The following is a 288358-nucleotide window of genomic DNA, read 5'->3' as shown; positions in this document are numbered from 1 at the left end:
GATAGTGGGGCACACCACTAAATCATATACAAATAGTCGTGAGAATGCAGAAATCCTTATCCCCTTAGGAAATCCCCATGTTTCTGGGAAATATGCCTCTTTCTCCTCTAGGAATATTGTGAAATAATTTGGGATGTGTCAAAGGAGCACACTGTATATTACAGGATGTGGTAGACACAATGAGTATAGAGATGGAGGACACCTGCCTGGGTCATGGAAGTCTTCATGGACTTTGACTTGAGCTCTGGTGAGTCCTCCTCTGGACGGTATTGGGACTAGTCCTTACTGATTATCAAAGTTAGTTTTAATTTGAAGTTGTTTCTTACTTTATCTTCTCCCATGTGGATTTTGGTTCAGTGATGACAACAGGGCCAATAAGTATATGCTTTGTCTGCTCTTTTACGGTGATCATACAATCTAGGAAATCTATGATAAAAGAAAATGGGAGTTTACTTTGACTGACCTGTTCTTAGAAAGCATATGTCAGTCCCCATTAATTACCATCTTCTATTCCAAGTGTTCATCAACCATCTATCTAATAAAAGATTCCAGATTTCTCAAATCTATTTTTTAAATATTTGCACGTTGCCTGGCTTCTTTCACTTTTCTAATTCCCCAATATCTCTGACAACACATCCAGAAAACCTTTACACTCTGAGAGGTAATTTATCTAATACTGGAGGCTTGACCACATTTGAGATCTCTTGAGGCTCTCTTACTCTCTCTTCCCAAATCCCAGGCTTGGTGATAGAGTGGAAAGAGATCAACTTTGGATTCAAAAAGCCATATATTAAGATCCTGGCTCTGCCACTTATTAACTGTGTGACTTTGGGAAAATTACCAACCCTCACAAGCCTCATTAAGTTTCTCTATAAATTGGGGATACCTCTTAATTCAGAGGGTTACTTTAAGAATTGACTAAAAATATGCAGGCAAACCAAATAAATAACAAAATATTAGCAATAAAATCCAGCAATATATGAAAAGAATTATACAATATGATTAAGTGGGGTTTATCCTGGAAATGCAAATCTGGATTAATCAATGCAACTCATCATACTGAGAGCCTACACAAGAAAAACCACATGATTATATCAACTGATGCAGAAAGCCATTTGACAAAATTCAACATTCATTCCTGACTCAAAAAAAAAGGAAAAAACTTCTCTGCAAACTAGAATGGAAGCAAACTTCCTAAACCTGATAAAGAGCATCTGCAAAAAAACCTTCAGATAACATCATACTTAATGGTAAAAGACTGAGTGCTTTCTTCTTAAGATAAGGAATAAGCCAAGGATATCCACTCTCATCACTCCTATTCAATAACATACTAGAAGTCCTAGCCAGTACAATAAGGCAAAAAGCATAAAAGGCATAAAGATTATAAACAAATAAATAAAACTGTCCCTATTTGCAGATGATATAATTGTCTACATAGAATGTCCCAAGGTTTCTATAAAAAAAAAAAAACTCCTACTAATAAGTAGGTTTATCATGGTCATGTGATACAAGGTCACCCACATCAAAATCAATTGTATTTCTATCTGTTAGCAATAAACAATCGAAAACCAAAATTAAAATCACAATACCATTGACAGTAACTCCAAAAGTATAAAACACTTAAGTATAAATCCAAGGAAACATATACAGGATCTGCATGCTGAAAACTACAAAACACTGATGAAAGTAACCTAAATAAATGGAACAATATACTATGTTCATGGACCAGAAGACAACACTGTAAAGGTATAAATTCTCCCTAATTTATCAATACATCCAAGGAAATCTCAATCAAAATTTCAGCAAGATTTTTGTAAATATATACAAACTGACTTTAAAATTTACATGGGATCACAAATGAACGAGAATAGCCAAAAGAACTTTGAAAAAGAATAAGTTTGGAAGAATCACACTACTTTATTCCAGGATTTACTAAAAAGTTACAGTAATTAAGACAATGTGGGACCAGTGAGAGTTTAGATGCGTTAAAGGGTGGAATTGAATACAGGGTCCAAAATTAGCCCCACGCAAAAATGGCCAATTAGTTTTGACAAAGTTCTAAAGGCAATTCAGTGTGGAAAGGTAGTCTTTTCCCAAGAAATGATATTGAAATAATTAGATGTTCATATGCAAAAGGTAAACCTCAACTTAAATCTCACACCTTACACAAAAATCAACTCCAAATGGATCATAGATCTAAATGTAAAACATAGGTTATAAAACTTTGAGATGAAGACATAGGAGAAAATCGAGGTTAGGCAAAGCGGTCTTGGGCATCAAAAGCACAGCCCATAAAAGAAAAAATGACAAATTGGACTTCATCAAAATTAAAAACTTTTACTCTGTGAAAGATACTGTTAAAAGAATGAAAAGACAAGCTGTTGACTGGGAGAAAAATACTTGAGAAATGATATATTTGACAATGCACTTGTATCCAGAAAGTATGAAGATCTCCCAAAATTCAACAGTAGAAAATCAAACAATTCAATTTAAAAACAATTCAATTTAAAAATTTAAAAGACTTAGACCCTTCATCAAAGAGGATAGAGGATGTCAAGTAAACACACTAAAAAATGTTCAAAATTACTTGCAGTTAGAGAAATGCAAATTAAAACCAGGATGACACAGTATTGCACAACTATTAGAATGGCTAAAATAAAAAACACTGACAATACCAAGTGCCAACTAGGATGCAAAGCAACTGGAACTTTCATATACTGCTGGTGGGAATGCAAAAATAGTACAGACACATTGGAAAACAATTTGACAGTTTCTTATAAGGTTAAACATAGAGTGACCATATGACCCAGCAATCCCATTCCTAGGTATTTACCCCAGAGAAACGAAAATTTATGTTCACAGAAAAACTTTTACATGAATGTTTATAGCTGCTGTATTCATACTTACCCAAAACTGGAAAGAACCCAATGTTCCTCAATGGGCGAAAGAAAGTGTGGTTCATTCATAAAAAGAAATACTATTTAGCAATAAAAAGGAACAAACTATTGATTCACACAACACTTTGGATGAATCTCAAAGGCAGTATACTGGGTGACAGAAGCCAGTCTGAAAAAGTTAGATACTGTAAGATTCCTTTTATCAAAAAGATAAAACTATAGGCAGATGTAGTGCTTAATGTTTGCGCACTCTGCTTTGGCGGTGGCCTGGGGTTCACATGCTCAGATCCCAGGCATGGACCTATGCACTGCTTATCAAGCCATGCTGTGGTAGGTGTCCCACATATAAAACAGAGGAAGATGGGCACAGATGTTAGCTCAGGGCCAATCTTCCTCAGCAAAAAGAGGAGGATTGGTGGCAGATGTTAGCTCAGAGCTAATCTTCCTCACCAAAAGAAAAAAAAAAGATAAAACTATAATCACAGAGAATAGATCAGTGGTTGCCAGAGATTAGCTGTAGGGGAAGGATATTATTACCAAGGCATAGCACTAAGAAAGGGGGGAGTGGAAGTAAGAAAACTATTCTGTATCCTTATTGTGGTAGGGGCTACATGAATCTATCTGTGTGTTACAACTCAGAGAACTGTACACCAAAAGATAAAAGTCAATTTTACCATATGTTAATTTAAAATTTTACTGTAGTTAAAGTAAAAAAAGACTTACAAAAGGACACCTCATTTTTGTCTCATCTATAAAACAGGAGTTTTAAGCTTACTTTATAGGATACAGTTAAGTAAGAGGCAAAACTGTTTATCAATGTGATTTTTGCATTGAGTAGTCAAGCTTCCTCAGGCATGAAGGATGGAACAGAGGTCAGTGCATGTATTTTAATTTTACAAGTTTAATTAAAGGTGCAGCCCCCCACGAGAACTGGCTTTAATTGAGTATCATTGTTTAAAAGAAGTTGCTTTCCTGGACTGACTACCAGAACCTGTTGGGTCAACCCCCAGTGATTTTCTTCTGTTTTTTCTTTGAGTTCTACATTACCCATTGGTTCAGTTCAAGATCCCATGCTAACTGGTCAACCATGCACTGATTTACAAATTTTACAGATTTTCAAGTCTCTATTTGAAAATAGCCCAAAGTTCAGTTCTTAAAGTAGAGTATATAACATCATCTGTCTAAAGCTCCAGCAAGTGCCTGAACCAATGCTTGAACTTTAGAAATTCCAACTGGCCTCTAATGAAGGCCATGAAAATTGACTTCTCTCCCTTCCCCACTGCCTCTGGCAATACGGTCTTGGAGACATTCTAAGTCTTTCTGATGTTTGGAGAGAAGAGAATAACTTCTGAACTGGAAACTATCTCAAAAATCTTCCTCCAGAGCTAACACAAGTATTACTTCAGAAAAAGAAATTGCTGTTTAGGCTGGAGGAATAAAGCTGCCTTGTAGTACTTTTTACCTAATATCTAACACAAAATGTTAACTATTTTTAAAACTGCAAAAGAAAAAGTTTCACAGCAGATTCCAAATAAAGTAAGGGATATAGCTAAGTGTCATTCATTTTAATAAATAAAAGTAAAAGAGGCAGGAGATTGTGTACCACAGCGGAAGAGCGTGGTACCACTCCTAATCTCACTCCTGTCCTCTAAGAAGACACAATGGTCTGTAAGCAAAATCCTGAGAATTCTCTTTTACATACCCTCACACACACATCTGAAAAGACGTAAATATAATATATTTTCTTATCTTCTCCCTCCTCTGACAGGGAAGGATGAAAACTAGACACTAAAGAAAGGCAGGAGATTTGAACAATATGACTTATTCTCTGTGAAGGAAATGAAGTCCCTGAGGTGCTTGTGAATTGAGAACAGTGTGAATCCAAGATCTAGGCATGGAATGTATCCCAACCAGGTCAAGAGAATCCAGGTGCCTGCCATGAAAGAGAGTCTCAAAAGTGAAAGCAGAGACCAGCCACACACACACACACACACACATATACACACATACCACACGCTCAGGATACAGGATAGTGAACAAAACGCAAATCTCTGTTGTAGCAGTGACGGGTGATGCAGCAAACTGAAGCTAGGCTAGACACAAAGTCTGGTCCAGATTTGAGTACTGGTGAGAATATTCAGACTCTGCTTAGATTACTTTCACTTGTTTCACTATCGAATCACCAAATAGTGCAAAAGTCCAAAGTTTCAAGTAGGCGGGAATAGATCCCAAAGGCTCCCTTTGCTCCTCAGAGTCACCGAAAGTCCAATGAATCTCAAAGAGAGCAAAGAATCTGCTGGCTAGAAGGGTAAAGAACCACAGCCAACAATAAGAGCGAATGAGATTTCAAAAAATAATAAATGGCACGACAACAGTGAAAAGAAACTGTAGACAAATAGGAGAAGAAGAAAGAACATGTAATATGTAAGTAGTAAAGACCCTAACCTAGAAAAAACAAAGCAAACAAGGAACAGAAGGAAAATTTTCAGAAGAGCTTTGAGTAATAGAGTAAGTTAACAACAACCACTTGAATTTGACAGAATAAGAGCACAAAGATTAGAATACAAAGAACATTATAACATGAAAAGAGAAAATACTATTCTCAGAAAATAAAATGGAGACCAAACAAGGTCATTAAAAATAAGCAAGTGGGGGGCCGGCCCCATGGCCGAGTGATTAAGTTTGTACACTCCACTGCAGCGGCCCAGGGTTTCACTGGTTTGGATCCTGGGCACAGACATGGCACCATTCATCAGGCCACGCTGAGGCAGCATCCCACATGCCACAATTAGAAGGACCCACAACTAAAAATACACAACTATGTACTGGAGGGCTTTGGGGAGAAAAAGGAAAAATAAAATCTTAAAAAAAAAATAAAATAGGCAAGTTAAGAACAACATGAAACTAATAAATAAGACTGAAAAAGCAAGAAACATATTCAACTGACTGACATTTAGAAAAAGATTATGACCCTCACAGTAATGCAAAGGAACATGGGTGCTTAAAGAATCATAGAGAAACTACTAATATAGAGGACCAAAACTGGCCCCCAATAAATGTATAATTGGTGTCCTAGATGAAACGTAACAGTGGAACAAGAAAAGTATTACAAACATATATTACCAGACAATATCCCTGAAATGAAGAACTGAATCTGCACAGTGAATGAACAGGAAAATTAGGTATAGAATTCTGTACAATGATATATATCCCTCTTACATTAACAAATTTCAAGAATGAAGAAATACTTATTCAGGCATCAGGAAAAGCTATCACCTCCAAAGGGAAAAGAAATCAGACAGCCCCCAGACTTCTGCATAGCAACATTTCATGCTCAACTATAAATGAGAATTGCCTGCAGTGGGCTGTGCCATATGATAGCCACTAGCTACTTATGGCCTTTGAGCACCTAACGTGGCTAGTTCAAAGGGAGATGTGCTCTAAGTGTACAATATATGCTGGATTTTGAAGACTTAGTATGAAAAAAAGAAATTAAAAACCTCATTAATAATATTTTATGTTGACTACATGTTAAAATGATATTTCAACATACTATGTTAAATAAAATATATTATTAAAATTAATTTTGCTTATTCCTATACATTATTTTTAAAGTGGCTACTGGAGAATTTAATGTTACATATGTGTTTACATTATATTTCTATCAGACAACATTGATCTACGTAGTTTTTTAGAATATAATAGCCACCCAAGATGTTCTAAAGTAATTTGTAACCGGCATACATTTTTGAATATAATAAAAAGGAAATTCAGGGCCTGCCCTGTGGCCGAGAGGTTAAGTTCACACACTGCTTTGGCAGCCCAGGGTTTCGCTGGTTCGAATCCTGGGCATGGACCTGGCACCGTTCATCAAGCCATGCTGAGGCGGCCTCCCACATAGTAGAACCGGAAGGACTGCAACTAGAATACACAGCTATATACTGGGGGGGCTTTAGGGAGAAGAAGGGGGAAAAAAAGAAGATTGGAAACAGATGTTAGCTCAGGTGCCAATCTTTAAAAAAAAATCAATCAATCAATCAAAGAAAATTCAGATCTTACAAACCTTTATTGAAGAAACTACTTGATGAAATCCAGAAAAGAATCAAAATGAAGGACTCAAAATTGGAGAGGTCATGGTAAGGAGGGCTAGTGGTGAGCATGCTATCCGTTTAAATATAATGATACCAAAAAATGTGGAAGTTATGGTTACAAAGCAGATAATAAGTATTATAAATCTTGATAATATAAAAAGTAACAATACAACAGGGGTAAGCAAACTTTTCCTGAAAAGGGCCAAATAGTGAATATTTTAGGGCTTTGTGAGCCATATGGTCTCTGTCAAGACTACTTAATTTCACTGCTGTGGCTCAGAAGCAGGAATACACCAAACATAAACAAAAGGGTGTGGCTGTGTTAATCTAAAACTTTATTTATAAAAACAGGACCGTATCGTCCCCTCAAGACGACTCAGTTTCACTGCTGTAGCTTGAAAGCAAGAATAAACAATACATAAACTAATAAGCATGGGCAATTGGACAAGTTACAATAAAACTTTATTGACAAAAACAGGCAGCAGGCCAGATTGAGTTGTACTTTTCTAACTGTATAACAGAGGGGAGGGGAAAGAAATGCGATGTGATAAAATTCCCATCTTCATAGTGGGTGTTCAAAAACGACTATCTAAAATTGAAATGTATTGCTTAAAACCGCATAAAGTCTATCTTAAAATTTGTTTAATATATTTTCCTTCAAAGAGAACTTTTACAGAAAGTGATCTTTTTGAGGATTAAGAAATCTTAGTCTAAAATTCAGTTATTTCCATAGTCTTACCTAAATTTTTTTTTCTCTTTCGGTTAGATTCAAGTAACATTGAAAAAACTTTTTACTTTAAAAAATTACTTATGGGGCAGCAAGTGGCATAGCAGTTAAGTTCGTATGCTCTGCTCTGGCAGCCCGGGGTTCACCAGTTCAGATCCTGGGTGTGGACGCATGCACCACTTATCAGGCCATGCTGTGGCGGCATCCCCCATATAAAATAGAGGAAGATAGGCACAGATGTTAGCTCAGGACTAATCTTCCACAAAAAAAAAAAAAAAATTACAGATTATTTTTTATGCTACAGGATTAATGTATCCCTTTGCTCTTGCTCTTTAACCCTTTTATAGTCATACACCAAAAAAGGCGTATGATTGCATTTCCTTAAAATGGTCGTTGAAAAATGTTTCACTTGGAATTTAAAAACTTCAGAGTACAAGATAAGCAGTTGTGTTACAATTATGATTTGCCACGTAAGGCTCAATATTCTCCAGATCTGATATCAACAACTCAGGGATCTTTTACAAGGTAGATTAATTTCTACAGCGATAAATCTTTTGCCTGATACTTGTTCAAGCATGAACTCCAACCACCTGAACCTTTTATTAGATACTGTCTTTCAGTATGGTTTCTTCCTTAATACTTGAAAAATCTTACTACAATTCTCTGCATGACTAGAACACCTTAAGGGGGGTTCCCATTAGAACCCTCTTTGTTTTTTCTCTGAGTTCCCCACTATTTTTCTGGATAGTGCTAGCTACACTTTAAAGTAAGCCACTGTGTTTGTTTTTTTTTTTTATTTCCAGCTTAGCCTCTTTGGTCAACTCAGGTCAACTATCCTGATAATGTGTGCTCCCCTCTCATATCATCTGACCCTGAAAATATATCCCTCCAAAGTCAAAGGATGTGTTTTTCTTTCCGAGACATTTTAACAGGTATACGATTCCTAAACTAAAGAATTATAACTAATGGAATTTCAGGCATGGTGGGCGCTGGGGTGAGAAAATTCTTTTGTCAAGGCCACTGTGTTCAGTCACCATTTCTGCTCCAGTTTTTGTCTGTTAGTTAGAAAAGAGATCGTCTGGTCTCTGTAGGTGGCATGCTGTCCACAGAACACTACGAAAACCAAAAGGGACTTCCCAGTTCTCTGAGAAAAGCAACAACTGGAGCTTCATAATAAAGTGCCAGTAACTCATAAACAACTCAGATATCTTTTACAAGGGAGATTAATTTCTGCAACGATAAATCTTTTGCCTGATACTTGTTCAAACTTGAACTCCAACCGCCTGAACCTTTTATTAGATACTGTCTTTCAGTATGATTTCTTCCTTAACACTTGAAAAATCTGACTACAATTCTCTGCATGGCTAGAATACCATAAGCGAGGTTGCCAATCATTAATTAAATACCAACCATTTCAATTTTTAATGCTTTTAAGAACTTCTACCACGTATTTGAACATTAATCTAAATATAATAGCTCAGGCCTAAAAAGAAGAAATTAGAAACTTTTTCACCTGAATAATGTACATTTTTTTTTATAAAGATTGGCACCTGGGCTAACAACTGTTGCCAATCTTTTTTTTTTTTCTGCTTTATTTCCCAACCCCCACCCCACCCCCCTCCTCAGTACATAGTTGTATATCTTAGTTGCAGGTCCTTCTAGTTGTGGGATGTGAGACGCCACCTCAACGTGGCCTGACGAGCGGTGCCATGTCGGCACCCAGGATCCGAACCCTGGGCCACCGCATTGGAGCGTGCAAACTTAACCACTTGGCCACAGAGCTGGCCCCCTCTACATTCTTTTTCACCTGAATAATCTACATTCCCCTCATAAATAATCTCACCTCAATAACTATCCATTTTCTGAAAATCACTATCACTGTAATGGAGCCAGTTTCTTGCAGAAGAAGAAAAATGAAGTTCCTTGTACTGTATAGATTATATCTGTTTTCCTCTGATGTCATCACAGCTCTTAGGCTGTGTCATCTTGGTGGCAATGTAAATTGTTAGATAACTTTTATGATAGACATATTTTACTCAAGCGCCATTCAAATATTTAAAAATAATTTTCTCTTGAAGAGAAAAATCTATTCTGAACTTGAGATAGGATAATTCTCCTTCACTCCTTAAATAGTAGGGTGCGTCATCAATCACAAAGCACCAAATACTCAGGGTCCCTACAGAAATAGTCATTTTGTTTGTTCAGCTGCGAATCACCCCACATATCTCAGCCCCATGCGTGCTTGATATATTTAGTAACTGCTCAAGTTGCTTATCTTTCTTTAGCGTAGCCTTTAATAATCCTAAGTAAGAAACTTCTGCCTCTCTAAAAATTTATCGTCATTTTGCTTATAGTCAGTGAGTCTTGTGGTTTGAGATTCCTTTGATTCAGAGGTTATCACTTCTCCACCAGTTCCATCAAAGGAGTTTAGATAAGAGATGAGATCATATTAGTAATGCAGGAATCACGGGTGTCTATATCAGCAAGGGTGAGCATCGTGGTAACCGCCCAAAGCAATATGAGAGTCAGAATGGCTGAGCCGATGGGGTTTGCTACCCTGCTGCAGTGTATCTTGATTCTCACATCTTGGTCAGGGAGAAGGAGAAAAGTGAGTGAAGGCCGTGGTGAATTTGTGTCAGTATATCCAAAATATTGGTAGGTGCTTTCTGGATTCCCAAGAAAAAGGATGTACTACTAAATAATTTATGATCCAGCCTCAACTTTCGTTCCAGGAAGACAAGGAGAAGGTTGCTGTATTTGTTCCTTATTGGGTTTTTTTCCTCAATTGTGAATAAGGAAGGAAAACAAAAAGAAAGGCAGATGTTTAAACAGCACATCCGAGATCTAGATTCCATTCTGGAAGGATTTCTAGACTGATCAGTTAAATATGGGGATGATTTTCTGGGTGATGTTCTAAACTTCTCACATAGCAGGGTTTTAAGAAGATCTCGAGCAGTCTTAAGAAAGCAACTATTTACTATGGACTCACAGATAATGTGCTTTTTTAAAACAAACAAACATGGATCCAAAAACTTCAGTATGTCTCCTTCATTGGTATTGACGGGCTGTCTAATATTATGGTTACAAGTGTGGCCTCTGGAGCCTGACTCTGTGAACTCAAATCCTAGGTCTACCATATATGAGCTTTGTCTACTTAACCTTTCAATGATTCAGTTTCCTTGTCTGTAAAAGTATCTACATCAAAAGATTGTTGTAAATATTAAATGTGTTAATTTAACGTGCCTGGCACGTGGTGAGGACTCCCTGTGTTTGCTACTATTATTTTCATTGTGCATCTCACATTTCATTTCTTATCAGGATAAAATACTGTATTTAAATTTGATTTTCTTAATGTCTTTATAGATGTAGCCTATTACAGAAACCTGGCATAAAGGCAAAGACAGATGAACTGTTAAATTCTACTATTCTTTATTTATTCACTCACTTTATATGGCCATTCATTTATTCATTCATTCATCCATTCATGTGGCATGTATTGAAAACCTATTATGGACCTCATATAGTGCAGGACCCTAAGGACACAAAGATAAATAAAATATAATCATCATGAAAGAAGAGAGAGTCACATATGTTACTAAGCACATCAATGTCACAGGTCGTATGGTAGAAGAGCGAACAGTGTACAGTGGAGGTTATGAATGAGGGAAAGAGGAATTCTACCCTGGAGTAGGGTTAGGAAAGGCTCTGCTGAGAAAGGGATGCTTGAGCTGAGTGCTGAAAGATGAGCAAGGTTCCCCTGGGGTCTGAATTGGTTTGAGGACAGTGCACGATATGTAAAGAAGGACACAAAGACAACCTCAGCGGATGAAGCAGAGGTCCTCCAGCAACCTAGTGGACAAGACTGACACAGAGCTTCCCCATGCTAGATAAAACAGCATAAGAAAAAATAGCCATCCTTGAGAGAAGGCAAAGGAAAGAAACCCATAGGTTCAAGAAATGATGAGAGAAATCAAATGAGTAGTAAATCGAGCTGATGCAGCAGCCTCTCAAGGGCTTGTCAGGCACCTTAGGACTGGAGGCTGAGTTTTAATGTCCAGGCAGGAAAAGGAAAAGGACATAGCCCATGTGAGGTGGAGAGCTGGAACTGAGACTCCTGCACTTAGCCAGGCCATCTATGAAAAGGGAACTAGAAATGTCCCACCCACCAACCCAGAGAAGTAGCAAGGATATTTGCCATATGCCTGAAGTGTGGGGTTGGGAAAAAATGGAAAATCCAAAACCTAAGGCACAGGTTCACGGGAGGGCACAATTTATATTTTCCCATGGTATCAAAATCCTGGGATAAGACATAACATAAAGCTGGTCTAGGACCCGTGAGACCACTAGGAAACTGGCGAAACTGGTTCTTCCACTATCTAAGGCACTACTTCTTATGGAAAAAATGGGGAAAAATCAACCCCCGCTGAAGATTATCTCACAGTAAAATAAATAATTAAAAATCACACACACACACACAGACACTAGGAAACAACTCACCATCACGGGAGAGAATCAGTAAATGTAACCCACGGAAAATCCACATCACAAAAACTAGATATAATAGATCTGAGTAAGACTATAAAATAAGTATGGTTTAACTAACCAAAGAGATAAAAGAAGAAAGAAACAAAGAGAAAACAGGAAGATGATGAAAAAAGACAAAGAAGTTAATGCTGTATGGTCCATTTAGATAAATACTTGGAACTCAGCATCTCTAAAGTGGATAGGTGGGGTGGGGAGTGGAGAGGTGTGGGTGTGGTCATGTGTACTGGTGGGGGTGTAGGGATGGTTGTGTGTATTGATGAGGAGGTAGAGGTGCTCATGTGTATTGATGGCAGTATAGGGGTGGTTGTGTGTACTGATGTGGGGGGGGTAGAGGTGGTTGTGTATGTAAGTAGGGGTGTAGGGGTGGTCATGTGTATTGGTGAGGGAGTAGAGGTGGTTGTATGTATTGGAGAGTGGGTAGAGGTGGTTGTGTGTATGGGGGGGGTGGGTAGAGGTAGTCCTGTGTATTGGTGGGGGTATAGGTAGGGGTGGTTGTGTGCTATTAGTGTGGGGGTAGGGGTGGTTGTGTGTATTGGTGGGTGTATAGGAGTGGCTGTATGTGTTGGTTGGGGGTTAGGGGGAAGAATGGAAAAGATGCATCAAGAGATAGGTTCTGAAAGGTAGACAGGATCAAGTTATGTAGGATCTTGGATGCCTCCTAAAAAGTTTAACTTTATCTCTTAGCAAAGGGAAGACTTTGAAGAGTTTTAAACAAGAAAGTAATGAATAGATGTGTTTTAGAATATTCTCTTTGGCAGTAATTGGAGAATGATTGAAAGGAAACAAGAATGGAGATATGGAGATCATTCAGATTTTTTTTTACAGTAGACCAGATGTCTTTAGTTCCAAGATGCATTTACAGGCCCAAGGAACGTTCCTATACACTTACCAGAGTGCCAAACTTTGTCCTGCAAACACCAGGAGAGCCCCAAAAGCTGCACGACTACTCCCAGTTTTAACACACATGGAGCATTTATGCTGTCTGATGTCGGGGTTACAGAGATGAATAAACATGGGCTCTGTGTTTCTCTTCTCCTCCAAGTGCTCACAAACTAGCAAGAGAATCAGACGTGTAAATAAATAATCATTACACGATGTGATGTATGTAAGAGAGGCACAAAGAGAACACTGGGGAGCCGGAGCAGAGGGCTGTTGACAAAGGCGTTACAGAGAAGGAGACATTTGAGTTGAATCTCAAGGGAAGAATAAGAACTTTCTTATGCAGGAGGAATTTTGTAACTGCAAAGACTCATAAATGTGACATCTATGTGATATAATTTCAGGGAAGACTTCCCATAAACTTCATATCTTGATGATATTCTGTCCTATGAGTCATCATGTAGTATAAGTAAAGTATAAAACTTGATCCTCAGGGAGCTTTTAATGCAAGAATGATTCCTTATTCTGGTATATCTTAATAATTTTACAAGCATTACACATGTTCTTTTATTTTACCCCCCACAATAACTCTGTGAAGTTGGTCTTGTTCTACCCATTTTGAGATGAAGAAATTTATTAGTAGAATAGTAATTAAAAACAAGACTAATTGACAAGAAATAACGAATGTTAGAAGCCAAGCAGTATGTGTAATGGTGGTGATAGGTCCACAGTTGTTCCATCTCACAGGGAAATTCACAACTGTTCTGATCCATCTGGACCAGGACACACTGTTTTTCTTTCACTCTTCCTGCCCTAACAAGGTGCCTGTAGGATGGCAGAATATGGCACCACAAAATATGCTACTTTGGCATAAGGATTATTTTGAGCTGAGGACAATTGAGAAGAAGCAGATATAACAAGTGTTCTGTGTCCTACTCCTATTTGCCTAAAAGCTGGACAGAAATTTACAAAGGTGTCCAGCCCTTCTCTCTCTAGCAGGAAGGACAAAAGTTAATCACCAGAGACAACTTCAGGCCATTATCAGCCTGAAGAAGGCGCCAGGGTAATCGACGTAAACTTTACTAACCAGGCTTTATTTACTGTTAGTTTCCCATATATTTGCCTTCCCACAGTTTGCTGCCCCAGAAGGTCAGTCCTTTTCCTTTGTCTCATCACTTTTCTAAAAATTTGCTATTCCTTTGCTAAGATGCTATATAAGCCCAAGTTCTATCCCCCACTTTGAGTTACTTGTCTCTGAATGCTCCTATGTGTAAGTCTGATGAACATGCTGATAAACTTCTGTTTGTGTTTCTCTTGTTCATCTGTCTTTTATCTGTCAATTTATAGGGCTCCAGCCAGAAAAGTGCTATGAAAAATTTTCCCTTTTCCTGCAGGTACCCCACCTCTATTCAGGGGACAAATAAAGGCTCAGTACTTTTAGATGATGGGCTGTGCATGGACAATAGGTTACTGAGGGCAAGTTGATCTCAAGCAGAGTATGACATTGACTCCCTCCACATCCTGGTCCTTCCTCCTGCTCCCTGACTCCACTCTGATGACTCTCTTGCTTCCACACCATCCTCTTGTATCCCAGTCACCCTTCTGCCATCTTCTCCTCGTGGTCTCAGCCCCAGACTTACGTAGTATTTACAAGAAAGCATCTTAAAATGCTTAAGTAGGTGTTTTATTAGAGTCTGGGGGTACCCCTGGGTTCAGGTGAAGATACGACACAGGAGGAAAGGGAAATACACAGATAGCAGATGAATATTCAAGATAACCCTGCCATGTGTGCTATAGCCTAAAGAGGCAATTGGAGTTCAGAGAAGAAACAGCTAATTTAAACTTAGGAAATGTGCCAAGGCCAGAGCTAGGCTGGGATGGAAAGGCATTTGGAGAGGAGAGAGAAGCTTATACATTTGAGGACTGAAAGGGATCTTAGAGATCGTGGAGTCTGTCCTCCTGCCACCCCGGCATCTTAGTCCCAGTCAGAAGGGCCATAATAAGCAAAGATACAGCTTAGACCACATGGAGCCCTGTGAGGAGTCAGGCCTAACAAAGGACATCATTGACATCAAGAAACGGTGAGAGAACAGAAGGATTTGGAAAAATAAAAATCTGTGAAAAATGTGCACTTCCTTTGACAAGCAAAGCCAGTGTTACAATTTTATTAAGTTCCTAATTTTTGTCCACTGAAGAGTCCATTCTCTTGATGACCCAGGAGACCCCAGAGGAACAGATTGTTCTTAAGAATGTACTATTTTCTTGAATAGTTGATATTAATTGTATCTTCCCGCTCATAAGTACATTAGAGTTAGTGTACTAAATTGCTTTCTCTTATTGAGGAAGCTACCTCTTGGTTGTAAATTATGTGTCTTTGATTGAACAGGAAATCCTAAGGCCACTAGCAAACTATTATTGAGAAGATTACTATTCCACCATAATATCCTATCATTTAAGTATGTAAAACTACTTCAAGTTCTGGGGAAGATCAGCCTTATACAAATAAACTCTATGTGTAGAATTAAGTCAAGTCAGTAAACCACTCTGTTTCATGCAGGACCTGGCAAACTTGATCCCAAGCGCCAAATCGATGTGCCACCTGTTTTTGTAAATAAAGTCATATTGGCGCACAGCCTCTCCCAATCATTTATGTGCTGTCTGTAACCACTTCCCTGCTACAACAGCAGAGCTGAGTTGTGAAAGAGACTGGATGGCCTGCATGGCATAAAATATTTATGATCTGGCCTTTTCCCAAAATAGTTTGCCAGCTCATGGTTAGTCTTAGTTTTCTTGCCTGAAAAATGTGATTAGGAATACATCCTGATCCTCCCTATTTCCCTCTATCCAATAAAGAGTTATGGAGCACCTGCTATGTGGTAGTCACTGAAGTAGGCACCGTAGGAGAGGGGTACAAAGATGGATAAGACAAGGCTCCCACCTGGAATGTTCTAAGGGCTGAAAAGGAGGCAGCGTGGGTAATTTGGAGGTGTGTTGAAGACAGATAAAAGTATGCTCTGACACTAGGAAGACATAATAGGAGTAGAACTTACTGGAAACTGGACACAGCATTCTAGAGACATCAGACCGCAGCCAAGTGACAAACGATGAGTAGACGTTAGCCAATGAAAGGGCTGGAAGGAAAGTGGGAGGATTCAAGAGCCTATGTTGGCAGTCAAAAGCCAAAGTTTGGCTCTTTCTCTTTGCATTTCTACTGTGACAATCTCTACTGAGATAATGGAAGACGAGGGGTGTCTTGTACCTTACATAGTTTGCAAAGTTGACTTCATAATGACTTGCTACTTAAAGATTTATGGTGAGGAAGGAAAGAATGAAAAGCTTTATGTTAAACTTGTTTAAAATGAAGGTTTTATCTCCATGAAACTCTAGTCATATTTTTAAAAGTCACGTAGAACTTACTGATAAATAATTCGACTTGCAAAAAATATAAACATTCTATTTTTTTAATGTGTAAAAATCTGGACAATATCCACCCTGTAACAGGGTATGAAATAAAACTTTTTCTGTCTCATTTTCGACTGAGCCCCCAAAACCAATTCAATAGATGACAAGTAACCCCCCAGAACAAATTCTTGGTAAACTTGTCTACGTGGTATGAATGGAAGAGAACAAACAAGGTCCTAAGCTCCAGGAGTATCTCTTCCACCAACCAACGTGGTGCCTTAAATTCCAGTCGTTAGAGGCACTCCTGTGGGTTAGCACAGTAAATTTCCAAAGGCCATTTATCTTTCAGCTGTGTGTATTTGGTACCTGAGAAGTATAACACATTGTCTTTCCTTTCACTGAATGCACAAGGAGGAAATATTTTTTCTGACTAGTAAGCGAAAAGTAAAATCTTAACGGCCTAGGACAAAAGACCACAAATCCTGTCAGGGTTTAGGAGGCAGGAAAGATCCAGAACATGAGACACTGCACTGGAATATTTAAATGGATTATACATTATAGAAACAGGTCGAGAGAACAAATAGGAAGCATAAAGACCGAGGGCTTATTTTTCCTTGTGCAAGGTCTGTGAATGTGTGTGTCTGTGTGTTTGTGCATTTGTGTCTCTGTGTTTGGCAGGGCCAGGAGTTGCAGAGGGAACAAAGGCCGAATAGTACCAAAAGGAGGAAAGGATGGGTGGGCAGAGTTTATCAGAGAGAAAGTTTCCTGCATTCCAATTTCTGCTTAGCTATTTTTTAAAACACAGCCATGCATCACTTAAAGACAGGGATACGTTCTGAGAAGTGGGTCATTAGGCAATTTCATTGTTGTGCGAACATCACAGAGTGTATTTACACAAACCTAGATGGTATAGCCTACTACACACCTAGGCTATATGGTATAGCCTATTGCTCATAGGCTGCAAACCTGTACAACATGTTACTGTACCGCATACTGTAGGCAAGCGTAACACAATGGTATTTGTGTATCTAAACATATCTCAACATAGAAAAGGTACAGTAAAAATACAGTATCAAAGATAAAAAATGGTACACCTGTGTAGGGCACTTACCATGAAGAGCTTGCAGGATTGGAAGTTGCTCTGGGTGAGTCAGTGAGTGAGTGAGTGGTGAGTGAATGTGAAAGCCTCGGACATTACCATCCACTACTGTAGACTTTGTAAACATGGTACACTTAGGATACACTAAATTTATAGAAAAATATTTTTTTCCTTCAATAATAAATTAACCTTAGCTTATTATAACTTTTTACTTTATAAGCGTTTTAATTTTTTCAACTTTTGACTCTTTTGTAATGACACAGCTTAAAACACATATTGTACAGCTGTACAAAAATATTTTCTTCCTTTATATCCTTATTCGATAAACATTTTTCTATTTTTAAATGTTTTTATTTTATTTTTTTTACTTTTGAAACTGTTTTGTTAGAAACGAAGACACAAACACCCACATTAGCCTAGGCCTACACAGGGCCAGGATCATCAGTGTCACTGTCTTCACCTCCGCATCTTGACCCACTGGAAGGTCCTCAGGGGCAATACACACATGGAGCTGTCACCTCCTGTGATAACAGTGCCTTCTTCTGGAACACCTCCTGAAGGACCTGCCTGAGGCTCTTCTTGAGGAGGTGCCACTCTTTTCAGAAATAGTCTATGGTGGTTTGCTTGGTTTGTTTCCTTGTTCATCATAGATTTGCTTGCAAGCGGATAACATACCATGAACATTCCTCTCTATTAATGAAAACTTTTTGGTGTTAGGGTCTAGGTTTTCAAACTTTTTAAGGAGCTTGTTGAGGTCTGCAAAAGCTTCTGCTAAACCCTTCACTGAGAATTTTCTTGGGGGTTCTTCCTCTTTTCCTTCTCCTGCAGTTTCCTTTTCTCTTGCCTCTTCTTCAGCTATGCGTTCCTGTTCTAGTTCCAACAACCCCTCAGTAGTCAATTCCTCAGGAACCACCTCTAGAAGCTCCTCAATGTCATCTGCATCCACACCCAGGTTAAAGTCGTTTGCCATCTCAACACAGCCTTGTTGATTTCTGCAACCTCCTCATCCCTGGCAAACCTTTCGAAGTCATGGACAAACCTCTTCAGTGTCTTCTTCCAGATTCCATTCACACACTCCTTGGTGACATCACTTCAAGCCCAAGCAAGGTTCTTGATGCAGTCACAGATGTTGTAATCCTTCCAGGATTGCATCAGTGTCTTCTACATTTGCAGCAATAGCCTGGGCAAAGTTCCTCCTCAGGTAGTAGGCCTTGAAAGCTGCTATAACTCCTTGATCCATTAGTTGGATCAAAGAGGTGATGGGGGGGGTTGTGTTTTTTTTCTTTTTTTTGAGGAAGATTAGCCCTGAGCTAACATCTGCCACCAATCCTGCTCCTTTTTTGCTGAGGAAGACTGGCCCTGAGCTAACATCTGTACCCATCTGCCTCTACTTTATCTATGGGATGCCTATCACAGCATGGCTTGATGAGTGGTGCTAGGTCTGCACCCGGGATCCAAACTGGTGAACTCTGGGCTGCCAAAGCAGAGCATGTGAACTTAACCATTACGCCACTGGGCCAGCCCCAAAGAGGTGGCATTTTGAGGGAGAAACACTGCTTTGATGTTGGGATAAAGATCACCAATAAAAGGAGGATGTCTAGGATCATTATCAACAATAAGCAAAATCTTGAAAGATATGTTATTCTCCAAACAGTACTTCTCCATTTCACTGGGATAGCAATTCAGGAAGGCATGTTGGAAGAGGAGCTGAGTCATCCATGACTTCTTATTGCTCCTGTAGTAGTACGCTGGCAGTGTGTGCTTACGGATATGCTTGAAGACCCTGGATTTTCACGGTGCCAGATCATAAAGGGTTTCAATTTGTAGCCAGCAACATTGCCCCCAAGCAAGACTGTTATCTTGCCCTTAAAAGCCTTGAAACTGGGCCAGCCCCATGGCCAAACAGTTAAGTTCATGCGCTCCACTTCAGCGGCCCAGGGTTTCACAGGTTCAGATCCTGGGTGCGGACCTAGCATTATCCATCAGGCCACGCTGAGGTGGCATCCCACATAGCACAACCAGAAGGACCTGCAACTAGAATATACAACTATGTACTGGGGGGCTTTGGGGAGAAAAAGAAGTAGAAAACAAGATTAGCAACAGATGTTAGCTCAGGTGCCAATTTAAAAAAAAAAAAGCCTTGAAACCTGGCATTGACTTGCCCCCTTATGGATGAAAGTCCTTTCAGGCCTCTGTTTCCAGAATAGGGAGTTCTCACCCATTTTGAATATTTGCTCTGGCAAGTAATTTTCATCCACAGTCAGCTCATCTAGAGTTTCCAAAAATTCTTCAGTTGCCTTCACATCAGCACTCGCAGACTCACCGCTCACTTTCACATTATGTAATGAATAATGATTCTTGAATCATTTAAATCACCCACACCCAGCAGTAAATTCAGCATCGTAGTCAGGTTCAGCCTTTTCTTTCAACATCGCAAACAAACTTTTTGCTTTGGCCATGATTGTCAGGGCTCTGAGAAGGATATGCTTCTGTGTCTTCGATCCAGGTCATCAGAAGTTTCCCCATGTCTGATATAGGCCCTTGTCAAATTTTTGTCTCTCATTGCCTTCAATGAAGCAGATCCTTTACCAGCTCCCATTACTTTGTTCTTGTTCTTCAAGATCGTAGCTATGGTGGAATGGGACATGCCTGACTGACAGGCAATAACCATCACTGATTTTCCACCATCATAGTCCTTACTCACTTTTAATTCATTTCCAGATCAATCATTTGATATGGCCCCTTATTGGCAACATTAGCAGTGGATTTTGTACACTTAGGGGCCATGATGATGAAAACAACACAAGATTAAATCAAGCACAAGAGAAAATGATGCAATCAAGAGACTTGATAAACATGAGATGTCTGAGGCTGCTGCCGGTCCAACACAGCATGCTGTTTTAGAGTAAACTTTTCTTTTTATAAGTAGAAAGAGTATACTCTAAAATAACAATAAAAAATATAGTAGACTAAATATACAAACTGGTAACATTGTAGTTTATTATCATTACCAAGTATTACATACTGTATATAATTTTATGTGCTATACTTTTATATGACTAGTAGCCCAGTGGGTTTGTTTACACCAGCATCACCACAAACATGTGTAATGTGTTGCACTACAACATCATGAGGGCTACAACGTCATTAGGTGATAGGAATTTTTCAGCTCTGTTATAATCTTACGGGACCACCATTGTATATGCAATCTATTGTTGACTGGAACATCATTATACAGCACATAACTGTAACCTTAAGTCTGTAGTTAAAAGGTAAATATATCCTGAGGCTAGTTAGAGGAGCAAGGAGAAAAGAAGTACTAAGCTGTGTAAGGAATAAGACAACCATCCCTACACATTCCCGGGAGACAGCTGCTCATTATTCCCCAACATACAGGTTCTTCCAAAAACTGAGGCTTCCAAGGAGAAAAGCAAAGCTTGAGGGTGAAAGGCAATAAAAAGCTCTGAACAGGTTCTCGTCAAGATGGCGCTGTGAGCAGACGTTGAACTCACCTCCTCCCACAAACACAACCAGGTTACAACAATTTTAGGAAGAATCACCCTGGATTGAAAACTGAAAACTGGATAAAAAGAACCCCCACAACAAGGGACAGTCCTGACGAAAGCAGCAGAGGCAGTAACTCCAGCCAGAGAGGAAAAAAGCCACCTTTGGGAGCAGCAGAGCTTCTCAGCTGGCCAGGCGGGAGCCAACCTAAGGTACGCAGCCCTCCCTGGAGGAGTGAGGGCAATACTGCTATAACCATCCTTTGGACTCAGCCCAACTGAGATGGGGGTCTTACTCTCTGGCTTTGCTGGCTATTAACTGCAGTGAGGACACCCCAGAAAAGCTATCAGCCGAAAGCCAAAAAGATCCGGGTCTTAAAGGGCCCACGCACAAACTCACTCATTGCAGCAACTTAAAATCACCAGAGAGAAGGCTGACTGTCCTTTGGTGAAACAGGACTCACCTGGTGGGCTCTGGGGGCATCTTGGTGAGAGGAGGGTCCTCTCTGGAGACTGAGACATTGGTGGGGGCCGTTGTTCTGAGCTGGTCCAGGCGTGCTGATAGGGACACAGGTGGGGGCCACTGAGGTGCGTCCCTTGGGCTGTTAGCCCAGGGGTCTGCCACACCCACTAGAGCACAGATTTAATCCAGTTCAGCCAGGGCAAGCAACCCGCCCTAGGGACTGGCCCCACCTAACAGCAAGCCCTCAGGCTACTTTTCAGCCTGCATTGACTGAGTGCCTTGATCCTCTACAGGCAGGCAAAGGTGTCTGCCTCTGTGGGGCAGGGCTTGTGTGAGGAACTGGTGAACTGTGGGGGACATTGGGGCAGAGGTGGGGACCTCTGCAGTGTGGCGGTGGGGTACGCTCCAGAGGGTCTCCGGCACACGGGTTGGTGTAGGGGGTGCCCGGACTTCCCGTAGACATGCTTGGGGACATGGTTGGAGCTCGAGCACCCTGCTCTGTGGCCCAGGGGGAGGCTCAGGGGTCCCGCACCTCCCTGGCAGGGAAAGCCCCTGCTCGCCATTAGCAGGGAGGCCATGCCCAGAATCCAGGACAAAGGGAAGCCCCCGGCGGGCAGATTCCCTGGCACTGCACCAGACCGCCAGCTGCTGCTGGGCACACGGTCTCTGGTGCATGGGTCGGTGCAGAGGGTGCCTGGACTTCCCGTGGACATGCTTGGGGACTGGGTGGAGCTCCAACACTCGGCTCTGCAGCCGGGGCCGATGCTCCAGGTTCCCGCACCCCCCCAGCAGGGAGGGCCTCTGCTCGCCATTGGCAAGGAGGCCCCGCCCAGCATTCAGAACACGAGGAAACTCCCTAGAGCAGAATTCCCCACAAGGCAGCAGCTTACAAGCCACTGCCAGGCCCACGGGCTCTGGCCATGTCCAAGACGAGGCAAGGGGCTCCCAGAGATCCCATGACAGTGGAGTGGGCAGAGTGGAGCTCCGATGAAATGGCTACATAGCCCAGGGCTATACTCCAGGTTCCTACAGCAGCCTGGGTGAAAGCCTCTGCACAGCACTAGTGGAGAGGTCCCAACTGGCAATCATAAGGCAGGAAGGCCCTGGGGCAAAAGTAGCACAGCTAGGTGAGCTAACAACAGACTGCAGAAGATACCCATAGCTCTGCTGGGACCTATAGTGGACAAGTGTGATCTTGTGGGCTCTGTTAGGGACAAAGTGGCTATTATAGGTGATCCTGCTCCTGGCTGCTGGGAAAGCCCACAAAACCGCTGCAGACCACAAGGAGGGAATGCGTCTAAGTGTGCTGCAACAGTAGGCATCAGCAGCCTGAGGCCCCCTTGCGATTGCCCCCACAACCAACGAGGGACCCCACAGGACCACTGTGACTATGAGGAGGGGTCCAGGTCCAGTCAGTAACAGCTGACAGGGTTCCTGGTTGGTGCAGTCTAAACAGCTGCCCCCCCCGCCACACACACACACACACACACCAGTCGCAACAAGTGGAAGCAGTGACTAAACTCTATCTCTATGTGGAGGCACAAATCCACGCCATCAAGCAGTATGAAAAAATATATTAAATCTCCAGAACAGAAGGAAAATGATAAGCACCCAGAAAACAATCCCAAAGACAATGAAATCTATAACCTAAATGATGATGATTTCAAAACTGCCATTATTAAAAAACTCAGCGACCTAAAAGAGAATTCAGATAGACAACTCAATGAGTTCAGGAGCTATGTCACAAAAGAGCTTGACACTATAAAGAAGAACCAATTAGAAATACTGGAGCTGAAGAACACAATGGAGGAGATTAAGAAAAATCTGGACTCTCTGAACAGTAGGGTCGATAATATGGAGGACAGAATTAGCAATTTGGAGGATAGGAATATAGAAATGCTGCAGACAGAGGAGGAGAGAGAATTAAGACTAGAAAGAAATGAAGAAACTCTCCAAGAATTATCCAACTCAATTAGGAGATGCAACATAAGGATTATAGGTATACCAGAGGGAGAAGAGAAGGAGAAGTTGGCAGAAGGCCTGTTCAAAGAAATAATAGCTGAGAACTTTCCAAACTTGGGAAGAGAGATGGAACTGCATGTGACAGAAGCCAATAGATCTCCAAACTTTATTAACGCAAGAAGACCAACCCCAAGGCATATAGTAGTGAAACTAGCAAAAGTCAACAACAAAGAGAAAATACTAAGGGCAGCCAGGCAGAAGAAAATAAATTACAAAGGAAACTCCATAAGGCTATCAGCAGATTTCTCAGGAGAGACTTACAGGCTAGAGGAGATTAGAATGAAATATTCAAAACTCTGAAGGACAAAAACCTGCAGCCAAGAATACTCTACCCAGTGAAAATATCCTTCAAATATGATGGAGAAATAAAAACTTTCCCAGATAAACACAAGTTAAGGGAGTTCATCACCACAAAACCTCCTCTTCAAGAATTGCTCAGGAAGAACCTCACTCCTGAAAAATCAAAAAAAGGAAAGGGGTTACAAAATCCAGAACAAAGGAGATAAGCAGAAGAACAATAACACAAAGTAACAGCTCTCCATCAGGACAAAATGCAAAAGAACCGCAAAACAAGTGATAAAATGGCAAGAGTAGGCCCCCACGTTTCAATAATCACTCTAAACGTGAATGGATTGAACTCTCCAATCAAAAGGCACAGAGTGGCAGGATGGATCAAAGAAGAAGATCCAACAATACGCTGCCTCCAGCAAACACACCTCAGCCCCAAAGACAAACACAGACTCAAAGTGAAGGGATGGAAGACAATACTTCAAGCCAATAATGAACAAAAGAAAGCAGGTGTTGCCATACTCATATCAGACAAAGTAGACTTCAAAGCAAAACAGATAAAGAAAGACAAAGAGGGGCAGTATATAATGATAAAAGATGACATAACACTTATAAATATACACGCACCTAACACAGGAGCACCAAAATTCGTAAAGAAACTATTAACAAAGCTAAAAGGAGACATCAACAGAAATATAATAATAGTAGGGGACCTCAACACCCCATTAACACCAATGGACAGATCATCCAGACAGAAAAGCAACAAGGAAATCATAGAATTAAATGAAAAATTAGATCAGATGGACCTAATAGATGTATATAGGACACTTCATCCATAAACAGCAGGTTACACATTCTTCTCAAGCGCGCATGGAACATTCTCAAGGATAGACCATATCTTGGGAAACAAAGCAAGCATCAATAAGTTCAAGAGGGTTGAAATAATATCAAGCATCTTTTCTGATCATAATGCTATGAAACTAGAAATCAACTACAAGAATAAAGCTGGGAAAGGGCCAAAAATGTGGAGACTAAACAACATGCTACTGAACAAACAATGGATTATTGAAGAAATTAAAGAAGAAATCAAACATTATCTGGAGAAAAATGAAAATGAAAACACACCGTACCAAATTATTTGGGATGCAGCAAAGGCAGTCCTAAGAGGGAAATTCATTGCAATACAGGCTCACCTCAATAAGCAAGAAAAATCTTACATAAACAACCTCAAACGACACCTAACGGAATTAGAAAAAGAAGAACAAACAAAGCCCAGAGTCAGTAGAAGGAGAGAAATAATAAAAATTAGAGCAGAAATAAATGATATTGAATCAAAAAAGACAGTAGAAAGGATCAATGAAACAAAGAGTTGGTTCTTCGAAAAAATTAACAAAATCGACAAACCCTTAGCCAGACTCACTAAAAAAAAAGAGAGAAGTCTCAAATAAATAAAATTAGAAATGAGAGAGGAGAAATCACAACAGATACCGAAGAAATACAAAGGAACATGAGAGACTACGATGAAAAACTATATGCCAACAAATTGAACAACCTAGAAGAAATGGATAAATTCCCAGACTCATAGAACCTCCCCAAACTGAATCAGGAAGAAATAGAGAATCTGAATAGACCAATCACAAGTAAAGAAATAGAAACAGTAATCAAAAACCTCCCCAAAAATAAGAGTCCAGGACCAGATGGCTTCTCTGGAGAATTCTACCAAACATTCAAAGAAGATTTAATACCTATCCTTCTCAAACTATTCCAGAAAATAGAGGAAGATGGAGCACTCCCTAATACATTCTGTGAAGCCAACATCACCCTGATCCCCAAACCTGACAAGGACAACACAAAGAAGGAAAACTACAGGCCAATATCACTGATGAACATAGATGCAAAAATCCTCAACAAAATTTTGGCAAACCGAATACAGAAATATATCAAAAAGATTATACACCATGATCAAGTGGGATTTATACCAGGGACACAGGGATGGTTCAACATCCACAAGTCAATCAACGTGATTCACTACATTAACAATATGAGAAACCAAAACCACATGATCATCTCAATAGATGCAGAGAAAGCATTCGACAAGATCCAACATCCATTTATGATAAAAACCCTCAATAAAATAGGTATAGAAGGAAAGTACCTCAACATAATAAAGGCCATATATGACAAACCCACAGCCAACAACATACTCAACGGACAAAAACTGAAACCCATCCCTCTCAGAACAGGAACAAGACAAGGGTGCCCACTTTCACCACTTTTATTCATCATAGTACTGGGGTGTTGGCCAGAGCTATTTGGCAGGAAAAAGAAATAAAAGGAATCCAAACAGGCAACGAAGAAGTAAAACTCTCGCTGTTTGCAGATGACATGATCTTACATATAGAAAACCCCAAAGAATCCATAGAAAAACTCTTAGAAACAATCTACAACTACAGCAAAGTTGCAGGGTATAAAATCAACATACATAAATCAGTAGCATTTCTATATGCTAACAATGAACTAACAGAAAAAGATCTCAAGAACTCAATCCCATTCACGATCGCAACAAAAAGAATAAAATACCTTGGGATAAATTTAACCAAGGAAGTGAAAGATCTATACAATGAAAACTACACGACCTTCTTGAAAGAAATTGACGATGACATAAAGAGATGGAAAGACATTCCATGCACATGGTTTGGAAGAACAAACATAGTTAAAATGTCCATACTACCTAAAGCAATCTACAGATTCAGCGCTATCCCAATCAGGATTCCAATGTCATTCTTTAGAGAAATTGAACAAAGAATCCAAAAATTCATATGGGGCAACAAAAGACCCCGAATTGCTAAAGCAATCCTGAGAAAGAAGAACAAAGCTGGAGGCATCACAATCCCTGACTTCAAAACATACTACAAAGCCACAGTAATCAAAACAGCATGGTATGGTACAAAAACAGATGCACAGATCAATGGAACAGAATTGAAAGCGCAGAAATAAAACCACACATCTATGGACAGCTAATCTTTGACAAAGGAGCTGAGGGCCTACAATGGAGGAAAGAAAGTCTCTTCAACAAATGGTGCTGGGAAAACTGGATAGCCACATGTAAAAAAATGAAAATCAACCATTCTTTTTCACCATTTACTAAAATAAACTCAAAATGGATCAAAGACCTAAAGATTAGGCCTGAAACAATAAGTCTTCTAGAAGAGACTATCAGCAGTACGCTCTTTGACATAAGCTTCAAAAGAATCTTTTCAGACACCATAACCCCTCACATGAGGGAAACAATAGAAAGAATAAACAAATGGGACTTCATCAGACTAAAGAGCTTCTTCAAGTCAGGGGAAAACAGGATTGAAACAAAAAAATGGCCCACTAATTGGGAAAAAATATTCACAAGTTATATATCCGACAAGAGTTTAATCTCCATAATATACAAAGAACTCACACAACTCAACAATAAAAAATCAAACAACCCAACTACAAAATGGGCAGGGGACATGAACAGACATTTCTCCAAAGAAGATATATGGATGGCCAATAGACACATGAAAAGATGCTCATCATCACTAATCATCAGGGAAATGCAAATCAAAACTACACTAAGATATCACCTTACACCTGTTAGAATGGCAAAAATATCCAAAACCAAGAGTGACAAATGTTGGAGAGGCTGTGAAGAAAAGGGAACCCTCATACACTGTTGGTGGGAATGCAAACTGGTGCAGCCACTATGGAAAACAGTATGGAGATTCCTCAAAAAATTAAGAATAGAAATACCTTATGACCCAGCCATCCCACTACTGGATATCTATCCTAAGAACCTGAAATCAGCAATCCCAAAAGTTCCACGCACCCCTATGTTCATCGCAGCATTATTCACAATAGCCAAGTCATGGAACCAACCTAAGTGCCCAGCAACTGATGATTGGATAAAGAAGATGTGGTATATATATACAATGGAATACTACTCAGCCATAAAAAAGGACAAAGTCATCCCATTCACAACAACATGGATAGACCTTGAAGGTATTATGTTGAGTGAAATAAGCCAGACAGAGAAAGACGAACTCTGTATGACTCCACTCATAGGTGGTAGTTAACATATGGACAAAGAGAACTGATCGGTGGTAGCCAGGGGAAAGGAGGGTCGGGGGAGGGCACTAGGGGTGAAGTGGTGTACCTACAACATGGCTAATAATGATGTACAACTATAATTTCACAAGGATGTTAACTTTCATAACCTTAATAAAAAAAATTTTAATTTAAAAAAAAAAAAAGGTAAATATATCCTAAGCCTGGCAAAGTTATTTCTACATGTTAGTATACAATGTGCACTATTTGGAGGTGATTTGTGGTCAAAAAGAGGTGAATACTGGTATTTTTTTTATTTTGAGCATCATCCCCTGAAGGTTAGGAAAAGTATTTTTTAATGTACTTATATTCCTTGTTCTTTATAAGCCTTGTACCTCATAATTTTGAAATTGCTTCCACCAGATGCCAATTACTTCTCTCAGTTCGGTGAAGGTTATCACAGGGCACTGTATCGCCAGTCCTAAAGAGAGGTGTTGGGACAGAGACTATCCAGAGGCAGGAAAGGAGGTCGACAGAGGGTCTGGAAGAAGAATTGTTTTCTACTTTGCCTCCTGATAGGTCCAGCCCGTTCAAAGACTGGTTTTATATCCAAAACACAATTATCAAGTGAGGAAACTAGTTTCCTTATGTGACGTATAATCCAATCCTGAAGGAAAGACCCAACTAAAGAGATGATATTTTAAAAACACCATTAGTGTTACATTTAAAATAAGGAAAGAGCTCAGAGGGGCCTTCTTTGGAGGCCAAAACTTGTACTGGTTCATTATTTGAAGTCTTCGCTGGTGGGATGGTGGCAGGTGGGCAATGTACACATCTAAAAACTGAGTCTTTTATTAGTCTAGTCTCAAATTTTAAATGTCTGTCAGGAAAGGATAAAATAAATCAAAGGGCTTGGTCAAGTCATTCAAAAGTAATATAAATAGAAACAGAATATGGCAGACCTGTGAAACCAGCAGAGATTTTTCTTCACTGTGCTCACGTGTACATCACTATGCTCAAGTTGTCCTCTCTCCTTTTTCTGTGTACCAGTCAAGCCTTCCCCATAGACGACAGGTATCAGGGTATCTTCAACTTTATGTCAAGCATTTCTGTCTCTTTTATAACATTGTCTAATGGACCACTTGTCATTATTTTTAAGAAACTCTCTCTAAGCAATGGCACTGCAAATATTATAAAATGTGTTCTCATGGGTGAGGTACCAAAGGGTTTTTTTTTCTATATCCATAAACTAGAAAATAATATTAAGAAAGAAAAATATTGCTCTAAATTTTAAGTTAACAATAGAAAGAAAACATTCCTAGGACTGCATGGTCTAACATGGTTCCACAGGCAACATGTAACTGTTTAGATTTAAATTAATTAAAGTCAAGAAATTAAATATTCAGTTTCTCACTCACGTTCGCCATGTTTCAAGTGTTCACAAGCCACATGTGGCTACCATATTTGACTGTGTAGATATGAAACACTTTCATCATTACGGAAAGTTATTTCAGACAATGCCAATTTAGAGTTTCAGAGCCAATCATTTTTGACCCTGGGAAAATGACTCCTGTTTTCTCTGCGTGACTAGATTCTTAATATTTTAATCCTTAGTAAAGTTGAGCTTTTGTGAAGTATGAAGGTATGTGATATCAGAGGCTTATAAGAACAGAATATTATTCCTCATTTTAGAGTCAGGCCAAATTCCCTTGATAATTTTATTTTTAAACAGCCATTTTATGGTCAAAAGACAGGCAGAAATCCAGAATTGCAAAACTTTTTCCTAGAAGCCTGAATGCCTTTCAGATTGCTTGCAAACCGTAAAAATTCAGCACTGGGGGATTTAGAATGTTGAGTTAGTGACCTTATGAATTTAGCTTTTTCTCAGAAGTTTTTATGGCTTTTCCACTAAACACGCAACACACTTCTTTGTATCACATTCTTTTCCCATATTTGTGATTTTCACTTCCTTTTTACATAAAATTTATTTTAATATATTAAGGCTATATTATTTATTGACATGATAGATATTAGTGCAAGTATTGAAGAGGAGAGAACTTTCAGGAAAATTTTTGGAATTCTGTCATCTTAGAGGCTAATAAACCTAGAGACTTGTTATTTGCTTGGAACAAGAAAAATTATGAGTTTTGAATATTTTAGATTTCACTATACAGCTCTTCTTCTCCATCAAAGAGAAAGCTGAATAAATCTTTGTCAGAATTTAAATTTTCTCTAACTGCTTCTTCCGGAAAACTACATTCATTGTCTAGTGAAGACACGGTCACATCTCAGAAATTTTATCTAATGTATAGCCAGAATACATTATTTAATCAGCCTAGGGTGGAAAATTTTATATTTAACCTATAGAGTCTCATTATTATTTTTTTTAAAACTTTCAGCGGATTATAGGGAGACAGAAAAGACAGTCCCTTTACCAGCTACATGACCACCAACACAGAGCAACACCTTGACCTCATCTTGGAGCCCTGAAGCCCATAGGGAAGCTACCTTGCTAGAAAATTCTATATATGTGCTTGTATGATGTTTATCATGGCTACCATTACATGATTCTGACAGGCAGACTTCTCAAAATAAATTACTATGATAAATAATGTTATTTTTCATGTATGCAGAATTTATACTTTTAACCCTTAGGAACCTTTTTTAAATAGAAAGGGATCATTAATACACTCTCCACCCTTTCATACAATTAAAGAAAGACTTTTAGAGAGACTGACTTTGGAAAACTAATTAATAGTGTTCAACAATTTAGGGAATCTTCTTAATTTTCTAAAGTTTACTCAGGTCCTCTTAGAATTTTCCCCAGCCCAACCATAATATTGGAATAAAATAAACCACATAGGATAGCAGAATTCAGAGAAGGGAAAGAGGAATGAAGGTTTGGATTGAAATGAATGGCAATGATTTTGAGTTTCCAGGAAGGGAAGCATTGTGAGGAATTCCAGATGGAGCAGGCAGTGAGAGAAGGAGGTGACGGGACTGGGCCTGAGTCAGGAAGAGTACGAATGCCAAATGCTGTAATCAGGGCTTTTCAGACTTTGGCTTAGGAAGCACATATTGCCAAAATGCAGCTTTTGATAAAATAAATCTAGATTAGGGCCTGAGATTCTGCGTTTCTGACAGGCTCCCAGGTAACGTGTGTGATGCTGGGCCTCCACAGACCACATTCTGAGTAACAAAGCTGTGGTAGACCCAATTACCATAATCAGGAAATAACTCAAATCTATATTGATGCTTTGTTATCTGAGACTGGCCCTCACATATTTACTTAATTTGATCCTAAAGGGACAAAACAGGATTCTGTGAAACATCTGGTCTTATACATCATCTCAGATCTTCTAAACTTGTCTTTCCCAAGCAGGATATGATTAGATATGCCAACAATAAAAACGTTCCATGCTCAAAGAGGTTTAGAAAATGAGTTAAACATAGATAAGTTACTTTACTACAAGATTCTCAGAGCCTTGAACATAAATGCATATTATGAATCTTCAAGAGAGAGAATTGACCACACATAATGCTTTCTTCCCAGTAAACCTGTAGAAACTTCCCTACACTGTGAATAAGGAGGTTTTGAATACAAGTTCTGAAGTCTCATTGGTTCTTAAGTTCATAGACACTACCTTGGTCAGTGTAATTGGTGACCTACACTTAAATGTAAGTCACTGATAAGAGAGTTTTCAAGGAGGGTCAAAGCATCAGTTTAGAAATAATGATCGTTTTAGCACCAGTCAGACGGGGTTGAGCAGAGAACAGCTGCTGTAGAAAACACGGGAAAATCATCATGTTAAGAATGTACAGAAGACATGTTACAGAATTGGGATGTTGAAAACCACCATTTCACTTGGTACAGCATAGCTGTAACCTGTAAGGAAATCATAGTGGCAACCAGGACAGACCAGTCTTCTGTGTACCAAACAGAAACAGAATCGCTCATCACAAGTAAGAGAAGTGCCCTACCCAGGGACACGGTTAAAATAAGTTTTACAGCCATGCCACAGTGTCTTGTGATCATTGTCTTTGCAAGTCGAGAGCAAGAGAAAATGTTTTCTATCACCAAGATTTGGGAAGTTTGATCTCAACTCTGTCCACTGTGATGATTGGGAGAGAAGCTTCTAACTATATAAAGTATATGAAGCCCAAAGCTTTAGGAAACACTTCTCTGACTTTTCTCCGGACTGGTTATGTTGAAATAAATAGTAATTGCGGTTTTGCCTAAAGTAAATGGACACAGGGTGTTGATCGGCACTTCCTAAAGTGAACTCTGAGTAAGCAGATAATGAACTTCTTCCTTTTGATATAAAGAAAACTAAAAGAGCTTCAACCAAACTGACTTTTTCTTTTACACGTATGTGGGATTTCACGCTTTCAAACTTCAGGAGGAAGGAGCGAATATACTCTCGTGGTAGCTGAGGCTCCCTCATCTCAAAGTCCCATCTCGCGAGAACCTGGAGTGTGATGTTCTCAATATTTAACTGCATCAGAATCACCTGGAGAGCTTGTTAAAACACAGATTATGGGAACTACTCTGGAATTTCTGATTTAGTCGGAGTGGGATGGGGCCTGAGGATTTGCATTTCTGACAAGTTTTCAGGTGATGCTGCCAAAGTGGGTCCAAGGCCCACACTTTGAAGAACACTACTTGGAATGGGAAGAGCCTTAGTGATCACCCGGGCCATCCCTTTACCTTACAGATGAAGAGTCTGAGGCACATAGAGGAACTTATCACCCAAGGTGCAGCCAGAAACGGTCCCCTTGACCACAGTCCTGTGTGTCATCCCTGCACTCTCTCAGTTGTCCATTGTGTTTCAATCACATGGCCCATCTCTCAGAATGTAGCCCCCCACACACGCTCCACTCTACGCCTGTGTAAGGAAAAACCATGAAAGACTTTGATGTGGGCAGAAAAGATTACTGGGAGTCCTGTCTACCCTTCTAATGTGTCCCTGCCTTTCACTGTCTTTCAGCTGTTTACAACTCTGAAAGTTGTAGAAAACTGATAATAATGCAAATGATTTTTTTCTGAAGAAATGCAAGTGAACTGGGCTCTGTGAAATTCAATTGGTTATTGTATTTACCAATTGGTAACCAGTATGCACCTGTCTATAAACCTATTTCGGTCTTCCCAATTGCCTCTGTGTGTGCACATGTTCCTTCAATTCTCTCTGGAATTTATAACATCTTACTGGGCCCCACATTTAGTAATGAGTTACGTAAAATCCTTGGCGTGTGTTCATTTAGTATTTGTATACTTTGTGTCATGATTTTACCTTTTTTAAAATTCATCTTTTAACATCCTGAAAAAGGAGAGTACTTCTTGAATGGCAGAATAAGGACCTCCAAAAATTTGCTCCTCCATAAAAGCAACAAAAGCAGTGGCAAAAATTGTCAAAATCAACTTTTTCCAAATTCTGGAAATAAACTAAAGGATTGCAAAATTCCAAGAACTGTCTATCAAGAAAAATGGCTGAATCTTAGTAAGAATGGCTAGCTGCATTGTGGCATTTTAACTTGACCTAATCCTGGCTCCCTCTTGCCAGCTCCACAGTGGCCTTGAAAACCAAAACCCTCACAACTATGGTAGCTGTGCAGATCAGCAGTCTAGCATCCAATGGAGAGGGTAGAATGAGTTTGGAACTTCCCAAAAGCCCCATAATTGCTAAGATTTGACCAGTGTGGCAGCTCATTGAAAATCTCCATTCTTGGGGATTAGCTAATTTATTTCAACTAACTCAGAACATGCTTTGTGCCAACAGCCCCATCTCTAGGGAATTTGCTGGAAAAAAAAAAATCAGTGGCAATTGTTTAACATTGCAGCTGCCTGAGATGATGTTACTAAGTGGGGCTAATGAAACCACTTAAAAAGAACAATTGGGGAAAGAACAACTTTGAAAAGCTCACATATATTCTTGGGTATCTGGAAGACCATGTGCGGGGCTGTGTGCCTACATAGGAAAGACTCAAAGAGGTCCTAATCTCTCCTTTCTTTGAGGCTCTGCCCAAGCAAAAAGTAAAGGCTTAAGGCAGAATTGTAAACTGCCTGCAGGATCATTGAAGATGTACCCCAACACATACATATAGCCAATCAGCAAAGGCTGGGAGACTTATTGGTTCAAAGCATTTATGTAAATCTCTGTCTAATCATTAGCTGCCCACTAGGCTAACCAGTCAGAGACTTCAATGGCCACACATGACAAAGAATACAGACTTTATAGAAATAGTGCAGGAAAGTCACTAAACAAATAAATAAATGCAATAAAAACAAAAAACAGCAACGACAAGAAACTCTGGGGAGAGGAGAGCATCTGATTTCCAGAGTTGCCACAAAATATTATTTAAAATGTCCAGTTTTCAACCAAAAAAAATGAGACACACAAAGAAACAAGAATGGATGGCCCATACAAAAGAAAACAACCACTCAATTCTCCCTGACAAAGTCTAGAATTTGAACTTATTAAATAAAGACTTTAATCATGTAATGAGCTGAAAGAAACCATGTCTAAAGTATGTAAGGAAATTATGAAAATAATCCAAAAATGCAATCGAGCAAATAATTCCATTTACAAGAGCAAAACAAAGTTTATAAATTTTTTTAAGTATAAGACTCATACGCTGATAATCTACAAAATGTCATTGAAAGAAATTAAAGAATATCTAAATAAATGGAAAGACATCCCATATTCATGGATCAGAGGACACTATTATTAAGATGGTACTATTCCACAAATTGATCTATAAATTCAACTCCGTCTCCACCAAAGTCCTAGCTGCTTTTTTTCCCCACAAATTGACAAGCTGATCCTAAAATTTATACAGAAATTCATGGAAACCAGAATATTCAAAGCAATCTTTCAAAAGATGAAGGAAGTTATAGGATTTAGACTTCCCAGTTTCAAAACTAATTACAAAGCTGTTGTAATTAAGCCAATGTTGTATGGGCATAAGAATAGACATATATGTCGATGGAACAGAGCTGAGTTCAGAAATAAACCCTTACATTTACGGTCAATTGATTTTCAGCAAAGATGACAAGACAATTCAATGGATAAACAATAGTCTTTTCAACAAATGGTGTTGGAACAACCAGATGCAAGAGAATAAAATTGAACCCATACCTTGCACCATACATAAAAATTAACTCAAACTGACCACAGACCTAAATGTAGGAGGTGAAACTATAAAACTCTTAGGAGAACATAAGAGTAAGTCTTCATGACGTTGGTTTAGGCAATGTGTTTTTAGATATCTCACCAAAAGCACAAACAATAATAGAAAAAATAGATTAATTTCAATTTCATAAAAATTTAAAACTTTTGTGGTTCAAAAAAATAAAGAAAGTGAAAAGACAACCCACAAAATGGGAGAAAATATTTTCAAATCATATATCTGATAAGGGACTTGTATCTAGAATATGTAAAGAACTCATACAACTCAACAATAAAAAGAATCCTTTAAGAAAGGAAGAAGAATTTCCATCTTGAAAAAGATACTCATCATTAATCATTAGGGAAATACAAATCAAAATCACAATATGATATGACTTCATACCTACTAAATAGTCATAATCAAAAAGGCCAATAAAAAATGTTGAGAAGGATGTGGGAAAGTTGGGACGCTCAGACATTGCTGGTGGGAATTTAAAATGATGCAGCCATATTGGAAAGCAGTTTGGTAGTTCCTCAAAAAGTTAAACATAAAATTACCAGATGACCCAGCAATTCTTAGGTCTATACCAATTCGTACTCCTATCCAAGAGAACTGAAAACATAATCCACATTAAAAACTTATAGATGAATATCCATAACAGCATTTTTCATAATAGCTAAAACATAGAAATAGCAAAAATGTCCATCAACTGTCAAACAGATAAACAAATGTCTTATATCCATATAATGGAATATTACTCACTCATAAAAAGGAATGAAGTGCTGATACATGCCACAACATAGATAAAACTTAAAAATATTTTTCTAAGCAAAAGTAACCAGATCCAAAACGCCACATATGATTCCATTTATATGAAATGTCCAGGACTCACAAATTCAAAGAAACAGAGAATAGATTAGTGATTTCCAGGGACTAGGGAAAAGGGAAGATGGAGAGTGACTGATAACGAGTAAGAGGTTTCTTTTTGGGGTAATGAAAACATTCTGAAATTGAATTGTGGTGATAGTTGCACAGCTCTGTGAATATATTGAAAATCACTGAATTGTACACTTTCTTGAGATATAATTGACATATAGCATTGTTTAAATTTAAGGTGTACAATGTGATGATTTGGTACACTTATATATTGCAAAATGGTTACAAGAGTAGGATTAGTGAACACTTCCATCACCTCACGTAATTACCATTTCTTTTTGTGTTGAGGACATTTAAGATGTACTGTCAGCAACTTTCAAGTATACAATACGGATGTTGTTAACCATAGTCACCATGCTGTACATTAGGTCTCCAGAACTTATTCATCTTATAACTGGACGTTTGTACCCTTTGACCAACATATTCCCATTTTCCTCACCTCCCACCCCTGGCAACCACCATTCTACTCTCTGTTTCTATGAGTTTGGATTTTTTTCTGTAGGTTCCACATATAAGTGAAATCATACTGTATCTCAAGGTCCAGCCATGTTGTCACAAATGGCAAGATTTCCTTCCTTCTCATGGCTGAATAATATGCCATATCTTCTTTATCCATTCATCCATACACAAACACTTCAGTTGTTTCTATATCTTGGTTATTGTGAATAATGCTGCAGTGAAAATGGGAGTTCATATATCTCTTTGAGATCCTGATTTCATTTCCTTTGAATATATACCCAGAAGTGGGATGGCTGGATCATATGATAGTTCTATTTTTAATTAAGGTATAATTGATATATAACGTTATATTAGTTTCGTGTTCATTAGACATAATGATTCAATATTTGCGTGCACTGTGAAATGCTCACCACAGTGTCTATTACTGTCCATCACCATACATAGTTACAAAAATTTTTTTCTTGTGTTGAAAAGTTTTAAGATTTACTCTCTTAGCAACTTTCAAATATGCAATACAGTGTTATCAACTATAGTCACCCTGCTTTCATTATATCCCCATGACTTATTTATTTTATAACTGGAAGTTTGTACCTTTTGACTCCTTCACCCATGTCACCTACCCTACAATATTTTTGACAGTTGAGGAACCTCCATGCTGTTTCCCATAGCAGCTGCACTAATTTACATTCCACCAACAGTGCACAGGTGTTCTCTTTTCTCCACATCCTCACCAACACTTGGTATCTCTTACCTTTTCATAATAGACACTGTACCATGCGGGAGATGATAGCTCATTGTGATTTTGATTTGCATTTCCCTCATCGCTAGCAATGTTGAACATCTTTTCATGTACCTGTTGGTCATTTGTATGTCTTCTTTGGAAAAATGTCTATTCAGTTCTTGTGCCCATTTTTCAAGCAGATTGTTTGGTTTTCTTGCTATTGAGTTATATGAGTTTCTTATATCTTTTGGATATTAACCCTGTATCAGATGTTTGGTTGCAAATATTTTCTCCCACTCTGTAGGTTGCCTTTTCATTTCATTGAACATGTCGCTGATAACCAAATGGAAAAGCTGAATGTATCTTCCCCACAGAAACAATAGTCACGTACTTCAGTCACTGGGGTAGGATAAGCTTGGCTGGGGTAATCTAGGACACATCCTACCAATCTGAGAGGTTTCACTTCCAAACAACCAGCTCATGAACAAATTTAGATCAGACGCATTCTTCTGTTCTTCAAAGACTTTTTGTGTCTGTCCTTATTTCTATTGTTGTCTTTAATCAAATTGATGGTGCATTCCTACAGAAAACTCCTGAATATGTGTTCTGAAAACTTACCTCCTGTGACTCGGGACCTTGGGTAGAGAGAGCACAAGAGGAAGACGGAGCAGGGGTTTTCCTGGGGGGGGTGTGGCAATAGTCATGACTCATGCTACTTCCTTATTCTGACTGTTTCCATCAGTGGGGTGAGGGAAGCACACAGTCAGATCTGGGGGAAGCCATCTTTATTTAGAGGGTGCCTTTGGTATAGTGATTGCTTTTTGTTTTCCTTTTGCCACATCCAAGGCAGGGAAATAAAAGTGCAGAGCAAGACAGAGTTTAGAACTGTAACTATAGGACAATGAGTCATCTGTAAAATAATGCAACATATATTAAAAGTTGTTCTCCAGTTTTTGCAAAAAAGAAAGTCAAACTCAGCGTATTTCCTTTTTGTCTGTGGTCAAGTACTAAATGACTATTTAATCATGCAAAGCCAATAAAAAGAACAGAGACAAGAAGAAAAAAGGAGTGCAAAGAAGAGGATAGTGCGAACATATTAGTTTTCCAATGTGGGTAGTTCCAGATAGCAACTCAATTCCCCAAACGATGTTTGTTTTGTAATTTCATTGCTTTGCTCTTTAGATGCTTTCTCTCCCAGTGGGTAGAAGTCAACAGTTCCAGACTCTAAATCTGTCTGACAAGCGAAGTACTCAAGTCCTTCCCAAGTCTTTCCATTCATAAAAAGAGGAATAATTGAGGTTTTTACACCTTGAGAGATTTCTCAAAGCATTGCACAGAGATGAAACATAAGCAATTCTATAACACTATATGGAACTTAAAAGCGAGGGGAGAGAAGCCAAGTTGTTGAGAAAACCAGAGCCGCGAAAGGATTGCCATTTAGTTCGCTGAACCATGCTGCTGTTCAAATATTATAATTCAGACCATTCAATGAAACTTGTTTATTAAAATTTCTTCTTGTTTATTAAAAAGAGGGACTTATGTGGGGCTGGCCTGGTGGTGCAGCGGTTAAGTTCGCACGTTCCACTTCAGCGGCCCCTGGTTCAGCAGTTCGGATCCCAGGTGCAGACCTATGTACCACTTGGCAAGCCATGCTGCGGTAGGCATCCCACATATAAAGTAGAGGAAGATGGGCACAGATGTTAGCTCAGGGCCAGTCTTCCTCAGCAAAAAGAGGAGGATTGGCTGCAGATGTTAGCTCAGGGCTCATTTTCCTCAAAAGAAAAAAAAAAAGAGGGACTTAGGGCCAGCCAGTCGCATAGTGGTTAAATTTGTATGCTCCACTCCAGTGGCCCACGGTTTGGATCCTGGGCACAGACCTAGCACTGCTCATCAAGCCACACTGTGGCAGCATCCCACATAAAATAGAGGAAGACTGGCACAGATATTAGCTCAGTGACAATCTTCCTCAAGCAAAAAGAGGAAGATTGGCAACAGATGTTAGCTCAGGGCCAATCTTCCTCACACACACAAAAAAAGAGGGACTTAGAATAAGGAAGGCATGAATTGCTATTCCATAAAATAGGCATAACCCATTGTATATGGTGTTATGAAAATTAAATTTTAAAATTATAGATAAAACACCTAACAGAGTGTCTGGCATGTGTTTAAGGGATTGGTAAGATTTAGCTGTCATAGTTTTATATTATTACGGATGTTATCATTGTTATTATTGTAGAGGTGGATCTGTGAGTGAAAGGGAGATTGCTGGCAGTTGGATAACTGACCCAAATCATTAGAATGTTTATATTGTATTTCATGGACATGTACAGAAAATGGAATGATATTTTGGTCTTTGTGTCAAAGTGTAATTAGTTAATGCTAAACTTTCAAAAGAATCCTTAATTTTTATGTTATTATCCAAAATGAATTTAGTGCCAAATTCCTGTATGTGAATCTTTGATCCCAATAACTAATTTTATTCACTAGCCAATTTCTGAATCTTGAGTTATTTATCATTACAAACCTGTCAGATGCACCAAAAGCACCCTTTAAAGAAAGAATACAGGAGAAAAAATGGGAGAGACTTTGAAATTTACTGTGTTCTCTCCAGCTCATCCATCTGGGTTATCTATGCCTTTGTTTACCTCTGACTAGGCCACTTCACAACCTTTTAGATATAGAAGTTGACTTGGAGAAAATTGATTACAATGCAAATAATTCCTGTCCATAAAACTCCAAATTTCATTCCTGTGGATATTGACCAATTTTACCAATTTTGCATCTATTTATGTTTGTTTCGCATTCTTTGTCTGACTATAAATGTGTAGTTCTCTTTTGAACTGGCTGCAACATCTGTTGGTCCCTCCTTAATTCCTGAGTTAAATAAAATCTTTGATACATCTTCATTTGATAGTGTATGAAAGTCATAATTATATCCTCATTTAAAATTTATTCTTTAATCAGTATAAGCGTCAAATTTATATAACTCCTTGGGGAACACATCTGAAATTCAAACACATTACCTTCCTTGCAAATGTTCTAGTCAAGGCCAGAATTACACCCTTCTTCTTGCGGCTTCTGGACAGTCGTTGTCAGAAAAGCAGTCAGTTAAAGATGGCTGCCTGGGGCCAGACCCATGGCCAAGTGGTTAAGTTTGCACGCTCCGCTTCAGTGGCCAGGGTTTCATGGGTTCGGATCCTGGGCGGGGACATGGCACCGCTTGTCAGGCCATATTGAGGCAGCGTCCCACATGCCACAACTAGAAGGATCCACAACTGAAAAATATATATACAACTATATACTCGGGGGATTTCTGGAGAAAAAGCAGGGAGCCAAAAAAAAAGAAGATTGGCAACAGTTGTTAGCTCAGGTGCCAATCTTTAAAAAAAAAAAAAAAAAAATATGGCTGCCTAAGCTTACTGAGTATAGAGGATTTCCTGGAGAGAGGATCTGGACGCCAGATTTGAGTTAAAAGAGGACAACAATATGAGTTCATCTCACAAGAGTGTGTTCAAGACTAACACTCTTTGATGTTTTAAATTAAAATTTGGCTAATCTCTTTTGAGAAAGCAAAACATTGAAAAACGTTTTGTTTTCATATTTTATCATTATAGCTGTATTTTTAAAAATATAGGAATAGAACTATTCAGCTTTTCTCTAGGGAAAATATCACTAAAATGTCAAGCTTTTCTTTTTACTTCCTTTAATCCTCCATAATTACAGAATTGAATATTTTACAACCATAATACCATTCTAGTTATATAAGTAACATTTTATATAATTGAAATAATTATGTGGGAGGAATTTAGTCCACCCAACTATACAACCATTCATGTAGGTTACAGAATTGTAAAGACGTTTAAAACATATTTTTATGTGAATGTGTCGTGTTTCTAACAAAGCGGTACCAAACTATAATCATATAGATAGCAGCTGAAGATTATAAATAATAACCCTTTAATGAATATGATTAATGATATTAGTGGGTGTTTAATAGAAAAAGGGAGGAAAAGTACGAGAGCTTAAGTGTGTGTCATCAATGTGGAACATTTAATAAGAGATTACAGAAAACTAACGAGAGCTTTTTAGAATGAAATACAATGTCTGTTTTTAAAACTTTTAATACTTCTTTTACTTGTGACTATTCTTCCTACATTACCTTTCTTAATCTGATTAGAAGGTGAGATAATTTTGCCAATCGCTACTCAAGCATCAGCTCCCCTGCAAAGCCATCCTTGATGTCCATATCACAGACGGAGATGTTCTCTCCTTTCTGCTCCCAGAGTGTAAATGCCGTAAGTGCTCAATACTTGTTATTTATCTGAGGGTCTCTATGTATAGGTGTGATATAATGAAAACAACGTAGATGTTGGAGTCAAACCAAATTTGACTTCCAAAATGACTAATTGCTGGTTGAGTGATCGTAGATGAGCAAATAAACATTATGAACGTCAGCAAGATGCACGTAACAATTGCGATGGTATTATTGTCTACACTTATATACACAATCGTGCTGTTTTATTGTTGTATAAACTTATACAGTCATGAGTCACTTAATGACAGGGATACATTCGGAGAAATGCAATGTTCGTCATTGTGCGAACATCATAGAGTATACTTCCCCAAACCTAGATGGAATAGCCCACTACACACCTAGGATATGTGGTACAAATCTCATGGGATCACCATCGTACATGCAGTCTGTTGTTGACCAAAACATCTTTATGTGGTGCATAACTGTATATACAATAGTATTATAGTATTGTTGAAAAGATTAAGGGAAGTTACATACATTGCCACCTGGAGCACAGAGGGTACTCAACAAAAGTTAAACAAGCATTTCCACCTCTTACTTAGATCATAAATAAGCTATTTCTATCTGTTTCATTACATATTCATTACATAATGCTAAACAGATGTCGTAGTAGAAAACTGGAGGGGCCGGCCCCATGGCCAAGTGGTTAAGTTCGCACACTCCACTTTGGCAGTCCAGGGTTTCACTGGTTCAGATCCTGGGCGCTGACATGGCACCGCTTGTCAGGCCATGTTGAGGTGGTATCCCACATGCCACAACTAGAAGGACCCACAACTAAAATATACAGCTATGTACTGGGGGGATTTGGGGAGAAAAAGCAGAAAGGGGAAAAAAAAGAAGATTGGCAACAGTTGTTAGCCTGGGTGTCAATGTTTAAAAAGTAAATAAATAAAACTGGAAAAGACTAAAATTATAAATGCCTTAGAAGGTGTTAGTATTTGCCACACCACCCCGTCTTGTTTTGATTACTCATCATTAGTATTCACTTTTTCCTCAACTTGGCTAAAGATGCTGCTTTGACACCAGTGTTTGAAAAAAGGCAAACGATTGAGCAATTTAGGACTCTTGCAAAATGTCCCTGGTGTTTTTTCTTCATTATTTACAGAGACTAATGTCCAACGCTACTCAACTGGGTAAAGATGAAACATTTGCCCAGGCAGAAAGATCTAGTCCTGCCTGTTCACAAAGTTTGGCCAAGGCGGGGGGGGGGGGGGAGGGGGGCGTTGCTCAGGGTATTGAGAATTTGACACCTGGAGTGACCAACCCTGCCCAACCATCTAGCTGGGTTTGTCACCACCCCAGTGCACACCTTCTCACACTGGCCTAACCAGATTGGAGCCAGTCTCTGAACCTGCTCTGCCTTTTCCCCTGGGATGTTTCTACCTGAACTGCACTTCCTCACATTTTGGCTTCCATCTTTTGCAACTCAACTCAGTTCACATATTTTCTAGAAAATCTTTCCCAAATCATGTATCTTTCTCTAATATCCTCATGTTATTAGTGCTGTCGAATTGATCTGACTCCTAGTGACCCTGTGTCCAGCAGAGCGGAACCCTGTCCAGTTGTTTTGTGCCATCCTCTCACCTTCTGGTGTTGTATCAGACAATGCTGTGCTGCTATTTGTAGGGTTTTCATGGCCAATTTTTCAGAAGTGGGTGGCCAGGTCCTTTTTCCTAGTCTGTTTAGTCGGGAAGCTCCGCTGAAACCTGTCCACCATGGGTGACCCTGCTGGGACTTGAAATACCAGTGACATAGCTTTCAGCATCACAGCAACACTCAGCCACCACAGTACGACAACCAACAGACGGGTAGTGTGGTCCTCTGACTGGAAAATGAACCAGGCTGTGGCAGTGGGAGCGCCAAATTTTAATCACTAGACCACCAAGGCTGGCCCATATCCCCATCGCACCCCCTAAAAAGGAGAAATAATCTCTTATGGGCCGTGTTCCTCTCTTTTAAGGTTGATAAAATACAGGAGGCCCAGGCAAATCTTTATTTTAATAAAAAATGAATAACTTTTAGTATTAGTATAGCCTAAATATTCCATGAGACAATATGTACTATTCGCTGCTTATCTGAAATTCACATTTAACTGGGCACCCTGTATTTTTATTTACTAAATCTGGTACCCCGACTCTCCCATCTTGTGCTATAGGACTGTACTGTGTCACCTGCCTTGTATTACACCACAAGTCACAGATGTTATCAGGTTCTCTGAGGCCAGGAATAGTGTCCAGCTCCTTTGGCTTACCCCCACATCTACCTCTTCCTTCCTGATGCCCCGCCACCAAACACCCAGCCCATTTGACAGAGCAAGAGTAGGGGCCTCATTCGTCCTTTCATCCCTTCTTTCGGCTAGCAAACATCTCTTAAACTCCTACCACATGCCAGGCACCAAGTTATATTCTGAAGAAACAACTCTAAACGAGACACAACCATTGTCATCAAGGAGCTCCCAGCTCATTCACGAAGACAGGCATGTCAGAAAGCAATGTCAATCAATACAGTAAGTTCTAAAATAGGATGAGATAAGACCACCAGGGAAGGCACCAGACCCAGTCTCCAGAGGTCAAAGGAGTCTTCTGGGAGGAAGCAGCAGTGAGGCAGAGACGTAATAATTGATAGGAGTTAACCAGGTGAAGGCGGAGAGAGAAGGCATTCCAGGCGGAGAGAACAGCATGAATGAAAGCTCAGTGTAAGAAAGAGCGTGGCATTAATGTTTAATTAATTAAGCAAATCCTCCTTTTAGTTGAAGCTCATTCTGACCCATGGATGCCTCTGGCTTTTGAGGTCTCAAGCCTCTTCTTAACAGATTTTTCTCAAGGAATTCAGTGACGACAGCTCTTTTTCTCTCTTACCACTTCGGCCTTCTCTGAGCTCTAGGCCAGTTTCTTTTCTTCTTGGTTATCTAAGAATCTTCTTCAAGAACGTAGAGCTGAAAGTGACCAGCTGTCTCCGCTCCCCTCATCTTTCTCCCATTCAGCCTCAGTCTCTCTGCTCCATCCAAAGTTCTTTCTTCGAATGATTCCAGTCAACCCTCGTTCTGTGTTTTGTACATTAACTCAACTATAGTCCATAGAGCAGTGATGATGACATTGAAGGCTTGACTAGAACAAAAAGGCAAACCCTCCCCCAAGTAAGAGAGAATTCTTCCTGCCCTGAAAGCCATCGAATTGGGGCATCAGCTCCTCCTGGGTCTCAAACCTGCCAGCCTTCAGACAGAAACTACACCGCTGGCCTTCCTGGGTCTTAGGCCTTCACACTCAGACTGGAAATGCACTGTCGGCTCTCCTGAGTCTCCAGCGTACCGACTCAGCCTGCACATCTCAGATCTTGCCTGCCTTCACAATTGCATGAGCCAATTCCTTATTTTATATATATATGTAAATATAATATATATATAAGTTATATATATACCCATACCTCCTATTGGTTCTGTTTCTCCAGAGAAGGCTGATTAACACAGTATCACAGGAAATAAGGCAATCAGAAGCTACTTTGATTAGAATACCTGCCTTTAATTTGCCTTATAAATCTTTCATGATCCAGGTACAACCCATCTCCCGGGGTGATTAGTTCATTCTTCACTACATGTGGATGATTTGATTTTTATAGGTCACTTTTCCATACTAAATGTCAGGGGCCTTTGAAGAATATCTCTAGTTTATTTGGTAGGCATCAGTCTCCTACAAACAGCCCCATGAACATTGGCCACATGTTTGTACATTGCGATGAAGCTTCCTAAGATACTCATTCTATCGGGGATAGTCAGAAGACAGGGAAATTTCTGTGAACTCTGATATTCAGGAATACAAAGGAAAAAAAAATTGGGGTTAAAGCCAATTAATGTTTTTTCATCAGACCCTCTCATGTCCCACAGTGGTACACAAAAGTAAAGATTTGGGAAGAAAAAGGAGATTCAAGGACATGGGCAGAGGGGATGAGGTAAGAGGGTAGAGGGACGGCAAGGCCATTAAAGTGCTCAACGCACAGTGCTAAGCAGGGCCAGCTTCATAGATGTGCCACCTGTGCAGTTGATCAGCATCCACACTCAGAAGGGCCCTGCACTGGCTTTAATGCTCTCCTGTCACCATCTTGAGACTCTTAATAATCTTGGAAACAAGGGGTCCCAAATTTTTATTTTGCACTTGGCCCTGCAAATTATGCGATTGGTCCTGATGCTAAGTAAAGCCTTCTTTAGGTTTGGTAACCAATTATAAACTAAAAGATGTTTATTCAACTTTCCACCTATTGATTATTCTGATGGCCTTATGCTAGGACCCAAGAACAATAGCAAACCAAACCGAGATCCCGTACTCTCACGCTCTTCCCATGGATGGAAAATACAGGAGGCAAGAAATGCCTCGGAGCAGCACCCATCAGGAGCTCTGTACAGCTGGTCCTTGCGAAGAGCTGGAGAAGCGACTCAAGTTCCTATCAGCAGCTCTTACAAGAGCTTGGATCACTGCTTCTAAAATCAAGGAGTAGACCTCTAATAATGGGGTGACATCTGCCCCTAGTCAGTGGAATGGCTTCAAAATCGCCATTTTAGGAACTGAATAAAGTAATTTGGCATCATTGTCAAACCTTCCTCTGTCATCCTTCACCTTTGGTGTAAGCAAAAGAAAATGGCAACAATCCAGGAGTGTATTACCTGCTCTACAAAAGTAATCAGCCTCGCTTCCATTGCAGGCATGAAGACAGACCAAATACCCTATTTCCATGTTTATGCACGCACATTCCTAGAAACACAAATGTGCATCACTGCATGAAGTGACAGGGCTTTCTGTTTTTAGAGATAATTGTATGTAACAAACACTGGATAGATATTTAAAAAAGAAGGAATTTGGATATGGTTAATATCTTTCAAGAACTTTCATCTGGTAGGACAGAGGAAGGCACTGCTACCCAATTTGATAAATGGAGAGCCTGACCTGCTGACATGGCAGTACTCTTGATCAGCTCCCAAAAGAAAAGCCTGCACCAGCATCAGTGCTGAATCCCAGCTGCCCTGGAGGCTTTGCGTTTCTCTCCTGTGGCAGTATCTCCTGCTTGCACCTCCACACATTTCACCCCCAAACTTGCTCTCTGTCTTCCGTATCAAGTTCCAGGCAATAGGATTGTATGAGTCAGAGTCCTCCAGGGAAACAGAACCAATAGGATATATAAATACAGAGAGATTTATTATGAGGAATTGGCTCATGTGATTATGGAGGCTGATAAGTCCCAAGATCTGTCATGTGCAAGCTGGAGGCCCAGGAAGGCCAATAGTATAGTTCCCATCTGAAGGCTGGCGAGCTTGAGACCCAGAAAGAGCCAATGTTTCTGTTCTAGTCTAAAGGCAGGAAAGAACTGATGTCCCAGCTCAACATAGGCAGGCAGGAATTGTTCCCTCTCACTCATGGGAGACTCAATCTTTCTGTTATTCCGGCCTTCAACTGATCAGATGTGGCCCACTCACATCAGGGAGGGAAATCTGCTTTACTCAGTCTACCAATTTAAATATAAATCTCATGCCAAAACATCCTCATAGAAACGTCCAAAACAATGTTAGACCAAATATCTGGGCACCCCATGGCCCAGTCAAGTTGACACATAAAATTAACCATCTCAGGGATACAACTGGAAGCATCTTGTAGCAGCTTCCAGGATAGCCAGCCCACTCCCTTGGCCCCTCCTCTTCTTTATCCTTTCCTTCTCCAGCTGCCACCATCTTGGACCACAACAATGAGCTGGTGCCATCTTGCACCATGACAATGAGCTGGCACTATCTTCAACCGCGACATTGAAGGACATACCTCAGTAATGGCAGAGAAATCTGAGGCCCTGAAGATTGTCTGGAGCAGAACCTCTGTATAAGCCCAGGGCTCTACATCCCCAGTCTTTCACATCAGAGAAGAAGGAAACGCCACCCTGTTTAAGCCACTCTTATTTGGTGGTGGTGGTTTGGGGAAGCGGGGGGAGGGTCTGCCCAGCTGATTCTGATCATAAGTGATGTATCTCCCTTTGTCTCCGATTTCACAGTACAGGATCGAATTATGGATTAGACAACAAATTAGCTAAAATACCTGAGGGCCGGCCCCATGGCAGAGTGGTTGGGGTCACAGGCTCTGCTTCGGTGGCCCAGGGTTTCGCCAGTTCGAGTCCTGGGCACGGACATGGCACTGCTCATCAGGCCATGCTGAGGCGGCATCCCACATGCCACAACTAGAAGGACCCACAACTGAAAAATGCACAGCTATGTGCCAGGGGGCTTTGGGAGAGAAAGGAAAAACAAAATCTTTAAAAAAATATATTAAAATACCTATGACTAGAAAGAGAGAAAACTGTAAGTCCTGTGCAGCCCGCCAACTCTATAGTGAGAAGAATAATAACACTTTGTACAGCACGGTAAGGTTTTGTGCAGCTTTTCACAACATTACTTCATTTCTTTCCAGAAATAACCTCGTGAGGCAGAGAAGGCAGATGCTTTTATCCTCATTTTCCTCTCTGAAAAATCTAGGATAGTAGCTGCTTGGATGATAATTTGGTTTTAATTGATTCTTCATATTAAGCTAAGCAAAACTCGGCAATATCAAGTGGACAATCTAATATTTCATTAAATAGAATGCTATCACTTTGCAAACATTCTGGGGGAGATTTAAAACCTCTTTATAAGTGGAAATTAAGCCTTAAAGCAAGATTATGAGATAACAATAAAATTCTCTTTTAATGTGATGGATACCAAAATGACTTTGCTAAATTTAAAATGCATATCATGAAAGCCTATGGTCTCTGTGGAACAAAGGGCCTGTTATTTGTTGTGATCGTTTTTAAATAACCCAAAGAAACACTCTAATTGGTGTCACAATGCAGGTTAGCAAGAAATTCTAGGAGAAATCCTAAGCTGCAAGAAACTTTAGCTTTTTTAGACAGTGTTTCTCAAACTTATTTGACTATGAAACAGTTTTCTTTCTTTCTGTTTTTTCAGGAATACTTAACATTTCAAACACCGGTGTTGCCAGGTCATGGTTTCAGGAATGCTATACCATATTCTACTCCTAGGACACTTGCTTCTCGCTAAACGAACTGTGGCAAAGGATGGATTGGGAGGGGCAGGGTTACACAGCTACACTTGCAGAGCCGTCTCCACACCACCTCCCTAATTGGGATTGCCAGATTTCTCCAACAAACATACAGGATTCCCAGTTAAAAAATGAACTTCAGATAAATAGCAAAATTTTTTTAGTGTAAGTATGTCCCATGCAATGTTTGGGACGTACTGAAACAAAAAAGTTTTTCTTAGTTTATCCGAATTCTGAAATTCAGTTTTAACTGGGCATCTTGTATTTTATCTGGCAACTTTACCCCTGATCGATCCCCAGGGAGGAGGAACTGCTGGTCCTCCTGGTTCACATTTCCAGATTTTCAAGGGGGCTTTCCATCTAGGAAGGCACACAGTATTCAAATCACAAGCCTGGCCCTCCTGCTTTCTTTATTAGCTTCGGAGGCATGTCCATCTCTTCGGCTTGTGGGTGGTCCATGCTGAGACTCTCCAGGTGCCCCTGCAGATCCGCTCTCTCCCTTTCCCACCCTGCTCTGTGCCCTGAGAGACTGGCTACATGGACCTTAGCAAGTAGGCTCCCTTGTCCTCTGGCTTATGGTTGGGTTTGGCCAGTGGGAGCCACCAGCAGAAGATGGAAGGACAGGAGGAGAGAAAAACTGAGGTATTTATCCTCCTGGCTTCTCCCTGCCATGCCCTGGGTAAGCTGTGGCCTCACTAGCCAACCAAGGGACAAGTTCTTGGGGAGTTTAGGGGGGGAAAGCCTCTCCCACAGACGCAGTTCCATTCAGGTCCTGGATCTGCTTCCTCCCACCTTTGCCCTCGAAGGTCTAGGAGAGACTGTCCTGAGGCTGCCAGTCCCAAGGGCTTCACCAGCCCTCCCCATTTCCCTTAACTCTGCCCCCAGCTTTGTAAATAGTCTCTTCATGAAGTTCTCTTTTCTTGGCCTCTTATGAGTGTGCTCCTGTTCCCCGCCAGGCCCCTGATTAATACAGGGTCAGACTGAGATGTAGGGCAAATGGAGATTCCCTGCATGCACCTTAATCCTAAATCTCAAACTCCAGCCTAGGTTTGCAGAAAGTCTTGCTTTGGAGGTTTTAGCACCAACAATAAAGAGGTTCCTGGTTTCCCATCTCTGGATCAGCTAGCCAAAGATCAGTGATGCCATTCAGTAGGCTTAATAGAAGCTATGGCTACTCCCGCCACTGTTACTATTATTAGCACCCTAAATATCTACAATATTGCAGTGGTCATATAAGAGTTTGAGAGTGGAGGTCAGTGAATTCAAATGCCATCGACACTCATCTCTCTCTACTTTATAAAAAAGGAGGATGTACAACCAAATCAAGATTTGCATGCAGACCACAGTGACGCTGTGGTAAGTCTTGAGTCCTGTTTCTTGCCTGGGATCTGAGATCTGACCTCTGTGTTTACCGTGTTAGTTCCCAGAAATCATAAAACTCTGAAATTTGGTTGGCAGACCAGATGTTCTCAGAATGCTTACGGCTACACACAATAACACATTAAATGAAAAACAAAAATGAAAACAAATTTTTTTTTAAAGAAAAGGAAAGAAACCACCCCAACTTACCCATGACCAATTTCTTGCTTTTTTCCAGCTATTTTTAAATAATCAAATCACCGTAGTATCTATGGCATTCTGGAGATTGCAGGGTTTGTGAGTCATATCCTTATTTACAGGAATGGTGGGGAAAGTCAGCATGTTCAGCATTTATTCCATTTTTGAGAAGTGAGCAGGCAATGAAGAAGCTGGGGAAAAAAGCTGTTTCACACATAATTTTACCTTGTCCTACCACCTCTTTGTCTTTCCCTCTTCAAGACTCAGACCTGAGAGGACAGCCACTGCCCAGACACGTTCAGTGACAGATAAAATGGGTTGCGTGTAGCAGATTGCAAATGCAAATTCTTTCTAGTTTGGCTATGGAAAAACTTGGTTCCTCTTTAGTCACACTGGCTCGGTTGTTCTGCTCAGAATTCTTGTCCTAAACTCCTTAGTCCAAAAGCAGCCAATACAAAGTTTTTAAAAGATGAGCTCCTTAGAGAAAAACTTTGTTTTCCGGCTTTCCTGGCTTAGGCAATAACCTCGTGGTCATTATCATTACCTCGATAAGCTACATTCATAAAACCTCCCCTTTCATCTACCTGCCCCAGAGCTGCTAAGCGTGTGCACGCATGATGACTGAACAGAGACGATTTCAGAGAACAAAATGAAATAGATATGATTTTAACACTACAACTTAAAACTCTGTCGAGTATAACACGTCTTTCCTTCAGGAAGCATTTGTTCATAACCAAGAGAACTAATATATTCCAGTTAATTAAAAAAACATAGGGAAAAAAAAAACAAAAAACATAGGGACCCGTCCCAGGGCCGGTGGTTAAGTTCGTATGCTCCGCTTCTGTGGCCTGGAGTTTCACTGGTTCAGATCCTGGGCTCGGACATAGCACCACTGGTCAGGCGACGCTGAGCTGGTGTCCCACACAGCACAACCAGAACGACCTACAACTACAATATACAACTATGTACTGGGGGGCTTCGGGGAGAGGAAGAAGAAGAGAAAAAAAACATTGGCAACAGTTGTTAGATCAGGTGCCAATCTTTAAAAATAAATAAATAAATAAAATTTTTTTAATTAAAAAAAGTTAAAAAAACATAGAATGTTAGAACTGGAAAGATATTCAAAAAATCTGAAGGTTAATGCCATCAGCTTCATGGGCTATTTATTTATTTTTTTTTTTGAGGAAGATTGGCCCTGAGCTAACTACTGCCAGTCCTCCTCTTTTTGCTGAGGAAGCCTGGTCCTGAGCTAACATCCGTGCCCATCTTCCTCTGCCTTATATGTGGGACGCCTACCACAGCATGGCGTGCCAAGCAGTGCCATGTCTGCACCCAGGATCCAAACCAGCGAACCCTGGGCCGCCGAGAAGCTGAACGTACGAACTTAACCGCTGCGCCACCGGGCCAGCCCTTCATAGGCTATTTAATCTCTGCCTGTGTACATTTCGCTTTCTATGTTCATGTGCGACGTGATTTGCACTCTAATCTCTGATTATTATCATTCTTTAAAAATAAAAAAGACAGGTGAAAAATATTGTCTTAAAAGTTCTAATTTCTTTAGGATATTCTCTTACCAGCTCTGGGTTTGGCTTTGAAACTTTGAAACATGAGAGAAATATTAAAAAACAGGTGGGGGCCGGCCCCATGGCCAGATGGTTAAGTTTGCACACTTCCCTTTGGCCACCCAGAGTTTCGCTGGTTGGGATCCTGGGCAACAACATGGCACCAGTTCGAGTCCTGGGCATGGACATGGCACTGCTCATCAAACCATGCTGAGGCAACATCCCACATAGCAGAGCCAGAGACACTCACAACTAGAATATATACAACTATGTACTAGGGGACTGTGGGGAGAAGAAGAAGAAAGAAAGAAGATTAGCAACAGATGTTAGCTCAGGAGCCAATCTTTAAAAAAAAAACAGAATATTTAAAAAAAGAACAGGTGGATCATAGGAATCTTCATAGAAAAGCAGGATTATTAATGTCACCCAATTAGATATGTTACTGGTGACAGTGGAAGGAGACTTAGTCTGTCTTTTCTTCTTCCAGCCACATGATAAGGGTTTACTTATTCACTAAAGAGAATAATATTCATTAAAATGACTTCTCAAGTAAAATGTGTACAATACCCCTATATAAGTAAGCTAGCTAGCTATCTAAATATGTATAGTATAAATAACCCTATATAGCACTCTAAGCAACTTAAAATGCAGTAACTTAAAAAAGAAAACTCTCCAAGCAAGTTACCCTAGAAGATAATGTGTTAACATTTTACCCTGTGCTTAAAATTCTTCAATGGCTTACCATTGCTTTTAGGATTAAGGCCAGAATTCTTCAGGTGATCTTCAAGCTCCTGCCTTATTCTACAACCTCATCTTATACCATACTCTCCCAAACTCTTTATGCTCAGCCATACTGGCCTTCCTTCAAGTCTTTGAACATGCTCCAGGGCCTTTGCACATGTGTTCATTCTATCTGGATGCCTTCCTCCACCCGCCTTCTTTGCCTCCTTAGCTGTTATTCATCAGACCTTAGTTTGGTAGTCACTCCCTTAAGGAAACCATCCCAGACTCCTCATTTCAGTTAGATCCTCTTTCTTATGTGCATTCATAAACTATGTTTTTTTTTTCTGTTTGGCACTTACCTCATTTATTTGGCATATTTTTTTATCTATTGCTGCATAACAAAGCACACCAAACTTTAGTGGCTTAAAACGGCAAAACATTTATCGTCTCAAAGCTCCTGCAAATCAGGAACCAGTAGCAGCTTGGTTGGGTGATTCTGGCTCAGAGTCTCTCACGAGGTTGCACTCAAGACTGTCAGCCAGGCTGCAGCCACGTAAAGTCTTGCCTTGGGGCTGGAGGATCTGCTCCCAAGTTCACCTGTAGGGCCTCAGTTCCTCACTACATCACCTCTCCCTAGGCCTGCTTGAGTCTCTTCAGAACATGGCAGCCGCCTCACCACAGAGCAAGTGATCCGAGGGAGCAGATGAGAGGGAGCTCCTGCGTCTCTTAGGACCTTGTCTTAGAGGTCACATACTGCCACTTCTGCTTTATTCCGTTTGTTAGAAACGAGGCTTTAAGTCCAAACCACACTAAAGGGGAGGGGAACTGGGCTCCACCTTTTGAGGGGATTTTTGGATATAGCATTTTAAGACTCCCCCGGTGGGTGTTTGGGTAAATGACTGCCTCCCTTACTAGTCTAAGGGTTCCTTGAGAACAGGACCCACATTCCCATTATTCATTGCTTTGTCTCTGGCACCTTCCGGAATGCCTGGTTAAGGTACAAGCATTCAATAAAAAAAAGAAAAAGAGGGAAAGAGAAAGAAAGAGAGAGAGAGGGAGAAAGAATGCAGGAAGGAAAGAGAAAGAAAGAAGGAAAGAAGGAAGGAAGGAAGGAAGAAAAGAAGGAAAGAGAAAGAAAGAAGGAAGGAAGGAGAGAGAAAGAAAGAGAGAGAGGGAAGGATGGAGGGAGGAAGGAAGAAAAAAAAGAAACTTTGTATTTGAATTCCAGCTATTGAGAACTTTGTACTAATTATGTAACCTTAGTTTCTGGTTTGGAGAAAGCGATAATTATAACTACCTCTCAGATTGTACACCTAAAACTAAGACAATGTTATGTGTCAATTAAATCTCATTTAAAAATTAATTTTTTAAAAAAGAATTAAATAATACAGCCTCTATAACGCACCTAGCATCATCTGGCACAGAAGGGGCTCTATAAATGTTACTTCTCCTCATCTTCCTTGCTTCAGTGACCCGTGCAATCCATCCCAAGCCCTGTGCATTCCGCTTCTCAGTCTGTCCTCCCATCCCTGCGGGTCTGTTACTGCTTTTCAGTCGCTACCACTCTCTCTTCCTGCACGCTCCTTTCTATTGGCCTCCTAACAATTTCTCACGCTTCTGGTCTCTATCTAATATGATCCATCCCATGCTCTGCAACCATATTATCTTCAAGTCCAGTCCTGATTGTTCACTCCCCTTTGAAAATATTTATCTTGTCCAAGCTCCCCACAAAGCCAGGGCCTGGTGGAACTTCCCAACTTAATTTCTTGCTCTCCCTACACATACTCTACAGGAAGACCCTTTAGTGCCTCCAAGTGTGTGGCCGTCACTCTGTGCTTCCCAACCACGGTGTCTCTGCTCATGCCAGTCTTTCCTTCTTTGAACCCCTATTATAAAATTTATCTTACTGCACTTACGTTATTCTTGTCTCCCAGGAACTAGAAGGTGTGTGCTATTTCTGCTACTAAATTGGAGGCATATTGAAGACTGGGATTGTGTCATTCCTTTTTGCATCCTTTATTGTTGTTGCTCTGCCCTGCACTTGGTAAGTGTATAATAAACTTTTCTTTTAAGAATTTTTATTTATTTATTTGTTATTTATTTTTGTGGTGTGGAAGATTGGCCCTGAGCTAACATCTGTTGCCACTCTTCCTCTTTTTTGTTTTTTTCCTCCCCAAAGCCCCGGTACATAGTTGTACATCCTACTTGTACATCCTTTTAGTTCTTCTATGTGGGATACCACCTCAGCATGGCTTGACGAGCAGTGTGTAGGTCTGTGCCTAGGATCCAAACCCAGGAACCCTGGACCACGGAAGCAGAGCATGTAAACTTAACCACTACGCCACTGGGCCAGCCCCAATAAACTTTAGTTAAATGAAATTTGAATTCCATATTCCTTTTAGTGCCTTAGTTGTGTTGTCTTAATGATATATCCAAGCCCAGGTGCCAGCATGATAGAGAAACGTGCTCTGCCAATACCAGTGATTAGAGATTTGACTGCTAGCCATGTGTAACCACATTCTTTTCATGTCTGCATAAACTAAATGGCTCACAATAGCAAATTCTTTAGTAGAGCAACTGCAAAATATAATGTGGGTTACATTTTCCTTTAATTCTCTAAGGCAAGCACCCTTGCCTTAATAATATTAGGACCTCTGTGCTCTTTTTAATCCTCTATAACATTTTCATTATTGCTAATAGGAAGAATATTGTAAATATATTTGAAGACAGAAAATTCTTAAATGATTCTGTGTTATACAGATAATATGCAGTGGTAAATAAGACTGGGGGAAACATCAAATGAATGAAAAGATGAGTCCAATAATATAAGAAATTTTGCCTTTAGATTTCTCTGATAATGCTACAAAAGTAGATGATGTTTTCATATTTTTAATGAATAAAAGTCTGCTTAGAATGCATACACCTAGGGAAACGCTTGCTTTTGGGTCATGAATAGATATCTTTTGGAAACACAGCAAAATTTCAGGCTGAGACTAGCACAGATATGAGAACTATTTACTCTGTGTCTCCTTAATGTAATGCCAGTGGTGTGCAAACATTTTAACCCTGTTAAATTATTTTCATTCTGGTAAGCAGAGAGACATTGGAACTATATTTCCCTGCCCCTTATTTTCTATAAGGGGCATGACTGCTTGAATTCTGTAAATATATGTAACCCTCTCCAGATGGGCAGTGAGCAAAAAATAATCCATGTATTTAAAGGTTGGTAACTTACCCTTCTTCCTCCCATTCCATTAACCCTGGATTTATATAAATTTAGTGAACAACCCTCCTTTACATTAGTATTTATAAGTCTTGAGGTTGCTAAAAACAAATGTTCTTCCAGGATAATAGAGACTTTCTCTTTGGTCAAATGTTAAAACAGCTTAAGCGAGAATGGGCTCATATAACATTAAAACTCTGAGATCTATTGAAAAGCTTCATTTTACAAAAAAGGAAACTGAGGGTCAGGAAGCTTAAGGACCTCATGGACTCTGCACCACATGGCAAGAAACCCGTGGTCTTGCAGCGTGCTTCCCCTTGGCATTGCCCAGTGGTTAGCCTAGCCCAGAGGGTATCAACCTGGCATCATTGGCATGCTGGGCCAGACATGCCAATGTTCTTTGTTGTTGGGATGCTGTCCTGTGCATTGCAGGATGTTTAGCAGCATCCCTGGCCTCTATCCTCTAGATGCTAGTAGCAACCCTCATCCTAGTCCTGACAACAACAAAAGAAGTCTCTAGACGTTTCCAAATGTCCCCTGGGAATAAAATCACCTACTCCCACCCCCCGATTGATAACAACTGGTCTATCCCAGGCCATCTTATTGTTTTAATCAGCTATTTATTCTCTTTTATGTTTCCTGGGCAAATACCTTAAGACTCTAATGCATCGTGTTCAGTATTAGAGCTCTGAGTGGTTTATATGAGAAACCACAGTCTTTCCAAGAAAAAGGACTTGGCTGCTTTTTTTTTGGCACATACAAATACAGCTAAGACAAAACTCTGGCTGGGGTTAGTCAACCCCAACTTTCAGCATCAGGGAGATTAAGACAGGGACAAACCACAGGCTGACCGTTTTGATCCATGTTTAATGAAAAAGAAGTTACCCGAATAGAAATTGATATAAAACAAAGAAATCAATTTGGGAAAATACGGTGGTAAATAGAAGTAGGGGAAAATCATTTCAATCTTGAATTTACTCATATATTCCTACTAGTTATTACTGACCACAACATCTCCTTAAATCCAAACCAAAGTAATAGTTATAATTATACTGATGTTTTCAGGGGAACTCACCAAAGTACTATCCAAATAATACTTTTCCATTTCTCCCATGTCCCAGAACACACACAAGCAAAGGCAGAGATGTTTACTGGGAGGTAACGTGCCATAAAGAAAATGCAGCCTTATCAGCTTTTTATTACACCAGCAAGTTAGCACTGGCAAATGTGCTATCGGCACCAACATCCTCTCTGTTAATATTTTCATGAGCAAGCTTTTGTGATATGCAACCATTTATTCTTAGTACAATCAATCATTGAGGAATTAAACCAACTCTGGTGAATGTAAATACATGCGGGGAGGTTTCTGACGGTTCAGATTTGAGCATGGTTGAAGTATCAAAGATGTGAAATTTAAAAATACAAGAGCTGGCACTGCAATGAGCATCTTTCTGCTTTATCTCACAGCTTCATTCCGTTCAGCTCCTGCTGCTTAATGGAGTCAGTCAATATTCTATTTTTATCATTTTCTACCCAGATGTACAACAGCATCATAGCTTCCTAAATAAGAAAAAAAATATCTTTGGAAAAGAATTATGATCTCTGAAAACATATACTGGTGATAAGTTCGCTTTAATTCTCTTATTTAAAATAAAATATCCCTTCTCTCAAACTAGATCTGGCCAGCATTAAACTCATTATAGACCTTTGCCATGCAGGTAATAAGAGAAGAAATAGATTTTATTCACCATCTCTTTAAAATAAAAATCTTTTGGCCAGTGCATGGCGGTCACCAACCTCTTAGGCTTACATTGAATAATTTAAAGTTAGGAGGAGCCCTGTCTCTTCTGATACTGTATTCTCAGTTTTTCCAGTTGCTCTACACATTGTGACTGGGCCAACTTCAACGTCCGGTTCTCCTCCGTCAGCGCCTCGAATTCCCGAGCCAGCTGAGCAGCATCCAGCTTCTCCTTTTCCGCCTGATCCAGCTTGGCAAGCAGCTCCTTTCTGAAGATTCAAGGGGGCAGATAAGGAAGAAGCACAAAACTGAATGCAAACAAATTCAAATATGCAGTAATAGCAGAATGGAAGCAAAATGTTTCATTCTGCTCTTCTAAATTTTACCCATCTCTACTTGCCTCCAACTACTTTCTTTTATTTTTCCAGTTTCACAGGTTTTAGATCCCTTTATTTTACTCTAGCACCTTGACTAGGCACATCCAAAATACTAAACATACACAAACAAAAAGCTCAAGAAGTCCTTCCACAGTCAAAACGGAGGATCCTTTTAGAAGCACAACAAATTGTAAAAATTACATATACACATATATATGCATATACAGATACGTAGATAAGTATGCCATCTCTCTGAGAGAGAGAACCTCAATAGTGTGTAGTGTTGGGGAAGGGAGAATAAAGCACACTGAGGAATGTTTTTAATAATTAGTGATATATGGGAGTTCTTTATACTATTTTTGCAACTTTTCTGTAAGTTTAAAACTATCAAAATAAAAAGTTACCCTGGGAAAAGGACAAAAAGCAAATCAGAATAGAAGTTCTAGTATTTTCTTCCTGCACCAATGGACTGCCTTTAGTGACATCTAATTTGGTGACCACTGAGCAAAATCAGACATTGGAAAGGAAATACCCATCAGGGACAAAGGGAAGATAATCTGGAAAGTTGATATGCATATACTCAAAGTTCCTTCGGGCTCTTACTGATCTTTGAATCTTGCATGGTGTTTAGAATATAAAGGCTCCCAATAAATATTTGCTGAACGAATAATTGAAGAGTAAGTTATGTCAGAGACAAATAAGGTGTATTTTAAAGATGAGGAAATAGAAACTCAAAGTGCTTAATTTAACTGAAGTTATACAGCTAATAAGAAAGAGCCAGCATTCAAACCTATCCTTCTGATGAAATGTTTAGGGCTTTTTGTCTCTAAGCATATTTTAAGGAATAAATGTCAACAATTAAATATTAGTAAATTTCCTATGTAACTATCTTAAAGAAATAGATGAATAAACTTATACAAATAAAAGAGACTTGCCTCTAAATCCTCCCCCCATCATATCATCTATTCCTGTTCTTTTTTTTCCTTTCAAATTAACTGTGTCACACAAATAATTCATGTGGAAATAGATTTCTGCTTTCACATCATGGAACAGAAGTTGGCAGTATTGGGTATAACAATGACTATTGTCCTTGTTCCATATCTGAGTTCATTTAAAACTCCTGAGGACATCTGATATTAGTTTTGACTGCTAGGGAAAATAAATCACAAAACCAAGATTTTTCAACTAAAAGGAATGGTCAAGATTGTCTAGTCCAATCTTCTTGCATCAGAGAAAGTCAATAATAATTTCTTCCTTACTGGAATCAAGAAAACTCAACTGATAGGTTTCTAAATTAGTTTCATGTATTTGATAAGCAATTATACATGTATTCAATGACTACTCAAGACATCTGTTGTCTCCAGTCTAGCACCTATTTATATAGACATATTTATGTTCCTCCATTAGCAATTCGTAATTAAACCCTGGCACATCAAGCTGCAGAGACAATCTTATAAATAGATGATCTGAAGAATAAATCAATGTCTATAATTGGCTAGAATGTGGTCTTGTCTTTGATTTCTCGTTTATCATGTCTCTCATTCCCTTCAACGTAATGTAATATGGGGGTAGAAGACCACAGTTACAAGAATCTCATTCCTGAAGTCAAGAACCTGTAACATAGATTTCCACATGATGCACCTCAACAGTGAAAAGGCCATAACCTTGGGTCCACTGTACATCATCTCCCGTGCCCATCCTAAGCCACATGCCTGGAAAAGTTTTTATTTGCAAAGACAAATCGAGGAAGGGAAAGTCCAAGTGGGTTGCTAAAGAGAACTTTGAAACTTTCTGGAAACTAATTCCAAAATTAAGGAGATTCTTTATGTTGCAGAAGGTTGGGACATGGATTCATCATTAGAACAAATATTTCTTTGTTTCTGGAAAAACCACTACCATGGTTCTTGGGACTTTCAAAGTTGACTAAAGACTTTTATTTGGAAAAGACAAAATCCTAGGTTTCAATGAGCTAAAGAGTTTCGGGTAATAATGTAATAAAATAGTATCTTCATCATAGGGAAAATTTTATTTTAAATAATGAGATAGACTGCACTGTGGGCGGTTCTTGAGAGATGTGTATTCTCGTACTAGCATTTATACACAGGAGAGAAGGAGTAGATGCCTCATGAGGACAAAAAGGAAGTGAAAGCCCACCTTCATTTTATACAGGTGGAGGAACAATAAAGGTCTCGAAATGAAATTTCCGGAGCACAGTCTAGACTGTGGTGTTGGAGCCCTAAAAAGAATAACGCATGAAGAACAAATGTATTTCATCTTTTGGGAACCAAAAGGCAACACTATATCCTTGCAGGAAGAAGTGACATTTGCTCTAAAGTAGAGTTTCTCGCCTTGACACAATTGACCTTTTGGCCCAGACGTCTCTTTGTTGGTTGTGGCTGTCCTACACATTGGCAATATAGAAGGTTTAGCCTTCTTAGCCTCTACTTACTAGATGACAGTAGCACCTCCCCCAAGCACACCTCCCACCCCTTGCATTCATTATAACCAAAAATGTCTCTAGACATTGCCCTTGTCCTTTGGCTGGAGGTTGGCAGGGGGAGGATTCAGCTTGGTTAAGAGCCACAACTCTAAAAGGAAGTGGAGTTTCCCACTATCCATAGCCTAAAAAGAGTTAACTCAGAGACAGGAATAAGGTGAAAGGCAAAATGTTTCCTCGGTCTGCTCCACCAGAGATTGGAGCCTCTTTCCTTAGCAAAGGAGACCTACTTAAAGGCATTCTCATTGAGTAGAGGTAAAGATTCTGTCTGTTTTAATATGGTTCTTCAGACAGAGGGTTAGGTGGAGAGACACCTGGGAATGAGATTCCAGTTAAAAGACTGGACTGCATGTAGTCAGGTGGCATAAAAGGCCCAAATCATTATGATCGGGCATGAATGGAAAGTATGATCTCACAGCCTGATGACATTTGGGATATTGGGATTTCACATAAAACTCAATCCTAAAATGAAAGAATCCCTTTGGCTATGCCTCTGCCTCCTTAAGCAAAGAGAAGAACCGAGACAGTTCTTTGGTCCTTCCATTCATTCTCTCCACAACTATTTACTGAAATCCTATTGCAAACAAGGCACTGTCCTCAATTCTTGTTAGCCAAGGTAGTCTCGGGAAGCCTATCTCCACAGTTGAAAGATGAACTCAAATCCTACACCTTACCCATATCTTAGGAAAGAGGATGGAAAATTTCCCCCACGTTACTACAACCCTGCAAACACTTGTGGAGAAATATCTCCATTTACTTTTTTTTTTTTTTATGACAGTGGAAACCTAATTTCTGAGGACTGAGTAAATCCTTAAGAAAAATATGCTTGGAATAGAAAAGTGAGGTTTCTTTTTCAATGTTTTCTAGATGTGGGATCCTTTTTCAAAGAAAAGCATACCCTGAAGTGAAGTAAATAAAACAGATAAAGTTGGCCCTTCTCTGGTTGGTCCCTGTACACTGATACCTCTGATCCCAATCTTTGAGATGTTTCCCAGAACACAGTTTAAAACCTCTGCCTTCAGGAATGTCCTAATGAAATAAACGTTTCTGACTAAACATAAAAAGCTCTTGTTATTGGAAATTTCAGGATAAATTAAATACCATGACTAAAAACAAATCAAAACAGGGCTATTTTTAGACTATGCTTTTACAAATCACATATGCTCCCTTTTTCCCCATCCTGATATGTTCCCCTCAATGAGATGTTGCTCCATCAATCATATTTTATATATTTTTGAAAGACATGAAGATATAGGTCTAACGTTGATTGTGGCATTCCCATAGGAAAACCCTTTCCAATGTTTTTCCTGAACCCACTAAAATTATATAAGGTTTTTTCAACTCAATAATAAATAGACAAATAACCCAATTAAAAATGAGCAAAAGATATAAATGGACATTTCTCCAAGAATACATAGAAATGTAAAAAAGCACATGAAAAGCTGCTCAACATTTTTAGCTATCAGGGAAGCATAAATCAAAACCACAATGAGACATTATTTTATACCCACTAGGATGGCTATAACCAAAAAGATATAATAAGCGTGGGTGAAGACGTGGAGAAATCGGAACCCTCATATATTTCTGGTGGGAATATAAAATTGTGCAGCCACTTCAGAAACTGTCTGGAGTTCCTCAAAGGTTCACACATTGAGTTATCACATGACCCAGCAATACTACTCCAAGATACACACCGAAGTGAATTAAAAACAGGCATCTACACAAAAACCTGTACATGAATGTTGCCAGCAGCATATTCATCACAGCCAAAAATGCAAACAACCCAAATGCCCATCAACTGGTAAAGAGATAAATAAAATGTGCTCTATCCCTACAATGGAATATTATTTGGCAACAAAAAGGAACGAAGTCCTGATGCATGAGACCACGTGGAGGAACCTTGAAAACATCATGTTAAGTAAAAGAAGCCAGTCACAAAAGACCACATATTGTATGATTCTATTTATAAGAAATGTCCAGAATAGGCAAATCCATAGAAAGTAGATTAGGGGGTGACAGTGCCTGGGTGGGGGGAGGGAGGAATGGGCAGTGACTGCTCAAGGGTACAAGGTTTCTCTCCAGGATGATGAAAATGCTCTAGATTTGTGATAATGGTTACACAACTCTGTGAATGTCCTGAAAACCATTTAATTCTTTTTTAATTATGTAACATTTTTCAACTTGACTTTTCTGAGTTTACCTCTTTGCCTGATATTCTAAGTCAATCTTCTAACCACCACAGCACCTAGCACAACGTTTCATACATAGAGCAGACAAGTGGTTTTTCCTTTGGACAAGATCACTCTATCTGGAGCAAAGCAACCTTCACAGCTGATCTATTTGTAGTTTAATCATATACTTTAAAAACTTTCTGCCAAACAATTTGGCGATAAATTTCAAAAGTCATAAAATCACTATATTCCATTTCTATAAGTTTCTATTACATACACAAAAAACTGCAGGTGTTGCATAAAAATGCTTATGTTATAATATTTATTGAAAAACAGCCTGTACATGTTTCATGTTACTATATATGCAATTCTATAAAAATATCTATTCACATGTAAAAGGTCCAGAAAGAAATAGGCAAAAATGATAACAGGAGTTCTGTAAAGATGTCGGAATTCTTGGTAATTTTTTAAAGGTTTCAATAAAATTATCATTTTTTTTCAAGTGAAAAGAAAAAAAAATTTTCAATAAAAGCAGGAACAAGCTTTTCTTACATCATTGGTCAATAAGCCAGAAGTGATTCTTTAGACTAAATTCACCCCATGCTGAGTTTATAATCCTAGAAAATGTTTGACTGTATCCATCCAATAGAAATGATTTAGAATAATAGTTCTATCAACTCTTTTCCTCCTCGCTCCTCTGCGGCCTCCCAAACTTGATCCAGGGAGACCCCCTCTGGAGATGAGAGAGAAGTTCAGCTTAACCTACGTCTGCGTGACTCCAATAAAGAGAAACTCTTTAAAATACCTGAGTTAATGTCTAACTTACACTGGCCAATCACCAGAGGCAATGTGATCAGTCACACTCTATGAAATGATGGGGAAGAAATTCTCATCCAAATCACCAAAAAACAGAGGGCGAATTACTTGGGTCAAATCCATTTGGCCCAGTTTCTCTTGCTTAAAAACAAAGACTGTTCAGGAAAATATCTGTTGCAAAATGAATTTCCACTTCAGTAAAGTGTTAATGAAAACAGTGCTTATTGATAACCTTTGGAGGACCAACCTCATGCATTTCTAGATGTAAGATAGAATCACACTTCCTATTTTAACAATTTATCTCAGCAATCCTTTATTGCCGATATTGACTCTGTGTTTTAAATATAGACCACAGAAATTACAAATAAAACATGCGTGCACAGAGGATATTACTATGTCTATAATCAGCCACTCTAAGTCACCTTCACTGGTATTTGACCCTGTGCACAGCTACCTGCTTGGTGACTGGGTACAAAGAGATGTTTAAGGGTGTCTGTGTCTGTGGGGAACTGTACACAGTCAGAAAGGCACGACAGAAACTTAAATGGATAACTCTTGATAGTACTAGCTTACAATAACTGCCAAAAGGATCATTCCAGTGAATTTTCCTTCACTCAGGAGAAGAGCTGACCACTGCAGGACGGTTGAGGCAAGGATATGGGTTAAGGCTTCCCAAGGAAGGGTAGCATTTGCGCAGACAAAGAGGCAGGAAGGAGCGCTCTAGACTTCGAGCTTGGTCTGAGCAAGGGCACAGAGGCAGGAGGGTGGGCTCCTGCCCTGAGAAAAGTGAATAGGCCAGTGTAGCTGAAGATGAGGGAGGAGCTGGAACATTCCACAGAGGTACTAAGGCCATACTGAGGTATGTCTTGAAATCCAGGCCAAGAACTGGGTGTCTTTTTCAAGCAATGTGAAACTGAAGGCAGGGAAACCAGTTACAACATTACGTTGACCGAGATTTACAGCACTAAGTCCCGATCCCAAAGGCTAGAAGCAGGAATGGAGAAAAAGAAACTTGGCTTTATGAAAAAGAAAGGAAAAAAATAGTAAAAGGATTTGGCCTTTGCCTCACATCTAGCTGATTATTTAAGAAGAGAAAGAAAAAAAGACAATATTACAATTTCAAGAAGAGTCCAAAGTTCAAATAGGTTTGAGGAGGAAAAAAGATTAGATTTATAGAAACAGCAGGGATATGTTTCAATGAAAGACCAGACAAGTCACTCTCATAACATTACCCTATCATATTTTTTTAAATGCAACATACAAAAATATAAACTTACAGAACACATAATTTAGTGGATGAGTCTTGCATTGCCAAAAAAAAGAAGAAAAAGCCACACACAGGTTAGTTTAAATAGCAAAGTTCTCCAGTAACTGTGATCTGAAGAGCTTACAAATAAATATGTAATTACTTGCCTTTTTTCTGTCACGAAATCGCAGTTCATACACACACACACACACACAACGCTGGAACATACATTTATGGGCTACTGATTATTCAGTCTTCTTTAACTTCATCACTGGTCACATTATAAATAAGCTTCTTCAGTTCCTTTATGAAACTTTTTTAGGACTCAGATTGTGTGCAATCTGAACATTCTAATCAATTTACGAAAACTCTTAGACTCATCTTCCCCTCATAAGTCTGAGACGTAGAGCCCTAAAACCCATACCACCCCACCATGTTATATTGTCCAACTGTCATTCTTGGGAGGTCTCCAAAGAGTCCCAAGAATTTCATAAATTTTTCAAAACAAAATATATTTCACTTGATTTGATTTAAAAATTAAGTCATGAATATATATCATGTGTCACTCCAGTAAGAGGAAGGGGAGAGCTAGAACGTTAAAGATAATATGTTTGGATTATGTGTCACTTGTTCCACAAAAATTTCTTGGGCATCTTTATGCCATGGACTGTGTGTGGCTTCAGGAACACGATGGCGAGCAACACTTGACTCTCCCTGCTCTTATGGCACTTACCACTTAGTAAGAAATGCAAATATTAATCAAAAGATCTCCCTAATAAATAGGCAAGTGCAAGCTGATCATTGCTGTGACAGAAAGGTGTCTGATGCTTTGAAAGAATGAAAGAATGGGACAACTGGGGTGAACATCGGCAGATTAAAATTCAATTAAAAAGGAGAATTCTGAAACAAAAACTTATGCGTGAGTAAAATTAGCATGCTTTAATTAACAGAACTGTGTTATTCCCTACAGCAGAACTGTAACGTTAATAGAAGCTATCAAGATAAAACCTTTGACTATTGGACTATAAAATACAGTTAGTCAACAAATATATTTACATTATTCCAAGAGCTAGCCCAGCGGGAACTCCACCATGTAAGCATTAATTAAAATTCACCCCAGGCCAAAGTGCTCTGGGACCTCTGGGCAACATTCACAAGGAACATCTTACGGCTCTGGGTGGTATTTTGACATTTTTAATTTCCTGAACTAAAAATGCTTATTAAAAAATTAAGTTTTGGATAGGAAGTTCTCCTGCGGTCCCTCTCACTACTCTGTAAAGTATTTAATCTACAGTAGTTCCACTGGGATCATTTCTATAATCAAACATGACATACATGCTAGTTTCCTAGTAACCTCTCAACTCTGGAATGTCATTCCTCCTCCCTTCCTCCCTCCCCCTCACTCTCATGCTCACACTATCCCCTCCCACCTGTCCCCACTCCATGACCAGTAGACCATGCTCAGAGGCGAGGGCACTACTCACTTCCTTTCCTCAAGCAGAGCGATTTCCTTTTTGACCTCATGGTATTCTTCCGCTATTTGGCAGTGCTGTTTGAACACCTCCATGGATTCCAGCGAGTCATGACAAGGCGGCAGAGGCTTCACAAACAAGAAGAAGAAATCAGTACATTTTCTTGCATCAGAATAAATTATCAACCATTTTGCTCTGCTGAGGTTCTTTAAAGGGAAATTTTTTGCGCGAGAATAGCATCATCAGTCAACATTGGACAGAATTCGGCTGATTCCACTTGACTAAAAATAGAGAGGCGGACTGATGTTCCCCACATTCATCTTCCAGTGTCATTCACGGGCATTCCCAGGCCGGAGCCAGAGCTGCGAGACCCATTATGTGTCAGTACCTGCCAAGCGTTGGAGTAAAAATAAGTCTCCTAATAATTCCACGCTTCTCCCTAGAAATCTTAAACTCTGCTTTAGAGAATGGTAGTGATGGGGAAATATTCAGTTGTCTGTTTCAATTACCCCTTGCTTTCTGTTCCTGTAGCCCAGAGGCATAAACTCATTTTATGTAGGGGAGTTGCTCTATGAGAGAGGCTCTCTTCTGAGAAATGCATCCAAACTAAAGAAATGATGCTGGGCAGGAAATAACACTTTCAAGGATTAACAAACCAGACAAAGACCAAATCCCAAGTAAAAAGATGTTTATAATATGTGAGGTCAAAGAACATGAATTTGTAGCTTTGCTTTTCTCCTATCTATGAAGAAAACAAAGGCCAGCATGGCAAGCCTTGCTAACCACAACACATTGAAAATCCTACTTCTGGAAATTAAAGAACTAGCTACCCCTGAGTTTACAATTCTAATTTCTAGTTAGCAATGCCACTAGAAGCATTATTTTTAGGAACACTGGTTAATAGTCTTTTAAAGAGTTTTTTAATCACTTTTTTCAATTATTTATGGAAAAAAGTGTTATATAATTTCGGAGAAATAGAATTTCATTGTTAAAAGGGCTCTCCAGTCTAATCCTTTCTTCACAATAGTCTATACATGTAAGCTTTGTGTCTAACTCATATTCTCACTAATTTTATAGTAAATTGAGAACTAACGAATTTTTTAGTACTTGCTCCTTTCATTATATTCTTCAAGGACACAGATTTCTTTGGGTGTCATATTTAGCGACCCCACCAAAGATGCAATAGAAATCTATAAAGTGTATTGTCTGATTGATAGATGACCCTTCCTATTTATCATGAGGCTCTGAATAGAGATCTAAGGAAATAAAATGGTAAATAGATTCAGATGAAATTTACCTTCATGTGGAATATCCATTGTGTCCTAATTCCTGGAAAATCTAACAATAACTGTATTATGTAGCATCCTTCCCTACAGCCCCATGAACACGTTCACAGCATAAACTCAGCCTGGTGGTGTCATTATCCGTTTCGATAAAGAAATAAATGGAAAAGTACTGCCCAGGAGCATTACAGTATAACTCATCCCATGAGATAACGCTGTTGCCAAAGGAATTCAGAACTGCTGGCTCCTCCGAGTCTATGTCCTAGAAATCACTACCCCCTCATCAATTTTCACCTGTTACACTGGCAAATGACCAGGTATAACAGTAAGGGGAATGCAAGCAATTTACTCTGGGCACCCTAGCCAAGCCACTATTAAATCATCTGTGCCCTGTTAAAGGATTTGCATCCTGGAAGGCCCTAAGACTTTACGCATCCTATTTCCTGTCCTCATGAACACTCATAAACTACACTCAGTGCAGGCCATAACTTGCCGCATGGAGGTATCTAAACCATGGATTCAGCACAGTTACCTATGTGACGGTAAAAAGCTTCTAGGACTCTGTGTAAAGGATTTGCATGCATGAAGGATATAGAGGAGAGCTGCCATATAAAGGGATAAGTGTCCTTTGCTGCTATAATTAAAAAGGAAAACTAAAAATTACATATATAATTTTCCTAAGAAGAGAGAAGTCTCTTTTGCCCTTTAGGTTGCAACCTAATGCTTTTTATTAAGCGTAAAGTTTCTTCATTTGTTCTTTTTTTATTGGCACTGATAATTGTGGGAAATTTGAAGATATTACATATAGGTTGCGTGATCATGCTGCTAAGGGTACACAAGGATCAGGAGTATTTTAGCATATATTCAGTGTCCTCATATGCTTTAGGAGGATGATCGTACTACTTATACATAATATTTTCAAGATTTCTCATAATTAAGAAGTAGTGTCAATTAAAAAAGAACAAGCTAAAAAGGCTGAGTGTTCGGTGTTTCAGGGAATAAAAGGATTCTGGTTGTCACTTCAGCTTTCAGCTCCTGCAAGCACTGTGTTCACCCCAACCTGACATATAACCCAGCACCACTTCAAGTTCTCCCAATTTGGGTGAACACATTAAAGAGCAATATAGATCTTTTTTTTAAGCAGGGAGGGAAGTTATGTCACATAATCCAACACAACATTGTAAAATGATCTCATTAGTTGCCAGGGGCTGGGGGGAGGGGGAAATGGGGAGTTATTGTTGAATGGGCAGAGTTTCAGTTTTGTAAGATGAAAAAGTTCTGGGGATTGGTCACACAACAATGTAAATATACTTAACACTACTGAGCTGTACACTTTAAAATGATTAAGATGGTAAAATTTATGTTATGTGTTTTTGCAATAAAAAAAAGTTAATGCAAAAAAATTTATAATTAAATCTTTCTCTTGCTGCTAGCCCATCTTCTAATCATTGCTACCAGGATTCCTTATCTGAGGCTCACTGCATTCACACCCAGCCGTTCTCCGCAGGAAACTTAAAATTTCTCATCCCTTTATAATCAGGAACCATTCACCACTAATCCCAAATGTTGCTGGACAAATCACAGCACCCTCTGATCAGCAGGACCCCGTGTCCTTAGAAGGCATTTGACATCATTGGATGTTTACACTAGCCCAGAAAACTCATCAAATAAACACATATGGTTCTCATCTCAACAGGAATTCTGGTGATTAAGAGTATTAAGAGATTTGGGTTTTAGAGCCAGCCCTGATGGCCTAGTGATTCAAGTTCAGTGCGCTCTGCTTGGGTGGCCTGGGTTCAGTTCCTGGGCACAGAACCACACCACTCATCAGTCAGCAGCCATGCTGTGGCGGCAGCTCACATAGTGGAACTAGAAGCACATACCACTAGAATACCCAACTATGTGCTAGGGCTTTGGGGAGGAAAACAAAAAGAGGAAGATTGGCAACAGATGTTAGCTCAGGACGAATCTTTCCCAGAAAAACAAAGAAGATATTTAGGTTTTAGACCTAATATAAAAAGCAGAACTATAGAGTAATGAGATGTGTTGCTCTGTATGACATTGAACACTCTCATTGCTTTATGATATAAGGTGTGTTTGTGTATTCACATGTATGCGTGTAGGGTCTTCCGCACCAGGGGTGACTCTCTCTTACCTTCTCATAGCTCCTCAAAATAAGAGACAATATATGACCAAGAGTATTCATTGAATAAATGTTTTTGCCTGAGGAAATAGAGTCCCAAAATTCAAGTGCAGGAATCAGGTGTCCAAATTAAAAACGGAGCTGCCAGTAGGCTTATGTCATGTGATACTTAAAACACTGGCGCTCATGAATTAATTGGCCATACATGGTTTAAGATACTGTTTAGCAGATAGTTACATTAAAAACTAAGAAATAACTCAAAAGATGCCTGTGGTAACCAGATGAAAAACATCTATTAACTTCTTGGAATAAAAATTAACACATTTATTTTTATTTCAATTCTCATTGCTTAATTTTGACTACTCTCGTCCAAGAAATCTTCATGGTTATAATCTCATGCTGGGAATGGATAAGCAATAAATAAACTCTTAGTGTTTATAGTAAATTTATTTTCTCATCAGGAGGAGAAGATTCCTTGTTATCTTCCCCACAATTACGCCACATCTTCCCACACTTTGGATACATCGATTCCACACTCTTGCTTAAAGAGTGAAATATTGCATTCCAAAGGTATTTGATTTGACAATGAAAAAGTAAAAGTATCCTCCATGCACTAAAACATCAATTCTGTAAGGTCACAGAAACAACTTTTCAGAATCACTCGACGCCATGGTATCTGGTCAACTCACAACACAGGCAGTTCTAAGAAAGTTAAATTAAGACATTCTCCTAACAGCATCGCAAGCCAACTTGGAAACACATTTTTCCAAGACACAGATTGGGGTTTGGATGAGGTCAGAGCCCAGGAGGGGGCACTTCCTCCTCACCCCCTTTCCTCCATCTCCTCCTCCTCTTGCTGCTGCCTGTGGACGGAGCTTGCAAGGGCTTTAAATTACATGGCAGTGCGAGTGAGTCGCTACTATCTCTGGTATCCACCCCAATCATCAGGACCAATTTAACAAGATGAAGTAACAGAGAAACCACAGGCTTCTGTTCCAAGAATGCCAGCTTGAGCCACACCATCCCATCTCCGCTCTTTGCCCAGGACCATCAGTTTATAGCAAGCTCCTCCTGAAATGGACTCCGTCCTCTGGAAAGGGCCCCGTGGGAGAGGACCCAGCCAAGCATCTCTCTCCAAGGGACAAAGCCAGCTTGAGCGTTTCCGTTTTCTACTTGGCTTCTTCAAATACTACTGGCCCCATCCACTTGAAAAATGTAAGAATTTAATTTTCCTATCCTGGCTTCCCACACACAAGATATATTTAGGAAGCTAAATATTCAACAGTTGCTGAGCTCACTTGTATTTGTTCCTTGATTCTCACTCAGTGTTATCTTTATTTTGGGGGGAGGGGGGATGAGAGTGTCTGGTTTAAATTTATGCTACCTTTTAATGTCCCCAAATTAATAAGCATAATTGGTTGAAATCAAGTGAAGAAAACATAGTCCAGACTAATTCCAATATTTGAAAACTCTGTTATCTTAGAATTTTAAATATTTTAGAAATATTTTAAGAACTGACATTTCTATAGTATCTATGTTAGAATCAAAGTCAGCACCAGTAATTATAATACATGTCTTTCTTTACACTATATAACAATGGAATGAAGTATATTTAAGTCATTTCTATGGAGATAAACAATATAAAAGGGAGTGAGAACTCAAGAGTGTCTCAAACTTTTTCAACATGGCATATCTTAATGACCACTGGGCTTCTCAGAAAAAATAGAAATATAAAAAGGTAGCATTGTAAAGTTCCAAGGTATCTATATATATTTTCTGTGTGGTCATAACAGCCAAGGGACAACTGTAAGATACTTTTCAACGTGTGTGAGAGAGAGAATTACAGACACTTGCTGTGCTTTCTGTGGAACTATTTCCTAAATGCATTTCCGGATGTTGTTCAAGACCAGTGTAGTGGAATCCTGGAAGGCTAAGACTTCATTTTCTACCACCTTCATTTCCCAGATATCAAGCGATATGTTGATGCAAGACCTAAAAGAAGTTTCTGGAGTGACTGCTCGGATAACAAGATATTATGGTACACAACTGAAGCTACGAAATTGTTTATTTGTGGAGGTGACATCAGTTTCTGGACTTATCAGAGTCTGTCTGAGAAAAGGCAAGTTCAGTGTGTACCACAGACACCTGTCACTGTCTTCTCAGATTAGATGGGAGGACGTTAGGAAGGATTGAAGCTATTGCTCAATTTGGTTTAAAAAAAAAAAAAAAAGTCATATTGTTTTCCAAGTGCTTTAGCTTAATGAAAAGAAATGGGCAACAGAACCTCTATCCCTAACCCCAAAATCCGAAGAGATGCTTCTTTTATTTCAGTTTATACATATAAAGATAAATTACTTGTTCTCAAATATTTTGTTCAATAAATGATTTCACTAGGGAAGGAAATTAACATTAATTGAGCAATTATCTTTGCCAAGCACTGTGCTAGATCACATTTAATTCCCACAACAACAACGCGAGACAGACATTGTTACCTCCACGTTCTCCAGGTGAGGTTTAGAGAGAGTAAACAACACGCCCCAAATCATAAACTAGTAGGTATGAAGCTGAGATCAAATGCACCCAATCTAATGCCAATGCCCGTGCTCCAGTCATTGAAATTCCCATTGGGGAGTTTATCACAATCTACTCGTTAGCATGTCCTCTACCAGATTATAAAAACGTATTCCTCATTCCACTGCGATTAAGACTACATTATAGGGTAGCTTTGGATCATCCATAGATCAAACCACAGTCCCAAAAACATAGCAACGTGGTTAAATTTTAAGACAAACTTGGTCCTGATCCAAACGCTGGGACTATTAAAGGATTGGACCCTCCCTCAGAATAGAGAGAAAGGTCAGTCATTACCTCTTTTCCAAATAGAAAGAAACTGAGGCCTAAAGAAAAGTAACGATTTTTCATTCATTCTTAGAAGTGGACATAGAATTGGGCCTCCCTTCTTTTGACTCTATGGTTGAAACCAGCTCTGGCCAAATACTGCATCTAAAAGGCATGGAGAATTTAGAAACCAAGTTCCAGGATAGGAATCTGCACAAAATAGAATCAACCTAACACCTGCCCCTGGGCTGAGGCCAAAGGCCCACAAATGAACATTATAATGAGATGTTCATTTTAACACCTACCTGACCCCAAAGTGTCTTGCTCAACATTCTGCATTAATAGAGACATCAAGAGAAATGTTTGTCGCTGCTATTCTTGCACAAGGCTTTTTATGGCTTCTGTGAAAATAGAAGCACGGCGAATTACATGCTCAAACATGTCCACATTCTTGGCAAAGCAACAGAAAAATCTTGGGGGTCAAATTGGTGATGGAGTATCTACCAAACAGATACTTTATAGCCGCATTTTATAAACTATGAAAGAATGCGTAATGGATATCAGAAAGTCGGAACAGATTTTAGAAGGTTCTTCTATAACTACATTATGGCAACGTTGTAAACCAGAAACAAAAAAATCTCCACCTCTCAAAGTAATTGAAGCAGTCCAGAAGTTCTACAAGAGGTGTAAGAGAAAGAAAGCGACCTAGATTCAGAACCAGAGAGCTGGTCTGAATTAGAAAATTTATTTAGACCAAACTTAGGCCTCCTGTTTCTCATCTCTAAAGTGGAGCCATAAGAGTTAGCTTACACAATGGTTGCAAGGATCAAACGAGATCATTTGCAGAGAAACACCCCTCACCTAGTCGAGACTCAATGCGCATGGGTGGGATTTAAATCTGAGGGTGTGCAGAGAGGAAGCCTGGAAAGAATCACCTGGCATCATTTATTTTTCACTAGGCAAGTTTTTAAGGTTCCAGTAGAGATCATCAAGAGTCGGTTCATCCTTAAGCAAAGAGTGACAACCAGAAGACACTTCATATGCCTTTGTAACCTAACTTTTATTCTTCCGTAGAGGATTCTGATGGTTGGTAAAATTCCAAGAGCCGTTACTTGGAGATGAAAGCACATGAGAATGACTGTAAAGACGGCCTGCTCCATGGAATGGATTGCTCCTCTCGTCCATAAAGCATTTTCATTGCTTTCAATACAGACACTTCCTGCTGCAGAATGGCTTAAATTTATATGTTTATCCCAAGCATGGAAACAAGAATCTGCATTTCCATGTACTTTTCTGGGTTAGCTTTCTCCTCTGGAACTTTGTCAGCTTTTTTGTAAACACTCATGCCTGGGTGCATAGAATAAAGGTAACAGGCCACAGTCTCAGACACAGGCAACTCTGACTAAGTGACTTGTCAACTGGCAAATGTTTGTAACAAATTCAATCATACCCTTCACCTAACAAACAAGCACTTAGTTAAATGCTTTTAGATGTAATGCTAGGAATGTTCTCTCGTTCATGAAGAGGTCAAGCAACATCATATTTTAAGGGGGAGAGGACCAAAGCTCATGAGTCAGAAACCAGCCCCTCAACTGGCTAAGTCATTAAAGATCAATGAAGACGAAATCGTCTCGTTGGATTAAAATAAACAGACAATTTCTAATATATGTCAAATGGAATAAAAGCAATAAAAGTCAACCATTTGATGCTTTAATAGAAAAACTATCTGGATAATTGCCAGGAGTGCTATGAATTTTGTGAAGAATGATCCATGAGCCAGGGAACACTGTCAACCTTCCCAGAGGAAAAAAATTGTGCTGTCAATACAAAAAAGTATACTTAATGATCCATTATTTGATGGAGGAACAAGAACCGGAATATGTTTCTAATGTTTTGTTTTCAAAACATGTTTACTCCTTCTTTTCATCTAACTTCCATGATAATAAAATAGCTTTGAGGTGACTGTTAAAATAAAGGCAAAAAAGAGGCCGGCCCTGTGGCCGGGTGGTTAAGTTCGTGCACTCCACTTTGATGCCCCAGGGTTTTGCCGGTTCAGATCCTGGGTGTGGACATGGCACCACCGCTCATCAAGCCATGCTGAGGCGGGTTCCCACATAGCACAACCAGAGGGACCTGCAACTAGAATATACAACTATGTACTGGAGGGCCTTGGGGAGAAGAAAAAGAAAAAAGAAGAAGATTGGCAACAGATGTTAGCTCAGGTGCCGATCCTAAAAATAAATAAAAAATAAAGGAGAAAGAAACTGTGACTGGGGAAAGAATAGAGTTATTATTTTACAATCCCAATACATCACCAGCAGCACATACTCAGCCCTGCTGTGAGGATAGAGCCTAAGAAGGAAGGTTGTATGTCATGTGAGCATGCCAGGCGGAAAAGCAGGGGGACAGGTGAATTGTTCTCCACGATGAAAGGAAGTGATTTTGGGGATATGGTTAGACATTGGGAACCAGGACAGCTATTTGAAGACCCAGCATGGGGGACAGGAGAAGACGGAGATAAGATGGCTAATAGCTGCAGAGGAAATTTTAGAGGAGAACAAAGCTGTCTTTTAACAACACATGTGGTGATCAGTCCACCTTGTGGACAATCCTCAGTAATGTCTACACAACTGATATTGCTCTGTTGAGCAGGCTCTCTGTTGGAGGCCTGTGACAATGCCCAGGACTACAGCCGAGGTGAGAATGAGGGCTCCTGCAACGAGCCCAATCACACCTGTTGTGCTCGGTTGATCCTTAGAGGCCACCCCGGCAGTGGAGCACCAGCTCTTCCAACCTCACCTAGTTGCTGCCAGGTTTTTAACTCAGTGCACTGGGTGCTGAGATAAGAACTGGAGCCAACACGAAGTGACCCCATCTTGGGCTGCATGACAGCTCATTCTGGCTTCTTCCCACCTCTGTCCAGGGCTGTTCAGGACCAGGGGTCCCAAACTCAAGTGACTTCAGGATACCAGGAACACCTATAAATGGGAAAAACTACTGGGTGTAAGATGAAAGGGAACATCAGGGCCTGTTGGAGACTGGAGGCTGCAGACCCCTCCTAAAGTCTTTCAAAATCAATATTTAGGGGAAAAAGTGGTGACCAAGCAAACGTCTGTGCACAGGATTCAAAACTCCTGTTAGACTTGTCCAAATGTGCCTGCAAAGTGAAGTACTCAAGTGAACGTCTGCCCCAAGGCCAATTTCCAGGTATTTTAAGCAGAACCTCTTCCTAAAGCCATCTTTGCCTGGAATCACCATATGCCATCTAAAAAAGATTTAAATGTCATAAATTGGTACCTTTCAAATAATGCTAATGCATTAAAATGGGATATCTTGGATAGGTCATCCATAGACTACGCATATGAAATATTTTTCTCATGGGTCAAACCAGACAGTTTTCAGAAGGTTTAACTTAAAATAATTATATTCTGTGAAAAGTTGTTAGAGAACTGGGGAGGGGGTGGGGGGCTGGAGTAGAGAAAGGAAGATTCTTCTGAAATCTTGCCACACAAGACAAATCTCCTTTGCACAGTTGATTATTTAATCTCTACCCCCAAACAGGTCAAACCTGCAATGCTTAGAGACATGCACAGCAAAGAAGGGCAGGGACCAGCCCTGTTCCCAGGCTTCAGAACTCCTTAGAAGTGGGAGCTAGTTTATACTATAAATTTGTGGTATTCTGGTGCTGTAGTTGGATAACCTGGCAGGGACTTTGCATGAGGGCTTCAGCCTGACTTTGGAGCTCTAGAAACGCAAACCTCGATGACTTGAAGGCTCCCCTCTCTATCTCCAAGTCAGTCTTCCCTAGTTGGGCCGCTCCCCAGCTTACTATATTTTGTGAAACTGAGGAGGAAAGAAGAGAGGCTCTAGAAAAATCCTTACCTGTAGATGCTGTTCTAATTCTGGAAAGACCAGAGGAATGGCGTCTTCAGGAGGTGCATCATCTAAAACATGAAAATAAAAGGATTCTTCACTATAGGGTCCTTTCTCTCACAAGAGTTGTCCTGCTGTTAAACCATCTTTAGACTTCGTCGTTAAACCCTCAGTATATACCGCTTCAGTTATTTCCATCACTTCAGTCGGGGACAGATAGAATGCAGAAGACAATTTTGCTCATTGTCACTACAAACAGAAGCACAGACAGCTTAGCTGGCTTCACCAAAATTTTGCAAACAAATATCAGCATCCTCCAATGTTCCGTCTGGGAGCTCTCCAGTTAACAAGTGCTGCTTGTCTTTCAATACTCCTACGTGAGCCAAAACCAAAAAATATGATCTGCAGGAAAGCACTTTAACAAGGTGCTAATGAGGTGACCAGCGCAGTCTCAATGGGACAAGAATGTGTCAGTGAAAATAGAAGCGTTCGTTCTGCTCTGAGTGACTCCAACGGTGGCAAGTTTTGACGGTTTTGCCCACTGCTCTTACCACAAACCACCACTAACAGGCAGCTAACCAGAGCCTTGTTCTGGGTTACTGTGGGTAACAAGCAGCACTCCCAACCTGGGGCTCAGTCCACTGCCTTGCTGTGGGAGAGCCTGAGCTCAGAGAGCGGGCAATTCTGTCTTCAACTCACTGACTCGCAATAGGCAGGTGTTGCTGGACGAAAAGATGCAGTTCTCAGAAACCTCAGAGGAAACCTGACAGAAGTTTGGCCTCAAATATCCAAGTCACCCACAAATCTCTTCATGAAAATCCTACTGACCGAGCCCTGGCTCTAGGGGACAGCCCCCTTGTCAGCAGAACCTCTGTATCTCCAGGCAGACCATTGGCCATTCCTCTCCAATCCCCTCCTTGTTGACAACACCAACCCCAGGACCTAGGACGGTGAGAATAAGACAAAATACAGGCTACAGGAATAAATAAAGACCAAAGCTATTTTAAATTACAATAAAGAAAGGAAAGATAATAGGTTTTGTGCTCTCACTACCATAATCAAATTTATTTCTAAAAACTGTTGATGTTCTCTTTGAACTAGAGGAAGTGATACGGGCCATACACAGTGCAGGAGCAAGTATCCTCTCCCTACTCACGGAGAACACATTCCAGAATAAAATGCAGCACACAAGGAGCTCCTGGCTTCTAAGGGATTACATTTCTTTGAAGGCGCTGAAAATAATCACCAGAAAGATAATTCAAACAAGGACAGTATTAACCTCTGCCAAACACCTCAAGGGTCACGTCACTTCATAGCCTCTGGTATATTTTAGTCAATAGTACAATAACACTCCCATTTAAAAGTGGCTTAAGATAATGACAATGTCTCATGCAATGTAAATCCATTTGTCACTGTACCTGTGCCAGACAATGGATGCCCACAGGTTCACTGACACCGTTTAGCTTCATGAGCAAGTAGAAATGGGGCAATCTTCCCAAGACCCTTGCTGCAGGCTGGAGGACTGTCTTAGAGGCAACAAGGAGATCCAATCTCCAGGCCCTTTGAATGTTCTCTTCCTACTCAGAGTAGACGTGACAACTTCTGCCAATGGCTTTTTAAATTCATCTTGTTATTTGCAGAGAATTGGACAAAAGAGAAATATTCACTTGTTGCCACTGACCCTTTAGAGGTGGGCTTCATTATAAAACCTATAGTTTGTAAAACTGATTTTGGTCTGAGGTGCATTTAAATTTACTTCAATAAAGTATCAACAGCCCAGACATCATGATTGTTTTAGCTCATTGAGTTAAGGCCAGGACAATTTGGCATGGGTAAATGTGAACATATTATACTTTGGCATCTCAACCCTAATAATCACAGATGAGCAGGCACCCCTTAGGAGAGACCAGTTCTGTAAAGTACCAGAGCAGACAGTGCATTCTAGAATTCCAAGACAGCCAGGAATGCAACTCAAAGCTTCCTGGACTTAATCCACCTTGCTCCCTGTGAAGTCACACTCCTTCCACCTTAATTATAAAAAAGAAAGAAAAAAGTTACTTGTTTGCTTTACTATAGTAAAGTAAATAGCAAATACCTGGCCTACCCAGAATTAATAAAGCTCACTATAGAAATCTGTGTCATTATTTATAGTCATACCATGTAGCATCACATATATGTGACCTTGCTGATAATTTTGCAAATAAGTAAAGGCTTAAGACTGTATTCCTTGAGTTGAAAAAAAAAGTTTAGGGGCTGGCCCGGTGGCACAGTGGTTAAGTTTACATGTTCTGCTTCTCAGGGGCCCAGGGCTCGCCAGTTGGGATCCCAGGTGCGGACATGGCATCTCTTGGCAAAAGCCATGCTGTGGTAGGCGTCCCACGTATAAAGTAGAGGAAGATGGGCATGGATGTTAGCTCAGGGCCAGTCTTCCTCAGCAAAAAGAGAAGGATTGGCAGTAGTTAGCTCAGGGCTAATCTTCCTAAAAAAAAAAAAAGTCTAAATGATTGACATAGAAACAAACATATAATGGAATGTTTTAGAGAGACAAGCAAGATAAAAGTAAGGTTTTTGTGAAGGAAGGGATCAAGCTGGATTAATCCAAGTAGGAAATGGCAGTGGGAACAAGAAAACCAAAGACAGATGTAAGGAAACTACTCAGTCTGAAAGCCAGTCCCGCATGTCACTGCTCGATGCCATCTGCTTCAGCTGGCATCCCTGCCAGCCAGAAATTTCAGAGCTTGCGAAGCTGCTTACAGAGCTGCCCCAAGTTGATGTGTGGTGTGTTTACTTTTAAACAGTGGCTGCCTTCTTTGACTGGTTTTAAAAATAGGCAAATATTCTAAAAGCAGAATGATGAATCACAGGATTGGGCCAAAACGAAAGAAGGAAAGTGACTCAGGCAGACTAGTAGCACAGCTGTTCCACAAACATTTGGCCAAATCGTTGTAAAACATTTTGACAGTGATATTGGATCAGAGTTCCTGGGAGCAGTTAAGTTTGTTTTGACAATTCAGAAGCACAAAGTAGAGTGTAAAGAGCTATACACAGCAAATTTGGCTTTTTTTTTAAAAAAAAAAAAAAGGAGAGCAGTTGCTAGATAAGTTTATAATGTGCCAGAATTAGAATACAAGTACATTTCTATTAAAATTTATTTATTTACCAAATATTTATTGAATGCCTATTATTCATAAGGCTGGGACTGAAGCTCTATGCTAACTCGGCAAATCATTTTATTATATTTTTTAAAAACTTCAGGAAATAATTCATAGGCTTCCTTTTAAAATGGCTTGATGGACTAAGCAAAACATATCCTAAGGAATTTTTAAAGGATGAAATCTAAAGGAAAGAATTAAAGAGGAATTTTTTTTTAATAAGCAGATGTTCACTGCCTGTTTGGCAAACATGATATAACTAAGTCAATGGTACTTAAGATAGAACTTTCTTCCTGGTATCCCAACCATTATGACATGCCATAGTACATTTTATGATGGGCTCATCTCTGCATCTATTGAGCAGCTGTTGGGTTGTTTCTGTGGTTATTCTGTTTCAGATTTCCTTACATTGTTTCTCCATGAATCGGATAAGTGGGATCCGTTGGGTCTGTAATCCAAATGCACACGGTGATTGAGCAATGAGAGCTATGTGGGCAGAGTTCTCAGAGAATGCTGAGCTGGAAGGGGCTACGCACTCGTCTGGTCCAGAACTTTCCATGTAGAGTGAAAGACAAGGGCCCCCAAGAAGGGAAGCGAGTCTCGTAAGACTAAGGGGGCTCCCAGCCCAGGGCTCTTCACTATACCACGCTGCTCTCCCTCACCTTCTGATCCAAGAGCTCCTACACTTTTATATTTCATGAGCCCGTGAAATTTTCCCCAAATCATTGGAAATCATGCAGTAGAGTATTCAACTTTTTATTCAGCTAGTGGAGGTGATTCAGAAACAACTACCATGTATCACTAGTATCTCTTTTTGAGAGCAAGAACATTTTAACACCAAAAAAATCGTTAGGCAAACATGATCTTAGAAAAGAATATCCATTATATGGGATAAATTTAGCTTTATAGACAAAAACACACAAAAATACCTCACTGCCACGTCCTTATTTCTTTTGTTTTACATCACAGAGGCAAAAACTTCATCAAAGCCAGAATAGGTCTGTGAACCAGCATTTGAGAACCAGTGTTCTGGGCAAAATCTTGACTCGACTTTGGAGTCAATTTTCTCCCCCTTCCACTGTGCTCTCCATCCTAGACATAATTGGGGTCTAAGCTGGGAAACTCTAAGTCCACACAGAGAAGACTTCAAGAGAGGGAGAAGTGACATCACAGGACATTCCCAAGCCCCACCCGACTCCCCAACCAGGAACTCCAAAGGTAGTCCTGCCTAGAATCCATTCAATCTGTCTACACGTCCTGCAGTCCGAACCGGCCTCATGGGCATGCACCTGCGCAGACACACAGAGCCCTTCGCTCACACAGGCCACACTTGATTTAATGCTCTGCCTATACTGCCTTGAAATTCTTAATAATTTTTTAACAAGGAACCCCACACTTTTTGCACTATGCCTCCACAAATTGTGTAGTTGGTCCTGCCTGCAGGATGACCTCTGAGTGCTGGTGTCCTGGAGACCATCCTTCAGGACACCCAGAGAAAAACTGATACTTAAGGGGCAAGTGAGTTTGGGCAGTGGCCACAGTGCCAAGGCTCATGCAGAAAACTTTCCTGGGAACTGTTTGCCTGTGAAGGCTCCTAACCACTAAAGACACAGTGGGTCAGTGCCACGTTCAGTGGGACAGACCTGCATTTAAATCTCAGATTGGCCTCTTTTTAATTGGTGAATGTGGACAGTCAGTGTAATCTCTTTGAGACTCAGTTTTCCCCTCTGCAAAATGGGCATGATATTCCTTGCCTCAGAAACTTGTTATTAGTAAAGGAATGTGTATGCCAATCATTTAGCCTAAAGCCTGGCACCAAGGAAATAAGCAGGGATAATAATGAATGCTTGATATAACTGAGTTTACTTTCTGTTCCTTTTCACCGTAAACCCAACCAATGGGGTAATAGGCAGACAAGACACCTGTGTGTGCGTATGTGAGTATGTGTGTATTGGAGAGGTTGAGGGTATTATTCTTCATCATCTGAATAATACAAAGAGAACAGGCAGGGTGAAAATCGCTGACTCTCATTACTTAATTCTCCCCATGCCAGTTAAGGGAGATTTCCCTGGTGCGGCCATAACCTCCAGTCCTGTGGGTTTACTCTCTTCATTTAAATCTAGATTTAAGAAGCATTTCTTTTTTACTCCCCTATCAAAGCAACCACTTTCCATATGAAATATTGTCCAAAAAAATTTAACTTACGCATGAAAGGTCTTTGAGTACTTTCATTTTAAATCTAAATTGAGATTAATACTAATTTATCAAAAAACTTTTAAAAACTTCCCAGATACCTAGGTTCTTGTTAGAGCATCAGTTTGTTTTGAAACACATCAAAGGCTTTTTTAAACTTTGCTTCCTGCTTATTAAGCATTAGCGTGTGAATTCTTTAACACACATTGGATTTTTCAGGGCACATAAATTTAAAAGTATAGACACAGATTTGGATATGGATATAAATACAAATATGGATACTGGTAGAGATTTGATATGATACTTAGCAGATTTTCAGTTCTTTATAATCAATAATAATCACCATGTTACCTCAACCAGTACCTAAAATTATCAGGCAAACAAGATCATACATCAAATAGACTGAATGATACTTCTCTGTATGGAGCTCTGATTCTGTTTAGAGACAGGTTTTATGTTTGTTAGAAACATTCATCTAGTCACTATTTTTGTAGCTATCATTTTGTGAATCTTATCGCTTCATCCTTTTGTAAGAATATTTTTACTTATTTTGCTTATAACATACTTGCCCAGAAACGTCTGCTTCAGAAAGAGCCTGTTAGAAGTTTATTCTTCAACACACCACCAAATAAAATTTACCTCTCCTTTTCTTCTTCCCTACTCTTCAAAAATATATCAGAACTAACCTTCTTCCATCATTTCACATGACCAATGGGGAAGCTCTTTGCTGTCAGGAACATTCATGCTTCTCTCTTATTACATGGACCCTACCTCCAAATAGGTAAGAAAGTAAAAACAGTCCCAAGGGCTCAGCTTTGAATCTTTTCTGACTATTTATTAACTGCTTGATTGGAGGTAAGCTACTTAACCTCCCTTAGTCAATGGTCCACATCTGTAAAATGGGTATAATAGCATCTTCCTGCAGAGTTGTTGCCAGGGCAAATTAATGAGATGATACAAGGAACAGCACCCAGGTGCTCAATAAGCATTCACTTCCTTTCTGGCCTTTCTTTACCATCTTAAGCAACAGATTTCAACCAATAAATCCAGTTGTACCTCAAAGAATCTTCACTGATATCAGAATAAAGAATTCAAAATGGTTATACATATTGTATTATTGATTTCATAGCATTTGATAATTAAGTTTCTACCACAGTTTTCAACTCTGTGTTACTCTGTGCTCTGTAAAAGATGTGAACATAGGAGACCGCCCCACTCCTACCCAACCCGTGAGGGTTTTTTGACTGACTGTTGCCACTGCATACGGAGGCAGCTTTAAAGGCAGGGTCAGAACTGGGACAGAATGAGACTTGAGAGAGTTCCAAAAGGCTCACCCAGGCCATTTTGCCAAATGCCGTCCTTACCAAGGTCATTCGTAAAATTCCAGTGGGAACTTTATCCCTTGATTGCCTACTGATTCCCTGGGGATAGGAAAAAAAACACCCCAAGAGAGATAAAAAGGGAAACCTCAATATTCATTTACTGCTTAGTGTGAATGAGCTTTTCCCAGTCTTTCCAGAAAACACAGATAAACACAGATTGAGAGCATGGAGAGAAGAGCGTACTGGAAATTTTGGACCCTGAGGAGGGAGACGGAAATGCTACCAAGCGTAGAAAAAGTTGAAGGAAGAGGACAACATCAAGAGACACTTCACCTGCATCACAGTTTTGCTGAAAGGCAGTTTTGTATGTGTGCACAAGACATTCACACAATACCCGGTTTAATTAGATTTTAAGGTAGCTATTTCAGCTACCACACCTAATTCCCACCACCACACGAAACACCCAGATATGTAAGGAGAAAATGGTATGACTTAAAAGAGACACCAACAGAATGGGTCTTGGATTTTTTTTAACTAAATGTCATATAATTAATTCATGCCTAGATATGAAAAATCCTAATAGCTTGGAAGAATTTTTTAAAAACAAAATGTTGAAAGCTATCAGCTTGAGTTGATACCAGTATCCTTGACTCTTTCTAAATAAAAACTGAAAACTTAAAAAAAAAAGAAGAAGAACCCCAAAGCCAAGGTCTAAATTTACATGAGAGCTGTGCCAGATTTTAGCTCTGTTGAAGATAAAGAAAACTCTCAAGTAATTAACATGAAATCCTCACGTCAGTCCAAATTAAATTCTCTCTAATTGGAGAAGGGCCAGTGATTTTCTGTCCCAAGAGGTGGGATTCTCTTTTCTCTTCTGTATGTTTTCTATTGGGAAAACTAACTCCATGAAGGTCTCAATTTAGAAAGTTAACTCTTTGGAATTCCCAGTTTGGATGTAACGCCAATCATACCATTAGTTTATTCAAGACAGGCATTGCTGCCTCTGGGAACTGCAGTTAGCTAAGTGTTACTTAATGAAGGGTTCTGATAATAGGCAGAAATGGTGACTGTATTTTAAAGGGTTTTTCCCCCTAAAAACCTGCTTCCTTTATTTAAGCCCTTGGAGGTCCACGGTCTATTTGGAGTCTTGCCACTCATTCTGCTATCAATGAACAATGATCAACTCCCCATCTACCAGGGCCAGTCTGTCACCAAGTCCTTTCAACCCTTCCTCCAAAATGTACTTGAATTCAATCATCCCACTCCATTCTTTAATCCAGGCTCTCATCACCTCTTTTCTATATCAATATAAAAAGCCTCTCCCATTCTCTCATCTCTCCACATTCCGGACTATTCCACCAATTGAATATTTACCGTTTTCATCATATTACTCCCTTGCTCAAGAACTTTTGACACTCTATTGGTTCTGATCAAATCCAGACTCTTTTGTTGAACTTTCAAGATTGGCTTGGGAACGCTAGTCTACTGCTGTCTAAACAGATAGTCTGCATAGGTGCCAGCACAATGCCTAGCTCAAAGCAGGGCTCAATAAACAGCATGTTACTCTTCCACAGTTCAGACCTTGGCTCCAATTGACAAGAGTTTTAGTATTTCCTGAATATATCATGTTCTTCCTGACTCTTGGGTTTTGTTCATGCTTTCTGTTTGGAGGGAAAAGGAAGAATTGTTAGAAGATGTGTAGCTCCCTTTTTTGTACCTGGTACCCAGAAATGGCATCTCTCCTATACTGCCTTTCAATGCCCTACCCACCTTCAAGCCCAGGTTGACTCTCATATCTTCCAAAAAGCTATTCCTATCTGCTCTGGTGACATAGAATTTTTCCCAAATCCCTTTGCCCTATAAAACCCGTAGTAGGAATCATGCACATCCCACTCACCTTTGGCAGAGTGTGGGAGGCACAGAAACTAAGTAAAGTTCAGCTAATTGATAAGAGGTGAAGCAGAGATAACCATAATCCACCAACTGGATAATTAGTCCCTAAATAATTGCAAGTTAGTTATACAATAAACTCCACCTTGACATCAAGTAGAAGTGTGAGACGTAGGTGGGATGCAAAACTGCTTAGTAGTTTATATTTTACTTAATATTCCAGAATTAATTATCCTAAATATAGGGACCAGTAGAGTACTTAATTTGTGTCAAGCACTTTGCCAAATGCTTTACCTATATAGTGTTATTTAATTCTTACAACAACTTTGTGAACTATTACTATACACATCTTACGGGAAACTGAAGTTCAGCAAAGTTAAGTGACTTACCCAAGATCATACAAATAGTGATGGAGATGGGTCTAGAAACTACGCCTTGCTGACTCCAAAGCTATACGTTCTTAACCTCTACACCAAATCATCTCAGAAAAATATGCAAAAAAAGTCCTAACATAACTGGAGGAATGAGCACTGGATTAGGCTCATAAGAAATGAATAAGTCAACATTCAAAGGCAAAGAGGACTCGCTTCTCGTGGACTCTGCTTACTCCTCAACAATAAATCCACGAATATGGAATTACTCCCCAAAAGTTCATCTTAGTTTCCCCATTTACTATGGAAGTCTGGGGTGTTTCCCCCCTAAATGTGTGGTCTGGAATGCACTGGAATTCGAAAGGTATGCACAGTGTGTGTGATGGCAAGTGTTGCTCAGTGTGACGTTCCACATGCTCCTTACTCAAGAATTCAGAGGGAGTGGCCCCAAATATTTGCAAAGCATCTTTCTGTGCACTCACACTGCATGTGCAGGCAAAAATACAGATCACTGGGCCTCGATCTGGGCCTACCTCATCAGAATATACAGGAGGAGGGCCTTAGAACATATGTTTTTGAGGCGTGCTCTCAGGTGATTATTTTAAGAAAGGTTGATAAACGCAGAACCCCAGCTCCTGTCTTCACTCTCTAGTTAAGTGCCCTTTCTAGAGATAGGGGGACACTTTGATCATAAGAAAAACTTTTTCAATTTTCGCAGATTCTTCATAAGGCTTCCTGAGCATGGTTTTGTAGAACTAGAGGGTAGGAATTACTTGAAATAAATGACAACCCTTTTTTGAAGCTATTATATCAAAAAACATGAATTTCACAAGTGGGCATTCTTGGGACATTTGAAAGAGACTAGAACAAATCAATCTAAATTGATTAGTGAATAACATGCAGGAGCTCCCAGTCAGGGGCCAAGAGAGTTCAAAGGAGGATGGCAAATTAATACAAGTTATACATCTTATACTTCAAGGAAGAGTCTATTCAGGCAGGCTAAAGATAAAGATTCACCTCGCCAAGGCTCTTTTCTGTACATAAATTCTTTTAAAATAAAGACGAAGGAACAGTACCTTTATTTGTCCCATCCAAAATTATGATATAATAATATTGTTTGAAATAAACAAGCTTCATAGACTGAAATTTTCTTTGAAAAGCCGTTGATTGTAACAGGACTTGTTCTGCCCATGTGGGACATGAACACAAGCAAGAAAATTATATATCTTCTCTCTCCCAGGATTTTGGGTTTACATGTGTCTGTCTTGAGAACTAGTCACTCAAGCACTATTCCTCAAAATCTTGCATTTATGAAATACATAAAAACAGGAGGTGTTTTTCTTTTCCTTCTTGGAGAAACAGTATGGGATAATGGAGAGAGTTTGGATTGCCAAGTCTAGAGACCTACATTTAAATCATAACTTTGTTACTTACGAGCAGTCTCTGGACCTCAATCTCTGTCTCTGTAAACTGGGAATACTAATGCCCACATTGCATGGTTAATTTAAAGATCAGAAATAATGTACGTGGATGCCTAATACAAAAGAGAAATGCAATTAATGTTAGTTGTCATTTCTATGTTGGGATGGACTGGCTTGCCCATTGGGAGATTTCCCTTTACCACTATCTTTCAAGGCAACCTCTGAGCGGGAACATAAGACAACAGAAGGCCACGGGAACAGTGTTAGAAGAACAGATGATGAAGAGCCAAGGCTTCACTTCTTCCTACTCTAGAATAAATCCTCCAATGGGGGTGTACCATCCAGGAAACCAGGGGATAGATGTGTCACCACCATAATCACTTGGTATAGTAAAGCCTGAATTGGCTGTGTAATATCAAACTTCACAGAGTCCAGATCCTTACTTTGCATTATTTTGGGGATGAACCTGTCTCTTTTCACTTATTACTTTTCAAAGCATTACCACTACACGGGCATTGTAGGAAGAAAAATAGCTAGATAGCTAGATAGTTGGATGGATGGATGGATGGATGGATAGATAAAGAGATAGACAGATAGGCAGATAGATAAATAGATAGATAGATAGAATTTGTCCTCAAAAGACCCAAGGTTTAAATGGTAATGCTTTTGAGCATGTATTATATGATTTTAACAGACGACACTAGACTGAGAGCAAAGGCTGGCACCAATGGCAGAGATCCAAGCCTCCATTCCTCACCACTGTGACCTCACATCACCTGAGGCCCCCTGTCAAAGGTGGTGCAACTCAACATATATGTTAAGAGGTCATTGAGGGGAGCCATGACGAGGAGCTCTACGTATGGCAGCCTCACCTCAGACCTTACTATTTTGAGAGGGTCCGCCTCACCTGTCCCATTCATTACGCTGGCTGAAGTCTGTTTGTTATCACCGGAAGTGTGGGAGCACCAGTGAGAAACCAGCTTTTGGAACTCAGGCTTCAGGAAATGCTGCTGGAACTGGGACAGTGATATTTTTATATTATCTAACCAACTGCCAACTCTTAATAAATGTTTCCTCGTGCAGTTTTAACAATGACATACTTTGCTATCATTAGAAATTGTCATACCTCCATGAATTTTATAACAAAAAAAGCTAAAATGGGGACAGTAAAAAAGAAGAAGAAATGTGCTAAAACAACCAAAGGACTGAGAAGCCACACTTGAACAATGCATGATGAAAGATCACATTCCCCATAGGTCGTGCCAGACATGCATTTTTAAATGCCCTTTGTGAAACTAGAAAAGATGATGGTAAAAAAGGCGGCAGGCATGGAGGTGGCCCTTTCCCTTGGAGCAGAGCATACCTGAGGCATTATCAAGGCTGAAGGCGATGCGTACTGGCTTATCCGCAGGTACCCTGGCTGTGCTGATCATGTGGGCACCTGCGCCTTGGCCTTCCCCTGGGTCTTCCAGCTGTAGGGACAAGAGAGAGAGCTGTTGTCATTTTACCCAAGGTCATTCCTTGAACACTCAGAGGCCCTTGGAAATTAGAGAAGAAAGTAAGTAAGCATTGATTTCTTATGTTAAAGATACTTCTAGTTCCTAGCTTTCTTTCCCTACATTGAAAGTATTTGCCTACCCCATTTAAAATTATTTTTCTGGCTTATAAAAAATTGCTTTAGAAATATACATCTAGAATGAAATATACAAGATGGAACAAAATCTCCACCCCCTCTCACTTTTTTAGTATCCCTTCACAATGACTAGTCCAACTTTGGCCCTTCAAGGTCTTATATAGTGTTTTATTTTTAATTGAGGGGGATAGAGAAGTCTTAATGGGCGATCAGATGGCTCCAGGTTAGACTAGCTTTTCACACTCATAAACCTAGATTGGATCTGAGATATTGATCTGGGAGTGGTAAAGAATGAGTATCATGGAATCATTTCAAGAATACCAAAGATTATTTAAAAATATCCCACAGTTATATTATGAATATTATGTGCTTTAAATATGTGATCAACTACCTGTAAATCTAGCAAACATTTCCAAGTTTGTACATCTTAACAACATATAATACAAGAAAAGACAAAACTTAAAAACATCCTATTGATGTTCTACCTCACCCATTAAATTATCATTTAATTAACAAACTAAGATAAAATGAATGGAAAAACATCCTACAGATAAGATGGATTGGGATGGGCAAAAATACATAAATATATCTTTGTTATAATAAGAGAATTTAGCCCAAATACATTTTAACTAAGATATTTGATATTTTTGTCCAATGGGACTAGAAAAAGATATTGTTATAAATACATGACATCTTTATTATTTAAATACATATATTTAACTTTTCTATTTTTAGTGCTGTTCCCCTAAACCCTCTACTTTCCTTCTCATGGAATCAGTAAATCAAAAACTCTGAATGATATTTTAAGGAAAACATCTCTAAAAATGGCAAAATATAAATCATCTCTTTAGCCATCCTTAGCAGGATTCTGGGAACTGCTTTCACGGGAGATTTTCTCATCGCAAGGTTTCAGGCTTTTTCCCATAACTTTTCTCTATCTAAAAATAGTGTCTAGAACACTGAATTTTGTTTTTACAATTATTAATAGAGCCAAAGCAAATGCACATATATATATATACACACACATATATACACACATATATTTAGACACACATACATATGGAATCATCTTACCCAGTATATGAAAAGAGAACAAGTTTATATTAAACATCTAATATAGTTTTGGGGAAAAACCAGCAACTGTTTATTACCCAGTTAGAATTGTATTTGGCCCATTCATTTAACACTACAAATAGAATGAACCATAAAGCACTCCAAGTCATGCCATTCTAAGTTAGAAAAAAGTAGTAACGTGAAACGTTCAATGTAAGAAAACGGTAACATAAGATCGCTGTTACTAGACTGAGGATTTGTTTTATCTTAGCTCTGACATACATTTCTGTGTGGTCTCGTCTGCTTAGAATCAACCTTCTTGTTAGCCACCTGTTCCTAGGGAATAGAACAGACTGTCTCAAATTTAACAAAACAAACAATAAAAATCCCCTCAGAGTTGTAGCTAAAAGAAAAATTCTTATTGTTACGCACTGTACCATCATCAAACCCTTTTATGATAACATCTAAGGATGAAAAGCTGGGCTCCTCTTTTGGCTACATCTCCCAACGCTTTCCTGCACCAAGAAAGCAAGCACAAGAGGTGGAAATTTGCCTCCAGGATTTTGTACAGAGATCTCTGGTATCGTTTCCAGCAACAGGAAATGGAATTGATAAACACAGCTAATTACAGCCCCTCCCCTCCACACCACCAAGAACATCTGTCTGCCTCCAAAAGGATGGCGGCGAAGAAGAGGGGTGGGTTTTGAGTCCCACACGGTGTGGACCATAAGAGCCCCTCAACCAACTTGCCTTTTCATCACACCGCCTGGGGAAATGGACCACTGGTTCCTCCTCTCGGCTGTAACAGAGCTTTGGTTAAGTTGCTGGTGCTCCGAGCGTTTAGTTCGGTTTTCACACCTGTTGCCTTACCTCACTTGGTTGAGTGTCTGCACTTGTGTAATCCAGGGCCAGCCACTGCCTTGGCCAGTCGTTGCCTTTGTGGAGTAAAGACTTAGCAAGAGAGCAGGCTGCACCTGCTACATAGCAGCCACTGACAATCTGAGGAGCAATGACAGCTGTCAGGGCAGCTCGCTGCTACCTGCTCTCCCCCAGACCCCAGCGTCCCACGGGGCCTCCCTGTTCTGCTTCCCTCCACAACCCCTCTCTCCTTTCCTTGCCTCTCCAATAGCCAGGATGTTGTCATGCTTCTAGAAAAAGCAAGAGCAAAAGAAAACCCTCCTCCTGTCAGAGGCATTGATAAACAGCAAGTTGTGGAGAGTCCAAATGTTTTAATTCATTAGTCCTGGCAAACTTAAAATACAAACAGACTTGCTTCACAAGACAGGAATGTCTTCAGCATGACCCAATCGGTGCCTGTGTCTATTCCAGCAAACTGGCAAAGACAGCATGACTCCAGTCAGCAAAAATGTCGGCAGCTCCAGTCAACTCAGCAAGACCCAGCCAACTTGGACGGGCCACAGGCTGACTCTCAGATGGTAGCAGCGATGATCCCAGTTAAGAACGTGAGGTTTGAGGTTGAGCTGCTGATGGGCTCAGTGACTTGATCCCAGCTACAAATGCAACTGACCGCAAAATAGGTCAATGGTCAATAGCAATGGACCAGTAGGGTTTTCAACCCTGATAAAACAGCAGTTAACCTGAATATTAATAGTACTTTAAGATAGTTGGACAGTGAAGTTGAGGTTAAATAATTAAAGACAAAAAAGTCTTAAGAGAATGCAAAGACAAGCCTCAGACTGGGAGAAAATCTGTGCAAAATATATACCAGAAAAAGGACTGGTATCCAAAATATAAAAAGAACTCTTAAAACTCAACAATAGGAAAACGAACAACTCAATTTGAAAAGTGGGCAAAAGATCTGAACAGACACCTCACAAAAGAAGATTTACAGATGGAAAATAAGCATATGAAAAGATGCTGGACACCACATGTCATTAGGAAATTGCAAATTAAAACAACCATGAGACACCACTACACACTTACTAGAGTGGTCAAAACCCAAAACACTGACAACACCAAACACTGGTGAGGATGCAAAATGGTACAACCACTTTGGAAGAGTTTGTCAGTTTCTTACAAAACTAAATATACTCTTACTATGTGATCCAGCCATCACTCTTCTTAGTATTTACCCAAAGGAGCTGAAGACTCACGGCCACACAAAAACCTGCACACAGATGTTTATAGCAGCTTTATTCATAATTTCCAAAACTTGGAGGCAAAAAAGATGTCCTTCAGAAGGTGAACGGATAAACTATGGTATATACAGACAATGGAATATTGTTCAGTGATAACAAGAAATGAGCTATCAAGCCATGAAAACACATGGAGGAGCCTTAAGTGTATATTACTGAGGGAAAGAAGCCAATATGAAAAGGCTACATACCGTACGATTCCAACTATATGACATGCTGGAAAAGAAAAACTATGGAGACAGCAAAAAAGCAGTGGCTGCCAGGGGTTAGAGGGGAGGGAGGGAGGGATGAAAAGGCAGAGCACAGAGGATTTTTAGGGCAGCGAAACTGTCCTGAATGATACTATAATGGTGAATACATGTCATTATACATTTATCAAAACCCATAGAATGTACAACACCAAGAGTGAACTCTAATGCAAACTATGGATTTTAGTTAAATAATGTATCTATATTGCCTCATCGATTGAAATAGATGTACCACACTAATGCAAGATGTTAATAATATGGGGGAGAAATGTGGTTAGGAGGGGATATATGGAGATATATGACATAGATAAGAACTCTGTGATTTTCACTCATGTTTTTTCTGTAAACCTAAAACTGATCAAAAAATGTTAAATTAATAAGTAAAAGGACTTGGAAGGTTTGCTTAATCTAATGAATAAAAGGCTGATTTGTTATGGTATACACAGCAATAAGCTGCATAGATTCAGATGATTAGAGCACTTACATATAAACCTACTTGCATTTCTAACTGCAAATCTTTCCAGGAGTTATTATTACTGTTTTCGTGTTATTTTGTAGTTAATAAGGTCATCTTACATAATGCATTATAATTTTTCAAAAGAGGCTCATCTGCGGGGCTGGCCCCGTGGCCGAGCGGTTAAGTTCGCGCGCTCCGCTGCAGGCGGCCCAGTGTTTCGTTGGTTCGAATCCTGGGCGCGGACATGGCACTGCTCATCAAACCACGCTGAGGCAGCGTCCCACATGCCACAACTAGAAGAACCCACAACGAAGAATACACAACTATGTACCGGGGGGCTTTGGGGAGAAAAAGGAAAAAAAATAAAATCTTAAAAAAAAAAAAAAAAAGAGGCTCATCTGCTACCTCATCTTCATCTTCTGAATAATCCTGTAAAGTAGTCATGGCCGATATTGTCACCCCTATTTGACAGATGAGCAAACTGAGACTCAGACAATTTAAGTAACAGGCTCAAGGATAAATGCTCATTATGGAATAAAGGACCCAGATAGAATCCAGGTTTTCTAATTTTCAGTTCACGCTATTTCCACTACACCAGGATGTACTCTGTATGAAAGACCCAATTGAATTGTTTCATTAACAATGTCTGACTCTCAGCTTTTGGCTTGGAGGAAACAAAGGTATAACATTCTTCAAAGGTCTAGCATCCAGGTTCATCTGACACTAACCATCTTTATCATGACACTTAAGTTCAACCCCAAGAAAATCAAAGTTGTGCATCTTATGTGTGCTAATGGGGAAGTGGATACCACATCCGCACTGGCTCCCAAATCAGCCCCTGGGTCTGCCTTCAGAAAATCTGGTGGTGACAGCAACATTGCCAAGGGAATCAGTGACTGGAAGCATCTGGATTCCAGTGAGACTGATCCATCAGAATGGAAAGACCCAGAATGAGGTAGCACCTTCCTCCTCTTCCCCCATCATCAAAGCCCTTGGGGAGTCACTCAGAGATAGAAAAGAGCCGTTACACATAAAACACAATGGAAATATTGCCTTTTATGATATTGTCAAGAGCACCTGACAGATGAAGCGTAGATCTTTATCCAGAGAATTCTCCAGCATCATTAAGCAATCCTGGGGACTGCCCAGTGTGTGGGCTGCAATGCCAACGGCTGCATCCTCATGACATCCAAGATGACATCAACAGTGATGTGGCAGATACCCAAGTGATACAGAGCTACAAAGGAAAAGATTTTGTGAAAGGATAATTTGACAACAGTGAGAAAGGAACAAAAAGAACACATCTTAATAGTCTAAATGTGCTCTGTCCAAGTCTAATCATATAAACTCAAGGTTTTAAATAATAATACTATTCACCATTTTTGTTCTCATAGGAGCAACAATGTATTTTTTGGCCGTTTATCTAAACACCTCCAAGAGAGTTACAAATCTGAAACCCAAGTGAAATCCCTTCCAGCTGTAACCCAAAATAATTACATGGTATTTTAAGAATTCAATAGAATTATACTAATTCAGTCCAGAAAGGATTATGTGTGTACATCAAAATATTAACAGATTAACAATATGTCTCTGGGTAGCAGCAATAGATACAATTTTTATTTTCTTCTTTTCAGCAATAAATGTGTTTTACTGTTATATGGAAAGTTGTTGTTGTCATTGTTGTTGTTTGGTGAGGAGAATTGGCCCTGAGCTAACATCTGTGCCAATCTTCCTCTATTTTGTATGTGGGTCACCGCCACAGCATGGCTTGCTGAGCAGTGTGTAGATCCACACCCAAGATCTGAACCTATGAACCCTGGGCCACTAAAGTGGAGCACACAAACTTAATCGCTATGCCACCAGGCCAGACCTGGAGAGTTATTTTTAATAGTATTTAAGGAGCTTTATAGATAATGAACTCTAGACTTGCTTCTGAATTATGGTCTGTAATACACACAGCATCTCATGGTATAGACTGTTATCACAATTAATGTGATCTCAACTTCTTGATATAATTCAGTAAGCATTTTGGGAAGAATTGGTATGTTCCAGGCTGGTGTTTCCCAAATTTGCCTCATTACTGGGTCTGTGCATTTTAAAAATACCCATTCCCAGGCTCTGCCATGGCAGTGACTCAGTGTGGCTGGGGTGGGCCCAGGGTTTTGTAAATTTAAACAAGAAATACTAATGTTTATACACAGCATTTAGAGAATGGTTTAAAAGACATTTTCACCAACACTAAAGCTGGCCCTCTACTGCTCTGTACCACGTGCAGCCCATAGTCTCCAAAAAAGAATATATCATGATACTGAAATAACCAGTCTTCCTTATAACCATTGTCAGCAATTTTTTTCTGTAAAGGGCCAGATGATAAATGTCTTACACTAAATGGGCTATTACCGTCTCTGTCGGAACTACTCATCTCTGCCATTGTAGCACAAAAGCAGCCACAGATGATGTATTTGAATGGATGGGCTCCAACTTTATTTGCAAAAACAGGAAACAAGTGGACATGTCTGAATTCCAATAAAACTTTATTTACAAAAACAGACAGCAGCCTGGATTCAGCCCACAAGCTGTAGCTGACCAACTCCTGCCTCTCCTTATCCCAAACTGAACGACCAGTGGACATGCTCAGCACAGCTTCACGTACAGTGCCATGTGGCACAGGACGAGTCTCTTTTTTTGCCACTCTCAGTTCCCTCTCTTCCATTTACTTCTCCCAACTCCACCCCCACCAAAATTTTAATGTCTGACTTTCTTCAGTCAGTGAAGCGAATGCCCCTAAGTGATTTATTAACCTGACTATTTCATAAAGCACTGACACATCTGTTTGAAACAAACACAAGTGAATAAATATTTAACTAACTAAGTAATTAAAAGCACTTAGCAGGTTTCCTTAGTCTAGTGAATGGAAGGCTAATTTGTGATGATACACAGCACAATAAAGCTGTAGAGATTCAGATGATTAGATTCTTCTAACTGGTTCCAGGGACTGCACATGCAGGCATGGGGGGAAAGCAACACAGGGACCTGTTGCATAACATGATCTCCAGCCATTGTTCTTTTGAGTGGCCTCTTCCTCTGCTCCCCACCCCAGTCAAGCCTCAGGTGAGATTTCCCATGCTCCCAAAGAAGTCTCTTTGTGGTGCCTACTTGCAGCAATGTTGTCATTCCTTTGTAAATCTCTTCTCAGGGTGATACAGTGAAAGATCACAAAGCAAGGATAGAAGCTGTAAACCAAAATCAAGACCATTCCTCCCCAAGAACTTCTGATCATACATTGTTGAAGCCAGGTACCTGAGGGTTACTGTAGATATTCAATAAGAATATGGTTGCCTTTTGACCTTGTTCCCAACACGGACATAGAGGAAACTTGTCAATTTGCTGTTTTCTTATTTAACTTGAGGGGTGACTCAGGGGATGTATGAGTTTGTTTTGCGGAAGAAAGAGAATGCCTTTGGGAAGGGTGTGTTCACCAAATGGCCGGCCCCCAGCAGCAGTTGCAGATTGCCAAGGGGCTTATCAGGGGTGACCTCTTTGTTTTTCCAAAGCTCCTCCTGCCAAGCCCCTTAACTCAGTAAAACCCCCTCTTTTTGCTCCAGTTAATGCAGATTTGAATGAATCCATGCTCCCACCTTCTTGTCTTGACCAACTCAAGTAAACCTTTCTCCATCTCCAAGCACCAATGTCTCAGTGTTTAGCTTACTGTGCACTAGGCACACAAACTTGAGATTAAGAGGTTCAGTATCATTGTCAGAGCCTTTCATTTTAAAGGTGGCAGGGAGACATTTTCCTAATCCAAGTTTACTTCAGGCTTCAGATAGCAGAACAATCAGCTTCATATCATTTTTGACCTAAAGTTCAAGAGAGAAGTGAGTAGGATTAGAACCATTAAACTACTCAATGGGTTCTCTTTCCTGGGCCTTGTCGTTCACTCAATGAGACAGAACAATGTACAGTGTTTAAGAGTCTGGCTGCCTGGGTCCCCAACCTAGCTCTGTCTCTTGCTGGTGTGGGACTTTGGTAAAGACACTTAAATAACCTGTGCCTCAATTTCCCCAAGTATGGGGGATAATTATAGTATCTATGTTATCTGCTGTTTCAATGATTAAAAGACAATATAAGTAAAGGACTTACAACAATTCCAGGAAGACAATAAGTACTATATAAATAGAAATTATTGTTTCAAGGGGGAAAACTATAGAGAAACACACCCCGCAAAGCGCACCTAGAGTTAGAAGACGTAGGTTTGAATTGTGATTCTGCCTTCAAAGGCTGTGTGAGTTTAGACGAGACACTTCACACCCCCAGGCCTCAGTTTTCTCATCCAGAGCAGGGGTCAGCAAATTGTTTCTGTAAAGCACCAGAGGGTAAGTATTTTAGGCTTTGCAGGCCATACAGCCTCTGTCACAATTACTCATCTCTGTTGTTTCTATTATCAAAAGCAGCAATAGACAGTATATAAATTGATGGATAGACTCTAATAAAACTTTATTTACAAAAACAATAAATAAATGCATACAGCTATATTCCAATAGAACTGTATTTATGGACACTGAAATTAGAATTTCATACAATTTCCAAATGTCACCAAATATTATTCTCCTTTTGATATTTTTAAGCTTTTTTGAGATATAATTGACATATATTATATTAGTCTCAGATGTACAACACAATGATTTGATAATTGTACACATTGCAAAGTGATCATTGCAGTGAATCTAGTTAACATCCATCACCACACCTAGTTACAGATTTTTTTCTTGTGATGAGAACTTTTAAGATCTACTCTCTTAGCAACTTTCAAGCATATGATACAGTATAGTTAATCATAGTCACCATGCTGTACATTATATCTCCATGACTTACTTATTTTATAACTGGAAGTTTGTCCCTTTTTGATATTTGTCAACTATTTTAAAATATAAAAGCCATTCTTAGCTCATGGGCCACACCAAAACAGGCCCTGGGCCAGATCTGACCTGAGGTCTACAGTTTTCAGACCCTTAATTTATAGAATCAGCCATGGGAAAACTCAGGGCTTCCCAAACTAGAATAATATAATGTGTGTCTGTGTGTGTGTGTGTGTGTGTGTGTGTGTGTGTATGTGTGGTCATTGTTTTGCCTTTTTAATTTGATTTATATGGAATTTAAGTGGTTTTATATTATATGTTTATCATTTATAGTTGACTAGATTTGACATATGTATTCCTATTTCTATAATATGTGTTCCTATTTCTAGAATAACTTAGACATCAGGCTCTTGGAGAGAGAATGACATTTTCTTTAATATTCTTGACCATGGTAAAATTATATTTATCTTATATTTCAACATTTGTATCTTTCCTGAGAATATAAACTAGAAGGACTAATAAAACCAAGTCTTAAAACTTGCTACAACAGTAAAGATATATTTATTTGATCATTTTAATATTATCCTAAGGAAAACAGGAATTCTTTATCATCTATAAATATCCCAGGTATACCCCAAAGGGCAAGAACACTCCATTCCTGCACACAATCAAACAGAACTATCATATCAAAAAACAACCCACAAGGTTCCCCAACATCATCAAACATCCAGACAGTATTGAAACCTCCAGTTTTCTCACAAATATCTTAAATTAATTTTTCAGTTTGTTTTTCATTTTTAATCAAGACCCAAACAAGGTCTAAATATATGATTGGTTGTTATTTTTTTTTAAATCTACAGGTACAGTCTCCAACTCATTTTTTTTTTTTTGCAATTTATTTGTTAAAAAAAAACAGGGACCAGCTTGATGATGCAGCAGTTAAGTTTGCACATTCCACTTCGGCAGCCCGGGGTTCACCAGCTTGGATCCCAGGTGCGGACATGGCACCACGTGCCATGCCATGTTGTGGTAGGCATCCCACATATAAAGCAGTGGAGGATGGCCACAGATGTTAGCTCAAGGCCAGTCTTCCTCAGCAAAAAGAGAGGAAGATTGGCAGCAGATGTTAGCTCAGGGCTAATCTTACTCAAAAAAAATAAATAAAATGAAGTAAAACAAAATTTTTTTAAAAAACCATAGGGTTTCCCACAGTTGCACCTCCACATTGTTGTTTAATGTGCTTTTCTGTCCTCTAGATTCTCTGTAAATTGACAATTGGGTCCAGGAACTTGATCAGATTCAAGTGAATAATATTCTTGTAAAAGAAAAAACTGTCTCCAATATCAACTTAGATAATTTTGCTAATAATTTTACTTAAGTAAGTACAAGCATAAAATTATGTGTAAACTTCTTTTTTGTAATTTTAAATTTTTTATTTTTATTTTTTTTTGAGGAAGATTAGCCCCGAGCTAACATCCACTGCCAATCCTCCTCTTTTCGCTGAGGAAGACTGGCCCTGAGCTAACAGCCATGCCCATCTTCCTCCACTTTATATGTGGACCGCCTACCACAGCATGGCTTGCCAAGTGGTGGCATGTCCGCACCTGGCATCCGAACCGGCAAACCCCGGGTTGCCAAAGCAGAACATGCACACTTAACCACTGTGCCACCTTGCTGGCCCCTGCGTAAGCTTCTTATGAAACTCTTATAAAACCAAATTTATAAAGCTCTTATAAAACCAAATTGACAAATTAGATACAAATAAAACAACAAAGTTAAAGTATAATTTATCCACATTGATCTAACATGACAGAATGTTTTCCTGAAAATAAGCAAGTGCACACACACAACGTGAACATGGTACTCATTCTGTAGCGCAGACTCATTTGGGTCCCTCCTCTCCACACTAATACAGGTGTGATGACTGGTTCCTTGTGGGGCATTTTCTCCGTGACCTGCTTTGAAACTCATTTTTGATTGGCACGCATGACATCCATGGCCTTCACACAACAAGCATACACTGAGGAAAGTGCTGAGCACTTGGTGTCTGTAAACATTGGTCTCCTTTTTGTTTTCTAACCACAACTGCTTCTTTTGTACCCTATTAGCCCATGACCACAAGTCTGTTAAAATCAGAAGGCCTAAACAGATGTATCCTGAATGCCTTTCAGACATTTCTCGAAGGAACTTCAATTTTAAGGTCACGTCTTTACTGAAACTGTTAATAAAGCTCACTGAACTATTTCTAAAAATCCCAAAGACTGAGCTGTATGCTGCATTAAATATTGTGGCTCTCTGCCCCTTTGGTGTATGTCTTTACTTTGAAAGCCTCCCACTGTGAGAGAGGACCAAATGCCAGTCAAACCCTCCAAACAAATGAGGGGAAGGAAAAAAAGAAGTTTTAGGCCTGAATTAGTCAGGATTCTTTTAGTTTCAAGAGTCAAAAACCAATTTAACATTGGCTGAAATAACAACGGGTGTTTATTAGCTCACATAACTAGGAAATCCAGAGGCCTCCTCCTTTCAGACATGGATTTATCCAAAGGCATTAAAACATCAGGAATCTGTTTCGCTCCACCTTCCGGGTCAGCTTTCTCGTATGTTAACTCCATTCTCAGATGGAGTCTCACCATGAGGTGGCCACCAGCTGCCTAAACTTACATCCTACAAGCTCTACAGGCCTAACGAAAAAAGAAGATCTTTCTCCTCAAGAATACTTGGGTAGGATAGTCTTTGGCCAAGGTTGTGTGCCATCCATCACTGTGGACCAGGAGGAAAGTACTTAGACAGTTGAGGCCTATATCATGGTTAAGGTTGGGTAGAGAGGGAATTATTTCCCAAATTGATAAATTGATGTTAAGCATACCAAAAAAAGAAAGGAAGAAAGGAAGGAGAGAGAAGGGGAGGAAGAAAAGAAATGACAAGAAAGAAAAGGCCACTTAAAAACGTTATGCTATTGATGCGGGATTGGTGAGTCAGGGAGTCAAAAGAAAGATTTCTTGGACTCTCAAGGTCTGGCAGTAGTGCTCTTTTATTCAGATAATAGCATGGGGACAGGACCCATGGGCAGTGAAGAGCTGCTTCAGTGTGTTGAAAGTTGGGGCTAAATTTATAAGGCATGGCTACGTGACTTATTTTTACTAGACAAAGAAAAGATGATGTAAAAAGTCATTAAATGGTTTCACTGCAGATGGGGTCTGGTTATTGTGTGGTCGTATAACTTTAGACATGAATCTGGTCATACAAATCGGCATGTAGGCCAGGATGCCCTAGGCTTCTCTCCCTGGGGCAGCCCTAATCCACACCATAAAATCCATCAGGTCATGTAGATCAGCATGTGGGCCAGGTCACCTTGGGCTTCTCTACCTGGGGCAATCTTGATCCACATCACTATTATCCTCATAATAGGATATGTCATTGTCCCATGAGACATTCTGATTTCAAGACATTGGTGAGAAACGACCTTGATGGGACAAATACTATGAGCCACTCAGCTAAGCTCTTTTCACACACGACATAACTTAATGCTCATGACACCTCTTTAAGATAGCTGCTGTCATTCCTGTCTTATAGAGGAACAAACTGAGACTCAGAAAGTTTTAGGAATCTTCCCAAAGTTCCAGAGCTAATAAAGTATTAGACTAATTTGTTTGCCAAAATAAATCTCTTCATCTACAAACCAAAATCCTGTTCAAGGCATATGGCTAAAATTGCTTTTGTAGGAGATGCCTTTTCCTATTGCCAGACTGGGAGTCTCAAAAAGCCATTTCCTTATGAAAGAGAGATGTAAAGTCTCAGGGAGTATGAAGACCTTTGCTTATTTTAACAAGCTAATACCAGCAGATACAAATCTGATCACCTCATGTGATGAATAAAACCATGAGTGATTCCTTGTGCAAGGAATTCCTGGAAGCATTTATAACCAGCAATCAGAGAAACAAGGAGTATTAGAGTGGAATTGGATCTTAATCCAATTCCTTCTTGAGGAAACTGAGGCCCGGGAAAAGAGAGTTATGCCTGTAGACTGGAGAACAAAAAGGAAGGAGATTAGCCCTAAAAGTTCACATGTGCTTCAGCAGCACATATTAGCTTTAATTTATGCAGGAGTACTGATAGGCCAACAAAATATTACCTTTGAAAGCAGAATAGGACTCTGAAAAGGTAGGGATTTATAACATTCAAACTTTGAAAGAAACTATACGTGAGGTAGGAAAAATGTCTAATCTCACTGATCCTTCTCACACAGGATTTCCTCTCTGTCACCTCTCCATGCAGAATTGGTAACCAAATTGGGTGAATTCTTCCTCAGAAATGTTTCACAACATGCAGGTGGTGACTTCATCACCTAAATTCCTACTATGACTCTCTTCTAGATCATTCTCCACACAGCCACCGTTGGTTACCTTCCTTTAGAAGAGAGATATGGGGGCCAGCTCAGCGGCATAGTGGTTAAGTTGGTACGCTCTGCTTCAGCGGCCCAGGGTTCATGGGTTTGGATCCCAGGCACAGACCTACACACCACTCATCAAGTCATGCTGTAGCAGCATCCCACATACAAAATAGAGGAAGACTGGCACAGATGTTAGCTCAGGGAAAATTTTCCTCAAGCAAAAAAAGGAAGATTGATAACAGATGTTAGTTCAGGGCCAATCTTCCTCAGAAAAATAAAAAAGAGATGTGAATCACTATCATACCCTGGTGAAAAACATCTGTTGAGCAGAGGCAGCTTTCAGGGACCCTCACTTGTACAGACCCCTTCCAAGGACCTTGGTGGGGCTCTTGCAATGGGTTCACAAGGTCATATGTCTTTGTAAAATTTGCAAAAGTGAGATAGTTTAACTGCATCAGTTGAGACTTCCATCTCTTACCATTCCAGCTTCCTATGTGTCACACTTCCTCTTATGTTGGGTGGGAATGGAATAGCTGTGGAAATTTGGTTAAAGGGAAGCTGAGTTGGGTATACATTTACTATCCACGTATTTATGTGGTTCTTTGATTCATATAGAATATGTTGCTGGCTGAGCCAGTGTAGAAATGGCTTCCAGTATTACTCTACCACCCACTGTGCCAACTCACACAACATGACAGCAAGAAGGTACAGCGTTATCAGTCATCTCATGGTATTAATCTGTCCTAGAGGGCATTCATGATTTTGTAGGCTTTATCTCCAACAATACTTTCTGAGCTTCAAGCACTACTAACCAAGATCCAAACCCATATCCCTAAAGGGGCTTCCAGGTAGAGATGGCATCTTAAACATTTTGTATTTCTAAAACCCTGCTAAAATGATAGTCAAGTTTTGTTGTTGTAATTGTTTTTTGTCTTTATTGGTTTTCTTTTGCTTTTAGGCATGAATCCACAAGAATGGAAAAGGACACGAGAGAAACAAAATTTTCTGAGCTGGAAAGCAGACAGAAGAAAGGAAAAGAAGAGATGAGTAGACTGGAGAGAGCTGAATCAAACTTAAAGCAGGAAAAACTGAGAATCAAAACAGATTACAATCCTGTTAAGAAGGGAAAAAATAAAAGAGTAGTCAGAAATATTTCTGGAGCTCCCAATAACATTGGAAAGCACAAGGAAATGGAGTTAGTCTTGAATATTCTAAAGGAAATATCATTTCCAACCTAGAATTCCACACCTGACCAAACTATCAATCAAGTCTGAGGATTAAGGTCTTAAAAAATAATTTACATCCTGTGCTCTTTTCTCAGAAAGATACTGGAATAAACCAGGAAAGAGGAAGTCCTAGGTACAGGAAACAGAAAGATCCAACATAAGAGAGGGTAAAATAACACTTCAGGATGACAGTACAGGGGATTACAGAGTGACCCTGTGTGCCAGGAGAAGAGGCAGCCTGTCTCCAGTCCCCACAGAAGTAGGTCCAAAGGCTACAGGAATGGCTCCTTAGGAATAGGAAATGGTTAGACTTTATTGGGACAGTATGAGAAGAGATTTGGACATTTGGCAGAAGGGCAAAGACTTTTGGGGTTGAAGTGGTCACAAGCACATGAAATGAAATAGCAAACAAACAAAAAAATCAACTCTAAGGGCCAGCCCTGTGGCTGAGTGGTTAAGTTCACACGCTCTGCTCCAGCAGCCCAGGGTTTCACTGGTTTGGATCCTGGGCACAGACATGGCACCACTCATTAGGCCATGTTGAGGCGACGCCTCACATGCCACAACTAGAAGGACCCACAACTGAAATATACAACTATGTACTGGGGGGATTTGGTGAGGAAAACAGAAAGAAAAAAAAAAGATTGGCAACAGATGTTAGCTCCATGGTGACCCAAGCATCAGGGATGTTATCTATGAGGAACCTAGTGGGAGTCAGATAATACATTGCCTAAGCGGCACAGCTAACAATGGCCAGGCCAACAACTAAAAACTACAATTAACAACTGTCTAAAAAACTTTAGTTACTATCTACCCAATCATTAGTGGCTAACTGTCCACTGGTTTGAAAACCATCCTCTCTATCTCCTTAGGAAACACTCAATAAAATCCACATCATTCACCAATGCTTTTGAAATTGTGTATATTGAGAATGCAAAGAAGTAGTACATCTGAACTCAAAGCTGGTTTTGGGGAGACAACAGAGGTTACCCAAAGGGCGCAGTTACTTTTGGGTATGACACTATTTCTGAATAGTGTCACAAAGACCAACGACACAGAGAGTTGTAGCAATCATCCCAATGAGAAGCTGCTGGTGTGGAAACATTTTGTTGTTGATGATGGTGGCATTCAATTAATCAAATCACCAGCTCAAACTTTTCCATTTGATTATCAATTTAGATACACTCAATGTTTTCAGAGGTGGGGGCCAAAAGTAAAATGGTACAGAAGTGCAGTGGGGCAGTGGATATGCCTTAGCAATTCTTTTAGTGGAAAAAGTCACTGATGCAAAGAAAGAAGAAAGAGGACTCTCATTCCATACATGGCATCGAGCTGTTAGCAACCTTTTCATCATGGTTCATTTAGCCACATTGAGATTGTCCCTTCACGTCTCTGGGCCACAGTTTCCTCATCTGGAAAGGGGAGATTTAAAATTGATGCTCTTTACAATTCTAAATTCTTTCATTTTAGGAGGTGGAACAGCCCCAAAATGAAAAAAATAATTATCCTTAGAAGTACTTCCCTAGTTTTGATTCAGTAAAGAGTCAACTGGTTTGTAATAAACCAAAAATACATTTTACAGCAATCATCAAGAAAAGAACAGAATGAAGATAATCCCTCTTCTTTTTCCTGTTGAAGCCAGTTACCAACACCACCCTCAATTTTACTGCCAAACCCACTTAGTCATCAGCTATTTCGTAGCCAAGCAGAATCCATTCAGTCTTGATTATACCATGAAACCCAAGGACATCCAGAGAAGTGACAAGGAAGAGATCCTGTTTTGTTCATCAAAACATTTTTCAAATTAAGCCATCACATCCTAAAATAGTGGATTAGAATCACCCAGCAGGACTTCTTCCTGAAAGCATGCAAATGTACAATCCTTGTTTAGATGTGGAGTGTCAATTACTTGTGCAGATACAAAAATGACTATTAGCTAAGGCCTAATGAGACACCTGTCAATTTCCCTTTTTTTAGCTTAGCTACTTTCAATTCACAGGAGTCGCCCAACACAAACAGCATTTTGCTGACAGTTCTGTGTGTGCTTAAGCAGTGATAGCATTCAAACTAAAATGGAGTTTCAGATATTTCCATCCACTTCTTAAAAATTCATTTTAAGAATTACAGTATTAACCACAAATGAATGGCTGCCCAGCCTCTCAAATGAGATACAGAAATAGCATTGTTAAGTCCATCACAGAAGGGACAGCTTCCCATCATTGCTCCAGCTAAACGAGAATGAAGATTTCCTAGAAGAGTCTACAAATAGAAACTGACATTTTCCTGGAACAGAAAAATCCCAACGAAGGACAGCAGATTATCTCCCTTTGAGATTTGTGAATATATTAAATATAAGAAACCTATGAATAGTTAGGAGAGAATTCACAAATGCTTTTGTGTTTGAAAAGAGAGCATGCATTATTAAGCAACAAAAACCTTACTCAAGGTGAGTACGATGACCAAGAATCAAAACGATATTTTTTACCAGTTGCCAAATTAATACAAATAATTTGACTTAGACAAGACTGTACTGCAAAATCCTTTACAGCCTGCGTTCCATGAAAATGAAAGTTATTTATCTACCGGGAAAACATTCCTGAACATAAGAAAAGTTTATGGATTTAAAAAGCCCTCTGGACTAACTATAGCTAATTCATACTTTGAATGATAAAATTATTTATATATTCAAATGTTCAAAGAACTCTCTGCAGAGCCTAATGAGCATGCTTTTAGAATTCTCTTTCCAAATTTAGATTTTGAAATTTGCAATGAATAAGAATGACATTGCCTTTTTACCAAGAAAAAAATAAATTAAGATTAATCAGAATATAGATAGAATAGTATTTTGTACGCCATTTAGGTTTTTTAAACAAATATTTTAAGAAAATTTTATCTACCATTGATCTAAAATGTTTTTAATAGTTTTCTTTAAGGACACAATAAGAGCAAAAAGCAGAGTAATTTTAACTAGGTCTTTCCAGTTGTGTCTACAAGGGCAGCAACAAGGAATTGGGGCATGTGTAATTATATTACTAATGTTAGAACTAGATTTCTTTTAGATAACCTAAATCATCCCCTGGTTTAACCCATGAGGAAATTCATACATCATTTCTATTTTCATTTATCTTTTTAATATAATTCACACTTTTTAGTTCTGTTCATATTTTGATGACAAGATCTCAATGTCATTTACTTGACTCTTCTAAATTCATACGGCTTCATCGGTAAGAATCCCATGGCCTATCCAATGGCAGAGTTAGTATATCTCAAGGTCTATTCTAGAGGGCTATAGCATTGTAAATAAAAAGCAAATAACAAACAAAACACAAAACTCATGAGCTGCCTATTGCCACTGTCTACTGCTGTGTATGGAACGTTAAAAGCATTCAAAATGCTTTTTGAGTCAGCCAATGCTGATTGGATGGATGACTTTCGTTGAAGAAAGCAGAGAGTATATATAAATAAACTATGCAGGAAGCCATAAAACACACAGAGCCTAGGCCTCACTTTACCGCCAACTCACGGTGTTTCCCCAAGCTAGTGACCATCTCTTGGGTTCCCAGATTACCCAACTGTCATTTTCCAGGTTTATGTGCCAGGCACTACCTTAAGAACTTTAAATACAATAATTCATTTAATCCTCACAACAATCCTATGATCCTGCTTCACAGGCAGTGACACAGGGTCCCCCACTCAGAAGGACCCCACACTTGGTTTAATGTTCTGCTGTTGCCATCTTGAAATTGGAACAAGGGGCCCAGCATTTTCATTTCACTGACTTTGGAAAAGGGGGCTCCACAAAGTATGTAACCAGTCCTGTCTGTGAGATTAAAACTATTATCACTCCTGTTTTACAGATGCAGAAACCGAGGCAAAGAGAGGTTAAATAACTTGCCCCGGGTCAAAGTTGTTATTAGAGCCAGGAGTCATACCCTCCAGCCACTGTACTCGAGGAGGAGAACTTGGAAGCCACTGTGCTCTGTTCCCAGCTAGTTCTGTAATTCCAACTAAGGTCGTTTACTAAAAGGAATGTTGATTTTGATCTTCTCTCCATCAATCAATGCTTTTTTTAGATGAAGAATTGCAGTGGATAAAGAAAAAGAGGTGGTGCATTCACACATAAGCCAAATTTGAAAAAAGAACTGCTTAGCTCAATGAAAGGTGAGAGGGTTTTAAATGGTGAGGGCAGGGGCTTAGCTATTTAAATGACAAGCTAAACAAGATACCTTTTGGGCTATTTCAGGCTCTGATCCCCAAATTAGAGCTTTTAGGAGTGGGATCCAGAGTCCTAGATGGGGAAGACCAAGTTAGGGCGATGCCACAGCAGAGGCGGGACACATCAAAGGAAGCACTCTACGCTGCCTTTTATAGATGTGAAAACAGCCCTACTGCCCTGTTGTCCAATGGGCACACATAAATAAAAGGCTTGCATCAGCTGAGGATCAAATACTAAAGAAAAGAGTCAAGATTTCCTGAGGGCTCTGAGTCAAAGGTCGAGTCCCCTGTGGAGAGAAGCATCTGGCCTCCTTCGCTCTCAGAATTTCCTGCCCCACCCTTTTCCATCCCCATCTTCTATCTAAGGTAACTGTGGGTGTTTTGCTTTGACTAAAATCTATGAGCTCAAGGGGATGGACTGCAGACATTCCCCATTAATCCAGGGCTTGATCCACACCATAGAGGCTCTGAGAATTATCATTATTATCGTGATTATTTGCTGTTGTTTAGTTTTCTGTTTGCATTCTGCTTTTGATTTTTAAAAATCAGAAAAAAAAACTCTTCGGTTTTGTTAATTGCACAACTAACTTCCAAATATAGATGAATAAAAAAGCCACCTAATTTAGGCAGAAATGATGTCTCCAAAGACACCCATGGAAGCTACTATTCCAAACCCAGCACACTTACCATTGCCAAATGCCCTTGCCCAGTGCAGACTAGAACCAACTGAGCAGACCCAGTAATCGATGGTGTCGCCTTATAGGAATGAATGGTCTTAAAGAATCTCAGAGTTCTCCGATAAAACTGCGTAATATTTCTCTCATTGGATTAAGTAAAGCCAATGGGATCCCACAGTTCTTAGACTATTATGATTTTCTGATTGGTCGATGAAGGCCTCTGTGCCCTTTAATATTTAGTTAATTAGCCAACAACAGCCTTCTTAGGAGGCCCCCCAACCTCTGCCTTCCTGCTCAGAACTATCAGGAACCAGGGGAAGATTCCCTTCCCTGTCCCCACGTCCATTCTGCATTTGTGTGTTGTCAGATAACCCGTCACTGCAATCTGGCCTGGAATTTCTTTCAGTGGCATCATTTCTCTGAGTGCAAAGTCAGAATCACTGACCCTAAGAGAGCAAAGTTGAAGGTGCACCTGTGAAGGGCATGGTTGGCAGCAGGGGAGCATGGGAGGACGGTGTCTGCCCTTGCCCCCTGGACACAGAAACCATCTGCAACCACACAGCTCCCTGTCTACATTAGCATCCCTTTACTATTCCAGGAAACTTGGAAGATGAACTTGCAAATAACTTGAGTGTTTCAAGAACTCCAAAAAATTTCCTTATCCAAACATTGGACTATTCACTAGCCCTCATTACAGTAAATAATCCCCTCTCAGAACAATAGAGCTCTCAACCAGACTCATCAGATGATTGTTTATGCTTCATGACTGGTTTCACAACTCTCATTTTGTCCACTAATTCTGAAGGATTATGAAACAAACTTTGCCCAATCCCAGTCAACCCAAGCCACATTGAAAGACCTGCCTTAAACCAGACCCCATAAATATCCCACCTTTACCCTCCTACCCCCAGGCAGCTACTTAGACTCTGCTTTGCCTTATCAACATTTTGATATTTGGAGGCTTTTTTCAGAGAGTCAGTAATCAATACCACTTCCCCTCCACTACTAACTCCAATCTATTTGTCTCCCCTGACAAATGCCAAGTAATTAGTAACTGGATACAAGGAAGGCCTTGGGTTCTGTGGGAGCTGCAGAGGAAAGAAGTGGTGCAGGGCCTTCTCCCCCATGGGGTGGGAGAAGACCTGGAGATCAGCACCGGAGAATCCAACGGAGCCTGCAGGGATCTATGGTCCCCGAGGAATTGGTCTCCCTGTCCCTCTAGAGGTGAGCTAAGCCCTCACTGACCTGGAAGCTGGGAAAATAAAAGAGAAGAAGACGGATGTCTCAGCAATGGGTTAGCAGCCTGCCTGTGTCTACTTTACCTTCTCAGGAGCCTTGGCTGCCACCCTTTGGAGACTCCAACAAGAACTACACCACAGGGAGCAGACAAAGAAAAATAGACACATGTAAGAAGACTCGGTAGTCACAGCAAGAGAGCAATCAATCAGATTGTTCCCATTTAGCACATGCCAAGAGAAACAGTGGTGGAGGAGAATGCCGGGGAGAGAAAAGAAGTTCCAATTCAGGTCCGAAAACAGTCTGGAGTTAAAACTTATCATTTCCCAGCTAACATTTTATGAGTTGAGTTGGAGGAAAGGCGGGCCATGTTGAGATTCAAAACAGTGGTGTAAAATATCTAATGGAATAAACATCTTAAAGGACAAAGCAAAAATATAAATAGATGGAAATTATGAAGGAAAAGTACAGAATTTTGAAAGAAAATGGCTACAATCCAAGAATCCTATATCCAAACCACCTGCCAGTGTAAATACAATAGAGGTTCCAAGGCACAGAGGGAGATGAAAAGAGGAAGAAGAAATCAGAAATAAACCTTGACTATATACACACATACATACAGATAGATATAAATACTTAAACATTGTATATGTATATACACACACACATATATATACATACATATATATCTTGATAATATATTTGTTATTGAATAATGATATTCATGAGGATCAAGGCTGCCCCAGGGAGAGAAGTTCAAGGCGTCCTGGCCTACATACAGAGCTACATCACCCTCTGGGAAGCATAGGACATCCTGACCTGATCCGACCTGATTCCCATCCAAAGTTATAGGACCACCCAATAACCTGACCCCACCTACACTGATACCATTTTAACGATTTTTTTCATGATCTTTCCTTTGTCTTGTAAGAAATAACTCACATACCTATGCCTTATAAATTTAGCCCTACCCTCAATACATTGCAGCTCTTACTGCCCATGGGTCCTGTCCCCATGTTGCTCCATGCTATTCTTTGAATAAAAGAGCACTACTGCCAGACCTTGAGAGTCCAAGAAATCTTTCTTTCAATTCCTCACTCACCGAGCCCACATCAATATACTATGTAAGAATGTGTGTAGAAGTGTTAATAAGTTAACATTTATCAAACTCTGAAAGAGGCACTGTTTTTTTTTTGAACTATTTTTTTTAAGGTTATAAAAGTTAACATCCTTGTGAAATTACAGTTGTACATCATTATTAGTCATGTTGTAGGTACACCACTTCACCCCTACTGCCCTCCCCCCACCCCCCTTTCCCCTGGCAACCACCGATCAGTTCTCTTTGTCCATATGTTAACTACCACCTATGAGTGGAGTCATACAGAGTTCGTCTTTCTCTGTCTGGCTTATTTCACTCAACATAATACTCTCAAGGTCTATCCATGTTGTTGTGAATGGGACGACTTTGTCCTTTTTTATGGCTGAGTAGTATTCCATTGTATATATACACCACAACTTCTTTATCCAATCATCAGATGCTGGGCACTTAGGTTGGTTCCATGACTTGGCTATTGTGAATAATGCTGCAATGAAGATAGGGGTGCACGGAACTTTTGGAATTGCTGATTTCAGGTTCTGAGGATACATACTCAGTAGTGGGATGGCTGGGTCATAAGGTATTTCTATTCTTAATTTTTTGAGGAATCTCCATACTGTTTTCCATAGTGGCTGCACCAGTTTGCATTCCCACCAACAGTGTATGAGTGTTCCCTTTTCTCCACAGCCTCTCCAACACTTGTCACTCTTGGTTTTGGATATTTTTGCCATTCTAACAGGTGTAAGGTGATATCTTAGTGTAGTTTTGATTTGCATTTCCCTGATGATTAGTGATGATGAGCATCTTTTCATGTGTCTATTGGCCATACGTATATCTTCTTTGGAGAAATGTCTGGTCACGTCCCCTGCCCATTTTGTAATTGGGTTATTTGATTTTTTATTGTTGAGTTGTGTGAGTTCTTTGTGTATTATGGAGATTAACCCTTTGTCGGATAAATAACTTGTGAATATTTTTTTCCAATTAGTGAGCCGTTTTTTTGTTTCAATCCTGTTTTCCCTTGACTTGAAGTAGCTCTTTAGCCTGATGAAGTCCCATTTGTTTATTCTTTCTACTGTTTCCCTCATGTGAGGGGATATGGTGTCCGAAAAGATTCTTTTGAAGCTTATGTCAAAGAGTGTGCTGCTGATATTCTCTTCTAGAAGACTTATTGTTTCAGGCCTAATCTTTAGGTCTTTGATCCATTTTGAGTTTATTTTAGTAAATGGTGAAAAAGAATGGTTGATTTTCATTCTTTTACATGTGGCTGTCCAGTTTTCCCAGCACCATTTGTTGAAGAGACTTTCTTTCCTCCATTGTAGGCCCTCAGCTCCTCTGTCAAAGATTAGCTGTCCATAGATGTGTGGTTTTATTTCTGCACTTTCAATTCTGTTCCATTGATCTGTGCATCTGTTTTTGTACCAGTACCATGCTGTTTTGATTACTGTGGCTTTGTAGTATGTTTTGAAGTCAGGGATTGTGATGCCTCCAGCTTTGTTCTTCTTTCTCAGGATTGCTTTAGCAATTCGGGGTCTTTTGTTGCCCCATATGAATTTTTGGATTCTTTGTTCAATTTCTCTAAAGAATGACATTGGAATCCTGATTGGGATAGCGCTGAATCTGTAGATTGCTTTAGGTAGTATGGACATTTTAACTATGTTTGTTCTTCCAAACCATGTGCATGGAATGTCTTTCCATCTATGTCATCGTCAATTTCTTTCAAGAAGGTCATGTAGTTTTCATTGTATAGATCTTTCACTTCCTTGGTTAAATTTATCCCAAGGTATTTTATTCTTTTTGTTGCGATCGTGAATGGGATTGAGTTCTTGAGATCTTTTTCTGTTAGTTCATTGTTAGCATATAGAAATGCTACTGATTTATGTATGTTGATTTTATACCCTGCAACTTTGCTGTAGTTGTAGATTGTTTCTAAGAGTTTTTCTATGGATTCTTTGGGGTTTTCTATATGTAAGATCATGTCATCTGCAAACAGCGAGAGTTTTACTTCTTCGTTGCCTGTTTGGATTCCTTTTATTTCTTTTTCCTGCCAAATAGCTCTGGCCAACACCCCAGTACTATGATGAATAAAAGTGGTGAAAGTGGGCACCCTTGTCTTGTTCCTGTTCTGAGAGGGATGGGTTTCAGTTTTTGTCCGTTGAGTATGTTGTTGGCTGTGGGTTTGTCATATATGGCCTTTATTATGTTGAGGTACTTTCCTTCTATACCTATTTTATTGAGGGTTTTTATCATAAATGGATGTTGGATCTTGTCGAATGCTTTCTCTGCATCTATTGAGATGATCATGTGGTTTTGGTTTCTCATATTGTTAATGTAGTGAATCACGTTGATTGACTTGTGGATGTTGAACCATCCCTGTGTCCCTGGTATAAATCCCACTTGATCATGGTGTATAATCTTTTTGATATATTTCTGTATTCGGTTTGCCAAAATTTTGTTGAGGATTTTTGCATCTATGTTCATCAGTGATATTGGCCTGTAGTTTTCCTTCTTTGTGTTGTCCTTGTCAGGTTTGGGGATCAGGGTGATGTTGGCTTCACGGAATGTATTAGGGAGTGCTCCATCTTCCTCTATTTTCTGGAATAGTTTGAGAAGGATAGGTATTAAATCTTCTTTGAATGTTTGGTAGAATTCTCCAGAGAAGCCATCTGGTCCTGGACTCTTATTTTTGGGGAGGTTTTTGATTACTGTTTCTATTTCTTTACTTGTGATTGGTCTATTCAGATTCTCTATTTCTTCCTGATTCAGTTTGGGGAGGTTCTATGAGTCTAGGAATTTATTCATTTCTTCTAGGTTGTTCAATTGGTTGGCATATAGTTTTTCATCATATTCTCTTATGATCCTTTGTATTTCTTCGGTATCTGCTGTGATTTCTCCTTTCTCATTTCTAATTTTATTTATTTGAGACTTCTCTCTTTTTTTTTAGTGAGTCTGGCTAAGGGTTTGTCGATTTTGTTAATTTTTTCAAAGAACCAACTCTTTGTTTCATTGATCCTTTCAACTGTCTTTTTTGTTTCAATATCATTTATTTCTGTTCTACTTCTTATTATTTCCCTCCTTCTACTGACTTTGGGCTTTGCTTGTTCTTCTTTTTCTAATTCCGTTAGGTGTCATTTGAGGTTGTTTATGTAAGACTTTTCTTGCTTATTGAGGTGAGCCTGTATTGCAATGAATTTCCCTCTTAGGACTGCCTTTGCTGCGTCCCAAATAATTTGGTAAGGTGTGTTTTCATTTTCATTTGTCTCCCAATAATATATGATTTGTTCTTTAAGTTCTTCAATAATCCATTGTTTGTTCAGTAGCATGTTGTTTAGTCTCCACATTTTTGGCCCTTTCCCAGCTTTATTCTTGTAGTTGATTTCTAGTTTCATAGCATTATGATCAGAAAAGATGCTTGATATTATTTCAACCCTCTTGAACTTATTGATGCTTGCTTTGTTTCCCAAGATATGGTCTATCCTTGAGAATGTTCCATGCGCGCTTGAGAAGAATGTGTAACCTGCTGTTTATGGATGAAGTGTCCTATATACATCTATTAGGTCCATCTGATCTAATTTTTCATTTAATTCTATGATTTCCTTGTTGATTTTCTGTCTGGATGATCTGTCCATTGGTGTTAACGGGGTGTTGAGGTCCCCTACTATTATTATATTTCTGTTGATGTCTCCTTTTAGCTTTGTTAATAGTTTCTTTACGAATTTTGGTGCTCCTGTGTTAGGTGCGTATATATTTATAAGTGTTATGGCATCTTTTATCATTATATACTGCCCCCCTTGTCTTTCTTTATCTGTTTTGCTTTGAAGTCTACTTTTTCTGATATAAGTATGGCAACACCTGCTTTCTTTTGTTCATTATTGGCTTGGAGTATTGTCTTCCATCCCTTCACTTTGAGTCTGTGTTTGTCTTTGGGGCTGAGGTGTGTTTCCTGGAGGCACCGTATTGTTGGATCTTCTTCTTTGATCCATCCTGCCACTCTGTGCCTTTTGATTGGAGAGTTCAATCCATTCACGTTTAGAGTGATTATGGAAACGTGGGGGCCTACTCTTGCCATTTTATCACTTGTTTTGCGGTTCTTTTGCATTTTGTCCTGATGGAGAGCTGTTACTTTGTGTTATTGTCCTTCTGCTTATCTCCTTTGTTCTGGATTTTGTAACCCCTTTCCTTTTTTTGATTTTTCAGGAATGAGTTTCTTCCTGAGCAATTCTTGAAGAGGAGGTTTTGTGGTGATGAACTCCCTTAACTTGTGTTTATCTGGGAAAGTTTTTATTTCTCCATCGTATTTGAAGGATATTTTCACTGGGTAGAGTATTCTTGGCTGCAGGTTTTTGTCCTTCAGAGTTTTGAATATTTCATTCCAATTCCTCTAGCCTGTAAGGTCTCTCCTGAGAAATCTGCTGATAGCCTTATGGAGTTTCCTTTGTTAGTTATTTTCTTCTGCCTGGCTGCCCTTAGTATTTTCTCTTTGTCATTGACTTTTGCTAGTTTCACTACTATATGCCTTGGTGTTGGTTTTCTTGCGTTAATAAAGTTTGGAGATCTATTGGCTTCTGTCACATGCAGTTCCATCTCTCTTCCCAAGTTTGGAAAGTTCTCAGCTATTATTTCTTTGAACAGGCCTTCTGCCCCCTTCTCCTTCTATTCTCCCTCTGGTATACCTATAATCCTTATGTTGCAACTCCTAATTGAGTCGGATAATTCTCGGAGAGTTTCTTCATTTCTTTTTAGTCTTAGTTCTCTCTCCTCCTCTGTCTGCAGCATTTCTATATTCCTATCCTCCAAATTGCTAATTCTGCCCTCCATATTATCGACCCTACTGTTCAGAGAGTCCAGATTTTTCTTAATCTCCTCTATTGTGTTCTTCAGCTCCAGTATTTCTAATTGGTTCTTCTTTATAGTGTCAAGCTCTTTTGTGACATAGCTCCTGAACTCATTGAGTTGTCTATCTGAATTCTCTTTTAGGTCGCTGAGTTTTTTAATAATGGCAGTTTTGAAATCATCATCATTTAGGTTATAGATTTCATTGTCTTTGGGATTGTTTTCTGGGTGCTTATCATTTTCCTTCTGTTCTGGAGATTTAATATATTTTTTCATACTGCTTGATGGCGTGGATTTGTGCCTCCGCATAGAGATAGAGTTTAGTCACTGCTTCCACTTGTTGCGACTGGTGTGTGTGTGTGGTGGGGGGGCAGCTGTTTAGACTGCCCCAACCAGGAACCCTGTCAGCTGTTACTGACTGGGCCTGGACCCCTCCTTGTAGTCACAGTGGTCCTGTGGGGTCCCTCGTCGGTTGTGGGGGCAATCGCAAGGGGGCCTCAGGCCGCTGGTGCCTACTGCTGCAGCCCACCTAGATGTGCACCCTCCTTGTGGTCTGCAGTGGTGCTGTGGGCTTTCCCAGCAGCCAGGAGCAGGATCACCTATAATCTCCAATTTGTCCCTAACAGAGCCCACCAGATCACACTTGTCCACTATAGGTCCCAGCAGAGCTATGGGTATCTTCTGCAGTCTGTCATTAGCTCACCTAGCTATGCTGCTTTTTCCCCAGGGCCTTCCCGCCTTGCAATTGCCAGTTGGGACCTCTCCACTAGTGCTGTGCAGAGGCTTTCAGTGAGGCTGCTGTAAGAACCTGGAGTTCCCCCTTGGGCTGCGTAGCCATTTCACTGGAGCTCTACTCTGCCCCACTTCACTCTCACAGGATCTCTGGGAGCCCCTTGCCTCGTCTGTGACATGGCCAGAGTCTGTGGGCCTGGCGGTGGCTTGTAAGCTGCTGCCTTGTGGGGAATTCTGCTCTAGGGAGCTTCCTGTGTTCTGAATGCTGGGCGGGGCCTCCCTGCCAATGGCGAGCAGAGGCCCTCCCTGCTGGGGTGGTGCGGGACCCTAGAGCTACCCCCCGGGCTTCAGAGTCGGGTGTTGGAGCTCCACCCAGTCCCCAAGCACGTCCGTGGAAAATCCGGGCACCCCCTGCACCAACCCGTGTGCAGGAGACTGTGAGCCCAGCGGCAGCTTGTAGTCTGGAGCTGTCCCAGGGGATCCGCCCACCGAGAGCTTCCCTTTGTCCTGGATTCTGGGCATGGCCTCTCTGCTAATGGCCAGCAGAGGCTTTCCCTGCTGGGGAGATGCAGGACCCCAGAGCCTTCCCCTGTGACACAGAGCCAGGCGCTGGAGCTCCAACCGTGTCCCCAAGCACGTCTACAGGAAGTCCAGGCGCCCCCTGCACCAAGCTGTGCACCTGAGACCATGAGCCCAGCAGCAGCTTGTGGTCTGGAGCCGCCCTGGGTGATCCGCCCACCGGGAGCTTCCCTTTGTCCTGGATTCTGGGCCTGAAAGAGGCACTGTTTTAAGTACTTGTTATAGAGTAACTAACTTAACCCTCACAAAATCCTCATGAGGATGGTACCAGTATTAACCTCATTTCACCAGAGATAAAACTGAGGCACGAGATGATTAAGTAACTGACCCATAGTCACAAAACAAAAAAGGAGCAGATCTAGGATTCAAACCCAGGGCGTCTGGCTCGGGATCCTAAGTTTTTACACACATTATCCCTGAATTGTCCTTAAACAGGGACTTCTGAAGAAGAAACATACTGTAAAGAGAAATTCTAGCAAGAGTATAGAATCAAAAGTTAACTATTTTGCCAAAAAGTATTGGAGCTGAGAGGTGAAGTTGGAGGGTGGGGAGGATTTAGAGCAGAAATTCCAAAGGTCTCATTTGCTGGGAGGAAAGGCGGAAGGAAGAGTAGAAGTATTCTGAAGGAGTCAGCTAATCAAGATGGGAGGGGACACATGGTGAAGCATAAAGAACATCTTGATAAGGACAATAAATGGTATCTTGTTTCCAACAATGGTAGAGAAATAGATATATGATTATGAGGACCAAAAGGGAAGATAGAATGGAAAAGCATAGTAATTATTAAAAAAAAGAAAGAAATGAATTGCAATTTGATCAGACCTACCAAAGAAAGGAAAAAGGGAAAATAGCAATCTAAAATAAATAACAAATATAAAATCAGATATAAAGAATAAACTCTAATGCATCAATCCTTAAAGTACAAAGCAGAGATTGCCAAGAAACCCTAGCTGTAGACTAATTACAAGAAAGACACACAAAACAAAGTGATAAAGAAAGATACGCCTTGATAAGGATAGAGGATGGCATCTAATTTTAATCCTTCCAAAAGCTGCAGCAAAAGGTTTTGTAATGAATGAGCACAGAACCTAAAGGAGATGGAGAATTGGAAAGGAGGCAACACAAAGTCTGGGCTTGGAAATATCCAGGTGTGAGAATGACAGATGGCTTAGCACACCAGAGAGTATAAGCCCTCAACAGAGGAAAGTCAAGGACCAACTGGATTATAATGCAGAATCCTCCAAAGGCTCAGGAATTGGCGGCACTAGGTACCTGTGGAAGTGGGGACAAAGTGAGAAACTAAAGTAAAGAGGATGGCTTGAAATCTGTTTGAGACACAGTCAGGCCCTTAAATCCCTTTCCTACTCCATTCTCCTAGGAGAATAATGATGTTTTTTTCTCTGGAGAAGGGGGAAGAGAGGCAATGTGGGTACATCAGCCCGGAAACAGGGAGGATTAAGTGAAAAGATGTGGTCTTCCTGTCTTCAACTTCCACAATGCTGACAAGCCCCTCCTCTCCAGGCAGGCAGGAGTCTGGAAGATTCTTCTCAGGAGACTCTGACAGGCCCAAGAAGACAGATCTAAAGATATTGATATCAGGAGGAGAAGGAGCTCCCAACAATGCAACAGCCAGATCACCCACCAGTCCACAAGCCCACCAGTGCACTCCGAGCTTCCATCCAGCCTTTTCACTCCTTACTTTAAACAACAGAAGACAACTGAGGATCACCAGACACCTGAGGAACATCTGTAACATGGAAGATCAGGACCAAAAGAAAACCAACTTAGAGGAAACAGAGACTCCTGAGAGAGAAAAAAATACGCCTTAAAAAAAAAAAATATATATATATATATATATATACACATCAGATTTAATACATGCATTCAGATAATATAAATATATTCAGGTTTAAAAGAAGATACTGCATCCATGAAACAAAAATAGGATATCATAAAAGGAAAATTCAGGGGCCGGCCCTGTGGCTGAGTGGTTAAGTTCGTGCACTCTGCTCTGACAGCCCAAGGTTTCACCAGTTTGGATCCTGGGTACGGACATGGCACTGCTCAACAAGCCATGCTGAGGCGGCATCCCACATGCCACAACTAGAAGGACCCACAACTAAAAATATACAACTATGTACTGGGGGACTTTGGGGAGAAAAAGGAAAAATAAAATCTTTATAAAAAAAAAGGAAAATTCAGAGAAGAAAAAGAAGTGGGTTTTTTTTTAAATTAACAACATAAAAGTAGAAATGAAAAACTCAATAGAAAGGGTGGAATAAAAAATGAAGGACTTACTAGGGGCCAGCCAGGTGACATAGTGGTTAAGTTCGCAGGCTCTGCTTTGGCGGCCCAGGGTTCACAGGTTTGGATTCCAGGTATGGACTGCTCATCAAGCCAAGCTGTGGTGGCATCCCACATGCAAAACAGAGGAAGACTGGCATAGATGTTAGCTCAGGATAATCTTCCTCACCAAAGGAAAAAAATGAAGGACCTACCAGCAAACAGAACAAAAAGGCACAGTGATGCAAAATGGAGCAGGAAGAGGATAAAAAAAAATTAGAGGACTAGTCCCACCAATATTTGAATATAAGAGTTCCAGAAAGTGAAAAAGTAGAATATGTACCTCAAAGTTAATGACTTTAGTTGAAATCTATAATTAAGATGGGTGATTAAAGTACACAATGGCAGAGAAATATGAATATATGTTCATATAATGGAGGTGGTTTTCTACGAAGGAAAAAATAGATTAATTTTGTGTTTAAAGTAAAATGCCTGATCCCAGGATGCAATGGAAGAGAGTAATAGAAAAAATTTGAATGAGTACAAGTTGTAGAGTTTTGAAGAAAAGTAAAAATGTGCTCAAATTTACTAAGAGTTAAGGGAATGCAAATTAAATACACAGCATAATATCACTTTATACATCATCAGACTGACAACCTTTTAAAAACAGATAACATCTCTGTTGGCAGAGTTGCAGGAAAAACATAGAGTTATGCATTGCTAGATTAATGTCTTGTTGCAGAGCAATCTGACAACATCAATTAGAATTAAAATTATATATACGCCCTTTCACCCAGAAATCCCACTCCTGGGAGTCTACACTATAAAAAATGAAAGCAGCAGTGGAGAGGATGTACATACAAGATAGTTTATTGGAGCAAAGTACATAAAGGCAGAAATGGAGACTAAGTGAGTGCCCACCGGTAGTGGAACCATTGATTCAATCACAATATTTTCATATAAGGGAATGTTACACAGCCATTCAAAAGAATGAATTAGAGCCATAGAAGCTGGCTTGGAGGCATTACTACCAAGGGTTGTTGAGTGAAAAAAGCGAGATACAGAAAAGCATGTATAATATGATTTCTTTGTATAAAACATATACATAGTCATATGTGGGCTTATGCATATGTATGTTTGAATATGACTATACGAACATGGAGAAAAACGTGAGAGGACACTTTTATTAACATGGACTGGAAGAAGGAGCAGTGGGTAATGTGGGGACACCAGGGAAGGGGAGAGAGGAAACGAAGCCAAAAAGAAAAGCAATTCACTTAAAAACGGAGGCAAGATTTGATAACATTTATACGTTTATGCATAGGTGTTTGAAATTTTTTAAATTTATAGGAAAAAGTATTGTTTTGTTTTCTTAAAAGGGAGAGGATGATTGGATAAGATTAATGAATTGTCACTTTATGAAGCACAGAGAATCTCATGATCTGATATCCTGACTTGCTAAGTTTCAATTGTGAGGGGAAAGGCTGAGGATTCGGTTGAAGTGTGTAGGTCTCAGACGACTTCTTCTAATATTGTGGTCTACAGGATTCCCTGGGCACTGTGGATAAGAGGGACTATGAATAAAAGACGAGGAGTAGAAAAGACAAAGAGGAAACTAAAGTTGGACCATTTTACCATTTTGCCTCGGGCCAGCTCAAGGCACAATTGTTTATATCAATTGCGGTTTATTCCCAAATGCTCGGGACTATCGCTTATAGACATGCATCATTACTATATCAATCCCGTGTGTCAGGAAAGAAAAGTATGTTACTTGAGTTATATATGTGATGCGTAAATCAAGAAATAGATGTCAGTAGAGTGAAATACTTATGGGAGCACCAGTCAAAATCTATTCCTATATTTCTATCTACAACTATGACAAAGAGAGAACAATCGACTAATAAGATGGGGTTTTGCCAGAAGTCTCTCACATATAAAAGTCTTCACACCTCCTGTTCAAGCATCTTTTTAAATCTTTCAGCTCTCTCTAATTTCAAGGGAAAAGAGACTTAAGTCAATTTTTCTATTACTAATAAAAATTTAATTACCAGAGGCAATAGTAATAATGGCATTAACTAAATGGGTGTAAAACAAGCTTTACTCGATGTGCGCTGTCTGATCATACACGATGGGGTTTCTTCTTCCTTGGATGTCCCAGAACTTAATACTCATCCAGACCCCTCCCTGTGTCCACACCCAGCAGCTTTTACTAGGAAAGGACTGGAGCAAAGGTGGTTAGGAAAGAGGAAGAAATGAGTACCCTCACCCAACCCAGACTGGTTACCATAATTTGGAGATGGCATGACGTTTGAGGCCTCTCTGATAGGATCCAGGCAGGTTAAGACTATCAACTTGGTAGCAAGGTACAAAATAGCAACATAGGAATATAATTCTGCAACAAAGAAAGGGAAGTTCATGTACTATTTTGAGCTACTTTTCGAGAATCAGAAAATGGTTTGGGTCCAGCCTAAATAGAATTCAGTTTCCGGTTGAACTTTGGGGCTCTAGCCTAAGCATTTTTGCATGTTTCATTTTGACTAATTTTCACACCATTTGAGTTGACCCAACACTACAAAATTATTTCTGTTTCATTTGACCTCCTAAACATTCTGTGGTTTGTTCTACTGAGGCAGGAAGATGAATTAACACAGCCACTGTCATCTGTGTATTACTTTAGTTTACAAAATGTCTCCTTACGTTTTCTCTCCTTGGCACTCTCAATGGTCCTGGGAGGCGGCACCAGCAAAGCTGGGATTATTATTGTTATGCTAATTTAACAAATGGAGATACTGGGACTCAGAGGGAGAGTGGCTTGCCCGAGTGTACCCAGGCACTGAAAGCTTGACTGCCTTCCCAGTTCAGGTCTTCTAAGTTAACATTCGGTATTGGAATATGTACAGGGAAATGTGCATTTTTTATAAGCTCCTGGTGGGGGTGCCAACTAGTACAATGTTTCTGGAGGACAATTTGGCAATAGGTATCGAAAGTCTTAAAATAGGTCTCAGTCATCTTGAGCTGCCATAACAAAATATCACGGATTGGGGAGCTTAAACAACAGAAATTTATTTCTCACAGTTCTGGAGGCTGGGAAGTCCAATATCAAGGTGCCAATCCAAATCCTGGTGAGATCTCGCTCCCCGGCTTGCAGACTGCTGCCTTCCCACTGTGCCCTCACATGGCAGAGAGAGAAAGATAGCTCCCTGGTGTCTCGTCCTAGAAGGACACTAATCCTATCTGATCAGAGCCCCATCCTTATGATCTCATTTTACAGTAATTACTTTTACAAAGACCCTGTCTCCAAATATAGTCACATTAGGGGTTAGGTCTTCAACTTGGGAATTTCAGGGGCCACAAACATTCAGTCCATAACAACATGCATACCCTTTGAGCAAGTAATTCCTTTACTAGGAAATTAACTCAGGAAAGTAATTAAACCCATTTACCAAAATATATGTGGGGGCCAGCCCAGTGGCATAGCGGTTAAGTTCAGTGTGCTCTGCTTTGGTGGCCTGGGTTTATGGGTTTGGATCCCAGGTGCAGACCTACACCACCCATCAAGCTATGCTGTGGCAGCGATCTACGTACAAAATAAAGGAAAACTGGCACAGATGTTAGCTCAGGGCCAATCTTCCTCAACAACAAAAAACTATATATGTATAGGACGTTTCTTGCAGTGTTTTGGGGGTAAAATACTTTATATTTCTGAACTTCAGTTTACTCATATCCAAAAGGAGAGTTAATAGTAATACATACTGCATAGAGCTGTTATGAATATTATGAAGATCCAGCACAGTACCTGGCAAATAATAGTTTCAATATCAGTTAAGATGTTTTCATTAGCCATTAACAGAATACTCAAAAAAATGGCTTCACCAATGGTTATTTATCCTCTCACATAACAAGAAGCCCAGAGGCAGGATTAGTTCATTCAGCAGCTCAATAAAGTCAGGACTTTTTATTAGCTTCCCTGTTGTTTGTCATAACTTTATTTCCTCATGCTCTCAAGATGGCTGCTGTAGCTCTACATACCACATTCCCACAAGACAACTTCCAAAGGTAGGTGGGGGTGGTGAAAGAGGAAAATCTTTCCCAGAAGACCTCAGCAGACTTCCCTAGAACTAAGTCACATCCCTATCCTAAATCCTACTGCAAAATTCTTCTCAGAGCTGGGGCAGCTGGCTGGGGCTAAAGGGAAACTAGTGGCAGTAGGCATTCTATTCCAAGTCTTGCAATACTGGACTCTCCTGCCAGAGGTGATGCTTCAAAGCTGCCTCATGTGGTTTTGCAGATTGTGATCCATGCAAGGACCCCAGACCAAGAGCAGTGGGTGGGGACCCAAACCCAGCTCAGCTCTGCTCTCCAAGTCATGACTCCATTGCTGAGCTCCATCTACCTAGAGAAAGAAGCACCTTTTTCTTCAGAAGGGCCACCTTTGGGCACCACCAAAAGGGCTTGCCAGTCCTGGACCACCCATAAGAAGGTGCCTCTTTCTAATTCATGTGGAGATTCCATATGGGCTACCTGTAACCCTGTCTAGCTTGATCCTAGAGACTGGGGGCTGGAATGAGCTTACAGATGAGAAACCAGGGAGATTCAAGGGCTCCCAGTGGTGGGAAGAAAAGGCCAGGAACTGGCAAGGACTGCCTAGGATCTACTTTTGCAGAATTATCTTTAGCAATATTTTAAAGAGAAAAATTTCTGTCTGTCCTAAAATGGAATCTCTTCCAAAAGAGTTAGAGTGCAGGACTATTTGCATTCCAGCCAAGGGGTAGCTCTGGGCAGAACTCACCCTCTGTCCTATGCAGTGTGGGTAGATGATTTAAAGTGCTGTTTTTTTAAAAAAAAAAGATTGGCACCTGAGCTAACATCTGTTGCCAACCTTCCCTTTTCTTCTTCTTCTTCTCCCCAAAGCCCCCCAGTACATAGTTGTATATTCTAGCTGTAGGTCCTTCTGCTTGTGCTGTGTGGGACGCCGCCTCAGCATGGCTTGATGAGCGGTGCTAAGTCGGCACCCAGGATCCAAACCAGTGAAACCCTGGGCCACCAAAGCTGAGCACGCAGACTTAATCACTCGGCCAGGGTGCGGCCCCTAAAGCACTCTTGAACAGCACCACTCTTGCTCCCGCCCCGGCCCTTCTGCACTGAACTTCTAGAATAAGACCTATGAAAAGAACGTCCCCTAAAGTGAGCTTCTTATAGCTCTTCCCTGAGGACACTGTGGGGTTTCATGTCCCTTTACCTCTATATGTAATGTTTATTGCCACTGCCTGGAATCTCCTGCTTCTACCCAACTTCTCCTCCAGGTAAACAATTACTTGCTCCTTCCTCAAAGATCCCCTTGAACTTGAATGTCCTATAAATCATTAGTCACATTGCATAGAGATTATTAGTTTACAGGTATGACTCAACAACTAAGCAGGAAACTCCTCTTCTGGGCCAAAGACCTCATCCTTATCATTGCAGCTGTCAGCTCAGAGCTCCAGGAGCTCAATGGAAGGAGCGAGGATAAGAATGAAGGGCAGTATCAGACCTGTTGAAGGTTAATAATCAGCATGTCTTGGCGGAAGGGTGGAAGAGAAAGGAGGGACATCTGTAGAAGGATTGAGAAAGATCTGTGAGAAAGGCCTTCCTTAAGCATAATATCCCCGAGGACAAGCTCTTCTTCCAATGTGGGAGTCCTAGAGACAGAAAGCAAAAGATCAGGATGGTCCAGAGCCTAATCAGGGGGATACCTCGGTGAAAACCAAATGCCTCTCCTGGCATGAAAGGAGGCCGCCAGTGCCAGCTTCTTCCCCTCTCTTTAGGAAACCTGCACTTCTCAGCGAGATAAAATCCTATCTGTGGCTCTCCAGCCCTCTTGTGTGGTCCTTCAATGGGACCCAGAGTTTGACTGGTTATTCACAAATGACTATGAAATGTACCTCGTGGGGGGTGAAGCTAGGCCCATGTGCCCCAGAGGATGGACCAGTGAGCCGCCAAGGCATGAAATGACTGCGGAAGGATGCCGTGTAGAAGACGGTAAACGCAGCAAGAGCACGTCCCCGTCGGTTAATAAGGATTAGCCGGAGGACGTGCTGTCGTTCATAGCAGACGTAGTTTTGGGGTGATGCTTCCTGGAGTGCTGTAATTAGAGATGGCCACACACACATTCTGTCGTTTAGGCAGGTCAACAAATACGCAGCCCTTTCCTGTGTGTGATTCCAAATACTCCTGGCTCAGGACAGTGTCAAGTTTCTACGCAGGACTGTTCTAATCCAGACAAGCTTTCCCTTTGGGCAAGGAGGCTCTCAGATTCACGGTGTGTGCGTAAAGCTGGTCAGCACAGAGTGGAAAACAGCAAAGCTCGCCTCCACGTGGAGGACTTGCTTATTTTCAGTCCACTGTGCAATTGGAAATGAACTGACTACTGTGCGCCTCCCAACATAGACCACATCCCATGGGGTGGGAAGAAGTGAATGCATTTGAAAGTGTGGACAGAAGTTTTTTCTGCCGGGACAGCAATAGTTTAAATGTAAACCATAGCTCTTGCTGAGAGGAGAAATGGAGAATATTTCTGAAAGGAGAACAGAAAGAACCTTGAGGAAAAAAATTGTCTGTTGTTTTTCAAGGGTCGTCTGGGGTGGTACTGATACCGCTGGCCCAAGGACCACCCTTTGAATAGCAGGGCCCTAGAAGACAAAGGCCTGAGACTGGTTTGCAAGAAAATGTGTATCCAGAAGAAAAAATGTAAACAGCATCATGGCAGGAGTTTGTGTTGATGGCAACTCAGCACCGTGGGCCAGAGGGTGAGATAGCCAGAAAGGATGAGAACGGGATGGCCGCTTTGGAGTAACTTGCTACACAGCAATAAATATCTAATGCAGAGGAATTTGGCAAAGCTTCCTAAGAGACATGTACAGAAATATCCTCCTTACCTTGATTTTGTCACATGACCCATGGAACTCAGAGTCAGTTACTAAGAAAGCAGGCAAGAGAGAATTGTGGAGCTGTTTTGTGTCAAAAACCAACCTAAGAAATGAAGAAAGTGCAAAATGCAGAGCCCATCCCCTACCTAGTCAATGCCAGGCTAACTGTGGGAGGTGGCCCCAGCAACACAATGCTGACGCCACCAGACCAGGCCCCCCTCCACTCCCTAGACCTCTCATTGGTCTGAGTGGGGACGGGTGTCAAGGCCACCATAAAATCAATGGAGATGCTACAAGCCATCAAGGGTGTTCTTTGGGTCCATTTTCCTCCCAGATGTCTAATTGTGAGTGCTCTTGGAGGCACTAGGAATCCAGGGTGGCCCAAACCACGTGTTCTGGCTCCCTTCCCCCAGAGAGTGGTGCAGATTTGCAGGGAAGAGGCAGTGGTGGAGAATGGGGATTGATTCAAGGTGGAGGCAGTTTAAGATTTTGCTAGAAAGACCTTGCAACATACTAAACTGTGTTGAATCTGCTCCCCAGGTGTCTGGACAATGACTGTGTTCTGAGATGAGTCAGGCTTCTTTCACTTGCAGAGCTGTTCTGTTCAAGTAAACAGTTGTATAATTAAGATGATTTTAGCTGCAAGTAACCAAAATCCCAACTCAAAGAACTAAAACAATAAGAAAATGTACTGTCTTGGGTACTAGGAAGAGCTGAGGTAGGGTAGCTCCAGGGTTGATTAACTCAGTGGCTTCATGACTTCATCAGAGACCCAGTGTATTAGGCAGGGTTCTCCAGAGAAACAGAACCAACAGGATTTATATGGATCTATAGAAAGAGATTTATTATAAGAGATTAGCTCATGTAATTATAGAGGCTAAGAGGTCCCACTATCTGCCATCTACAAACTGGAGGCCCAGGGAAGCTGGCGTTGTGGTTCCAGTTCAAACCCAAACACCTGAGGACCAGGGAGACAATGATAAGTCCCAAACTGAGACTGAAGGCCCAGGAAGCAGGAGCACTCATGTCTGAGGACAGGAGAAGGTGGATGTACCAGCTCAGGCAAGAGAGCAAACTCACCCTTTCCCCACTTTTGTTCTATTCGGGCCCTCAATGTATTGGATGATGCCCACCCGCATTGGGGAGGGTGACCTTCTTTACTCAATCTACAGATTCAAGTGCTACTCTCTTCTGGAAACATCCTCACAGACACACTCAGAAATAGTGTTTATTTCTGAGCTATCTAGCCATCCCTAAACCCAGCCAAGTTGACATATAAAATTAACCATCACACCCAGGTTCTTTGCTTCTTTAAGCTCTGCTATTCTCATTGTTAAATTTATCTTTAAGTTGATTCCTCCCATGGTCACAAAATGATAGTAGCAGTTCCAGAAGTCATAGCTAGATATGACAAAGTCAACGTAAAGAAGAAAATGTCTACTCTTGTATGTCTCTCTTAGGAATTTTTGCCATATTCCTCTGTATCAGATATCTATTGCTGTGTAAAAAACATCACTCCAAAACTTGGCAGTTAACGAAGGGATTGGCACACTTTCCATCTGAAAAGGGCCAAATAATAAATATCTCCAGCTTCAAAGGTCATGTGGTCTCTGTCACAATTACTCAACCCTGCCATTGTAGTGGGAAAGCAGCCATAGACAATAGGTAAATCAATGGACATGGCTGTGTTCCAATATAACTTTATTCGTAAAAACAGACAGCAGGCTGGATTTGGCCTTCAATCTATAGCTTGCCAATACTGGGCTTAAAACAACAAACATCTGTTACCTCACAGTATTTCTGTGGGTCAGGAATCTAGGAACAGCTTAGCTGGGTGGTTCTGGCTCAGAGGCTCTCATGAGGGTGCAGTCAATCTGTGGGCTGGGGCAGCAGTCCTCTGAAGGCTTGACCAAACCTGAAGGATCTGCTTGCAAGACAGCTCCCTCATATGGCTGTTAGCAAGAGTCCTCACTTCCTCATTACATGGACCTCTCCATAGGGTTGCATAAGTGTCCTCACAACATGGCAGCTGGCTTCCCCCAGAATGTGTGGTCCAAGAGAGAGTAGGTAAGAAGCCATGATCTCTTTTATGACCTAGTCACACATATCCTGCCATACTCTGTTTGTTGGAATTGACTCATTTGTCCAGCCCACATTCAAGAGGAGAGGAATTAGTCTCCCCCTTTTGAAGGGTGAAAAGATGAAAACAAGAAGATGATGGCATCAAACCAGTCTTGATGTCTTGGCCAAACATGTGATCCATTTCTAATAACTGAGATCCAGCCTTATTCCTGAAGCCTGTTTCCACCATGTACTTAATTTCTCTGTTCCTTGGGTCTCAGTTAATTGATCTGACACTCTCAAGACTCTTTTTTACAAGTGCTACTGGGAAATCACAGGTCTGCCACACATGGTTATACAGTTTGTATGCCATCTAAGAGGCCCAGATAAGACGGAAAGTAGCGGCTGAAATCTAGCCTGCCCTCAGCTCATCCAGCCTTGTTCCCTGAGGAAGGAGACAATTTTTGTCATTCTTTTGCCCAGAGGAGGCAGCTCTGCAGGGATCCACATAAGGTGACTTATGTGCCAGTGATGACCCCGGGATGTTGATTGTTGGAATGATTTACCCCCAATCTTGGTATATTTGGTGGTCATTCCAGCCTTTTGAGATTTATTTGGGTCCTAACTCTGACATCTACCACATTCTCCACCTCTCCATCACTTTCTCTGCCAGTGGGGTGCACACAGCCCAAGAGTGCATAAGATAGTCCTTTGGAGTTCAGGTAAAAAATAGCAGAACTTCTATTTTTAGTTTGGTTTTTTTTTCATCCAAAGCAAGAAAGGAATTAAGCCTTACTATTAGTTAATAAATTGGTGCTGGTCGATGTTTATATTTATAAGCAAATGTACATATATTGAGATAAATGCTCAGAAGTTTTTACAGATGCATGATCAAGAAATATTAGAGACTGTTGTTTTATATCATCATCTAAGTCACTGATACAAATTTTGAATGAGGCCAGGCTGAGAACAGAACCCATAGATGAACACTGATCTAATAAGCTGTCTGAGTACCATTACCATCTGACCCAGCCCCTAGCCCAAATCAACCGCATGTAACACATACTCCATGCTAGGCAGTCTCTCAGATGGTCTCCAGTGATCCTGCCTCCTGCTTTTCACACCCGTATAAAGGACATTTTGCACGACGCATCATGAAGCTTTATAAAATCCTGAGCCAGAGATATCCGGCTAAGCCGCACCAGGATTCCTGACCCACAGAAACTGTGAGATAAGAAATATGTGCTGTTTGAAGCTGCTAAATTTGGGAGTTATTTGTAACACAGCAATAGATAACTGATCTATTCTTCTAAGCAATGAGTAACAGATACCTCTAAACTTGCAACAACACTGCAACCTAGATACTATCGTCCTCAACTTACAGATGAGGAAACAGAGGCTCAGAGTATTTAAACGACTTTCCCAAGTTTGGGACAGCTAGTAAATGACAGGATTAGAATTTCAAATCGAATCTAGCTCCAAAGTCCACACTCTTTTCCACTAACAATAAGTTATTCCCTTATCTAGCTATATGACCTTGGGCAAGTGACTTCAACCTCTTGGCAGTCAGTTTCCTCATCAGTAAAATTAGGGACTGAAACAAATTATTCATCTCTAATATTATAAAATTACATACCCCTCCTCTGCTTTATTTATAGTCTAAGAAGCAAATTTAAAGCAGGAATGTTGGGGGGCCAAAGATTTGAAGATCATTTGATTTAGCTGAAGAAATGCATCAAAGTCCAAAACTGGAGGCTTGTGAATCTCCCTTGTTTACGTGGCTGATGCCAACAGCTTCCTATACGTCCCGGTGCTGCCACTCAGAGGATAAAAGGGGGACAAGGCAGAAAGTGAAATACCATATGATTTCACCCATAAATAGAAGATAAAAACAACAAACAAACACATAGAGACAGAGATTGGATTGGTGGTTACCAATGATTCCCACATGCGTATGGTGATGGATGGTAGTTAGTCTTTGGGTGGTGAACATGATGTAATCTACAAAGAAAATGAAATATAATGATGTACACCTGAAATTTATATAATGTTATAAACCAATATTACCGCAATAAAAAATAAATTAAAAATTTTTTAAAAACCAAAATGGAGGACAAGGTCTATTTCTAGGAGGAAACAAAGAAGAGACCTCTAGTCTACTCTGCCCATTCCCCAGCTGCAAAGAAGGTAATAAAAGTAATAAAATTTAATTTTGCTGCAACTCAGTATATACTCTTAACACATCTATGTGACAGATGGATTGTGTGGAGCAATGCAGGCAAAGAGGTAGCACAGTGTCAGAGGGACCCCATGACCAACACTGTGATCATTGTGGATGCATTCAGCCATATAAGATGTTGTCTTACTTTCCTATGCTTTATCATCGTCACTGGCTTTCTGTGTGTTTGCTGTTTTGAATCTTTCAACCCCTTGAAGTGTGCCTTCAAAAGCTCTAGTATTTTAAGCTACACCTCAAACCCAAAAAAGTGGAAACTGTTGCCCTAAACTCTAGGACAATGGCCTGACATGATCTGCTAGGGGACCCTTTCAGGACAACTCATGTCAAAACTCTACCTGCCACTTTGGTATCTTTGGGAGTTAAAGAAATAGAGACCTTCAACTTTAACCTGGTGAGGAGACTGCTGTACTTATAACTGAGGATGCAAAGTCCAGATAAATAACCAGATAAGGTAGATAAAAATACAGAGTTCCTTCCTCCTCAATAGAAAGAAGCCCAATAACAAATCTCTTTTAGAGTTTAATAATGTTTGGCAAGGCGATCTAGCTGGAAGCTTATGGACTTTGTTATCTAATCATTCATTCATTCATTTCTTTAACAGATCTGCCCCTTACTAGCTAGGTGAACACAGACAAGTTATGTGCCTTCTCTGAGCCTTAATTTCCATCTTTGTAAAAAGAAGGGAATTATAGTACCTCCCTTGTGTATTATTGTGGAGATTAAAGAAGATAGTTTATTTCAAAGAAGAGCACACTGTGGTGCAAATAGTAGGAATTCAATGAATGTTCGATTTCCTTCTTTTGCATTCCTTCTCTTTTTCCTTAAGAAATTTACATTTGGTCTATGTTTTTAAATGATCCCCCTGGCTCATCTATGGAGACTATATATAAATGGAAAGAACAGAAGCAAGGAGGTGGGTCAGGAGGCTGTTGCAGTTGTCCAGATGGGAGATAATAATGGCTCAGACTCAGAGGGTAGCAATGGAAAAGAAGAGAAGTGGGTAGATTGAGGATGTTTTAAAGTAGTAGTTGACAAGACTTACTGTGGAACATGGGGAGAGAGAAAAAACTCTTGTTAGAATTTTTATTTAGCTCATTTCATCCCAAAGAAAGGGAACTTGATCCATCAATGTTGTCTAGATTAGCATTGTCCAATACAACTTTCAGTGATGATGGAAATGTTCTATATAGGTGCTGTCCAACATGGTAGACACTAGCCATATGTACCCACTGAACACTTCAAGTGTGGCTAGTGTGACTAAGGAACTGATTTTTTATTTAATTTTACTTAAATGTATATAGCTACTAGATTGGACAGCACAAGTCTAGGTAATATACCCGCTAGAGGTTTTCCCCTATATTCCCTTAATTATACAGACATGACAATTTACAGAACTTCCAATTTGTTTTCACATACATTCTTATGATCTTGTCCAATCTTAACTGCTCGACCAGTTTCTGTTACTTGAGCTAAAACCTGAAAAAATTTGCTAAGACTCTTCTACTTCTATTAATCCTAATATTATAACATTAATGGGTAACCCATTTTGTCCAACGGTAAATATCATGTAAATTATATCCTTGTGTGATTTAATTAAGTTGGAATATTGCTCCTCTGCCTAATTTATGTGAAATCAATTGTAGTGGTAACTACAGATCATATCACTTAACCATAATGCCCAAAGGAGAAATGATTAATTTCAAAAGGACTCAGAAGGAAGGCTATGACCTAAACAAACCAGTAATAAATCTGACTGTCTTCTAGCCTAAGAACTGAAGTTGTCATTGCACACAGGTACTTAGCAGGCATCTCAAGGTCGACTTAGGGGGAATTTCAGTGGTGATATTAAAATTAAAAATAAATTTTAATTATTTCCTATCTCATATTTGTTGCACAATATTAATATTTCCAATTTATAAGGGCCCTTTTTTCTTTTCTTCCTTTATCTTCTTTTCTCATTTTCCTTAGGTGAGCTCCAAATATGTCCAGCTACCATGTAGTCCACATATACCTCAACAATGTATTCAAACCCAAACTTATCATCCAAGCTACATTTAGGGAAAAGTTCAAGGTCTTACTGTGGTACACATACTCCCCCTATCTTTCTACTAGATACTCGATACTAGATACTTGTAGTGAATATTTTTTGGTTCTATCTGTCCAGCATCACTTTGCCCCTTTTTTCTGATAACCGCAACTCCCTCCTCCCTAAGGTAATGTCCCTTGCCCCTACCTGTGATTTTGATGGGACAGCCAATCACAGTACTCCTCCATCCTCCAGCCACAATCATTGGCCTGGAATGGTACATGATGCAATCAGAATTCTTACCTGGGATTTTATACGCATCCTGGAAGAAAGGAGACCTCACTTTCCTTTGTAGCTAAACCAAGATGCTGTAAATCTTGAGCTGCCTCCAGTCATGCCCTATCATTTCCCAGCCATATGGAGGAAGCGCCTCCGAACTGGAAGAGAGTAAGACTGGCACATAGAGGAAAGTAGAGGAGAGTAAGAGAGCAAAGAGGCAGACCTGATGATCTCATTTCACTCCCCCGAGTCCAGCTCTACTCGTGGACTTCAATCAGCTATCAATTTCCCTTTTATACTTAAGCTCTGCGAGTTGGGCTTCTGCCACCTGTAACCAAATGTGTCCTGTTGAATATAGTACCTCTCATAAGGAGCCACACGCTCCTTCACTCTCCATGCTCCAGCCATACTCGAACATTCTCTCTGGTCACTGTGCTCTTTCATCACTGGGCCTTTGGACATATCATCCCTCTGTCTGGAGCCCTTGCCTTCAGATCTCAGCTTAAACTTCATTTTCTTTGGGAGGGCCTCCCTGGCTTTTAGATGAAGTAAATTCACCTGCTGTCAGCTCCCGTGACACCCTCTGCTTCCTAACATAACACTTACCTAGTTTATCATCGTATCTTTGATACCTGTCTTCATGACTAGACTCCAGGCTCCGTGAGGCCAGGGCCTGTGTCTCTTTTTCACTGAGTATTCCCCAGTACCTAGAATCAGGCTTGGCCCAGAGTAGGCACCTAATGAATATTTTGAATGAACAAATAAATGAGTGGTGTTTTCTCATACTTTCTCATTTGAAACTGACACAAATCTATCAGTATTGTCAATATATTATCAAAGCATAGTGTACGTTTTCATCCTCACTTTTTAACAGATAGAATCAAGTTGGTAGACATTAAGTTCTCCAAATCCCACACCTCAGAATGCCAATTTCTAGGCTAGAACTGTGATATTTTGACTCCTAATCCAGCTCACTTGTCACTCTAGACATCTACTTCCAAAAATATGTTTTCATACAGAAAAATTATAAACTCCTCAGGTGCAGCCTGGGTTGAGCACCACTGTTCTAAAATCATCTGATTTTTTTTATCTTAGAAACAGCTGATGCCACCAACTGGTATCACTCTAATTGTTTTGTGTGTCTCTATATTCATTCTAATTCTTTTAACAAAATTGTTAGTTTCTTGAAACCTTGGTCTTGCTACTCAAATTGTGGTCCCTGGACCAGCAGAATTCACATTACATCAGAGCTTTTTGGAAATGCAGAATCTCAGACCTATTGAATTAGAAACTGCATTTTAACAAGATCCCCAGGCAATGCCAATGTACAGCCAAGGCTGAGAACCATTGCTCTGGAGTAGTCGGTCACACCGGATAGCTTTGTACCATAATATTTATCTTCACAGCGCGTGGGTTGAGGGGAGACTGTAGGTGAAGGAAAATACTTAAGACCAGCTGTGAACAATCAGGTCTCAAGGTGGTCAATCAGGACAATGAGACAAACTGAGAGTGACAACCAAGCGTTTATTCACTTCCTACGACAGTGAAAACAAGGAGCAAAAGAGAAAAGCTCCAGCTCCCCTCTGTCCCGTTTTTCCTCCATGGAACAGCACAGGTGAGGCTCAGATGACATGCAGAACAGAAGGAGGCATCAACTCCGGAGCAAAAGGAGCCCCGAAACAAAAGGCTCCTGCCTCTTTATGGCTCCCATTGGTTGTGGAGAGGGGGAGGGGGAGGGCTAGGAATGGAAAAGTGAGTCAAGTGAAGAGAAGTGTCTTAGCTAAGGTCCCCAGAAAAGAGGCCTCAGAATGGAGGCACCTGGGCTAAGAAGGCAGCTATGCATATGGGCATAGGGGATGGGGACCTGAGTCCTTGAACGCAACTCCCTCCAGAAAACCTCTAGCCTTGCACAAAGGCTGGAGTGGGAAAGGCAACCTCTCTTCCTGAGGGCTACCAGGAAAAGCCTTGTAATTGCCTATAATCACACATATCACACAAAGAATTTGGGCCTAGGGCCAGACTCCTCTACTAGCTGGTACAAACTTTGCACCATTTAACAAGTAAAGACACTAGTTTGCTCAGTAGGTTAAGGAAAGCAGCCTATGAAATCAAGCAATGCATATTGATGGAATTGTCTCCAGCAATGGTTCTCAAGGTGTGGTCCCTGGTCTAGCAACATCGGCATCACCTGGGAACTCCCTAGAAATGCAAATTCTTGGACCCCACCCTGGACCTTCTAAATCAGAAAACGTGGGGCTGGGGCCCAGCCATTTGTAGTTTCACAAGCCCCCCAGGTGACTATGATGCATGCTAAAGTTTGAGAAGCACTGCTCTAGAGGAGGGTTTCTCAGACTCAGCATTATTGACATTTTAGGAGAGACCATTCTTTGTTGGGGGAGCTACCCTGTGCGTTGTAGGATGTTTAGATGAGTCTCTGGCCTCTACCGACTAGATTCCAGCATCCTCCTAAGGTGACACGTCACAATATCTGCAGACACTGCTAAATATCCCCTGAGGAGACAAAATTGCCCCTAGTTGAGAAGCAGTGCCCTAGAGTAGTAACTATGGCCTAGGCCGGTCCTAGCTTAAATCACGATATATACACAATCTGTCCATAACATATGCACTCCAGTGTTCACAGATATGTGACAATATGACATAAGCTAAGGTTTGAATAGTTTATAGTTTACGAAGCCCTTTCACATATATGTCATTTCTTCCTCATTAATTCTCTGAGGAAGGTAATTAATATCATTCTCATATTACTGGTAAGGAAACTGAAAGGCCTAGAGGCTCTCGATGTGCCCAAGGTCACTGCCTGCCAAGTGGCAGAGCTGGAACTCAAACCCAGATCTTTCTTTTTCATAAATAATAAGAATTATCTTATCAAATGGATTACGCAGAGGATATGTGTAGCCTTGAATAATATCATTGCTCTGACAACAAATTCAATATTAGCTCAGAAGTAACGGTTGTAGGAATACTTAAAGACTGTTCGATATGAAAAATGTGTTGTGTATCCAAGATTAGGGTAAACCTATTCATAGATGTTGGCATGAGCCATTATTCGGAAATAAAAGCTTCATGACAGTTATGGTGAGCCTTAGTCAAAGATGTCAGGGAGATTTGGACTCAAGTCAGAGAAGTTAAAAACAGCACAGCTAAAAAATTCAGGAATAGGGGCCGGCCCCGTGGCCGAGTGATTAAGTTTGCGCACTCCGCTTTGGTGGCCCAGGGTTTCGCCAGTTTGGATCCTGGGTGCGGACATGACACCACTCATCAGGCCATGCTGAGGTGGCATCCCACATGCCACAACTAGAAGGACCCACAACTAAAAATACACAACTATGTACCAGGGGGCTTTGGGGAGAAAAAGGAAAAATAAAATCTTTAAAAAAAAAAATTTAGGAATAGTCTTTCTCCTCTAAACCACAGCCCCTGATGAGAAAGTGAAACAGAATCAGAATCATTGACTGAATGACCCAAGAACACCACAGAGCCATTGTCCCCTTCTGACCCAGGTCCCTGTAGAATGAAGTGCTGCCCAACCAGCATTAGGCTCCTGGGGAGAAGTGTGCAAAAAATCTGCACAGCCCACAACTTCCAGGGAGTAGATGCAATCCTCATGCAGAGGTGAGCTGGGGATTTCCAGGGGCACAGTAATAGACTTTGGCTCCTGCCTGAGCATCCAATCGCCAGCAGCCAACTCACTGACCTTTGGATGGTCCTCCGACATGGCCAAACTTGTTGCAGAGCATAAAACCGAAATGCTAAATAAAGATCAAGGCCAAATCAAAGTCAGGATGAGACAAATGACCCCAAACAAACCTTTTGATGTCAGTTCTTTTTTGCCCTGAGAGGAATTTGAAACCTCTTGCCTCTTCTTCAGAGAGGATCGCTAATGGTCCTATAAACTGGAGTTTAAATACAGAAACCTTTCTAATCAGAGGAAAGAGCACTGGGCTTGGAGTCAGAAGGCCTGGGTTCTGGTACTGGATTCTCAGTGGAGAAACCACTCAGCATCCATTGGTTTCAGGTTTGGTTTTGGGTTTTTTCCCGCGAAACAGAGAGATCTGATTACAGGAATTGTAGGATCTCTTCTACCTGTAGAATTCTACTCTTTTTTTTTTCTGAGGAAGATTAGCCCTGAGATAACATCTGCAAATCCTCCTCTTTTTGCTGAGGAAGACTGGCCCTGAGATAACATCCGTGCCCATCTTCCTCTACTTTATATATGGGACTCCTACCACAGCATGGCGTACCAAGCAGTGCCATGTCTGCACCCGGGATCCAAACCAGCAAACCCCGGGCTGCCGAGAAGTGGAAGGTGCACACTTAACCGCTGTGCCACCGGGCCGGCCCCTAGAATTCTAGTCTTCACAAACATCCTAAACTTGCAGTTAATACACCCACAACTTGGGAAACACCATGCATACAGTTAAAGAAGCTGCGACTTGGAGTGAGGACAACAGCGTGAATCCCTGCTCTGCTGTTTTCTAGCTAGGCCACAATGAACAACTCCCTAACCCTCCCTATCCTCAGTTACCTCATCTTTAAAATAGAGTGACAATAACAGTACCTAACTCAGAGGGTAATTGTGACTATTAGATGGAATCATATGGACAAACAATTAGCACACACTCCTTGGCACACAGGAAGTATGCAATAGATGATAGTTATCGTCATGTATTTGAAAAATGGACATTCAGAAAAATAAAATTGAAGGCTCTGATTAAAATCTGTACTTCATATTGTGATAGAATTAGAGTCACTTAAAAACTGACTAGCTAAGAAATATTATTTACATTTTATTAAAAAGATCTCAGAACTGGTAGATGACAGTCTCTCAAAGGAAAGCAGGCCATTTCTCAGGTTTCCTGCATGATCCAAATTAGTAAATAATTAGACATAAAGGGCCCTTACATACATAGCACCATTTTGTAATATACTGTTTTCTGCTAGTTTAGTTAGGGATGGGGAAATTGTGAATGAAAGAAAGACAGTATAGAGCCGTGCTGTCCAATTCAGTAGACACGGTCACATGTGGCTGTTGAGGGGTTGAAAGTGGTCAGCCCAAGTTGCAGTGTGCCATACATGTAAAATCTACATGGGGTTTCGAAGACTTGGTACCAAAAAAGGAATGTAAAATATCTCATTAATATTTTAATATTGGTTATATATTAAAATGATAGTAATTGGATAAATTGGAGTAAATAAAATATGTTTAAAAATTTATTTCACTGTTTCTTTTCACTTTTTTAATGTGACTACTAAAAACTTTTAAATTACGCATGCAACTTGCATTATATCTCTATTGGACAACACTGGTGTAGAAGGAAGGGAAGAATACACACACACACACACACACACACACAGAGTGAGAGGAAAAGGAAGCCCCAAGGAGACAGCAAATTGAAAAAACATCAGCTCATGAGGGAGGACACAGGCTTGTCAATCCTAGCTCCGTGTAAAGAAAGGAAGGCATCAAGATTAATTTTCCTCTTAGCAAAGCAGCTAAAAGAGACGGCACCCCCTCATTCTCAATGTCTTTTACATATTCCACTGTGCAACATTTGGCAGAATAAAGAAACGAGAAGTTGTAGCTCCTTCACCTCTTTTCATTGGTTAACAGTTTTTAATCTTATAGAACAACTTGCCCTCTTTCGGTAAATGGTCGGAAAGACCTAAATTAAGGAAAGTGCACCCTCTGCTGGCTACTTAGTAATATTTCAAAAGACAAATAGGCACAGTGAAGGAAGAGAGTCTGTAAAAATAATGAATGTAGAATGAATAAATGAACGAGTGAGTTACATTTCACATTACTGCATATACAGCTTTAACCGTGGACTCAATAATGATGGAAAGAAAGACAAAAACAGGTTTCCTAACACGGAAATTATTATTAGATTGTGTCAACATTTTCTTCTTTTCTTCCCTCCTGACTGCTTTCTCTCCTTCCTTCCCTCCTTCCTCTCTTCTTTCCTTCTCTCCTTCCTTCTTCACTTTCTTCTTTCCTCCCTCCTTGCTTCCTTTTCTCCTGCCCTCCTTCCTTCCCTCTTTCTTTCCTTCTTTCTCTCCTTCCTTTCCTTTTCTCCTTCCCTCCCTCCTTTCTTCTATCCATATTTTTCTTTCTTTCATCCTTTGAACAGCTCAGACACACTTTTTTTTAATAAATCCTATGTAATGACAGAAGGCACAAGGTCAAATTCAACTTAGAGATTTATACTGCTTATTTCTATACAATGTCTTTATGAGGTCAACACTTTGTTCACGTGTCTAAGCCCACCCTGCCAGACAAGGTCAAGAAATGATAAGACCACAAATGTTCACCAGCTGCAAACTTAGCAGCATCAAGTGCATAATGATAAGCAGCCCCCAACTTAGGAAAGGGCTGTCTTCCCAGAGGCTGTTTATATGCTGGTTGTTTAGAATGGGGAATCTTTCTCATTCGCTCCTGGGCCACTTTTTAAATATACAAATACATGTTAACCTGTTATGTATCTGAGACAGACTACTAATGACCCCATTATTTCTACTGTATCAAACAATAACATTTAACAGTATTTTTACGGGAAAAGATACATCAAAGGCCCAACTTGGGATCTGAGGAGGATCTTTCCAAAAGCAGTATAAGGGGCCTTCCTCAGCTTCTTGATTTAGGGAGGAGAGGTGTGTCTGGGAGACCCATGCCAGATACCCCCAGCACCGGTAACTTATTAGCTCCCTGTGTTGCAAAAAAGGAAAATAACGCACTGGGACAGTCACACCCAAAGATTTCCAAAGTGCAGAAGACGGAAATAAAAGAAAATGATCATCATGAGATCAGAAAAAGCAAGAACACAAAATGTGGACTATCCCTACCTTCTTCAGCACACACATACTCACACACACACACTTTTCCTTGTATCATCAAAAGTGCTCATTTCACAAACTGATCAATTGTAGGCTAAGACTGCCTATAATGATCATAATAACTGGGCTTCAATAGCCTCAAGAAATACAACGTTAGTGTTATGGAATATATTTCCTATTAGCATTTTTATTATTTGCAGCATAATTTATTTTAAAACCAATTTAATTCCTTTTAAACTATCAAATAAAACTAGCATGCTTAAATTAAACTTTGCAGGGTGTGAAATAACTTAAGGAGAGCTTATGAGAGGGAGGTTACAGGAACCCAGAAATTATGCTTATCACTCACATACAATTCAAAACATGATGAAAATGTAATGCAAGCCTGCAAAATTGTGTGCTTTCTGTCAAATATGGATTACATGTTTTAAAATAAACACTAGCAGGAGACCACAACAAAAAGTGATAGCATTTATTATTTGCTGTTTCATATGCTTATATTTAAACTCCTTAATCAAAAAGATTTGGAACAGCCTAAATTGTGCCTCTTTAAGTTTCACTTCTCATAGTTAAATTGGTGAAAAAAATAAAAGCATCTATCTTGATCAGAGTTATTAGAACATAAGTGAAATATTTTCACAGCTCTGCTCTCTCTGGAGTGCACAGTCTTGAAATTCAGCACTTTTGAGAAATACGGGCACTATTTAATGCATAGTGGTTCAATAAAGAAGCTCTTACCCACTCAATTAGCTTAGTAGATTAAAACACAACCAGAATTCCCCCCTTGGGCATCTAAGTTTAGTTTTCAGCTATTACCTATATGTGAGTCCAGGTTTGATGTAAGAGCTCTCTTTATCAGTGTCTTATAGCACGGTGGTTAAGAAAACGGGCTTTGGGAGTTAAGCCTGGATAAACACTACATAAGCTTTTAGGAACTGTGCGGCCTAAAACAGACAATTTAAGCTCTCTATGCTTCGGGTTCCTGATCCAAAAACTGGGGTTCATTCATTTACTCAATACCCCTTGCCCCGTGCCAAGCACTGTTTTAAAATGTAGGGACATAATAATAACAGACACATTTGGTCCATTCTCAGGAAGATTACATTCCAATTGGTGGGAATAATTTTTAAAATCGATTAACATGAAAAACTTTAAGGAGTATTAGACGTTATGGTGAAACAAAACAGGGTGATGGGAAAGAGGTATTGAGGAGGTTCTTTAAACAGAGTTGTCAAGGAAACCTTCTCTGGGGAGGTGAGAGGTAATCTGGGCCTGAATGACACGGAAGAGTCATCCATGCTAAGGTCTCGGAGAAAGGTGGTCTAGGCAGAGTGAGCAACTGGTGGAAAAGCTCTAAGGAGAGAATGAGCTTGGCAGGTTCCAAGAATAAAATGAAGACCCATGCGACTGCAGCTGAGGGAGTGGAAAAGAAGATAGATGACAGATAGGGACTAGATCATGCTGGGCCTTAGAGACCCTGGTATAGAGTTTGGTTTTTATTATAAGTCCAATGTGAATTCATTAGAGGATTTTCATCAGGATGGTTGTAAAGATGAAATGAGATAACATACGCAAAGGGCTTAGACAACACATGGCACAGAGGGAGCACTCAACCAGAGGTGACGTTGTCATCATCATCGTTATACGATAAACTCTGACATACAATACTATAAGTGAGGTCCAAAATGTTCATTCCTATAAAATTCAGGGTCAAGTTATCACAAAATTAACGAAGAACAGGGTCTGAGTAGAAGATGGGAGTCAACTGCCCATCAGCATAAAGCCAAGTTCTCACTATTGTGGGGCATGTTTTACTGTATTGTCTTACTTATCATCATCATCATCAGTTAAACTGAAGTCAAATCTTAGGCCAGCATTGTTCGCTATTCTTAATTTTTGCCATGTGAAGTGACACAACAACCTGCCTACGGTGCAGTGAATCTGAAGGAGCAATCCTAAATGCTGTGGTCACTATGAAATGACATAAGCACCCCTTCATTTGCCCTGGAGCATCATCAGGTAAGTGGACTTTCTATCTCCAAGGCTTTGGTGAGAATCCTTCCACCCACTTCCCAGAGCTGGAGGGCAGCAAACACTTACTGGGCTGGGAACATCAAGAAGTCCTTTTTTTTTTTTTTTTTGGAGGAAGATTATCCCTGAGCTAACTATTGCCAGCCCTCCTCTTTTCGCTGAGGAAGACTGGCCCTGAGCTAACATCCGTGCCCATCTTCCTCTACTTTATATGTGGGACACCTACCACAGCATGGCGTGCCAAGTGGTGCCATGTCCGCACCCGGGATCCGAACCAGTGAACCCGAGGCCACCAAGAAGCGGAACATGCGCACTTAACCACTGCGCCACCGGGCTGGCCCCCAAGAAGTCCATTTCAAGTTGGAACTCACATGGGTGCGTCAAGGGTTTTGTTCCTGGCCACACTTGATCATCTGTGCCTTCTCTTTCTGTGAGAACACCATATAAAGCAATCCTTACTCCATGGATCATTTAGTTTACTAAATCATGGTTTATTTTTTCCTCAGGATATCACATGCTATTTTAGAGTCAGTTTTCAAAAGGTCTTAAATGACTTGGCTTGACATTGGTTTCGTATTAAGGGAAAGAACCGGTGTCCCAGAGTTTCAATCAGCACCTCAACAAACAGGCAACTGACCTCCCCCAGATTGCCCAGAGGGTGCCAGCAGCAATAGTTGGCTTAGAGACTTCCAAGGTTCATTTCTCTCTGCTGCTTTTCTACATTTTTCCTACCCTATTTTCAATGAAAAGAGAACTACAGTCAATAATCTTATGGAAGGGTTTGGAGGAGAGCGGGCATACAATAAGATCTGTCACCATATCCCACGTAACCATTGATGGTATGATGATCTGAACCACCCGGACGCTTTCCACAGAAGTAATTTAACCCCCTGAGTTGTCTTTCATGGACAGTGACAAAGAGTTATGATTCTGCATCAAAGCTGTCACAACATCATTTCAAACAACATACCCATCATGTCATTAGCATTCAATTAATGTTAAATATAAGTAGCATTTCGGTCATATCTAGTATCGGAGGAATGAAGTTATCGATATAAATGAATTTTCCAGACAAGTGACACTCCTCTCACCAAGAACCAAAAGATGTCTTGAAATTTTTCAACATTTTTGATAGAATTTAAATGTATTTTATGTATTCAATGAATGCTTAAACAAGGTGCAAGAATCATGATGTATTTTGTTTCTTTATAGCCAATGACCACTTTAAATGGAAAACTCTGATACGTGCAATGGCTTCACTAAATAGCTTCAATTAGGATTCTCTACTTCTTCAAGTCTCCTTTGAGTCTGTCAGGGCTTCGTCTGGCTATTGTCTGTCACTTCGTGCTATTATCAGGAGGTCTGACTGTCCTTATCTTGTGTGTTCCCACACCTGTTCTCATGGCTCTATGTGAGACACCAGACTACAAAGGTTGTGGGAATGAGTGGCATTATTTTGAAATTCTCAATCCAAAAGCTCTAGGTAAGGGCCTAAGAGTCATTCCACGTCTCGAATGAGAAGAAAGTGCACAAGCTTAGACGTCAGTAGTTCCCCTGCTAGTCTTTTTTCCCCTTTTTCCTCTGTAATTTTTTGGCAAAGTTTGAGAGTCATCTTGAGATAAGGGACTGTGTATTATTACATTTTCTAAACATATTCCCTTGTATCTCTTATTTCTAAATAAATTTTCTCATTCATCCCAAAAAGTTAATTTCTAACTATTGTTAGACTATTTTCCTAAGTGGTCAAAAATCCCTATGTGATGAGCCAGCCCTGATGGCCTAGTGGTTAAAGTTTCAGTGTGCTCTGCCTCAGCAGCCTAGGTTTTGTTCCCGGTCATGGAACCACATCACTTGTCTGTCAGTAGCCATGCTGTGACGGCAGCTGACATAGAAGAACTAGAAGGACCTACAACCAGAATATACAACTATGTACTGGGGCTTTGGAAAGGGAAAAAAAAAAAAAAAAAGGAAGATTGGCAACAGATGTTAGCTCAAGGCAAATCTTTCCCAGAAAAAAAAAATCCCTGTATGATGCCGTAGGGGGATGAAACGATCTTTTGGAAGGGATTTTTGGTAGCCATCACCCTCTTTCATCAGTATTCCTGATGTGATTTAACATTTATCTCCATGGTGCAATTTGGCACAGAATCAGAAGAGTGAAGATCTGTTAAGAAACAGATAATAGCTAAATCAAATAGCAATGAGGAAATGTAATTGCTCTAGCCAACCACTACATAAATAGACACATAGATCCTTTCTTAATTTTATTCCCCTGAGACTAATGACTGACTCTAATGAAAATCCTAGTGGAAATTATTGTAATAAAAATAGCCAAAACATTAAGAATAGGAGAAGTGAAGATGACGATGACTAACAAGCATTTGAACCATCAAGCATCCTTACTAATCCAACCACAAAAATAAGTACTAGCTGATGGGCCAAGTACCTAAAAGAAATCAGGGACCATCTTTTTTTATTTTTTTAAGATTGGCACCTGAGCTAACAACTGTTGCCAATCTACTTTTTTTTTTCCTGCTTTTTCTCCCCAAATCCCCCTAGCATATAGTTGTATACCCTAGCTGTGGGTCCCTCGAGTTGTGGTATGTAGGATGCTGCCTTAGCATGGCTTGATGAGCGGTGCCATATCCATGCCCAGGATCCAAACCAGTGAAACCCTGGGTCACCAAATCAGAGCGCACAAACCTAACCACTCCACCCTGGGGCTGGCCCCAGGGACCACCTTATATGAATCAATTAGTGTGTGTACCTTAAGGAAAAAAATTTTACAATAATTCTTTATTTTGCCGATTGTTTTTAATGGATTCGATGTATAGTAATGGAAGAAAGTCTCAAGTTTGTTTTATGCTTTGGTGTTGTGCTACTTATAGTGTGGTTGTATTTCTAGCAAAAATTGTAAATTCCTCTTCCTAAATTAGTTTAAAAAAATCATTCTGAAGCAGGTTTCTAACCTTTTTAATCATCCTCAAACCATGTGTAAATCCATAAACTAGCACTTCAAAAAATATATTTATGGGGCTGGCTCTGTGGCCTAGTGGTTAAGTTTGGCACACTCCACTTCAGCGTCCCAGGTTCAGTTCCTGGGCATGGACCTAGACCACTCATTGGTGGCCATGCTGTGGCAGTGTCCCACATACAAAATAGAGGAAGACTGGCACAGACGTCAGCTCATGGCAAATCTTCCTCAGCAAAAAAATACATGTATACATATATATATATGTATCTACCTCTCCTCATTCCATCAAGGATTTTACGTGGTTTATAAAAACACGTAAAATCAATAAGGATTTTTTTTTTTTAGGTTGAGATAGTCTGGGCAGAATAAGAAAGAATAAGCAAGAAAATAATAAAACCAAGTGGTAAGCAGTATATAGAAATATCATACCATAATATTACATATTTGGTAGAGCTGGGCTACACATTTGGCTCAAAGTTTAAGAGAGATACAAAACAATAAGATTCTTAGAGGGCACAAAATAAAATCAATGGTTGAATGATGAGGTAATTTTCCCCACAGGTCATATAAAAAGAATACCATGTAATGAAATGTTTGACATCCACAAAATCTGGCCTAGAGTAGAGACAACAGTCCACTACATTTGGCTGTCCCTTTTACTATCCTTTATTATACAACAATGGCGTGATACCAAAATGCAATTTGTCAAACTCAATTCTCCAAAGAACTAGAACGTTGATGGTCTGGCTTGATCCAAGGACAAAATTTATTCTAAATGAGAGTGTACTGCATAGTATTCAGAGAATTTCCCTCAAACATAAATTTTTGCAATTAGGCTTTGATAAAGATTAGGTAAAAGATGGTTAAAAGTTACATTTTCAAACTAGAATCCAGGGCACAGATATTCTGGGTAGTAGAGTAAGGCAGAGAAAATTGAGGAACTAACAAAGGCAAATGCCTAATCTCCTTTAGAAAGGACCAACGTCGTGCCTTCCAAAAATTTCAGAATTAATTTCAAAATATAAATAAATGGAAAAGTAAGACCACAAATCTCTACAACAGAAAGAACAATCACACTCATTTTTAGCCTCAATCTTTTCAATACAAATATTAACAGTCATTTATTGTGGTTCAAGAAAAAAAAATCTCAGTAAAGCATCAAAAGAAAATTTTAATTTAAGTAATATTGCTTTCTAATGAATCCTACCAGGTAAATTCGTTTGGATAGTTTCCTAAAATAACTCCCTGAGTGGACTTGTTGAATACAAAGCAAATGAGTGTTGGAAAATTCTTGCCAAAAAGGATGATTAGGGTTTGAGTGACTATGGTGGATCGACAGCACTATTGTCCTCAATTTTCTTGCTTCTTTGCCTCTCCACAATTTGATTCTGTCTGCCCACACTGACTCTGGACTTGGCCGTGTGACCTACTTCAGTCAATGAGATAGTAGCAAATTCAACACAGTATTTGCACATTTCTGGTTGCTCTCTTGGAACCCTCCATTTCCACAAGCACCAGCCCAGGCAGCCAGCTGGAGGATGAGACCAGGTGAGGCAAAGCTGAATTGTCCCCATTGAGGCCTCCTAACCTACCACTCCCCAGCCCACCCATCGGCTGAGTGCAGATACAAAAGCAACCCCTGCCTAATACAGCAAAGTCTGGTCCAGATGAACCAAAGTGCCCACCCGGCCCCAGGCTTGTGAGAAATAACAGGCAGCTGTTTTCAGCCACTCAGTTTTGCAGTGGTTTGTTCTTGCTAACTGATACAGCAGTTGCTAACTGCTACAGCACCTGAATTTAAGCCATTCCTTTATGCAGTATTAGAAAAGAGGACCAAGCGCTGACAAAGTCATTTCTGGAGCTTGATATTATTAGTAGATGATACTTGCTACTTTTACTTTTAATGGGAGAGAGGGGAGAGTCAATTAGCTCATCCAAAAGTAATATTGAATACTAAGAAACAAGTAAAAAGAAAGGGTCAAAACATGCCTGTTTCACTCATCTTTACATAATTCTTTAATTGATCAGGAGACTGTTCTTCCACGCCCAAATCTTGGCACTGGTGTTAAGATGCAAATTCTACGTAAGAATTAGGACTGGGTTCATTATGGTAGAGTTTAGCCCACAACTGGTTCCCATCCACAGAGTCAAATACCAAGTAAAGATCAATAAAACTGTGAACAATCATGTCTTGCTCATGAAAGATTTCGCATGAAATATACAGAAAGAAAAGTAATTTACTGTGGAACAGCCTTGTCAAAAGCCTGCTCTTTGCATAGAATATTGGCCTGAGAAACCCAGACTTGCAATGTGTCATGGGAAACTAGCTAAAATGTTTAAAAGAAAAAAACAGTAATCTGATAAATCCATAATTTGAAAAGAGTGGAGGATTTATCTTTTTTTCAAAAAGGGGGGAAGTGGGAGATATACATACTTTGGTCCATCAGAGCAAAGTTGGAAAGGCCAGCTACCAGCAGACCATAAACAATTTTAGTAACAGAAAATCTTCACGAGGTAACTTTTCATTTGAACTTTTTAATCAGTAAGACTATGAAAATAAATGTTTCCTGCATGTACTAGAGAGAAGCATTTTATCTCAAATTAAAAATTTGAGAAAAGGGGGTCTCTCATATTGCTCGATATTGGGGCTTCTTCAATTTTCCTCATCAGGTTCGTCTCAAAATCATTCCTGATTCTCAGTTCCAGGCCAGCCACAAGGGATTAATTTTTAAAAACCAAAAATTTTTGAAAATCAAGAGTGAAAATTGGATTTGGCAAGACCCTAAATGACTTCCGAATTTCATCTCACATGTTAGCTCACAAGCCTGGTCATGACTGTTCTCAGCTTCCTAACGATCATAAACACAGGAATTGTCTCAATCAGTGTCCCACGTAGGAAACAGAAACCACTCTAGGTATTACAAGTAGAAATGGTTTTACTACAAAGAATCAGATGCTTCAAAAACCCACTGTGGGATGGAGAAGCCAGCTCTAAGATGGGCCTCCAGGAATAAATCCTGAATGTCACAGAACTGCCCTTCCTTGGGAGGTATATTTTCTGTATGATCAGAAAGACAGAGAATCAGAAGTCACTGCTGGATGGCCTGAGATCAAGAACACACCCTCACAGCTGTGATCTAGAGAGCAAGAAGCCAGGAGGAGGAAGTTGTCCCCATCTCCTCAGCTGCCCCTCCACACAGAGCAACTACTGCAATAGTGATGCCAAAAATGCGTCCTCTAATGACTCCGCTCGCTGGCAAAACTACCAAAGAAGCATGAAAATAGACCTTGTCTCCCTACCACCTTCCAACCCTCACATGAAGGCATCTAACTGGTGGAGACTTATTAGATTCAGAACCAGAACTTCAAGAGAACCTAGGAAACACAGTTTCCACTCTCTGGCCTCTGTAATACAGGACAAGCGAGTCAGTCTAGCAAGTCCATCAGAGGAACCATGGCAGGAACTCCCAATTTTACTAAAAGAGGGACTGATGAACACCATTCTAGTTTATCAACAATCCATTCGTAAAAGCTGAAGGGAAACTTCTGTCTCAAGTGCCCTAAGGTAGAGATTTCATCATTCTCCAGTGATCTAAGGCATCACCAATAGAATTTAAATGTGTCTGACTCCATTTCACCTTCCTCATTCTCATACTCTAAACAGCTCAATCATGCTAGGCACAAATAGGAACCACAGCAACGCAGCCAACATTTAAATAAGAGGAAAAGGATCACTTTCAGCCAGTTCACGATCTCCATTCTCAGAATGGTAATGAACAGGGAGTGATTAACTATAATATATTTCATATCTTTTTATTTTTACCTTCATCCAGAAAATTCTAAGGGAGCTATGAAGCACAGCATAGCCTCGAACAGATTGACTAGACTACTTATGAAACTCTGAATGTGGGCCACACTCATAACTCACTTTGGGACAAAACAGTCACAAAGCATTCCTTACACTAAGGTTACAGATGATCCTGGCTTCCTGGTCACCATTGAGTGTACCCAGAATTCTTACTTAGGCCAAGGCAGCCATAGAGGCTGGTGGTATCCTTGACTTGAGGATTCAGCAGAACCTAGGGACTTTTTCATTGGATAGCAATAAACTGAACCAACCAGATCTTCTCTCTTGGATATTTAAAACTGAAACACACAGAGACCCACCTGAGGGGGCGGGGAAGCTGAGAGATACAGAGAAAAGGAAGCAAGCCAAAGCTAAGACGTAGGGAGAAGAAAAAGAGGTCAGCAGTGGAAAGAGGTGACGAGAAGCAGATGCCACTTTGGTAGAAGCCATAGAAACAGAGATAAACTAAACTATGAGAATGGTAACTCAGAGACGCCCAGCCTATGGCGGTATCCAAGAAAAGTTATCTGGCTCTGGGGACAGTTGTGCGATTTCTTACTTTTTTATAATCCTTAATAAACCACACCCTCTACAGTGATCCTAGCAGGTAAATTTCCTTTCCTTGCAAGCTTGAAGTGCCTAACTCACACACCACTGCTCCCATGTTTATCCTATGTGAACTCTCCAGGTTTATCCTGTGTGTTAGCATTCAAAATGAGCAGACTCCATAGGCAAAGGAAGTTGGGGAGGAATTTACCACTCAACATGTCCCTGAGGTCCCCATAGAAGTAGCTGAGGGGAAGGTTAATCTTCTCTCTCTCAACGGTTCGAGGTTTGAGGCACGTCTCCATCTGTTTTTTACCAGGCTAGGTGTTCAAATGGTTCTTCCTGCTATGGGGTTCACAGAATCAGTGAACGTCCAAAGATGACAGAAATGTGGCCCAATACCCAAGCAGACAGCAGGTGGTCTGATAAGGGCAATATATGCATCACGGCAAATCTCACCTGATTTATCAGAGAAATTAATCAGGACAAAAAAAATTCCTAAGAGAATAGGGAATGCTATGGACAGAATTGTGTTCCCCCCAAATTTATAAGTTGCAACCCCAACTCTTAATGTAACTGTATTTGGAGATGTAAGGATGTAATTAAGGTTAGATGAGGTCATAAGGGTGATGCCCTGATACAATCGGATTAACGTCCTTATAAGAAGTGACATCAGAGACCTCACACACAGCAGGATGGTGGCTGCCTACAAGCCAAGAAAAGAGCCCTCAGAATGAAACCTACCTTGCCAGCACCTTGATCTTGGACTTCTCAGCCTTCAGAACTGCGAGATAATAAATTTCTGTTGTTTTAGCCACCCAGTCTATGTTTATTTTGTTATGGGAACCTGAGCTGACTAAGAGTGTTTGTTGGCCATCATCCTCCACCCACCAGAAGTTTGAAAAATGTGAGCATCACTAGCACCTCCTTACTTCTGAAATATTTTCCCTATAACTAGGAAAAGAGGGACCTAAAACCTTAGCTATAAGGCCTCCTGCAGTCAAATGATTAACACAGCCAGAATAAACAGAGAAAGTTTGCTTGAGGTTTTTAACATAAGGTAATATAAGAACCTTTTTTTAGGCCCCAACTATGCCATATTCTAGTAGAGGAATCTTATTCTTGGAAGGAAAACAACCTCCAGCTAAACAACCAAAAATAGAAAATAGACATATTGGTCATGGCGTAGGGACTGATATCAGCAAATCTGCATGTGCCTATATGTGCTCAGCATCAGTCTAGCTGCCTCTTCTGAATCTAAACATGGCCTCCACCACACCAGTATTTGGAACACAGGCTCTCTGGACCAAGATACCGTACCTGATGCTGAGCTCACAGGAGATTCAATCATCTGGAGAAGATCCTCTTTGATTGTCCCTAGAAAAAAGTGTCAAGAGTGACAACTGAAACCATCTACACCCACATAGCTTGCTGTCTATATTAGTATGACTTTACTATTCCAATGTTTCCATCAGCATAACTTTATTCTAGGAATCACTGGCCCAGGAAGATAAAAGTTGTAAATAACTGAGGGCAAGCCCCATGATGTAGTGGCTGAGTTCAGCACATTCCACTTTCTTTTTTTCTCTCTTTTTTAAATTTTTTTAATTGCAGTAACATTGGATTATAACATTATACAGCTTTCGGGTGTACATCATAATATATTTCGAATTCTGTGTAGATTACATCATGTTCACCACCCAAAAACTGAGTCCATCCCCTCACATGTAAGCCTAGTCACCACTTTTGCCCTCCCCCCACCAGCATGCTGCACTTTTGTAGCCCAGGTTTGCAGGTTCAAATCCTGGGCAGGGACCTATACTGCTCATCAGCCATGCTGTGGCAGTGACCCATGTATAAAGTGGAGGAAGACTGGCACAGATGTTAGCTCGGGGCAACTCTTCCTCAAGCAAAAAAAAAAAAAAGATGAAGACTGGCAACAGATGTTAGCTCAGGGATAATCTTCCTGAGCCCCCCTTCCAAAAGTTGCAAATAACTATATTTTTCATTCCAGAAGCTTCCTGAAAGATCCATCAACTCTTCAAGAGAAAGCATCAAATGACAGTTTCATGAACCCCCAAGACTCTTTGAACCCACTGCCTCCAAATCCTTACCTTGCTGTGCCCATCAATCCTATATCGTGATCTTTACTCAAACCTCCCATGCTTCTGCATTGACAGACTTTCCTTAACCAGACTTCAAAAACTTATAAATATCCTAACTTTGCACACCCCTCCCCAACTGAGATGCTCCTAAGACTCTGACAAAATAGTCCTCTGACTGCAGTAGAATAGAGCTGTCAGCTTTGTCTCAGCAACATATTGTCTTGGTGATATTTTAGGATGCCAGTATTCTATACGTGTCAGGAAATAATCAAGGATAACCAAAGGGTGTGAGATCTCTCGCAACATGGGGCTGGAAAAGTACTACCTTACAAGAGTGGGCAGGAAAGGTAAGCATCCAAATGGAATCGCAAGGCAGGCCTGAGCACAAGGAACATCACTGGAGTAAGCCATCTGAGGATAGCCACAAGGAGAAACAGTGCCAAGATCCTTTAGTGGAATGGCTCTGCCATGGTGCCATGGCAACTTTGCATGTTTCTACACAGACCGTGCAGGCAAAGGCTTGCCCCAAGCTAATCTGAGTCTTGGCAGAATGCCTTGTGATCTTCCTGGAACACAAGTGGATGGGAGGCCTATGAAGAGCTTCTCTGAGGCCATTTCCCTCTTACCTCCCTATGCCCTTTAGGAAGCTGTCATGAGGCAGTTTTTCATCATCTCCAGTGTTCTGATGAGGTGTGGATCATCCTGCCGTACCCTCCTGCAGTAGAGAGAGGCAGAATATAAAACTGAGTGGCTACAGGCCAGAGTTAGCTCCTCAGCAGTTGGGTATCCCACAACTTGCATTACAGTCTCCTGCTTCCTCTGGTTCAGTGTTATTCTTTTGATGTGTGGGATAATGACCTCAAGGAGCTGGGACCTTTGGCCATCTTCCTTTCATTGTCAATGTAAGTGATAAACTGTCTGATTCTAAAAGTGGCTCACTGTATCTTTACCAGCCAAATCAGTCAGGAGTTGGCCCTGACCTTGCCTTGTTTCTTGACAGAAACTTCACGAAGCTATGGGATCAACATGGAAGTCTGAGGCCCAATCTAACCCCCGACCTCACCCCTACCCCACACATAGAAGGCTAGGAATGGGAGGTTTACGGGGAAATTAAGACACAAAAATAACAATTACACTGGAAGAGTACTTCTTCATACTCTATTGGTTTTCCCCAATCCTCCTGGCTTCCTGCTTCACTCCTTACCCTCCAATTGGAGGGAGTTATCTGGCTTGGTGGGTGACTGACATGGGGCCACCTTTCTTGCTTACACGAAGTTAACCCTTAAAAAGTCTATCGTCCTCTTTTCTGCTTCGCCATTCCAATTTAGGGCAAAGCAGCGATCAGAGACAAGAATGTCTGGGCTTTCACACTAAGCCATATCCTCCAAAGTCCATGATACTTTGAATCCCAGTCGCCTGACTCAGATTTCACTTTGGTGACTATTTCCAAACTCCAAGAGAGAACAGGGGTTGCCTTAAGTCCAAAGAAATTTGATTAAAAATTTGAGAAAAACTTTAAATTTATAAAGGAAAATTAAGAGATTTTCACAAAAAAAGAAATTGAAGTTAAACAATAAGCCAACACAAAACGAGTCATAAAAATCCAAAGTCAAATAAAAAGAATTAAATTTTGATGGAAAAATAGTGAAAACTAGGATGATACTGTAACATGAAATAAATAATACATATGGGGGAGGGGAGAAAAGTCAGAAGAGTAAAGATTTGATGGGAGTCGGTAAAATTAAATAAGAATACCAAATAAATTAAAATATATAGATGAGGCAAAGACATTAAAACAATTGTGAAGTACAGAAGTTAAAACTTTAGGCAAACAAAAGAAGTGGGGAAAAACAAAAACAAAGTCACTGGAAACAAATGGTGACCTGAGTCCTTATCAGAGTCTTGAGTTGGCTTAGACATCGCCAGCCCAAGAGTGCAGTTCTTCCTGAATGGGGAGGCGAGGGGGCAGACACTCCCAATCCACAAGGCCCTGGCTCTCCCCTGGATGCTGGAGGCCATATTTTCAGTTGGTACCTAGCACGAGGGTCCTGGGCTCTTGAATCAAAATAGCAGAAGCCTGCAGCCTTCTTGGCCTTTTGCAAACTCCTAATCAAACCATTTCGATTGCTTTGTGATGTTCTCTAGTTTTACAGCATGTACTTCTGGATGAGAGGAACAGAGACCACACCTCCCAATTCTTTGGTCTCCTCTTCCAGACACCCATTTGGTCATCCATTCATTCATTCAACAACTATTTATCGAGACTTTACCCCACACAATGCCCAGTGATAGGTGATGGCAATACAGCACCTACCTACTGGTTGACAAAGAATACAAATAATTTTGTCATTACAGCTGTGATAAGTGCTTTGAAGGAGGACAGATGTTAGGAAAGTGACTAACAGGGAACATCTTGGGAGTCACAGAAAGCTTTCTAATGAAAGTGTGTCTTTATGAGGTAGAATTAACTCAGCCAAAAGGAAATGGGAGAGCACTCTACCTAGAGAAAAGAGCAGAAGCAAGGCCCCTGATGCAGAAGAGGTAAAAGACAGGATCAACTATTTGGGCTACTATGGCCAGAAGACAGAGAGGAAGATACATGTGAGCTAAGCAGGGACCAGAACCTAAGGCCTGCAGCCACAGTAAGGATTTGTGTTTCTTTTCTTTTCCGGGTGAGGAATATTTGACCAACTACTTGGATCCAATGAAAATTTTGCCCTTGATATTTTGATCCTATAATTATGAATACACAGTTTAACCCAAATAATACAAAATTAATGAATTTTCATCTAAAAAGCATTCTTCTTAGTAATTAAATCAATTTAATTTCTTGACAAATTACCATACATAAGATTTTAATTGATTTCAATTTCCTTTTTAATGGATTAAAATTAATGTTAGATCAATTTTTTATTATAAACTTTGCATGGAAATTTGATTCATCAATTGTTTTGTCCTCAAGTTTAATTTTCCATGGTCCTTATCAAGATTTGATTCCTTAGTCATTTTTACTTAATTAAATTTTATCAATTCTCATTTTTAACCCCTTTCAGTTTTATGGCATACTAAATCTGTCCCAATTTAAAGAAAGTAATTTGCACCTGTTCAAGAACAAAAGTGGAGGCAAAACGTTCTGCTTCGCGTTTTCTGTATTTTCTGCAATGAAAGTGGATTGCTTTCAGTGTAAGGTTATTCTTAAAAGTGCTCTATGACCATTCCATATTTTTAAAATCAGCCACGTGTTGACGCGGGAAGACAGAGATCAGGTTTTAAAAGATTCTGGGAAAGAAAGAGACATATTTCCAGGAAAAAGCAGAAAAGAGGACTACCAACAGTGGTTAAGAACATGCATTTCGCCGTGGGTCTCATCTGGCTAGGAATCCTCTTTTTAACATTCCCAGCCCTAGGATCTTGGACACATTGTCGTTTGTAAACTTCACTTTCCGCTTCTATCAAATGGAGATAATAGTTCACCCCTAAGTTTGACCATTCGCTGAGATATCGCACGTAAAGCTAATAACACAGACCCTGACACATATGGGCACTCAGTACTTAGTTATCCTTACAATTCTTAATTATCACCTTCCGGTCCCAGCGCTTCCTACAGAGCCCAAGACAGAGCAGACGCCCAACCATAGATTTTGGGGGGATGACGGCAGATGCTCTGCCTCAGGAAAAAAGGGAACACCTGCCCTGACGCTGCCAGTGGGTCTGGAAAATTAAGCGGAAATTAATTTTAGGAGACAGGCGTTCCTTCTAGATCAGAAATGGAAACACGTAACGTGCCGTCCACGGACTCTCGACTGCGCAGTCGCGAACCAGCCACAACAGCGTGGTCCGCCTGCACCTGCGTCGGCCGGACGACCGAAGGCGCGATCTGCGATCGGCCCGATCGATCGACCTGATCGAGGATCGTCAATCCAGTCTGGGCTGCGGGAACTGCTCTTTCTCGCGAGGCTTCAGACCAGGCGGCTGAGGAAGGGGCGGGCCCCGCTGGAGAAAGAGGAGGGGCGTGAGGCCGCGGCACGCTGCGTTCCCAGGAGGCTGTGCGTCCCTCTCGTTGCCTCCGGATCTGAGTGAGCGCGTGAAGGGTCTCTGCATACTGGTCATGGCGCTTCACGTCCCCAAGGCCCCGGGCTTTGCCCAGATGCTCAAGGAAGGAGCGAAGGTGAGGAAGGGAGGGTGAGGTGGGAGAGCCGGCGCAGGGCTGCGGTGGCCGCAGCGAGGGAGCAGGGCCTAGTAACGCGCCCGGCGTGCTCCCCGGACAGTCGTCGGAGGAAGAGAAGGTTCTGGAAAAGGAGGTGTTCTCGGGAGGGCTTGGCCGCCGCGGCCCGCGGACATTTCCGTCCTTCTCCGACCCCGGGGAGGGTCGAGGGGGCAGAGGCGGCGGGTGAGGGGCAAGGCCGCAGGATTCCCGTTTTGCGCTAACTGACTGGGCAAGCGTAACGCCCTTGTGCATCTTCCCTGCATCAGTAACCGGGAGGTGAGATTGCTTTGGGCGACTGCCGAGCCGATTGACACACAGTTCGAGGATTGGGCGATTCGAGGGGAGAGGCGAGGAGCAAGGGCCGGTTCTTGGCACCTTCCTTCCAAATGAGAAACAGAGGGTTCCGCGCTTAGTTCGCAGACTAGTGCATTATAGTAGGACGAACATCACTTACAACCCAAATGAGCTCTTGTCTCAACTTATGCTAGCTACCTTGTAAAACTTGCCCACCAGAGTCTTTCTTTCCTCATCTTTAAATTGAGATTGGACCAAAAGGTGCTACCTTTAAGTCGTAACTGTCCAGCTTACGTGTGTAACTCGCAGATAAGTGACGCCCTGGCCTGAATTGATGAGACTGCTTTGTTTTATGGCCAGGTCTTGAACGTAATTTCAAGAGCATAATTTTTAAAAATACTTTAAGTTTTAGGGAACTAGGTTCTTGTTGGCAGGATGCACTTCGGGGATAACACGAGTATACTAAATAAATATCGGGGTTTAATGTCAGTATTGGTGAAACAAATTGGCTGAAAATGACATCGACTGGTTACTCTTTCTTTAAAAATTCAGGCTGAAAACTGTTCGTAGTTTCTATTCTCCTGAAGCAGAAATAATAGTCAAATAAATAAGGCTAATTTAAAGTAGTGACAAAGGAAATAAACAGTACTGTGGGAGAGAATGGCAAGAAGAAAGAAAGACTGCCTCCAAAAAAAGGCAAGGGTCCAAGGTAGATAGAACAATTAAATAAGATATTCAGGGAAGAGCTCTTAGCTCAGTTTCTGAATGACAGAAGGAACCAGCCAACACTAAAGAGAGGAGTGTCCTGGACTGAAGGACCAGTAAGTACAAAGACCCTGAGGGTAGAATGAGTTTGACCTGTTAAAAGGAAGCAGTAAGAAAGGTGATGGTACTGAAGGTCACCGAGGGAAGGCAAGAATGGAAGAGATGAACTTACAATAGCCTTAGGCAGTGGCCAAACCTATGGGGCCTTGTAACCCTGAGGAGGGATTTACATCTTATCCTGAGAGTGACGGGAAACTACTGAAGGGTTTGATGGCATCTGATTGATGATCAGAGGGCTGTTCCTGGGGGAAGCGAGATGATGTAAGAGTATAAGCCAAGAGATCAGACTAAATGCTGTTGGAAGAGTCTGTCCCTTGTCGATGAAGACGCTGCTTCTAAAGTGGTTCTTAACCTTCTTAGGATCACAGTTCCTCTTATCTATCTAATAAAAGCCACGCCTTATACCCCAGAACAGACTGATAGAACTTTCTGCAGTGATGGAAGTGTTCTGTATCAGTGCTGTCCCATATACTGTCCACTAGCCACATGCAGCAACTGGGCACTTGAACTGTGGTTAGTGCAGTTGAGGAACTGAATTTTTAATTACTTGAAATTTGAATAGCCATATGTGGCCACTGGCTACTATTTTGGGCAAAGCAGCTCTAGAAAAATGTTCACATGAACAGTATGCTCATGAAACCTATCTGAGGCCACAGGTAAATCCCAAGTCTAAAAAAAAGTCCAGTGTAAAATTTGCGAATTTTAGTACTGTGAGCGATTCAGCAGGTTTTCAATAGGTACACATTGGAATTGTGTTGCACTTCAAAAGCCTGTACACTTTAGTCCCTAAAGAGTTTGGGGACAGGTATATTAAGTGGGAATTCCCAGTGAACATGGGACTGCTGGCTTTACAATGCTCAGGCTTTAACACAGTAAGAAAAAGTTCATACTGCATTTCAACTTTTAGTCAGAAGGTCCTGGTAAACTCTGAAAAGGTGTTTGTACCTGAAATGGCTCCATATGCTGTCTCTAATCAGTCTTAGCACTCTTCCTGCACTTTGCACTGCATCAAAAAAAAATTACAGGCTTTGTGTTTTGATATATAAGTAGGTACCTGTGGTGCCTAAAATTGTCGTGCTTTATTCATTCAACTAGTGAGTAAATGTATGGATCATTTCTGAATACCAAGCACCATGCTTTCCATACATAAATCTTGCTTGATTGAGTCAACAGTCCAGTGAAGTAGGTACTCTTATTATTCCCTCCATTTTACAGATGAATCAGTTCTTGTTTTCACTGGCCTGTCTAATCAGAAGTTTTGTTTTACAGCATTTTTCAGGATTAGAAGAGGCTGTGTACAGGAATATACAGGCTTGCAAGGAGCTTGCCCAGACAACTCGTACGGCATATGGACCAAACGGTAACTTCTAAATTCACGTTTTAAAAGATCCAGTACTAGAACTTTGTGTACTAGCTCTTTCAAACTTGTTCTGAGGATATTATATTTAAATTGACAGTTTTAGCCATCATATAGTGTGGCTTTGAAAGTTATTTCATCATTCAGTGACACCAGTATAGTGTTTCCAGTTTTTAATTGGCAACCTATATCTCTTTAGAAAAATAGGAATCAGAATGTTACTTTTTATCCTGTTGAGAGGATAGAAGAATTATGGTGCTGTTATTATTGAGATAGTACTTAATGTTCATTGTGACAAATGGTGAACAGTTCTTTTACGTAAAGTGACATTATAATTTAAGGGAGAAAACTCTCTCTTGCTTGCTACCATCAAATGAATTGATATAGATTTAGGGAGTAAGCAAAAAACTAAATATACTTTTGAGTAAATTATTTTGGTCTTTGTACATTTTAATATAATTTATTTTTATTGAACAAAAAATGTGATGAGGTTGGCATCCTCCCTAGAAAACATTATAGGAGATTAGAAAGGAAAATAATAGGAGGATGTGGTCAGGAAAAGCCATGGGGCTATGAGAGAATCTTAAAGAACAGGTTAGTATGTGTTGAGTTCTTGCAAAGTTGTTTTAAGAAATGGATACAAATTTATATTTCTTGACTAAATTTTTCTTGGGTATTTGGCGAAGGATTTGAGTAATGAATTTCTTTTTCTGTTATTTTTGAGGAATGAACAAAATGGTTATCAACCACCTGGAGAAGCTGTTTGTGACAAATGATGCAGCGACTATTTTAAGAGAGCTAGAAGTAAGTTTAAAAAGCCAAGAAATATTTTGGTGACACCAGAAATTGAGTATATTTTAACAGAGGAAAAACCTCTTATTTCAGATTCGACAATAAGGGACTGTTTTTTTCAACTTGAAAATCTTTTACACAGATTTTCATAATTATAGAGTTCTCTTTAACGTGTTAGCCACTCAAAAAAAATCTCCTGAGTTATTAATTTATGGAGGAATTGGTTGTGTCAAAAGTGTCTTTGCTAATAATCATACCAATTTGAATATGTTGTCTTGTTCTATAGAGTGTGACACTGAAGTGAATTATTCCATAATGCAGAAACAGCTGATACTGAAAACTGTGGTTTAAAAAAAGAAAGTCAAACCACTGGCTTTGTTAAGATGATACAATCAGTTGGTGGAATTTTGCTTGGTTCACCTGTAGTTTTGATGTTACAGAGTCTATAGAATAGATACTGCCAGCAGGGTAATGTAAGGTGTGAGACCTGAGCAACATACAGAGCCCTTCCTCGCCTAGCTGCTTTGTAATTGATGGATATGTTCAACCTCAGGAGTTTTCCTGAACTTAGCTCTTAAACTATCAGAATGTAATCCTTTTAAGTGAAACTTATAAATCTGTTAACATTTCTCTAACTTCTTATATAACAATATATTCTTAAAAATATGTATTGAACAAAAATTTAATTCCCCATGATGTTTGCGGAGGGACTTTTCACTGTGACCATGAATGTTACATGCAGTGATGTTCTCAAGAGTTAGTCAGGTGTGATGAGGATACTGTCTTCAGAATAAAACCGTAGTGTCGACTTCTAGTTTTCTCACTGCTATCAGTTGTTGCTCTAATGTTGCTCAATTCTAAAAAAAACACACAAAAAACCAGCATCTAAATCCCTAAGGGAAAAAAAAAAAACAATTTTGGTACATTTTTTTGAAGAAACATTTTTTTATAGTCCCTTTTTTTAAACCACAATTGATACCCCTTACAATAAAAGTATACATAGAAATTGAGACTCATGACCAAGTTAAATGATGTCTCTTAGCTCTCCTGAAGCCTTTTTTTTAAAAAAAAAAAAAAAGTCTAGACATAGTGGTTGGAATTACTTTGTTTTTTAATTTAGTGCACATATAATAATGTTCTCAACCTTAAGTATGGAGATGGATGACTGGCCATCAGAAGAAGGTGCAGTTGGAAGTTGCTTTCATGTGTAGTGATGCCTTTGTGCTGGTAGGCCTAGAGGGACTTGGGGTGTCATCTTGTGGCTACGCTGTGAGTAGCCTATAGCAGTGTGATCGAATGGAGTTACCTGGCCCACAGGCAGAGTGCAGTGTATTAATTTAAGAAGAATGGAAATGAATGACTTTATATTGCTTTGAGGATCACATGTTTTAACTTGATATTTAAATTCAAACCCCTTCTACCAGGTACAGCATCCTGCGGCAAAAATGATTGTAATGGCCTCTCACATGCAAGAGCAAGAGGTGGGAGATGGCACAAACTTTGTTCTGGTATTTGCTGGAGCTCTTCTGGAATTAGCTGAAGAGCTTCTGAGAATTGGCCTGTCAGTTTCAGAGGCAAGTGTTCATTTTATAAGGTACTCCTATTTAATTTTTGCCTGTGTATGTGTCTGTGTGTATATATATGTACACACACACCCCTATTGCTTCAAACTTAAATAAGAATCGTTATCATAGTAACAGCTAACATTGAGCAGTTTACTGTGTGCCAGGCATTGTAGTACATATGCTTCACTTGCAGTATATCCTTCTATCCTTACAAGAACCGTATGAGTAAGGCCTATTAAGAGTAATCCCATTTTATTTTATATGAGGAAAATGAAAGTTGAGTTGGAAAATCTTAGTCAAGATGTTTTAGCAAGTAAGCAACAAAGTTAGCGTTCAAATTTGAGCTGTCACCAAAGCATACACTTTTAACTAGTAGGTTCTGCTATGAATATTCTGGAAGTACACCTTCTCATTTTATACTGAAAATCGATATCCCTTTTCATTTGGTTACCAAAGTAAGCTTTGTTGTGTCAAAGTGATCTCTTAGAAGAAATCAACTTTGCTCTTTACATTTAAGGTCATAGAAGGTTATGAAATTGCCTGCAGAAAAGCCCATGAGATTCTTCCTGATTTGGTATGTTGTTCTGCAAAAAATCTTCGAGATATTGATGAAGTATCATCTCTACTTCATACCTCTGTAATGAGTAAACAATATGGTAACGAAGCGTTTCTGGCCAAGCTTATTGCTCAGGCATGTGGTGAGTAAATAGCAGTAAATGAAAAGATCCAAAATAAAAATGTCTTAACATGAGTAAGATGTTCTTGTTGTTGTCCCAAGATATCTTTTGATATGTCTCATTTTCTTAACAGTATCTATTTTTCCTGATTCCGGCCATTTCAATGTTGATAACATCAGAGTTTGTAAGATTCTGGTAAGTTTAGAAAATGCATTAACATTATCTAGATAGGTCAATTGTTTTTTTGCAAAAAAAAAAAAAAGTGTTAATCTAAACCTAAATTTTACCTCAGGTTTTGGACACTTAAGACTTTGCTGCCTTTTGAGGCATTATTTATAATATTTTAATATTGCTAGGTTGTGGTACCTGTTAAATTTTAAAGGGTTTGACATTATCTACTTGTAAAGTCATCTTTTTTCCATGACAGCATGAAGGATGAGAATAGTACATAGACAAAATATTAATTTTTTGCGTTCTTCATTTATGCTAAATTATACCAATAAGCTTAGAAGGCAATTTCTGAATGGGATGGAAGTTGTCCTGTTGCTCTACAATAATGAAATTCATACTTTAATGTTAGTATTGAAATAAGAGTATATGTTTCATAAAAATGTATGTGCTTGATATAGTAGAACTTAGCGTTGTAGTGGTTTTGTACATTCGCATTTGCTAGTGTAGTTGAGTTTGGCTTCCACAAGCAGCTGTGCTAGCTATGTGGGTGTGTATTTATATGTATGTTGTGTGTTTTCTGACTCCCTCTGTGTACGGTCGCCCCTTCCCCATTAAATAGTATGCTTCTGAGATCAGAAACTTTGTTTCCTATTCTGTCCCCAGTACTGATGGCTGTGCCTGGTACATCAGCACCAAGTACTTGGTGAATGAGTGAATGAATGGCTTAGAGCAGTTGCTCTCTATCTTTGCTGCTTCTGAGTACACTGAAGGACCCCCTCCTCCACCTCCATAACAGTGGCTCATTCCCACAGTGGTTCCTTCCTTGAGTAGACTGCTGTGCTGTGTGTGTCTACCACCCTACTCCTTATACCCAGTCACTGCCTTGGCATATTACTTTATTTAGGAAAGGATATTTTTGGTGCATGCAGAATCAGCAAATTAGCCCTAATGTTGTTTTCGTGAGATCTCTGATGATTTTGTTATTCAACTCCTTAGGGCTCTGGTATCCATTCCTCTTCAGTATTGCATGGCATGGTTTTTAAGAAGGAAACTGAAGGTGATGTAACATCTGTCAAAGATGCAAAAATAGCGGTGTACTCTTGTCCTTTTGATGGCATGATAACAGAAACTAAGGTACGTAGGCTTCAGAATCTTTAAAAGGCTATGGTTGCCCTTTCAGATTGTTTTATGATTCTAAAGTCTCAAGATAGACTTTGCTCTTAACTCAGTGAACACTGCATAATTATTGAAAACTGCAGGATCCTGTTTTTTAAAATCAGATTCATATTCTTTGAAGACCTAATTCAAATACTAAATATTAAATTTGAAACATTAGATGGTGACGATATTATTTATATTCCAATATACAGTCACTGACTTCTGGTAGAATTTACACACTCAGCAGTAGAATGCTCACTGAAGAGAATATGAGCACTTATATGCTCTACATTAAAATACTAAAAGAAATGTTGAGATTCTGTAGCATCCTGAAACAAAAACATGCTAATAAAATTTTAAATTGCTAAGTTTGTTTTTAAAAATACGTGTTATGAAGTTTGAAGGTTACGTTTATAGGTCACTTCTGACTTCGTCCCTAGAATTAAAATCTGAGTTGTTGATGGTTTTAAGTTTCACAGATTTTGAGGGTAGCAGGGGTGGTTGATCATTTAGTCTACATTTTAGAAAAAGTTTGAGAACAACGTTGTTTTGGTATACTAGTTGACATTTGTCAAAGAACAAATGCCAAGACACCTGCCCAACGTATCTAAAATTACAGTATTTCCCCAACTTTTCCACCAAAGTGCCTGTAACAGAGCATCAGTTTGGGGAGTGGAGCTGTATAGGAGCAAGTTGAGTTTCTATTAATTTCATATAGATTTTGTATTCTGCTTCATAATGCATGCATATTTATCTTAATATTTCCTCCCAAATCTTTAACATAATTCTTCAGTAAAATCTTATTCTGTGACTTTGAACACCAAAGAAGTAAAATGGTTTTAAAGAGAACGTTTGCTTATTTTCTGTAGGGAACAGTATTGATAAAGACTGCTGAAGAATTAATGAATTTTAGTAAGGGAGAAGAAAACCTCATGGATGCACAAGTCAAAGCTATTGCTGACAGCGGTGCAAATGTCATAGTGACAGGTGGCAAAGTGGCGGACATGGCTCTTCATTATGCAAACAAATACAATATCATGTTGGTGAGGTAAGAGCTGTGTTATATTAACCTATAACGTAAATGGCTTTTTGGTGATGTAACACTGAACAGATAAATTAAGCACATCAGGAAAACTTAAAAAAGGGCAAGTATAAGGTATTGGATCAAATAGCAGAAGGACTTGACCTACTTAGGGGGACAGGAAATACCTATGAGAACACTTACATTTAAGCTGAGAGCTGAAAGACCAATCAATAGCTGTTGTTACTTGAAGACGGAGAGGGAACAGCATTCCAGGCAAAAGGAATAGCTTAAGAAAGCAGACACAACCTGGTGCATACTGTCAGCTGGAGTGTGGGATGAGGAACATAACTTAATCCATAAACACATGGGGAACACAATTCCTACCTCTCCGAGCACCTATTCTAATGTGCAGAGTAAATCACAGCTCTCCTCCTCACAGAACAGGTGACTGCCCGAAGTGTTTTAGAACGATAAACCCTTGACAAGCTAAGGAGACAAGAACTCTCCCAATTCCAGAATAATGCCATAAATGCCTTTGTATGGATTGTACAATGCAATCCAGACCTATTCTGAGCTTGAACCTGCAGGATAAAAAGTATGTGACTTGGGGACCAGTGTACAGTTTCCTGTTTAATCTTTGCATTTTATTATGGGATCTGATGGAATTAAAACTTCTCTGAAGGTCTTGGTTTTGTTTTTTTTAAAGGCTGAACTCAAAATGGGATCTCAGAAGGCTATGTAAAACAGTTGGTGCTACAGCTCTTCCTAGATTGGTATGTATTTGGGACATTAAAGGATAGTCGAACCTATGGATTATTTTTATTACAACAGTTACTTTCTTACAGACAACTCCTGTCCTTAAAGAAATGGGACACTGTGACAGTGTTTACCTCTCAGAAGTTGGAGACACACAGGTGGTGGTTTTTAAGCATGGTAAGTATAAAATGGTATGTATAAAATGATAAAATATGTAAGTGTGGGGTGTTTTTTTTTAACCCTCAAATATATTTAATTTATTCACAGAAAAGGAAGATGGTGCCATTTCTACCATAGTGCTTCGAGGCTCTACAGACAATCTGATGGATGATATAGAAAGGGCAGTAGACGACGGTGTTAATACTTTCAAAGTTCTCACAAGGGTTAGTATTAGCAGTAATCTTGATTTAGTAATTTGTAAGCCCTCAAAAAAACAGTTGGCAGACTTCTGAATATTGAGAACTTCCAAATGAATGGCCTATGTAAAGCAAAGCACCTTTTTTACTTAAGACTGAAGTGTCCATTGCTGATGAGTATGATAGTTTTCTAGAATGATTATGCAAAGGAATAAACAGCAAATCAAGACTTTGTTTTTTTTACCTGTTTTAAAGGGATAGTTTATGGTTGTTTTGATTTTGATGTACCTTATGTTGCTTAAGCACTATCCTTAGTGCCATACCTGGAAATGCAGATAAGGTATAGCGCTGGTCTAATTTTTAAACTTTGGTCCTCCCTTGTCATATATGTACATTAAGATAATTTGCCCAAATGACTCCATTTTTATAAAATTTGTAATTAGGATTTGAGTAACATTGCCTGATTGGAAACTCTTAGTCTGGTGGCAGACTGGAATCGGATGATTAGAAAACTGCAAACTGCTTCTTAGTGATCTATTTTTTTTTCCTTCTTTTTTTGACTACTATAATAGGATAAACGTCTCGTACCTGGAGGTGGAGCAACAGAAATTGAGTTAGCCAAACAGATCACTTCATATGGAGAGGTATGGCTTTCTCTGTATAAACTGACTTTCTTCTTGTTGCTTGAATAAAATACAGTAATACACACACCTTTGTTTTAGACATGTCCTGGACTTGAACAGTATGCCATTAAGAAGTTTGCTGAAGCATTTGAAGCTATTCCCCGGGCATTGGCAGAAAATTCTGGAGTTAAAGCGAATGAAGTAATCTCTAAACTTTACGCCGTACATCAAGAAGGAAATAAAAATGTTGGATTTGATATTGAGGTATTTGAAAAAAAAAATTATGAGCGTAAATTGTTTTACTTTGTGAATGTATAACCTGAAAACAGAAGTAATAAGTATTAAAAAAAGTGAAAAAATATTCTGATTTGTAAGCAAATGATTTTCACAACAATTAGCTTTTACAAATAGTTTGATAAAGAATTTAGTTTTCCTTCTGTTTTTATTAGTAACCTTTTGTTTTACCGTGTGTATAGGGTATTACTTTTGCCTAGTTACTTTGCTAGTACTATTTAAGGAGCCATGCATTTTTATTATCGAGTATAAACATTTTCACATAAATTAAAGTGAAAGAATGAAAATTGTTTTGTGTTCACAGGCTGAAGTTCCTGCTGTAAAGGACATGTTGGAAGCTGGTATTCTAGACACTTACCTGGGAAAATATTGGGCTATCAAACTGGCTACTAATGCTGCCATCACTGTACTTAGAGTGGATCAGGTGAGTGAAAGTGAAATTTTGATCTTTAAAGTACTAATTTTCATATGGTTCAGTAGTAGTTTCCTAGAACATAGTGCAGTTCTCATTCTGTTCAAAGGAGTATTCCTTTACCTTCCTCTTAGAGCTGCTAAAGTGTCCCCCAAGACATTATTTTTTTCTTCTATTATAGTTTTAAATTGTACAGAATATATTTCAGCTTATATGAAATGAAAATCTTTCCAGTGAAAGAAACCTTTGCCATTTTTAAACTGGAATGGGTAAAAAAAAAAATCTGATTTAGATTAATAGTTTTCAGACTTTTTTACACCTAAGAATCCCTTTATACAAATAATCTAGAGAGGAAGTTTAATACATAATATTAATATGGAATATAAGAAGGACCCTAAAGCCCTGAAGCAAACATTGCAGACCACCAACTTGAAGGAAAAGGAAGCCTCCAGTTGTCCGTGCAGATGATAGGAGCAGGGCGTTTGAAATTTTTTCTGCTGTGACAAATTATGTCTTGAGGTACTGAAAGATCTTAAAGGTGTTAAAAATAATAGTATTTCTGCCATTTTCTTGAGGAATTGTGACAGAGGAAAAGTGGTAAAGACTATTGTGGGTTCAAGAGATAAACCAGAATTCATAATTTTTTAAAAAAAAAATTTTTTAATGTTTTCTAGTAAACTTTAAATCCATTTTCCTAGAAATTATAGAACCGATTGTTAAGCAATGAATTATCTTTAATTAATGAATAGAAAATTATAACTGTGGGAAACACAGTATAAATCCATTACGTGAAAATCACGCCAAATTAATCTTAGAAGAGGCAAGTTATAGGTAGAAATTAATGGAAAGGAAATTAGATGTATTCTAAGCACAACAAGGACTAGTTGGTGGTAGTTACAGCAAAACTAATTTCCCCTCAGTAAAAGGAAGAACTTTACTCTTAACTCAAGATGACCAAAAGTGGAACTGGATATCTCATTTCAACTCATTGGAAATAAACAGAAATTGGATGTTCGTGTACTCAGTGTGTTAATAGGGTGTTCTTATATTGATGTATCAGGTAGTTTTTAGTGGAAGAATATGTTTTTGGAGTTTTTAAGTAAAGATAATGGAAGGCTAAGGAAATGTTTGTCCTACAAGTTAAAATAGAAGGGGACAGGGGAAGCTAAGTAACCTGAAGCATGAGGTAAACAGAAATTGTAATAGTGCAAGTTTCTGAACTGAGGAACTTTTTGAATGTCACTTATCCAAGCGAGACAATAATTATAACAAGTGCTTTGGTCAGAAAGGCACTTGTGAATTTTGGTTTTAAACTGGGAAGGGTGTCTTTTGTTTTACGGTGAGTGAGGATGTTCCTTGTTATGTGCCCCTGGTCTTGGCACCCTGTATGTAAAATCTGTATCTGAAGAACCTATCCCACTACGTGAACCAGTTTGTTTCTGTAAGCTTGTATGCTTTAAGATAGTTGTATGTAATTTTGTATAGTATATATTCTGGAAAGTGACTTGCAAATTAAGGTCTAGGCTTTGGATGATGATGTAGAGCTGGATTAATCTTTGTTCAAAAATTCATTTCACTAGTTCTCAAATTATGGTCCCCAAATCAACAGTATCACCGTCACCTAAGAACTTGTTAAAAACAGAAATTCTTGGGCCCCACCCCAGACCCACTGAATCAGAAGCTCTGGAAGGAGGCCCAGCAGTCTGTTTTAAATAAGCCCTCCTGATAATTATGATGTACTAAAGTTTGAGAACTACTGTTCTAGGTACTTTTTTAAAAATCAAGCTATACTTCGGTTCTAAAATTATACTTAATGCTTTTAATTCAATTTGAACTTACTGTAGATTAGTAAAATGTTATGCCAAGAATTTTAGGTTTAGATTTCTTGAAGTTTCTGAAAAGGGTGTGGAATCTATTGGAGGTGGTAGTGAAGATGTTTTAGTTTGTGTTTCTTGAGATACAAGCCAGACCCCTTGATGGCATACAGAAAGATCTCTTAATCATATAAATTTGGGAAGCAACAAATAAGTAGTTCCAGTTTTGAGATTCAGAATGTATATTAGAATTTGAGGGTTCTACTTTGAGGAAAGCCAACTAGTTCAGTTTCAGCTTCATTTTGCTTTGAAATTTATTTGACCCCAAAGCTGTCACCACCCCCTTTTTTTCCCTAAACATAAATCCTGTAAAAATGCTAGATGGTTATACTTGGAAAATGCTGGGTTTAGTGCATTGCAGATAAATTAGAGACTCCTGGTTTGTTTTTTTGAGTTACCAGGGAATTGGGTGCTTGAGTTTTTTGTTTATAAACATACTTCTTGCCATTTGAATGGTTCTCATTTATAGGTACCTAGAACATTTCGGTGTTGAACTTAATATATATATATTTATATATCAACCACTTTAGATTATAATGGTAAAACTAGCAGGTGGATCTAAAGCTCCTAAACCACAAGGAAATTGGGATAGAGATGGTTGGGAAGATGACCCTCATATAAATAGCAAATCAGGTGCCAAACTGATTTATGCCAGTAATGCATGCAAATATTTTTCACATTTAGCTCATTGGGTTATTGAAGTACCTGTCTTGGAATGCCCTTCACTAATGTGTATAGATTTTGTTGCTGTTAACGACCACAAAAGCAGCAGGAAACTCTCGCACTGCTGGAAGCTAACAGTCATGCTACAGTGTTTCACATGCAGTGTCAAGATGACTGCTTAATCTTGAATCGAGCTCACAGAAAAATATTCTTTCTCTTTCTAAAGGTTGAGTTTGTAGGTATACTCTTAGGATTTTTGTTTTGTTTCATAGATCATCATGGCAAAGCCAGCCGGTGGGCCCAAGCCTCCAAGTGGGAAGAAAGACTGGGATGATGACCAAAACGACTGAATGGCTTAATTTTTACTGTAGGTGAAGGCTGTATTTGTAGTAGTACTCTAGGAATTGCCTGATGTTTTCATATTCTCCTTAAATTAAGAAGTGTTTCATGTTTGTATCCTTGACTGGATGATATAATAAACATGTTATTACCAAAAGCCTCAGTCTGGTGACCTCTGTTCTTTTATCTCAGTGACCTGTCTCAACCTTGTTAATGAAATTAGCTGTGGGACCTAAGGCAAGTCACGTAAGTAATTAGGGGCCTGTTCCAATTTCTGTCTGGCCTGCCGCTTGTTTCTGCACCCAAGATTTACTGGAACATAGCCATGCTCATATACTTACATACTGTCTGCTGCTGCTTTCTACAAGGGAATGGCAGAATTTAGTTATGACAGACCAAATGGCCTGCAATGCCTAAAATATTTATCTACCAGATGTCTGTCAACCCCTGAACTAGATTTTGAGTGTTTTTTTCAAAGCTCTGGAAAACTTAAGGCTAGAGGTGATTTGTTTCAATTAGTAATGAATGATTTGTTGAATGGCTGCCTTATATTCTAGTAGCAAAGTACAAAAATACTTGTGATGTATTTACAGTTGTATTTCCTAACATGTATGAATTAAAAAGTTTTCATAAAGCAGATCTTACTTTTCCTTAAAATCAGTAAGGAGTTTTGAAAAAGCTAAGAACATTGTTAAAAAGTTAAATTAACTAATTATACAGGACAGGTGCCACTGTATGTTGGTTATATAAGGTCCTGAAATAAAACTTTGCAATTGTACACTGTTTTTGGTATTTCAGAGGAATTTTGGAAGCAGTATGGCTGACTGGGTCTTAACATAAACTCAACAAGTGTTAGGAATGATACTTCTTGCCTAGGGTTCACTGTATGTCAAATCCTAATGAAGAACCTTGGGGCTGAACCAGTGGCACAGTGGTTAAGTTCACGCATTCTGCTTTGGCAGTCAGGGTTCGCAGGTTCATATCCCGGGCATGGACCTACTTACCACTCATCAAACCACGCTGTGGCAGCATCCCACATACAAAAAATAGACGAAAACCGGCACAGATGTTAGCTCAGGGCCAATCTTCCTCACCAAAAAAAAAACCTTGCAGGAAGTTTAGACAGGCTTGGTATCCTTAAGGCTCCTAGGATTGCATGCAACTTGAAAACACTGATTGGCTTGGGTAAAAACAACTTATTAGGACAGTTAACAGGCTTGCTCTGGCATGCTGGCATTAAGGGCATCTGGTACCCAATTACTTGAGTCCCAGGAGTGTCTACCTTGGGTTAGTTAACAACTGCACAAAGGAAGTGCAGTCAGGCCCAGCTTATGCACACTGTATGGCATCAGAATAATTATGTGTTTCTCCCAATTACTACTACTCTCAAATCTATACCTATCAAAGTAACACTTTTTAAAAAACTTAACACACTTGAAGTTTCATTAGCCAGTCATTCAAACATTTTTTAGAATGTCACCTAGTAGGGTTAAGTCAATACAACTTAAAATCTTCTAAGTAATAAAACAAGTTTTGGGGGTAAGTCAGTTTATTGATGTGTTGCAGCCCACCACCCAGACACACTTAAGTGCAGAGGACTTAATTCTGAATCCTTTCCAGAAATGAAGCAGGAAAAAACCACCATGACAATACAAAACCACTGTAAACTTTAGGTATTTTCCCTTAAGTATTTCAATAAACTTGCTTCCTTCTGGCATGTATTTCATTTTAAGTGAACATGATTTACAGGTAGTCTTTACTTTATTATTATTACAGCCATTATAAAAGCCATAAACATGTTTCCAGAGAAAGCGCTTTCTGAAACTGTTAGAGTACTCTCTCATAAAATAGGAGGTACGCTTGTGAGTTTAGTACTTTAGTTGTAGGCACAGCTTGCACATGTGTATCACTGATGTGAAACCACTGCCCTTTGGTTGATTGCATTTCAAAATCTGTTGAGAAAATGTAAAATTGAATATAAATGGAAAGATCAAGTTGATTATTTTTTGCTTTTGCCATAATCTGCTGAATACTAGAATTTTCCAGACTTCTTACCTTGTGGAATATCACCATGGAGAACAAGATTAGAGAGATGACTATTTGCAGTTCGTGCCTTGGCGTAGGCAGTATAATGTCCTGACCTCATGGTACCACTGTGTTCAACGACTCCATATAAGGAATACAGTACCTTTGTATTTTCTTCAGCAACGTTCTTTAAAAATGAATGGAATTCAAAAGTTAGTTTTAGTCTCACACAGATGCCCTTGGCAAGATAATTTTAAACTATGAAAGGGTCTCTAACCCTTACTTTTGGAATGCAGAAATCATTCATGAAGCTGAACTTTACTACTATTTTCTCCCTACCTTTTCAAAGCCTGAGTAGTGTCACACTTGTGTTTTTATTAGAAAGTTGCCATTGTTGTTTCTCTGCTGGAAGAACATAAACCAGAGGCCGCTTGCTATAATCAATTTCCTGGCCCAGATACTTAAATAACCAAACTGAACTCGCCAGAGTCCTTGGGAGTCTTGGGATCAGATAATTCCAAAATACCTCCACAACTCTATCATTCTAGTTCCTGCCCAGAATGTAAGCCTTTAGCAGCAAGAGGACAGCATTGAGCTCTTGCCAAAAACCACCCCTCACATTTTCAAATGCCCCCTAGGGATTTGGTGAGAAGCACATTGAACCTCTCTCGTGCTCACTTTCCCCACCCAGAGCAGAGGCTGCTTATTCTTTGAAGACCCCATATCCCATTGGGCTGGCAACACGGACATGTTTCTCCCAGCTGGGGACGACTTTCAGACGACTACTCCATTTATGTTCTCTTCTAAAAAGTCCTCCTGAACAGGCATCACTGTCTTTCAATATTACTGTCATCTCTTTAATCTACAGCCCCCTATTCACTGAAGAACTTTACACTTCACTCCAAATCCAGTTGGCTTCGTCAGGGATTTCAGTGTCCATCAATAAGCCCGATAGGAGCCAACTACAACCAGGACTGTATTCTAGAACTGGTCATCACTCAGAACTGTATGACTTCAGAAATCTTACTAATTTCTAGTCTCAGTCCACATTTCTTCCATTCTTCAAACTTTCAACTCACCTATACTCTTCAACCTAACAGGATCCTCCAATCCTCATTCTCTCCCGGCCTATGAAGCCTCTTTTAGCCTAATCCTACAGAAAGTCTGTATCTTCACTACTCAAAACGTGGTAATGGAACAGCAGCATCAGCATTACTTCAGAGCTTATTAGAAATGCAGAATCTTAGACCCCACCCCAGACCTACTGATTCCCAGATGATTCATAGCACATTAAAGTTTGAGAACTTAGACCACATGTATCACTCTCAAAAGTAATCTCTCAACACCCACCACTAATCTTCCCACCACATCCAATTCCTCACAAAACCCTACTCTGAATGCTACAACCTACCTTCCCCAACCCCACACCCAGACACCTACTATTGCCAGGGAACAAAATTACACAACAGTGTGCAGACTGGTAAATTAATGATTTTCTACCTCATCAGGGTCCTCAATATGACCATATAACCTTATAACTCGTTCTTAGCTGCCACTTCCATGGATGTCCTTCACAGGAACTGGCCCACCCTTTCACTACTCTTTTAGCCTCTCCTTATCTCCCAACCCTTTATTCTCCATAGTTGACCTCATCTCCCACTTCAGGAAAACTGAGACACAACCTACCCAACTACAAGTTGCCCATTCTCAGGAAGATGCAGTATCCTCTCTCTCTTGTTCAGAGACAATACTCCCAACTTTGTGTCCTCATCCTAGTTCTTCCGGCTTCCTTCAGAGTCTTGCTCAATCAGTTCTCTCTCTCTTTTCTCTATCTTCAACTTCTAGCTTTTTCTCTTGGCCTACAAACCTATTTAAGTCTCCAAGACTTTAAAAAAAGTTCTTCATTGATCCACCAATTCTCAGCAAAGGTTCTAACATATCTACATGCTTTACCTCCAATATTCTCATTTATTTCTCAACCCATTGATGTTACCCACACTTTTTGAAAAATTTGCCATGACCTCTATGCTGTCTAATCCATAAATACTTTCTAGTTTTTTTCTCTGATATTCTGACCCTGAAGCCACTTACTCCTTTGCTTGAAACTTGAACACAGGGCAATGGCATTTTAAGCAAAATATGGATTCCTGATGATGTTGTATTCAAAACTAATCCAACCAAAGGTTTCTGTTTACCAGCAAAAATGGCCCTGCCCTATGGTGATAACATAAAAATAATTACAATTCACTCTACCCACCAGCTCTGAATACCCTTCTTGGAGAATTTTTAATTGGGAAGGGAGGAACGGAGAATTTCCATCATTTTAAATTTGGCACAGAAAGACTTTATTAATATGTTTATACTTAAATATCTGAAATCTGAGTATATACAGAACAACAGTATAGCTTTTCTGATTCTCCAAATTCTTCTTCAACATGGAGATTCGGTGAGATCCTTGGTGGTGTCCTCCTCTTTTACCTACGCCTCTTAGACCCACATGCTCGCCAGAGTTGTCATTACCATCTCTTTTCTTTCTCTCTCCATGCTCTACACAGGGGATCCTATCCTCTCATGGTTTTAACTACCACCTATGTACTGATTTCCAAATCTTTATCTCAAGCCCTAACCTCTCTGCCCTGGGCCTCAGCCCCATGAATATCTCAAAAATATCTGAAACACAAAGTATCTAAAACTGAACTCATTATCCTTTCTCTACCTCCCAATCTGCTCTTCTTCCTGTATTTCCTACTCAGTTTAGGGCATTTCACCTGCCCCATCTGCCTAGTTCTCAACCAGGCCCTGGGAATCAAGAATCAACTCCTCTTTCTGCACCACCTTCAGCCTCCATTTAAAGGCCACTGCCTCATTGTCTAGAGTCAATTGATCGTAAGCCTGGTTAATTTTACAACCTGGAATATTCCTTCAATCTCCCCCTCTCCTGCCCTAGTTTACGCCCTCATCATCTATTGACTGATCTAACTCAACAGCATCCAAACTAGTTTTTCGGTCTCTAGTCTTTGCCTCTTAAAAATCCAGCCTCCCTGCTTCAGCAAGTAACCTATGTAATACACAGACCTGGCTGTAACCCCATTGCTTTAAACTCCTCAGTGGCTCCCCACTGCATCCCTAACAAAGCCCAGGTTCCTCACCATGATAATCCTCCGAAGTCTCATCCCTATCTCACTTCTCTGGCTCCATCTCCCAGCGTTCCCTAGACCTTGTACTGTAAGTTCTAGAACTGCCTATACTGCCAGTCTCCAGCATCCACCCTGCCATTTCAGGCTGCTGTGCCTTTGCTCCTGCTGTTCCCACTGCCTGGAAAAGTTGTTTTTTCCTGACTCTTCATACTAACTCTTACTCCTTCTTTAAGTACTAGTTGAGGCATGGTCTACCTTCACAGAACTTCCTTGACCCACCAACGAGCTGGGTTAAGTGCATACCACCCCAGCTCTGTGTATACCAATTTTAACACCAAACCATATTAAATTGGGATATGCATGAATGTATCTGCTCACCTTTAGTTTTGTGCCCTCACTCCCAAGACAATGTCTGCCACAATAATGAGGGTTCAAAAAAATGGTGAATTGAAATAACAACCAAACGTTCAAAGTGATTCATCACAGATCTTAAAATTATAAAGGTGCGAAGATCAAAGACCCACTCTACTCAGTAATTCGTATCAACTTCACACTTATGTGAGTTGCTGCTGGAGTATTTGGTAAGCTATGATTTCCCTGAAAGCGTTTCTCCAAAAGGACTACTTTCACCTACCTTACATTTAAGGGTACAAAAAGGAGCCAGATCTAAGATTTCCGGAAATTTTATGTGTTTGTTAACTTTGCGTAGGTTAAAACCAGCCTAAAAATGAGAGAGAACAGATTGAGTTCTTTTCCTGGAAAAGCTGTACACATTGTCAACTGCAGCCCCACTCCAAAGCCAGAAAGAACACCAACATCCAGCCCTAGTTTAGTCTTCCTAAGAAACTCTATTTTTCCTGACCACTGATTCTTAGTTTGTTTTTGCTAAGTGCACACCATACACACACACTCCCAAAACATTAAGAAAGCTGCTCCCATGAGAAAATTCTCAAGGTTTCTGGTTTAGCCATCCAGAAAAACCAGATTAGCCCAGAGGTTTTGAGTGTTTCAAACTCAGCCACAGTAGAATACTTTCCTGGGAAGCACACAGTCCCAGCCTCACTCTCTAACCAAGCTTAGTGAATTGTTCAGAGACCCACCTCATTAACCAAGCCCATACCAACCATAGGAGGGAAGACGTTCTGAAGGTACTCTGGCAATTTGGAACTGAATTTGAAACTAGTGCTGCTTACAGCAAGTCTTCCAGAAAAGATGGGGGTCACCAAAATGATGAAATTCCAAGGTACCAATGTCTTTTTATCAAGGATCAGTAAAAATAAAATACCACACTCAAAACAGGAAAACATCATGAAATTTCCTAAGTGTGAGATATAGCTAGTAAACTGGTTTTTTTTAACCTGAAATTAAGGTTAGAGTAAGATGCTATATTACTAAAAAGAGCAACATGAGTTCTAGTACAACTGAGGAAGGACTGTGCCCAAATTTCTCCTCCACCTTGACATGTATCTTCATCAAACCTTTTGTCTTACCCATATACATTCTTTTACTTTCCTACTTCTTTGAAGTTAGAATTAAGAAATAAGAGAAAACCAAAGAAACCAGCACCATGTTGAGACAATACAAATAAAGCAGATGTTACATATTTAAAAGAAATTTTGGGTAGCAAACAAGGGTACCTGCTGAAATCTCTTTAAATGAAGAGTGAGAACAGGAGGAGCAAGAGAAATTAGCATCTGTTTTTTGGCATTGGTGTAAACATGTTTCCTTTCACCTAAAGAAAGAAAGAAATTTTAGCAGTATGAAAATCATTTTAGACCTCTAAAGCATTCAGATTTGCTATAAAACTCATTTTAAACACCTTAAGCAAGAATCAGTAAACTTTCTGAAAAGGACCAGATAATAAATATTTTAGGCTTTGTAGACCAAGAAGCAAAATCAAGGATATTTTGTCATTATTTACATATTAAGGAAAATCTTCCACAAATTTTTACTGATGGAATTCAAAATATAATAATAATGATTGAATACGATTACAGTATACTGAAAAGAAGAATGGAATTATTTTTGGAGAGTTAACATTTTGGTTAACTAGGGTTCAAAGTTAGCATTCTCCACCGTAAAATCATTTTCAAATGTTAAGCTATAAAAAACATTCTTAGCTCAGAGACCATACAAAAACAGGCAGCAGGCCAAATTTGGCCTGTGAGCCACAGTTTGCCCACACCTGCTCTAAAAGCAAACAGAATTGCTGTAAGATCAACACAATCTACCTTCTGTATCAACATGTAAATAAATAAAAAGCTAGACTTCTAAAATGTTTCAACAGGGACCGGCCCCATGGCCGAGTGGTTAAGTTCATGTGCTCTGCTTCGGCGGCCCAGGGTTTCACCGGTTCAAATCCTGGGCGCGGGCATGGCATTGCTCATCAAGCCATGCTGAGGTGGTGTCCCACATGCCACAACTAGAAGGACCCACAAGTGAAAATACACAACTATGTACTGGGGGGCTCTGGGAGAAAAAGGAAAAATAAAATCTTTAAAATGTTTCAGCAATTCTAGTAAGAATCCTTCGGAATCCATGATCGCTCCCTATCCCACTTTTACTCAGACTCAAAAACAAAGGGAGGAGGGGAATTATCAATATCCTCCTGTTCCATATTGGAGGTAGACTGTAAGAAAGCACCATCCTTCCAGTACTCCCAGGACTTTGCACTGGGCATGTCACTTTAGCACAGTGATGAATTAAAGTGTGGCTTCCTTGGTGCAGAGATGAGGGCCATCGCAAATGCTGACAGGAAACTGAAAGAAACAGCCACTATCTGTAAGGATCCTGTTGTGATAATATCCCAGGGGAACAGTTTACCCACAGGGAGAGGTGTCGGAGAGCAAACCGTCCCATTTTAACTGCTGCTGGAGTACTAGCCATTCCAATAAAGTTCTGCTTATCCAACCTTCTACTAACATATTTACACAGAAGACGGAACTTAGTGATGCCACCCAAATCCTGAGACAATTGAAAGAGGAGTCCTCTACCTATGCAGTACAAAATGTGCCCTGGAACATGAACTTTACTTTCCGTGAGAGAATCTAAATACCTTTTATATTTGCCTTTGGTCCATTATACTGTCTCCGGGTACATACTTCACAAAGTAGTTTATTTGCATCTCGAAGTTTCTCATTTCGGGTGAACTGATATAAACAATGTTGGATGGAACACTCATCAGTATTAAAAGTCTCCCTGTTTGCAAGAGTACAGAAAGCAGTTTCTGGGTCTTCATTTACGACCTCATACACCTTGGTCCCAGGAGTATGACTGTCATCCAGAATCTCTATATTTATTTCATCAGGCTGGAGAGCAGCATTCAAGTTAAGGTCTTTGAAACTACTGGAAATGTCCACTTCTCCATCGCTCCCTTCCTTCAGGTGGGCACCATTTAAATCCCTACTACATTCAGCGGGAGAAGATGCCAAAACCCCCAGATCATTATCCATGTTGGTATTTTTCATATCTACTTCCTCTGTGGATTTTTGATTGTCAGTTAAAATTTCTATCATTTTTTCTTGGCCATTCAAATCTTTCTGATTAACGTAAGAGTCTTTATGTACAAGCTCCTCTTGTGAGATATGGTTGGTATTCATATCCACTTCTTCCTGAGGTGACATTTCAACTTCACATTCATTATCTTCAGGATGGTCAATGGTACAGATGTCATTCAAATGAAGAACTTTCCCTTGAATTTTTTGTTGCCTTCGTTGGTTCTGGGTAAAAAGTACAAAATGTGTTTGTTTGTTTGTTTATAGAAAGAGAGAAGGAGGGAGAAAAAGAGAAAGAGCACATCAGGTTTTCTTACTTATCAATCAAAAATAAGCAAGTTAATAAGGACAAGTTTACTCCCAGACTTCTGATTCTACATGTTCCATTACTCTCTGGGATCAAACAAATTATGAAGAAAAGTTCTTTAATTGAAAGCAGGAATAAACAATCACCAATCATCAAAAACTGTCACACTGGAGGAAATAAAAATGTGCAAGCCATGGTCTCTGTCCTAAGAGAAGTGACTAAGAGAAGCCAAGTAGCCAAGTATTAAACCACGTGGTGAGCCTGCCTACACACACAACAGGAAGGGACGTATCCATGTGAGTTATAACTACTGGGTCAAAGTTTCACTGAGAAGATAAAAAACAGACTGAAAACTCAAGAATGCACCAGAACAGGACTGCTTTGGGTAGAGGGACAGAGGAAAACATTCCATGACACAAATGGCCCAAAGTTAGGGAGGAAGCAAGAAAGCCAGTGTACAGAGGACAATAAAGGACTTCCTCCCTAAAGTCACCTTCTTTGCCATTTGCAGCCTATTTCCAAGTAGAGGGGCAAAAAGGCATCTCATCGAGACTCCTGTGACTGGACTGCCTCAAGACTCAAGGGATTAGCATTTTTGGTTGTAACTAAAAGGACAGTCCCTGTGAGGCTTAACTTACAATACCAGAAGGCTGAAGGGCACAGAGGACAAATGACACAAATATTTTCTGATGTACCTCAGCTAAAAATAGAGTTATATATGAAAGAAAAATGGGGAAAGAGTATAAACGAATACTTCAAAGGAAGCACAAATGGCTCTTAAACATATAACTATGCTTAACTTCACTTATATTAAAATAAACGGAAAATAAAACTGCATTGAAATAATATTTTCCATCCATCAGACTAGCAGAAATCCAGAAGTTTGATAACACACCGCTGTCAAGGGTCAGGAGAAACAAGAAGCTTCATGTTCGTGGTGGGACTATACTGGTACAACCTTTGTGGAAGGCCGTTAGATAACATTTATCAAAACTACAATGTACCCTACAATTGACACAAGTACAGGGTTACTCACTACAGCACTGGCCATTACAGCAAGACTACAAACAACCTAAATCAAAAGAGAATTGGTTAAATGAACTATGATACATCTATGAAATGGAATACTATACAGCTGTTAAAACAATGAATCTTTGTGTCCTGAAATGGAAAGATCTCTAAGAATCTAATTAAGAAGATACAAACAAAAAAAAAAAAACCAAGGTCCAGAACAGTGTGTATAATTTTTACAGGGAAGGAAAAACAAGACTACCTATTTGTATTTGATCATATTTTCCAAAAAGACATGAAAGACACTAATGAAAGTGGTTATCCATGTCATAAAAGGAGAGAGGTGAGGGGACTTTTATTGCATACCTTTATATATTTTAAAATTTTTGAATGTCAATGTATTAACAACTCAAAAAGTCATTAAAAATGAATTAAAATTTTTTTTAAAAGTTGTCAAAAGTTCTGCACAAAAGAAAAGCACAATCTTTTCTTCACATATACTCAAAGAAATTTCCCTGCAGAGAATACTAAATGAGCTACTTCTATAATTGCCAAATGGAAGTGCTATATTTAAAATAACAGACATGTCTACCAACATCATTCAGACTTCAAACTGAAGATAGTCATGCGTCACTTAACGGGGACACGTGCTGAGAAGTGCGTCGATTTTGACGTACAAACATCACAGGGTGAACTTACACAAACCTAGATAGCCTACTACACACCTAGGCTGCATGGTACTACTCTTGTGGGAACACTGTCGCATACACGGTCCATCGTTGACCAAAACGTCATTATGCAGCTGTAGTCTGAAATGCGAAATTAGAAAAGTGTAGTTTTTCTTCCTAATTACCCACCTTGGCTTGCTTTTTGGCTTGCTTCTTTGCTTTTTTCTGCAAGTGCTTACTTGTTCCTGAAGGAATATCATTTCTCTCTTTCATGTAACTGTCGTTATCTTTTTCTTCTTCACTGTCTTTATCTTCATCCTCCATTGTCTTTTTCAGATTTTTATCATTTATACTTTTCTTAGCACTCTAAAAATGTGGAGAGAATATGGGCCAAAAACAAAATTTTACAACTACTGCTTGTGAAGAGATTTCATGTCACCTAAATTTTTCTACTCCTATTTTCCACAATGTTTGAAAATATATCCAGGACAAAATTCATTCATCTCAAATACTAGAAAGCAATCTTCAAATACCGAGAAAACAAGCAAACAAAACAGTAAAAAAGGTAACTTCACATGCAAGTATAATAGAAAGGAATCCAATGACTTTTATTAGACGCAGGTGGGATCACAATGTAATTAGGTCCATTTCCAAACGCACTTTCTATTTATAAGTGATTGATGTCCCACTACAGGTGTTCCTTTTTATTCTTTTTTCTTTGCATGTAAATGATAGTTTCAGAGAAAGAGAAAATAAGTTTTATAAGACTTTAATCACTAAATAACAGTGATTAAAGGAACCTCTAATTCATATTAACTTGAAAAATGATTTATGCAATATTCATAACACATTCTCTTTTTGCCTACTACTACTTGATAGGAACTAAATTAATACGGCTAAAAACTGAGATACTGTCTATTAATATTTATGAACTTAAGACTGTAAGAGATTTGTGGTTAGTCTTAAATAATGAGAATAAATAGTAACTTCTAATAAGAAGAAAATACTTTCTTACATGTGAACTAATCAAGTTAATTATCTATAAAGAGTTCTAGGAGCCAGCCTCATGGCTGAGTGGTTAAGTCTGTATTGCTCCGCTTTGGCAGCCCAGGGTTCGCCGGTTTGGATCCTGGGCGCAGATCTATGCACCGCTCATCAAGCCATACTGTGGCAGCAGCCCACATAGAAGAGCTAGAACGACCTACAACTATGATATACAGCCTATGTAGTGGGACTTTAGGCAGGGAAAAAAAAAGAGGAAGATTGGCAACAAATGTTAGCTCAGGGCCCACCATCCTCACCAAAAAAAAAGAATAATTCTAGATACACCATCCTTCTTTAAAAGAAAAGTTTTTACCCCATTTCTTATTCAGATCTTTAAAATTCTTCTATCTCAAACAGATAAAGAAAATTTTTCCATGAGCTAGTAATGTACAAACTTGGAAAAGGTGATACAGTTTCCCTCGTAAAATCTAACACAGGAAAAAATATTCTACTTAAATGAAATAAACTCAATCGTCTTACCTGATCATCTAAAACTGGTAGAGACAGATCAAGGAAAGATTCATGAACCAAGGAGACCTTAACCAACCAAAAAAAAGCAAATGTAAAAGGAAGGCAAAGATTCACGTTAAACACTGTACAGTAACATTACGGGGGGACAGCTAACGTTTAAAATAAAGGCTTAAGAAATTGAAATAAAAAATTACACAGCGTGGAGGACTATGGGTTAAGGGAAATAAATTAAAATGTTAAACTAACTTCTTCCAGATATAAGGAGTCCTCATAGTTCCAGCAAAGAACTATGCATATTTGGGCAGTTCAACAGACTATCTTATGAAACTAGACATTTCTGTTTTTGAAAGAAACAACTGAAAAACTGTACTCTGCTAATATTAATGAATAAATCCAGTCCATACTACATCTACTTACAGTTCTGCATTCATCACACATGATTGTACTAGTTAGTTCGCCACCAAAGATGCGGTCCACAAAACTTGGTACTGATTTTTTCTTTTCATAATCTATAAGGGGGAAAATGTTTACCAATTACCTTTATACAATTACTTGAATAAGTCAAAACTACTTACCTATCGAACCCTAAAATTTTATTTTTAATTTTCCATCCCATAGACTTGTTTTTCTCTATTCATAATTACTATAGTTTTATTTTTATGCTATAGTCAGCAGCATATACTCCACTTTTGAGCATAACACAATCACAGAATCACACTCGTGAAAAAGAATAAAAAACTTCTTATCCAAGATCCCAAGATCTAGTCAGTGGAAAATAAACTGTGCAAGCCAGTGAGACTTTCTGTACATCAATGTCTCCAGTAGTAAAATGAGGAGACTGGGCTAGGCAGGATGATATTCTAGTCACTTCCAGCTCTAACATTCCAACATTTGGCAGCACACTTGGGAGAGAATGCATGTAACTTGCTTTGTGAACTCTAAGACTGAACTCCATTTAAAAACCAAAACAATAAACAAAAAAAATCCCAGGAAAATGTTTCAGACAAAATCCTCCTTTTATTTTTTCTATGTTCCCAGAAATAATCTTGATAACTTTAGTATAAGGTGAAATAATTTTACTACCTGGTCACCCAATTTTGTAAATACATGAAATTCATAAGTCTTATTCAAATGATAGGTGCTCATTTACATAAACACATTTTATGACAGATAGTGCCAGCAGACACAATCCTCTCTGTTACTGGCCAGGCCCAATACCAAGGAGGCAAAGAGTTGCTATGTGCTTATTCTAAACTGTGTTTTACAACACAGTAGCCACTAGTCACTTGCAGCCATTTAAATTAATTAAATTAAATAAAAATAAAAATTTAGCTCTTCAGTTGCACCAGCCACATTTCAAGAGCTCAAGAGCCACATGTGGCTAGCAGCTGCTGTATCGGATAGTGTAGATATAGAAGAGTTCCACCATCACAAAAAGTTCTCTTGGAGAGATCTGCCCTAAATCTTTAAATGACACACAGCAATAAGAAGGAAGGTGGCTCCATAACTGATAAACCAGCAACTAACTTACACAGACAAGTTTAATTGACTTATCATTGCTAATCAGAAGGCTGAGCTTTTGAAAAGTAAAAATGTGATATGTTAATTCTATCTTTATTAATTTCCCTATAATATTGCACAAAAAGAATATGCCAAAAGTTAAATTTTTCTGAATATCTTTGAAGTATTGAATAATTTTTTAAAATCAATGGTGATAAAGAGAAATTTTATGTTAAAAACTGTGGATTCAAAATACACGTGGCCAGCCATCTTCTCCTAAGGTACAGAGAAATTGGACTACAGTGTTTTAGTTCAAAAAGTCAGACATTACCTTTAACTTTATTTTTTAGTTCTTCATCCAATTTTTCAGTAGAACTACCAAATGCTTTAAGAATTCCTTTACTCACTCTCTAAAAGTAATAAAATGGATACATATACTATTAAACTTTAAATTTTATAGTTACTTTCCTTAGAAAATATGTAATCAAGTCAAGAAAGTGATCAAGAATTAGCTCCCCAAACTTACTAAATAAAAATTAATATTTATAAAATTACATTTTCAAAGTTAATTCAAGGAGCTAAAAAGAATTATACGTTTGAAACAATCACTAACCCCTGAATAAAGACACTGTCTTATCATTTCAAGATTTTAACCTATTTAAACCAAAGCTTTTCAGAACATGCCCACCCCTCCTTTGAGAGCCCACTGAAATACCATGTCCTAGAAGCAGAATGGTTAAACGAGACAGGGACAGACTCCAGTGCTCAAAGCCCAGCCCCATCATTAGTGGGTGACCTTGAACCAGGCACTGAACTTCTCTGCACTCTAGCTTCAGAACGTATGGAGTGAGAAAATGATAACAGCGTCTACCCCTGAGAATGGTTGTGAGGACTAAGGAAGCAATTTACATAAAATACTGAGAGTAGTGCTCAACATGAAGTAAGAAAATAAATATTAGTTGTTATCACTCTATTATTACTATTATTAATTATATTTATATCCACAGATTCATTACTTTACATCCTGGCAATTAATGAAAATTTTAAAATGCAACAAATGTTCCCTGACTCTTACGAAACGAAAATACTTCCAAAATTGAAAAAGCTGTGTTAAACCACAGTCAGAATAAGAGTAAGGGTGCCCTGCAACTGGGAATCGTTTTAGGAGAAACATTTTCCCATACTTCGTAGCTCTCCTGGTATAGGCAGGTACAATAGAACCCTTAAAGGACAATTACATTGTAAACATCAGGCAAAAGAGAGCATCATGAAAAGGAGAAACATTCCTAATTCTCTTCATTCATTCTAATGATTAAAACATACTGGTTGAAAAGGCTGATGCAGAAAAAGATTTTAAGTACAATGGCTCAATAACTAGTGTTCGTTGCTTCAACAACCCTTAAGACATCAAATGACAGACAAGTGAATGAAGATGGGATTATAAACTACGCTGGTCAAAATTTGCTAACTTGATGTTCTTCCGCTCTCATTCCATCCAATAAATATCGAAGCAGCTCCTGGCTGTCTTGCTGCTGATAGCCTTTAAATCGCACTGCTCTACAGAATAAAAAGGAAAAAAAAAAGAAAAGCAACAATGAGTCTACTAAAATATGAAACTATTTTTACAAAATCTTAGGATCAGATCCCAAATCTTAGAGTGTTCTAGTTTCTCAAAATTTCTGTTTAGTCCAATAACACCCTTGGCAGATTTAATTTTCACATAAAGCAAATGTTTTCTAATCCAAGTGAAATAAACCATGCTTGAATAAATGTACGAGGTTGATTCTAAAGCTACTAATTTTTTCGCGTCATTTCTCAGCATCTTACTGATGCACAGAAAGTACAATCAAAGCAGATACTCACTTTTTACAGACCTGAGAAAAGAGTTCTCTAGGTGTCACGATTCCCTTTTTGGTCTCTTGCATCTCATTAAGAAACTGGCTCATGGCTAAAGTAAGAGGGCCTGGAGGCTCAAGGTTTATTTCTAAGGGTTCCTGAATATGGGAATAAAAATCACTTTCTTCAGTCAAATGTTTGAATCATTTATTTTACCACAATGTAACTAGTTACCCTACATTGCCAATGTTCCTAATAGAACTGCCTCATTTAAAACTTCAAAATGTACATCAAAAGATAAAGCTTCTGGTCATAGACTGTTTTATGAAGAATTCAGTTCTACTGTTTTAGTTTTAGATTATCAGAAACTTACTACATAAGAACTGAAAAAACCAAAGCAAAATGTAAATAAAAATGGATACGGTAAAATTCATTTGGCTACACAACTTTTAAGTCACCATAAAGATGCTAAAAATAACAATGCACGCCTAGGGCTTCACAAATATCAACAACATTCCCAAGAGGGAAACCAAACACTAAGGCACAGCAGAACCTGGCAGACACAGCAAATAAATGTAAAGGCCCCTGATAACTTCTATTAGCCCGAGAACCTTGAATAGGTTGGCAGCCTACACAAAACAAACAGGAAAGGTGAAAATCAGCATCAGTTCTTTAAAATAATTTAGAATGGGGACATTCACAAATTACTGATTATAAAAAAAAATTAAGTACATACTGTTAGTGCCAAATCAGGTGGCTCAATTTTTACAATTGTTCCAGACATTTTTACTTCTTTTAGTAGTTCTCTCAGCACAGGTGTTTGTGACAAATTCTGGAATGCAGGATGGAAAAGAAAAGGAAAATTATTTAAAAGCATATCAATTTATTCAAATATTTCTGAAGTATCTGTTCTATCAAAACAGAAAATCATTATCAACACTGCAGTCTTTATTCATCTATCTTGGGAAACAAAAAGTAATGGCATGCTCTTCTGCCCACTCTATTTGGTTCATAAATACTTCACCTCAGAAGGGCACTCTCCCACCACCCAATATGAAGGGGTGAGCCTACCACCACCACGTTCTCTCACCACCACGTGCCACCCCTTGCAACTAGCTATCTGTTTCTGTCTTAGGTTATCCTGTGCTTACCGAACCCAACGGCAAGTTCCATGAGGGCAGGAGCCACGTTTGTGTGGAACCCTACTGCACCCCAGTGCCTTGCACACTGTTTTACTATCATGCAAAGTAAACATTTCCTTGAGTTTTCTCTGAAAATATAGAAATAAATTACTTGGGAAAAAACTCAATACTGTAATAAATATGCAAAAACATCCTACAATATGAGGAAAACACTAGATTTTTTCTAAAGGGAGAAGAAATTAACACTGGCACCTGCATAACCGCATTGAAGAAACATGTATTTCCCAAATTACTGAGTCCTTTCACAGTTATTTGGGAAGGAGAATTCGTGGAAGGATTTTCTTTAGCCATGTTTTCCCTTTTTTCTCTCTCTTGTTCATTTTTACTCTCCTTTTCTAATTTTTTATTTTCAAGTTCAATATTACCATTATCTTTTGCTGTTTAAAAAAAAAAAAGGAAGAAGAAAACAAGATTTAGCAAATGTGTAATAAAGCCATACAAAACGCAATTATACTTGGGACGGAGTTCTAGAATTTGTGAATTTTCCTTAATATCATTGTGTGTCACCTGTTTGACTTTAAATCTTTACTAATAAATATAAGTAAATTACCACTGAGAGAGAAAAAACAATAAACAAAAAATGTTCAGAACTGACGTAAGCATTAGTTTGACAAATGAAACCAAACAGCCTATGCTTCGGGATAAATTCCTTTTGTACAGCACAAAAGTTTCCACAAATGAAACTAGAGTAGAAAGCAATCAAGTAAACAATGTGGACATGAAATAAATTTTTAGATGAATTCCGTGAGTCATGAACCAATCCTGAAGTTAGGAATAAGCAATTCTGGGGGCCAGCCCGGTGGCGCAGCAGTTAAGTGCACACGTTCCGCTTCTTGGCGGCCCGCGGTTTGGCGGTTTAGAACCCCGGGTGCGCACATGGCACCGCTTGGCACGCCATGCTGTGGTAGGCATCCCACATATCAAGTAGAGGAAGATGGTTATGGATGTTAGCTCAGGGCCAGTCTTCCCCAGCAAAAAGAGGAGGATTGGCAGTAGTTAGCTCAGCGCTAATCTTCCTCAAAAAAAAAAAAAAACAAACAATTCTGACTCTGCCAAAGATACTTCTGTGATGTAAAAATCTAAACCAGCTTAAAGCAGATGATGTATGCCAATCCAATTAGTTTATTTATGCAAGGAAAAAACCTGAGATGTATCTTCGCTTTTGAAGGCATTACAAGTACTTTACTTTCATATCATCCAAACCATGTAACAAAGTAAATTCAGCAAAGGTAGGGCTGTCTATCTTAAGCACCTCTGCCAGGGGATGGCGGCAGAGCATTACTGCCCATTACTCAGTCCAGAATCTTCATCAATCTGACTAGACTATTTCTCAGATTCTCATCTAATTCTAACACCTTAAAATTATCTATATTTTCACTCTTTTACATTCTTAACCAAAAACAGTTTCTTAGTTTGAAATCAACCATAACTGACGTTATTTGCCTATATGTAATGCTAGGTAGTACAGTAAATCTACGTATCAGCAGATGTATAAATCAACTTTACAGTATATATTAAGAAACAAATGATTTTACCTGATTTTGGAGTTGTAATACCAGCTTGTTTTCTAACATAATCAACCACCTGACCCAATCGGTTTGAAGTGCAATACTGGACCTCATCATCACATAGGTAACACCTGTGTCCCGAAAATCGGAGAAGAAAAGTGACAAACTGACAACCAAAAAAGGGGACAAATTATAATCCCTGGAGCCCAAAGTGTGTAACTGTCAAGTTATTCTACTAGAAAAACTGAAAATAAAATGTTTATGTTTTCTTGAAGAAGACTATTCATATTAACTCTGGTTTATTATTAATAAGTTTAGCCCAAATTATGGCTACATATAAATACTGTGAAAAAACTCCAAACATTTTACTGAAATGGCTATTTACAACATTAACGTCAAAAGCTTTTTCTACCCATTCTTCAAAATACAGACCTCTATCATCAAAACTAACAAATTATACAACTGACGGATGATGTTCAATCAACACTGCTGTGTACATGGTTTTTAAAGATGCGAAAATCTGTTTTAATGATGTTAAAATATAGGAAATACACATACCAGCCTGACATTTATTTTCATGCAAATTCACTGCCAAAATTTTACTATATTCTCAGTTTATCTGGGATTTCTTCTTAGTGTCCTATTTTTAAACTAAAAACAACCTACCATATGCTTTACAATATCACAAGCAAGAAGAACAAAGGGTGAAGAATCCTAAGTCATCTAAATGCTACCAATTTTGTGTTTGTACAACACTAGGCAAACGCTTTTCAGAACATCACATTCTCTAGCCTTCTGAAAGTGATGGGATTTAAACAAATATTACAAAAATTTTAACTTTCTTGCTCCTTAAACATTTCAAACACCTGTACTCTCCAATATTTCAAATAATTTTGTCAATGGGCACAGGAGTTGAAACTCACCACACACTCCAGTTGTCCAAACTAAGAACCAGACAATGAGGTTCAGATCTTGGCGTCAGATAGTGCTTCAAGGCGTGCTGCTCCTGAGAATTTCGGCCGCAGCCCTAGAAAATCAGAATTATAAACCTCAAAGCCACAAACACTCACCAAAAGAGGAAAGAATTCGCAATCTATACTGAACAAGGAAGTGGGTGAGAAATTCTGCCATTCCTGTAATTTTAAAAATAAAATGTCGCACTCTAGAGAGTGATTTTGTTAAAACTTAAATATGAATAGGCAACTGAGGACATCTAAGGGAGAAGCTATTTAGTAAACCATGTGGTAAAAGTATTCTTCATCTCCAACTTGCCCTGTCCAGTCCCAACTAAACCACGCTAATGCAGTCATTCCCTATGTCTAGTCTGCTTAGTCTAGGTCTAGTTAGTCCTTAAGAGCTGCCTAAATATTTCCCTAACTTCAACCTCTTTTTTCACATACGTATCTGTTTTCAGTTTAACGTTCCTAAAACAAAGCTCTATTCTATACACTCAATTCAAAAATTATGAATTGCTCTCCAACTCCTAATCAACAAACCCAATACCATGTGACCCCGATCTACCTTTCCAGGGTTAACTCCCATCTTCTCCTACTCACAGTCCATCCACCGGCTAAAAACACACTCAGTGCTTTCACAGCAACACAGTTTCGTTCATGTTATTCCATTTGTCTTGGAATCCTTTACCTTTACTGCCACTGACCAAATTCCACCCACTTGAGGATCTTACTCAAAGGCTACCTCCTGTCAGGAGCCTATGCTCATCCTCCCAGATAAGAAACTGTATTCTTCTTGTAAATACACTCCTACAAAACAGTGTGTAAATTCCTGATGGCATTCCTTATTTTCTACCATATCTTAAAGTTGTTAACGTCTATATCCTTTCTCCCCTGGACTATAAATACTGAAGGCATGAAAAAGAGAATTAATCCATTACCAAAAAAACCTAGCAAATGGAAGGTCAATGAGCATTAACTGAACAAGTAAATGGGAGATTTTCACCTACAAGATGTGCAGGCTTATTCATAAAACAACATGACCAAACTTTCTGGCTCCAGCTGGGTAAATCACTGCTAAGAAATACATCCTCACTGTGTATCTATCTGAACCAGGCCACCAACTCCCTTGGACTACAGTCCATGTTCCTGTTTCTACTGTAGCTAAAAATATTGTTTGGAGGGGAAATGCTTATCAATGGCTTCTAATCCTTTAACTATTATATCATACACTATTGATTTAATTTATCCCACTCAACATTTAATTCTAAAATAAGTGAATTAAAATTTGATATCAATTTTGAAAATTATAACACTATTTGAGATCATTTGAAATGTACGGCTGAGTTGTCTCAAGACAACAATTGAGAATCACTTGCTAACAGCGCAACAGACATCCATAGCAGGACGAAAGTTAACAGCTAATACTGTCACTGTCTTACCCTTAGGAATTAAAAAAGTAGCAAAATAAATAAAATTTGTAACAGAAAATGTATTCTGGAAAATTTGAAGTAGCAAAATACATTCATGCTCATCATATGCTTTTAAGAGGTTCAATGAAAACCTTTCAAATACAAATAAACAATAAATGTCCTTTGCAGGCATATAAATTTTTTTAAATTGTCTGAACATAATGAGATATCACTATTCACCTATCAGAATGGTTAAAATAAAAAACTGTGACAATACTAAATGCTGGCAAGGATGCAGAGACAGTGGGTCACTCATATATTGCTGGTAGGAATGTAAAATGGTACAGCCACTCTGGAAAACAGTTTGGCAGTTTCTTAAAAACTAAACATTCAATTATCATATGACCTAGCAATTTCACTCTTGGACATTTTACCGAGAGACATACACAAAAACTTGCACACAAATGTTTACAGCAGCTTTATTCATAATCGCCAAAAAATGGGATCAGCCCAGATGTCCTCCAACAGGTGGATAGTTAAACTGTGGTACATCTACACCAAGAAGTACTACTCAGCAACAAAAAAGAACAAACTAGTGATACAGACAACTTGGATGAATTATGCTAAGTGAAAAAGCCAATCCCAAAATGTTACATACTGCATGATTCCAGTTACATAACATTTTTGAAATGACACATTTTTCAAAGAAAGAAGAGATTAGTGGTTCTATACAGGGCCTGGGGGAGGGATGACAGCAGGGAAGTGGGTATGATTTAAAAAGGGCAACATAAGAGAGCCATGCGATGTTGGAACTATTCAGTATCTTGACTGTGGCAGTGGATACACAAATCTACACAGGTGACACAACTGTATAGAACTTAATACACACATATGCACATACACAACACACATACACACACAGAAATGAAGTACAACTGGGGAGATCTGATTCAGACTGATGGATTATATCAATGTTAATATCCTGGTTGTGATATTATACTATAGTTTTATAAAATGTTACCACTGGGGGAAACTGGGCAAAGTGTACAGAGACATCTCTGTATTATTTCTTATACTGCATGTGAATCTATAATTACCTCAAAAAAATTTCAATTTAAAAGAAAATGAAAAAAAAATAGCTGTGTCTCATTTTGAAGCTTCATGACAGGACTGCCTAGTTAACTCGCCACCACTGAGGGTGATTAGGAGGCCCTGACCTTTAGAACCATGGCAATACCTGTGAGCTGTTCTGCCACCCAAATACCATCCACCCCCCAAGACCAAGGTACTCATTCCCCCAGCCGCCAGGAATGTGGTCAGCTGAGCGCTCACAGTTCAGTCTGTCTGTCCACGCCTGGGAATTATCCTCAGTGAAGGGAGCTGTCTTGCCCAAGGTTAGTCCCCCTCCCCAGGGGCAGCCCACATCCAATGAGCGGTCTACGCACCAGTCAAAGGCCTGGCCCCTCGCCTCAATTCAGGACATCTCTGAGGGCCAGAGGTCACTGTGGGATCAGCTAAGGCCCTGTAGCACTGCCTCTTGTTCAGCTTCTCTCTCCACCTAGTCCTGCTTCCCTCACTGTTTTCCTGGTGTGAGACTCTCCTCAGTAAACCCCGCAGACACAAATCTCAGTCTCAGAATCTGTTCTCCAGGGAACGTGATCTAGGCCAGCCGACATCCTACTCACCCATACTGTGCTTTGAGGTAATACCCTCTAAGACAGTTCAAACAGTTTTATAAAATCCCACATTCATCCAAATCTTAGCATACCTGATGGCCACATTTAAGACACAGCCAAACTGAAGGGTTTTCTTCCGTTTCTTCTTCAGATTTATCTTTTACTTTATTGTCTGTCTTACAATCTTGACAAATATTCCATTCCACGTTCACTAAAGCCTTTTTCAAATTACCTTGTTCCAATCCTTTTCTAATGTGTCTGCACATAGGTTCTATTAAAACAAATAAAGGAATACAGAGGTAAAATACAGCTTTCCTTAGTTAATCTCAAAATTACCTTTGATTTGAACTTCAAATATGAATTTACTCTATAAACAAATTGTTAAATAATCTGATAGTTGAATATTATGAGATTATGTGATAAAGAGATTTTATAAAAATTTTGAAATTTTGCTTTTTTGAAGCTACCACCCTAAATTCACCTCAATTTAAATTAAGGCTGTTTATAATATTTATAATTCTCTTTATTTTAATAGGTTTGTAGAGAAGTTCCTTCATCCAGTCAACAACAGAGCGGTCACAGGCCTGGCACTATGGTAGATACCAGGGAACCAAAACCTGACTCATTCACAGCTCTTCTCTTGGAGTAGCTCACATTCTGGCAGGAGAGGCAATTAAATAAATACATAACAATTTCTAAAACTTGCTATAGCAGCACCAGAAGAGAAGGCTAAAGTCAACAAAAGTTTCCCAGGGGAGGCAACGTCTGTAAAGACTTAGAAGATATCAACACTGATAAAAATTTCTGATCCTGATTAAGCACTTACTATGAGCCTGACACTGTGCTAAATGTTTTGCATACATTAGTTCATTCAATCCTTACAACCACCCTGGCAGGAAGACACTACTATCCCCAGTGACATGAGTAAACTAAAATTTAGTGCCCAAGGTCACACAACTTCTTAGTGGCTATGCCAGAATTTGGACTCAAGTCTTTTTGACTTTGAAGCTCACACTTAAACTTTGCCCTCAGGGAGGAAAGAACAATCTGAAAGGGTCACATCCCATGAACAAAGAAATGGAGGTATAAAACGTAAAAGTGCATGCTATCTGCTCAGAACGGCAGTCACATGTGTATAAACGGGCAGCCGGACCCGAGAGAACACGCTGTTGGGAGCAGATCAGTAAACGGCTTTGCAAGCCACTCTAGATGTCAACTGTTGCAGGGTCCCTGGAGGTTTAGAAACTACTCCAGTGGCACAACTAGCTTTATGTCCAACGAATTTGCACCAAGAGAATATAAATGTAACTGAGATCATGTGAAAAACCACCAAATCCCAGTAAGCAAAGAAACATAAACTAACAAAGGAAGATACTCTTTTCCAACTAGCAAATCAGCAAAAATTTTTACAAATGATACTAACCAGTGTTGAGAAAGGTTCGGGGAAATGGGCACTTTATTATGCTTCTAGGGGGCTGTAAATTAGTAAAACATTTCTGAAGGGCAATTTGGCAATAGAACCAAAAGAGCCCTGAAATACCGTTTAATTTATACCATTTAATTTAATAATATACCATTTAATTCAGTGATTCTAATTCTAGGATCTGTACTAAGAAGATAAGCGGACGGGCACAGAGATTTAGCTACAAAAATGTTTACTGTCTCTCCATTCCTAACACTGAAAAGCTAAAGACTATCTAAATAAATTATGATCCATGGTTGTCTATGTCAATGAAATATCATGCCATTAAAAATGCTGAAAAGACTTAAATGACATGTAGCTCTAAACACTAAGTTAAAACGCAAATTACATAATAATAATGTACACCTTAAGCCCACTTTTACATAGTAAAATGTGTGTCCATTTAGGGATATAAACATTACTTTAAAGATTCAATTGGTGAAATATACCTAAAGATTCAGAAGAATCATCAGTTGGAACAGTTTTTCCCTTTGTCCGTTTCTTTCCCATGTTGGCACTTTATGGATTACTTACGAAGACAAAATAACAATCTAGAAAACAAGATAAAGTTAGCTTGACAAAAAAAAAAGTATGTTTTATATTTCTCTAGTAGATAGTAATATAACTAAGCCACATCTATTTTGCATGTCTATCACACTTCATAATTTACAAAGACCATTCACATATATCATCTAGTTTTCAATAAGAACCCTGAAGTAGCGACGATAGTATTACCCTTGTTTTCCATAGCTTAGGAAACTGATTCTTAGTAAGGTTAAGAGGTTTTCAATAAAAGTAAAGGTCAGGAGAGAACCTACATCTTCTTACGCAGTTTTGGAAAAGTCTCAGCACTTCACACTATTAGGAATTCAACTTCTCACTACATAAGTGTGGAATAGTGGTTGTCCTTTGAAACTTAAGATAATTTCCCTTCCTTCTAAGCTATCTTTCTTAGGTCTGCAGTCTATGCAAATTAAATTGATAATTTCTCTAAGAAAAACTAAAAATAATTCTGAAAACAACCTCCTAAAGGGAGTTAGAAAATTTACAAAGTAATTTCAAAGCCAGATATAAAATGTGATACACTGTTCTGCATTTTCCACACTAGGATCTCCGATGGATATCACCTAACTGAGAATTGATTACAACTGCACTCTCAGCTATTTACATTATTACAGTATTGCCAAAATCAGTTTGGAAGACTATGACAAATCTAGCTGCACACCACATCTTCACCTCTTTAGTCAACAATTCAAAACTAGAAAACATGAAAAGTGCTGAAAGCAATAGAGGTCTACTTAACTCTAAATATAGTGATTTTGAAAAACTATACTCAAAACTTGTTTTTTACATACATTAGAATAACTTAGTGTCAAAATCACTTCAACAACCATAAAAGTGATTTTACCTGGTATGCTTATTAAAATTCCGATTACATACTCAGAAAGCAGGACCTGGGACGTTCATGTTGAAAACACTTTCCAATTAATTCTGCTACTTGGCTGTCATCCTGCCCTGCCTTAGAGCCCTAGAAGTATTCCTCTTTTAGCTCTTAATGGGTTCATGTAATTAAAGGTAATTCAGAAAGGTTTGTCTGAAAAATGAGTGCTACATCAAGTAATCGTTAACCTTTCCAAAGATTATTTAAAATGTAACAAGCTCCCATGTTTACAAAATAAATGAATTAACAAATAACAAAAGAACACAAAGTATATGAGTACATGTAAAATGAGGATATATTTTATGAACTTTTTCCCACCCTAAAATAACACTTAACATAATTTATCTTATCTAGATCGTAGATTTTAGAAAAAAAATAGCAGCCAAATTCTTGCCTCCAATCCAACTCCCTCTAATTTGTGCTGCATTCTGGTACCAGATATATCTTCCAATAATGCCATTTTCATCACATCATTCTCTTGACGGAAAGCATTTAACAGTTTTCCGGTCCACACTCCTGAGATCTCCCCTCATGGTCCTTTATAAATTGTCTCCAATGCTCTGGTAATCCTGACTCTCATTACTTCTCAACAAAGAACCTCATTACTTCCCAACAAAGAACTCAATTTTAATTATATGGTGCTTTTGCTCTTCAAAGCCCTTTCATAAACATTTGATTTTCACAACAACTCTTTAAATGGAGAATTTCCCTAAAGGAGGAAACTCAGAAACAAAATGAGGAAAGACGACGGGGTGGCAGAGATGGAACTAAAATGCAGATCTTTTGGTTCCAAGACTACCACTCTCCGTTCCAATCAAGCCAGTCTCTTCGGGACCCTCTACTCCAAAACACCTTGGCACACCTCTATACCTCTGATCTCTAGCGGGGACATTCTATCTACCCAAATCTTACCAATCCTCCAAGATATCCACTTCAATGAGGCCTTAGGCAAACATTCTACTCTAAATAAATCTCTCAACTGAACTTTCGCAGTGTTTATTGTGTACACGATTCATCTTGTCCTCTAATCAGATACAACAGTGGGCTGCTTCTTAAATCTTTAACCTGGACATATGTCATTTCTCTATCTGGAATCTAAAGTTCTAGGAAAAAGAAATGGTTTCAGGCATTACTTTTCAACTGCCTATAGCACCTTGCATAGTGTTACATAGCAGATTACACAGTAGGTTCTCAAGAAATACCTTTTGCATTGAAATAGAAAAAGAGAATAGTACCTGAGGCATAAAGGATGATTATAAGGTGCAAAGGTAGGTACATAAGAATTAAGCAAACAAGCTCCGGTGAAAAAGACAAAGACAAAGAATGAAGAAGTCTGCAGTTGTGAAGACAGACTAGCAAATCTGGTTTGAGGACTGCAGAAGCCCAGACTCCAAAGGAAAACTGGAAAGACGAATTGCAATTGCTGCAGGCAGAGGACAGGAGGGAGTCACTTCAATGATGTGGAAAGAGCTCCAATAAATTTTTGACAACTGTAAAGGGCATCTAATGAGTCGTGAGAACAGAGTACTGCGAGTACCATCAGCTATAAAACATCAATAAATCTATTACGTCTTTCAGGCGAGCCTTCAGAGAAGAATTACCTTCTTAGCAAATTACTCCTTGCAGGACTCCACAGAGAATATGAATCAAAGCTCATCTTGCCGGCTCTCATATTAATCCAGTTCCCATCCCTCTCTGCCCTCCCAGTCTTCCCATGCCTGCTCGGGTCCATTAAAAATGCAAGCGCTTGGCAAACTTTTGTCAGCAAGTCTTCAATATGGCTTTCAAGTTTTGCGTACATCTGTCCTACCCCAGGAGAACCGAACTGGTTAGATGACAGAGCTTGCTTTTCCTACCAATCACACCATACGGATGCAACAGCAAACCCAGCCGCAACCTGCGGGATACCCAAAGCCGCGCGGTGCCCGCCACACCTCCCCTTCCCTTCCAACTGCTCCGCACCCACGGGGGAACCGCGGCTTCCACGGCGTCGAGAAGGGCGCCAGCACCGACAACTCATTGGCCAGCTCCTGGAACTGACAGGACAGGAAGCCAATGAGAACGCGGTACCGGGCCGAGGCCGCGTAACGTGCTTAAGGAAGAAGAGCCTTGAGCAGAGAACCAACTCGGAGCAGAGGATTCGGGCTCTCGGAGCGCAGGAAGTCAGGCGAGCGGTGACCGTGAGTCAGAGTCAGTGGGACCAGAACTCACCCACAACGACAGCGCCCATAACTGCATCCCCTATTGGGCCTTTCGGCTGGGCAGTCAGCTCCGTCTTCCTCCCGGTGACGAAAAGAGAGCGACAGAGCCGAAGCCAGAGTGACCCCTAGAAAGCAACAACTTCCGGTACGCGGCATTATGGGAAGTGGCGTTGGCCCCCAGGGTCCCCGGGCGCTGACGCTAGTTAATCGGCGCCTGCGCGCGGCTGGCACCGGAAGTTCAGAGCCTACAGCGTCGGAATCTGCCTGGCAATGAGTTTTCCCTGTTTGGATGTAATACGGAGTTATTTAAACGCCACTAAAATACGGGTACCTGCTGCTGGTCAGCGGTTCGGAGTCTACCTTACTCAAACACAATACATCAGAAGGCGGCTAAGACGGGAACATTTAAATTTCACGCGGTTTCCCTAAAGTTGATTCTGTCCAGTCAACTTTTAAAGTTAAGTACGTTGTCTTGAACTAACCTCGCCGACGAAGGGTAAAATTTTCAAACCTTTATTTTTTTATTGGTGCAATATACGTAAGTGCCAAGCCCTCTGCGAAGAGAATTAAACAAACATAAACCTCGCCGCCCGGGAGTTTAGTTATACAGAAGACATAATAATCGATGGGGGAAAAAGATGCAGGTGCCAAGAGAAAAATAGAGAAGGGATATAAACAAGTAATTCACGATAAAAGAACAATTGGTCATAAAAGATATGAAGAAACGTTCATCCTTATTAGTAATCGAATAAAAGTGGGATAAGAAAGTGGCATCCTAGCCTGTCCAATTAGCCAAAGTAACGATGGTTAAACTTGGGGGGGAAGCTGGCTCTCTGGCTCTTTATTGCTGATATAATAATTTTTTAAGCTTTCATCACTCAGCACGCAGGCATTATTTTTCTATGCTAAAACACATTCTTGGGGCCCTTGCAGCACCTGCTTCCTCTGCATGGAATACTGTTCCCCTTGATTTTCCGTCGTTGGTATCTTACTATAATTGTATTCACACCTTAAAAGTCATTTTTCACAGAGAAATTGAGCAACCTTAGGTAACACAGCCACCCGATCACTCACAGCAACTTATTTTACTTCTCTGTCCAGCAGTTATCACTATCTGGTATTCTTCTTTCATATTTACCTATATATTTATCTCTGAATGTTGCTATATACTTGAAATTTTTCATAAAAATTGGAGAAAAAAGTAGATTATTTAATGACATTGAAAAAAGCTCACAAAACACCAAGTAGAGGATGCAGCTATGAAGACCTATTTACTAACCTTACTTTAGTTAAAAAAAAAAAAGTTGTGGAAGTTGGCAACAATACCTGATACCAATGAACATCAGTGTTTACAAAAAATCTTACTTGTGAGATTTCTAAAATGAATATGTAACAAAGAAAAAAGTGCATTGCGTATATTTAGATTGAGAAGGAAAACACTGCAATAAGTCTCGTGTTGGAGTCGCCTTCAAATTGTCCTTTTATTAGTCGGGATAAATTTCTGTGCGTGCACAGGGTCCCACCTAAGGTCACCACGGCCACCAACCACGCTGACCTCTCCCTAATGCCTTGCTACCCAGTGTGGTTCAGGGACCAGCAGGATCGCTACTGCGCTCGAAGATCTTAGGAATGCAGAATCGGGGTCCCCACCGCCACCTACCCAATCCCGATCTGCATTATACCAAGATTCCCGAACGATTCCTCCGCAAGTTCGAATCTGACGAGCGTCACTTTAACGGCCCATTTGACCGAGGAAACTGTGCCGGCTGTCCTTCTCCCTCACAGCGGCAGCAGCCAGGAATGCCACTGGGGTAGAATAAAACCTCTGCGAGTGAGAACTTAGTGGGGCCGGGGAAGTCCAGTCGTCCGATGCGTCCCACTACGAAGAGGTCGCCGCCTCTCGGGCTTCCGGGACGCGCGGCCCCGCGAGCGCGCCTGCGCACTCCCGGGAGGCGCGCGCTCAGTTCCACGGGGCCGCCCTGCCGGAGTGGTGTGTAGGCGTCAGGTTGCCTGGTCCTAGAGTCTGAGGCTCCTTCCGGATGAGAACTGAGCTGTCAGTGCTGCCTGAATCCCGGGGTGACAGCACCGAGGGGGTCCGTGGGTCCAGGTGAGTCGCTGTGCACTACTGCCCAGCTGTACTGGGGGTCTCTCCAGCGGCAGCGGCCGGCTCCACATTCGGCACCGCCTCCCCACGCGCTGCCCGCCGCTCATTGGTTAGAGCCTGTGTCTTCTTTTCTGGTCCCGCCCACAGCCGGGGAATTACGCGCCCCGCCCCCAACCCGGGTCGAGACAGTTGTTAGGGGCGACGGCGAGTGCGCGCGGGGCTTGTGTCGTGCGCCCAGGCGCCTTTCTGAGTGTCAGAACTTGGGCAGCCCAGACAGGCTCGGCTCTTTAAAAAATAAAATCTGCAAAGAAAAAGAATGATAAACCACTCAGGTTTCGAAACGTGTGCCTCGTAATAAGTCCAACTCCTCCAGCGGCGTTCCATATTAGTCAGGATAAAATCCAAAGTCCTGGCCGTGGCCTGTGAGTCCCAACATAAACGGCCCCACTTTCCTCTCTAACCTCGTCTCCTAAAACCCTGCCGCGGGCTCGCTCTGCTCCAGCCATCTGGTCTGGCACCCTCCTGCCCCAAGGCCTTCGAACTTGCAGTTCCTTTTGCCTGGAAAACTCTTTGGCAGAGAAGCACATGGCTTCCTTCTTCAGAGCCTTCAAGTCTCTTTCCTACAGTCACTTTAGCAGAGAGGCCGTCCCTGCGTAAAATGGACCCCTCCCCCGCCCCAACTTGCTTCTTGTCTTCAGTCTTCTTTGTAACAGTTATCCCTGCACATAGATATTTGGTTTTTGTTCTCGTGGTCTCCTCCCACTAGATTAAATCTCTTTAAAGGCAGAGATTTTTTGTTACTTTTGTTCGTTGTTATAGTCGTAGTTCCAAGGACAATGCTTCACATGCAATAGGTGCTCCAGAAACAAATTCGTTGAATTTGTTGAGTGAACGACCAATAATAATAACAAGCGCTTTTATAGCACTGATTCTGTTGCTAGGCACTGTTTTAAGCACTTTCCACACATCCTCATTTAATCCTCATGGCAACCCTGTCGTTCCCATTTTGGAGATGGGGAGACTGAGGCACAGAGAAATTAAGCCACCTGTGTAAATTCACGCTGTGCCTAAGTGACAGCTTGGCAGTCTGGTAACAGAGTACATGCGTTAACCACTACAATAAAAAAGCAAAGTAAATTCATTTCGTCTAATAACCATCTAACGAGTTGTTTCCTAGATTCAATTCCAAATCAGACTAGGAAAGATATTTATGGAATTCCAATAAGTCCAGGAATTTTAAATATTCATGAAGATGTTTTTAATAACAGAGCAAATGCTTACGTTAGAATGTCAAGTGAAAAGAGCGGGATATAAAATTATATGAAGTAAAGAAACCGCTGTGTCTAAAGGAGGGAAGAATGTTTGCAGCTCTAACAGAAATTTGAAAAGGACTCAGACTCAAGATGGTAGGTAGCCTTGGTAATATTTACTTAAGTTGTGGCAGCTGGAGGACAAAGCAGGGATTCCTGTTCTGTGGAGAGGAGAGCTAATATCATTAGATCTGGAAAAGAATGTTCTGGGGTCAGATAAGTTTGGGAGAGTTAGATACTAAACCCTCCTCTTAGAAATTCACAGTGCCTATTGACAATAAAGACTTAGAAGTCACACAACAAGCGTGCCTGTAGAGTTTATTATTGTTGAAATGGGGTTACTTTTGTCTAGGATAAATACTAAACCAGTCAGGACAATAGGATGACCCACAGTCACCCTAAAGAAACCTGTTGAACTTTGTGTTATTCAGCATTTCAAAAATTTATTTAACTACAAAATTCTTTGTGTATTTTTTTTTCCAGCATGGCATTGACAGTCTGGTGTCAGTGTTTTAAAGACATCTGTTGAAAATGCACTGAAATTAGGAATGATGTATTGGTATTGATTTGTACACTGATCTGTGGAGACAGTCCAACATGTGCAGGAGTGCTTCATATTTTCCTGATTCATGTCCAGTTAATCCTAATGAATTCCATACCCCACCACATTTAATCATTCCCATAATCCTTGATGTGTTTTTGAGCAGACCCGTTGCAGTTATGGATCTGTCACTTCTGAGTAATTTGCATTTCTTTTTAGGTGGAGGAACTTTTATTGCTCTTTAGAAGTACCATACAATGAATGAGCTAAATTGTTGACCAAACACCATTTTCAGATATTAAGGAAATGATCCAACTGTGTTGGATGAAAAAAAGATGACTTGAATAAAGGGAGAGGTATGTGTCTAGATGGAATGGGTCATACAAGGCAGCCTTTTTGGAGTGGATCCACTCTCAATGTGCTGGCATTTCGTCCTACTGAGTCTGTGAAACTAACAGGCAGATTGTGAACTGGGATAAATTCGCTCCACTGAGTGACTGTGAGGGTCATCAGCAAGGTTGCCTTCCTTCTGTGGGAACCTAACACACCCCACTCCTTCCTCTCAGACTGTAACACTGTTGTCCAATCACAGGTTATGTGAACTTTTTCCCCCAAAAGATAGTTGATGCTCTCTTGCTGGTCTTGGCAGACTTTATTAGACACTGCACACGATCAGCTTGACAATGTGGAGCATGAGTTCATGGAGAGCCGTTAGAGGCAGAGTCCAGGTAAGAGGAGTCAAGGTTCTGGAAGGAAATAGGCACACGCTCAACTTTGAAACTTTGAAGAGACTGTTTCATAAAGGGGCTGTTTACAGAGGTGTGGCCCGATTTAAAGGAACCGTGACTACCCCTAGGCCTGAAAGGTCTGCTGGAGCTGAGGAAGAAGGGCTGCCTGCAGAAGTTGTGGTCTTAGGGCATCACAGCCATTGTCAGAATCCCACCAAAGCAGGGAAGGAGTAGAGAAGAAATACCTTGGCCTCTTTCTGTTCCCATCCTCCCACTTCCTCACAGAGCATTGGCTGAACCCAACTACAAGAAAGGCAGAAGAGTTGGGTGCTGTAGGCTGTGGAGGTTGGCTGTCCAGAGTCCAGGACAGGGAATAGAAGGGCCAAGAATGGGTTTAGGGGACAAACAGAAGTAACCAGCACAAGAGAAAATAGTCCAAGTGATCAGCCCCTGAAATAGGCCTTGGTAGTTGGGGCTGTGAAGAAGGGACAGGTTCAGGTCTAGGCTATTTTTCTTGTGTTTTCCTGCCTCACAGACCTTTCTTCTCTCTCCCCACTGCCTCCTCCTCCATTTGGCTAAGTCTTACCCTTCCTTCAAGGCTGAACTCAGGTCCTTCTATCTCCCTCAAATCTTTCCTGATGGCCCATTTCTTTGATCATGCTCTCATCTTAATCCCTGTGATAATACCTGTACTGACATTTAACACTTAGCCTTTTTATCTGCATTGTTCTCTATCTCATTAGATAGACGTCTTGATCCTCAAACTAAATAGAAAGCTTCAGGAAGGAATGAAGGATGAAGCTCTACTTATAGCAGCTGCTCAATAACCCCTAATGAAAGATGAGAAAGAATTCCATGAGGATTCTACTAACCTAAATATTGGTATTTGATCTCACAGAGTAAATTCTTTTTGAGAAGGTAAGCCATGTTTTCCTTTGCAGCAATGGGATTGAGGTCTTTTTGTCTTCTCGGAAGTGTAACCCTTCTTTTTCTTTGCTGAATTTAGAAGTACTATATGGTAATCATGAAACTTAAAACCATACAGAAGCATGTGAATTAAAAAGTGAAAGTCTTTCTCTCAACCCACATTTAGCCAACTGTTAAGAGTTTGGTGAATTCTCTTTCTGACTTTTTTCATGTGTGCGTGATAGTATAAAAATGAATTATAGCATCATCGTTATTTATATTGTTCTACAATCGTTGCTTTTAGGTAACCATATATCATAAACATCAATGTTAATATCCATTTTTAAACTATCTCATAATATTCTACTGTTTGGCTATATATTTATTTAACTACTCTTTATTGCTGAACGTTTAAGTCATTTCTCCTTTTTCCCTTATAAACAATAAGCAATGAACATCCTTCCACGCAAAAGTGTATACACTGTCTGACTCTTTCCTTAGGTCAGTTTCATAGAATTGGAATTTTTAGATCAGTTTTCCTTACAGCAACTTTTTGCTCTATGGTAATTATCAGACATTAGCTATCTTTTTTTTTATGCTAACTTGATAAATTAAAAATGTTGTGTTGGGGGCACTTCTCCTTCTGGGACAAAAGAGTAGAAGTGTTTTACCTATTCTTCCTTCAAAGTACGACTAAGAATTCTGGACATTATATATAAAACAAACACAAAAAGACTCTGAAAGGTGGAGAGAAGTCAGACTAGTTAAGGACCTTGAGACTCAAGGAAGGACATGGTGAGCCCTTCCCTGGATATTCCTTTTTGCCTCAAATATCCCAAACCTGAGAGCGAAGAAGCAGCAACCCAGAAACACCAAGGGTACAGACTAAAAAGTTTTTTTAAGCCCCCCAAAAAGGCCGCTCTCTTTAATCAAGTACCAAGAAAGGTGCAGCCCAGCAAGACAGAAAACATTTAGATAATAAATGCTCTATGTCAGGTGAATACCACAGTAAACACTGTGGCCTCTGCCCCATCCACACCAGCAAAGGGAACATAGATTTCACCTTCACTGAGCTGTAATAAGTACCTTAATGCTCACCCTTTGTTAGAGAGATGTCAAAAAAAGTCTGATTAGGGACCTAGGGCTTTCCTCACCCCCCAAGCAATAACAAGGACCCCACCACAGTGTCAGTGTCAGTGTCAGACAAATGTAAGGTCCATGTGAGACCACACGGAGAGCCTGTCCTCCCACCCTGCTGCAGCAATAACAAGGGGCTCCTCCTTCATCCTGCTGGGGTGGTCTCAGAGAAGACTAGTGGAAAGTCATAACTTTCACCACTACCTAGCATTAACAAACCCACCCCTCACCGTGGTGTTGTGAAGGCCACATAGAGACCACTAATGAGGCACTCTTACTCCTCTGGGAGATATCCGTAGTCACCTACAGTGGAGCTAGAACCCCCTCCTCACCCAGCAATAATGAAGGGCTCCCTCCCCTCATCCACTCATCTCAGATGTCAGCAGAAGCTGGGTAGGGAACCTGGACTTCTACCTCACCTGGCAGTAATGAGGCAGCACCCCCCACTTTCCCTCCTGGAGCCTTATCAGAAAAAGCATACAAAAATGGAAGATTTAAATAATATCCAGAGTCTTGTAACATAATACCCAGAATGTCCAGGTTTCAATCCAAAATCACTGATTATACCAAGAACAAGGAAGATATCAAACTAAATGAGAAAAAACAATCAACAGATGCCAATGCCAGGATGACAGAGATGGCAGGCTTATCTGACAAAGATTTTAAAACATATCATAAAAATTTTCAGTGTTCAATTACAAACACATTTGAAGCAAATATTTTTCATAGAACCTCAATAAAGAAATAGAAGATATAAAGAAGAACCAAATGGAAATGTTAGAACTGAAAAATACAATAACCGAAATTAAAAACACCTTAGATGGACTCAGTAACAGAAAGAAAGTGACAGATGAAAGAATCAGTAAACTTGAAGATACAACAACAGAAATTACCCAATCTGAACAACTGAGAGAAAATAGACACAAAATAAATAAACAAACAGTTTTAGGGACATGTGGGACTATAATAAAAGATCTAACATTCATGTTATCGCAGAAGGAGAGGAGAAAGAGGGCTGAGCTGGAAAAGTACTTGAAGAAATAATGGCTGAAATTTCCCAAATTTGTCAAAAGGCATAAACAGACTCAAGAAGGCATTAATGTCAAGGATGATGAACTCCAAGAAATCCACGTCAAGACACATCATAGTCACACTTTTGAAAACTAAGGCCGAAGAAAAAATCTTGAAAGCAGCAAGAAAGAAATGAACCTGAGCTATAAGGAAAAACAATTCAAATAAGAGTATTTCTCATCAGACACTATGGAGGCCAAAAGGAAGAGGCATATTTTTCAAGTGCTTAAAGTAAAGAACTATCAACCCAGAGTACCACATCCAGTGAAAACATTCTTCAGGAATGAAGGGGAAATCAAGACATTCTAAGATGAAGGCATACGTACCCTAAAAGAATGGCTAAAGAAAGTTCTCTAGACAGAAAAGAAACAGTAAAGGAATTATTATGGAAGAAATATCATGACTGAGCAAAAAATATGGGTAAATTAAACAAACTTTCCTTCTCTTGAGTTTTCTAAATTATATTTGATTGTTGAAGCAAAAATTGTAATACTGTTGTGTTTCTAAATGTATGTAGAAGAAAACTTTAAGATCATTATAGGGGCTGGCCCCGTGGCCGAGTGGTTAAGTTCGCACGCTCCACTGCAGGAGGCCCAGTGTTTCGTTGGTTCAAATCCTGGGCGTGGACGTGGCACTGCTCATCAAACCACGCTGAGGCAGCATCCCACATGCCACAACTAGAGGGACCCACCACGAAGAATATACAACTGTGTACCGGAGGGCTTTGGGGAGAAAAAGGAAAAAAATAAAATCTTTAAAAAAATAAAATAAAATAAAAAGATCATTATATTGTAAATGGGGGAAGGTAAAGTGACGTAAGGTTTCTATACTTCACTGGTAAAATATGACACCAGTAGATTGTGATAAGCCATATATATAGTATTTGGAGTAACCACTTAAAAAGCTATGAAAAGAAATACATGCAGAAACATTGCAGATTAATCAAAATTGAATTCCAAAATAGTTTCAACCCACAAAAAGGTAGGGAAAAGAAAACAAAGAAGTGAAAAACATAGAAAAGAAGCAAAATAAAATGATTGACTTAAGCCCTAACATATCAATAATTGCAATAAATATAAATGTTTCAATAATATAGTTAAAAGACAGAGATTCACACACACACACACACACACACACACACACACACACACACAGAATTATCTGGTCAAAAATGTCAATAGTGCTGAGATTAAGAAACCCTGAACTACAGTCTAGTTAGACTCTAGACTTTCAACAAATTCATGTTTTCTACTGCATACCACACCACTGCTTTCCAAGGTACCTTGTGCTGACAGCTACGAGAATTTCTGAAGTTCTGCAGCTCCCCTACTGACATGACCAAGCAGTTAGTAGAGGTAAGAAAGCTGAAATCTAAGTTAGTTAAAACCCATTCAACCCTTTCCATCTTCCAGAATTTTGTTGCAAGCTTTTATCTGTTATTTTCTCTCCCTTTGTCTTTGAGAATTTATTTCTTTACTCGCATTTTAGTGGAGGTCACAAGGAGAAAGAGAAATAAATACATGTGCCCAGCCTCCATGTTTTATCACAATTCCCCACACTTTTTCTTGCAAATGAAGTTAAAATCAATTTATTAAATTCTAAAAATAAGAATCATATTTTGATTAGCATCTCAGTAACCTTTGTAATTTTGGAGTGGTGAAACTTTTCTAACAAAGATTCAAAGTCCAGAAGCTATAAAAGAAAAGATTGATGAGCTTGCCTACCTAAAAATAAACACTCATGAATGGCACACACAGACACGGAACACTGTATAAAGATTGTGTTAAAAATTTTTTTTAAAAAAGAGGGGACTATGTAAAAATTTTAAACTTCTGTGGGGCAACTTTCTGGAAGGCAATTTGGCAATATCTACCAAAATTTAAAATGTACCTCTTGATCCAACAAGCCATGTCTACAAACTTATCTTTGAACCAAAGCATTTACAGTTCACCAAACTGTATATATAAAAAGAGCTTCCATTATAGAAATGTTCATAATAGCAAAAATGTGGAAATAACCCAAGTGCCCATCCATAGGTAAAGAATGCAATAAATCATGACATATCTACGTGTTAGTATGATGGTCAACCTCTAGAAAGAATGAGATCACTCTGTGCTGACAGAGAATAGCTCTCCGAAATATATTTGGAGGGGAAACGATATAGGAGTAGGGGAAAGAAGATACATATATATGATCCATTATGGATACATTTTAATTAAATATCTCACTCTATACATATGTACACATTGTACGAGCATATATTTTCCATATATATATGTATAATGCTTAAAATGTTTTCTGATTTTATATTATTTACACATTATACCAGCACATATTTCCATATATGTATATAGATATATATACTGCTTAAATTGTTTTCTGTTTCTGAAACACCAAAACTCTCTTTGCCTTGGATCTGGCACTTAGGCAGGTAGGGGAAGGGACCATCAGTAGGAAACAATATCTTCATTTTTTAACCTTCTTCTACCATTTGACTTTTATAACCTTGTACTGTCTCTTTTTAATCTTACCATGGGTTACTTGAGCTGTGAAATAATTAGCTTTTATTTTCTCTTTGTCACATTCTTCTGCTTTTTAAAAACTAATAAACATTAATATTAAGAGAAAATCATTCACCATCCACATAGCTAACTCTCTTACTTATTCTGTTCATTCTAGGTTTCCAAGGTAACCAGTCGTAGCCTCTCTCCTAGCTATATCATTGATAGGGCTTTTGATTACCTAATTAGTTTACTTCATTGAAATTGTTCATTGTGGTAGCTCAAGAGGCCAGATCAACTGTCTAGACCCAGAGGAATTTGGTGCCTGGTCATTATTAGAGTTTATGGCTCTCACTGGATTGTGCCATATTTTGGGTCCTTAGCATATTACATCTGAAAGTAAAATAATGAGGAGATACTCTGATTAAATTTCATGTTTTATGAAGCTAGCAAATACATTTTCAATAACTACCCATATTGATCTATTGAGTGCTCCCAAGACTGTATTTGTAAATTGTTTCTCTTTTCCTTACCTCCTTAGAAACTTACATATCCGGAAATGATTGAGATTGAGCAGGCAGAGGCCCAGCTCTCTGAGTTAGACCTGCTGGCCAGTATGTTCCCCGGTGAGAATGAGCTTGTCGTGAATGACCAGCTGGCTTTAGCAGAACTGAAAGACTGTATTGAAAAGAGGACAATGGAGGGACGATCTTCAAAAGTTTACTTCACTATCAATATGAACCTGGAAGTATCTGAGGAAGCAATGGTAATTCAGTTTTGCTTTTGGAAGAAGTAAAATATGTCAAGACTTAAAACAGCACTTAGGGCTTTGTTCTTTTTCTTCAGGTGACGTTTTCTCTGACCTGTATTCTTCCCTTTAAATACCCTGCAGTTGTGCCTGAAATTACTGTCCGGTATGTCACAGAAACTGCCAACTTTAGAGGTCAAAACTAATGTGAGAGGAAAAGCAATTCTCAAGTTTGTTTTCTGTTCTAAGAAAACTGATTTGGTTTTTTTATCCCACATCTTTTCCATCAGATCAGTATCATTAAGTAGATCCCAGCAGACTCAGCTGAACTCAGATCTGACCGCTTACTTGCAACAGAATTTTCTCGGAGATGTCTGTATATTGAATGCCACAGACTGGGTTAAAGAGCACGCCTCTGGCTACATCAGCAGAGACACCACAGCTTCCCCGGCTCCAGAAAGTACAGTTCAGCCAGTTGATCTCACTCTCACGAGACTCTGGATCTATAGCCATCACATCTACAACAAATGCAAAAGAAAGAATATTCTAGAGTGGGCAAGGGAGCTTGCCCTATCTGGGTTTAGCATGCCCGGGAAACCTGGTGTTGTTTGTGTGGAAGGCCCACAAAGTGCCTGTGAAGAATTCTGGTCAAGGTTTGCTTTCACATATTTTGTATGCTGTGTCAATAATTTTAGTACTAAACAAGATGCTAGAGATATAGAAATTAGTACGTCCCTGGGGTGTATCTTATGGGGATTCAGTCTCAAGTCAGTGGATAAAACAGAACTCGTGTATGTCAGTATCACTCCCCTCACCTGACACAGTGCTCATACGAGATATTCTGTAAATAGATGTTAAATCCAGCTCCTGCTCAGGATGCTGTCTACCATCCCCTCCATTTCCATGGATCTGATTCTTCTTTCATCTTAGTGATGCTATAAGCTGTGTGAAACAAGGGGATTTCTCATCTTTCCATTTCTCTACTGATATCCTAAATGAGTTTCTGAGAAGTCCCTTCAGGAGTTTGAGGTTCAGCAATTTCCACATTTCTAAAATGCTAATACGAGGATGTAATAATGGCAATAAATGAGATTGGGGATGGAATTAAGACCAGAATCATGTCTGATTAGAATCAATCCTTGTGAGATAACAGTAGATTTCTTTACTTCTAGGAAATGGCATTGGTAAATCCATTTTATAACTTCTATTTTCAGTACTCTAGGATACACAACACATTTTTCAAAATTTCTATTTGAAAATTTCTTTTCAGACTCAGAAAATTAAACTGGAAGAGAATTTTAATTCGCCACCGAGAAGATATTCCTTTTGATGGTTCAAATGAGGAACTGGAAAGACAAAGAAAATTTTCAATTTTTGAAGAAAAAGTGTTCAGTGTTAGTGGAGCCAGAGGAAACCACATGGACTTTGGTCAGCTTTATCAGTTTTTAAATGCCAAAGGATGTGGCGATGTTTTCCAGATGTTCTTTGGTGTGGAAGGACAATGACTGAGCAGAGGAGTAGTTGTTGAAAATATTTGCCACTGTTGGCCTTTGGTTTTTTTCCCCACTCTTGAAAGATTAAGTAATTGCACTTTACTTTACTTTACTTTACATTGCAATTCTAGAATGTAGGGGGAAAAACGAGAAAGTAGTATAGCTGAAATGCATCTACTAAATATGTCGTGATTGAAAGCAGAACTGAGTCTTTTTTTTTTTTTAAAGATTGGCACCTGGGCTAACAACTGTTGCCAATCTTTTTTTTTTTTTTTCTGCTTTATTTCCCCAACCCCCCCCCGTACACAGTTGTATATCTTAGTTGCAGGTCCTTCTAGTTGTGGGATGTGGGACGCCGCCTCAACGTGGCCTGATGAGCGGTGCCATGTCCGCGCCTAGGATCCGAACCCCGGGCCGCCACAGCGGAGCGCACGAACTTAACCACTCGGCCACGGAGCCGGCCCCCAGAACTGAGTCTTAAATTATAATCTTAAAATTGTTGATAGAAATTTGTTGACATATAAACTACCTATTTTTAAAGAGAAAATTATATTTGAGGAAGATAATGTTGGTTGTCCAACTTGCAACCCCTTGCAACTCCACTAAAGAATCTGGAAAAGCTAAATACCTACTCTCCTAACTTCTCTCATAGCTAGGGGTAGCCTCGGGACACAGCTCTAGCTAGGGGACTTCAGGAACACTTTTGCTTTCCGAATTTAAATGATAGCTGCAATTATGGCCCCTCTTCTCTCTCTTTCTGCCACAAACACCATAGTGATGGCTGGAGCCGCAGTATCCTTTCAACCATGAGGGAGGAAAGGACCAAGAGAACCACGGAGGGGTCAGTCCCCAGATTGTTGCACTGTTGATAGAACATCAGCCACTATCTGTCTCTAGACTGCTAATTATTAACTAAAACTAGTTTTATTGAGATTTCTGTGCCTGTTACTAGCAGTTGAAAGCTTGTTTGCCAAATAGATTTTTTTCAAAGCTTTAGTTTTGCATCTGCACTACCTATTTGATGCAAAAATAGGTGAAGTTTTTCCTAAACAGAGTTTGCAGTTAATCTGTATTTTTGTGTTCTTACACTCTGCCCCTGTTCCTGGGCTCACCTCACAGAAGGCTGAGGCATGAGCAGTTCTCAAACTTTGTAACAGGCCTTAACAATTCATCATATTGGTAATTTAGAGAATTCATTTATGGCAAATTGGATTTTACAAATTTTTCATTCTGGAAATAGCTTTCTGTACATTGATTTTCAGCAAATTGACCTAGAGTCAAATAAAGACACTACTTGGTTTTTGAGGCCCTCCATAAATCAGTTCCGGAAGTGCTTATTAAATATTTACTAATTCCTAGCACTCAGGTTGGTACCACGTGTTGGGTATTCCTTGAAGAGTCAGACTTGGTTAGAGTTATGGGGTTGCAGGAATGCACAAAGCCTTGTTTATCTTAGGAAAAAGTTGGAGGCAACACGTGTACCCATCACTCAGTGAATCCGTAAGTACAGTATGGTGCATATTATGCAGTACTGTGCTGAAGTCAGAAGGAATAAAGTAGAACTAACAAGGCAATGTGGATAGATCGTAACTATACAGGTGGTTAAACACAAATAAGAAGCAGATGGCATTTATAGCACGGCGCCTATGTTGGATGTGAGCCTTACGTACCTCAGATTCCCTCCCTGCTGCCCCCCCCCCCCCCGATGGCCCAGTCAGTTGCCCTGGAAATGCCAGTCCTTCCTGAGCTGCCACCACACAGCCAGGTGGCCCAGCTATTCATCTAGAGCTTCTCACTCCTCCAGGCACTTTCAGATTTGGATGAAATACCCTACAGAGCAAGGGATCTGCCATCCGTAGAGGCCACGAAAGAGGCCACATGATGTACTTTTAGCTGGATTAAACTGCTAAAACTTTTCAGTCTTTGTACATTATTTTAATTTAAAAAAAACCCAGGTCGCTGTGTACAAATATACAGATTTCAAGTATAACATAAAAACATAGAAGGCAATAAAGTAGCTTTATAAGTTTTCTTCCCTGAGACACACCTGTCAAATTTAAACATTGGATTATTAAGACAGAGTGAGGGGCTGGCCCCGTGGCCGAGTGGTTAGGTTCGCGCACTCTGCTGCAGGCGGCCCAGTGTTTCGTTGGTTCGAATCCTGGGCGTGGACGTGGCACTGCTCATCAAGCCACGCTGGGGCAGCATCCCACATGCCACAACTAGAAGGACCCACGACAAAGAATATACAACTATGTACTGGGGAGCTTTGGGGAGAAAAAGGAATAAAATAAAATATTAAAAAAAAAAAAGACAGAGTGAGCAAGAGAAGTACAGCTTTTCCAACCTCAGGATTACTAAACTCCCTTAAAAATGGATGGAAGTATTAGACATCAAAAGAGCAAACAGCAAGTTAGAACGTCCTGCCAACATTGTATAATATAAGAGACACAATAAAAGCTCTAAGGACTTTAGTTAAATGTTAGGCGAATAGGCGATATAGCTGTGTTAGATTTTTACCAATGATTATATACTTGATATACAAACATCCTTCAGTGTAAGATTGTTCGGTATGATTGCATGTATATTTATTCCACAATGACAATATGTCAATATGTTAATCTGATATACCTCTTGAACTGGAATCATCTATAAAGAAATAGTGATAAATCGTGAAATTATGTTTAAAAGTTAAAAGGTCTATAGAAAACAAAAGTGTGGGCCGGAAACATTGGCTACATATCCATTTTTATTTGTAAAAGTAATTCTTGTACAAACAGTGGTATTAAGTCAAGTAAAACTAAACAAAATTTTTTTTTTTTGAGGAAGATTAGCCCTGAGCTAACTACTGCCAATCCTCCTCTTTTTTGCTGAGGAAGACTGGCCCTGAGCTAACATCCATGCCCATCTTCCTCTTCTATGTGGGATGCCTACCACAGCATGGCTTTTTGCTAAGCGGTGCCACGTCTGCACCCAGGATCCAAACTGGCGAACCCCGGGCCACGGAGAAGCGGGAAGTGCGAACTTAACTGCTCTGCCACCGGGCCAGCCCCCTCAACAAATTTTTTTAAATTCTAAAATTAATCCCACCAATTCAAATTTGTTGAACTTGGAGTAACAAAGTCAGTCTTGTCATCTGCACTTTAATAGCATAAACGGCATCTGCTGCCATACAGAACTGCTTACTTTCAGCACTTATATAAAAACAGCTGATATACAGTTGTGTTTGTTAGGTTTGTTGTTGTTGTTTAGAAAGCTGTATCAGGATATCAGGGAAACTCAACAGAATATGTCATTCGTGAAATTCCAGAAAAGCTGGAAGGCAGCCAAGACTTAGGGCATTTAAAGGACAGGTGCAAGTATGTTACTTCCTGTCCCCTGCCCCCGGCAACAATGATTACAACTACTTAGGACAAACTGAATTTATGAAAATTCTGCAAAGGGGCACAAGGAGCCTTCCACTTAAGCACAATCTGGCAGTTTGATCCCACCGGGTCACGGGGGGGATGTAGGCCTGAATGTCCTTTGCCATCCCCACCAACTGTCCAAGGCGGAACCCCGCGAGGAGCAGGGCCGGGCGGCCGAGGGAAGATTCCAGTTCAGCTGAAAGCCGGGTGCTTGGCTACGTACCGCACCCGGGTCCCGAGCGGCTCCCGAGCGCTCTGGGGCTGAGGGAAACCCTGGCCTTCTACAACCCGGCATCTCCGAGCACCCGACCGCCCCACACGCGACCGAGGAGCACAGCGGGGAGGAGCCTGCAGCGCTTCACGCATGCGCCCCTCCTGTGCCGGCCTGTCCGGGAAGCCCCAGCCCGAGGGGGTGGGGTCTAGGGGCGAGGCGAGCGAGGGGACAGCGGGTCAGGTCGCCTAGCCGCAGCGGGTCGCGCTGCATTGGACTGTGGGGGAAGGGTCTGACTCCAGGCTCCAGTGCTACACTACAGACTTGCACTTCAAGTGGGGACCTAGCAGGACTGCCAGGTGCTGCTCTCATGCTCAGATGGGCTTTAAAAAAAAATTATATATATATATATAAAAATATATATACATATTTTTAAATGTTTAAATTTTATAAATATATAAATTTATGCATATATAATTTTATACATATATATAAATTTTATACATATATACACAAATATATATATTTGCAGGGAAATATTCGCCTCTGAGCTAACATCTGTTGCCAGTCTTCCTCCTTTTTTTTTCCTTCCCAAAGCTCCCAGTATATGCTTGCGCATCCTAGTTGTAAGTGGGCTTTTTTTGTTTTGTTTTTTTGAGGCTTATTGTCTTTTGAATAATAAGACATTGATCCACATTCTCTTGGGCTTTCCCTGATGTTGCTACAGCCGGGAGAATTGGAGGAATTATGCTACCTGGGACCCAGGTGGCGCCTTCGAGGTGAGGGTGTCCCTCGATTTTAACTAGGGAATTACTGAAATGGAGGCTTAATTTGTTTTCCCCCGGAGGCGTTTGGCATTTCGGATTTTGTAAATCTGTTCTCTCCTGCCTGGCCCCCCCCCCCAAATATATGTAAATAAATATGTGTGTAATACGTTTTTATTACAAAAGATGACCATTATGGAAAACGTAGAAGTAACTGGATGTAAAGCTCACCCATTATCTTGCACCCAAGAAGACAATATTAAATTTTGATTTTACGTTTTATTTTCTAGTGTATTATTTTTACGTGTCTGTATATGTGGTCATTTTTAAACAAATCATACTGTACATGCTGCTTTGTATCTGCCTTCTCTTATTAAAACAATAGATTGTAAACGTTTCATGCCATTAAATATTTTCCCACAACATTATCAAAGATTGCATTGTATTCAGTTGTCTAAGCATACGGTAATTGCTTTCAGCAATTCATTGTTTTGGTCACAAGGTCATAACGTTTTTCGGTCTTGTTTTGTTTTTCATCAACAAAGCTACTGTGAGCATGTGTTATTATCTCTTCAGGTTAGATTTCTAGAAGTGGACATTCATTCTTAAGCCCTGGATTGGTCTTGCCAAATTGCACTGGTGAAAGGTTGAGAAATGAAAATTGCAATGCTTCTAAAATTTCCTTTTTCCTAGATTTTTACCAACACTGGTTACCATTTTGCCAATTTAATAGATGAAAAATCTACATTGTTTTTGTTATCCTCATTGGACTTTTAGTGTGGGCCAATATTTTTTATATGTGTACTGGTCAATTATATTTCTTTTGCAGTAAATTGCCCGTTTATGCCTTACTTATTTATACCTATATAGGCAGGCTCGAAATATTTTTTTGTAAGAATTTTTGTAACAGAAAGCGTATGAACTCCTAGTTAATGTTACAGATATTTCCCGAGTTTATCTGTTTTTTCTGACATAGGAAAGAAACCCCACTTTTTAAATTTAATGTACAATACTTAAATTCATCCATCTTTTTTTTTTTTTTTTTTTTATGGTTTTCTGTCTTTGGAGCATTGACTGGGAAGGCTCTGCCTGCTCCCAGGATAATTTTAAAATGTATTATGTAACCTTGTAATATTTTTTGTTTGTTTTAAAAGAATCTTATTGTGAAATAGATATGTAACATTCATCCTATTTACCTTACTATGAAATATTTACCTTGTACAAAAAAGTAAAAAGAATAAAACAATGAACTGTCGTAATCTTACCACCCAGCTTAAGAAATAAAACTTTATGGGCCAGCCCTCAAGGCCTAGCAGTTAAAGTTCAGCATGCTCCACTTTGGCGGCCCGGGCTGGTTCCTGGTGTGGAACCACACCACTTGTCTGTCAGTAGCCATGCTGTGGCAGGGGCTTACATGGAAGAAGTAGAATATACACTATGTACTGGGGCTTTGGCAAGGGAAAAAAAGAAAAACAAAAAACTTTACCAGTGCAGTTGAAATTTACTTGTGTACTTTTTACAATCCTGTTCCTTGGCAGTATTAAGCCCTACTCTGAAGTATTTATTATTCCCGTGTATTTCTTTGTACTTTATGACATGTGGGTATCCTTACGCAACATCTTATGGCTTCTTTTTATTTGGTGAGGAAGATTGACCCTGAGCTAACATCTATCGCCAATCTTTCTCTTTTTGCTTGAGGAACACTGTCACTGAGTTAACATCTGTGGCAGTGTTCCTCCACTTTGTATGTGGGATGCTGCCACAGCATGGCTTGATGAGCAGTGTGTAGGTCTGTGCCCGGGATCTAAACCTGTGAACCCTGCCTGGGCTGCTGAACTTGACCACCATGCCACTGGGCCAGCCCCTTATTGCTTCATTTTTAACATTCGATCATCAGCATTCATTTTAGAGCACTGCATGAAGTAGGTACTTAAATTATTTTCTCAAATGGTGACCAGTTGTCCCAGTGATATTCATTGCATAATCCATATTCTTCAAAGGTTTGAGATGCCACTTTTATCAGAGCCTGAATGTGGGTTTCTGGATTTGCCATTCTATTTCAGTTTACTCCTGAACAACACTGTTAGAATTGTTATGGCAATATCTTACATTTTAAAGTCCAGTAGAAGAAATTGTTGTTATGCTCACTTTTCAAAATATTTTTGGCTATTCTTTCAGGTGAGCTTTTGAGATAGTTTTGTGATATCTAAAAACAAAATCTTAACTGAGAATTTGACAGGGAGTACATTAGGTTTATGTGCTTAGTTTATGATATTTGACACCTTCCAGCTCTTGTGATTTCCCATACTCTCTCTAGTTATGACTATGATTAAATTTTTGTAGCCTTTTTCCTCTAGGTACTGCACCTATATATTATGTTAATTTTTAAGTATTTTGGATTTGATAATTATCTTTAGGTCTTTTATTTAGAACTCGTTTATTATTTTATATCTTCAAAATAGATGTTACTGTTTGATTGGACAAATTCCTCTCAGCATTATTTACCAAAAATATCATTTTGATGCTCTCTTTGTTCTTCCAGATAGACTTTTAAATTATTTTTTCAAAGTTCATTAAGACTTCAGGTTATGTTAAAGTTATAGGTATTTTAATATCCATACTACTAATAGCTAACATGTATTAAATGCTTACCAGGCCTTGTGCAAAATCCTTTTCAAGGACTATCTCATTTCTCTTTACAGCAGTCCTTCGATACGTACATTATTATCTCACTTCACAGATGGTAAAACTGAGGATCAGAGAGGTTAAGTAACTTGTCCAAATTTGCACAGTTAGTAAGTAGAGGAGCTGGGCTAGAAACTCAGATGGCATGAATCTAGAATTTGTCTTTGGAACCACTAACATACACAATCTCTAGTCATTTTCCTATTATTTCATTTTTCTGTCCAGAAACATGAGATATCTCTCCATTTATGTATTTATTTATTTATAAAGATTTTATTTTTTTCCTTTTTCTCCCCAAAGCTCCCCAGTACATAGTTGTATGTTCTTCGTTGTGGGTCCTTCTAGTTATGGCATATGGGGTGCTGCCTCAGTGTGGTTTGATGAGCAGTGCCATGTCTGCACCCAGGATTCGAACCAAAGAAACACTGGGCCACCTGCAGCGGAGTGCATGAACTTAACCACTCAGCCATGGGGCCAGCCCCTGTTTATCTTTTATGCCCCTCAGTAAATGTTTTGTGGGGTTTTTAAATATAAATTGTATTATTTTATTCTTATTGATATGTATTTTATTGCTATTTGGAATAGCATCTTTTTTCTATTATATTTTCTAACTGCTATTGTTGGTCAAATCAATACCTTTATTATTTTGGATATTTATTTAATGTCTGACTACGTTACTAAACTACTTTACTCTTTTGAATATTTATTCTATTGATACCCTAGTGTTTTTGAAGTAGACAAGCATTGTCTGAAAATAATAATCCTGTTGCCTCCCTTTCAATATTAATGCCATTTATTTGTTTTATATATATTTTTGTATTAGTTAGAACTACAGAAAAACAATCAAGAATGACGGTAATTGAATGCTGTTTTTTCCCTGAATCTATTGTTAATATTTATCATCATTATTTATTCAATAACTGTTTAACTACCCGCTCTGGAACAGATAAAGGTGAATCTGGTCTTCATGGAGTTTTCATTCCAGTTGAGGAGGAAGTCATTTGACATCTATTGAGACTATTAGTTATTTTCAATTTTGATAAGTAGAGCAACCCATGAGAGTATATACGCAGAACCCAACAAAGCTGGACTCAGAAAGGAGAGATGGAATGGCAAAGTGCCTTTCACCCCCAAAAAACAACCTTAGGAAAGATCCTGAAGCTGGAAAGCCTGTGACATGCTTAAGAGACTAAAAAAGGCTAGTATGGCTCATGTTTGGCAAGTACGTAATGAGCAGAGTGGCATGACAAGGTGGAGTGGAGGGCTGGGGCCATCTAATATATGACCTTACAGGCCACTTTTATTAAAAAGATTCCTCTGGCTGCAGCACAGATGCTGGATTGAAGGGGGAATGCATATTTGCAAACCGGTTAGGAGGCTATTGCCCATGAATGATTCTTGCCTTAGACTGTGGTGATGGAGATGGAGAAAGGTGAATAAATTTGAGAGCTATATAGGAGGTTAACATGTTAGGATTTGAGAATTTATTGAAATGGGTAGGAGCGAGTGATAGGGAGCTCTATTCTTACAAGAATGGCTTGTGCAACTGGATTTATAGTGGTGCATTTCACCAAGACAGACAATACAAGAGAACCAAGTTTGGGATTAAAATAATTAATTCCATTTTGGTGGACTTCAATTTGAGTGCCCCAAATACATCCAAATTAAGCTTTCTATCAGAAGTTATATACATAGGTCTGGACTGTAAAGAGAGATCTGAACTAGGTATAAATTTGGGCAACAAGCTGTGAGTATGGATGAAATTGCCTAGGTAGAGTGTATGGATGAAGAAATCAAACGGCTTGAACTGAATCTTGAGAGACTGCAATATTCAATATTTGCAGACTGGCTAGGGGCAAATGAGTCATCAAAGGAAACTGAGGAAAAGAAGATTGGGGGGAAAAGTCTGGAAGTATGGTGTCAGAGTAGCCTGGAGAGTATTGTATAGATACACTCAAATTTCTGCTCCTATTCCCTTACTCTACTGGATTTGTTGAAGCAAATTCCAGACGTCATATCTTTTCACCTGTAAACACTTCAATGTGTAGCTCTAAAAGATAAGGGCTTTTTTTTTTAACATACCAAAAATACCTTTCTTACACTTAAAAATTAACAACCATTCTTTAGTGTCATCAAATTTCCAATCTGTGTTCATATTCCCCCACTTATCTCATAACTTTTTAACTGTTTGAATCAACATTCAAACAAGACCCACATTTGCATTTGGTTGATATGTCTCTTCAGTCTCTTTCATTTGTTTTTTTTAAATTTATTTCTTATTTATTTATTTTTGTGTGTTTGAGGAAGATTAGCCCTGAGCGAACTATTGCCAATCCTCCCCTTTTTGCTGAGGAAGACTGGCCCTGAGCTAACATCCGTCCCCATCTTCCTCTACATTATACGTAGGACGCCTACCACAGCATGGTGTGCCAAGCGGTGCCACGTCTGCACCCGGGATCCGAACCGGCGAACCCTGGGCCGCTGAGAAATGGAACGTGCAAACTTAACCTTAACCACTGCACCACTGGGCCGGCCGCTCTTCAGTCTCTTTCAATCTGTCAGTTTCCTTCCCTGTTTCTCCTCCTCCTCCTCTTCCCCTTCTCCTCCTTCTTACTCTGCAATACATTTGTCAGTGAAACTGATTGATTGTCTTGTAGAATTTCCTACATTATGGATTTTGTTGATTATGTCACTGTTGTTTAGTATGTCCCTCTGTAGCCTGTATTTTCTGTAAACTATTAGATCTAGAAACTCAATTAGATTTGAGTTTAACTTTTTTGACAGAATACCTCATAGGTATTTAGTATCCTATAACATTACGTCAGGAGATACATACTGTCTCATCACTAGTCTTTTTAAGCTGTTAGGTTGATCAGACGTCAGCTTGATCCACCAAATTTAAAGTTCTCCATCAGGTTTTCACTTAATGACTTTAGTAACCTTTGATGATAATTAGCTAGATCCATTATTTATTTATTTTTATTGAGGTATAATTAACATATAACATTATGTTAGTTCAGGTGTACGACATAAAGATTCCATATTTGTCATGATTTTTTAAAGTTATCATTCCTTCATTCATTAGCTTAAACTATACCATTAAGAACAATTCTCGCCCATCAACTATTGTGTTACCCTGAGGTAAAGTTCATACAGAGAAGACAGGATAAATGTTTGATTCTTCTGCTTTATTTACAAGTTTTCAGAATAATGAGTTGGTTCCCTAGAATTCTCCAACATGGCCAATGAATTGGTTTTTCTTATTTATTATCATTATGAAGCCATGGATTTTAGTATATACATTTTAGATATACAAATTGTGGATATTATTCTTTTATATGCTCAAATTGTCCCATCTTTGGCCAGTGAGACCTCCTTTAAATTGTCTCCTGGATCCTTTGACATGTTCTCATTATGCATCATGCATGATAAGGTATTCCAGACTCATCCTATTCATTTTCTATACATCTATACATCCTATACATTTTCTGTCCCAGGTGTGGTAACAGCCATTTTCCAACACTCTCATTGAAAAATAGTACTTAGAGAACACCATCTGGGCATTAGGGGTGCCCCTTGCAACTAAATATGCCGTTATTTCTATACCTTTTCAGGAGACAAAACTTGTAACTATTATTCAAATTTTTTTTAAATCTTAAAGTATTTTCAGTAATTATAATATAATAACATCAGTACTACTATTCTGAATTCAAATCAAATAATTGATTACTATAAAGGTACAGAGGGAATCTTTTGAGTGATAAAAGTGTTCTATATCTTAATTTAAGCAGTGGTTACAATTATATACATTTGTCAAAACTCACCGATATCTACATGACAAATGATGAGTTTTTCTCTAAATTCATCCTTGATTTAAAAAGCAATATATAACTATGTTAACATCGATAGGAACTAAGACAAACTAAATACAAACATAAAATGAAAAAGGCTGAAAAAACATTTATAAATTTGAACTGAAAAAAATTAGTATGAACTGATTAGTATGAACTAATTAACTATAATTAGTATGAACTAATTATATTTGTGTGTGTACATAGATTTTTTAAAGTAATATTTAAAAGCTTTGTTCCCTGAAAAGGTCTAGAAAAAACTAGGGTTGAAGATGCAAGAAAGTTTGTGGTCAGCGGTAATAGTCAACATATTTAACAACCAATATGGCATGAGCACCATCCAGTTAGAATAGACACTGGAACACCTTTTCTCTCACAACTCCCCAATCTGCTCAGGGATAACCCACCCCGCCTGCGGGGACGCACACATGACAGATAGGTCCAAGCCAGAGCTGTCCCTAACCAAGCACACCCTCCACAATTTTCATTAAGAAATGGCTCATTGTCGGGTTTGACTGGAAGGTTACCTCTACTGGGTAATAAGGGTGGCATTGGGAATCCTGAGGTAACATACAGGTAATCACTGCATCAGCAGCTACTATCCCCAGGGCTAGGAAAAGAAGGAAGGAAAGAAGAGGTTGGGGTAATTAGAATCTAAATTCTATGAAATTAATTTCATTTAATTCAGGCTTGGAGGAGGGCCCTGAAAAGCTGGGGCTCCATTCATGCCTATGAAGAGGGTGGTGCCTGTCTGTTGCTGGTCCTTCGGAGTTCAAAGAAGGGACCACGGTGGTTTTGGGACTCATACTTCTAAGGAGGGGGCACCATTGGCGTTTTAAGAGCTCAGAGGGGCCCCATGGAGCCAGGACTCAGACTTCTGAGGAGGAGGGCCCTCGATGCCTGGCAGCTGCTGGTACCCTTGAGGAGCGCAATAAGGCTGATCGTGTGATTGTTGACAAAAGGATGGAGACTGAAACCAACCGCTGCCTAAACCACTTGCATTGCTGCTGGGATGATGCCAACAGAATGGAGCAAGTCCCTTCTCTTTCCTCTTGTCTTTCATTCTCCTTCTAGTCCCCTGAGTTGGTAGAATCTAACGGAAGCCAGTTGAATAAAAGAGAAATGGTTTGCAGAGCCTCAACACCACGGAGTCGAGTACAAAAGGGTGAATGTGTGGACATGAGAGACGATAACCGGCAACATGTGGTTGTTTCTCTAGTGTCCTTCTGAGGAGCAAAATCACTGAAGTTACAAGATCTGTACATTTCAAATTTTAATAGAGACTGCCACATTATCCTCTTTTGTAAAAGCTATTCATAACACTTTTGATTAAAAAAAAGTGTGGGAGGGATTTAGAGAGAATATTGCCTAGCGTATTATTTCTCAAATTTTAACAAGACCTGGGAATCTTGTTAAAATGCAGAATCTGATTCAATAGTTCCAAGCTGCGCCTTACAGTCTGCATTTCTAACAAATGCCCAAATGATGCTGATGATTGCATTTTAAAAGGTCTAACATTTTCCTATCTTCCTACATCCACAACCACGTCATTCTATTGCTACCCTTGTGTGAAAATGCCTCTCATACGGCTCTTGCCAATTGAAAGCGCGGAAGGCAGGATTTGGCGCCACGGGTCCAATGCCTGGCTTCCTACTGGATATGAATGACGTCACCCGGAGGGGCGGGGCTCTAATTGTTACGTAGCGGGAGGCGAATCGTTAGGGACGCGGCGGGAGGCGGGAGCGGAAGTGGGGCGGCAGGTGGGCAGGGTGTGTGGCGGAAGGGGTGGGCCGGGAGAAGTCGTCCCAGTGGGCCCTCTTCCGGCGCGAGGGGCCGGAAGTTGTGGCCCGGCCGTATCAACCGGGATCAGCGGGCTGAGAGTGCGGCTGAGACCCCGACCATGGGCGGGAAGAACAAGCAGCGGACCAAGGGGAACCTGAGGGTGAGTGGCGGGTGGCCCGGCCGACCGGGGAGTCCTCGCCTCGTAGCTGCTGGCTCCGGCCCGCGCGCGGCTGGAGGATGTGTGGAGCGCGGCTGTGGGGAGGCGTGTGTTTGCGTGTCGAGTGTGACCTCCCTGTTGGAGGTGCTTCCCCGCGGGCGGGGTGGGTCATCTCTGAACAGATTGAGGAGTTGTGAGAGAAAAGGTGTTCCATGCCAGAGCTGTCCCCAGCCGAGCCTCCTCCCTCACCACACAATTTTCGTTAAGAAATGGTTCACTGTCCGGTTCAACTGGAAGGTTACCTGGCCAGGGTAGCGGGGGTGGCCTTGGGAACGAAGGAGTTGGGTGGGAAGCAGTTCAAGTGAGCCTGGTGTGCATGCTGTCTTGGATTCTGTCACTTCTTTGCCCAAAAACATGTTATAACATCTCTAATCCCCATATCCCTCGGGGTAAAACAAGGCCAAAGCCCTTACAGTGGTATTCGTGGTGTGTGGTCTGCCCCTCGCCCCTTTCCATCTGCGGCCCCATCTTCAACTCCCTCCTCCTTGCTCCCTCCATCCAGCCAGACTGGCCTCCTCAATGAGCCTGGATCTTGCCTGGCAGGCACCCCGACGCTCTTTTGTTAGGTGGCTCCAAATTTTGCTGGAGACACCTCAGTGAGGTCTCTGTGATCACCCTGTTTTAAATTGTAATCCTCCTCCACGCCCTGTTCTTTCCTGCTTTATTTCGCTCCACTGCACTTAGGACTTCTAACATATTATGTAGTTGACCATCTCGCCTCATTTACGGTCTTGCTTCACTAGGATATAAGTCTTATGAAGGCAGGTGTTTTTATCTGCTGCTGTTATCCTCGGAGCCTAGAACAAGGACTGGTATATAGGAGAATTTCACTAAATACTAGTTTAAAGAAAACCCAAGAGTGGATGAAACTTATACGATTACGGACGTTATAGTGAATTTTTTTTTCATGGCACTAGGTTTGCAATGGCACATTTCACTTTTTTTCCTGGTTCTGATCCAATTCTAGTGATTTCAGTACCACATCTTCTTAGATCTGTCACTTAATCTATTTTGAAAGGTAATAATAATGTCAACAACAATAATAGTAGCTTACTTTGTGCCAGTACTGTGCTGAGCGCTTTACTTTCATTCTCATTTAATCTTTTTTGAATTTAAAATTTGTTTTCAATGTTTAGTTTTGAAATATTCTGAATATGAGGAAAAGTTGCAAGAAGGTTAGTGACAACCCATATATTCTTTAGTTAGATTCATCAGTTGTTAAAATTTGATCATTCTTGCTTTCTCTCTCTAAATATATGTATTTTACTGAACCATATAAGAATTCTTGCAGAAATCATGACACTTAACTCCTAAATACTTCAACATGTGTATTTTAAAAACAATGCCATTCTTCTACATAACTGTGAGCAATTATAACATAGAAAATTTAAATTCATTATAATACTACTGTCTAATAATATACATTATTGTATTCAGATTTCTATAGTCATCTCAATAATGTTCTCTATAACTTTTATTTTAGATATAGCATTTTAAAAAACATCCAAGATCCAGTCAAAAATCACTCATTCCATTTAGTTCTCATTTAGATCTAGACAGTTTCCCAGTACCTTTTCTTTGTAGAGGGGTTCTTGTATGCCATGGATTTCTTGGAAGGGCCTAGGCCACTTGCTTTTGCTTAATGTAGATTTGTCTAATTGTTCCTTATGACTAGATTCAGGTTAAACGATTTTTGACAGGAATGTGTTGTAGATGATGTGTCTTTCTCAGTGCATCACACCTTAGGGCACATGATGCCTGTTTGTCCCATTATTGGTGGTATTTGTTTAATCACTTGCTTAAGCTGATGTCCATTGTAAAGGTATCTCTTTCCATTGGCTCTTAACAAATAGTATGTGGAGTGGTAGTTTGACAGGGAATAACTTCTTCTCTCACAAACTTTCACCTAATGGTTTTAGCATCCTTTGATGATTCTTGCTGGAATCGATTATTCTAGTGGTGGTATAAAAAACGTTTAATCTTGACGACAACCCAAGTAATCATTTAATTACTATTATCTCATTGTAAAGATGATGGTACTTAGGCTTAGAGAAATTAACTTGCTCATTTAATTAAAAATTAATAAGCTCATGTAGCCAGGAAGTTGCAGAGTTGAGATTTGAACTTAGAGTGGCAGTCATTCACTCAACAGAAGACTTTGAATACTGATTGCCACGTATTCAAAGATGATAGACAAATGTCTCCTATTCTTGAACTATCAGTTTGATGATAGAGACAGGTAAGTAAGCAAATAATTATAATATATTAAAGAATTATGATACCAGTATGAATAAAAAGAAAGTGGGAGAACAGAAAAGAATGGTGATTGATCTGAGGGAGGCAACTGTTGAAAACATGAGTGTGTTTTGAAGTGAGAGTAGGAGTTTGTCAGGCAGTGAAAAGGAAGGAAGGGTTTTCAGGCAGAGAGAAAAAATTACTCAAAGACCAAGTTGTAAAAGGGCATGACATGTTCAGGGAGCCTTGAATTCAATTTGAGAGTAGAAGACAAATGGCGGCAGCAAAATTAGGAGAGGGGAGGAGGAAGTGGGACAAGGGAAGAAAAGAGTGGCGGGAAATAACACAGGGAAAGGTTAAGGGCAGGTGGTGAAAGATCTGTAAGTCTTCTGAGTCTGGTCCTTAAACTGTAGACTCAGGATTGCCACATCAAATATCTCTAGAAGCCAGGCACAAAAGAATGAAGTAGGTGTAGTATGAGAAAATTAACTGCTAGAAATAGAATCAAAGTTCTTAATTTTTGAACTGTGGGTATAAGCATCTAACATACAGTAGCGCAAGTAATGAGAAACAGTAACTATATTTTAAATACAAAGTAGACCTTGAAAAAATACAATTAGTATGTTTAAAAAATAATTTGTTACTTTTGAATTGGAAACTAGAAATCTGATACCTTTTCTTCTGCACCTAGTTAGTATCACTGTCAGCTCTGGTATTTCAGGTCAGTTCAGAATTCAGCCTTGACTCTTTTTAGCTGTTAGCAATAATTTTTTAATACTATTTCATTATTTTGTTTAATGATAAAACTGTTTACAAATGAGATTATAGATAAAATTCTGATGTCTTGTCATTTAGTGTCCAGAATTGTGTTGTAATTCACTAACTTCCTTCGTAGCTCTTTATTCATGTACTGACATTGAGAGACGTGAACTGAATAATGTTAGTTCATTTTAATAAAGTTTTAAAATAGAGAAGCTTTTTTGAAATTAGTCTTAAATGCTACTATTTTGGGGGGGAAAAGTAATTCTGGCCGTTATTTTCATTTCTGGTCACTCATTTCAGTTTAGAAAGTAGTCCAGATTATTTTTTGACAAATGAATTTCCAAAACACAATTTTGCTAGGTATGAGCAAGTTAAATCACACATTTGGGTAACCCTTTCGAACGTTCTTATAGAGAAATAAGAAACAGATGAGTTTAGATGGGTTGTAATGTCATCCTGGACATTGAACTGAGGCATTTTTTTATTAGATCACAATGAACATGTTAATTTCTTTCAGTAGGTCAAATATTTTCTTTTTCTTTAACAACTAATCCCTTAACTTCTAGAATTAGGAAGCTTCTATATTATGTATCAGTCAAACAAACTACTGACTGTGGTTCAAAACAAAGGCGTCTGTCTTATATCCTGACCACTGTGTTGATTTTTATGTCTATAATAATGTAATTTGTAACTGTTTTAGCCCAAAGAGGTTAGGCTAGGCTTTGGGTATGTGGAAATGAGTGTGTCTGCCCTCAAGGCGTTCCTAGTCTGGAAGCAGCTATCATTAGACATCCAGTGATGGTTGCTTAATAAATATTTATTGAATGAATGGATGAATGAAAAGATGTAATCCATTTGTGAGTTAATTTTACGTCATTACACAGTATGTGTATACATACTATTTATACAAAAGTTGGAAATAAGTTTCATAAAACAGTACTTATTCTTACCATATGTGATACATTCTCATTTTTAAAATTTTATTCTATTTCTTTAAACTGCTGTCATGGATCATTAAGTTGATATCATGAGCCAGTGATGGATTGTATCCACAGTTTAAAATACATTGTTTTGATGTTTAGGAAACCAGGAAATAGCTCCTAGGATCATTACTGATATGTTCTTAATGACAGAAACATTCATCTTTGGGCACGTTGCAGTAGATGAAATCTAGCTTAGAAAAAAAAAAGTCCTCAAATCAAAGCTTGTTCCACTGTGGGAATTGTCAAGGAATTGCTCTAAAGAACTCAAAGTTAAGTTTTGAACTCTCTTGGCCTCTGACGTTTTTCTCCCTACTTTCTTATCAGCCTTCAAACAGTGGCCGGGCTGCAGAACTCCTTGCCAAAGAACAGGGAACAGTGCCTGGATTTATTGGTTTTGGAACATCTCAGAGTGACCTAGGCTATGTTCCTGCCATTCAAGGAGCTGAAGAAATTGACAGTCTTGTGGATTCTGATTTCCGAATGGTGCTGCGGAAACTTTCTAAGAAAGATGTCACAACAAAATTAAAAGCAAGTTTTAACATTTTAATTTGTTAAAATGTTACAATTCTTTTGTTAAAATGTCTGTATTTTGTGTAAAGAAAAATGAATCATTTATCACTAAGAAGTTCTTTTACTATTGTACTTTTTTCTGACATGTAGACTTAAGCTTAGTTTACACTTATCTTCTGGTTTATAAATTAGTTTGTTGCTCTACATTTATTTGAAGCACTTTGGAATTCTGGCTTTACGGTTTTTCCCATTAGAGGATGTAATTTTGACCCTATAATTTTAAATGGGGCTTTTTGTTTGTATACATTTTGGTTTTTTAAAAACTGAGAAGTTTCTATCATAGTAGCCTGTGAAGGAACTCTTCAGATTAGTCCCATATGGCACAAACAGAAACGGTGTATTCTCATATTACATAAAATAGGCTAAGCTTCTAGAACAGAGTAAATATAATCAATAACCAATATTATGGTTGTTGATCCTTAACGATGTTAATAATTAATTTACTTTTAGGCTATGCAAGAATTTGGAATCATGTGTACAGAGAGAGATACAGAAATTGTAAAAGGAGTTCTCCCGTACTGGCCAAGAATTTTCTGCAAAATTTCACTTGTAAGTATTGAGACTTTACTGGTTTATTTCTGTTGTATATTTTTTTGTTGAGGTCATAGGGACTATCAAATTTATATGATTCATTTTCAGTGAGGATTATGAAATGTTATGGCAGCATTGTTATGCAGATTGGATTATGTTGGGTTGTGTAAAGTGTATAGAGAGTGTTTGTTTTCAGAAATTAGGTCATTACTAGAGAATTACCCAGATACTTTCCAGTCATAGTAAATTTTGACAGCTTAATTTCTTTATATATTTGCTATCGAAGAATGAGAATGAATTGCTGAATTATTCAAGGCCTAGCTTTGACTCTATCTTGAATACAGTTATTTTTATCTCATGGGGAAAAGGAGAAAAGGAGAAATTAATTTTTCACATAATTATTGATTTTTGTTTAGCTCTGCACATAGGTGAGTTCTTCTCAGTGGGTCATCATAGCATATCCAGAAATGTTTGTATTTGTTTTTATGGGCTAGAACTATTTTAAACCATGTTATATTTTTGATAGGATCATGACCGCCGGGTTCGAGAAGCCACACAGCAAGCTTTTGAAAAACTTATCCTTAAAGTAAAAAAACACTTGGCTCCTTATTTGAAAAGCTTAATGGGCTATTGGCTAATGGCTCAGTGTGATACGTACACACCAGCTGCATCTGCAGCAAAAGATGCCTTTGAAGCAGCTTTCCCTCCAAGCAAGCAACCTGAAGCCATAGCGTTTTGCAAGGACGAAATTACAATCGTAAGTTCTTGGAACTGTTCTGTATACATGTTTCTTCTCAAGTATTTAAGGACTATGAGGCATGTTACGATGACAGCTCTTTGACCTGAATTGTGAGGGAATGAGTAAGTGCAATATTTCCAAAGGAAGATTGCCTTTTTAAAATGGTGTTTAACAAAATTGACCTTTTTGGATTTTTACGTAATTAACATTTTAGGTTGGATCTTTTTAAATTATTTAAATTTTCCACCTTTAATTTATAAATCTTAATTTATCGTATTATCTAAAAAACTTAGATATATGCTTTGTAATATATAATCTAAAAAAAGAGTACATCTAGAAATTAAATCTAAACTTATTTTCTCTCATATTCCATATCAGTACCTGTATACAGATCTAGTTCATTCTTTTTGTTGGCTCTCCGGTATTTCTTTGTTTGGATGTACAACAGTTTATTTAACTTCTTTTACATTAATATACATTTAGAATTTTTCCCCAATCTTTCATTGTAATGAACACTGCTTCAGTGAACTTTTTTTTTTTTAATTGAAGTATCATTAACATCCAATATTGTGAAGATTATGGAATAAATCTCTTTATCCCCTGTGGAGTGATAGTTACCAGAACTTCTAGTAACCATATGTTGGGTCAAAGGATAAGAACATTTAAAATATTTATAGATATTGTTAAATTGCCCTTCAAAAGGTCATACAAATTTATGCTCCCATTAACAGATATAAAAGTTTCTCCAACGCTCGGCCAACGCTTTTGCCAGACTGATATCAGCTATAACTTTTGTGCCTTTGAGTTCATCTGTATCTAATACTGTCCTTCCTCGTTTCTTCCCTCCTTATTTGCTATTCCTAATATATGGACTGGAAAAACCAGACGGCCAAGTTTGTTAGCATTATATCAAGAAATAAGAGTAGATGGACTGTGAGTGAGGGGGAATTGAGGATTTAAAAAAATTCATGCTTGCATTCTTTCCCTTATTTACTACTTCTTTGTTGCCATAGCACCCTGTTTATAATCCTACTTAAACACCCTCCCTCCCTTCCTCCTTTCATTTAGTCAACCTTCCTGTGGCTTCCCATTACACTTACAAGTCCAGATTTCTTATCTTGACCCATAGGGCTCTGCATGATCTGATCGCTGCTTACCTATGTGATCTCGTCACCCAACACCTCTCCTACACACACACACACGTATGCATTCTAGTTCCCCATTTAGGTTCTTAGTTCTTCCATCCTTCATTTCTCTGGTGTACCAAGCTTACTTTTCTAGGGAAAGGGTTTTTGGCTTTAATCGTATTCTCAAAGAGAGTTCTGTAACCGAACCATAAATTAATCACTGGTTTATTTAAAGTAGCAAATGATAAATGTTATGAGAGTGGAATATCATGAGTTTGGACATGAAGAGTTTTAGAAAATAGATTTTGAGACAACTAATTTGTTCCTAGTTTTTTTGTTTGTTTGTTTTTTTGTTCTTGACTTTGTTATGGATGGATAACTTATTGAATATGTGGATGATTTCCTCCATTATTTTCTCTTTAGTTGGCCATGTCACAGTTCATAACAGATGTTGGGTTTGAGCTTTCCCAAATTCAAAATGAATGTATTAGAGAGGAGTTAGGCAAATGAAGATTAAAATGTCATATTTATAGACAGTGTGTCATAATGTCTATCGCAATGTGGGCTCTGGGTCATACCATTGGGTTCTAGTTGCTTTCTGCTATTAGTTGGATGTGTGACCTTGGACAAGTTTCTTTGCCTCCATTACCTCGTCTGTTAAAGTGGGAATTAATGTGAATTCATTGAGTTGTTGTGAGGATTAATTTAGTTAATGCATGAAATGTGCTCAAAGCAATACCTGGCATGTGGAAAAACTCAATAAATGCTAGCTGTTCTTATTGCTGATAAAATAGATACTGGAGCCGTGGGTTTCCTAGTCCTGCACACTCCAGAAGTTAGGCACACTTAAACTCGCATTTCAGATGGAACCTTAGACCTCCCTCCAGGATGGCGCAGAGTACAGTGTGTGTCCTCTGTGAGCAGGGAGGTACTCAAAAAGAGAGGAGAGGAAAGCAGAACCTAATTTTTCTCCCAGACTTACTAACTGAATATTTCATCCACTTCATCACTTTGTGCAAGAGGAATGGAGAAGCAAGATACCAGGAATATTTAGGGGAGAATTCCTTTTATGGCAACTGGAGGTGTTTAGAAGAAGCACCCTGTCCTTATCCCAGCAGCAGCCAACTTTGGGAATTGATAGGGAAAGAAAAATAGGTAAAATGTCTTCAGACCTTTTAGTTTTGCTATTTAATTTTGCCACTTTTGTGGGGAATGGGGCAAAAACTTTTAGGTGAGGTGAGGTTTATGCTCTGTTCGCTATTGACAGTTCAATAAAATCTCAAGGCTGTGGGCTTTTCCTCTTCTCTAGGTGCTGCAGGATCATCTTATAAAAGAAACGCCTGATACACTCAGTGACCCGCAGTAAGTTGTGTTGTATCTGTGACTCTTGTTGAGGATTTGTTTCATCCATAGGGAGTAAGATGATAATTTCAATGTGACTTTTTTTTAAAAAGGTACTTGAAATGTAGAGCTGAAAGTACTTAATATAGTGCCGTATGCCAGGTACTGTTTTTAAGTGCTTTTACTTACAAGTTGTCCTGCTATTTAAGTTGAATTATCTGGGAGCTACACATTTATTTCTTTTACAAAGATGTTTTTAGATTTTTCTCACATTTGCCTTTTGACAGTCAAAGCGGGAACCATTTTAAGGTCTGGTTGAAAATAGTTTAAGAAGTATGAATAGTTCTATTGAAAGAGTAGAAAAATGTTCCATTTACTTTTACTCTTAGGTTCTAATCAAGCTGTTAAGAGTCCGTAAGGGAAAGTCATCTTAGATGCATTGGTACCCGTTCCCCAGAATCGCCCTATTGACTGCTCCTGAGAGCAGTGTCTTTGCACACATGTTTCAAGACAGGGCTTTTGTCTGCTTTCACCTTGTATTATTAGAAAAATACGTAATTAAAGTTCTGTGAATGTTTGCATTTTGTGGGAGGAGGGGTTGGCACGGGGGTAATAGACTATAGAAATAACGCAAGTTTGGTGGATATTTAATGATAAAACATTTAAAATGGAAGTGCCAAAATGTACTTTGGCTTATTCTCAATCCTTCTCCATATTTTCTTTTCACATCAAGGACTGTTCCAGAGGAAGAGAGAGAAGCTAAATTCTATCGAGTTGTAACCTGTTCCTTATTGGCTTTAAAGAAATTGCTGTGCCTCTTACCTGATAATGAGCTTGACTCTCTGGAAGAGAAATTTAAGTCTCTTTTATCACAAAATAAATTTTGGAAGTATGGAAAACACAGTATACCTCAGGTATCTTAATCTTTTTTATTTTAAGACACTTCCCTGATACCTTTTTTCCTCTGATCTTGTTAGTTTATGTTTATGCTTTATGTTTAAAACTCTGCAAACGCATCTTTGTGGTGCGACTGAATTGCCTCTCTTACTAGAATGTTACTGTATTTTCACTTTTTTATTTAGCTGTTTGGAGCTCAGATTCCGAATTGAATTACCATGCTCCTCTGTTCATGGCACCTTAAAATTGTTGGTTTGTGCAAGGCTCTTCTCATTTAATGTATTTATTTTTCATCTTTTGTCCCTATCTCCCTCTCCATTCTCCACCTCCACCAGCTGACCATTCTAATATGCTTAATGTCTGTCCTTTTGTTTTCTGTAGTCGATTCTTGTTGTTTATGGTGATTAGATTCTATAAAGTCCCCACAAACACTGAATTAGTGAGTACTGAAGGGTTGTTCTTAGGAGAAATACAGGATTAGGTTCCTGCGTGTCTTTGGTCACAACATTCTCGTCACTTGGTCGATTACATAACCTTGTTTCATGTATGTATGTTTAAAGACATCTTTAATATATAGTGTTGATTTATTGACATTGAATTCACGGACAACAGCAGTAGAAGTCATGCCTGAACGAAGCTTATCAAGTTTGTATTTTCTCTGTTAGGCCCATCACAGCCTTTTTGCAGATGTTTTTAATTCACATAAATGGTATTGTGGTATATTTCATTCCATTTATTGCTTTTTACTTAGTACTATTTTTTTTTTTTAAAGATTTTATTTTTTCCTTTTTCTCCCCAAAGCCCCCTGGTACATAGTTGTGTATTCTTTGTTGTGGGTCCTTCTAGTTGTGGCATGTGGGACGCTGCCTCAGCATGGTTTGATGAGCAGTGCCATGTCCGCGCCCAGGATTCGAACCAACGAAACACTGGGTCGCCTGCAGCGGAGTGCGCGAACTTAACCACTTGGCCACGGGGCCAGCCCCTACTTAGTACTATTTTTTAAAGGTATGCTTTTTTTTTTCATGAGGAATATTGGCCCTGAGCTAACATCTGTTGCCAATCTTCCTCTTTTTTTTTCTCCCCAAGCCCCAGCACATGGGTGTCTACCCTAGTTGTAAGTCTGTCTGGTTCCTCTATGTGGGATGCCACCACAGCATGGCTTGATGAGCAGCATATAGGTCTGCACCCAGGATCCAAACCAGTGAACCCTGGGCTGCTGAAGTGGAGTGTGTGAATTTAACTACTACACCACTAGGCCAGCCCCCTACTTAGTACTTTTTAAAAAAAGTACTAAAATACTTTAAATCCGTCAGATTGCATATGTATATCTGTTCCATGGCGTCTAAGTGCTGTGTAGTATTCGGAAGTTTGCATCTATTCCATTTTACCTGTCCATTCCCCCAGTGATAGACCCCCTGATTGCCTCCAACTTCCTGCCCTCACAAATAATGCAGCAATGAATATCTTCATTCATGTATCCTCAGATCTGTGAGAATTCCTTTTTCTGAAATTATCTCACTTTCTGAATCGCTGAGTCAAAGGATACATGCATACTTAATTTTCTGGAGAAGTGCCAGATTGCTCATCTGAATGGCTGCATTACTCTAGACTCAACCACCAATGCACGATGAGGCCTCCATATCCTAATATTCCAGCCAGGACTAGGCATCATTCAGCTTCCTAATTTTTGTCAGTCTAATAGGAGTTCAAATGTTCTCTCTCTTTAATTTTAATTACTCTGCTAACTAGTGACTTTTAGCATCTCTTTATAAACTTTTTAGATTTTTGTGTTTCTTCCATAAACTAGTTGTTCCTATCTTTCTCCCCTTTTTTTCTATTGGAGTCATTCTCTTTTTCTTGTTTTACTGGAGTTCCTTGTGTATTCTAAATATTAGTCCTTTTGTCGTTTTTAGGCATTACAAATATTCTCTTATTCTGTCGCCTTTCATGTGTCCTCTGTTAGAAATCTTAATGTTGGTGTAGTCAGAATCACTGGTTTTGCCTTATGTAGGGCTTTCCCACTTTAAAGCCATAAAGATACTCTTCTATTTTTAATAGTTATATTTTTTTATAGTTTTACGTTTAATATGAAGTCTTTAATCCATCAATAATCCACCTTTTTATATGGTGTTAGGCAGAGACCTGGTTACATTTCTCTTCATGTATAGTGAACCAGTTTTTTTGTTGCCTAGTAAGCTGTTCATTCTTTCCCTATTGACTTTTGATCCACCATTATGGTACATCTAGTTCCCATATGTTTGTAAGTTTGTCTCTAAACTCTATCTTCTGATCCAAAGACCTTTGTTTGTTCTTGTGCCAGTACCTCTGTTAATATGACATTATGATATGTCATAATAACTGCTCAGATGAGTCACTCTTTTTTAGTCATCATCTTTCAAAATTGACTAAGTTGTTTTAGAACTTTATTCTTCCATATAAATTTCAGTAAATTTATTGAATTCCTCAAAAAAGTCTAACTGGAATTTCAGTTGGAGCTGCACTGAATGATTTGGGGAGACTTGCTTCCTTTTTTTAAGGTGTGCTTTTTTTTCTTTTTGGTGAAGAAGATTAGCCCTGAGCTAACATCTGTTGCTAATCTTCCTCCTTTTTTAAAAATTTTTTTTCTTTCTCCCCAAAGCCTCAGTATATAGTTGTATATCCTAGTTGTAAGTCATTCTAGTTCTTCTATGTGGGATGCTACCACAGCATGGCTTGATGAGCGGTGTGTAGGTCTGTGCCCAGAATCCGAACTGGCAAACCCCAGGCCACCAAAGTGGAATGCGTGAACTTAACCATTTGCCCACGGGGCTGGCCCCAGACTTGCTGTCTTTATGTTGTTGAACTTGATGTTATGATGAACCTGTCATATCTCTCACTTTATTCAAGTATTTAAAAAATATCCTAGAATAATTTTTTAAACCAAATTAATTGAGGTATAATTTACACACAATAAAATGCAGCCATTTTAATCATATAGTTTGATAAGTTTTGACAGATGTATACACCCATCTACATGTACAAACCCGTGTAACCACTACAATCAAGATATAAAACATTTTTATTACTGAAAAATGGGTTTCTTGTGTCCCTGCTAGTCATCCTTCCCTTTACCCCAGGCAGCCATTGATCTGCTTTCTGTCACTACAGATTAGGTTGGTCTTTTCTAGGGTTTCATATAAATGGAGCCATATATTACTCTGTATCTTTTGCTCAGCATAATGCTTTTAAGATTTTTTCATGGTTGTTGCATGTCTCAATAGTTCATTCCTTTTTATTGCTTAGTTTCATATAGTCTTTGTATGGATATATGTTTTCATTTTTCTTGGGTAAGGAGAGGAATTGGTGAGTCATATGGTAAGTATATGTTAAATTTATAGGAAACTACCACACCATTTTCCAAAGTGGTTATACTGTTTCATACTCTTTTTGTTGGTGAGGAAGATTGGCCCTGAGCTAACATCTGTTGCTAAGCTTCCTCTTTTTGCTTGAGGAAGATTGTCCCTGAGCTAATATCCGTGCCAGTCTTCCTCTATTTTTTGTATGTGGGATACTGCCACAGCATGGCTTGATGAGTGGTGTGTAGGTCCATGCCCAGGATCTGAACCTGCGAACCCTGGGCTGCTGCAGTGGAGTGTAGAAACTCAGCCACCACGCCATTGGCCTGGCCCCTGTTTTACACTCTTATCAGCAATGTATGATGTTTTTACTTGCTCCATATCCTCACTTTGATGTTTTCAGTTGTTTTAAGTCATTCTCATGGCTATGGGATCAGGGGATCAGCAGACTGCAGCTCATAGGTCAAAATCTGGCATACCTGTTTTTGTAAATAGTTTTTTGTATTGTGTGTGGCTGATTTCATGCTAACAAAGCAGAGCTAAGCAGTTGCAGCAGAGAACATATAGCTTGCAAAGCCTAAAATCTTTATTCTCTGGCTCTTTAAAGAAAATGTTTACTCACCTCTCGGGTAGAGATTTTTCCTTGTGGTTTTAATTTGCATTTCCCTGATGGCTGATAATGTTGAATGTCTTTTAATGTGCTTATTGGCCATTTGTAAATCTTCTTTTTTGAGGTGTCTAGTCAAACCTTTTGCTCAGTTTTAATATATTGTATTTTTTATTTCTACTTGTTTTTTTTGTATTTTCTATTGCTTTGATGAAATTTCCTTTTTTTAAAAGACTTTTTTTTTAGAGCAGTTTTAGATTGACAGCAAAATTGAGGAAAATGTCCAGAGATTTCATACACCTCCCGCTCCTCCCAAGTGCGTAGCCTCCTTCATTATCAACGTCTCCCACCAGAGTGGTACATTTGTTAGATATGATGAACCTACACTGATAGATTATCATCCAGAGTCCATAATTTACATTAGGGTACACTCTTGGTAGTGTACATTCGATAGGTTTGGACAAACGTTTAATGACATGTATCTGTTTCCTATTTTTTTTTTTCATTCATTGTTATATTTTCCTTTACTTCACTGAGTATAGTTAATAAAAGCTGATTTGAAGTCTGTGTCTGATAATAACATCTGGGTCATCTTGGGCTTGTCATCAGTTAATTGTCTTACCTCTTGAAATGGGATCACATTTTCCTGGCTCTTTGTGTGCTGAGTAGGGGCTGGGCCAGTGGCGCAGTGGTTAAGTGTGCATGTTCCACTTTGGCAGCCCAGGGTTCGCCGGTTCGGATCCTGGGTGCGGACATGGCACTGCTTGGCAAGCCATGCTGTGGCAGGAGTCCCACATATAGGAAAAAAAAAAAAGTAGAGGAAGATGGGCATGGATGGTAGCTCAGGGCCAGTCTTCCTCAGCAAAAAGAGGAGGATTGGCAGCAATGTTAGCTCAGGGCTAATCCCCCTCCCCCCAAAAAGCAAAAAGATCTATATGCTGAGTAATTAAACTGTATCCTGGACAGAGATATTTAGATTGTATCCTGCAATGTTATGTTTTGGAGACTGGATTATTTTATATTGCTACAAAAGTGTTGATGTTTTTGTGTTAATAGGCAGTTTACTTAGATTCAAACAGCAAAATGTCATGCCTGCAGTGGGCAACATCTCAGATCTCATTTCAGTTCTGAAACCTTAATTTTAAGCTGTTTTCAGTTTACTCTGTGCATGCATGGTTCAAGGATCAGCTGTAGATTTAGGTTGTGTAAACATGGCTTGTGGGGGTTCCTTTCTCTGGTTTTCTCCTTTCTAGAGTTCCCTGTCACTCTCCTGCAACTTTGTTTACCTTGGGCTCCTTTTCCTGCTTCTTCCAGTTCCTCCACTGAGAATGATGTCAGGCTTCCTCTTGGAGTTGTGGCTGCCCCTGGGCCTTTGTGGTGGTCACTGCAGCCACCTTCAGGGCAAAGCTGCACACAGTGGGAATCAGTCTATGTGGATTGCTTAACTCCAAGTTTTGATTTCCCCTCCCAAATGTGTATTTCAGTCTTCAGAGCCCTCAGGTAGTTGTTTTTTGTGTTTTGTTCACAGAGCCTGTAGTTGTTCTAGGAATCCTACAGGAAGATCAATGTATTATTAGTCTCTTGCTACAGCATATTCTTTTTGTAATTTTTGAATTGAGTTTTAAGTTTTGAGTTGTAAAGGTGCTTTATTTATCCTGATTACAAGTATTTTGTCAGATAAAGTATCCTGAATGTTTTCTTTCAGTCTGTGGCTTAGATTTTCATTTTGTTAATGGGATTTGGAGAAGGCGTTTTAATTTTGATAAAGTCCAGTTTATCAATTTTTTTCTGTTATGGTTTGTGCTTTTGATGTCTTATCTAAGAAATCTTTGCCTTCCTCAAGGTTGCAAAGATTTTCTATATTTTATTTTAGAAGTTTTGTAGTTTAGGTCCATTTAGAGTTAATTTTTGTGTATGACATAAAGGTGAGTGTCTAATTTCTTTTCATATAGGTATCCATTTGTTGACAGACTGTCCTTTCCTCACTCTGGCACCTTTGTCAAAATTCAGCTGACCATATATGTTGGCTTTTAATTTTGAACTCTTTATTCTGTTCCATTTATCTATATGTCTATCCTTACACTAATACCACATTCTCTTGATTATTATTGTTTTATAGTAGGTCTTGAAACCCTCCAGCTTTGTTCTTTTTCAAAATTGTTTAGGCTGTTTTAATCCTAGAATAATAATATATAGTATTCTCTATACTGAACACGTCTTTATGGCTTTTGTCATTATTGTGAAATGGGTTTTCCTTTTCAATTACATTTTCCATTTTGTTTCTACTGATGTTTAGGAGTACTGTGCTTTCATATGTTAATTATACATCCAGCAGCTCTTCCAAACTCCTGTTAGTTCTAATAGTTTGTCTTTAAATTGAGTATTTTTTATAGCCTGTTTTGCCACGATTATAGTTTGTTATTTGGGTAATTTTCCAGTTCTTTTTTTTCCTTGTCTCTTTGTATTAATTAGGTCCACCAGTGCCATGTTGAATAGAAGTGGTGATAGCAGGCGTTCTTTTCTTGTTCCTGATTTTAATGGTGATAGTTTTAGACCCTCAGGGTTAAGTATGATATTTGCTGTAGATTTCATAAGGTTTAAGGTTTCCTTTTTATTCTTAGTTTGCTGAGTATTTCTGTCATAAATGAATGTTGAAATTTTCTTGATTGTGTTTTCTGATATGTTTATCTGATCATATGATTTTCCAGCCTAGCATTTAAGAGGCAAACTTAATCATGCTGTATGTATATCTTTTAAAATACTCTGCTGACATTCATTTGATAATATTTTATATAAAATATAGAGAAATAAAATATTTTGTGGGGCTAAATATATGTGTATTTTTTAATCCCAGAAAACATTATTATTATACTCTCAATCTTTGTTTAGATTTACCTACATATTCTTTGCTTTGTTTGCTCTTTATTCCTTTCTTCGTCTCTTACCTTCCATATGGGATTGTTTACCTTCTGTATAGGGTGTGTCCTTTGCATTTCTTTTTGTGCTGGTCTGCTGGTGATGAAATCTTTTTTCTCTGTCGAAAAAGATGTTTTTATTTCACTCTCATTCTTGGAAGATATTTTACGAGGTACAGGATTAAATACTGGCAGTTATTTTTGTGTTGAAGATATTATTCCACTGTATTCTGATTTACATTTTTGCCATTGAAGTCAGTTATCAGTCTGACTGTCCTTCCTTCGAAGGTAGTTCATTTTTTTCCTCTGGCTACTCTTAAGATTGTGTCTCTGTTTGTTTTTTGCGGTTGCACTGTGATGGGTCTTGGTGTGGATTTCTTTTTATGTATCTTGCTTGGGATTTGTTGGACTTCTTGAATCTGTAGATTGGTGTATTTCATTGGCTGTACAAAATGCTCAGTTATTATCTCTTCAGATAGATCCTTTGCCTCATTGTCTCTTTTCTTTCCCTTGGGGATTCTGATTAAATATACGTTAAGCCTTCTCACTATCCTTTATGTCTCTTATGCTGTCGTCGTTTTTGATCTTTTTATCTTTCCATGCTATTGGTGGATAAATTCTTGTGCTCTGTCTTTCAGTTCACTGATTCTCTCTTCATCTATACCTAATCTGTTCTTAAACTATGAATTGAGCTTTTATTTATATATATATAGTTTAGGGATTATGCTTGGTTCTTTTTCAGATCTGCTGTGCTTTTTCTAAGGTCCTTTTTCCTTCATATTTCCTTAAACTTTTGTTTCTTTAGATATAATAAATATTGTTTATATGGAATTTATAACTGATCATTCTAAGATTTAAAGTCTCAGATCTCTGTGTTATGTTTTGTTTCTGGTGATACTTGCTCATGGTGACTTATTTTTTGTGTGTTTGGCTATATTTAACTTTGTGTTGGCTAGTATATTTGTAGGGATAATTCGAGGCCCCTAATGAAGGCTTCTGCCCATGGAGAGGATTTGTGTTTGCTTCAGCCAAATAAATAGAAAGTTGAATTATTTTTCCCTTCACTTTTGGCTTAGTAATTCCTAATGTCTTTTCACTTATTTGATATTCTTACAAAGATTTTAAAAAGTATTTTTTCCAGCCCTTTTAGTTTTATTAATAAGAGGGTTAGTATGAATAACCTATCTGTTATTACCATAGGTAAAAAATCTTCTCTCAGTTTTATTAGGCTTTAATTTAATTCAGCTTTTCTTCTTTTAGATCCGCTCGGCTTATTTTGAGTTAGTTTCTGCTTTGTGCCAGCGTATTCCACAGTTGATGAAAGATGAAGCATCCAAAGTGAGCCCATCAGTTCTACTCAGCATTGATGACAGTGACCCCATTGTATGCCCAGCTCTCTGGGAAGCTGTGCTTTATACACTTACAACTATTGAGGTAGGTAAGAGTGGTACATTTAGTACAGGGAATACTTGTCTTATTTTTATTCTGGAAATCATTTGAGAGAGAGCCTATCAGATTATAATACCTAAAACTTACTGAAAAATACTTTCTTGCAAATAAAATATTTAATAATTTTTTACAATTTCAGAGTTTTAGTTTTTAATGGTGGTGGTGAAAGATTTTAATCTCTTTAGGTAGAATACTTGATTTATTTTTGAGAGCCTGTATGTCTTCTCTCTTAATTGGGAAAAGTATGTTTATGATGTCTTGTTATTATTATGTTTTCTTTGGTTAGGACTGTTGGCTTCATGTAAATGCAAAAAAAAGTGTGTTTCCCAAGCTGTCAGCTGTGGTTCGTGAAGGTGGTCGGGGTCTGGCTGCTGTCATATATCCTTACCTTCTGCCATTTATCAGCAAGCTCCCTCAGTCCATTACAGATCCAAAGTTGGATTTCTTCAAAAATTTCCTCACGTCTTTAATTGTAGGGTAAGGAGTTTACATTTTTGATCTTTAAAACAAAAGAGATTTTTCTTGTATTCATAAATGGGTAGAATGACCTACTCATTATTGTCTTATTTAAATTTCCCCAAATTGTTTTGCTGTTTATTAAACACTTTTGAAGTTTTCAGAGAATTTCAATTGGAATTCTTTTCTCAGGTGCTTTCTAGGCTTTAGTGGTAGTAGGCAGCAGAAAGTGAGATGAATATGGTAAGGCCCTTAGATGGAAATAGTCCATTTTTCAAATGAGCCCTTTCTTTGCATGTTGATAAGTACAAATACCCAAATGCAGAAAATGAAACAGTGGAGTTTTTAAAACTTCCGTAAACTTATATATAATAGCTGTTTAAAGTCATACTTAAAAAATTATTTCAGTGTATTCATTGAACTTAATAAGTGAAAGATAGCTAGTTTTATTAATAATTAATGAATATTCCTTTTCACTGTACTATTATCTTTGGTTAAGTCCTTTCTTTCAAATTTGCAGGTGGATTGGTTCATTCATAAAAAATAAATATGTATTATCTTTTGTTAACACTTTTTCATAGTTCTGCAAGTTCATATTCTACTCGGGCTGTGTTTTGGTTGGTTGGTCTTAGTTTTAGCTCAAAAAATCGTCTTCTTTTGGTATGATGCCTTTCCCATGTCTTTATTTTGGTGTTTCTTCTGAGTTGCTTATTTTCTTTTTCATGAGAGACTAAGCCACAGTTATTTATTGTTTTTTAGGCTATCAACAGAGAGAATCAAAACCAGCTTTTCAGAGTGCTCAGCAGTAATATCTGCTTTTTTTGAATGCTTACGTTTTATAATGCAACAAAACTTAGGTGAGAAAGAGATTGAAGAGATGCTCGTCAATGATCAGGTATTTATAATGTAAAAACCATTAGTTTCTTTGCACACTGACAATAAAGAATCAAGTTCATTTCTGTCTTGTTGCCATTTTATCAATTAGCCTTCCTTATAAAGATTTCATTTCTGACTAGATAAATAACAGTTCTATACTGTCAGTTGCTATCGTAATACCATAATGCCTAAGTTCTAGTTAGTCTCTGGATTTACAAATTCTAACTGTTTTAGGGAGTTGCAATGCAAAACAGAATTTAGAAGATGCTATTTGTGTTTATTTAATTGTTTAAATTATGTAATAATCATGTTACTTCTAAAATATTCAAGTACATTTATCCTTTTGTGAACAGTTGTGCTTGGCTTTTAGAACCAGTGATGAGAGCAGGTTCTGGAATATAGTTCCTTATGGTATGAAATTAATTAATGAAATTATAGAAGCCCAGATCCTAATTGATGTCTCAGATAGTTAACTTCTCTTGTCTTTGTAATTTAAGAACAAAGGTTCTGAATTCTCTGGGTCCCGTATGACTTTCATATTAACTTAGAAAAAAGCTAGAAACTTGGATAAGTTCAGAAGATGCAGAGAAAGCTATATTATTTGTTAATGACCAATAATCTTGGTCAGTTATATCATGGAAAAGAAATAATTCAGGAGAATGCAGTGAAATCATTAAGCTCTTTCTATGATTTGAAAATGATCTTCAAGTTAACTCTTTTCAGCATTTTGGGAAAAATCCATGCTTTTCAGTAATTAAATACGAAATTTTATGATGTTTTACAAATACCTTGTGTACATATTATTTCTCCTGAAAACTGAACTTTTATAATTCTACTTCCTCTTTCAGTTGATTCCTTTTATTGATGCAGTTCTCAAAGACTCAAAATTGCAAGATGGGCAGCTCTTTAACCATTTAGCAGAAACTTTAAATTCCTGGGAAGCCAAAGCTGATATGGAAAAAGATGATAAGACGGTTCACAACTTGGAGAAAGTGCTACTAAATTTCTGGGAAAGACTGTCAGAGATCTGTGTGGAGAAAATCAATGAGCCAGAAGCTGATCTTAAGTCTGTTTTGGGTGTATCTAACCTATTACAGGTCCTCCAGAAGCCAAAGAGCTCCTTGAAGTCAAATAAAAAAAAAGTTAGTAAGGTTAGATTTGCTGATGAGATGCCTGAAAGTAATAAAGAGAATGAAAAATGTGTCTCCTCAGAAGGAGAGAACAGTGAAGGCTCTGAATTAGTGGCTGAACTGTCTCTCACACATAATTGTTCAGACGTTATATCTCCACTAAGGAAAAAACCTTTGGAAGACTTAGTCTGTAAGTTAGCAGAGATGAGTATTAATTATGTCAATGAACAAAAGTCAGAGCAGCATCTAAGGTTTCTTTCCACTCTGCTCAACTCCTTCTCTTCAACCCAAGTATTTAAAATGCTACTAGGTGATGAAAAACAGAGTGTTGTCAAAGCCAAACCTCCTGAAATAACCAAGCTTGCACAAAAAAATCCTGCGGTGCAGTTTTTATACCAGAAACTAATAGGTTGGCTAAATGAAGATCCAAAGAAGGATGCTGGTTTCTTGGTGGACATTTTGTACAGTGCCCTTCGTTGCTGTGACGATAATATGGAAAGAAAAGATGTCTTGGATGATCTAACCAAGGTATTAACTGTTGTATATCTTTTTAAACTGTAATGGTTGACACTGGCACACTCATTGTAGAAGAGTGGAACGAGACCTGCATGGGGCGTATTTTTGGATTGTTTCTTGACTATGAATGTCAGTTTAAAGCCCAGCAATATATTCTTGATTGTGATTGGGACGTGTGTGAGACTTCTGGGTAAGTGTGTTAACATGACAAAAGTTGATGATTAAAAATTGAGTTCTTTCAGTCCATACTTTTTACACCTGGACTGGCTAAAAAAGTTTTGGTTTTATAGTGGTTACATAGTTACATTTACTTGTAAAAAGTTTTACTATTTCCTCTAGCGGATTGTTTCTAACTCTTTTTTCCTCTTCCAGGTGGATCTCAATTGGAATTCTGTCCTTCAGATCATTGAAAAGGTAGCTTAGGGATTTTTTTCTGTTTTTTTGTATTTATGGGTATAGAAAAACCAAAATTACAGTCATACTCACACTCTGGTATGTGGTCAGGTGTTTATGTTAGAAAACTTCCTTATTACTATAACTTTATTCTCATAATTTGGGAAGACCTTGGTGTTTGCCTTTCTATAGTATTGTTTTTCTGGTTAGGAATATCAGGGAAAAATGGACAGGCTCTGGAAAAATCAGTGTTTCTTCCCTGGCGGGTAACAAAGGGAGAGCTAAAAATACGTTTTATTATCTTTAAAACTAAAGCTACAGGTTTCTGTTCTTTTCCTAGTTTTTCTTCTATAGACATGGATTGAATGGTTCTAGCTTTAGCTAGAACACGTCAGGAAAGTTTGTCCTACTCTGGAATACTATACAGGCAAATTAAAATCTTCTAGCCTTTGTCTGATTGCCACTTAACTATATAAGGAAATTAGTGATAAGAATAACGAAAAGAAATCAAGGAACATAAATAATTTAGAAATTTTAAAAAATGCCTTAAGTATTCTTTGCTTATGAAGATGTAAATGATGTAACTGACACTTTTCCAACCATAGAAATGTTATGGCTAGCTACCTAAAATTCTTTTTTTTTAACATTTTTGTGATTATTTTTTAATTTTACATAGGTAACTCTTTAATGTGAAAGTTTCTTTTTTTTCTATCTTTTAAAATTATGGTAAAAAAATGCATTAACATAAAATTTGCCATCTTAACCATTTCTAACTGTAGAGTTCAGTAGTGTTAGGTATATTCACCTTATTGTGCTACCAATCTCCAGAACTTTTTCTTCCTGCAAAACTGAAACTCTTTACCCATTAAATAACAACTGCCTGTTTCCCCAATAGTTTATTTTTACAAAATAAATACAGACTACTAATTTACTATTTTTCAAAGAGAAGTATTATTCATTAGGCACACAATTTGCATTAGTTTATCTAGTACCTTCTCTCCCTGTAGGCTGACTTTGTGAAAAGTCACATTATCAGAAAGCTTCTTGAGAAGTCTAGAACCAGAGCAAAGGCAATTAATAATTTGATAAGAGAAGACTGATATATCCATTTCCACCTTAGGAATGTCCCTGCTGGGTAGTTCAGATACGCCTGTTTGGAGGACTGTCCTCGTCCTGGGCAGTGTTTGGAAGTTCATAGCTGGTGTTTGCCCCCTGTGCTTCCGTGACTAACTAGCCTCCTCACCCGCTTAAAGCTGATCAGATTTTGTAAATATGTTAAAACATCGAGGAGTTGAAAATGATGTCTTGATAACCTGAGAGACATTTTATTCAGAAGTTTGTTCTCTGGATTCTGTAGCATTCTATAAAATAGTTTGGTTTGGGGCCAGCCCCATGGCTGAGAGGTTAAGTTCACGCACTCTGCTTCGGCGGCTTAGGGTTTCACCAGTTTGGATCCTGGGCGCAGACCTAGCACCACTCATCAGGCTATGCTGAGGCAGCGTCCCACATGCTACCACTGGAAGGACCTACAACTGAAATATACAACTATGTATGGGGGGCTTTGAGGAGAAGGAAAAAAATAAATAAAAATAAGAAAAAACCTTTTAAAAAAATAATTTGGTTTATTTGGTAAACTACATTAGCAAAGCCAAATTATAGCCATCTAAATTCTAGTTTTTCTTGTCTTTATGCAACCTCATACTTTTTGAACAGAGTCCCTAAGTCAGCTTCTTTAAAAACAAACCCGAATTTTGTAACCAGAAAAGCACCTTAGGGATTTTCTAGGTTAATCTTCATTTTTCAAATTAGGAAATAGGCCCAGTTTGGTTAAGAGATTTGTCCAAGGTCATAAAACCAGAATAGTGGTAAAGCTTGGGCTAAAATAAAAGCTCTGGTTACTAACAGTTTTTTAAATAAAAGGATAAGGATTTTTCAGGCACTACCCAATCCACACTTGGATTTTTTTTTTCCAGATTGCTTTGAAATGAACCAAGTTGCAAATTCCTTTCTTCTCAGCCCTTAAAGCAAAAGAAGCTCTGGGAACATGGATCAACATACTTTTGGGGGTGGATTTACAAGTTTTTTTCTTGCTTCCCTCCCCCATGAAAATAAATCAGTTACTCTCAGATGTCTGGCTCCAGTAACTATTTCAGAGAATTTGGAGAAGTAATAATAAGTCCCATTGTTCATATTGAAGTGATTTACCACTAGTAAATAGTAACTGTTCTTTAATTTTAGCAAATTAATGAACAAAAATTTAATATCTATAGAGCATATTTAAATCTGTCTTCAAAGTCCATCCATTCATTATTCATTGAACATATCTGCAGTGTTGATAGCAGGTATCAAAGAAGTTTTAAGACAGTCTCTGCTCTCAAGGAACTTACAATCTCATTGGAAACAAGACATACACAGATGAAACATTATAAATAATAATACAATTCAGTAAGTGCTTTAGAAATTCGAAGAAAAACAGTGATGAGTGTGGGCTGAAGTAGTTGGGGATACTTCGTAAACAGGTGGGCTTTGTACTGATTATCAAAGAATGGATGGGATTTTGATAAGTAAAGAAGAGGGAGAGTATTTATGGTTGGGAAGATGGCATGAGCAAAGTGTGGAAGTGTATGTCAGCAAGGCTTAGTGGGGAACAGGGAGGATACCAGCCTTCTTAAAACCTTAGGTGGAGGAGTGGGGGGTAGTGTTGGGGTCATGATGATGAAGGGAGGTAATATGGTATAAGTAATATTTTAGGCAGATATACTTTTTGATCTTGCTTCTAATATTTGCTTTAATTTTATGGTTTTAGGCATGTTCTAGTTCAGATAAACATGCTTTAGTAACTCCTTGGCTAAAAGGAGATATCCTTGGAGAGGAATTGGTAACCTTGGCAGAGCATCTGTGTAATAAGCACTTGGAATCCAAAGGATCTTCTGAATCTTACTTCTCAGAAAGATGGACTCTTCTAAGCTTGGTATTATCCCAACATGTTAAAGATGGTAGGCAAAAACGGGGCTTTTGTTTTTGAGTAGGGAATATTCCTTTCACTTTTTGGGATGATTCCATGCTGCTCATTTTGCATATTATTGGTTGAGAATAACAAGACTTAGTTTATTCAAATGTCTTAATTTTGTAAGCACCCTAAATGTTTATTAATCTTTGCAGAATGACTTGGAAGGCATTTAATATTTTTAGTTTTATATTCTAAATGTTTTACGTTTAGTGAAGCTGTTCCCTCTAATTTTGTAGAACGTTGCCTTTGTACTTAATTTAAAACTGCTTTTTTCTATGAGTGCCTTTATATGTGAGAGAACAAATTGATTTGTTGGTATAGTTTTCTTTTGTCTAATACATAAACATTTTTTTTAAACACATGGAAAGACTCAAGTGGTTGTTAACCCAAAGTAAGGTATTCAGCAATGCACTGTTAATATTTTTTATTTTTTGTCTGTGTGAACTTTTTTTCTCTAGATTACTTGATTGGAGAAGTATATGTTGAAAGAATTATTGTTAAACTTCATGAAACTTTATCCAAAACAGAGACATTGACAGAAGCTGAAAATAATGACTCATCAGTGTCTTTTATCTGTGATGTGGCCTATAACTATTTCAGCTCAGCAAAAGGATGCTTGCTAATGCCATCATCTGAAGATTTATTATTAACTCTCTTTCAGTTATGTGCTCAGAGCAAAGAAAAAACACATTTGCCAGGTAATAGCCTACTGCTCAAATGTTTTGTTGGGAGTCTCCGGCTCTGACCTGCATAGTGTAAGTGCCCAGGTTTTATTAATTGAATCATAATGTGTTTTGAAAGTTGAAAGCATTTTGAGTAAAAGCCTACAAACCTTAAATACTTTCAGCTTTAGAAGTCAAGTTAAAGATGTACGTAGACATTATGTCTAAAGTTCTTACTTCATATTAAAGAAACAGTTTTGGAAGAGACCATGATAGATGAGTTAGAATCTTACCCTCTTCACTCAGTAGCTCTGGCATTTGCTTAATTTCTTGATGCCTCACTTTCTGCATTCATAAAGGGGGATATTAATATCTCCTCTTATAGTTAAAAATGTTCAGTCTTGGTGTATATCAAAATGAAATTTTGATTGGCTGTTTAAGGACTATATGCTTGCCTTATATGTTAATTCAGACTCATTTATGAAAGCAATATAAAAAATACTATTGATAAGAGAGCCTTCCTCCCCATCACTTTCTTTAACACTAACTACTGTATTTGGAAAAGATATAATATTTTTCACATCTCCAAAAGGACAACTCTCTTGTAAGTTCAGAGCAGGAAAAAAGCTAACTTTAAAATCTTACCAGTTTTACATTTATATGGCATGAGCTAGCTTGTATTATTGCATATTTATGACATAGTTATTTTGTTTTGGCAATTGAATAGTAATTTTATGTTTTCTTTTTCTAGTGGTACCTTAAAAATCTCAGATCTGCAATGAGTTCTTTCATTTTGTACTAATTATAGTTGTTTCAGAGGGGTTACAAATTACTGTTGACATCTTGATTTTAGACTTTCTTATCTGTAAACTGAAAAATACTTGGCTCTCGGGTGTGAATTTATTGGTCCATCAAACTGGCAGTATATATAAACAGAGTACCTTCCTACATTTGTCTGCTCTGTGGCTGAAGAACCAAGTTCAATCTTCATCTTTAGATATCAAAAGGTAAGCTTTTTATGCTCAGTTGCACGGTATCTCTTTAAGATTTGATCACTGTCGTGAAATAAGATTCCATGATTAGTGTGAGTGCCTATGAAAAATGACTTGTTACATAAGAAATCTACCAATTCTAAGAGAAGATCCAAACAGATTTTTCTGAAAGGATTTTGTTTTAATCATCCACTTAGACTCGCTTAATTGAAGAATGTCTTGTTATAGCATATCTGCTAGACTCCTAATTTATGGTCAGTGATGTGATGGTGGCGCTACCTTGTGTCTTAGGCTGATGTGGATTGTCAGTGTAACCTCTCATGGCCACCACACATAGTGATTGTATTTTCTGGGGTTCTGGTAACCACTGTTTTAAGGTGTGGAATGGAAAATATATTTCATATCTCATACCTAAATCCATATGTAAAAGTGAAAACTAGAAGAATGCATCCAGGGGCTATTTGGATTGGGCCAAATCTTTTTCTGGTCATCCTGTTATTTTCATGGAATAAGGTAACTATATTTGAGAAATATCTGATCGGAAATAGGTCAGGTTCCCTTCATTCTGAGATAGAAGCAGCACTCAGTTTCAAATCATAAATGTTGGATTAAATCCCCAATTTGACTGTGTGAATGTTGGTGGGGTGAGTAGAGGGGTCACTTTATTTTTATTTGTCTTTTTGTTCAGGTAAGCTATTAACTGTTCACAGTATTTAATGTGTACCAAGGTCTTCAAGTTAGTCATAGCATAACTACAACAGTTATGTTTTCGCATTATTTTCAGTCTTCAAGTCCTCTTGTCTACTGTTGATGACTTGCTAAATGCACTTGTGGAGAGTGAAGATACCTATCTTCTGGGAGTTTATATTGGAAGTGTAATGCCAAACAACAGTGAGTGGGAAAAGATGAGACAGTCTCTTCCTATACAGGTATCTTTGAGATTAGAGAGTGCTTATCTCATTCTGAAGTTTGGATTGAATGCAAGGTTAAATGTTTTAATTTTATTCTGGGGAAGAAAAAAAGGTAAATGAAGTCAGTATCATTTTATTCTGGGGAAGGGAAAAAGATAAATGAAATGAGTATCTTTTGTTTTATTCTGGGGAAGAAATGAAATGAAATTAGTATCTTACTTTGCCTCTTTGTCTCTGAATGCCCATGTATTGGATGTTTGCTGTTTGCAAGACAGCAGTTGCCACTGGCAGTTGGCATGGTACAAGGTGAATAAGACCAAGTTCTGTCCTGAAGGAGTCTTAAGAAAATACACATGTTGATAATTTCCTTTAGTAGAAACCAAACTTCTAGGCTTCTGTGGTTTGACTAATAAACTAGTAACAACTTCATTTTTGATGTTACTCTAGTAACATTTTGAAGATAATCTAATAACTTCATTTTTATACAGTCTTAATTGCATAGGTAGTAAATAATTTAGAATATCTAATGCGTTTGTGTATAATTTAATGTATTCTTTTTACAGTGGTTGCATAGACCTCTTTTAGAAGGAAGATTGAGTTTGAATTATGAGTGTTTCAAAACAGATTTTAAAGAACAAGATACAAAGAAACTTCCCAGCCATTTGTGTACTTCAGCATTATTGAGCAAAATGATATTAGTTGCCCTGAAAAAGGAAATAGTCCTAGAAAATAATGAGCTAGAGAAAATAAGTAAGTATATATGAGCATTCAGATATAATATAAATATAAATTTTGAAATAATTTTAATTCTGAAATAATTTTGTACACTGCAATTTAAATCTTTAAAGAATCAAAGATCTTCGGCTCCTGTTAACTATTTTAGTGATGAGAAACTTGAGGTTACTTAAGTGCTGAGTGTTAAATTGCAAATCAGGTGGAAACAGATTGAAATCTTGCTGTAATCTTGTTAGCTGTAGAGCAGAATTTGGTATAAGATCAATATTGGCATGACATCAATATAAGCAGATCCTATGGCACGTAACCCTAAAGAAAATGATTGAGTCTGGTGTTTCATCAAGGATTCTGAATTTTCAGTTAAGTTTTGAACCACTACACCTTGTACTCATAGGGCCATAGTATTTTTCCTGGCAAGTGGAGGTTGAGATGTTGAATCTCAAGAAGATTTAGGATTTCTGAGAATTCCTCCGTTTCAGGAAATAGTGTAGAATTGTAAGTAGCAGGGTGACCTGTACAAAATGGTATTAAAGGTAGAGGATTTGTATAATTCCTGTGTCAGTCTTGTTTGTAACACGTCAGCTGTAACACAGTCACTAGTAGAGGACAAGATATGCCCTGTGGAAGAGAGCTGGAACACCTCTTTTGGTTAGCCAGCTCCATAAGCAGTTAAGAGCAAGGACATTAGCCTACAGTTTACATTGCTCACAGAGTGACTCTGTCCAGAAACAAAACTGGAAATTAGAGTAATATTTTTTGTAATTATTTTTGTTACTTGTGTTACTAATTACACACTGACAACATTATGTATTTAATCTTATCACAACCCTATGGGTTAGATATTATTATTGTTGTTTATCTTATCTTGACTTGATTAGAGTTATTTAGCTTGTAAGGGATAGGATTAGATTTTGAACCAGGTCTCAAGTTTTCTGACTCCAAAATCCATACATGGCTTTATGAAAGAGAGGTATGGCTAATTATGTATTAAAAACCTGTGATATGCCAGGTTTTGTGACAGATGTTGGTTATTTAATTCTCATAACAGTCTCGAGAGGTGGATTGTAGTATCCTAGTTGATAACTAAGTATACAGCTCATTTGCATCCAGACCAGACTGTCACCGAGACCCTGTTTACTGTATCATGCTGTCTCCCATTTCTTAACACATTGGCTTGAACTTCTCATCTCACCTCTTGGGTCCGTTGTTTGTTTATCCTGTATGCAACTTACCACTTGTGGCAAAAATAGTAGGAAGATTCCTCTAGTATCTCTGGTAACGTAGGTCCCTGTCACATTCTTAACTAATCAGAAAAGGGACCAAGTAAGATTTGGGAGAAGAGTGGTATTTTATCAGAAAAATTTTCTCAGTTTGCACTATCATTGAACGTCTCAAAGCAGATTTGAAATCGGTTAATAGATATTTTGAGATTAGTGGGCATAGTAGTGTTAGAAAATGGGGCATAGCCGTGCAAATGATGGAAAGGTCTATTCACACACACACTTGATAACATGTTGTCCTTTCTGTTAGTTGCAGAACTGCTGTATTCACTGCAGTGGTGTGAAGAATTAGACAATCCACCTATTTTTCTAACTGGATTTTGTGAAATGCTTCAAAAAATGAATATTACGTATGATAACTTATGTGGTCTTGGTAATACTTCTGGCCTTTTGCAGCTGTTATTTAACAGGTGAGAATCCTTTCAATTTCCATTTTTTTAGTGACTGTTTTACTAGTTTATGGCTTTGTTTCAGTAAAATGTAAGCCCACTTCATGCTCATCTTTCAATCAGAGGGTTTGATCTAAATTAATCCCAATTGTTAATGATAAATACTTTGTGGAAACTAAGTACTTGATTTACTCTTCTGGGGAGATATTTGGACTTTGCCTGTGTTATTAAATCCATAAATTCATTCAAGGGACAGATGTTGATGAAAGAAATAGAAACCTGTAGAAGTTGTTTTAATTTGTCATCTGTGAGCCATCCTCTCACTACTCTCAAATTTAAGCTTTTACCTAGCTTGTTGTTACAGGTGTGTCTTAATATTATAACCACAAAACTCTCCCCCAAGATGAGGAAGTCAGTAGGGAAACAGAGTCATAGAGGTTATAGCAGTTAGAAGTCAACTTGTTAAAATTACTGTGTTGCACTGCATTCTCTTTAAGAGTTTTTCACTTGCCGATAGTATTTTGAGTATGCTTTGCAGTATCAGAGGCCCCAGGCTGAACAGGTCTTCCTCTTCAGTTCTACTCCACGTGCTCAAAACTCAGAACTTTCTTCAGCAGATGTCAATACCTCTTTGGTTCCTCAATTTAAACCAGCCCAGGTGTCCTCTGGGATATGTCCTTTTCCCAGCTGTAGCCCCAGGTCCTCAATCCTAATTTTTAAAGTCATCTCCGCTATTGCGACTTGAGGGCCTTTGGGATTGTCTGGGGGTGAGAGTTCAGTACCAGTTGTGAAAAAGTTTCAGAAGCCTAAGCTCCCAGTCCTTTTGATAATGACAGTTGTTTCAGTGCAAAAGTCGTTTGTGAACTGATACCCTCAGAAGGTGATTTATTTACTTCTGTAGAAGGAATCCAGGTAAACAGTTACCTTACAATCGTAAGTACATTTTCAAAATGGAATTTTTTTTCCCTTTTTTAGGTCCAGGGAAAATGGCACCCTATGGTCTCTTATTATTGCTAAGTTGATCCTTTCCCGAAGCGTTTCATCTGATGAAGTAAAACGGCATTATAGGAGAAAAGAATGGTATTCTTATTTAAAATGTTTTTATTTTGTAATTTATTGTAATTGGTCACCTTGGCAACCCCCAACTAACAAAAAATTTCTAATAAATGAAGAAAACAGCGTTTAGGAAATGAAGAAATTAGATTAAAGGAAATGAGAATTAAAGACTTTAAAACAATTTCAGTTGTTTTAAGTTTGGGACACACCTTTTATAATAAGCACTTTTGACTTTATAACATTTTGTTTTGGAATTTTATACTTGTTTTAAACAATTAGCATTTCATAGACACATTCTTTTTTCCCCTGAAATCTTTTTTTTTCGCCCTCCCTAACATCCTTCTTCCATCACTTTATTTGCTATGGAAGTGATAGGAAAAGTTACTTACTTTTCTCTTAAATAAGGATCATCCCTTTGAAGTATATTCTAGAAATGCAATAAATGTGTTCTTAAGACAAAGAAATAGATTATGGGATTGGACATCCTAGAGATCTACTAGAATTGATCGTACTAGAGAAGCTGGGCATTCAAATTAAACACTTAGCTGAAATTTACCGAGAGGCATTTTGAACTTACTTATTTACCAAGAAGAATTGTGAAGTGATGATATGTGTATGTTCTCATACAGTAGAATTGTAAACTAAATTTCGATTATTTTAGTCTTATTTACAAATTTTTAAAACATTATTTTGAGGTAATTATAGATTCATATGCAATTATAAGAAATAATACAAAGAGATTCCATATATCCTTCATTCTCTTTCCTCTGGTGGTACCATTTTGCGTAACTTTGGTACAGTTTCACAACCAAGAAAATGGCATTGATACAATCCAACGACCAAGTTTACATGCACTCATTTGTGTGTGTGTTCTGTGTAGATCACATGTGTGACCACCACCACCACAGTCTAAGCTACAGGATAGAGGATGTCTTGTGTTACCCTGTTATAGCTACAGCCACCTCCCTTCCTCCCATTCTCCTCATCTCTGGCAACTAGTAATCTGTTCTCCCTCCATATACTTATATCATTTAGGAATGTTATATAAATGGAATCGTACAGCATATGACCTTTTGATATTGTTTTTTTTATTCAGCATAATTAAATTTTTTTCTGATTATAAAAATAATAGAGAATTAAAGAACCATTAGAAATAATTACTAATGAGATGGATATATACTTGACATACAAAAAGCAATAACTTTCTTATTTACTAGTAATAATCAATTAAAAAATGGCATAGGAAAAAAGAGATTCTATTCACAATGACAACAAAACTGTAAATACCTAGAAATAAATATAACACAAAATTATAATTATAAAAGTTTAGTAAAGATCACAAAAGGTGGGAAGATAATTGTAAAATGGTTGTATGAATCGATAATTTCAATGCAATCTCAGTCAAAATTTTAGCAACTTTTTTTGAGAAACTGTTTTAATCATCATATGCATTTGAAGGAAAAAATGCTCGAAAATAGCTGGGAGATTTCTGAAAGAGAAAATCGAAAAGGACTTGCTTTGCCAATACAGTAATTAAGCAGTATGAAATTGGTGAGTAGACAACCAGTAGATCAGATACAGAGTCCAGAAACTAATCCACACATATATGAGATTTTAGTTTTTGATACAGGTGGCCTTTCAGATCAGTGAGGTGAGTCAGTAATAAATGATATTAGAAAATTGGATATGTGTTTGAAAAAAATAGCAAGACCGCTCCTTTACATTATACATAAAAATAAAGTTGAGATGAAAACTAATTATAAAGAACAGAGCTATAAAAGTATTACGGGAGAAGAAGAGAGCTTGTATCGTCTTGGCATGGGGAAGATCTTAAGCAAAGCGCAAAACCCAGAATCCTTAAAAGAAATGATAGATATTTCATTTTGTAAAAATGGAAACTTCTAGCAACTTAGGTGCCCATCAGCAGATGATTGGATACACAAAAATGTGGTATATAATACAATGGAATATTATTCAGACTTGGAAAGAAATTCTGTCGTGCTTCAATGTGGATGAGCCTTGAGGACATTGCTAAGTGAAATAAACCAGTTACCAAAAGACAAATACATTATGATTCTTCTTATATGAGGTACCTAGAACAGTCAAATTCATAGAGATAGAAAATAGAATGGTGGGTTGCCAGGAGCTGAGGGGAGAGGACATGGGGAGTTCTTGTTTAATGGGTAGAGTTTCAGTTTTGTGAGATGAAAAGAGTCCTGGAAATTGGCTGCAAAATAATGTGATTGTACTTAACAATACTGAACTGTACACTTAAAAATAGTTAATGTGGTAAATTTTATTACATATATTTTACCACAATTAAAAACTTTTTAAAAAAGAAAGAAGACTTTTGTATGACAAAAGTACAATAAACAAAGGTTAAAGGACAGGTGACGAAGTGGGAGAAAACATTTGCAAATTAACAAAGAATTAATATCCATGATATATAAATAGCTACTATTAATTAGTAAAACTATTCAAATTGAAAAATGTGTCAAGGACTTGAACAGGTAATTCATAGATAAAATGTAGTCCCCCCTTATTTGTAGGGGATACATTCCAAGACCCCTAGAGAATGCCTGAAACCATGGATAGTACTGAACCCCATATATACTATGTTTTTTCCTATACATACATACCTGTGATAAAGTTTAATTTATAAACTATGCACAGTAAGAGATTAACAACTAATAATACAATAGAACAATTATAATGATATACTTAATAAAAGTTACCATAGATAACAGCAACCTCAGCATATAATTTTTTTCCCTTTCCTTATTAAGTCAAGAACTTTAAACTTTTCACTTAAAGGAAGGGTTATATGGCTTCTCTTTGGCATATCCAAATTGCCAGCATCACTACTCTTGTGCTTTGGAGCCATTATTAAGAAAAATAAGGGTTACGTGCACACAAGCACTGCAATACTGTGACAGTCGATCTGATAACAGAGACGGCTACTAAGTGACTACTGGTGACCCATTGTGGATACACTGGACAAAGGGATGATTCATGTCCAGGGTGGGATGGAGCTGAATGGCATAAAATTTCATCATGCTATTCAGAACAGCACACAATTTAAAATTTATGAATTGTTCATTTCTGGAATTTTCCATCTTTTTCCATTTTTCCATGGATGGAATTTTTCCATCCATATTTTCAGACCAGAACTGACTGGGTGATTGGAACCACAGAAAGTGAAACCATGGATCAGGGGGAGCTACTGTAATTTATTTATGAAATATGAAATATGAAAGGATATGCCTTACTAATATTAATGACAAATAAAGATGAAAAGAAACACATTTTGTTTTTTTGCTGAGGAAGATTTGCCCTGAGCTAACTAACGTCTGTTGCTAATCTTCTTTTTTTTGCTTGAGGACACTTAGCCCTGAGCTACCATCTATGCCAGTCTTTCTCTATTTTGTATGTGAGTCGCTGTCACAGCATGGCTGACAGGTGGTGTAGGTCTGCACCTGTGATCCGAACCCGTAAACCTGGGCTGCTGAAGCAGAATGCATTGAACTTAACCACTACACCATGGGGCTGGCCCCCAAAAGAAGCACATTTTGTGCGCCACGTTGCCAGGAATTAAAAAGATTCATTAAATGTTCAACAAAACAGTCACACTTCTACACTTTTGGTGAGAGTGTAAATTGATTACACTTTTTGGAAAGCAATTTGAAATTACCAAAATATGATACATTCACATCCTTTGATCTTGCAATTCTACCTGTAGGAATCTAACCTAAAGAGGTATTTGCACATATTCAGAATGCTATCTGCCCAAGGACATTTATTGCATCATTACTTATAAGAGCAAAAATTGGGTGAAAATCCCTAAATGTTCACTAATAGGAAAATAGTTAAATTATGATAGTGTGGGATATTTTTGTTTTTTAAGAAATTTACTTATGTAGCTTTAAAACAAGAATAATTTATATCCATATGTTCTGACATGGAAAGATCTACAAAGTGTATGAATGGCAAATAATTCAACAGTATGTTTAGTGTGATCTCATTATGTAAATAAAACCCAACTATATATATGCACAAATATGAATTATCAGTTCATAGAAAGGACACGCAACTAGTACGGTTTAAATTGAATCATTTGACTCTTAGAGCATGATCATGTATTGTCTGTATAATTTTAAAATTATACATAGGGGAAAAATTATATATGCTTATATTAAAAATTAGAAACATAAAAAACAAGAAAGCAGCAGCAAAAAATAATTATCCACAATTTCATCATTCAGAATCAGCAAATGTCAATCTCTTTTCATAGTTTCTTTTATTTTTTTTCTGTACAATTATTTTATATAGTGGAATTATTAGTCTTTTTGAATAGTCTGAATAAGAGGAATTTTCTGAAATAACTGCATATTTAGGATAAATATAATTCATACTTTTTCTTTAAACAGTTTTTTTCCACTAACAGAAGGTAATATGCATACCATTCAAAGTCTCTGTCCGTTTTTGTCAAAAGAAGACAAGAAAGAATTCATTGCTCAATGTATACCTGCCCTTTTGGCCTGGACTAAGGAAGATCTTTGCAGTACTAATGGTTAGTTGCTTGATAATAAATATTTCATTAATTATTGCTTAAGATAAAAGAAGTGTTTCTTAATATCTAAACCCAGCCTAGCAGAGATAAATTGAATTATAACTGATTTATTCCTAGTTTATATTTTTGCTACATAACAAATTGAGAGTCAATAGCATGAGTGTCATTGGAGAGTGGGTATTATCATTTTGCAGTACAGAAATGCTACAGCCTTAAGGGAAGATTTACAATCACAAGTACCCTCTAATCATTTCTTTTCCTTCTATAGCGTTTTTAGCTGTGCCTCATTTCTCCCTCATCAACCAATGGTTGAACATATAAAGGCAAAAGAGGGAATACCTTTTGTTATATTTTAAACTTTTTGGATACTCTGCACTCTATTACTTCATTTGTTTATAACTTAATAAACACTTATGGAGGGCTGGCTATGTTCCTTTTGTAGAGAAAACAGACATAAAGTTATATTATGTGATAACTGATGTAGCAAAAAGATGTCCTATGTGTGAAAGTGACAGAAAAGGAGTTGTCCACTCTGCTTTGAGGTGTCAATGGCAATTTCACAAAGAGAAACATTTCAACTGAGTGATGAAGGATAGTTTTGATATGAACATAGTTGGGGAAGAGCAGTGCAGGTACACAAAAACGTAAGAGTGTAGATGGTTCAGTTTGGCAATTAAGGTAGAAGGTTGGGAACAAAGGGTGTTAGGATACACAAGAAGATGGATTTTGAGAACTGGCCAGGCACACATCATAAATGCCTGATTTTGTAGGTTAAGGAGTTTAGACTTTAAACGGTAAGCAGAAAGGAGCTATTGGCCCACATTAAGTAGGAGAGTAGTAAGACTATCACATTTACGTTAGAAAGATTGTTTAGACAGCTGTCTGATGGGTGGGTGTGAGAGAGAGAGAATGGGGGTAGAAGACCAGATAGGAAGCTATTAGAATAGTCCTAATGAGAGAGAAAGAGAGCTTAAATCAAGGCATAGATGGAACAGAGGACATGGAAATGAAAGAGATTAAGGAAATAGAATTGATGGGGCTCTGTGTTTGTATTTCTGGATAGGGTAGATGAAAGTACCATTAGACCTTATAGAAAACCCTATGGCAGACTTGAGGATTGGGAGGAGGATGGGGAAGAAGTATACAGGGATCTGATGTTAAGTTTTAGACACATTAGGTTAAGGTGGCTATGGAATACATATTCAAATGGAGATTTTTGGTAAGCAATAGGCTATTGACTGGGTGGGAATACTACTTTTGAAGTCCACATCATGTGGGTGGTAGTAGTATAATCTATAAATGAGGATGAGCTTATCTAGGGAGAGTGAATGGAATACCAAGGGAACACCAGTACATAGGTTTAAGGGGTATGTGGGTGAAGGGAGACTTGAGAATAAGGACTAAAGATAAAGAAAAGAGCAGAGGAGGAATTTTAGGTAATATTCATCACCTGTGTTAAATGCCACAGAAAGTTAAATAAAATTAGGGACTGAAAAGTGTCCATTGACTTTGGTGTTGTTGGAATGAATAGTGGTGAGAAAATTGAGGCAGATAGTCTGTTCTAGGTGTTTGGTGAAAAGGAATATAGAAAGAGGGTGAAAGCTGGAGATGAATACAAGGTCAGAGTTTGGGAAATATATGTTGTGAGGAGAAGGGGGAATAGAAGATAGAGACAGGAAAGAATAGATGATAGTTCCAAGTGAGAAGATGGGAGCGGAGGGCACATAGGGTGGGATCTAAAGCATAGTTACAAGATAGGACCCTTATGTAGGTGGAGTGACTGTCTTCTGAGACCTGGAAAGGGGAAATGGAGGATGGATGTAGGTGTGGATGTGGAGGGGGTTGGGAACTTTGTGTGTTCTTAATAAGCGCCATGTCTCTTCAGGCTAGGTCAGTGAATGAGTGGAAGCTGGATTGTAGATTTTAAGAATGGTAGTGAAAATTTGAAATAGCAGAAGAATAAGATGCCCATCAAAACATTAATCAGAAAGAATTGCCACATGGCACCAAGGGCCAACCAATATCACAAATTTTCATGGCATTAAGCTTTATGGTTGAATTCACCTACGGAGGTAGACTGTGGGATTAGGTTAGGATTTGCTGTTGCGGGATGGGGATGCAGTTGAACTGACTGTACATAGAGGAAAGGAGTGTCTAAAGGGAATGTAGGTGATTTCTCTAACTCGTTATAACTGAAGGATGGCAGAAAGGAAGAAGGGGCAGGAGATAGGGCTGCGGTGTCACACAGCTGTGTGCTGCTCACCCAGACCAGAAAGACCAGAAGGTGCACAGCTGTGCGGAACCCCAACAGAAGGAGGATTGTGTTTTAGATTTGACAGTCAATTTTATTCTTCCAGCCAAAGTGATGAAACAGAATTAGCTAACAAATACTTTTTAGTTGTTAGAAAATCAGTTATTTCTGATTACATTTGAGCCTCTTCTGTTTGCAAGGAAGGTTGAATACACTATACATTTTTTTTTTTCTTTCTTTCTTCCTTGGTTCCCTTTTGCCTACAGGATGAAAACCTAAGTCCTTAGTTTGGCCTGTTAGACGTTTTACCGTCTTACTGCAACTGATCTCTTGAGTTTTACCTCTTTTGCTTCCACCCTGGACCCTGGCGATGCTACAGTCTCATGATTTTTGAATAGTCTATGCTTTTTTACAACTTGGTGCCTTAGCGCTCCATGGAGTGCTCCTTTGCTAGTCTTGTAGACTCTTACTTATCTTTTGACGAATCGTGGTTCAAACACTAATTTTGGGAAGCCTTTATTGCCTCAATCTAGATGGAGATAGTTGTTTCCTGTTTTGGGCTCCCAATCTTTGTCCATATGATATTCTAATTTGTTTTTGAGGCTGCCAGTACTGCTGGATGAGTCCCTTTAGGGACTAAATTTTGTTCAGCTTTCTCTCCCCAGCATCTAGCAGTGTAACTTGTATTCATTCATTTATTCTTTCTTCCTTTAATCGGTCAAAATAAATGTCTCTGCACAGGCATTGTGCTAGGGGACGTATAGACTGGTAAGACAGACAGACAAGGTTCCTGCTCTCATGGAGCTTACTTTCTAATTGAGGAGATAATAATAAATAAGTAAACGAATATTAGTGCTATAACAGCAACAAACAAATGATATTTGAGAGTAGAGAAATGCAGAGGGGCATACTTTATATACTTGGGCATTTCATAGAGTGGCAGCAATATTTAAGCTGAGAGTTGAAGGATAAGAAGGATCCAGGGATTCTAAAGTGTGAGAACCCCATAAGAGCTTTCCAGACATAGTAGATGCTTATTGAGTGAATGTGCAAATTATGGAACACTGTGTTCTCTTTTTCATCCGTATTTAACTTTGTACTGTAGCTATGGGTTTTTTGTTTTTATTTGGGAGGTGAGTAGCTGAGTAAGTCCTATACTTAAGAAACCAAAATGAAAAACAGCATAGGTTGGTTTAAAGGACAGTATCATTCACTCCCTCCACCCTTCTCTTTTTTGTGCTAGGTGCTGGGTATGGAGACAGGGTCTGCCCTGTGGAGCTTACAAGCTCCTTGGTTGACTCTTTCATATAAACCCTTTTTAAAGTTCTAAACCTGAGCATTTCTCAAGGCAGTTTCTGACCTATCTCAAAGTAGACTTTTTTGTAGTAGCAATACAATTAAAACAAAATTTTTAATTTTCATTTTGAATTTTACTTTAGGAGGTTTTGGACATCTTGCCATTTTCAATTCTTGTCTGCAAACCAGAAGCATAGATGATGAAGAACTATTACATGGTATATTAAAAATTCTAATATCCTGGAAGAAAGATCATGAAGATATTTTTCTTTTCAGTTGGTAGGTGATACTTTATAGTATGTTTTCCCCCCATATACAATGTGGAGCCAGACTGTGTATCTTAGAGTCACAGTTTTGTAGAGTAAAAGGATGTCAGACATTTAAGTCAGTCTTTTATAAGTATATAAGATTTAAAATAGAATATTTTCAAATTGAATGTCTGTGTAATTATTTAATGCTTTTCTTGTTTTGTTTTGTGTTTGTCTTTATCGTAGTAATCTATCAGAAGTAAGTCCAGAGATACTGGGTGTAAATATAGAAATAATCCGGTTCCTCTCCCTGTTTCTGAAATACTGCTCGTCTCCTTTAGCAGAGAGTGAGTGGGACTTCATCATGTGCTCCATGTTGGCTTGGCTGGAGGTAAATGGACTTGATGTGTCATCACCTCTTGACATCACCTCTTGAGTCTTTGTGTGTATCTCTATGCCAGAACTGTTTACTCATCTTATCCTTGCAGTAATGATTGTGATTATAATTAGCTCCTTTGCAAACATTTAAACACTTTGTAGATGTACTTCACCAGCTACTATTTGACAGAACAGTAAAATGATAGAGATTTAATGTCTACCAGTATCATTTAGTGATGAAACCTCCTAACTGCTATTAAAACGTTCTCTCCATTAGCTCATTCTATTATAATATAATATTTGTAGCACAGCCCTTTCAGGTTTTATCTTTTTGTGAAAGTTTTTTGATCTTTTTGATTTGAATTAAATTATTCTTAAAATGTATTATGTCAGTATTGCCAGAATAATGTGTTAGAGATCAAGCAAATGCAGAGGAAATTAGTGTTCTTTTTATGACCCAAAGCAACCAGATGTGTAAGAGTTGTGGGCTTTGACACAGCAAGTCACTCAGGGTTGAACTGGTCTGAATCTCCACTTTGCTTGCTGTTAGCTGTGTGGCTTAGGGTTTCAAACTTGACTAATTGAGCTTCAGTTTCCTTATTTTAAAAGAACTTAATAATGCCCAATTAGTAGGGCTCCTGAGAGGATTATAGATGTCTTCAATGTATGTCACCTGATAAATCGCAATTGATACTGTTTTCTTTCATAGTTTTAGAAATAAAACAGAGTATTTCAGAATAAATGGGTTGATTCTGATTCCTAGTATTTAATTTTGAAAAAAAGTTATTTGCATACTAAAATATGTAAATGTCTCCTGAGACTATACACTTCAACTGCTTTTTGTTTTAAGTTTAGAGGAATGAAAGGGACTTCTTTTTATTGCCTTACTTGGTGGTGTTCTGGTAGAAATGTGCTTACCTGTTTCATTTTCGTCCCTTCAGACAACAAGCGAGAATCAAGCGCTGTATTCGGTTCCACTTGTACAACTGTTCGCCTGTGTCAGCTGTGATCTGGCCTGCGAGCTCAGTGCTTTTTTTGATTCCACAACTCTGGATACCACTGGCAACCTTCCTGTAAATCTAATCAGTGAATGGAAAGAATTTTTTTCCCAAGGCATCCACAGTTTGCTTTTACCTCTTTTGGTAAATGTTACAGGCAAGTGAAAAAGGGAGTAATATTGAGATTCATTAAAAATGACTTGTTGAAAAATTCAAAACAAAAACTTTGGATTTTTAAGTCAAACAATACAAAATAGTAAAAGAAAAGAGCCAGAGAGAAAGCTTGGCATCTCAGAAGCATCATATATGCTTCCACTTTACAGACAAGAATTGAAAAAATGGTAAGGTATTCAAAGATCATTGCAAATTAAAGTAATAACAATTCATGTAACATGAATTGATTATTTATAACTCAAAATCTCTCTTTCTTTTTTTAAGGATGAGATAATAGAAGTCGTTAAACAATTGAGGTTATCTGAAATATATATTCAGTTCATATTTCTAGTTAGAACTGCTCTAACGTTTGTCATGTTTTTATTTTATTTTCTTCAATAATATTTGATTGTCTGTGAATCACCCAAGCTGTATTACTCATTTTCTTTTGGGCTTTGCATGTTTCTTCCCTTTTTGTCATCAGGAGAAAGCAAAGATACATCTGAAACATCCTTTCACAATGCAATGCTGAAGCCCATGTGTGAAACATTAACTTATATCCCAAAGGATCAGCTGTTGAGTCACAAACTCCCTGCAAGATTGGTTGCTGGTCAGAAAACAAACTTGCCAGAATATCTGCAGACTTTGTTAAATACGTTGGTGCCATTACTCCTTTTCAGAGCTCGGCCTGTGCAAATTGCTGTTTATCATATGCTATACAAGTAAGAATTCTTCCAACTGAATCAATGTGATGGTGGTCTAAAAAAATAGAATATATGTGTAGTTTTAACTCTTCGTTGTTAAAAAAAAAAGTCAAAGTAAAAAACCAAAAATCAAAAAAAGTAAACTTGACCATGGATTTCAATAACAGGGTTGCCAAATTTTTAACCTTTGGGGTCACTGTTCTGCATACAAAGTTTACATTTAGGTGGTCCTGGCCATATGCAGTTATGTCAGCAACAATCCATTAAAAAATATGCTCATTACAGAATAAGGATTGGTCTTTCTGCTCTTAACCGTGATTCAATAATGAACATTTAATATAAAATAATTTAAAGTAATATTCTAATTTCCAGGTTGATGCCTGAATTACCACAGTATGATCAGGATAATCTAAAGTCATACGGAGATGAAGAAGAAGAACCAGCCCTGTAAGTTTTTAAAATTTGTTTTATTAAATTCTCATAATCCATCTCACTTATAATGACTTTAGAAGACAAGGCAACATAAAAACTCTAAATTCAGAGTTTATATTCATTCAACAGATCTTTTAAAATTATCTGTGAGATAAAAATGAAATCTAGAGTTTGTCCAAAAAGATTATTCTCTCTTAATTGTTCCTAAATCATATTTTCCATTTGCTACTATTTAGTAAAACTTTCTTTGTCCACATGGTAGCTGTAGAAAAAGTAGATCAAATCAAATATCTATTGAGTACCCACTTTGTGCAAAGTATTAGTTAAATGCAGAGGGGAGAATAGAGTGTTTAGTAAACGTTCTTTTTCTTAAGGAGCTTGCAATCTGATACAGACAATATTACCCTGTAATAGAAGACAGTGGATGACAAGTGCTAAGAAAAAGGGTAGATAGCATGTTATGGGGGCACACTGCTGTGCACCAGGCAGGGAGGACTTTCTCTTGAGGAAAAGACATTCATGCTGGACCTTTAGGGTTAGGTAGCATTTCACCAGGCAGGGAAGACAGTAAAAGTTAAGGGAACACCATGTGCAAAGGCATGGGGGCAGGAATGTTCAGGATGTGCTTGGGGAAGTTGAGTAGTCACCTCTTAACATATTTTTTTATTGTCTATATGTTCTTCCACTGGAATGTAAGCTCTGTGAAGAAAGGAATTTTTGTCTCTTGTTCTCAACTATACTCACAGCACCCAGGGTGGTTCCTGGCCTAAGGCAGACACATGAGTAGTGCTCATTTGTTGAATAAGAGAATAAATGAACAAATATGTGTGAAGTAGGTGGGAAGGGTACAGTGGAAGATAAAGCTGGGAGGGTACTTAAGATAATGAAGGCCTTACAAATGACTTCCTTTTAGGGTTTAGGGCATCATTTGGTAAAAGATGGGATACCGCCAGCTGATTGTGGCAATAGTATGAAGCATAAATTGTACAAAGAAGCAAGCAGAGGTAGAGACCGTTCTAAAAGTTATAATGGTGCATGGAGGGCAGAGTGGAAAGTGGAGAGAGATCTGACCTAGTATTTGTAAGATCTAGTGACTGTTGGTATGGGATAGAGAGGGGTTGGTAGGTGAGATGGTGGTGTTGAAGGTAAAAACCTAAGGGCAGAAGCTGGAATAACACTATGTTTATGGGCCCAGAGAGGGACGTGACAAGGGAGGAAAGATCACAGAGGTGAAGGGAGAGCACCAAGGAGTGTCCTAGAGAACAGAATTTGACAGATTTATGCAAGTATTTCACTTTTTGAGAATCTCTTAAGTTCACCTTAAAGTGTTGATGAGTGCAATAGTTTAGTAAACAGGAAATTTAACTTACGCTGTCATGAATTAATGCAAATGTTAAATTTGCTTTCCTGAAAAGACAGTCTTATGATCTCTTTACCCGTCACCAGATGATAAAGGACCTGGTAGGACTTGGTACCCCTCATCATTCCCGACTGGCTGAGGGGCTCTAGACCAATTGTTTAGCTTCTCTGAGTGTGTGATATTTTTCCATAGATATTTTCTTTCCTTTAAGTGCTAACTTCTAGAGTCTATATTCTTAAAGCATATTATGTATATTTAGTATATATAAATATAAAACCTATATCCAAAATCTTTTTGTTATATATTATATACTTTTTAATATTTATATTTTATATATTCATAAATATAAAAATATATACCTATACAATACATATTTTATGTATATTATATATATTTATATAACATTTTATGTCTTAGAGATTCTATAATTGCCATTATTTGAAATTAGGAGTTAGAATCGAATCTATAAAGGGGGACTTTTAAAATGGTTTTTGGAAAATAGAGAAAGATTTTTCTTAAATGCTTGAAGTTTATACATGCTATCAATTTGTTAAGGGATGAGTTATGAAGAAAATTGTGGTGTTTAATCGTTGATTCTCAGGTCACCACCGGCAGCACTGATGTCTCTTCTTAGCACGCAAGAGGACTTACTAGAAAATGTTTTGGGGTGTATTCCCGTTGGACAGATAGTTACTATTAAGCCACTGAGTGAAGACTTCTGTTATGTTCTGGGATACCTCCTCACTTGGAAATTAATACTTACTTTCTTCAAAGCCGCTTCATCTCAGGTAAATAAATATGTGACAGCTTTTGACAGTTCTGTCATATATGTGTTTTTCTATTAGTATCCTAAACCCCTTCTTTTCCCCTCCTTTTGAGAAAAAAGAGAAAAGCCTCACATTTTAATCTAATCTTATCTGGCTAACTTCAAACGTTTTGCTAAATTTAGTTCTGTCCTTTCTTCCTCACTCTCACAGCTATTTACATGCACACACATTTTTGCACAAGTATTAATCTTTGGAATGTGCCTGGATTAATTTTTTTCTGATCGTAGCCACCAAGTCCTTTTATCGCAAGAATCAAGATTTGTAGTACACGATTTGTACTACCGTAATATAATTTCAAAAAAAATGGATTTTGCTATTTTTTTTCTTTGGTCAACTTCTGACTGTTATGGGAGATTTCAGTTAATACATCATTGAAAATTTACCTTATTTGAAAATCAGTATTTAGAGAAAGATCTGTGAAAGATTACCTGTGTAATTCACACTATTATCTCTAAATGTTGAAAATATCCTATAATAATAATTTTGTCTCAATTATTCTAGCAGCCACTAGATGTCTCTGTTGTCTCATGTTTAGGAAGAAAGATGTTAGTGTCCAGGAAGGAAGCTAGAAAAATCTACTCCAGTTTTTTTTTCTTCTTTTAGGCAGGTCCCCACTTAAAAAATTTCAATCAAACTTTGAATCATTTTAATAAAGTCTGTGGCTTCTTAGAGTTAGTTTCTCACTTGGTATTTAAAGTGTGACTAAATATCATGGCATTCATTTCCAGGTGTGATTTTTCCAGAATTCTTAAACTCTAATTTATCTCATTGCTAATAACCCATACCTTGGTACAAATATATCAGTGTATGCATTTTTGCATTTTTATATAAAGGGGAAAATCAAATCACAGAGGCAACATTGATTTAGCTGTTTCAAGAGTGTTGAGCTTTTATGTTCGTTTCCTTTTTTTTTTCCTTTCCTGAGGAAGATTAGCCCTGAGCTAACATCTGCTGCCAATCCTCCTCTTTTTTGCTGAGGAAGACTGGCCCTGAGCTCACATCCATGCCCATCTTCCTCTACTTTCTATGTGGGACGCCTTCCACAGCATGGCTTGACAAGTGGTGCATAGGTTTGCACCTGGGATCTGAACTGGCGAACCCCGGGCCGCCGAAGCAGAAGGTGCGAACTTGACTGCTGTGCCACCAGGCCAGCCCCAATGTTCGTTTCTTAAAATATTGTTGATATCTGAAAAATTGCAGGAAATTGAGGCATCCATTATGTATGAGAATTTTGTTCTTGTCATCTTATATTCAGAAATTAGGAAAATGGCCATGCATCACCTTTATTAAACTAGAGTGAGGGAGGGGCTTGCAAAGAATTATACAGCAGTGTTTATTGAGGCTGTCAATTGAACTGAGCTATGGACTTGTAAATCAAAATAACCCACTAAATAACACTAATTAGATGAATCCTGAAACAGAATTTCTTAAAAAAACTTTAATCAGTCCTAAATCTAGATTATTTTAACTTTCTTTTGAAAAAAACTCCTGGTGAATCAGATGGAACTGTGTGTGTTTGTGTTGTAGCTTTTTGTTCGTGCCATCGAGTCGATTCCGACTCCTAGTGACCCTGTGTACAGCAGAGTGGAGTCCTGCCTAGTTGTTTTGTGCCATCCTCTCACCTTCCAGCACTGTATCAGACAATGCTCCGCTGCTATTCAGAGTTTTCATGGCCAGTACTTTTGGAAGTGGGTGGCCAGGTCCTTCTTCTTAGTTTGTCTTAGTCTGGAAGCTCTGCTAAAACCTGTCCCTCCTGGGTGACCCTCCTGGTGTTTGAAATCCTAGTGGCAGAGCTTTCAGCAACACGCAGCTGCCACAGTCTGACAACCAACAGACAGATGGTGTGGTTCCCCGACTGGGAAGTGAATGTGGGCTGCCGCAATGAAAGTGTCAAGTCTTCACCCTTAGACAACCAGGTTGTAGCTTTACTGAGATATATTTCACTACTATCAAATTTACTTATTTGAAGTGTACAGTTTGGTGTTTCTAGTATATTCACAGAGTTGTGCAGTTGTTGCCGCTCTCTAATTTTAGAACATTTTCAACACCTGAAAAAGAAACCATTACCCATTTGTAATCACTTCCCATTTCCTCTTAAACCCTCCAGGCCCCTTGCAACCACTACTCTTTGTTCTATCTCTGTAGGTTTGCCTTTTGTGGACGTTTTACATATGTAGTCTTTTTGTCTGGCATATCTCACTCAGCGTAATGGTTTCAAGACTCATTCCTGTTGTAGCATGTATCAGTAGTGCATTCCTTTTTATGGCTGAATAATATTCCATTGTATGAATATGCCACATTTTGTTTGTCGATTCATCTATTGATGGACTTTTAAGTTGTTTTCACTTTTTGGCTATTGTGAATAAAGCTGCTGTGAACATTTGTTTATAAATTTTTGTGTGGACATATGTTTTCATCTTTCTTATATTGTATACGTAGGAGTGGGAGTGCTGGTAATAATATACATGTGTTTTTAAAAGCCCATTGATATGTATGATTAATTTTTTTTTAAATTCTTGCCTTCCAACTTTTTATTTTGAAAAAAATTCAAATTTACTGAGAGGTTGGAAGAATAATTCAATGAAAAGTCATACCCTTTTCCTGGAGTCACAAATTTTTAACATGTTGCTACATTTGCACGTGCTTTCTCTGTAATTTCTTTTTTCTGCTGATCTGTTTGAAAATAAATTGCAGACGTCATGATGCTTTACCAAAAGTATTTAAACATATGTCTCCTGAGAACAAGGATGTGTTTCTGCATAAGTATAATATAATTGTTACCCTGAAATTTAATTTTGATGCAATAATGTGGTCTAATCTGTATTCAGATTTCCCCAGTTGTCCCAGTAGAGTCCTTTATAGTTTTATTTTCTTCTCTATTGAGGATTCACTAAAGGATAATGTTTGCATTTGTTTGTCAGTTTCTTTAGCCACTAATTCCCCTACCTCTCCTTTCTTTCTTGTCATTCACCAGGTCAGTTATTTTGTAGACTGTCTTACAATTTGGATTTGTCTGATTGTTTCCTCATGATTGGATTCTGGTTAATTTTTAGCAAGAGTACTTACTGCACAGTGTATTACTGCACATGTGTCCTCAGTGTATTACCTCAGGAGGCACGGAATATCAGTGTGTCCTTTTATTATGTTCAGTTTGGTTACTCGGTAAAGGTAGTGTTCTCCAGATTTCTCCATTGTAAAGGTACTTTGATCAACATATTTTAAGGATCAGTTCCAATTCCTATGGCTTGATCCTTGTAGTTGAGCATTCATTGTGTTGAGAAAATGGTGTCTTTCTACTCTGAGGAGATGCGTGATATAGTGGAAGAAATCATTTTAAACCGGGACAAATATCAAAGAGCTGCAAAGTAAATGTGAACAAATGAAAACTTGGTTGTTGAAGGGCAAGGAGTTGTAAAGCACAGGTCTCACACAGATGCCTATAGTGCCCCCAGTGGTGCCAAATTTTCTTGTTTTTTTTTAAAAAAGCCAGAGGGGCCCAGCCCCGTGGCCAAGTGGTTAAGTTCGTGTGCTCTGCTTTGGCGGCCCAGAGTTTTGCCAGTTCGAATCCTGGGTGTGGACATGGCACCGCTCATCGAGCCATGCTGAGGGGGCATCCCACGTGCCACAACTAGAAGGACCCACAACTAAAAATACACAACTATGTACTGGGGGACTTTGGGAGAAAAAGGAAAAATAAAATCCTTGGAAAAGAAAAAACCCAGAAACGCATGTTTTTATGTGAAATTTCCTGATTTACAAAACAACTGTGAGAAGACCCCCAAGACATTTTAGACTGCCAGTTTGTGCCCTCTGTCCTAGAGGGATGCTGGAGTGATCGCTATAGGGTGGGGTCAGCCATGAAAATGAGATTAGTTTTAAGCCGGATTTTGAAAGATTAAGGACTATGGTGTGGAAGGAATGTGTGGAAGACTTGGGAGGAGAGTGAGGGGGCCTGTCCCATGGCCAAGTGGTTAGGTTCACACGCTCTGCTTCAGCAGCCCAGGGTGCGGACCTACACAACACTCATCGAGCCATGCTGTGGTGGCATCCCACACAGAAGAACTAGGATGATCTACAACTAGGATATACACCTATGTACTGGGGCTTTGGGTAGGAAAAAAAAAAAAAGAGGAAGATTAGCAACAGATGTTAGCTCAGGGCCAATCTTCCTCACTCAAAAAAAAAAAAAAAAAGAAAAAGTGAGTGAATCATCTGGAAGATTCCAAGAATAATTTTCTTGGTTCAGAGACTCCAAGTAGAGGTGAACTTATTAAGAGGGAGACAGTTTGGAAAGATGTTAGAAGCATATGCCTAATATGAGGGGATAGTGAAACATCTGCTGGTTTATGAGGAAATGGAACGGTGCCATCAAGTGGCACATGTGGAAAGTAAGAATGTGGCATATATTTTGTAGGACTTTTCCATGTAATTCTGAATGTTCAAGTTAATGCATTTTTTATTGTGTTCTTATACAAGCTGTTATACTCTGGTTTGTTCTTATCTTGGTTTAATTGAGTTTACTAACAAATGCTTTGCTGTCCACTAGCTTCGGGCTCTGTATTCGATGTACCTTCGGAAAACAAAGAGTTTGAATAAATTGCTCTATCACCTGTTCAGGCTTATGCCAGAAAACCCGACCTACGCAGAGACAGCTATTGAGCTTTCCAATAAGGACCCTAAGACATTCTTTACTGAAGAGCTTCAGTTGAGTATTAGAGGTCAGTAAGATCTGTGTTTGTGTTCTGTTGGAGCCTAGGTTCCGACTAGGGTGTGGAGACTAACCCCAAATGTGGGTCCTGGCTATGAGAATGTTAAGTGCATGATTTTCCATATTTCTCTAAATAGGACGCATAATTAGATCTTGCAGATACGGTTGTTGAGAATTTAGTAAATTTTTGAAGCCCAGCTTGTTGAGACTGTTATATTTTACACTGTAAACAAATATTTGCTATGTGATAATGTTTTATAGACCTGTAAATAGGTAGTCTTTGTTTGGGGAAACAAAGAAGAGTACAATTATATTTCCTTTGCTCTGGGAGCTCACATTTTAGCAGAGGGGCTAGACATACATGCATCTAGCTGTACTCTGGTATTATAAGTGATTTCCTAGGAATCAGAATTTTTTAAATGCCTCAGAGATCTGAGGATGGGACTGCATCTTGTGAGTGTTGAGGGGGTATTCTAGAACTTTTGCATAATGCTTCAGTGACCTCTGGGGAAAGTAAAGGAGGCCAAACTCCTTTTCATTATTTTTAAGATTAAAAATCTTTGATTTTTCCTCCTTTTAAAAATATGTGTTCCATTTTATTTGCAATCTTTAACATGAAATATAGAATGCTATTTCTAGGCAGATTTTTCAGTGTCAGTTGGGATCTTCATTCTTTGTATTTCATTCTGCCATTCTGAATGGTTCATTTTGAATGTGTGGGAGAAAGCTAATACTCTGGTTTCGTTGATGTGTCTGTCTTTTTTTATGAACTCTAGCACTAATGTTGAGGAATTGAAAATGATTTTCTAAGGAAAATACTAATATTAGTCAGTATTCTGTGTAAGAAATATGTTACTAACTAAGAATTTCCTTTTTCCTCAGAAACAGCAACTCTTCCATACCATATTCCCCACTTGGCTTGTTCAGTCTATCATATGACATTAAAGGACTTGCCTGCCATGGTTAGGCTGTGGTGGAATAGTAGTGAGAAGCGTGTTTTCAATATTGTAGATAGATTTACAAGCAAGTATGTCAGCAATGTTCTTTCTTTCCAAGAAATATCTTCTGTGCAAACAAGTACACAACTATTTAATGGCATGACGGTTAGTATCGTCTTGAATTTTTTTCTAGAAAAGTTGTTTGAATATTGGTTATGTCTGTCATTTATAGTGAGTATCATCACAATTGTAGCCCTTGGTTTAGAATTTACAGAAATTGCCTACATTATTTTCCAATTTTGTGCATCAAATCTTAATAATAATGTATAGATTGAAACAATGGTATAATTTCGTTTACTCCCCATCAAATAGTTTTTGAACATTCATTAGTTCATTCAAAATATATATTGGAATGCCTCAGTCATCGGTGTGCCAGTCATCTGGGAAATGAACAGTTTAGTAGAGCAGATTCCTGTCCTGTAATAATGTACAATCTAATAAAGAGAAAAGAGCGATACAATATTTTTTGTGTTGGAAACTGGAAAATGGCACATTAAGAGGGAGAGTGCTCTGTGATTAGAATGGGAAAGGGTCATCTGCTGAGGGGCTCAGTACACTTGGGAGGAAGATGACTTTGAGGTGGGCAGGATTTTGTTATGGGGAAAATGAGGGGAAAGGCATTTAATAGAGAGAAAACAGTATGGCAAAAGCAAAAAGCATGGAGATGAGAATGTAATTTCTATGATTACCCAAGAAATGTTGAATAACCCAGTATTCATGTAGGGTAGGACTCCTGAAGGTGAATAGTCAGAGAACAAACAGCTTCTATGATGAATTAGGCGTGGATTGGGAAAGGCCTCAAATAGTCTGAAATATTTGGTCCTATTGAGCCACTCAAAGTTGTCCTTTTAGGCGGTGACACAGTTGGAGTTATAATCTGTGACACCGCCCTGACTACAGTAGACAGCATGGGCTGTTGGCATGGAGCTGGGGTTCAGATGAATAGCTAGGGGAGACTCTTGGTGTACACATTATGAGCAATGAGCAGGGCCTCAGTGAAGCAGTATCAGTGGGAATGTAAAAGGGGAGAATGTGATGAATTTTGTGGTGATTTATCCAAACTTGGAACTAGTTAATATCTGGGATGAGGTAAAAGGAGAAATTTAAGGTGATGCTATGGTTTTCAACTTGGAAATAGGAGAGTCAGAAGAATAAATTTGTAAAGGATTATAATTTGTGTTTTATGATGAGTTTGCAATGCTAGTAAAAAAACCACAACCAGGTGTAAATATTTTGGCTGTCGATGGTTGGCTCTGAGGTTCAAGAGAATTCTGTGGTAGGGAAAGACTTGGGAGACATTGACTGCAGTGATATTTAATACCCTGGGTGTGAAAGACAAGGAGTGATTAATAACCCATTCTCTCATTTGTCTATTCAAAAACTAACTATTATGTGATGAGCCTAATATAAGAACTCATACTTTTTTTATGAGCAGTGTATTTCTTTTAAAACAAATTTTGAGTGTCATAAAATCACTATAAAAGGTATCAGATCTCTAAACTTATTTCTTAAATATCTCATGTCAAATAAGTGAATGAGTTTATCTGCATTTTCTTTGAATGAAGACTTTGGCTGCTAATAATCAACCTCTCAAGATGTTTTTTATCAAAGAAAGGAAAGAAATTTGGCAAAAAAAAAAATTACCTTTCATGTATTGCAGGTTAAAGCTCGAGCCACAACTCGAGAAGTCATGGCAACTTACACCATTGAGGACATAGTCATTGAACTTATAATACAGCTGCCCTCAAATTACCCACTGGGGTCAATAACAGTGGAAAGTGGGAAAAGAGTGGGAGTGGCTGTGCAGCAGTGGCGGAATTGGATGCTGCAGTTAAGCACTTATCTTACCCATCAAGTACGTTTCTGCGCACACATTTGGTTTTCCAAACTAGAGAGAGAGACTGCTGATCGACTATTTGAAAAGGCAGTAAAACAGAAACTATATCCCTTCTGCTGAAGGTAGAAATAGATGTTATATTCCTTGGAGAAACACAGATATATGCCTAAATGACTTCAACCTGCCAAGCTGTTTTGATTTTTAAGGCTCTGCAGTTTTTTTCTGGTGTTTGAGAGGAACTGACTGCTTCACTGACATTGTAGATGATATAGAACAATGCGTGGTATTAAGGAAATAATTTGAAAGGGAATCTTTTTGTGAGATACTGGACAGAGGAATACCTTCTAAGCTACTTTTATTTTTATATTTCAACTCTCCTTCTGTGGTTAGAGAATTCGCAGTACTTTCAAAGACCTTTGCCTTTAAAACAATTTGTAAATCTTCTCTAGTTTTGTTTGTACATTCTGGTGTATCTCAGGCATTTTACAGTAAAAAATTATTTTAAAACAAATATATTTACCAATATTATAGAGCTGGAACAAATCAGCAGTTGAGGAGGTGAAATAAATAATTTCGTCATTTTTAGTTAAAAATTTGGAGAACTGATCTAAATGATTTCATTATTTAAAAAGTTTCATCAAGCAACAAGCTGAGACTAAAAAATTTGAAGTATTGGTGCAGAAGCCTTTCTTTCAAGTCTGTCTTTAATGGAGAAAAATTATATTCTGGCTCCTAAAACTTGGGAGGTCATTTTAAAAGCTAGCATTCATAAAACTTAGGAGATGTGAATACAGCCAAGCAGATTCTCTTCTCTCCAGAATATAATTCAACTTTAAAATTTGTGAAATTGAATAAAAATGACTAATTGGTGGTCTTTAGTGTATGTTGACTCTCTTTTTTCTTCTTGTTAACAGAATGGAAGTATTATGGAAGGCTTAGCTTTATGGAAAAATAATGTAGACAAACGTTTTGAGGGTGTTGAAGATTGCATGATCTGTTTCTCTGTCATTCATGGTTTCAACTATTCTCTTCCTAAAAAAGCCTGTAGAACGTGCAAGAAAAAGTTCCATTCAGCCTGCTTGGTAAGTGTAAAGAGAAATTAACTTACTTATATTTTATGTATATTATGTATGTATGATGTCTAACTTTGGAAAAGAAAACAATGAATGTTAAACTCTTAATTGTAGTTAATGGGACACATATTAAAAAATGATTTTTCAAAATAATTAGTAATTTACTGAGAGTGGTAGCATCAAAGCACTTTAATAAATGGATGCTTCTAATATAACTCTCAGCACTGAAAAAAATATGGTCTTGTCAGAGCTAGGTCATAAAGGAGACTGAAAGAATTGGAACAGGGAGCCATCTGACATCAGAGCCTTTTGCTCTTTTTAAACATCATATTGAAGAGAAGGTCACTCTATGTTCAGTTGTTTTGCAGGAGGTCTTCCTTACACAGCTTGGTGGTTGTGTGCATGAGCCTAAGTACCAAGAATCATACTGTAACCTTTGGAAGTAATACTGAGTTGTGTTGATTTTAGAGATAAATGGAGGGAACAAAAATGTCAGTATTCTCCCTTTTTTTTACTTTATCATTTTAAGGTTACTTTAGATGTTTATGTAAAATGACAGCTTTAAAAAGTTCTTTTAACATTTCAAACCTTTTCTTTTTCAGTACAAATGGTTTACGTCTAGCAACAAATCTACTTGTCCACTCTGTCGTGAGACCTTTTTCTGAGGTTTTTTTTTTTCACCATTGGAAGTGGTTCCTGAAGTAAATCAAGCAAAGGCAGTGGATTGGATCCATCTTAAAGTGTTGATGTGAGGAGGCCAGTGAGCATTACTTTTAAATAGAATCTTCTCTGGAAAATTATTTTGGTTAATGTAATGATCCTAAAATCAGGTTTACTTATCTTTAGATTGCTTTGTAAATGTTTGGAAACCTTTTCTTTTACATAAGAATATTACATATTTGAGAGAATATTTATATTAATAGTTTAATCTCTTTGTATATTAAAAAATAAATATGAAAAACCCTAAATGACATAATTAGAATTTGTGAAAGCATTGTACAACTGTATTATACTAATAAACCCATTCAGTTTATTGATCTATGTTCTAGAACAGTCCAAGTGAGGCAAATGAATTGAGAGAGTTGATTTACATTTATAGATATTTTAAGACTTATTTATTAGTTATGACAACAGAATTAATGAGTATTCTGATATTTGTAGATTATTTTAATGATAAAAATGACCGTATAGCTTTATCTTAAGCTATTTGAAGCATGCTCTGAAGTCTTATATAAAAGAGTGCAAACTGAACTTTAAGGTGCCTCTATTTATCAAGGGTTATGAAATCCAGAAAATTAAATTCATGACACTGACCTTGTGCTGTGGAAGAAGAATTTCCATATGTTAGTGAAATTTGAATTGCAAACTTGTCAGTGAATTTATTACTCAGTTTGAGTGAGTCTCCAGAGGGTGAGAATTTGAGAGAAACAGGATTTAGATTATTTTATTCACGAAGCACTAGTTATTCCTCTATTGAGAGGGAAGAAATAAATGAGTATTTCTGAAACTTAAGATTAGTGGAAAGAACAAAAAATTTAAAAATGTAGGAAACTTTCAATTTTGTAAGCAAATTTTACCATTCTTACTGGCCAAAATTACGCTAAATTAGAGATTTGAAGGAACTAATTTTTTCTAGCCTTCAGAAGTGAAAGTTAGGAATTTTAGTACTAAGTAAAATTTAGTATAACAGGCTGAAGTGGGTAGGTGAAGACCTGCCTTTTCCCACAGCACTATTACCTTTAAAAATTGTGCCCAAAATTTAAAAGTGTAGAAGTTTGGAACTTGGAGTCATTTTACTGCAGTCTTCCATTACATTGGGAATACTAGCATACCTAATAGCAAGGTTATTTCAGAGATCAGCTAATCACCTCTGTTGCAAATGTTTAATTGGCAAAAAGCAACTCATGTTAAATAAAATTACTGGTTACCATCAACTGGGTAAAATGGTTATTATTGAAATAGTATGAATGTGGTCAGAATATTGTAGTCGAGAGTGAAATATTCTGTGTGAGTTACAAATCTCTTGAGTTGTATTTGTAGATGCAGTGTTGTACCCAGTTTTGTCTGTCTCCTAAATTTTTCTCTGTGGTATTTATTATCTTCTAGCCTTGGAGGCTCAAGGAGTCAGTAAGTTAAGTACAGATAGCAAAATTCTACCTCTTCTTAACCCCTTTCTTAAAATATTGTCTATCTTTCTATGTCTCTCTCTGACATAGTAATCCCAAAGGATTGTGTTACTCCTCTGTGAAGGTTACACACTTTTCCTTTAAAAATGGTTTTATAATAAGACTTTGTTTATAGCTTTTCCAATGTTCGTACTTCTTGGTTTCCGATCCAAACACCAAGTAGAAAAGACAAGGGAATAATGGAGCATTGTTTTTCCGCAGTAGTCGTAGGGCATCTTGTTCTTGGTGAAACACTGTAATTAAGTGGGATACCTACTCTTCATACTTAGGACTCTTAACACATTTCTTTGAGACTTGTAAATAAATGTAAAGCTTGTTAGTGTTTATATGCTAAAGAAAAAGCTCTCCAAAATAAGACTGAAATTCAGAATACCACCTTAATGAAAGTTTTATTTATATAGCTTTGACAACACTAGATAACATCCCTTAAAATTCTAGCATAAGGACATTTTAAAATTGCATGAGATTGAAAGCCCACTATGAAAATTATTAATTTAAAACCCCAATGTAAATTGCAAATTTTAGAATTTATTTTTAACTCTTATTTATCATATGCTCTAATGTATGTACATAAATTTCTGTGGCTTAAATGATTAATGTTATTACTTGCTAAGTTTTTGTGGTGTGAATAATTAATGTTATTATTTGATTGTTATACCATATGTGCCCATTAAAATTCTTTTTAATTATAAAATATTTCAAATATACAGAATAATAATAATATATTAATGCCCTTGTACTCTTCACAAACTATTTTGCCATATTTGCTTCTAATTTTTAAAGAAATAAAATGTTACTCTTTTGTACTCCTCCCTGACGCCATCTCCTCCTTCCCCACCAAGAGCTAACCTACTATTCTGAAGTTGGTGTGACGCCTTCCTATTTAAGATTTTATCCTTTGCCATATGTTTGTATCCATAAATAATATATAGCAGTTTTTAAAAAATTATATTTGTGATGTCCTATTGCATGTAATCTTTTATAACTTGTTTTTTCACTCTACATAACTGCTGTTTAGTATCATATCAGTTTACTTACCAATTCCCCTACTAATGGTCATTTCAATTGTTTTTTTTTGCCATTTTCAACAGTGCTGCATGTGTACATTCTTGGTAGTGTTTTCTCATGCAAATGTGCTGTAAATTCTGGACATATGCCCCCAAATGGAATTTCAGGTAGTAGATGCATATATGCTCTGTGACTTCAGATCTTGTCAAATTGCTCTCCACAGTGGTGTGCATGTTTGCACTCGCAACGGCAGTGTAAGAGAAGTCTGATTTTCCTATCTCATCACCAGCACTTAGTCTTACCAGACTTTTTAAGTTTTCCAATCAGAGCTGTGAAATACTAGCTCTTCAGTTTAATTTATATTTCCCTATCAAGAATCTTAGCTTCATTTCATATATTTATTGGTCATTATTTTGTGAATTTATTATCTATTTGCCTATTTTTCTCTGAGATTATTTGTATTCTTATGATCATAATGCTTTATTTGTTACAGGGCTTTCTTCTCGTATGTGGCTTGACTTTAACATGGTCTGTAGGTGTCTTTAATTGTACAGAATTTTTCATTTAAATTTAGTCATATTTATCATTCTTTTCCTTTATGTGTTAGGTTAAAAAAATTTGTTCCTTCTCTGAGGTTTAAAAAGATTACATTTTGTTCTAAAAGTTGTAAATTTCAAAGTATGCCTAATTCACCTGAAATTAAGTTTTGTATGACTGTTGTAAGGTAGAAATTTCACCCCATATTGATAGCCAGTTCTCATAACATCGTTTATTAAATAGCACACCCATTCTCCATTGACTTTGTAGTGCCTCGTCTCTTATATTACCAGATCCCCTTGTAAGTGTGGATTGGTTTCTGGGCTCTGTATTCTGTTCCATTGGTCTCTTTATCTGTGTTAATTCTACACAAATTTTTTCTTTAAAGATTAGCTTTATAGTTAATCTTGGAGAGTGAGTAGTCCTCTACAAGCTCTTGTTCTTCTTCAGGACTTTCCTCGGATAGCTGTATCCTCTGCTGTCCAGTAACTCCCCTTCCCCCGGCTTGGTTAATATGGCCAGTTTGTCCTGACTATAATGAGTTGTCTTACGCTAGAATCTGGCAGGTGTCTAAAGTATTATCTGGTGCGACCAGGTGACTTTTCTGGCTTTGCCAGATCTTATCCTTAAGGTCTTACAACCCAGTTATTCTCAGTTGTTTTTTTCCCCAAAATTGGAGACAAAAATTTTGTATATTTGTGAGAGAATCCTTGACCCTTTCCATGAATTTGTCTTTCTGTTTTATAAAAGTTCCTTGCAAAAGGACTTTGGGCAGAGCAAGGAGTTTAGCATGGAGGTCTGCTATTTCTGAAAGCTTTGATAATGTCTTTTTTGTATTTGTTGTTGTTTTTACTGTGGATTTCTTTTTAAGAACAGCAACTTTTTTGGGTAGCACGAAGGCATCAAATAATTTGTATATTTGGTGTCCAGATTTTATAGAGGTACCTGAGAAGACTAAGAAACCTTCATTTACATGGCATTCCAAATTGATAGGCTATTTCAAAAATATGCTGGCTACAGTGTATTGATTACTCTTTACTTTTAGCAATGTGATATGCCCTGTAGAAGACGACAAGTTGGCCACTTGAGCTTATTAGGCTTCTGGTGAGGTACTGGATTCTAAAAGACTCTGGTATACTTATTGTATAATCAGATAGTATTGTTCCTTTTCATTCTTTGAGATAAGACTCATGCAATATTTGTAAGAATTTAGTAGTGGGGTGTTCAAAATCTCTGTTCTGGGCACGGAAGCTTCTTAAACTGCAGAACCATAATTGTGGGATTCTCTTTCATCAACTAAAGGTAATAGAGTTTCTGGATTCAGAGGGCTTCACCAGTTGGTGGTAAAATGAGAGGGAGAAAGTGGTAATATATTTTATATGGTACCATGAGATTCACTTTTGCATATTGATCTTGTGCCCTGCACCCTTGCTGAACTGGTTTATTAGTTCTAATAGTTTTTTGTGGATTCCGTAGTATTTTCTATATACAAGATCATATCATTGGCACATAAAGGTAGTTTTCCTTTTTTCCAATCTGGATGTCTTTTAATTCTTTTTCTTGCCTAAATACCCTGGTTAGAACCTCCAGTGTATTCAACACTGAGAGCAGATAGCATGTCATGTTCCTGATCTTAGAGGGTAAGGTTTCAGTCTTTCAGCATTGTGATACTAGCTGTGGTTGTTACACTCAGATTTAAAGGTGAACTTAGTACAAATTCTGAAGATGCTCCAACTAATTAGTCTAGGCTGCAGTTTCTGTGATGCAAGAGAAAATAAGCTATTGGATCAATGGATAGGCTGTAAGAGGCAATGGATTTTTGATGTATGCAGTGCTGTTGGAAAACCATTAGAGCAGAGTTTCTCAGCCTCAGTACTGGTAGCATTTGGAGCTGTATAATTCTTTGTTTTGGGGACTTTCCTGTGCATTGTTGGATGTTTAGCAACCTTCCTGGCCTTTATTTACTAGCTGCCAGTGCAACATTCCAGTTGTGACAACCAAAAATGCCTAGATGTTGCCAAATATCCCCTGGGTGGCAAAATTGTCCCCAGTTGAGTTGCCTTCGAGCATGGACTAATCAAGCATCATTCAATGTAAATATGGTGTGAGCTACATATGTTATTTTAAATTTTGCTAGAGGCATATTAAAAACTGTAAGAAGAAATAGGTGAAATTAATTTTAATAGCACATTTTGTTTAACTTAGTATCCAAAATAATATTTTAACATGTAATCAATCTAAAAATTATTAGATATTTTGTTTTTTTATATTAAGTTTTTGAAATCCAGTGTATATTTTAAATTTACAGCACATTTCAATTCAGATATGAAATTTTCATCAGAAATACTTGATCCATATTTAGATTTAAGAAAATTTACAGTTAAAGGAAATTTACATACCCAAGTTTTTTCAAAAGTTTTCCAATAACTAGATCGTGCCCATTTTGAGATTTAAATTAATTAAAATTAAATAAAAATTTAAATTTAGTTCCTCAGTCACACTTGCCACATTTCTTTTTTTTTTTTACTTTGAGAAATGCTGTAATATTTATTTTCTAGGTTTATATATTTTGTTCTTTTTTAAATTCATTACATTAAAATGAAATGTAATTAGTATATTTAAGTAAACAGGTTAAATTACATTTATCAAATAGAAACATATAAAATACATCTATTCTTGGAGCTTTCCTTTTTTTATTAATTCACATACTTATGATTGAGTTGATTATGCATTACATCATAAAGTTATCTATAAAATCCATTTGTGGTATCTTATGATAGAGCACTTCTGATCCTTTGAATAAAAAGAACAAAAAGAGATGTAATTTGGAATTTAAATAGCACTTGACATTTCAACTATATTTTACTATTTTCGATTAGAAATTTTCTTCATAAAAAAACACAACTTTTTGGTCAAAAAACCCACTTTTGAAGATTAATTACAGTTACAAGAAGTTTACTATCTTTTTTTTAAAACCAGTTAGTTTAATGGTTATACATGTAATTTTTTAAATTATGAAATATTCCATACATAAAACAATATATATAATACAAAAAGAAGGTATAAAGAAAAACTAAAGTGAACACCTATGTAGTCACTGTCAGGTTAAGAAACAGATGTCTTCAGCAGCATTATGCCCAGGCTCCCTGGTCTGCATCCTTCCTCCCATTGCATCCCCATCCATTCCCACCGCAGGAAACCACAGTACTAAATTTTGTGCTTATCCATTCCTTTTCCCAGTTTTACTCTATATGTATAAACCTCTAAACACCATAGTATTTGATGCTGAATGTTTAGAACTTCATATAAATGGAATCATCTGTATGTGTCCTTTTGCAACTTGCTTTTTTGCTCTATAGTTTGTGAGATTTATCCATGGTAATGGGGATAGCTGTGGTCTCCCCATTTTCATTGCTGTGTAGTATTCCTTCATGTGAATATACCATGATGTGTTTATCCCTTTTCCTATTAGAAGGAATGGACAGGAGTTTTCTGTTGGTATTTGGATTTTTTTCCAAGGTTTTTGCAATTGAAATAGTGTTTCTCTGAATATTCTTGTAGAAGTTTCTGGGCACGTTGCAAGAGTATTTTTTTTTTCTTTTTATTGTGGTAACATTGGTTTATAATATTATATAAATTTCAGGTGTACATCATTATATTTCATTTTCTGTGTGGATTACATCGTGTTCACTGCCCAAAGACTAATGACAGCCCATCACCACACGGCGCCTAATCACTTCTTACACCCTCCTCCCTCCCCCCTGCCCCTCTGTAACCACCAATCCAATCTCTGTCTCTGTGTGTTTATTTGTTCTTGTTTTTACCTTCTATTTATTTGTGAGCTTACACAGCACTTGACTTTTTCCCTCTGACTTATTTCACTTAGCATAATACCCTCAAGGTCCATCCACGTTGTCACAAACGGCAACACTTGCCACATTTTAAGTACTCAGTAGCCACATGTACCTAGTGGCTGTTGTATTGGACAGTGCTGGCCTAACCTTACGTGTACATACAAAAAGGAAGGTTTCTGACAATCTAGGAAGAATCAATCTGGACTCAAATTCAGCTTGAAATAATTTACCTGTCTTGAGTGTCTTTTGGGATCATAGCTTATCCTTTGGTTCTTTTTAAATAACATATAGTGTAGTTCTGTATCCAAATCAGCTATACTTTGATCATGTATAGAATTAACCAGAACTTCAATATATAATTCTTCTGCAGTAAATTTTACCTGGCAGATCCATTTATTAAGTAGAACCTTACCTATTAAATGGTTGTGCCATGAAGAAAGTGCAATGTCCTGATAATAGTCTCAAATAATAGAGTGTTAGACGTTTCTGTTTGGGTAGTTTTAGAACTCTGAGGGATCTGATGTTCTGTGGTAGTGGAATTCCTAGAAATAAAGTGACCCACATCTGTATTTTGTTGTAAATCTTTATTTATAGACCTTTCTCCCTAGGAGTTTAGAAGAAGGTCAGGGAATTGTTAAGTGCTAATGTCTCCTGGAGTGGCATTATTCGAGAGGTTTTGGATAGTTGACCTGTTTTTTAGCCATTATAGGACATTAATACTTTTCCTGGCCCTTCTGCTAATGGTATCATTAGCCATAGCTGCCTGATTCTTACAGAACAGAGAACCATTTGGTCTTATGTTAGGTTGGCTATCAGTTGCTTTCTTTTGAGAGTCAGATCTTTGTTTTGATTTCTAGCATTTTGAAATGTTCAGTGACTTTTAAGATCTTCTAAATTGGCATTTCTGAGTGCCATTTTCAAAACAAAAAGAAAAAAAGAGGACAAGCCTGTCTGTCTTTGCATTAGCTCAGAATATTGTTTGAAATTGTTCCTGGGTCTGTTTTTGGAGTTTGCTACTTATTCATCTTTTTTGTTTGTTTGTTTACAGTTTTGAATTTTTGTCCAAACTCTCTCTAAGGGAAAGGCTTCTGAAATGGCCTTATGTAGTGCATTTTCTATTTACTTACCCTTTCAGGGTCATTTCTTGAATTATGAAGAGCTTGGTTACTTAAGCCATTTCCTAGTTTTGGGTTTTGGTGTTGTTTCAGCTACTTTTAACCATTTTGCTCCCATTTGAGGGGGTAATAATTAAGTGAACTGGTTGGTATAGATCTGGTTGTCCAGGACAATAAATATCTAGCAAACTTCTGAATTTCACAGCAAATTGTCTTCCTAAAGTCAAGAAAATCCTTGAGTATAGCTCTCGACTTAGACCAAGGTTCAAATACAGTTTCTTTAGATCTGCATTCTGGTCTGATAGTTTTGGAGGGGTATTATATGATGTAATTGTTCTGTCCTAAGAAAAACTTTGAGGAAAGGATTACTTGTTTTGGAGGTAAAATAAGGTGCAGAAGGATAGAAGGGGTTTGAATGGGTGGTAAAGATAAAGCTGGGTAGAGAGAAAGGTGCAAGGGGGGTGGGTTTCTGAAGGAAGGTTTGGATGAGAAGGAACCAGTGTTTCTTTGAGAGAGGCTTGCTAAGAGTCACTGCAGTCATGTGCCCCATAACATTTCAATCAGTGACAGACTGCATATGAAACGTGCTCCCATAAGATTAGTACCATATTGCCTAGGTGTGTAGTAGGCTATACCATCTTGGTCTGTGTAAGTGCACTCTGTGATGTTCACACAGTGATGAAATCACCTAATAACGCAGTTCTCAGAATGTATCCCGTCATTGAACGACGCGTGACTGGATTTCATTTTAAAGCTTCAGCATACCAATCAAAAGCTGATTGTTGACTGCTTTAGGTTTTCTCCCCTAATATTTCTAGCGCTCCTTTGAAATGTGTTCATTTTGATATATCTGAAGTTCCCTATAATGGCTGTTGTAATTCTAAGTCATTTTTAGCAAAGTTTTGCCACTAATTAAGTTAAGCACAAGAGTTAGGATTATAGTGAAAATTCTGCTAGGAGGAAGTCTTGCCTTTGACATAGACAAATGAATGACAAACAAAAAAAATGCACTACATTAGTCAAAAGTGTGTGTGTTAATGATAGATGAGGTTCCCCAACCAAGCAGAGGATAGGAAGGAGCCAAGTGATCAGTGGCCCCAACCATTGATGACCCTGAAGTATGGACTAAACCAAGTGAACTTCTTTCACAAATTCCCAGACCTTGGGGAGTATTCTTATGAAGATTTCATAGAGGACTCAAGCAAAGTTTCACCAATCATTTTAGCAGCCAACTGTCATCTAATATACCATTAGTCTTTAGGGCCAACTTGTATGGATTTGGAGACTTAGCCTATGCCCCTACCTGTTCCCTATGAAGCACTTCCTTATACATTCAACAGGCGCAAGACAATAAGGGACAAAACAAGAATACACATGACAAGAATTTGTATAAATAGATGAACAAGAGGGTAAAAGCAAACTAAGCAGTGGGAGAATAGGTAGGAAAATGGCAAAATATTTACTAAATCGTAGCTCTAAATCAGAAGGTCTGATTATTATAAAGACAGACCTAAGTGTCTTATATGAAGATCTATTTGTTTAGAAGTCTTAGATAAAATAAATTCAGCAATAAGAGCTCAGTGAAACTAGTCAAAGCTCAGATTGTTTTTGAGAAACTCACCTGGCAAGAGATATGAGGACTTTGCAGTTTGGTGTTCAAGAGGCTGCTGATCTTGTTGGTCCAAGGATCCATCAGAATACTGTCAAGTGAGGTGTTATGAATAATCTTGGTGTGAGAATTGTCCAAGGAAGAGATCAAGATTACCACTTGATATCTGAAACAAAAACTGTATTACTTAAGAAAGGGAAAGTTAGGCTGGTTAGACCTATCATTTTGAGTAAATCCAACTGCTAATTCTATATAAGGTCTTGAGTCAGGGATTGTTTTGGTGTTGTGTTGGTTACAGAGGTGGAGGGAGTTGATGTCAGCCTTACAAATTTGGTTAATCTGGCAAGACATGTTGGCCAGCTGGCTTTCCGAGGATTTACTGATAAGTACAGGCATACCTCAGAGATATCGTGGGTTTGATTCCAGACCACTGCAATAAAGTGAATATTGCAATAAAGTGAGTCACACAAATTTTTTGGTTTCCCAGTGCATATAAAAGTTATGTTTACACTAAACTGTAGTCTATTAAGTGTGCGGTAGCATTATGTCTAAAAAAACAAATGTATATACCTTAATTAAAATTGCCAAAAAATGCTAGCCATCATCTGAGCCTTCAGTGAGTCATAATGTCTTTGCTGGTGAAGGGTGTTGCCTTGGTGTTGATGGCTGCTGACTGATCAGGGTTGTGATTGCTGAAGGTTGGGGTGGCTGTGGTAATTTCTTAAAATACGACAACAATGAAGTTTGCCGCATTGATTGACTTCCTTTCACGAGCAATTTTTCTGTGGCATGAGATGCTGTTTTATAGCATTTTACCCACAGTTGAACTTCTTTGAAAATTGGAGTCAGTCCTCTCAAACTCTGCTGCTGCTTTATCAACTAAGCTTATATACTATTCTAAATCCTTTGTTGTCATTTCAACAATCTTCACAGCATCTTCACCAGGAGATTCTGTCTCAAGAAACCACTTTCTTTCCCCATCCATAAAAAGCAACTCCTCATCTGTGCAAGTTTTGTCATGAGATTGCAGCAATTCAGTCACATCTTCAGGCTTTACTTCTAGTTCTCTTTCCATTTCTGCAGTTACTTCCTCCACTGAAGTCTTGAACCCCTCAAAGTCATCCATGAGAGTTGCAATCAGCTTCTTTCAAACTCCTGTTAATGTTGATATTTTCACCTCTTCCCATGAATAACGAATGTTCTTAGTGGCATCTAGAATGGTGAATCATTTCCAGAAGATTTTCAATTTACTTTGCCCAGATCCATCAGAGGAATCGCTGTCTATGGTAGCTATAGCCTTATGAAATGTATTTTTTAAATAATACGACTTGAAAGTTTAAATAACTCCTTGATCCATGGGCTGCAGAATGAATGTTGTGTAAGCAGGCATGAAAACAACATTAATCTTGTTGGACTTTTCCGTTAGAGCTCTTGGGTGACGAGGTGCATTGTCAATGAGCAGTAATATTTTGAAAGGAGTCCTTTTTTTCTGAGCAGTCAGTCTCAACAGTGGGCTTTAAATATTCGGTAAACCATGTTGTAAACAGATGTACTGTCATCCAGGTTTTGTTCTATTTATAGACCATGGTTAGAGTAGATTTAGCATAATTCTTAAGGGCCCTAGGATTTTCGGAATCGTAAATGAGTATTGGCTTCAACTTAAAGTCACCAGCTGCGTTATCCCTTAACAAGAGTCAGCCTCTCCTTTGAATCTTTGAAGCCAGGCATTGACTTCTCTCTAGCTATGAAAGTCCTAGATGGCATCTTCTTCCAATAGAAGGCTATTTTGTCTACATTGAAAATCTGTTGTTTAGTGTAGCCACTTTCATTAATTATCTTAGGTAGATCTGGATATCTTGCTGCAGCTTCTGCATCAGCACTTGCTGCTTCCCCTTGTACTTTTATGTTGTGGAGATGGCTTCTTTCCTTAAACCTCATGAACCACCCTCTGCTGGCTTCAACTTTTCTAATGCAGCTTCCTCACCTCTCTCAGCCTTCATCGAATTGAAGAAAGTTAGGGCCTGGCTCTGGATTAGGCTTCAGCTTAAGGGAATGTTGTGGTTGGTGTGATCTTCTACGCAGACCACTAAAACTTTCTCCATCTCAGCAATAAGGCTGTTTCACTTTCTTATCATTGGTGTTCACTGGAGTAGCACTTTCAGTTTCCTTCAAGAACTTTTCCTTTGCATCACAACTTGGCTGTTTGGCACAGTAGGCCTAGCTTTTGGCTTATCTTGGCTTTCAACATGCTTTCCTCGCTAACTTAATTATTTCTAGCTTTTGATTTAAAGTGGGAGACATGTGACTCTTCCTTTTACTTGAACACTTAGAGGCCATTGTAGGGGTATTGATTGGCCTGATTTCAATATTGTGTCTCAGGGAATAGGGAGGCTCCTGGAGAGGGAGAGAGATGGGAGAATGGTCGGTCAGTTGGAGTAGTCAGAACAAACTACATTTATTGATTAAGTTTGCCTGCTTATGTGGTCATGGTTCATGGTGCCTGAAAACAATTACAATAGTAACATCAGAGATCACTGATCACAGATCACCATAACAAATATAATAATAATGAAAAAGTTTGAAATATTATGAGAATTCCAAAATGACGCAGAGACACAAAGTGAGCAAACGCTGTTAGAAAAATGGCACCGATAGACTTGATTGACCTTCAGAAGTATGAGACTGTTGTTGAATGGTTGGCTTCCAGATCCAAGGTTACTGAAGCAAGTTGTCATTGATCAATTCAGATTAAACCGAGACAAGTTATTATTGATCAAATAGGTTTAAAACTGGTTCTAATTGTTACTGGCTATAGAACAATTAGTCTTTTATTGGACTGAGGCAGGAGGGGTATTTTATTCTTAATAAGTTTTTGGTTATATAGTTTTTGCTACATTTACTTTTTTTTAATGAAGTGAAATTCACATAACATAAAATTAACCATTTTAAAGTGGACAGTTTAGTGGCATTTAGTATATTAAACAGTTAGCATCCAACCTCTCACCCTACCTCTGATAACCACTGGTCTGCTTTGTGTCTCTATGGATTTTTACCTTTTGTGTCAGCCTTCTTTCACTTAGCATGTTTTTGAGGTTTGTCCACATTGTAGCATGTATCAGTACTTCATTCCTTGTTTTGGCTGAATAATTCCACTGTATGTGTATACCTCAATTTGCTTATCCATTCATCTGTTGATTGACTTTTGGGTGGTTTCTACATTTTCACTATTGTGAATAGTGCTTCTCTGATCTTTCATGTACAACTATTTTTATGAGTACCTGTTTTCAGTTTTTGTGTACATAGGAGTGTACAGTTTTGTGTACATAAGAGTAGAATTGCTGGTAATTCTGTGTTGAACTTTTTGAAGAAACAAACTGTTTTCCACAGCAGCTGCTTCATTTTACATTCCCGCTTGGCAATGTATGAGGGTTCCAATTTCTTCACATCCTCACCAACACTTGTTATTTTGCATTTGTTAAATTATAGCCATCTTAGTGGGTATAAAGTGGTATCTCGTTGTAGTTTTGATTTGAATTTCTTTAATGACTAATGATGTTGAGCATCTTTTCATATGCTTGTTGACCATTTATATATCTTTGGAGAAATATCTATTCAAATTTTTTGCCTAATTTTAAATTGGGTTTTTTTGTTGTTGAATTGGAAGACTTTTTAATATATTCTGGATACTAGACCAAGGTCTACTTTCTAGAAGGATATTAATATTATTTAATTTTGTGAGAAGTTCTTGAGAATTCAGTATTGGTTAGGTATTCAGTATTGATTAGTTTGGCTCTGAGTGACAAAGAATCCAAAGTAAATGTAGTTTAAACAAGAAATTTCTCTCTTTTCTAAAAGAAGCCCAGATGTAAATAGCTCATGGATGGTATGATAGCTCTATAATAATCAGGGACCTAAGTTTCTTATGTTACTGCTCCAGTATTCTCAATATGTAACTCCACTTCATGGTCCCAGATCACTGCTCAAGCTCCAGCCAATTTGTGCATTTTACAGTCTGCACAAAGGAAGAAAGATGAAGAACATGTTCCCTTGCTTTAAGGACACTCCTCAGAAGTCACACACAGCACTGTTACTTATATCACATTGGAAAGAATTTATTCTTGTGTCCACCTCTAGCTGCAAGAGAAGCTGGAAAGTAAAATCTTTATTTCAAGCCACCATATATCCAGCTAAAAATCAAGAGTTTTATTGCTGAGGAAGATGGTGAGAACAGATAGAGGAGGACAACTAGCAGCATCTCTTACAACTCCTTCTCTGGCATGTGTGTGAGCACTGTTGTCTTTCCAAGTAGTAGTCAATATTTGCAAACCTAGAGAACCATAGTTTTCTGCAGTTGTGTATGCCTTTAAAATGTGCAGTCTTTTCCATCCAGTCAGTCTAACAGTCTTTGTTTTTTAATTGTACTATTTAGCTCATTTAGATAATGTAATTATAGATATATTTTTATAATTAGTCTTAATAATTGTCTCATCTCTTTTGTATTCCTTTTCTTTCCTTTTTGCCTTCTTTTGGATTAATGAGTTCTTTTTATTATTTTCATTCCCTCCTACTTCTTTGATTTTGCGTTATAAATAAGATGTTTACATTAGTTTATTATTTAAGGTTATCCTAGAGATTATAACATTCATACTTGACTTAACAACATCTCACATAAATTCTTACCACTTCCTGGACAATTCAAGCACTTTGGAATAACTTCAGTACTATTGTTTTCAAGTATTTTATTTCTCTTCATATTTTAAAATCTACAGACATTATTGTTATATAAGTCTACATATTCATTTGTATTTGCCATCATATTTACCCTTTTTACTAGTCTTCATTCCTTTCTGCATCTTTGCCATTCTTTCATCACTTTCATAGTGTCATTCAGCTCTCTTTTGTAGCTCCATTGTTTCTGTTGCAAAGTCATCTGTAAGTTTTGTTATTCCTTTTACAGAAATCTGTCCCTTGACCCACCCTACCCCTGGCTGCTTTTAAATGATTCTCTGTTTTTGGTTTTAAACAGTTTTACTATGATGTCTCTAGGTGTGGATGCTTTCTGCATGGAGTTGTACAACTATTTGAATTTGTGACTTGATGTCTTTAAAAGTTTTGGGGAAATCCTGAGGCATGGTATCTCCAAATAATGCTTTTGCTCTATTTTCTTTCCTCTCCTATTCAGTCTGGGCGTTTCACCATGAACCATATATTCTTAGGTTCTTTTTTGTTTAGTTGTTGTTTTATTCTTTTTTCTCTTCATGTTCATTCTGGACTTTTTTCTGTTGAACTATCTTTCAATTCACTGATCTTATCTCTAGCTATGTCTAATCTGCTGTTTAATGCATCTACTTAGCTCTTAATTTCAGTTACATTATTTTTCATTACTATAATTTCTTTTTTTTTTTAAGATTGACACCTGAGCTAACAACTGTTGCCAATCTTCTTTTTTTTTCTGCTTTTTTTCCCCAACCCGCCCCCCCCCCCCCCACCAGCACATAGTTGTATATATTAGTTGTGGGTCCTTCTAGTTCTGGCATGTGGGACATTATCTCAACATGGCCTAATGAGTGGTGCCATGTCCGCACCCAGGATCTGAACCTGGGCCACCGAAGCAGAGCACACGAACTTAACCACTCAGCCATGGGGCTGGCCCCTATAATTTCTATTTAATTCTTTTTTATTGATTTGAACTCTGCTAGAATTTATCATCTTGTATATTTTTTTGAACATATTACAGTTACTTGGCAGTTATTTGGAAGACTGCGTTCAATAATTCTTTACTAGTTTCTCTTTTTCTCTTGATTTTCAGTCATTCATTCTTGCCTTCTAGTATGGTAGGTAATTTTTGCCTGAATTCCTGACATTGTGTATGAAAAATTGATGATGATGATGACATTAACAGTTGATGTTATCATCTTTCAGAAAGGATTTACTTTGTGCTGCTAGCAGGCAGTTTGGATAGCGCAGATCAGTGTGAGAATTAGCTGATACAAAGCTGAGCCTCAGTCATTTCAAGGGTTAGTATATTTACATTTCATCCAGCACTCTTTTACCTTCGCTGATCCTGAACTCC

At 38.8% G+C, this 288358-nt stretch overlaps 5 protein-coding genes and 1 long non-coding RNA gene across 16 annotated transcripts; 3 read left to right on the top strand and 3 right to left on the bottom strand.

Moving 5' to 3' along the window:
- Nucleotides 1–56568: 56568 nt before the first annotated feature.
- Nucleotides 56569–93307, bottom strand: MAP3K7CL (MAP3K7 C-terminal like). 4 transcript variants are annotated; one of them, XM_044751153.2, is made up of 5 exons: nucleotides 93148–93307; nucleotides 87887–87995; nucleotides 76184–76245; nucleotides 66050–66165; nucleotides 56569–57727 (listed from the first exon to the last, which is right to left on the bottom strand). In XM_044751153.2, exons 1-5 carry the CDS (start codon nucleotides 93193–93195, stop codon nucleotides 57547–57549), a joined length of 516 nt encoding a protein of 171 aa, XP_044607088.1. In that variant the 5' UTR covers nucleotides 93196–93307; the 3' UTR covers nucleotides 56569–57546. The 4 variants fall into 4 exon arrangements, with proteins under 4 accessions (XP_044607088.1, XP_014721891.1, XP_014721894.1 ...); XM_014866405.3 differs by lacking the exon at nucleotides 93148–93307 and adding an exon at nucleotides 90080–90351; XM_014866408.3 differs by lacking the exon at nucleotides 93148–93307 and adding an exon at nucleotides 89960–90097.
- Nucleotides 93308–96299: 2992 nt separating this feature from the next.
- LOC139040976 (uncharacterized) lies at nucleotides 96300–153761 on the bottom strand. Of its 2 annotated transcripts, none has more exons than XR_011495370.1 (4): nucleotides 153622–153761; nucleotides 150682–150770; nucleotides 149271–149327; nucleotides 96300–96426 (listed from the first exon to the last, which is right to left on the bottom strand). It is a non-coding gene; the product is annotated as an uncharacterized lncRNA (long non-coding RNA). The 2 variants fall into 2 exon arrangements; XR_011495371.1 differs by lacking the exon at nucleotides 96300–96426 and adding an exon at nucleotides 120481–120582.
- Nucleotides 153762–153982: 221 nt separating this feature from the next.
- CCT8 (chaperonin containing TCP1 subunit 8) lies at nucleotides 153983–167599 on the top strand. Its single transcript, XM_014866392.3, has 15 exons — nucleotides 153983–154223; nucleotides 156651–156741; nucleotides 157463–157542; nucleotides 158955–159104; nucleotides 159613–159793; nucleotides 159906–159967; nucleotides 160940–161077; nucleotides 161971–162149; nucleotides 162832–162898; nucleotides 162971–163058; nucleotides 163149–163264; nucleotides 163810–163881; nucleotides 163960–164124; nucleotides 164459–164578; nucleotides 167376–167599. The coding sequence occupies exons 1-15, from the start codon at nucleotides 154164–154166 to the stop codon at nucleotides 167451–167453; spliced, it is 1647 nt and encodes a 548-aa protein (XP_014721878.3). The 5' UTR covers nucleotides 153983–154163; the 3' UTR covers nucleotides 167454–167599.
- Nucleotides 167600–168885: 1286 nt separating this feature from the next.
- Nucleotides 168886–196739, bottom strand: USP16 (ubiquitin specific peptidase 16). Of its 6 annotated transcripts, none has more exons than XM_070488736.1 (19): nucleotides 194801–194939; nucleotides 193825–194012; nucleotides 191598–191699; nucleotides 189779–189957; nucleotides 186569–186672; nucleotides 185673–185776; nucleotides 184330–184514; nucleotides 183672–183767; nucleotides 182963–183093; nucleotides 182569–182656; nucleotides 181431–181509; nucleotides 180017–180108; nucleotides 179609–179665; nucleotides 178274–178450; nucleotides 175660–176323; nucleotides 174242–174336; nucleotides 173239–173325; nucleotides 169498–169654; nucleotides 168886–169394 (listed from the first exon to the last, which is right to left on the bottom strand). In XM_070488736.1, the coding sequence occupies exons 3-19, from the start codon at nucleotides 191656–191658 to the stop codon at nucleotides 169270–169272; spliced, it is 2481 nt and encodes an 826-aa protein (XP_070344837.1). In that variant the 5' UTR covers nucleotides 191659–191699; nucleotides 193825–194012; nucleotides 194801–194939; the 3' UTR covers nucleotides 168886–169269. The 6 variants fall into 6 exon arrangements, with proteins under 6 accessions (XP_070344837.1, XP_070344838.1, XP_044607076.1 ...); XM_070488737.1 differs by lacking the exon at nucleotides 194801–194939 and adding an exon at nucleotides 194191–194578; XM_044751141.2 differs by lacking the exons at nucleotides 193825–194012; nucleotides 194801–194939 and adding an exon at nucleotides 196451–196739.
- Nucleotides 196740–196759: 20 nt separating this feature from the next.
- RWDD2B (RWD domain containing 2B) lies at nucleotides 196760–207531 on the top strand. Of its 2 annotated transcripts, none has more exons than XM_044751147.2 (5): nucleotides 196760–196897; nucleotides 205630–205854; nucleotides 205935–206002; nucleotides 206127–206489; nucleotides 207107–207531. In XM_044751147.2, the coding sequence occupies exons 2-5, from the start codon at nucleotides 205648–205650 to the stop codon at nucleotides 207339–207341; spliced, it is 873 nt and encodes a 290-aa protein (XP_044607082.1). In that variant the 5' UTR covers nucleotides 196760–196897; nucleotides 205630–205647; the 3' UTR covers nucleotides 207342–207531. The 2 variants fall into 2 exon arrangements, with proteins under 2 accessions (XP_044607082.1, XP_070344839.1); XM_070488738.1 differs by lacking the exon at nucleotides 196760–196897 and adding an exon at nucleotides 200219–200391.
- Nucleotides 207532–220024: 12493 nt separating this feature from the next.
- LTN1 (listerin E3 ubiquitin protein ligase 1) lies at nucleotides 220025–273910 on the top strand. The gene is made up of 30 exons (XM_014866315.3): nucleotides 220025–220189; nucleotides 224551–224754; nucleotides 225247–225345; nucleotides 225854–226084; nucleotides 228503–228555; nucleotides 229268–229448; nucleotides 237549–237722; nucleotides 238024–238214; nucleotides 238953–239088; nucleotides 239918–240727; nucleotides 241088–241129; nucleotides 243915–244104; nucleotides 244577–244816; nucleotides 245634–245787; nucleotides 246557–246701; nucleotides 247247–247433; nucleotides 248949–249108; nucleotides 250063–250167; nucleotides 254571–254713; nucleotides 258404–258539; nucleotides 258755–258899; nucleotides 259828–260041; nucleotides 260522–260759; nucleotides 261114–261188; nucleotides 263135–263321; nucleotides 267907–268078; nucleotides 268951–269171; nucleotides 270727–270921; nucleotides 271818–271985; nucleotides 272579–273910. The coding sequence occupies exons 1-30, from the start codon at nucleotides 220148–220150 to the stop codon at nucleotides 272639–272641; spliced, it is 5301 nt and encodes a 1766-aa protein (XP_014721801.1). The 5' UTR covers nucleotides 220025–220147; the 3' UTR covers nucleotides 272642–273910.
- Nucleotides 273911–288358: the final 14448 nt, after the last annotated feature.

The sequence above is a fragment of the Equus asinus genome, chromosome 18 (assembly GCF_041296235.1).
Source record: "Equus asinus isolate D_3611 breed Donkey chromosome 18, EquAss-T2T_v2, whole genome shotgun sequence".
In the NCBI taxonomy this organism is placed as follows: Eukaryota; Metazoa; Chordata; class Mammalia; order Perissodactyla; family Equidae; genus Equus; species Equus asinus.
This window is presented reverse-complemented; position numbering and strand designations above follow the sequence as displayed.

What these genes read in the sequence shown, in the direction of transcription:
- RWDD2B (XM_044751147.2), top strand. Translation starts at nt 205,648, where the DNA reads ATGATTGAGATTGAGCAGGCAGAGGCCCAGCTCTCTGAGTTAGACCTG. An exon ending in AAGTATCTGAGGAAGCAATG is followed by an intron (nt 205,855 to 205,934) that starts GTAATTCAGTTT and finishes CTTTTTCTTCAG; the next exon opens with GTGACGTTTTCTCTGACCTG. An exon ending in GTGCCTGAAATTACTGTCCG is followed by an intron (nt 206,003 to 206,126) that starts GTATGTCACAGA and finishes CTTTTCCATCAG; the next exon opens with ATCAGTATCATTAAGTAGAT.
- CCT8 (XM_014866392.3), top strand. Translation starts at nt 154,164, where the DNA reads ATGGCGCTTCACGTCCCCAAGGCCCCGGGCTTTGCCCAGATGCTCAAG. An exon ending in TTGGCCTGTCAGTTTCAGAG is followed by an intron (nt 159,105 to 159,612) that starts GCAAGTGTTCAT and finishes TTTACATTTAAG; the next exon opens with GTCATAGAAGGTTATGAAAT. An exon ending in TACAATATCATGTTGGTGAG is followed by an intron (nt 162,150 to 162,831) that starts GTAAGAGCTGTG and finishes TTTTTTTTAAAG; the next exon opens with GCTGAACTCAAAATGGGATC.
- LTN1 (XM_014866315.3), top strand. Translation starts at nt 220,148, where the DNA reads ATGGGCGGGAAGAACAAGCAGCGGACCAAGGGGAACCTGAGG. An exon ending in TCCTTCAGATCATTGAAAAG is followed by an intron (nt 241,130 to 243,914) that starts GTAGCTTAGGGA and finishes TTATGGTTTTAG; the next exon opens with GCATGTTCTAGTTCAGATAA. An exon ending in GCTTCAGTTGAGTATTAGAG is followed by an intron (nt 268,079 to 268,950) that starts GTCAGTAAGATC and finishes CTTTTTCCTCAG; the next exon opens with AAACAGCAACTCTTCCATAC.
- MAP3K7CL (XM_044751153.2), bottom strand. Translation starts at nt 93,195, where the DNA reads ATGATGCTGGAGAATTCTCTGGATAAAGATCTACGCTTCATCTGTCAG. An exon ending in CAGCCTTGATAATGCCTCAG is followed by an intron (nt 76,246 to 87,886) that starts GTATGCTCTGCT and finishes TTCATGTTTTAG; the next exon opens with ATGATGCACCTCCTGAAGAC. An exon ending in AATTAGAACAGCATCTACAG is followed by an intron (nt 66,166 to 76,183) that starts GTAAGGATTTTT and finishes TTGTTTGTGAAG; the next exon opens with CCTCTGCCGCCTTGTCATGA.
- USP16 (XM_044751141.2), bottom strand. Translation starts at nt 191,658, where the DNA reads ATGGGAAAGAAACGGACAAAGGGAAAAACTGTTCCAACTGATGATTCT. An exon ending in TTGGACAACTGGAGTGTGTG is followed by an intron (nt 185,777 to 186,568) that starts GTGAGTTTCAAC and finishes TTCGGGACACAG; the next exon opens with GTGTTACCTATGTGATGATG. An exon ending in CACCTGATTTGGCACTAACA is followed by an intron (nt 183,094 to 183,671) that starts GTATGTACTTAA and finishes TCCCATATTCAG; the next exon opens with GAACCCTTAGAAATAAACCT.